At 42.1% G+C, this 233,232-nt stretch overlaps 13 protein-coding genes and 1 long non-coding RNA gene across 21 annotated transcripts; 9 read left to right on the top strand and 5 right to left on the bottom strand.

Moving 5' to 3' along the window:
- Window positions 1-15,211: 15,211 nt before the first annotated feature.
- Window positions 15,212-17,420, top strand: fam241a (family with sequence similarity 241 member A). Its single transcript, XM_068339543.1, has 2 exons — window positions 15,212-15,408; window positions 16,792-17,420. Exons 1-2 carry the CDS (start codon window positions 15,268-15,270, stop codon window positions 17,083-17,085), a joined length of 435 nt encoding a protein of 144 aa, XP_068195644.1. The 5' UTR covers window positions 15,212-15,267; the 3' UTR covers window positions 17,086-17,420.
- Window positions 17,421-17,795: 375 nt separating this feature from the next.
- On the bottom strand, window positions 17,796-23,093 carry jkamp (jnk1/mapk8 associated membrane protein). The gene is made up of 7 exons (XM_068339542.1): window positions 22,963-23,093; window positions 22,744-22,823; window positions 22,112-22,266; window positions 21,559-21,765; window positions 20,664-20,845; window positions 20,497-20,573; window positions 17,796-19,577 (listed from the first exon to the last, which is right to left on the bottom strand). Exons 1-7 carry the CDS (start codon window positions 22,964-22,966, stop codon window positions 19,359-19,361), a joined length of 924 nt encoding a protein of 307 aa, XP_068195643.1. The 5' UTR covers window positions 22,967-23,093; the 3' UTR covers window positions 17,796-19,358.
- Window positions 23,094-23,833: 740 nt separating this feature from the next.
- LOC137610884 (G-protein coupled receptor 135) lies at window positions 23,834-28,903 on the top strand. Of its 2 annotated transcripts, XM_068338783.1 has the most exons (3): window positions 23,834-24,279; window positions 25,011-25,225; window positions 25,589-28,903. In XM_068338783.1, the coding sequence occupies exons 2-3, from the start codon at window positions 25,116-25,118 to the stop codon at window positions 26,928-26,930; spliced, it is 1,452 nt and encodes a 483-aa protein (XP_068194884.1). In that variant the 5' UTR covers window positions 23,834-24,279; window positions 25,011-25,115; the 3' UTR covers window positions 26,931-28,903. The 2 variants fall into 2 exon arrangements, with proteins under 2 accessions (XP_068194884.1, XP_068194883.1); XM_068338782.1 differs by having other exon boundaries at window positions 23,834-25,225.
- A 783-nt stretch (window positions 28,904-29,686) lies between these two features.
- On the top strand, window positions 29,687-56,340 carry LOC137610687 (disheveled-associated activator of morphogenesis 1-like). Its single transcript, XM_068338423.1, has 26 exons — window positions 29,687-30,042; window positions 33,416-33,633; window positions 33,709-33,798; window positions 35,443-35,514; window positions 36,192-36,286; window positions 36,373-36,592; window positions 36,715-36,828; window positions 37,566-37,676; window positions 37,994-38,097; window positions 38,799-38,865; window positions 38,960-39,077; window positions 39,164-39,302; window positions 39,891-39,949; window positions 40,056-40,243; window positions 40,803-41,087; window positions 42,084-42,191; window positions 44,424-44,518; window positions 44,673-44,757; window positions 45,568-45,674; window positions 45,852-45,940; window positions 46,116-46,284; window positions 49,969-50,076; window positions 52,335-52,395; window positions 52,555-52,689; window positions 53,007-53,177; window positions 54,584-56,340. The coding sequence occupies exons 2-26, from the start codon at window positions 33,448-33,450 to the stop codon at window positions 54,776-54,778; spliced, it is 3,171 nt and encodes a 1,056-aa protein (XP_068194524.1). The 5' UTR covers window positions 29,687-30,042; window positions 33,416-33,447; the 3' UTR covers window positions 54,779-56,340.
- A 646-nt stretch (window positions 56,341-56,986) lies between these two features.
- On the top strand, window positions 56,987-72,316 carry LOC137610809 (mitogen-activated protein kinase kinase kinase 7-like). Its single transcript, XM_068338657.1, has 14 exons — window positions 56,987-57,660; window positions 58,642-58,752; window positions 59,068-59,133; window positions 59,795-59,840; window positions 60,058-60,196; window positions 60,894-61,018; window positions 61,318-61,446; window positions 66,807-66,937; window positions 68,324-68,384; window positions 68,471-68,586; window positions 68,664-68,802; window positions 69,709-69,770; window positions 69,894-70,009; window positions 70,661-72,316. The coding sequence occupies exons 1-14, from the start codon at window positions 57,595-57,597 to the stop codon at window positions 70,827-70,829; spliced, it is 1,476 nt and encodes a 491-aa protein (XP_068194758.1). The 5' UTR covers window positions 56,987-57,594; the 3' UTR covers window positions 70,830-72,316.
- A 3,387-nt stretch (window positions 72,317-75,703) lies between these two features.
- On the bottom strand, window positions 75,704-79,710 carry gja10a (gap junction protein alpha 10 a). Its single transcript, XM_068338658.1, has 3 exons — window positions 79,554-79,710; window positions 77,196-78,665; window positions 75,704-76,044 (listed from the first exon to the last, which is right to left on the bottom strand). The coding sequence occupies exons 2-3, from the start codon at window positions 78,624-78,626 to the stop codon at window positions 76,006-76,008; spliced, it is 1,470 nt and encodes a 489-aa protein (XP_068194759.1). The 5' UTR covers window positions 78,627-78,665; window positions 79,554-79,710; the 3' UTR covers window positions 75,704-76,005.
- A 2,096-nt stretch (window positions 79,711-81,806) lies between these two features.
- Window positions 81,807-84,079, bottom strand: LOC137611213 (uncharacterized). Its single transcript, XR_011038597.1, has 2 exons — window positions 83,602-84,079; window positions 81,807-83,388 (listed from the first exon to the last, which is right to left on the bottom strand). It is a non-coding gene; the product is annotated as an uncharacterized lncRNA (long non-coding RNA).
- Window positions 84,080-84,246: 167 nt separating this feature from the next.
- Window positions 84,247-93,304, bottom strand: LOC137611256 (ankyrin repeat domain-containing protein 6-like). 2 transcript variants are annotated; one of them, XM_068339358.1, is made up of 13 exons: window positions 93,234-93,304; window positions 91,473-91,625; window positions 91,257-91,355; window positions 89,928-90,026; window positions 89,691-89,789; window positions 89,102-89,200; window positions 88,358-88,435; window positions 88,090-88,266; window positions 87,184-87,324; window positions 86,876-87,028; window positions 85,874-86,174; window positions 84,995-85,335; window positions 84,247-84,915 (listed from the first exon to the last, which is right to left on the bottom strand). In XM_068339358.1, the coding sequence occupies exons 1-13, from the start codon at window positions 93,291-93,293 to the stop codon at window positions 84,730-84,732; spliced, it is 1,986 nt and encodes a 661-aa protein (XP_068195459.1). In that variant the 5' UTR covers window positions 93,294-93,304; the 3' UTR covers window positions 84,247-84,729. The 2 variants fall into 2 exon arrangements, with proteins under 2 accessions (XP_068195459.1, XP_068195458.1); XM_068339357.1 differs by lacking the exons at window positions 91,257-91,355; window positions 91,473-91,625; window positions 93,234-93,304 and having other exon boundaries at window positions 85,874-86,171; window positions 89,691-90,203.
- Window positions 93,305-95,144: 1,840 nt separating this feature from the next.
- On the top strand, window positions 95,145-109,682 carry rragd (ras-related GTP binding D). Of its 3 annotated transcripts, XM_068339148.1 has the most exons (8): window positions 95,145-95,324; window positions 96,580-96,875; window positions 97,338-97,537; window positions 97,771-97,885; window positions 99,157-99,299; window positions 101,937-102,085; window positions 103,135-103,215; window positions 109,431-109,682. In XM_068339148.1, the coding sequence occupies exons 1-8, from the start codon at window positions 95,222-95,224 to the stop codon at window positions 109,523-109,525; spliced, it is 1,182 nt and encodes a 393-aa protein (XP_068195249.1). In that variant the 5' UTR covers window positions 95,145-95,221; the 3' UTR covers window positions 109,526-109,682. The 3 variants fall into 3 exon arrangements, with proteins under 3 accessions (XP_068195249.1, XP_068195251.1, XP_068195250.1); XM_068339150.1 differs by lacking the exon at window positions 103,135-103,215; XM_068339149.1 differs by lacking the exon at window positions 109,431-109,682 and having other exon boundaries at window positions 103,135-105,065.
- Window positions 109,683-109,994: 312 nt separating this feature from the next.
- gabrr2a (gamma-aminobutyric acid type A receptor subunit rho2a) lies at window positions 109,995-132,697 on the top strand. 2 transcript variants are annotated; one of them, XM_068338751.1, is made up of 10 exons: window positions 109,995-110,284; window positions 111,473-111,579; window positions 125,103-125,170; window positions 125,817-126,040; window positions 127,317-127,399; window positions 128,428-128,568; window positions 128,857-129,009; window positions 129,905-130,002; window positions 130,072-130,113; window positions 131,988-132,697. In XM_068338751.1, exons 1-10 carry the CDS (start codon window positions 110,163-110,165, stop codon window positions 132,321-132,323), a joined length of 1,374 nt encoding a protein of 457 aa, XP_068194852.1. In that variant the 5' UTR covers window positions 109,995-110,162; the 3' UTR covers window positions 132,324-132,697. The 2 variants fall into 2 exon arrangements, with proteins under 2 accessions (XP_068194852.1, XP_068194851.1); XM_068338750.1 differs by having other exon boundaries at window positions 129,905-130,113; window positions 131,988-132,694.
- A 370-nt stretch (window positions 132,698-133,067) lies between these two features.
- Window positions 133,068-137,776, bottom strand: LOC137611197 (kelch-like protein 10). The gene is made up of 7 exons (XM_068339266.1): window positions 137,643-137,776; window positions 136,730-137,204; window positions 135,811-136,425; window positions 135,303-135,452; window positions 134,784-135,112; window positions 133,484-133,664; window positions 133,068-133,136 (listed from the first exon to the last, which is right to left on the bottom strand). The coding sequence occupies exons 1-7, from the start codon at window positions 137,774-137,776 to the stop codon at window positions 133,068-133,070; spliced, it is 1,953 nt and encodes a 650-aa protein (XP_068195367.1).
- Window positions 137,777-140,854: 3,078 nt separating this feature from the next.
- Window positions 140,855-161,355, top strand: syne3 (spectrin repeat containing, nuclear envelope family member 3). Of its 2 annotated transcripts, none has more exons than XM_068339113.1 (18): window positions 140,855-140,933; window positions 142,153-142,310; window positions 142,420-142,592; window positions 143,575-143,884; window positions 145,835-145,990; window positions 146,671-147,024; window positions 147,749-147,885; window positions 149,361-149,535; window positions 150,280-150,462; window positions 150,595-150,738; window positions 150,980-151,114; window positions 151,726-151,887; window positions 152,226-152,398; window positions 153,122-153,422; window positions 154,202-154,366; window positions 155,713-155,898; window positions 156,325-156,375; window positions 158,564-161,355. In XM_068339113.1, exons 2-18 carry the CDS (start codon window positions 142,167-142,169, stop codon window positions 158,744-158,746), a joined length of 3,132 nt encoding a protein of 1,043 aa, XP_068195214.1. In that variant the 5' UTR covers window positions 140,855-140,933; window positions 142,153-142,166; the 3' UTR covers window positions 158,747-161,355. The 2 variants fall into 2 exon arrangements, with proteins under 2 accessions (XP_068195214.1, XP_068195215.1); XM_068339114.1 differs by having other exon boundaries at window positions 140,918-141,027.
- Window positions 161,356-164,045: 2,690 nt separating this feature from the next.
- On the top strand, window positions 164,046-190,590 carry clmna (calmin a). The gene is made up of 13 exons (XM_068339605.1): window positions 164,046-164,321; window positions 176,799-176,860; window positions 179,466-179,561; window positions 179,765-179,848; window positions 179,929-180,021; window positions 181,159-181,343; window positions 181,482-181,675; window positions 184,174-184,256; window positions 184,511-186,664; window positions 187,429-187,574; window positions 188,149-188,239; window positions 188,332-188,384; window positions 188,845-190,590. The coding sequence occupies exons 1-13, from the start codon at window positions 164,237-164,239 to the stop codon at window positions 188,966-188,968; spliced, it is 3,450 nt and encodes a 1,149-aa protein (XP_068195706.1). The 5' UTR covers window positions 164,046-164,236; the 3' UTR covers window positions 188,969-190,590.
- Window positions 190,591-193,503: 2,913 nt separating this feature from the next.
- dicer1 (dicer 1, ribonuclease type III) lies at window positions 193,504-231,478 on the top strand. Of its 2 annotated transcripts, XR_011038519.1 has the most exons (29): window positions 193,504-193,881; window positions 196,833-197,032; window positions 197,159-197,321; window positions 198,660-198,790; window positions 199,462-199,596; window positions 201,157-201,317; window positions 203,020-203,188; window positions 204,701-205,173; window positions 207,322-207,454; window positions 208,656-208,898; window positions 209,023-209,177; window positions 209,266-209,398; window positions 209,744-209,819; window positions 209,903-210,042; window positions 211,144-211,323; window positions 212,400-212,613; window positions 213,116-213,269; window positions 213,522-213,704; window positions 213,799-213,904; window positions 214,133-214,308; window positions 215,222-215,969; window positions 216,202-216,354; window positions 217,543-218,190; window positions 218,907-219,162; window positions 219,329-219,597; window positions 219,866-220,028; window positions 220,151-220,226; window positions 220,700-230,359; window positions 230,458-231,478. XR_011038519.1 is itself a non-coding variant. In XM_068338212.1 (28 exons), the coding sequence occupies exons 2-28, from the start codon at window positions 196,919-196,921 to the stop codon at window positions 220,863-220,865; spliced, it is 5,718 nt and encodes a 1,905-aa protein (XP_068194313.1). In that variant the 5' UTR covers window positions 193,504-193,881; window positions 196,833-196,918; the 3' UTR covers window positions 220,866-231,478. The 2 variants fall into 2 exon arrangements, 1 of the variants encoding a protein (XP_068194313.1); XM_068338212.1 differs by having other exon boundaries at window positions 220,700-231,478.
- Window positions 231,479-233,232: the final 1,754 nt, after the last annotated feature.

The raw sequence follows: 233,232 nt of genomic DNA, 5'->3' as shown, positions 1-233,232 counted from the left end.
GAATTCACCCTGACCTACTTTCATAATGGTCGCAGCAATGAATTCTATATTGTACTATCAAGTATGACATTGGTGAAGGTCATCATCACATATTTGTGCCTCTGGCTTCCTGAAAATGTTGCTTTTTGTTTTTGTGATTATAGGTCATCAGGTTTCCGAGAGGTGTACATAAAAAGGTCAAAGTGAAAATTTGAACTTGATCTAGTTTTTCAAGGTCAAGGTTGTGATCTAATTTTTTATCCCCTTGCCCCCCTGAATACGCCTTTTGTTTCATCTTTCTAACTCTTTTATATTCAGACGAACACTTTACTGCTCAAAGCTTGCTCTTCTATTGCTCAGGAGACAAATTTGAGATTCTCACCTCAGTCGCATTTTAGTTTCCATGTCTACAATCTTTCTGAAATGTTTTTCCTGAAATTCACAATGAGAAATAGGTGACACCATTAGAAACTCTGAGAATTAAATTAGACCTCGCTGAGATCTCTTCTGAATCTTACACGGAGACTAAATTGAGATTTAGTTCAATCTTTTTGCTCCTGAGAAAAAACTGAGACGCAGGAGAATTAAGCTTTAGTCTCAGTTTGGCATCCTACAGATCTTATTGTTGTCTAGAAGTAAATTAAACATTCTTGAGGTCTTTTTTAAAAATTTAATTATCCTCTTCTTGTATTGGTCCAAACAGGAACCTGAATAAGTGAGAGGGAGGTGATGATGAATTGGCTATTAATGACCATGATAAATAGAATAATTGCTTTGCAATGCAACTTGAGCTGTGGCTAGGTAGTACAATTATGGATAATAATTATTGGACTCAATAAGAGCCAAAAAAGAATCAACTGGACTTGCTCTTAGTTGGTTGGAGATGTTTCACATCTTATCCAAGATGCTCTTCAATGGAGACTGCCAAAATTTAAGGGAAATCATTTTTATTTAATTTGTTCCAGCTGTTCTCTCAACCTTCGGTACTGCTTAAAAAAAACCCTAACATATCTTTCAAGCTTTTCCTATTCAACTTTATAATTTAACTCCCAATAAGTAAATTCATTTTGCCTCCACACTCCTGTTCTATGACTTCTGAATGGCCTTTTGTAAAAGCAAGCATGCATTTGGATAGAAGAAAGTGGAAACAAAGCAGATAAAAACTGCTGTGATTTGTCAGGGGAGACGATGCGAGCAGTTTGATTGATTGGGTTTCTTTAAAAGAGAAACCATATAGGTAAATAAGCACAACTTATTAAACAGACAAGTTTGCTGTAACATTTAATTAATAAGTTTAATAACTACCATGAAATGTGTTTATGAGTCATTCTGATCCCCTTACCTGTTCAGCCTGCTTGCAGAGAACCACCGTCATTCACATCCACTATAGAGACTGCTTACCTGGAATTTGTGCTGACTCTTTCTTGTGCTCACCATCCCTAACTTGTTTCTGAACAGGATTCTTTTTTAACCTGAATAATTTGAGAAGAAGCTGACAGGTCTGGATAGTCCTGTAATGGAACCTGTACCTGTGCATGGCTGGTATAACAAACAAGTTACTACCATATGTGGACGTGTGAACTTGTCTTGAAAGAGTGACCAGATGATGGGAGGTAAAGCCAAAACCCACCTCTATATTCATTACAAAAGGACGGAGCTGCAGCTGGGAGACAAATTAAACTCATTTAAGAGAAGCGGAGGAAAACAAAGCACAGTGAGAGAAGAGAGAGCAATTCAAGTCTCGAGGTGGGGTTTAAATTGTTTCTGATGCAGGTGTTCCTTATGGATGTACCTCCTGAAGTGGTAAAACAACTGCCTCAGGCAACCGTCAGAAGACAAATATGTGTACATCCCTGTTACCACCTGGCTCAAGGTCAGCAACAAAAAAGGAGGGCCTCACACAGATATAACGATACACTTAGTTTTATTTAACTAAAACAAATGAACAAAAACAACCTTCTGATGGCATGTGTAAGTATGAAGGATATCAGTAGTGTTAGCTGTGTGTGGATGCGTGAATCATGGTGTGGAGCTGTGTTGTAAGGTGCAACAAACCAAACAGGGTGATCATCAGGCTGATGAGGCTGTGGCAGGCCCAGCTGAGAGAGAGAGAGAGTGTCCAGAAAGGGCAGTCCTTAAAAAGCCCTGCAGGCCCAACCCAGAATGGTGGGCCTTAACAGGCACTCCCTCACAGCTCCGCCTACCAGCCAACCCCCAGTAGCTGCAACAAAGACAAATCAGTGAGACAGGTAAACAGACAGCACAAGGTCGTGACACCCCCTCCCTTAAAAAATGGGGGACCTAACTAGGATCCCCAAAATAAAGTCACCGCTACAACATAACTTTTCAAGAGTCAGCCCATAACCAGTTCGGAAGGCTGAGAACAAACAAAAACACCTTGGTATATGTGGTTAACCATTTACCCTATTTTACTATGACAACTGAATAATCTTACGACCTGCATGCAGTCTCTATCCTCGACTGTCAAGACCACCCTCCTCAGCAACCTCGGTACCTCAGGAAGCAGTTTAAGAGAGAGGAGAGCCAAAACGGACAGGAAGAAACACTGCATGGTGGAAACATAAGGAATTAAGCAGGCATAGCTCGAGAAATGGCATCAGCCACCACGTTGTCCGTTCCCGTATGTCTAAATGGAATGGCTGAAGGAAGAGACACCAATGCATAAGGCGTTGATTTGGGTTTTGGAGCGAGTGGAGAAAGGTTAGGGGATTGTGGTCCGTATATACAACTAAGGGTGTTATCCCACCTCCCACATAAACCTCAAAATGGTTCAGTGCCCAGAGGAGTGCCAGAGCCTCTTTCTCAATGATCGAATAATTTAACTGATGCGAGTTAAACTTCCTAGAAAAGAAACTCACTGGGCAGTCGGCACCATTGTCAGTCTTCTGCATGAGAACTGCCCCGGCTCCGACCTTACTGGCATCCACATACAGAGAGAAAGGCCGGTCCATCTGTGGAGCTGATAAAACAGGGGCAGAACATAACAGACTTGACAGATTGAAAGGCTTCTTGGCAGTGGGGAGACCACTCAAACTTAACCTTTGGGCTAAGGAGAGATGTAAGAGGAGCAACCACTGTGGAGAAATCTCTACAAAACCCCCGGTAGTAGCCCACCATACCCAAGAACCGGGACAGTTCTTGGTTGTCGGCACAGGAAATTGATCAACAGCCAACACCTTAGCTCTCACAGGCCGCACCTGCCCTTGGCCAACTACCTTGCCCAGGTAGGTGACTGTCGCTTTGGCAAACTCACATTTTGCCAAGTTGACGGTGAGAGATGCCCAGGCCGAGATTCAAACAGGGCCCTGATGCGCTGAAGATGATTTTCCCAATTATCGCTGTAAATCACAACGTCATCCAGATACACGGCACAGCCCTTCAGACCAGACACAACCTTATTCACAAGGCGCTGGAAGGTGGCAGAAGCATTTCGCAAACCGAACGGCATCACGGTGTAAGAGTACAAACCACTGGGTGTAATAAATGCTGCAATTTCTCTGGCTCGTGGAGTCAAAGGCACCTGCCAGTAACCTTTGAGCAAGTCAAACTTACTTACGAACTTTGCAGAGCCGACCTGATCTACACAATCCTCCATACGTGGAAGTGGGAAAGAGTCAGGCTTTGTTACTTTATTCACTTTCCTCAGATCAGTACAAGGTCTAAATGAACCACCCGGCTTTTTAACTAGTAAGCAAGGGGAAGACCAACTAGATGCACAAGTTTCAGCTATATTGTTTTTTAACATGTAGTTGACCTCTAGCTCCAACTGCTCACGCTTGTCTGGAGACATGCGATAAAAACGCTGTCTGACTGGTGGGTCCCCTCCCACATCAATGTCATGCTCAATGTGATGAGTACGAGATGGAGTATCGCTGAACAGACAGGGATAACCTTTAATAAGATTCACCAACTCTGTTCGTTTCGTTTCAGGTAGATGCTTCAGCATTATCTCCAGGTTGGCAAGAGATTCTGAATTTTTCAGACGTCCTCTCAAAATCCCATCATCTGGCATGCACACTACTTCTTCAACGTCTGCCACACGATCAGAAGGTGGGCGTGCATGTACAAATGATGCCCCTGCAGCAGCAGAGGAAACCAACAACCCGGGACCTGGTACAACAGAGTGAGAAAAATAGGGTTTCAACAAGTTAATATGACACAACTGCATTGACGTCTTCCGGTCAGGGGTCGAAATCAAATAGTTCAGATCTGACACTTTTCGGGCCACAGTATAGGGACCAGAGAACTTTGCCTGGAAAGGGGAACCAACCAAAGGCAAAAGGGCTAGAATTTGATCACCGGGACAATATTCACGGCGTTCTGCCCGCCGATCATAGAGACTTTTCATTTTATTTTGAGCCGTTTGTAAATTATCCCTTGCCAATTTATTCGCACAATACAGTCGGTGTCTGAAACCATTTATGTAGTCTATTAAGTTTTGTGGGGCCTGTTTAGGTTGCCAGTCACTTTGAAGGGATGCTAAAGGGCCTCGAACTTTATGTCCAAAAACCAGGTCATTGGGGCTAAAACCCAAACTCTCTTGGGACACCTCCCTGGCAACCAACAGCAGCCATGGCAAACCTTTCGCCCAATCTCTGTCCAACTCTGTACAATATGCTCTGAGAAGAGACTTCAAGGTTTGATGGAATCTCTCCAGTGCTCCCTGGCTCTGAGCGTGGTAGGCACTGGACTGTGAATGTTTGATATTTAGTTGTTTTAACACTTCTGCAAACAACTTTGACGAGAAATTGGACCCCTGGTCAGACTGGACAACCTTTGGGATACTAAAAATGGACATGAACTGTGTCAGAGCTTTTACAACTGACCTGGTGGTGATGTTCTTAAGGGGATAAGCAGCAGGATGACGTGTAGCCTGACACATGACAGTTAGCAAAAAGCTACTACCCGCTTTGGAACGTGGCAAAGGGCCAACACAGCCAACAATCAGATGTTCAAATGGGTATTCAGCAACTGGAATGGGGTACAGAGGGGCAGGTTTAATTGCCTGATTTGGTTTTCCAGTCAACTGACATGTGTGGCAGGTTTTGCTGAAGGCTGAAATATCTTTCTTCAACCGTGGCCAGTAAAAATGTCGCATGACTCGATCGTAGGTTTTCCTCACACCTAAATGACCAGCTACGCCATCATGAGCCATCTGAAGCACAGGTAAACGTAATGCAGAGGGCAAAACTACTTGCACAATTTCATTTCCCAAAAAACAGTCCCCCTGGGGAACCCATTTTCTCACCAACAGGTCGTCCTGGAGAAAGTTAGCCCCGAGCTGCACTTTCTGCCTCATCAGCTGGAAGAACTTGGTTGTACAGTGAGCGAAGCGAGGGATCCTCTTTTTGCTCTTTCACAAGGTCACTGCAAGATACAGGCAAGGGGAAAGCAGGCAAAGGAAACCCAGGCTCCCCTTTCCTATCTGAATCAGCATGACATGAACTACCATCAGCACGACTCATAGCATGCGTCACTGCACAGGTGGGTAGTGCTACAGGAGGATTTTTGGGAGAGTCAAAACCTTTTACCTGAGAAGTTGGGGTGTCCACCATTACCGGTGCAACAGGCCACACTTGATCTCCAGCCAGGTCATTCCCCAAGATGACCTGTACTCCCCCCATAGGCAAAGAAGGGCGCACTCCCATGGCGACATCACCTTTCACCAGATCTGAAAACAATGTCAGTTTATGCAGAGGAGCAGAAAAGACAGTCAAACCCATTCCCCGGACATCCACGCTGGTCCCAGTATCAGTCTCTGGGGAGAAAGGCAAAACTGAGTTCACAACAAAAGAGTCCAGTGCCCCCGAGTCTCTCAGTATCTTTACAGGTACTTTCTTATCACTTCCAACCAGTGAAACAAAACCATCCGACACAAACGCCACATAACCAGGATCAATCTCATCAGTCAAAAGTTTTGCTTGTTCTTGCTCCACAACCGGAAGCTCAAACACCGCTTCTGAGGAAGAAGGTTTTGTGCGTGCCTGCACCGCAGCAATTGCACGGCCCCTTTCTTCTGCACGCAGTGATGCTGCAGCCCCAGATGGTTTTGAAGAATGATAACCAGACTTTGACCTTTTTTTCCACGCTGGACACTCATTTCGCCAGTGACCCTTACCAAAACAATAATTACAGACGCGGTTCGGGTCCAACTTACCCCGCAAACTGCGATCCGGCTTAGCTGAAAATTTATCCGTCCCTTCTGACAACGCCCTGCTGGGGAAAGCCCCCACAACGCTTTCCCTGCAACAGAGTCGCCACGACCTCGGCTCTCACCAAAAAAAACTTTATGGGTCAAGACAAACTCGTCAGCCATTTTAGCTGCATCTGAAACCTTACTCACCTTCTGCTCATTTAGGTAAGTAACCACACGATCAGGCAGAGTATTTTTAAACTGCTCCAGCAAAATCAGTTCTTGCAAATCCTCCAAGGTTTCTACATCAGAAGAGACACACCAGCGGTTAAAGAGAGTGGCTAAATCGCGAGCAAATTCAGCATAAGACTGCTTCTCTTTCCTGAATGATCTGAAACGCTGACAATAAGCTTCAGGTACTAGCTCAAATGCCTTCAGTACAGCAGCTTTAACCAACTGATAGCTACCACTGTCTGTAGCACTCAAGGCTGAGAAAGCCTCCTGGGCCTTGCCAGTGAGCACACATTGAAGCAGCAGAGTACGCTCAGCATCAGACCAATTACGTGCTTCAGCTAAACGCTTGAATAACACAAAGAAAATATCAGGGTCCCGATCATTAAATTTCGGAACTAACCGTAAATTGACAGCAACATCAATTGACGGAGCGGGAGGAACACGTGAAATGGACTCTTCAGTGTTTAGCTCAGCCCGAAGCTTACCTTCACTTATGAGATCCAATTTGTAACGTTCCAACTGTAATTTTTGCGTGGCCTGGACATGGGCCAGTTCAGATTCCCGCATACGGGCCTCCTGTCTCAGCTTTTCAACCTCCAGAACATTCTTCTGTTCCTGTTGGAGTTGTAGCAGAAAGAGCTCCTTCTGCTGCTCAAACGTCAAGCCAGTCCCAAACCCAGCTAAAGGAGGAGCCAACACTTTACCGTGTCCACTGACCTTAGCCGAAGCTACATCAGACAGCCTAGTCACATCCACCTGAGAGCTTGTGCCCTCCCCCAAAGGAGGCAAAATATTTAGCTCTACCAATTGGGTCTTTAGCGTGGCCAATAACTCCTCTTTATTCATCCTTTTAGAAACCTCAACACTATAATACAGGTAGTCGCCGACTTACGACCTATGCGACTTACGACCGACCGACTTTACGACCGCAATGTCCGGGTAGGGCGGGGCCTTCCCCCCAGCCACCGTACTCACGCTCTGAGACTCCCGTGCCCTCTTCAGTCACCACGCCGCACACACACTGTTAGTCACACTGTGAGATCAGTAGCTCAGCCAAGTACAGTGCAGCACACTTCTTCCTCGTCTGTATAGGTATACCTCCAAGATGTCTAGCAAGAGGAAATTGTTTTCATCATCTTCTCAGGCTGCAAAGAAGGCAAGACGGGCCATCGATCTGGACACAAAAATGATGGTGATAAAACAGCACGAAGGAGGAAAAAAAAGTGAATGTGATCGCACGCGACTTAAAGTTATCACACTCTACTGTGTCAACAATTCTGAAAGACAAAGATAGGATCCGTGAAGCTGTGAAAGGTTCTGCATCTATCCACTCAACAGTATTTACAAAACAATGCACTGGGCCCATTCACGAAATGGAAAAATTACTGCACATTTGGATGGAAGATCAGATTCAAAAACGGACTCCATTAAGCCTTTTTACTGTGCAGACGGAGGCTAGAAGTCTATTCCAGACTTTGAAGGAACGTGCTGGAGAAGACTACGGTCAGAATTTTGTGGCTAGAACTGGGTGGTTCAGGAGATTCAAGAAAAGATTCCAGCTGCCTAATGTTCGAGTGACCGGAGAAGCAGCGAGTGCAGACGACAAAGGAGCACGTGAGTTTGTCGCCAGTCTTGATGAACTGATTACAGAAGAGGAGTATCTTCCAGAACAAATCTTCAATGTTGATGAAACTGGGTTGTTCTGGAAACGAATGCCAGAACGCACTTACATCCATAAGGAAGCCAAAAGCATGCCGGGATTTAAAGCCTACAAGTTAAGGCTGACTGTGCTGCTCAGAGGGAACGTGAAAGGGTTTAAGCTTAAGCCTTTCTTAATTTATCACTCAGAAAACCTGCGTGCCTTCAAGAATGTAAACAAGCACACTTTGCCAGTTTCATATCATACTAACAGGAAGGCATGGATGACCCAGGCATTGTTTGAGGATTGGTTTATCAATCGTTTCATTCCTCAAGCGCGAGAATACTGTTTGGAGAACGGAATTCCTTTCAAGATTTTGCTGCTCCTCGACAATGCACCTGGACATCCACCTCACTTATCTGACCTCCATCCAGATGTAAAAGTGATTTTTCTGCCTCCCAATACAACTCCACTTATCCAACCCATGGATCAGGGTTCAATTGCTGCATTCAAGGCAAACTACCTCCGTACCACCTTTGCACAAGCCATAACTGCTATGGATGCAGACCCAGAACTATCGCTGCGAGATTTTTGGAAACAGTACAACATTCTAATGTGTATCAAGAATATTGCTACTGCTTGGGAGGCTGTGACGGAGAAATGTATGAATGGGGTATGGAAAAACTGTCAAGCGTTATGTGAACTCTTCTGCGGGATTTGAAAGTGACGAAGAACTTGAAGAGATTCGGGAGAAAATAGTTAAACTGGCAAAAAACCTCCTTGGAGTGTGAAGTGGAAGATATCGAGGAGTTGCTAGACAAAGAATCAGGAGAACTTACGAATGAAGAACTGATCACGCTGGAAGAAGAAAGAATGGAAGAAGAAGAGAGAAGAGAAGCAGAGAGAGAAGAGGAGGAACCAGAAAAAAAGTTGACCACCAAAGGCTTATCAGAAGGCTTTTCCCTCTTAAATAAACTCCTTGCACACTTTGAAGACATGGACCCAAACATAGAAAGATTTGCAAGGATTGAACGGATGGCAAACGACGCTTTCCGTCCTTATCGTGAAATTTATGAGGAGAAAAAGAAACAAACAATACAGACAAAGCTCACAATGTTTATGAAAACATCGTCTCCCGCTCCCACCAACCCACACGCTGCCCCAGCTGACGATCCCGACGACCCACAGCCAAGCACCAGTTATGCCAGCAGCCACTAAGTTTGTACAGTACAGTACTGTAGTACGTATACGTATTTTACGGTCTTTGCATTTTGGTATTTCAACACTACATCGTTTTTCATTTTGTATGTTTTTTACATAATAAACTAATTGTATTGCAGTACGGTGTTGATTGTTTGACTTGAACGTGACAAACGTAAAAATATGGAACAGTATGATACGGTATCTAGAGAAAATGATCAGAGAGACGCCTCGTGTCTCACAATAGGCGAGAAAATTTTTTTTTGCATTTTTATGTAAGGGTCGATTTACGACCGATCTGTCGGTCCCAATCGCGGTCGTAAGTCGGCGACTACCTGTACTCAGCTACCTGAAAAAGCTGATCCCTCTTATAAGAGTTGAGCAAATCCTCACATGGAGCCTGAACAAAGTCTTCAATTGAAGCCATTTCCCTGTTTGACCACCTAGGCTAATTACCAATTTATATATTTATTTCTTTTTGTCTTCAGCACCAAACGACTCTAATACACCACAAATAAGCCAAAGTTAGAAGCAAAGACAAAATCTTCCACTACTGCACAACAGGATTAATGGCTGCTTTGAATTTGGAACCTCATCCCTCTGGCTAACTGCCTAACCAATAGCTAACTAACTCCCTCAACCCTAGTCTTCATGCAGGGTCGTGGCAGGATGAATTAAGCACAACGCCCAGCGACCCGGTTGATTGTCAGCACGCTGAAAATCACCTGGACAGTCCTGGAAGTGCCCCCGAGCAAAGCTCTAACCAGTTGCTGCACAAAAATAACAAACTAAAACAAAAAAAGGGTCAACAGAGACAGCCAATGCCCCATGTTGCTTATGCCTATTAGGAATAAAGGTTCCAAACAATTTACCAGCCCTCAAATCCTACTGGCAGTTCAGGAAAACACACACAGGCCAAAACACATGGAATATGCTACTGGAATACCCACAGTAACTCTGTGTGAAACACTTCCTTAACGAGCTATTGTCTCACCAGAGTCCCAGCGTTAAAGTGATAAATCCCAGACCAGCCCCTATTTGTTACCACCTGGCTCAAGGTCGGCAACAAAAAAGGAGGGCCTCACACAGATATAACGATACACTTAGTTTTATTTAACTAAAACAAATGAACAAAAACAACCTTCTGATGGCATGTGTAAGTATGAAGGATATCAGTAGTGTTAGCTGTGTGTGGATGCGTGAATCATGGTGTGGAGCTGTGTTGTAAGGTGCAACAAACCAAACAGGGTGATCATCAGGCTGATGAGGCTGTGGCAGGCCCAGCTGAGAGAGAGAGAGAGTGTCCAAAAAGGGCAGTCCTTAAAAAGCCCTGCAGGCCCAACCCAGAATGATGGGCCTTAACAGGCACTCCCTCACAGCTCCGCCTACCAGCCAACCCCCAGTAGCTGCAACAAAGACAAACCAGTGAGACAGGTAAACAGACAGCACAAGGTCGTGACATCCCTCAGGTTATCCCCTCTTTGTCAGTCAAATCAACTTGCCTTGAATACACTGGCCAGAAGAGACAATTAACAGTGTGTAGGTAGTGGTAGTGGTGGTTGGTAGTGGGTTGTAGGCTTTCTGTGGTTCCATAGAGGCTTGTGAGCAAATGTTAAGGGAGGCCGTATGTACATGGCAGTTATGACTATAAACAATCATTGCAGTGATCTACTCCATTGGCAACCCTTGACCTTGAGAAAACTAGGTCAAGGTCAAATTTCAACTTTGTACAATTTTTGCATATATCTCAGGGACCAGATGAGATAGAAAGACAAAACAAAAACACAATGCAGCTCCCTCTGGGCTTCTCTGTACTTCTCTATCAACATCCTCAGAGCATGAAACCATACTGCTGCTCACAAATGTTCACTTCTGCCCTTAGTCTAGCTTCAAATACTCTTTCTCATAACTTTATTGTATGTCTCATCAGCTTTATTCCTCTTTAGTTGCCACAACTCTGCACATCTCCCTTGTTTTTAAAAATGAGCACCAGCACACTTCTCCTCCATTCCTCAGGCATCTTCTCACCATCTAAGATCTTGTTGAACAACCCAGTCAGAAACTCTGCTCTCCTAGACACTTCCACACCTCCACAGGTATATCATCAGGACCGGGTGCCCTTCACAACCTTGACCTCGAAAAGCTAGGTCAAGGTAAAATTTGTACTTTTATACATTTTTAGGTAAAGGGGACATGAAGGTAGTTGGTGTGAGAGGATGCAGAAGACAGGGTTAGATGGAGGCAATTGATTCGCTGTGGCGACCCCTGCAGGGAAAAGCCGAAAGGAAAAGAAGAAGAAGAAGGTACACATCTCTGAAACCTGATGAGATATAACCACAAAACAAAAAGCAACATTTTCAGGAAGCCGATGCACAAAAATGTGAAGGTCAGGGTAAAATGTTGAATTCAGGGGTGTCGTGGGATGTTGCAGTCTCTGACTACCCTGTTATAATTGGAGGTGCGGTGATGCTGATCAAGAGGACACACTGAAAACAGACTCCTTTGAAAAACACAGATGTGGGCATCAGTTGAATTGTTGCTTTCTATCAGGGACTGTGGTCGCTATGGCTGCTGGAACAACCTGAGTTCTGTCACTGAGGGCTCGAAGCAGGAGGAACCAATGTTCACTCATGGTTTTGACCGGAACATTAATCGTGGGACCTGAAGCCGGAAGTCAACAGTTTAGTTTTCCATAATGACAGACGTACCGTTTTTGGCGTGTTATTCAATGAACAAGTTTGACTTCAGTGTGGGTTTGTTAAAAAGCGACTAACGGCTGCCGATGCAGAAACATTTGGAGATTTTAAAAATATTATTGTCGAGGATTAAGAAGAACTCGATCGTTAGCGCGGATCGCCGCTGGTTATCCGGGACCCGAATTAAAGTGACGCAAGATAGGTATTTAAATCTAAGAAATACATAGAAAATACGTATGAATGTTAACTAATCCGTATTGTTTGATTATAAATTCATCTTTGGAAACAGGACATGATCAAAAAGCAGCCAGAAAGTCCACAAGTGAAAGAGGAGCAGGAGGAAGTTGTCATCCGCCAGGAGGGAGAGCAGCCCGGCCTGAAGCAAGAGGCTGACTCCTGTATGTTGGATCCTACTTCAGGACAAAATCACAGTGAATCCCAGACTCTGTACCTGAAACCTGATGAAAGTTTGGAACAGGAAGAGTCTGTTGTCAACATGCCAGTAATAATCTCTGTGGTGGGAGCAGCAGGCGCTGACCTCCTGCTGCAGGCTGATGCCTCTCAGATGTCAGTCAGTCATGAGAAGAGCAGCGAAAGATGTGGAACACATGCGGAGTTTGAACCCACGTCTCAGTCCCATTGTAGAAGCAATGGAAGCGATAGGCCACATGTTTGCACAACATGTGGTAAAGGTTTTGCACGCAAGTGGAACCTGTCCGTTCACACGAGCGTCCACACAGGGGAGAAGCCTCACAAGTGTAAAATATGTGGGAAACATATAAGAACAAAGAGCAATTTGAAAAAGCACATGAGAATCCACACAGGTGTGAATCCTAACAGCTGTAAAATGTGTGGGAAACATTTCAGATACACGGGTGGATTGACGGTCCACATCAGATACGCACACACTGGTGAGAAGATCAACCTTTGAAAGCTCTTTGGAAAAAATTTATTCTGCACACCGACTGACAAAACTCACAAGATCACATGCAAACAAGCAGGATTGTATTAGTATAATGTTTTAATGCAGGATTCACAGATAAACTATTTGAAATGATTTAAATGAATGCGCATAGAGATCCTAAAAGTTCTTTGATTTTAATTTAATTATAATTTCTTCAATTAGATAAAGTTTTCTACTGTTTTCAGTGACAAGGAGTAATGAATTCTTATTGGAAATCTGAATACAGTGTTTCATTATCCTGAGAGGACTTGTTTTACAGTAATGAGGTTACCTCACAGCAAGAAGGTCTTGGGTTGGAGTCCACCTGGACTAACCTTCTGTGTGAACTTTATACTGTATGTTCTCCCCACATCTGCCTGGATTCTCTCCAGGTTCTCTGGATTCGTCCCACTACTAAAAACATGCACTTTAGATGAAATGTTCACTTTAAATCGTCCGTTAGTGGTAGTGTGAGTGATCTGTCTTTCACGTGGCCTTGCAATGAGCTGGCATCTCATCAGGGGTGTACCCTAATGTAGATGATCTCTAGATTATAGAACCTGACTAGAATGAGTCTGGATCTGCTAGATCAAAGCTTAATGAACGGCTTTAGCGCCAACTGATTTGTTAAACTCCAGATCTGGTGTTTGTGTTAATTATTATAATTTGAATGTTGTTTTTGCCAGTTGTTGACACATCTTGTAATCAATTTTAAGTTAAAGAAAGAATTTAAACTCTTGTTCCTATAAGCGGCTTTCCATTTTAGCAAGCGAGTAGAATTTACACCAGACAGGCATCACTGATACTGAATGTTGGAAATGCTTTGAATTGTTTGCAATTTTCTGTATGGGAACATTGCAGAGAACACAAGACGACCAACTGTAGCTGTTTGAATTTCAGAACTACCAGCAGTTTTTAGTTTTGTCAGTAGTTTATTGTGGTATTAGCTCAAATGATTGGATGATTGATAACATCTGAAGGGCAGGAAAAGAAAACTTAACACTGATCAGGAAAAACCAAGCAGATACCAGGATCGCATCTACCGCTCACTTAGACAGAGACTCCCTCTAGTGATAGAAGTGCGTAACAGCACGTTAGAAATAACTTAAACCCATTCCAACAATTAGATTCTGTCCTTTCAACTAGCAGTTCTTTAAATGAATACAATTGTGAACGTACATATGTAGGTGTCACATACATATTTTTCACACTTCTCCTGGTCCAGGTGACCAGTCTCCAGTGGTCGCTGTCAAAATGTCAAAACTATTCCTATACTGTAGTCTAAAACTCATGAAGTGCAGCATGCACGCTTTTGATTCAGTTTACAAAATTGTTTCACTGATAAAAGCAGTGTTCAAGTTAAATGTTATGTTTGAAGTGTGACATTTAGGTTTCTGGAACAGTGTTAAGTTTTGATAAAATATTCTTATGTATTTCCAAGACAGACTATGGATTGCCAACATGGACAGAGAAACAATAGCTTATATCAACAAAAACAGTTATCAGATGTGGATCCTCAACTCCCAATATTTTTGTCACAAATACTGAAAAAATTCAAGTCGAATATGAATGTGATTGTTTGTGGTCGCAGTGCAGCGAGGAAGACACACAGAGAGCAGCATTCAGGCCATCAGGCCAGAACAGCAGCATCTGAAGTACTTCTGATTTAGGGGGAAAGACTCATGACAATCCACACAGGTGAAAAACCCTACAGTTGTGACACATGTGGGAAGCATTTCAGAAATCCTGATCCATTAATCGTCTACGAGACTCCACACCAATCAAAAGCCAGGATCAGTTCCAAACTGATCGGCAAACTTGAAAACTACAAGAGATGTGTGTGATGAGATTTCTTTTATTTTTGATCATTTGAACAGGAAGGTTTGCTCTCAATTTAACCAAATCAGTTTCTTGGGAATTGTTAGGAATACCCAAGAGGGATATGGTTCCATTAAAAGTTGTGCTCTGTTCACTTTTGATACAAATTACTTTAAAATAAATCAAAATAAAAATGCAGATAAGACATATACACGATCTGTTTTTGTCTACGTATTGAGCTTTGAAGCCTGTCCTTGCCACAATGAATATTTGCGAATCATTGATTCTTAATAAATCTACATAAACTGGAGTTAAAGTGCATGGACAATGAATCCCTGATGTGAATTTTCACTGTTTTCTGAAATTATACATTTAGACCTGGAACTAGGAAGCATTGAAAATCAGTTTCTCTGCGAGAACAGCATGAATAACTTTCTGACGAAGAGGAAATAATAATGTATGCTTGTGCGTGTGTGGGCGGGCCTTACACCGTTACGTAGCAAAGCTTCAGCCAATAGGAACACGGGGACGGACAAAGAGGCGGTTCTCCACGATCCCCTCATTCGTGTGTTTTGATTCATGAAAGTTTGCGACTAGCAGTAAAATGTCAGCTGTGACGCTGCCCGATAATCTCTTACAAATTCAGATTCCTCGAATACGTGATGTGGAAGGGTCGCGGTCACGGAACCAGCGGATACCGGAGGCGTCGCTACCGCCGGCCGCACCGCACCTCCAGCCACATCCGGTAAGGCACGGGGGAGACCACTGTGTTAGCTTTATGCTAACACAGCGGACCTGATTCGGGACAATCTAGGCTTATTTCGTTCTTGGTTTTGAACGACGTGGTGAAAATTAAATGTATAGTTAACATTTAATAATAATAATAAAAAATACAACGTTCTGCTTTATACGAAACAGGAAAACGCGAAGAGAACGTCTGACCTTATTAACTAATAGTTGTAACTTGTGAACAGCAGCTCGTCTCTTACAGGCTGTGACAGGTTGTGGGCGGTAACTTGTAACAAGTGTCTGTATCGTGATTGGCTGAGACATTTTCTGGGCGGGTCCTGTTCAACAGGACTGCATTGCTTCTCCGTGACTGTCCAGTAGAACCAGTATAGCAGGCCTGTGGCTCCCCCCAGCACACCACTGGTAAACAGCAGGCCTGCAAAAACGAGCCTTATCCCTCCAGCTCTTTCCACTTACTAAATTCCCAACACACTCTTACCTGAAAAATTCTGGCATGAATGAGGTCACATTAGTTTGTCAAAGTTGAGCAAAATAAAGATAATCCTGAGTCCATGATTGCTGTACAGGTAGTCCTCAACCTACAAACACAACTGCTTCCGAGAGACTCTTCGTAAACTGATTTGTTTGTAAATTGTTATTCACTAAATTCCGATCTATAATCGCCATTTGATGTCATTTAAATGTCATTACATCAGTAAACCCAGTCATTTAAATCAATTCACTGTATTATAAGAAAGTTTCTTGAAGACGTTTCACCTCCCATCCAAGAGGCGTCTTCAGTTCTGACGGTGGCTGGTCTCGTCCCAGATTATTAACCCGTGATGGTCAGTGCCATTAAGAATTAAAATTGAATAATTTATTCAAGATCCAATTTTTCCCCCAGAATATTAATACTATATTAATAATAATAATTATTAATAACAATAATTAATTATTATTTATAGTAAAGATTATTACAGTGATCCCTCGTTACTCGCGGTTAATGCATTCCAGTAAGCACCCACAAAAACGAAATTCCGCGATATAGCGACAGACTATTATTTACGGTAATTTAAACGTTTCTGAACCCCCCCATACTGATATTAAACCACCTTCTATCTGTATTACCTTTAAAACACTCTGATAGACTGTTTGAAGCACTTTTGTGTCTCACGGAAGTCCGAGACTCACGGAACGTAGCGCACTTCCGGATGTCGTCAGCCAATAGAATGCACGTACGGAATCACGTGACTACCAACTAAAAATCCACGATAAGGTGAAGCCGCAGGTGTTGGTGCACGAATGCGTGAGGGATTACTCATTAATAATTAATAATAATAAAAGTTATTATTAAAGATGATTATTATTAAAGATACTTAATAATAATCTGTCTTCACAGGTTGGTGAGAACCAGAAAAAGCCTCAGGCTCTCAGCGATGGCAGCACAGGATGGCCCCATGTGGACGACCCCACCACACGACCTCAGTTGGACGACTGTGAGAGGATGGGAACTCTGTTCGGGATGCTTAACAAGTGTCTGCGGCGGCTGGGCTTCAGCCAGATGTACTTTGGAGACAAGATAGTGGAACCGGTAGTGATTGTGTTCTTCTGGCTGCTGCTCTGGTTCCTGGGGATCCAGGCGCTGGGACTAGTGGGAACTCTGTGCATCATCATCATCTACATCCAAAAGTAACGATCACCAGGGCGACGCCGGCTGTTTGTTTGGCTACTCATGCAGCATTTTTGGTTCAGAATCTGCAGTGGGTTTGTGCTTTTAGCTGAGGGGAGACTGTATTAAACTGGCAATGGCAACTTAGCCTGTTTGTGGACATGCTTTAAAGATATTTTTGCTGGAAATCACTTCATCAGTATCCTGACAAGAGCCCCTCCAGCCTCTGTAAAATGACTGCTGCTGCTATCGGTAGCTTGACTCAATGTTATTGATCAGGGAACAGGATTTTATTGCGAGGAATGATCATTTCTTGTTAACTCAGGCTTCAGAATTAAATTGATTTTAAAACAAGCTAACATACATTGTGTTATTGTTATGCACAATAATGTAACCTGCAAATTTAAAGCACCAGACTTTATACTGATGCACTGGTCTACCATGATCTATAATCTTGTTTCCATAAATATCTTTATATTTTACGCATTCTGTAAATTAATATGGCATACTGTGGGTCTCTACTGAGGATCAGTGATCTTAATTTTTGTTATGCTGCCCCACTTTTCCACAAAGGTTATGCAATTCTGTAGTAGAGAATGTCAGAAAACTGTAGTTTTGAAGCAAGTATCATGGCATCTTTTGGTTACATGGATACATCTCTTTAGATTAGAATAACATGAAATGGGTCGATATTTTTTATTACTCATTTAAAAAAGTGAAACCCATGTATTGATTCATTTACACAAAGTGAAATATTTCAAGCCTTTATTTCTTGAAATTTTGATGATTTTTGGCTTACAGTCGGAATTCCACATCTCAAAAATTTGAATATTCCATCAGATAACAACAAAATCACACAATAATTCATTACATGAAGAATTTTACACATACAACTATGTAAACATTATACATATTATACACCAACACACATACATACAGAGTAGTACCTTGAGATATAGGTTTAATTCGATCCGTGTCTGAGTTTGTAAGTTGAACTTCTTGTAACTCAAACGAATTTGAACTCTAATCAAAATAATTTTAATCTGCTCCAGTTTGTAAAAAGCCCCTAAATCCTTTAAATTATTTAAAAACCCACACATTTTCTATCAACCACTAGACATGCATACTTCACCTGTGCATATATACAGTATGTTACATAAACTGATGGACTTTCACCTTTAATTTAAGGATCTTTGCATCAAAATTAGCTGAACAGCATAGAAATTACAACACTCTTTATGTGCTTTACTTTTTTTCCCCAGGGAATCAAAAGTAATGACACAGTTAACTAAAAACCTACTTCATGGACAGGGGGTAGGCTATTTTCTCAAAAGAAAGGTTACACTATGAGCTCAGCAACACCCAAAGACCTGGAAAGACCCACAGAAAGTTGGTAAATACATGAGAATTGTGTCAACAGCCCAATATTTACAGACCTGACTTCATACACTGAGCAAAAAACTTTTGCTCCCACTTTTCATGAGCTAAACTCAATTTTATTAATAATATTTGAAAGAATTGGGTCTTTTGTTTATACTGATTTTATATATAATGGAATGAAACATTTCCCTGAACACCAATGCCTATACCACGGTCTCAAATTGCCCGTAGGTGAGTGTGTGTTTGTCTATATGTGGTTCTGCGGTGCACTGGCGTCACACCGGGAGTGTACCCTGCCTCACGCCCCAAGTCCGCTGGGATTGGCTCCAGCAAACCCAACGACAGCGGAAGAAACTGGTTTTAAAAATGAAAGAATTAACGCACGCAGTTTGTAGGCAGGAGAATTCGCTTATATTTGGAGTCATTGACGAGACAGTACAGATCACAGATTCAAACCAACATCGATCTGAGCAGAGCGGACGCTTCAGCGTGAGATCATTTCAGCATTCACATCAGGAGTGTGAATGAAACCTCATTTAATTCTCCTCTAACTGTTCGATCTGATCAGGGTTCAGTTATTTTCCTCACGGTTAATCAATAACCACACTGATTACAAATCAAAGATTTCCTGAACTGATGAAAAAAATGCCCAATTAAAAAGCAGATAAATACACACAATGCAGCGACTGCTGAAGCCATACGTTAGCATGACACCAACAGCTGCTCTAGTTTCCTGGTTTCTCTATATACATATAAAACATGTCTATCTATATACATACACAACATGTGGACTAGTGATGCAGACTGTTCAATAGGATGCTCGTTCTCACTGAAGATTTATCTTCACTGGAATAAATATAACCCGTTAACTTCCAGCTGTCAGATGTCCTCCACGTCGGTGCCGCCGGGCGCTGAGCTCAGTGTCCGTTGCTGCCCTCGGAGAGGATCCGGCTGGGCTCGGTGAACTTTGAAGTGATGATGTAGAAGAGGGCGGGGCCAGGCACGAGGGCCAACAGCGGCAGGTCCTGCTCCAGCTTATCCAGCCGGGAGATGGAAATGATGCCGTACGCGTGGAGGAGCCAGTGGCTGAACAGGACGACCAGACGCTTCTTCTTAGCGACCAGGTTCTTGAAGGTCTGATGGTGAACAGTGAGCAGAGGATTTCAGTTAGACTCAGCTTTTCCCAGTGACCACGCTCACCTGTGGAGGATTACCTGTGGTGTTTCTGGGCCACCAACAACCTTCCATCACATCCAGTATAAGCTGATATTTACACAGATCATTGTAATAGATTACATTTTCACAATAAATTTTAATTTAAAAAAAATTATATACTTTTTAATTTAAAAAATTTAAAAAAGTAAAAAAATGAGTTTTTTCAAAATAAACTTTTTCACAATAAATTTGTTAAATTCTTACATCAATTACATATCTAGGCTGTCCAAATTTATTTGAAACAATGGACTTTTTGTAATATAGTGATGATCCCTCCCGAAAAAAAGAACGATACAGTGACGAACTATTTTATTATTTACGGTAATTTAAACATCTATGAACCCTCCCATACTGATATTAAACCACCTTCTGTCTGTATTACCTTTTCCCACACTCTGTTAGACCGTTTAAAGCACTTTTGTGTCTCACGGAAGTGTGCTGCATTCCGAAACTCACAGAACATCGCGCACTTCCTGATGCTGTCAGCCAATCAGAATCAGAATCAGTTTTATTGGCCATCGTTTGTTGAAAGCAGACGAGGAATTTGTTTCTCTATCAATCAATAGATTGCGCATACTGCATCATGTGACTAACTGCTAAAAATCCGCGATGAGGTGAAGTTGCGCGTGTTGATATGCGAATGCGCGAGGGATTACTCTAGTATATAAAATAAAAAAAATATAAATATGCTTAATACATAACTTAAGAGAGAAATGAAGCTTTTGTCGTCACATTAAGCCCGGACGTTATCAAACACACTATACTACACACACACACACACACCCACACCCACACACACACACACACACATACCGACACACAGAAGACAGCAGACATTACCTGGATCTCAGAGGCAGACATATAAACCGCCAGCGTCACCAGAGACAAGACCAGTATGATGTAGGGAAATGCATAGTCTGAAATAAAAATAAAAAACACATCCTTCAACCTCCCCAGTAAAACACGGACATTGAAGCTGGGGGACCTGGTAACCTAGCAACACTCACAGAGAAGCCCCCCCCCCACGGCTTGCAGCACAGTGAGGATGGGGAAGAAATACAGAGCAGCGTAGATGCTCTTGAAGCGATCCGATTTTCCCAGACCGCATGCGATCTTCTTCACCAACAGGGGGCGCAACAGCATCATCAGCACCAAGCAAAACGCGTAGTAGATCAGCACAATGGTGTAGCTTCACAAGAATAAAGAAAACACATACAAAAAAAATCACTATAAAGTACTGAATCACAAAACAGGAGCATAAATAATCTCACAAATTAAAAAAAATAACAGTATTTATATTAAATTGATTTTCTGCTTATGTACGCAACTTCAGTGGTGATTTTTGAAAAGATATTCAAGGATTGCTGTACAGAGACGCATTTTCTGGAATTTTGTCCATGTCGTATTATATTATTATTATAATATTTTATAACAAATTGAGCAGAGCTCTGGATTTTTTTTTTTGCAGATTCCACCATCATCGATGCAAAATCTCGATGAAAAAATAATGCATCACTGGATGGAAATAAATCTTGTAGATATTGAAGTACCTTGTCAAACAATGTCACAGGGAATGCAGGCTGTAATCAAAGCTAAAGGCAGTCCAACAAAATATGAGTGTGACTTTTTTTGTTGATAACTTTTTTTTTGACCAGGCCATGTATAATAATGGTAAATTGCTCCAAAATAACTACATTTTAAAGAAAAAAGAAGTTGAAGCACAACGTGATGAAGAGAACTGCAATCATTGCGTTGATATCAGCTCTTTTAGTCATCAAGTTACTGAAATTAAGAAATCATATTCAAATTTCTGGGTCCATGTGGTTTTCATTGTTTCATTAACTGTTAATTCCAGACACTTTAATCACTATCAGGTGTATAATCACCAAACCCAGCACTCACAGTGGGTAGACGGCCTCCTGGGTGCAGTGTAACGTGTTAATGTAGTCGGGGCTGGGGTTGTACAGCATGGTGTACCAGTCTGACAACATCTGGACTTTACAGGAACGGATGCTGAGCATTCCTATTGGCTCAGTGACCAGCAGGGTGACGACTGCAGACGAGCTGCACTCCAACATGGATGTGACGTGTTGCAGCAGAGCACTAGAACTGAATGCACACGGACAAACAGACAACACAAAATCAACCTACAGGAACCTACAGACATCACCGAGAACCCCATCCCATTATGTTTAATTTATATGATAAACCCAGAGATAATTAATCCCATTAGTAATCTACAATTACACACAGATGATCCAAATCTACTGACCATTTATACTGAACAACCCATTTATTGTGTTCATTCCTCAGACAGACAGTCAGTGAGCGACCCGTGCGCGCACACACACACACACACACACACACACACACACACACACACACACACACACACACACACACACACACACACACACACACACACACACACACACACACACACACACACACACACCTCTTCTTTCCGGAGTACCACTCGATGAAGAACCAGTGCAGCACCAGAGGCAGCATGGCCATGAAGCCCAGATACAGCCAGTCATAAAGCTCGGGGGACTCGGTGCAGCGTTCACACACCTTCTGGAGGTTGGTCCGCTCCCCGCGGGGACACACCTGGCAGGAATTAAACATAGCAGACACAAACACAGCAAGAAAATTATTTTTGCCCCACTTTAGTCTTTCTATTGTAGGAATAGGGAAAACCCCCCCACAATGTAACTGTTGTTATTATCAGTGTTTGTGTGTTCGTCCGTCCGTCCACCAACAATCTTCACAACCGTTGCAGATAGAAAGATGAAAGAAACAGCAGATTACTCGGGCAGCAACGGGGATGAAAATGAGAGGATGACCTTGACCTTGAGGAAACTAGGTCAAGGTCAAATTTCAACTTTTGTACATTTTTTTTGCACATATATCTCAGGAACCGGATAAGATAAAAATACAAAACTAAAGGCGTCACATTCAAAACAAATAGCAAAATTTCCAGGAAGCCAGAGACACAAAAATGTGTAGGTCAGAGTAAAATGTTGAATTCAGGGGTGTCGCGGGATGTTGCAGTCTCTGACTGCCTTGTTATGAAACACGACTCACCCCACAGGCTCCCTCCACGGATCCGTTGATCAGAACCCTCCCGCAGTACAGACCGGGACACGTGGAAGTCATGGCCACAGCTGGACAACATCACAAATCAAAAAAATCAATTACACAACACAATAAAACAATGACGAACACACAAATACGAGGAGTCACTGTGAGGCCGTCGCGCTGCTCAACGAATCAACGCTCATCAAACGTCATGACGTCACTTACTCATCGTGTCAACTAGTATCTTGTGAATAAAGTCACGTTGTGTTCATCATACTGTATTTTTATATCGGAGCAAAAACCGGAACGCAGAATTAATGCTTCTTCTTCTTCTTCTGGTTCCGCTTCTTCTTCTTCGCCGAATGGCCGCTTGTACCCTCTGTGTCGCATTACCGCCACCTTGTGGAATTATCTAGTCACTACAACGTCCTGTCATTTTCTTTTTCCTTTTTTTATTTTTTAATAGATTTTTGTATTTTATATACTCTTGTAGTCCCCGAAGGGAAATTAGAAGCACACTATAGTCACTCACATGCATATATATATTTCTGTGATTTTTTTCTTTATTCATTGATATTTTGATCCTTGATTGATGGAGTTCTGTGGGTTTAATAACCTGACAAATTAGAAGGATTTATGAATGAATGAATGAATGAATGAATGAGTTATTTAACATTAAGGAATAGTTACATTTATTTTACAGTACATTGGGTTACATTTAGTTACCTTTATTGTAGTGAAAGAGGACATGAAGGTAGTTGGTGTGGAAAAAAAAGAGGATGCAGAAGACAGGGTTAGATGGAGGACACTGATTCGCTGTGGCGACCCCTGAAGGGAAAAGCCGAAAGGAGAAGAAGAAGAAGAACATTTAGTTCCATTAATTAGTTACATCGGGCCCTTTGAGGACAGCCGTGACGCTGATCTGTTAATTTCCCTGACGGAACCCCCGTAAAGGATCAATAAAGTTATACTCTACTCTCTCAGTGACAATGAGTGTGACACCCCTGGTAGTATTGGTAACTTGTGCATCCAAGAGTTAAACACACTGCACACCATAGCGCCCCCTTGTGGAGACGCTCAGCAGCTCAGCCAAAAGAAGACGAAGAAGAAAAACAAGATCAAGAAGAAGAAGCAGAACAGGAACAATTAGAGAAAAAGGGGTCTTTAAACAGATGCTGAGATGTTCTGCGTTCTTTTCGGTGACATTTAAGGGATTCCACCGGAAATAGCGGAACAAAGTCCCGCAAACTGCGCGGATCGTGTCTCCACCGGGGCGGCCGTCTGTCTCCTCCAGCAGCGGGACCGAACGCATCATAACGGCGGCTTTCAGGGTGACGACTGGACCGGAACGATACGAGATACGTTGCCGTCATGGACGAGTGTGGCTGGACGGTATTAGATGCGAAACGTCCGGACATCACGGCGGAATTCACCCCGATCGGAGCTCCGGTGTGCGGGCATCTGGCGAACACGCAGCTCCTGTGGAGCTAAAGGGATGGAGGCCACGTCTCCACGGCATTTCAACAGAGGTCCAACTTCAGGGTGACTCATTTAACTATTTGTGATAGGAAAATAAAAAGTAAACGAGACAGTAACGTGTTTTTCGAGCCCTTCTTGGCACCAACCAGATGCTAACAGCTGTGTGTGAACAGCTGCCTGCGCACCGCAGAACCTGATGCGTAAAGCAACGCGTAAAACGCGGCGCCGCATTAAAACCAGTAAAACCAGTCATTCATGTGTGCCCAACGTCTTTAGTTTTTTTTATTTCAGCTTTTTCTGCATTTTATCCATTCATTCGTTTTTGATCTGGAATTGCATGTCTGCTTAGTTGTGTATTATCTGTTCCTTTGTCTCTAGCGCGGCGTTGCCCCTTGTGTTTCTATGCAGACGACATAAGTCTGTCCGTTTGTGATATTACAATAAATACAATTTAATGCTGTTGAACAACAAGGGTGATAAACGTATAGACGCCAATTACCAGTGGAAATAATGAAACTTTTTTGTTAATGATTGAATATTATTTATTTGAGGTCAGATCTGCTCAAATATTATATATTTGGGCAGATAATGAAACCCTGTCACTGCAGATCTCTATAGAATTTATGACAATATAAAATATTGTCATAAATGCTTAAGTGTTATTTATAACACTTTTTTTTTTTACATGAGAAGGTTTTAAACCGTTACAACAGTATGGTTCATCATTCTGACAAGCCTGTAAGACATGCATGACTCTCCTTGTCCCTTTCATTCTCCCGCTAATGCAACTGGAGGTGATGAAACGACCGTCCAAGTCCATGAAACCGACATAGAACGACTGATCGCTGTATGGCTCTGACTGAGACGGAGTTTTCTCGTCCTGCTTCTGGGCCGTATCGATGGATCCACCGGTCAGCACAGCCCTGCAGGGCGTCAGCAGCAGACATCCAGCTGACAGCTCAGGTCAAGGCTTCGGTGACCAGCTGGGAACTGCCTCAGATACTGTAAGGTCAGTCGGCCTGTGACTCACCTGGTTGTGGGTTAGAACTTTGGTCTTTTTGTGTGTGAAATTTTTACTCTAAAATTCCTCATAGATTAATCAACATTCTAAGTATGTGTTATTCATGCATTTTTAAAAAAACATTTATATATGTGTATATATAAAATCCTCCTTAATCTAAACTATTCGATATACGTATATTTTTAGGATATTTCATGCTTTTATTTCTGAGGGCAGCTGGAGAGTGACTGAAAAGAGAGACTTGCAGGAGCTGACCTCCTCTTTCTGTAATGTCTCCAGCATTAGATCTTATCGTTGTTATTCGTGGTTGACCGTTATAATTCATCCCCGTCTCCCCTGTCTTGGCTCTAGGATTCTTTCCATGGTGACTGCTATGGTGACCTCCACCACAGAGGCCACACTGGGAACCACAGGAAACCTTTCATCGTCCACAGACCAACGAAGGAGCGACCTCGGTCCTATCCACGGCGTGTCGACCGCGTCGGCTCTCGGCGTGGCGGAGAGCAGCTCCGTCTACGGCGGCGTCGCGGTGGCAGCTCAAGCCCTCGTCCTCCTCGCCATATTTCTCCTGTCGAGCCTCGGCAACTCGGCCGTCATCCTCATCATCGTCAAACACAGACAGCTGCGAACGGTTACCAACGCCTTCATCATGTCGCTGTCGTTGGCCGACTTCCTGACGGCCGTGCTGTGTCTGCCGTTCTCCTTCGTCATGCTCTTCAGTAAGGACGGCGTCTGGATGTTCCACAGTCACTTCTGCGTGGCAAACGGCTTCTTCAACACTTGTTTCGGGATCATCTCCACTCTGACTATGACGCTGATATCCTTTGATAGATACTACGCCATTGTCAGACAGCCTCAGGCTAAAATAGGGCGTCAGAAAGCCGCCCAGCTGTTGATAGCCGTCTGGCTGACGGCCATCATTTTCTCTCTACCTTGGTATCTGTTGCTGCCGACGCCTACGGAAATCCATAAGAAAGGTTTCTACCATTGTATGTACGTGTTCCATTCTGGCACCTCACACATGGGGGCCACTTATAGCATCTGTCTGATTGTTGTATGTTACTTACTTCCTTTCTCCCTCATGTGTTTCTGTCATTATAACATCTGTAAGACGGTTCGGCTCTCCGAGATCCGAGTCAGACCGGTCACGACTTACGCATACTTGCTTCGATTTTACAGCGAAATGCGAACGGCCACCACGGTTCTGATCATGATCGTTTTCATTATTTTATGTTGGGGGCCGTATTGTTTGATGGGGTTGATCGCGGCCGTGTGGGACTACACTTTCAGCCCCGCGATGGACACGATAACCATCTGGCTTGCGTGGGCGAACGGAGCCATAAACCCTCTGATCTACGCTTTAAGGAATCCTAATATCTCCATTTTCCTGGGGCGGAGCAGAGAGGAGGGCTATCGGACCAGAAACATCGCGGCGTACCTCACCAGCCAATCCCACAACCGTGAGATTCGGATGAATCAAGCAGAGAGGACGAGGGACCAGTGTGCCAATCGTGTAGGAATGAATAACAAGAGCATTTCTAGTCCAGAGAAGGGAGGTGGGGGAGGGGAGGGGGCCATGTGGGCCTGCAAGAACCCCACTGTGTTCTTCTGTAGGGACGCCCATCCTGAAATTGCAAGATTTGACAACTCTGTCAAAGCTGTGAAGATGAAAACAGCCGACACCAGTCTGTGACATTCTGGAGGAAATGTTCTTTTAATACGCGCATAAAAATATTCATTTTATCTGCTCATGTCTTTCTTCAGTTGATATGTTCTTCAATGAAATTTAGATGCTATATTTTTAAGTATTTTAATTGTTTACCTGATATAGAGTAAAATAATGTTGGTTGCTGAAATATTTTGGAGCACACCTTAAGGATCCAGAGGTGACAGAAGGGTTTAACTGAACGGATTTAGTGCATTTTGAATTATATTGAACATTTATAGTAGCCTCTGCTAAAAAAGACCTCATATAATTCCATTTGTAAATGCAGCATATTAATATTAGAAATATGATGTAGGCATTTCCAGAAATGGCCAGTTTCCTATACATTCACTGTTGAACAGAATTACAAAAGCATTCTTATTCACGTCAAGATGATGCTTTCTTTAAAAGCAAAGAATATTTAAAAAAAAAAAAATATCATGAAATACCCACAATGCAACTGTCTAGAAGTCCAGATATTGTAGTCTGAGTTGAACAGATGGATTTGTCCCTGCATCTTTACTTGAATGCTTATGAAATATGTGTGCCTCGGTATTTTTTATTGTTACACTTTACATGCAAGCAAAACTTTCAACCTCAGTTTGATCACAGATCGGTTTTGGAGACTTAAATTATTTTTTATTTCAGTTTTTAAAAAAAAATGACATCGACACATAAAACAATAATTTCCACCTTCTCAATTTACTTCCTAGAATGTTTCAATGCTTGAAAGTTTCAGAAATATTTGTAGATGAAGGAACATTACCTGACTATCAATGGGGGCTTGAATCAAATCTGACTGTATTTTACTTAATGATGCCAACTTTTCTTTGAGCACCAGGAAACTTGTTAGAGAATGACTCAACTTTTTGATCAATCAGCCTCTTTCTGCCATGTGTGTGTTGACTAGAGATGTCCAGGGCTACCTCACAGCCGTACTGCTGCTATAAGTTAAAACCACAGACAGGACTCATCTTGTGCACAACTCATGTCTATTAATCACACGTTTGTTAACTGTTTTCCTTCTGTGAGGCAGATTTCTTCCACAGAGCATGTGCGCAGTTTGGCATGTGTGGTATATGTTCAAATAAGAAGTGCTTTTATGTGAAACCACTGTGAACATTGTGTGTGCGTCCACCAGTGGACAGTTTAACGTGTGAATCAAATCCTACAGAAAATAATAAAAAGGCCTCTCTAAGGTTTCAACGCTTGTGGTTTCTGAGATCAGTGGACGATGATGATGTCAGTTAGGGTTAGGGTTAGGGTCTGCACATGGAGCTACAGCCAGTGTTAGTTTACTGCACTATAAGGCGCACCTTCAATAAATGGCCTATTTTAAAATTCTTCGTATTTAAGGTGCACTATCAGTTTTTGAGAAAATTAAAGGTTTTGTGCGGAAAATCCTGTAAATAGTCCTCAGACTGAGTGATGTGCACATCAGAGACACATGAACAGGTATCACTGATGAACAATTAATGTGTGTAATTACATGTGGATATAAAAGCGCAAGCTAGTGGTGCAAAATATACCATTAAATACAATGGCTGCTTTAATTTTTAAAAATTGTAGTAACTGTATTAATCCGCGAAGGAAAATTAAGATTCCACTCTACACACAGGTTAGTAGTTGCATGCATACATACAGTATATACAGGTATATATGCATGCCTTGTCAGTGCTTGGGAGGGGAGCTGACGTCTCCCCCTGTCAGCTCATGCTCCCGGGCGGGCGGGGGTGGGAATCGATCCACCGATCTTGGAACATTGAAGCACAATTGAACTGAAACAAGACCGTGGTTTAAGGATGACCTTTGCTGATCTTCCTTTGGACAGTTTCTGGTTATCGTTCCCCATTTTCGCCAACAAAGCTATTTTGATATTGCTCCCGTTTTCAACCACATAAACTCAGAGCTGTTGAGGAAGAGATTTGTGTGTGTTTTTCTACTATTACTGCCAGAATAAAACTTGCTAAGAAGTCCAATGGTTGTCATCTTTGTTCACCATTACACGACACGGAGGTGTGACAGTGTTGTATGTACTGGGTTAGAGTCTCATTTTGTGTGATTTCGGTCGGTGGTGTCCCCCAGGATTTTGTGAATGTAAAAAATGTGCTGGGGCTCAAAAAAGGTTGAAAATCACTATTCAAGAGAAATTGAACACATTTTTAGTGAAAGAGTTTCAGGCTAAAATAGAGTTCAGTTTGATCTCAGAGGAAACGTCAGAGGGAATTTGGACTCTCTGGACTGTGGAGCCGTGCCTAGAAATAAAGAGAGGAATAATGTCACAATTATAATTTAAATCCAGTTTATTACTATCTGACTAATAAAAAGTTAATGTTGTAAAGGACCTTTCATTGTGCTATACTCTTAAACTCTATCATAATTCTAGTACCTGTTCCTATTGTTCACCCTGCTTTATTAAATCTCAAGCTAAACTGTTGCCATCTCTCTGATGCCTCCTGTTTAAGCTCAGTCTTTCCACCTTGTCATGTTTAATAAGTAAGTTGTTTGAGTAAACTCATTGAAAGAAGGAAAAGCGTATCTGGATCTACAGCAGTGAATGCGACACAGTTCCAAATACTTTGATGAACAAAAGCCGTACAGATACTACAGAAGACGGTCACACCTCTGTCTCGCTGTCACACAATGCAGTGGGTGAGGTCTGGGCATGACTGTCTGCAGCAGGAATGCTGTAATGTGTGTTTCAAACTCCTTACATACAGATCATTCTCAGCCTGACAGTGACACCAATACTCAGCTGACTCCAGAAAATACCAGAACACAGAATACGCAAACATGGAGTAAGCGACCTGGACAGGTGAAACTCACGAAACTTTGGAAATGAAAGGTTCTCGGAGAAGTTTCCTTCTCTTCTGGAATTTATATTTAATAACTTTCTGGCAGAACAAACTTGTGTTCATTTGTACTCCGTTGGAACATTTATGATGCACCTCTAGCTGTACTGAAAGTGTGGATCTTTTTTCAGCTACGATTTCACCTCCTTCTTCTTTGGATTGTACAGATTGTACAATACATAAGAAGACCTGTTATAATATTGGAATGATACTCATACTATCTCACTGCGTCACATAGGATCACAAAGGTAAGAAGCCACAGTGAGATGTACAGTTTGTTCATGCCTGTAGTAGGATTTTGTTTTTTTTGTGTGTTTTTTTTAATCCCTGTTTACAGTAACATAAAGAGTTACTTCACATTAGGTACACATTTCCAACAATACACCCCCTATTTACAATGTCATCGTATCTGAATCAGTAATCAGTGGAAGCATCATCAGATTATTGGCTCTTAAATGTAGGAAAACCGGAAGAGAACAAGAATGTTTAGAGGAAGAAACAACACTCATGGTATTTTAGTGAAACTGAAATTAGAAATATGCATAGTTGAAGTACGGGAACTGATACTTTACGGTGCAGACTTGACAATCTATAGGTAAAGACATTACCAGGGCACTGAAACAGTTGCTCTCCATAAATAAAGTGACATACCAGTAAAATTAATGACAGCACATTATCCAGAGGACTCGTGTGTTGCTGTCTCAAAGTTTTTGTGTTTCTGTGAAAAGCGGTTTTTTGCTGCTACTTCTTTTCTGCTACTGATAGATGTAGTAGTAGTGATCGTAGTACTGCGTTTCAGTATGATTACAATTACACCATGAAACCTAAATGCCACTTGGAGGCATTGGTCATAGTCTTTTAGTGGTCAGTCCAGTTGGTGCACTATTTGGTCTTTCTTGACTTACAGCCTTAGTGGACCTCTCTGTTGACTGGTGGCTGGTGCTTGACTCCTCTGGTGTTGCTGCAAATTCCCTTCTGTGCCCTGATAACGTATTGACCTATGCTTCCAGTCATCTTAGTCACTGTGTTTCCTGGCAGGAGCTTCACTGTTGTGCAGAGGCAGGTTCTTGCTCAATAGTCGGATCATTTCTGTATGCCCTTCATGGTTAGCACTGTCCTGCCCATGATTAGCCACTCTGGGTGGGACCCCCATCCCTTAGCAGCTGGCTAATCTGTGCCCCTAGGTAGTCTTAAGTGCCACTAACCTAAAGTACTAGTGCAGTATTTCTACTGTACTGTGTATCAGCATGTAGATCTCTGTGATATACCCTGTAGGGACTGTTTGCATTTCACCATTCACATCCTCTGGCACAGGGGTGGATGGAGTGTTTGTGTGAACTAAAGTAATTGACTTCACTTAAAATGTTTTAGGTTAACAGAAAAAAAGGTGCATTTTTTCTCATATCACAGTGGAGAAACATACATTAAATTTCCGTGGGAATCAGTGTTGTTTGGCTTCCCTTTTTGGCAAGTATATCCAACCACACTGTTCCCTCCAGGAATGTAATGAATTGAGGATGCTGAATTCCTCTTGCTCTTAAGTTTTCTCTTAAGTTCACGGCTTCATTTGGAAAAGTCATCTACTTTTTCTGACTGACAATCAAGACGTTCAGGTCAATAACTTCAACACAGGGAGAGAGCAATCAGCTCAGTGCAAAACACCTTAATAGATTAGCTGCCTGAAACCCCTAACACGACCCCCCCCCCAACTCTCCCTCTGTCTATACACAATAATCATAACCACATTGCCTCAAATCTGTGCATTAAAACACAACAGCCCTTCTCCATTTCCCTGTGCACTACGGACTTGTAGAGTGTTCTTTCTAACTACATAGTTGATGAACAAGACAACACTTTCAACTGATATCAACAGATTTTCTATTAACAAATGAGGACTTATTCTGTAAATTAGGTCAAGAGAAGAATATTTCTACAATTACAAGGCATACACCAATCTGTAGACATTTGTGTTGGTAATCCAGCAAAAAAATGTGATCTTTTCAGCTTTGGCTTCATTCTTGCAGAGGTTTCCAAACGCTTCAACATTAAAGTTAAACCTCTGACCTAATTTGATCCATAATATTTTCAGACCTGAATCTGGTTATATATCACAAGATGTACTGTAATTAAAACAACCCTCTGGCAGTGGGCGGGCCTTAAGTCACACACCTGTCCTGTTGCTCCTGAACCACCTGTCTGCCCAGTCCAGCATCAAAACGTGCTCTATTGTTGACATTGGAGGCAACACGTCCACACTTTGGATACTGGAAATCCTGGACGTTGTGTTCTCTGAAGATGAAAACAAAAATCTAGATTGTTAACAGTACAAAGACTGACAGCACTATCTGTGAAGGGGGTGCTGTTGAACACTCCAATACATACAAATGCAGGTCTAGTAACATTGTCCATGTAGGCTTCTGTTAGTTTCAGTAGACATTGAACCTACTTTCTGCTGAGATTTGAGTCTGTTTCAAGGCGTATCACACAGTCCAAGACTTTCCCTTAACAGGGGTGAACTTGATGGCATCGTTTTGATATGATCTGTAAAGGTTTCCACTTCTTGGGTCCTGATTTTTACCTCGGTGTCTTCCATATACCTCAACCAATGATTGGATACTGCCCATGTAAAAGAGGTCTGATCCTTTCTTGCCACCTATTTCATATAAAAATTTGCTACTACTGGACATACAGGTGAGCCCATGACACAACCACGTGTCTGACTGTAGTAGTTTACTCCCTACTGGAAGTAGGTGTTGGTCAGGCAGAGGTCCAGCAGAGAGCAAACGTGGTCTGGGGTGAGGTAGAGTTCTAGTTGGTTCTGTTTGGTCTTGTAATAGTTTTCTTCTTCCTGCCCTTGGTCCTTACTGGGTCATGTGATGTCGTTGGAGACCATGGTTTCATCTGAGTCCACTTTTATTTCCTTTGCCTTCCATGCAAAATCTTGGCAGTTCTTCACATGCTGTGGTGGGTTGACAACAAGAGGGGCTTGGATGTTGGCCGAGTGTTTGGCAATATTGTAGGTGGCCAAGCTGATTGTGTTGACAATGAGTCTGAGGGACATCCCTTCCTTGTGAATGTTGGGAATTCCATAGATGGAATTTACTTCTTCAGGGTATAGCTGTTAGTAAAAGTGTTGGCTGACAACTTTCTCTTTGTCCAGGTGTGTTAGGAAGCTGATGGTTTATTTTTGTAATTGTTGGCTGAGTCCCTCTTTAGGGTCTTGTATGTAGCTGAGACCCTGAGCAGACCAGTTGTAAAAGGGGAAAATTAACTCCCCCCTCAGATTATAATCCCCATCTCTGTCAAAGAAAAACCTTTGAATATTCCCAGGAAGAACAGTAAATTGTTTTTTGGTTTGGTTTCGATTTCATTTTTTCATCATTTAATTGGCTGTTTCCCCATGCTTTTTAGTTTGACATAACACTGCATAACATTTGCAAAAATTGCGAGAGGCTAAAAAACATAGATGTTGTGTTGATTAATGTATTTGATATCATTTTATCAGGTCTTTTTATGCAAGAATTAGAGCTTTTTTCAGTATCTGACCAACCCTTACAGGACATGCTGCAGGATGGAGTAAGTCACACCATTAACTGATTGGCTTTGTTGTCCTTTCACTAGTAAAATCTTCTGGAGAGGTCCTCATTACAAACATGACATCCCGAGGGACGCATTCGCAGAAACGTGGCCTGTCGTCTTTATTTTCTTGGTGCTTCAAAAGAAGTGACGAACCAGAGATCACCTACTGCCATGACAACGTTACTACTGTTGCCACTGCGGAGCCCACCCTACCCCTGCCCCCTCCTGGAGAATTGGACGTTATCTTCAGTGAGCTGGTGGTGAGTTGAAGAGCATTGTCAACAATCCTTATTTAACAATCTGAACTAAAGGCCAACTTCTTTCCTTTATACCAGGATGAACTGGATCTCACTGAGGAGCACAGAGCAGCCATGTTTAATTTGCCAGCAGAGAAAAAATGGCACATCTACTGTACTACAAAAAGGGTGAGAAATTATGGTTTTATTCAAAATAATAAATTAGGACATTTTATGTTTTAATTTATCTGATTCTGACAAAAAACAAATGTATTGGAGTCACAATAAGATTCTTTGGGGAAATTTTCTCCTTTGATCAGTTAAAACGGTTTTAAATTTGACTGAGCACATTTAGATGGTCATAGCAATCATGCTGTTGCTGTTCTTGTTACATCCAGTGATATTTTTCTATAGTTTGTGAGCTCCTCTTCAGCTTCTAAGACGCTTCCTTTGCACCAATACAGATGCATTTGGAAAAAATCAGACAAGCCCTTCAGAAACCTGGGGGTTTTTTTTACGCAGGTCTTCATGGTGTTGATATTTTGAGTTGTTTGTGATTACATTGAGGACTATATCCATATATAAGTACAGGTACACCTTGGATTATTTTGTCAATTGGTTCCAGGAGACGCGATGTAAGTCAAAAAATGACATAAGTCAAGCTAACTTGTCTCCAGGCTAAGCCAAAGATAACCATTCCCAGTCCTGTACAGTCCCTTATTTATGAATGCATTTCCAATAATACATTGTTTATAAAAAACTATTTTTGCAAACAACTAAATTTTATTTTTTAATGTAGTAGACATAAAGTTGAATTTTTCTGTGTTTTTTTTTTGATAACCAACATATAATTGAGAACAACATAACTCTATACGACATAAGCGGAGGTATACCTGTAGTTGCCTGACAGAACTGGAATAATAAAATGTGCCCAGGCACTTTACAGAGGAAACTCATTTCTTCCGCTTGTATCTGGGCTCTTGTCCATTGGGTCATGACCCAAAGCTCATGACCATAGGTGAAAGTAGGACGTAGATTGACCCGTAAATTTAGAGCTTAGTCTTACAACAGTTCTTTGTTCACCACGACAGACCTAAACAATAACTACATCACTGCAGACACTGCACCCATCCCTCTCCCATTGTCACGTTCAGTCCTTTCCTCACTCCTGAACAAGACCCCAAGATACTTAAACTCCTCTCCTTGGGGAAAAGACTCCCCACCAAACCGGAGAAGGCAGGCCACCTTTTTCCGGTTGAAAACCACGGCCTTGGATTTGGAGGTGCTGATCTTCATCCCACTCACGGTCACACTCAGCTAAAAACCACCCCAGTGCACGCTGAAGGAACAACAGGACAACATCATCTGCAAAAAGCAGAGATGAAATCCTTTGGTCCCCAAACCGGACTCCCTCTGGATCCTGGTTATAAACAGGACTAGTGATAGAGGGCAGTCTTACCGAAGTCCAACATACACCTGGAACAGGTCTGATTTACTGCCGGCAATGAGAACTAAGCTCCGGCTTCGGTCATACAGGGACCGGACAGCCCTCAACAAAGGGCGCTGAGCCCCATACTCTTGAACACACCCTCCGATCCCCCTTTTTTAAAAGAGGCACCACTACCCCGGTCTGCCAATCCAGAGGTACTGTCTCAGACCGCCATGCAATGTTACAGAGACGTGTCAACCAAGACGAGCCCCAACCCTGGGTTTGTGGAGATTGTGTTTTGTTTATTTTGTTGTTTGTTAAAAAGCTAATATGACATGTATTTGTTATCTACTGTACGTAGTTATGGCTATGAGTATGACCCGTGTGCTTCTTATGTGTTTCAGGAGGCTGAGGAGAACAAAAAAGCGACGAGCTGCCCAGAATTTTACATTGACCAGCTCAGGTCCATGGCAGCTGTGAGTGACCTATGGCCCCATGGTGTAGTTTGGACTTCCGTGTTATTTTTTAATGAAAAGGCATCCATCCATCCATTTTCTTGAAGATGAGATTGTAATTGTTTCATCTTCAACCGCATTTCTGCTTTGCGGGTTACTGGTGTCGCTTGAGCCTATCCCAGCTCACTGTGAGAGGCTATATATCTTCTTCAATAAGTTTTGTAACAGTTAATATTATGGACTACACCTATCTACCACTATTCTCTGGATATTTGACATACAGTGATCCCTCGCTTATTCGCACTTCAAGATGCACAACTTCACTACATCGCAGATTTTTAGTAGGTAGTAACATGATACCGTACGCGCATGCCATTGGCTGACAGCACACAGTGATCTGAGACTCACTTCGTGTATTAAAGAAACACTTTCTTTAATACAAAAGCTCTTTAAACAGTCTATAAGAGTGTGGGAAAAGGTAATACTGATATAAGGTAATTTAATATCAATATGGGGAGTGTTCATAAACATTTAATTTACCGTAAATAATAAAATAATTAGTTTGTCGGTATATCACGGAATTTCGTTTTCCGTGTGGTCCTAGAATGCGTTCACCACGAGTAACGAGGGATTACTGTATTTTGTCTGGAAATGTAAAAAATAAAAGTGATTATTTTTTAAAAACTCTGTCTTACCAGAGGAGGACTCTGCTGGCACTGCAGGATGAGGAAGAGCAAGGACGACATAAAGTCATAGACGATCTTAAGACAGCATTGAGGACACAGCCAATGAGGTAGAAGTCTGAAAATGTAAAAACTTCTCAAAGTTGAATGACCTTAAGAATAAACATAACCTGTTATTCTGACTTCTGTCCCCCAGATTTGTGACCGAATTTATTGATCAGGATGGCCTGTCTTGTCTCCTGAGTTTCCTCAAGTCAATGGACTATGAGACCACAGAGTCTCAGGTCCACACCTCATTGATCGGCTGCATCAAAGCGCTAATGAACAACTCTCAGGGCAGAGCTCATGTCCTGGGTCATTGTGAGAGCATAAATATCATTGCACAAAGTCTTGTCACTGAAAACATCAAAACCAAGGTACATCAAGAACACAAACAGCACACTACTAACTTAATCAAAGACACACTACAGAAGTGCATTACTTCACTGCACATAAAAACAAATCTATTTCCTGAAATCATTATTCATCTTTGCTTTAGACGGCAGTTCTAGAGATCCTTGGTGCAGTCTGTTTGGTCCCAGGGGGCCACAGGAAAGTACTAGAAGCAATGCAGCATTACCAGAAATTTGCCTCAGAAAGAACACGCTTTCAGGTATGCTTTGGTTTTCTCACTTTTGTACTTCATTTCATGTTGAGCCAGTGATGCATTTATGGAATATGATTGAAATGATTTGTTCTGCTCAAAAGTCATGTTTATAAAAATGAGCAAATCCCAGAAAAAGTCGTCTCTACATTTTCAAAAGAAAAGGTAGGGACGGCACCCAACAGACAACAGTTCAATATACAGTACTTCACCAATACAAGAAAAAACCTCCACGTTTCATCTTACTTCTCTGGTAACATCCCATATTTCATTAGACTTAGCTTAGTAGCTGCATGATTATTGCAGAAAAATTAAGTTTATCATGGGTTCCAGGAAAACTCTAGTAAAGACAAGTGGTTATATAAGTAGCATAAGCCAAGTTACTTTTTTATGAGGAAATTGCGTCATTGATCAAATTTAGTATACTGCAAATACAATGTTTTTGGTGTGGTGAAAAAAAGTGTTAACACACACTGCCCTCTCCTCAGCAGCTGGTTTGCTGCAAAATGTCACATTGATTGATTAATACATTCTAAAGTGACAATCTCTTTATTATCCAATCATCCAATTCATGATGTTCAATAGACTATTAATTAATTGAAGTATTGACTCCAACAGTAGTTTAGGACATCAACATGTCTGATAAGGCTGCAGAAGAGGTGTGTTTCCTCCATCCAAGGTGTTACTGATGTAAGAAAATCTTCCTCTGGAAGCCATTTTTAAATATTTTCTGGTTTGTTTTGCAGACACTCCTGACAGACATGGATCGATCAACAGGCCGCTATAGAGACGAAGTTAATCTGAAGACTGCTATTATGTCCTTCATCAATGCTGTGCTCAGTAAGGGAGCAGGAGAGGTGAAGATGATGAATTGCGTCTTCCATAATGAAAGACCAGATTAGATTTTGGCAAAGAATACACTTTTAGAAATGAAGTATAACTTAATGATATCTACTGTACTGGCAGTAGTAAGAAAGAAGAAAAATTTGAGGCACTTAAAAATACACATCTTCATATTTTAGAGGCTCAAAGGTAGCATTTTTTTCATAGTGTATATTATTTTACTGCTGTAGCTGAGTCGTCTTTTTTTTTGGACAGTAAAGTCTAGAGCCTCTTCACTGATGAATATTACATGTAGATGTAAAAACTGACAAAACATATTTTATCTTTTCAGACCAGTCTGGAGTTCCGTATACATTTGCGTTATGAGTTTCTGATGTTGGGCATTCAGCCAGTCATTGACAAACTGCACTTCTATGAGAATGCTACCTTGGACAGGTACATAAGGAGCACGGAAGTGTGCTACAATTCTATATGAACAATATTATGACATGAATGTACATGTACCATGATAATCAACTGAGTGCCTTTGGCAGCCAGTCCCAAACATCCTACACTTCCCACTCACTGAAACCATTTTTCAAGAAAGAAGATTTTATCCAAGAATGAATAATAATATTGCGTTTTGTTAATGTTGTTCCGTAATACAGTACATCAAAAACAGATAGAAGTAACCACAGAGCACTGCGAGCACATATTGAAAGTCAATAAATACATTAAAAGAATTATAACAATCTTAAGTCTTTTCGTATCTGGATTGGACTTTTTACCACACTCTGATTCACCAGGCAGGAAATATACAACAGTCCAGAATAGAGTTCAATCCCGGGGCTTCTGATGCTTTTTTATTCAGAATAGTCCTTCCATCGCTACAGCTTTACTAAAGTTATAAATGCAGTAATCAAACATTTCCATTTGGAAACAGGGAGGATAATAATTGCCCACAGCAGAAATTATTTTATTCCTGCTATGGGCAAGGTTTAACACATGCAGGTCCGTCCAAAATCTCTCATATGCCATACATTTAAAGGTTTTTGGTCTGACATCCTCCCCCTCTAACGTTTTTGTGCGAACACAATGACATCCTTTTTTAAAAATCAGTGCTTTATGAATTTATTTGTTACATGAATTGATTGCAGACATCTGGACTTCTTTGAGATGTTAAGGAACGAAGACGAACTTCTGATGTCCAAACGTTTCGATGTCGTAAGTGATGTAATAGACTTAAATATTATTTGTCTTATTCAAGCAAAGTAAAATGAGTCATTATAAAAGCTGTGTTTTTATTACATTTCCTCAGGTCCATATAGACACTAAAAGTGCAAGCCAAATGTTTGATTTGATCAGGAAAAGCCTGAGCCATACCGATGCTTACCCTTGCCTCCTGTCTGCACTGCAGCACTGTCTAATGATGCCATGTAAGACGCTCTATTTTGACATTAAGGTACCACCATGAAATGAACCATTAATGCTTCCTCCTGTTGACTTCTCTGTGTGTCTGCAGTCATGCAAAGCAGCAGCTCACTTCAGTACTGGATGTTGCTGGACAGGATCGTTCAGCAGCTTGTCCTTCAGACAGACAAAGGGGAAAACCCTGATGTTGCACCACTGGAGAATTTCAATGTTAAAAATATTGTACGCATGTAAGTTCCAAGTGTTCCTGTCTGCATCTGCACGGCATTTGACTTTTAAATTTTGACATTTATTAATGACAGATTCAAACCTCACCTCTTTCCCGTAGCAAGCTGGGATAGATTCAAGCAGACCCATAACCCACAAGGCTGCTGTAGACGATTGCGATCATCTCGTATACAAGAAAATGAATAGAATAATAATTGATAATTGATATAATAATGATGATTATAAATTATTATTATTATTATTATTAATATAAATATTATTAATGATCAAAATTATTATTATTTTAATAAAAATCAAAATAATGATAATGGGAAGCACAGTGGTGCAGTGATTAGCATTGTTACTTTGAACCCCAAACACAGACCCACACACACGGGGTAGGAGAAACCACATCGCTTAAATGATTTCAATTTAGTGTGATTTTATAAAAGTTAGAAAATATTCTATTATAAATTAGATCTTCATCTGTAAGTAGTAGTAATGGTGTAGATTTGAACCATGGAAATAATTTTGTCGGTATGTGTGTGTGTGTGTGTGTGTGTGTGTGTGCGTGTGTGTGTGCGCACGTGCACCCACATTCATGTCTCTAGGCTTGTCAAAGAAGATGAGGTCAAACAATGGAAAGAACAAGCTGATAAAATGAGAAAAGGTACATTCAGAAACAGGAAAATAATATCAAGTCATGATATACTGTACTTTGCTGTGTTTACCAAGGTTGGAAAAATGTTCATTTTGAGTTCTTCTCATTGTTCCAGAACATCAGAACTTATTGAAGCGTTTTGAAAAGAAAGAAAGGGAGTGTGAGGCCAAGAATAAAGAGAAGGAAGACATGGTGGCAATGCTGAAAAAAATCAATGACAAGCTGGAACGGGAGAGCAAAGACCACAAGCAAGCCAAGCTACAAGCAGCAGAACTGTCTGCTGAGCTGCAGCGACTCAACAACGTAGGTTCATGACAGAGCATTGAGTCGTGCTATCGTCTGTTTGAACATCTCTCACAATAACCCGTTTCAGATCCTTCAAATATATCTAATGCAATTTAACATAGATATTACTCAATTGACTAAAAACGAATACATGTTTTAAAAATTGTATTAACCAATGAAAAAGGCTGTTCCATACCTACATCACCAGTGTTTCAAGGAGTTCAGCAACTGAATCAACCCATCTAATTACTGGAGACCAGTCTCAGACGTTACAGCTGATTTGCTTCAATGCAAACACATCGGAGGCTGTGTGGATATGAATTAATCTGTTCAGATCATACCACAGCATTTCAGTGGCGTTCAGGTCCAGACGTTGATAAGGTCACCCAAGGCCTTTAACTTGAATCTATTTGAGCCATCAAAGATTAACCTACTCTTACTGTATGTTGGGATGATTGAATGATTGAATCCCATAAAATTTTTATGTTTTATGTCCCATGGATTTGATGATGTGATCCATGATTACTTCACATCCACTATTGATGTCTGTTAAAGTAACTGTCTGTTCTTCTGTTAGGCATCCAGTGTTCCAGGCGGACCTCCAGTGACATCTGATGGTTTAGTCGCTCACGGTGTTGTCCCATCAATACCTCCTCCTCCTTCTGCTTTTCCTCCTTCTGTTTTTCCTCCTCCTCCTCCTCCTCCACCTCCTCCTCCGCCAGGAGGACTGCCAGGTTTGGGCATGCCTCCATTTGCCCTACTTCCTCCTCCTCCTGGAGCTCCAATACAATCTTCCCTGAAGAAGAACATCCCTCGGCCATCCCACCCACTGAAGTCGTTCAACTGGAGCAAACTTCCTGAGGTGCATTTACCACCGCCAACTGTGTATTTCATAAAGTTACTGCTACAACTTTTACAACACAAATGTTACTGTATGTACATACTGCATTTACTACTGCATTGTTGTTGTTACAAGGTTGTTACTTTTCCAAAGTATGTTTTATGTATTTAAAAAAATGGATGTCTGTCCAAACTAATTATACCTAAAAGTATGTCTGTATGCAGGGTGTGATTTGCGTGTGCAGGGGGGCGGGGGGTGTCTGGTTTTCATATCTCTAACTCTGCTGAATCACACCCTTACTGATAAGTGCATTTGTTTTAAATATGAATGTTCAGCTGTCCAGAATTTATCCACATAGCACCTTCCATTGTAGCTGTTATTCCAAAACTTGACCGAACTTCGAGCAGTTTAATGAACAGACAAAAAGGTTAAATACATGCTAACTGTGTACTTGAGGAGGACACCGTAACTTGTCTGCAATTAAGTGCTCACAGCATCACCTTAAATCACTGTCAGTTACATCATTTCCTTCACACCTGCTCTAGGCATTGTGGGTAGCGTAGTCTTTTGACAACATAAACATTATCATGAAATAATCTGTTTTTAACTCAACACAAATATTCAATGAACCGTTAATTCATTCCTTTTAACTAAATATTTGTCACATGAACTGTTCAGCATAATTTTAAACATAATAATAATTACATAACAAATATAAGTCTCCTCAAATAATTTCCAACAACTATTAACTTAAGAAAGAATTAGGCCTGTTGATTGGCTGCGTAGCATCAGTGAACCTGATCGAATCATTGGCTGGACACCTGTCACCTAGGGAGTTATAATACAAAATAGTACAGAAAACAATATTGGTCAGTATTGGTCTAATTAATTAGCTTCCGTCTAAGCTAATTAATTAGCCTCCTGCCTCTAAGCTAATTAATTATCTTAGGGTGAACACTGATAGGATGGGCTGGATTTTTTTTAATTGAGATTCTTTCTTTTTTTTTTTCCTTTCAGAACAAGACAGAAGGAACAATATGGAAAGAGATTGATGATCTGAATGTGTTTAAAGTTCTGGATCTAGAAGAGTTCCAGAGGAATTTCTCAGCTTATCAGAAACCACAGGTAACATTAAACACTACACTATTCCCATTTCACATCATTATTAATGACCTTTTCTCTATCGGTCAGTCAGTCAGTGGGGCTCTTGCGAGGGTGGGGTTGGGTCCTGTCCCTGTGTGTTGAGCCAACCAGAGGAGCCAGTTCTCCCAGCGCTGGCGGTCTTGTGCCAGCTGCTCTGCATCCTCCACAGCGACTCTCTGCTGTCAGAGGCCATTGAGTGCGGGGCTTGCCTTGAGGTCGTTTCCAGCCTGTGGCCTTAGGGTCGAACTGGAGAATGGCTCTTGTTGGATGATCAGGAGGAAGGCTGAGGACATGACCAAAGCAGCGGGTGTGACGTTGCACAGCCAGGCAAGATGCTCTGGGTTGGCACGTGCGGGCTCGAAGCACTTTGTTGGATGTTTTCGATGGTTCTGAGAGCCCAGTTATCATACCCATCTATACTGGCAGCCAGGGTCTTGTTTAAAGGCCCTGTATTTGAGCCGTAGTGCAGAATGGAAAGTATGGCAGAGTTGTAAATTTGGAGCTTCGTCTTGCATGAGATGGTCTGGTGCTGCCAGAGTGGCTTCTGGAGACTGCAGCGCTGATGTTGGCAGAGCTCTTCTGTGGAGAATCTCTGGTTTAAGGTTCTCATTCTCTGTCACTATGGACCCCAGATACCCAAAACTCTTGATGGGCTCCACAGTGTCATCACCGAGCCGCAAGGGAGGTGGATCCGGTCCATCACCGACATGCATGAACTTGGTTTTAGTCAAGCTCACTTGAAGGCCAAGGTTCTCTTCTCTTCTTGCTGTAGAACAGCTTGAGCAAGGCAGCAATCTTGGGTGGTGCTCCAAGGGTCTGTAGGATACTCCAGAGAGAGGCATGGCAGACAGTGTCAAAGTCAGCCTTCAGATCTATGAACCCTATGTATAGACGGTGATCTTTGCAGAAGTCATAGGTCTTCTCTATGATCAGGCGAAAAGCGGAGATATGGTCTATTGTGGCGCGGTTGGGCATGAAGCCAGCCTGCTAGAGACGGCAGCGGCTGCTGATGGCTGGGAGAGCACAGGTGAGCTTTAAAAGCCTCAGGCTAATCAGCCTGATCAGGCACAGGTGTGGAGATGAGAAAAAACTGTGGAGACAAGGCTCTACCCACAAGTTTAGCCCCGCCTCCTGCCATACTCAAGCACTGCAGAGCAACATCACACAAATACCAAACCATGACAGTTACGCTCTGGAACTACAGTGTCACTCCCTCTTATTAGAGTCCCTTTGTCAATCCCTGTGACCATCTACTACAATGGAATTACATGTTTAAGGTTGACCCAAGTAAAAAAGAAATTAACCACTCCAGTGCCATTAAATTTTGTAAGTGGATGACTTGTAGTTGTGCACACTCTGGCCAGTGTGAGTGCCATATTTGTTCACAAACAAAAGACAAAGATCAATGCTACAAGCACTACACTGTACAGTTGCTAGAAAAAGACAAAGCTTTCACGAAACAGCAATGTTCCAAAAGACTCATGTTCTCCTGTTGATTAAGAATTCTTGCTTCAATTCGCCATGTGCTATTGGTCTCCCATCCCTCCTCACAACCCATTTAAAGAGGAGAACCACTTATGCCACCTTGTTTCATCAGTGGCACCATTGCCTTACCTGCTACATGTCTTTTAAAGTTTTTATTAGATATGAATGGTTTCTATATGTACCCTAATTTTGCAACATGCCAATTTTTATTAAGTTACAGTATATAGTCACATCAGACTTGCTTTAAGTTTTTGTGTTAGATTCACACTAGCTCACATTGGATTCTTATTGGATAAACAATCTGCTTTAAAATGTTATTTTAGTTTCTCCATGAGCTTATTGGGCTGAAACAGTCTTGTCAGTACAGTGCATTCTCATTCCTTGCGGGTAATGCGTTACAGAAACCACACGCGATTAACAAATTCCGCGATAGAACCCTCTCCATACTGATATTAAATCACCTTCTATCTGTATTACCTTTTCCTACACTCTTATCGACTGTTTAAAGCACTTTTGTGTCTCAACGTAATTCCGAGACTCATGGAACGTAGCGCACTACTGAATACCGTTAGCCAATAGAATGCGTGTACGGTATTACGTGACTGTCTACCAAAAATCTGTGATGAAGTTAAGTTGCGAGTGTTGATGCGCGAATGCGCGAGGGCGCACTGTACATCCAGTCCTGCATTGCCAAGTTTTATTGTAGTTTATTTGTCTACATATTTACAGAAAACTGCAGAAGAGGACCATACGGCCAAGAAGGTAAGGGAGCTGTCAGTAATCGATGGTCGCCGAGCACAGAACTGCAACATTCTTTTGTCACGGTAAGTCTACATTATTATGAAAGAGGGGGAATGCATGGTACAGTAATCTCTCACAGCTCGCAGTTAATGCGTTCAAGGTTAATGCGTTCAAGGACGCATTGTCATGTAGGCTTAGTATACTATTAACAATTCTATCCATATATTTGTGTTACAGACTGAAATTGGCCAATGATGAGATCCGGCATGCCATCCTATCCATGGATGAGCATGAAGACTTACCTAAAGACATGCTGGAACAGGTGCCAAGACACATCACAAAGAAAAACAACATATGAAAAACATGTTCCGTGTCCACTTTCAATGCAGAAAATCAATACTAGTTTGAAAGGGAGTGTAAGCCTTCCAAGGTTCCTAAAGCAGCGGTCCCCAACCACAGGGTCATGACTGCAATCAAAATCAAACTAGGGAGTAGACCAGATGTACGGAACACACTTCTGGTGTCGTTGTCTCCGGTTACCCCTGAATGGGACCGGCTTGTTGCAGAAAAACAAACTCAGGGCTCCTACAAATTGTCATTATTATTATTTGATTGACTTGTTCGCCCTTTTATATAGAAGTAATGGGAATTTCTCCTACATTGAATAGACTAATTGTAAGTCACTATATTTCAAAATAAACCTCATCAGGGCAGTAACTTGAATCGAGTTATTTCCTATAATTATTTAGTTTACGGAGATATTGATTATCAATTTATGAAAAAAAGGTTGTTTATTTCTGTTGATGTCTGCATTTGACATAAAACCACTGCGGTGATTTATTATTAGAGTACAGCTGAAATGAATGAATTATCGAAATGAAAGCCGGACTGTGAAAATATTTTCTCAGATCTCAGGGTCTGTGACGCAAAAAACGTTGGGGACCGCTGTCGTAAAGTACATCAGATACTATTAGGTGGCAATATTTGATGTACTGCACACTGTCTGTAAGCAGTCAAGTTACATTAGTGTAGAATGCTATGGTTATGGTTAGTGTTATTGTGGTTATTCTGGTCGTATACTTGACTAATAAATGAAATGCACTCATCACCTTGAGTGTTTGTGTGTTTGAAGCTCCTGAAGTTTGTTCCAGAGAAGAGTGACATAGAGCTTCTGGAAGAACACAAGCATGAACTGGATCGTATGGCTAAAGCAGATCGCTTCCTGTATGATATGAGCGGGTAAATATAACCAAAACCATACAGGCTGAACATGTTTTCCAAAATTACAAAGCTAAGGGGACTTACTTGCATGATGGAGTTACTATGAAAAGCATGGAAATTCTTCATCCTGGTTCAATTTTATTTCAAGTCATTGTGTATTTACTCATGCTCATGTGTGTTTTCTGTCATCATCAGCATCGACCACTATAACCAAAGGCTCCAGTGTCTCTTCTTCAAGAAGCTTTTTGCTGAGAGATTGGCTGATGTCAAACCTAAAATTAAAGGTGATGTCTTTAATCTCAGAGGTTCAGCAGTGCCCATGATAGGGCGACTGCACCAGAGGAATGTAGATTCACACATTTCTGTCTTTAGGTTTCTTTAGTTTTGTTTTGAAATACACACATTAAAATACTTTTGACTGCTGTCTCTGAACGTACAAGATTGTCTGTATGGTTTCAGCTCTGAATCTGGCGTCCAGAGAGGTGGTACAGAGCAGTGCACTGCGTCAACTCCTAGAAGTGGTCCTAGCTTTTGGGAACTATATGAACAAAGGACAGCGAGGAAATGCCTATGGATTTAAAGTATCCAGTCTCAACAAGATATCTGACACCAAGTCAAGCATTGACAGGTACACGTAATAACATTTTGACATGTAACAGAACCTGAAGATTAGTGGAAAAAAATGGACTGATCTCAGTTTGAGGGTCCCGTGGGCTCAGAGGTAAAACGTGTTCTATTGAGAATGAATCCGCACTTAGTTCCTTTATTTACCGTATTTTCTGCACCATAAGGTACACCAGATTATTAGGCACAGTCTTAATTATGGGCTCTATTTCTGTACTTAAACTATACATAAGGTGAGCCGTATTTTGGGCAAATGCTAAAATAAGGTAACGGAAGCAAAACTGAGGTTGGTTGAACTTTTTTTCCTACATATTTAAAAATACATATATTATTTTTTGATTAATCTTTTTTCCTGAATCCATTGAAGTCCTCATATTCTGTATCTGAATTGAACAGCTGGGCAATTTTGCCATCAAACTTGCTTGGTTCCCTCTTGTTAAGAGAGAGATTACCTCAGTCATAGTTCTATGTCTGTAGCTGTTTGCTGTAAACACACAGATTCTGTATCAAACAAGAAATCATCAGAAATATTAATATATTATAAACACCTGTGAAATTTGTTTGCTGTTTACCTCTTTTATATTAATTTTGACATTTGATGTACCAGAACTTCAAGCTGATTTGCATCTGTTGTCGCTTGTCTGGTATATTCTTTGTCAAGATATACTCGTCTTGACAAAGAATATTTCTTCTTTTCCTTTCGGCTTTTCCCTTCAGGGGTCGCCACAGCGAATCAATTGCCTCCATCTAACCCTGTCTTCTGCATCCTCTTCTCTCACACCAACTACCTTCATGTCCTCTTTCACTACATCCATAAACCTCCTCTTTGGTCTTCCTCTAGGCCTCCTGCCTGGCAGTTCAAAACTCAGCATCCTTCTACCAATATATTCACTATCTCTCCTCTGGACATGTCCAAACCATCTCAGTCTGGCCTCTCTGACTTTATCTCCAGAACCTCTAACATGTGCTGTCCCTCTGATGTACTCATTCCTGATCCTATCCATCCTGGTCACTCCCAGAGAGAACCTCAGCATCTTCATCTCTGCTACCTCCAGCTCTGTCTCCTGTCTTTTCCTCAGTGACACTGTCTCTAGACCAAACAACATCGCTGGTCTCACCACAGTTTTGTACACCTTTCCTTTCATTTTAGCTGAAACTCTTCTATCACACATCACACCTGACACTTTCCTCCACCCGTTCCATCCTGCCTGGACACGCTTCTTCACCTCTTCTCCACACTCTCTATTGCTCTGGACTGTTGACCCTAAGTACTTCAAATCCTCCACCTTCTTGATCTCTTCTCCCTGTAGCCTCACTCTTCCACTTGGGTCCCTCTCATTCACACACATGTACTCTGTCTTACTGCGGCTAACCTTCATTCCTCTCCTTTCCAGGACAAACCTCCACCTCTCTAGCTTCTCCTCCACCTGTTCCCTGCTCTCACTACAGATCACAATGTCATCTGCAAACATCATAGTCCATGGAGATTCCTGTCTAACCTCGTCTGTCAGCCTATCCATCACCATAGCAACAAGAAGGGGCTCAGAGCTGATCCCTGATGCAGTCCCACCTCCACCTTGAACTCCTCTGTCACACCTACAGCACACCTCACCACTGTCTTACAGTCCTCATACATGTCCTGCACTGCTCTAACATACTTCTCTGCCACTCCAGACTTCCTCATACAATACCACAGTTCCTCTCTGGGCACCCTGTCATCAGCTTTCTCCAGATCTACAAAAACACAATGCAGCTCCCTCTGGCCTTCTCTGTACTTCTCTATCAACATCCTCAAAGCAAATACTGCATCTGTAGTACTCCTGTTTTGGCATGAAACCATACTGCTGCTCACAAATGTTCACTTCTGCCCTTAGTCTAGCTTCCACTACTCTCTCCCATAACTTCATTGTATGGCTCATCAGCTTTATTCCTCTGTAGTTGCCACAACTCTGCACATCTCCCTTGTTGTTAAAAATGGGCACCAGCACACTTCTCCTCCATTCCTCAGGCATCTTCTCACTATCTAAGATCCTGTTGAACAACCCAGTCAGAAACTCTACTGCCACCTCTCATAGACACTTCCATACCTCTACAGGTATATCATCAGGACCGACTGCCTTTCCACTCTTCATCCTCTTCAGTGCCCTCCTCACTTCATCCTGACTAATCTTTGCTACATCCTGGTCCACAACAGTCACCTCTTCTAGTCTTTTTTCTCTCTCATTTTCCACGTTCATCAACTCTTCAAAGTACTCTTTCCATCTTCCCATCACACTACTGGCACCTGTCAATAGACTTCCATCCCTATCCTTAATCACCCTAACCTGCTGCACGTCCTTCCCATCTCTGTCTCTCTGTCTTGCCAACTTGTATAGATCAGTCTCTCCCTCCTTACTGTCTAACCTAGCATACAAGTCATCATAAGCTTCCTGTTTGGCCTTTGCTACTTCTACCTTCACCTTACGCTGCATCTCCCTGTACTCCTGTCTACTCTCCTCAGTCCTCTCAGTGTCCCACTTCTTCTTAGCTAACCTCTTTCTCTGTATACACTCCTGTACCTCCTCATTCCACCACCAAGTCTCCTTATCTACTTTCCTTCCAGGTAGTACTCTCCTACCTGTCTCCCTGATCACTTTAGCTGTAGTTGTCCAGTCATCTGGAAGCACCTCCTGGCCTCCCAGAGCATGTCTTAACTCTTTCCTAAAAGTCATGCAACACTCTTCCTTTTTCAGCTTCCACCATTTCGTCTTCTGCTCTGCCTTTGCCCTCTTGATCTTCCTCACCACCAGAGTCATCCTACACACCACCATCCTATGCTGTTTGGCTACACTCTCACCTACCACTACTTTACAGTCACTGATCTCTTTCAGGTTACACCGTCTACACCAGATGTAGTCTACCTGTGTGCTCCTACCTCCACTCTTATAGGTCACTCTATGTTCCTGTCTCTTCTGGAAGAAAGTATTCACTACAGCCATTTCCATCCTTTTTGCAAAGTCAACTGCCATCTGTCCTTCTGCGTTCCTCTCCTGGATACCAAACCTGCCCATCACATCCTCATCACCTCTGTTTCCTGCACCAACATGTCCATTGAAGTCTGCTCCAATGACAACTCTCTCACTTCTAGGTACACTCTGCATCACTTCATCAAAGTCCAGCCAGAATTTCTTCTTCTCCTCCAGCTCACATCCTACCAGTGGAGCATACCCACTAACAACATTGAACATCACACCTTCTATTTCTAGCTTCAGACTCATCACTCTATCCGACACTCTTTTTACCTCCAGGACATTCCTAACAAACTCCTCCTTCAAGATAACTCCTACTCCATTTCTCTTCCCATCTATACCATGATAGAACAACTTGAACCCTGCTCCTAAACTTCTAGCCGTGCTACCTTTCCATCTGGTCTCCTGGACACACAGTATGTCTACCTTCCTTCTCTGCATCATGTCAACCAACTCTCTACCTTTTCCTGTCATAGTTCCAACATTCAACGTCCCTACTCTCAGTCCTATACTCTTGGCGTTCCTCTTCTCTCTCTTCGTGCGAACACACTTTCCTCCTCTCCTTCTTCGACCAACAGTAGTCCAATTTCCACGGGCGCCCTTTGTATTCTTGACAAGAATATATCATGTGATAATTACTGTGGAATAATGGATTGTAAATGTATGTCATGTGATTGTAGAAACATCACTCTGCTCCACTACATGGTCACTGCACTGGAAAAGAACTACCCCAGTGTGACAGCATTCAGTGAAGAGCTGCCAAATGTTCCAGAAGCTGCGAAAGTCAAGTAAGCATGAACACAGATATGTACACAGGGAAGGGCTCACACACACACACACACACACGCACGCACACACGCACGCACGCACACACACACACACACACACACACACACACACACACACACCACAAACAATATGGATCAGAGAAGACAGGTTGGTGGCATGAGAACAGGGCCCTGAGAAGAAGAACAAGAGCTGGTGTCTCTGATGAGATCAGGAACACAATCAGACATGCATCTCTCAATACTGAATGCCATGAATGCAGGTGGTAGAGATTTTTTATTTTTTTTAAATTTTTTTAATTTTTTTATTTTATGGTGTGTGAATATAATGTACATTCTGATAATATGATATATGTTAATATGTTTCCAATATGTGAATATGTAAATTTAATATGTTGCAGATGTTAATATGTATGTATATTAACTATTTATGTTTGACCCCCCCCCCCCCCTGCTGCCACGATCGCACAAATTTCCCCACTGTGGGACAATAAAGGTCTATTATTATTATTATTATTATTATTAGACCTCCTTAAGTCTGCAAGGATCGGATCTGATATTCTGGAAATTTATGCCATGATGCGTTGACAGATGAGGTAGAAGCTGTGCAACGCAATATGAGAGAATATATTTTATATGTTGTTTTTACATGTTGGTTTTGTTTTCTTTAACTTTTTATTGCAGCCTTGAGATTTTGGAATTAATCAATCAATCAATCAACTTTATTTATAAAGCGGTTAGTCACGTCAACAGACATTCCAAAGTGCTTTGACAGGCAGAGAAACCCAACAGATCCCTCCAGAGCAAGCATAAGCGACAGTAGCGGCGAAAAATTCCCTCATTGAGGAAGAAACTCTGGGCCAGACCCAGGCTCCGGAGGGTGGCCATCCGCATTGACCAGTTGGGTGGAAAATAAATACAATGAAGAAAAGGACAGGGTAAGAGAAAGAGAGAGACAGAGAGAGAATGGCAGATAGGCCAGATAGAGTCAGTGTGTTTATGGTTATAATTAAATTTAATGCAGGCATTGAACTGGGGACGGAAAAGTCAGGCCGCGATTCACCGACTCCTGGGTTGTTGTCTGCTATACATGTTCCCCATCATGTAGTTGGTTAATTCAAAGCACAATTACAGTTGCATGGATGACTGTATGATGGCAAGGAGGAAGAAAGGAAGCAGGACCCCAGCCGATGGGCAGATGAAGGGTGAACCTGAGAAAAACCTCTGAGGACATAGAGCACAGAGACTCCAAGGAAGAAGGCGAGTTAGTAAGGTGTGAAAGAAGACTTGGAGAGAGAGGTCGGGGAGAAGAAGGAGTAACAGAGAGGGTCAGAGAGAACAAGGAGGAGAAAGGAGCTCAATGTGTCTTGATGTTGAGTCTCGAGCTGTGTAGGTCTACAAGAAAAAGAAATTAGCAGCCTAAGCCGCCTTAATTGTAAATTTTTCGGAAAAGAAACATTTTCAGTCTACCATCAAATAATGAGAGGGTGTCTCCCTCTACATCTACATTTGTTTGTCATTTATTGCAAACAAGGACTGTAAACCGCTTTTCAAATATATAGAATTAATGAAACAGAGCAGCACGGTGGCACAGTAGGCAGTGCTGTCATCTCACAGCTAGAAGGTCCCGGGTTCAAGTCCCCTCTGTGTGGAGCTTGTATGTTCTCCCTGTGTCTGTGAGGGTTCTCTCCAGATTCGGTGGCTTTCTCCCACCTCTAAAACATGCACTTCAAGTGAATTAATCATTCTAAATTCCCATAGATATGAGTGTGTTGTGTCTTTCGTGGTGCTCCATGGTGCACCGTCCTCTCACCCTTAAGTCCACTGAAATAGGCTACAGCAACCCCTGTGACCCACAGCAATGGAGAAAGTGGATAAGAAGATCAATGCATGAACGAATAATGGAAATGAAACAAAGTGCATCATTAAACCTCATTAATTCTTTTCAAAATATCCAATTCAATAAAATACACAATGAGGTGATTGTGAGACAGGTGTGATGTGTTTTATTGTGATTGAGTTTTGGAGATAAGCTGAACTGTTTGATTGAGATGCATGTTTGTGAGTGCAGACTCATTAGTGCTCATTAGTCAATGAAAAATAAACTGGCAACCATTGCTTCTTTAGAATCTTGTTCTGCATAGCAACATTACATTAGATTTATTATGTTTGAGTCAAAAAACAATTTCCCTACTTGGATCATTAAAGTATGCTTCTTCTTCTGAGTCAGCTGACACTGACTCCACTTTTATTGTGTCTAGTATGGCAGAGCTGGAGAATGACATTGCCAGTCTCAGATCTGGGCTGAAGTCTGTTGAGGCGGTGAGTGGGTCCAGTAAAAAGCTTTGACTGTTCTGTATCATCTGAGAAACTAACATCACTAATGGCCTGTGGATGTTATGAAGAGCAAAAAACACCGTTGGAAAACCCTCTGTGCCAACATGTCTAGATCAGACTGACTTCATGTGTGTCCATCTCCAGGAGTTGAAGTACCAGCAAACTCGGTCCACTCAGGATCCTGCAGACAAGTTTGTATCTGTGGTCAGTCAGTTTCTCACTGTGGCCTCCTTCAGCTTCTCTGATGTAGAGGAATCACTCACTGAAGCCAAAGAAAGGGTGAGTATGCAATAAAATAACAAGGCTATTTGTCTACTTTATCTTCTGTCATCAAATATATGCAGCATCACCCTGAAGCTAAGTGGACTACATGTAGATATAACCAAAGAGAAGTCAAAACCTCAATAAATATTAATGGGGCATTACAGTGCTTTAAGTCAAGAATGTGCTGTTGTTTCCCCTTAAATACAAACAAACAACTTTGATGTTTTGTTCTTTTGAGGAAGCTTGAATATGTTACAGTAATTTGTCATGCCAACCAAAGACCTGAGAGCAAATGAAATAATTACTGTCACCCGTCCTGTCTGTGTTTGCAGTTCGTAAAGGCGCTCAGACACTTTGGAGAAGACCTGACCAATCTACAACCAGATGTGTTCTTCGGAATCTTCAGCACTTTCCTCGCCGCTTTTGCAGAGGCTACAGAGGAAAACAAGATCATGGCCAGGCAAAAGGAAGAAGAGGAGCGACGTGCACTCCTTGAGGCACAGGTTGGAGAACCAATTTCTCTCAGACAAAACCCGTTAACAAGCAGGCGTGTGGTAGTCATTCTTTGGAGAGTGCATAATTTTTCTCTATTGGATATTTTCAGACATCACTGACTTTAGATCAATGTAGTGAAAGAGGACATGAAGGTAGTTGGTTTGAGAAGAGAGGATGCAGAAGACAGGGTTAGATAGAGGCAAATGATTTGCTGTGGTGACCCCTGAAGGGAAAAGAAGATTGACATTAAATCAATCTGGACGGCAGTGGCTCAGTTAGTAGAGTGGGTCGTCCAATGATCACAAGATTAGCAGTTAGATTCCCGCTCACACCCAGCCATCTCGGAGTGTGCGTGACAGTGGGAAATGTCAGCTCACCTCCCGAGCACTGCCAAGGTGACCTTCAGTGAGGTGACCTTGAACAAGGCGCTGTCCCCCTTTACAAGTTTCTCATTAGGGTGCACCACAACAAAACTACCTGCCACTGTACCCCTCCCCCTTTTTACATGCTTACAGGCCCCTTGTGTGTGTTACAGGGCCTGTACCCACTATATATATGCATGTGATTGCTTAACTGACTAACTGGAGCACATATGTCAAAGTCAAGGCCCATGGGCCAGATCTGGCCCGTGATGAATTATTTATGGACCCCTGGATGACTTTTAATTACTATTAAAACCGGCCCGCAGGCCACACCCACCCACATCCATGTTTTGCACGCACCACCACTACATTCCCCACAATGCACAATGGTAATAATAAGCTACGTATGTAGCCACAGCTGCTCTGGGGAAGACTAGCGGAGGCGTGGCAGCCACCGGACCACCGGAAATCCGCTGGAACAATCACACACATTTACACACCAGTGAGTCCCTTACTGGAGGCAAGAAGGGTAGAGTGTCTTGCCCAGGAACACAACGACAAGTGACTAGGGGAGCGGAAGCGGGAATTGAACCGCCAATTCGACTGTACAATCCCTGGACTTCTATCTTCCTGACTATAACCTGGACATTAATGTCCTCAAGGAAGTGACCCGTGTCTTTCAGGTGCAGGTAGAGTGCTGAGTCTTAAGACTGCTGAGAAGTTCACTCTCCTGTGTTGAGCCATATGTTTGTGGAGCAGTTGCTTATTCTTCCCAATGTACAAGTCACTCCATTCCTGTTACAAAGGACAGCAGACACTACATTGCTAGTTTTGCGATATGGTGTTTTGTCCTTCGAGTTAACCAGTTTCTGTCCCAGTGTCCTGCCAGGTTTGACCTAGTTTACTCAAAGTCAAGGTCATCATCTCATTTTCATCCCCTTTGCCGCCCGAGTAATGTGGTTTTTGTTTCATCTTTTTATCTGTAACGGTTGCGAACCATTTTATCCAACCATGCATTTTCTCTTCTCATGCTGTCTCTCTCTCTTTGGCAGATGAAGAAAGAGAGGGAGAAGAATACAAGGAAAGCACATGAAGAAAAGGAGGATGGTGAGTTTGATGACTTGGTGTCGGCTCTGCGTTCTGGAGAGGTGTTTGATAAGGATCTGTCCCAAATGAAACGTAGAAAAAAACAGAAACATTCCTTTGATGTCACACGAGAGAGACCAGTGACAACGTTGGACCAGTAAAGTGACACCAGTCTGACAGCAGTACCTCATGACTGCTTTTTAACACCAGCCAGAATATGTCTCTGTCACACAGCTTTAACATTTTCATGGTTCCAGGTTGTATACACATGACATAGAAGATATATACAGTGCAGAAATTGTGCTACCAAGTATTATGTAAGGTTGATGGTATCAAGACACTTGATTGACACTTGGTTGATAATAATATATTAAGCCATTGTTAAAACATTCACCAAACACTGGAACATTTAGACATTCTCCAACAAAAGGCAGATGTCTTACATTAGAACACGTGTCAAACTCATGGCCCCGGGGCCAAATGTTGCCTACCACATCATTTTATGTGGCCCACGAGAGCATAAAAAGGTCTAATAATAAATAAGTCAAAAGATCACATTTACCAGTAACTACATTTCCCACATGCAATAATTAAGCCCATTTAACTCTGACAAAAACGTTTTGAACACAGTTAATGTCCTAACTTGTGTTTGGGTGTTATTTTTCTTTATTCATTGGATAGTTAAGTCCTTCATTTATGGAGTTGAATAAATTCAGGGTTATTCAACATTAAGGAGTGGTTACATTAAATTTATATATCATTAATTTACATTTGGTTAAATTTACTGTATGTTACATCTGGCCCTTTGAGGACAGCCATGATGCTGATGTGGCCCTCGGTGAAAATGAGTTTGACACCCCTACATTAAAAGCACAACTTCAAGAATCACTCATTCTACAACAAGACCGCTCACCCTGTGTTTTGCTGTGCTCCCTCCTATTCACAAATGAAGATTATTTACACATCTTGTTGTTTAGTCTCCAAAGTCTCAATGATAACAAGACTCAAGGAATATTCACATTATTACAGTCCTGAGACCAGAAAAGAGTACCCGCACAAATACCTGTATTACAGATGAGGCTGATAAAGCTTGAGTAGAAACAACTTGACCAGTGCATGTCACTATGTGATGCAATGTTACTATCAATGTAAAGATATTGTTATATATGCAGATGATATAGTGATACTACAGAGGATATGTGGTGTGTTTTGGTGGCTGGGACAGACATATTATCCTTATTTTGTCCCTTGAGCGACTCATGAGAAACCAACTCCTACAAAACTATGCAGTATAGTGGAAATATGGTATTATTTAATTTTAGATGACAATATGACATGAAGTAACATAACCTTGAGTCATATTTCATCAGCACTGGTTCATTTTACAATGTGGTGTGTTTTCTTTTTTTTTTCAAATGGTAATTTTTTGTTTTTTCATCTGTATTGAAATAATGTGTGCTGCTGTTCTAGTCATAATTGCTGTAGTCTGAGATGTTGTAACGTGAAAGTAAAAGAAGGCAGGCCTACAAATGTGCTTTATGTGATAGTTCAAGGACATATCCTGTTCAAAAATGACTCCCAGAGTCTTCAAGATGGAGCTGAAGGCCAGTGTAATGCATGAAGTCAACACATTTTAGACAGTTAGAGTTACATCTATTCCAAAACCTTAGACAATCAACCTGCATCTGTCTGATAAGTAATTTTTTGCTAGAATAAACATCTATCCAAATCTGTTTGCTGTGAAGATTCATCAGGTGTGTTAATTCTTTGGACTCACTGATTGAAAGGAAAAGTTTGCATGCCCAGAGCTTCACTCTCATCATCACCCGCAGGTCCAGATCGGTATCTGGGAAGTAGTTTGAGCAGGAAAGCCCAGACATTCTTCTCCCCATCCACTTCTGCCACTTCTCCCCAGCCCAGTCCAACCCAGAGATACTATATAATCCCTCCAGTGAGTCCTGGGTCTGCTCCTGGGTCTCCTCCCAGATGGACATGCCTGGAACTTCTTCCAAGGAAAGCTTCCAAGAGGCATCCTGACCAGACGCCCAAACCACCTCCTCTGTGGAGAAGTAGATGCTCTTGGTTGAGCCTCTATTGGATGTCTGAACTCCTCACCCTGTCATTGAGGCTGAGCCTATCCACCCTGCGTAGAAAACTAATTTCAGCCACTTGTACTTGCGATCTTTTGGGTCACCGGCCAGAAATCACGACCATAGATGGGGGTTGGAATACAGACAGAGCTTGTAATTTCATCACATAAGCACATAGTAAATGGTCACATTTAATGTATTTCAGTGTGAATAAATTACATTAATGAGTATGATTACAGAAAATTAATTAAAACAGGCTCCGTAGGGCACTGGTGTCGTGTTCGGAGTGTCCCCCTAGTCATGTCCACAAGTCCAGCAATCTCCTCGACCCGACATAAGCGGAACAAGCAGTAAACAATGAATGAATAAATTACGAATTAAAATAGGTGCCCAAACTTTACATATTTAACTATCACATAAAACTGTCAAAGAGCCTTTACATGCATTCACTGATCTATAATTAGTTACTGTGTTCTGTTTAACAATCACACTAAGTTATGAAAATGGGACTCCACTTCACTAGAAACATTGAATTTGTATGTTATGGCTTTGTCCTGGTCTATTTGCATTTTCTGTTTCCTATTTTATTTTGGTAGTTATTTGATCCACGTGGTATCTAGTCTACCTGTCCATCATCTCCAGTAGGCCCACCAGCAGACTGACAGCAGTCAGTCCGACCCGCTCGTTCGTCCTCCTTCGCTGCGGGACGTCGGTGCTCTGTCCCGGGATCAGAGCGTCCCTCTGCTGGTGATGCGTTCAGGGACCAGGGTCAGAGTCGGTCTTTCTACTTCCTGGTGAAAGGGGAGAACTCCCTTCAACTCCAGAGTGGAAGTCGTTCCGTTAACCTCCACAACATCTTCGTCAAGGAGGGTGTCTGATCTTCTGTAATGGTGGAGACTCCGGCTGTCTGTCTGTTTGAGGACATCCAGTATGAAGACATCCAGGTTGAAGCGGTGAGTAGCCGGGGAACCACAGGGGCCGTGAAGTGTTAGCTCTGCCTGAAGTCCTGCTAACGCGCTAGCTGGGTCCTGCTAAGTGTTAGCTGTTACCACGTTAGCGCTGAACCAGCTGAGCTCTACCGTGTTTCTGACGGTGTAACGGGGTTACACTGTTGTTGTTCATGTGAAGAGAACGACAGAACAACAACACATGTGTTCTTTACTTGGTAGAAGAACAGTGTGTAATAAGTAGAGCTATTTTGTTCAACTTCTTTGCTCAAGTGGAAATTAATTAATTAAATTAAGTACACACCCACTGTGAAACTTAAATCTTTAAATTGTAAGTATATGTATAATATAAGTTTTGTATGAGTGCGATCTTTACTGTCTGCTTTCAGAAATAATTGTAAATATTACACAACTTACATCGGGGCGGCGGTAGTTTAGTCCAGGGGGTCTTGGGCCACTTTGGGGTGGCTGGTTCAAGGCCCATGTGGACCAAAAGTTCACCCCTGAGCACTGCCCGATGTGCCCTTGAGCAAGGCACTGCCCTCTTACAAGTTGTTCATTGGTGCGCCCCATGTGAAAACTGCCCACCCACTCCACTTCCCATCATCTGCATGCCCACAAGCCCGCTGTGTGGTTGTGTGGGTGGGCCTGTAAAAAAATATACACATGTGATATTAGTGTGTAAAAAGTAATTTTCCTTTTGGTATTATTAAAATTATTTGTTATTATTATTGTTATTATTATTATTATCATCATCATTATATTATTATATTATCATTTTATTGTTATTATTATTATTATTGTTATTATTATTATTATTATCATCATCATTATATTATTATATTTATTATCATTTTATTATTATTATTATTATTTTTATTATTATTATTATTAATATTATTGTATGTGAACGTTTTTTTACACAGTAACTTCTCATGTCCATTGTTACTTCCACCTGAGTGTTCATATCATGGTGTTGTTGTCCAGGCTGTGGGCAGAGGTACATTTGGAGTTGTCTTTAAGGCTATATGGAGAGGGAAGGATGTGGCCATCAAAACCATCGAGAGTGAGAATGAGAAGAATGCATTCCTCGTTGAGGTACCGTTGTTCTCTGTGCATAAGCTACTGGTAGAGAAAGCCACAGTACTAATGGTAGCTCTTTTCTCAAGTGTTCACAATAATGGTCACTAGAATTAACAATCTGTGGTATTATAGTGCATAAAATGTTGAAAATGGGTTTTTTTTTTGGTAGAAATCATTTCATACAGTGTAGCACTGAGAACCAGGAATAAAAAAGCAGCACTCTGTACACTGTGTTCGCATAGCCGTTACATGTAATATGCACCAGTATAATGCATATGGAGAGGGAAACTCACATGTTGGATATATTTATGTTTTGTTTTTTGTGCACAGCTCCGCCAGCTCTCTCGGGTAAACCATCCCAACATCGTGAAACTTTATGGCTCCTGTGATAATCCAGTAAGTGTACTGACGTTTCAGACTGTCCCCGTTCATTCATGCCTGTTGTCTGAAAACATCTCCTGAAATATATCATTAAAAAAAACCACTGTACACGTCCAACATTGTGTTAATCAGTATAAACAGTAGCAGCATTTATGTAGTGCATATAGAATGACAACATAAACTTGATGTCAGTCACATAAATAAAAGCCTCCTCCATTATATCATTCAAGCCATCAGTGTCTTGATAAGGTGACCTTCCTCACATGACTCCTGGACCATGAACAGTTGACCCTGGAACATGGATCACAATTCAAATTTAACAATTTTACAGTTTAAAAATGTTGAGTTTCTCTATGTTGCTCACGTTGTCTCCTGATTGTTGTGCAATGCACTGACATGGCCAAGACTTGGCATTCATGAAACCTTGCCGATTTTTTGACAAACGTCTCTTTTTTTTCAGCCTATATTTGCTTACCATACTGAAGCTGTCAATCCAACAAATTATTGTGAAGGGGAAAACTAACCCAATTAAAGAAAAATTAAACATAATGTAAAAATAATGTGTCCGCAGTAAAACTGTCATTGTTTTAGCCCATAAGCTTCTTGTTCATGCAGACGTCTTGTCGGGTAGTTACAGGTGACTATAGTAACTCTGGAACATGATTTGTCTTCAAAGGTTTGTCTGGTCATGGAGTATGCAGAATGTGGCTCTTTATATAACTGTAAGTCATTCAATGTCTTAAAGTAATTCCAGCTGTTTACATAGGCTAATAATTTAGCATTTCTTACAACTTTACTCAAACTGAAAGTGTAATTATAGGTGTAAACCATTGCAATTATGGTTATTTTGTGTTTTTCAGTGAATAGATACCACACCATGTATGTGATCATTGGGTTATCTCTGCTCTGATTGTCTTTTTGCTTGTTGCTCATTCAAAGTGTTGCACAGTGCAGACCCACAGCCCCAGTACACAGCAGCCCATGCCATGAGCTGGTGTCTGCAATGCGCACAAGGAGTAGCTTATCTGCATGCCATGAAGCCGAAGGCCTTAATCCACCGGGACCTCAAACCACCAAAGTAAGACTCTGATTTTAAGTTTCACACCACAGTTTCTGGAAGATCAGAATCAGCTTCACAAAAAAGGAATTTCACTCCAGTGTAATTTGCTCCTAAAGTACAAGGTGTTGGGAATTTTATGTAAAGAAACAATAAGTTGCTCCTCTAATCCAAGCAGTGTCACTCCTCATCTATCCATCGGCTGGTTTCCTGCTTCCTTTCTTCCTCCGAGCCATCATACAGTCATCCATGCAGCTGTAGTTGTGCTTTGAATTTACCAACTACATGATGAGGAATATGTATTAAAGACAACTACCCAGAGTCTGGGTCCTGCCCAGAGTTTCTTCCTCAATGAGGGAGTTTTTCCCCGCCGCTGTCCCTTATGTTTGCTCTGGAGGGTTTGGTTGGGTTTTTCTGTCTGTTAAAGCACTTTGAAATGTGTTGCCATGATTAAGCGCTTTATAAATAAAACTTGATTGATTGAGTGTTGTAGTAGTAATTAGTGTTTCCATATAGTAAAACCCTCCGTATCAGAGAAACACCTCTGATTTGCCAGTAACATGCCAGGAAAAATGAGATCAACTGTAATTGCAATGTAAAATAATATATTTGCTTACTGATTCATCTGGTTCAGCGAGAGCATTCAAGTTCCTTATAAGATGAATTCTATCAACATATTTCCTTAAGTCTGCAATCCCTGTCCCCTGTACTGTTTCAGTCTCCTCCTGGTGTCTCGTGGCACTGTGCTGAAGATTTGTGACTTCGGAACAGCATGTGACATCCAGACCTACATGACTAATAATAAAGGCAGTGCAGCCTGGATGGCACCAGAGGTGTTCGAAGGTGAGCCTCAAACACTAATGTGAATTCACTTTTTGGTTGTATCTGTGATTGTGTAATAAGTTGCCTTTTAATGTTCCTCATCTGTTAGAATCGGTCATAATTGACAGTTTGTGTCCAGCAGTAAGGTAGCAGTGTGTCGTAATGTCCTGACAGACCCTCTGGCAGGTTGTGTGAAATTAATTAAAAAGAGGATAATATGGGACCGTTAAGCAAGTCCAGTTGATTATTTTTCACTCTTGTGGTTTTAAATTCAGAGTCAGCAACAATACAGTAACGTCATTTTGGTGTGTGTTCCACAGGCAGCAACTACAGTGAAAAGTGTGACGTGTTCAGCTGGGGCATCATCCTCTGGGAAGTCATCACACGCAAGAAACCGTTTGATGAGATCGGTGGCTCTGCGTTCTGTATAATGTGGGCTGTTCATAGAGGTGAGCTAAACTCTGCACCCCCTGCCACCCACTACTCCACTGATTTGCTCATTGGTCCTCTTCTATTCCTGACAAAATAAGGTGAAACAGAATTAACATTTTTGTTTTAACATGTGACCACTACAATATTTATTTACAATATATATTATTCTACTTGGCCGAGTATCCATCGTGTCTGAGGGCTAGAGATTTTAAAACTTAAAATACTGTAACTTCGCAAACTAGCCAAGATACAGTCTGCATGCTAATGAGTCAAGTGTTACAGGTCCAGATATTGGATCCCGTAGACAGATAAAAGATTCTGTAAAGTGAAGAAATAATGAGGACAGGCAACCTTGAATACCGTCCGCTCAGCTTCTCTCATCAGAATCGTTTATTTATCATTAACATAAATATCTTTTCTTTTCTTCCAAAATATCCACAAATAACAAAATATAACAATATACCTACACATTTAAGTCTTTTTCACATTTTTAACTTCAACATACATTTTCCATTCATTCCATGAAGTTTATACTGAAATCACAGCAATACTGTACATCCCTTTTTTCAGTCCATAAACTGTTACCACTATCAAAAATATTATCAAAAATATTAATTTAGCATTCAGCTACAATATAAAAATACTGGGCACTTATGTTTCCCCTTGACTTACTGTGCAAAAGAAATAGTGACATTAACTGAAATTAGTAAAATTTAATCAGAATCAGAATCAGAATCAGAATCAGCTTTATTGGCCATCGTTTGTAAAAAGCAGACGAGGAATTTGTTTCCGGCAGGTGGTGTCTCAAACTGTTCATTCATAAGTTAACTATTCTAAATACTTAAATATTATAAATAACCATACTAAATACAAAATACAAAATGTAGGAAGCAAAAAGCAGTAGGTGGGGGGGGGGGGGGACACGATGTACAGGTGCTGAGTGCATGTTGCAGGGGTTTGGAGACAAATAGTTAAAATTTATTGTTCAAGTGTCTTATGGCTTCGGGGAAGAAACTGTTTTTGAGTCTGTTTGTTTTTGAGAGGAGGGCTCTGTAGCGCCTCCCAGAGGGTAGCCTTTTGAATAGACGGTGTCCAGGGTGTGTTGGGTCTAAGATGATCTTCCCTGCCCGACTCCTAATTCTTGAGGAGTACAGCTTTTGGAGGGAGGGCAGGGAGGGAGGGCAGGGAGGTTCCAGTGATCTTCTCAGCAGACCTGATTGTCCTTTGTAGTCGTGTCCTGTCCCTTTGGGTGGCAGCACCGAACCAGACTGTGATGGAGGAACACAGAACCGATTCAATGACTGCCGTGTAGAACAGGACCAACAGCTCCTGTGACAGACCTGTGGAAGCGCTCCACCGAGTCCACAGGGCTGTTTGCAATGGTGAGGGGGAGCAGAGGGGAGGGTGACTTCCTAAAGTCCACTGTCATCTCCACAGTCTTGAGCGTGTTCAGCTCCAGGTTGTTACGACTACACCAGTCCACCAGCTGTCTCACCTCCTGTCGGTATGCAGACTCATCCCCGTCCTGGATGAGTCCAATGACAGTTGTGTCGTCTGCAAACTTCAGGAGTTTGACGGCTGGGTGCGTGGATGTGCAGTCGTTGGTGTAGATGGAGAAGAGCAGCGGAGAGAGGACGCAACCCTGGGGGGCACCGGTGCTGACTGTCCGAGTGTCTGAGGTGATCGCCCCCAGCCTCACCTGCTGTGTCCTGTCTGTCAGGAAGCTGGTGATCCACTGACACATGACAGAGGGGACTGTGAGCTGGTGAAGTTTGGAGGATAGCAGCTCAGGGATGATGGTGTTGAACGCCGAGCTGAAGTCAACGAACAGGATCCGTGCATATGTCCCTGGGTGGTCGAGATGATCCAGGATGAAATGCAGTCCCATGCTGACTGCATCATCCACTGACCTGTTTGCCCGATAGGCAAACTGCAGGGGGTCCAGCAGGGGTCCTGTGATGTCCCTCAGGTGGCTCAACACGAGGCGTTCAAGGGACTTCATGACCACAGATGTCAGAGCGACAGGCCGGAAGTCATTTAGTCCTGTGGTGGAGGGTTTCTTGGGGGCCGGGATGATGGTGGAGCGCTTGAAGCAGGAGGGTACCTCACACAGTTGGAGGGATCTGTTGAAGATCTGTGTGAAGACTGGAGCCAGCTGGTCCGCACAGACCTTGAGGCAGGAGGGGGAGACACCGTCAGGGCCTGGCGCCTTCCTGATCTTTTGTCTGTGGAACTGCTGACTCACCTCCTGGACGGTCACACTGAGGGGGGTTGGGGGTGGTGTGGGCCGGGGGTGTGAAGGGGATGGGATTGTGGAGGGGAGGGGGGTTGGAGGTGGGGCAGGCAGGGGGTTTGAAGGGGGTGGGGTGCAGACAGTGTTTGTTGAGGGGAGTGGAGGTGTGAATGGCGGTGTGATATGGGCTGCAGGTAGTGGAATGGGGGTGGTGGGTGTGAAGGCCTTTTCGAACCTACAATAGAATCTGTTGAGGTCGTCAGCCAGGTTCTTGTTGGCCTCAGCAGGGGGGGACGGGCGTCTGTAGCCGGTGATGTCCTGCAGACCTCTCCACACCGACGAGGGGTTGGTGGCTGAAAGGTTTCCTCTCAGCTTATCAGAGTAACTCCTCTTAGCTACTCTGATCTCCTTAGTCAGTGTGTTCCTGGTCTGCCGGTACAGAGCCCTATCCCCAGATCTGTAGGCCTCCTCCTTAGCCAAGCGCAGTTGTCTCAGCTTGGCTGTGAACCATGGCTTGTTGTTGCTGTATGTGCGGAAGGTCTTGGTTGGCACACACAGGTCCTCACAGAAGCTAATGTAGGCTGTCACAGTGTCCGTGTAATCATCCAGGTTGTCCGTAGCAGCTTCAAAAACACTCCAGTCGGTGCAGTCAAAGCATTCCTGCAGTTCCTGCTTTGCCTCGTTGGTCCACTTCTTCACCGTTTTCACCACAGGCCGAGATGTTCTCAGTCTCTGCCTGTAGGCTGGGATGAGGTGGACGAGGCAGTGATCGGAGTTTCCCAAAGCTGCGCGGGGGACCGAGCGATAAGCGTCCCTAGTTACCGTGTAGCAGTGATCCAGCGTGTTGTTGTCCCTCGTCGGACAGGTCACATGCTGCCTGTATTTAGGGAGCTCGTTGTTTAGTTCCGCTCTGTTGAAGTCCCCCAGGATGATTAAAAATGAGTCCGGGTGTTTCCTTTCAATGTCCGTGATTTGTTCCGCTAATGTATGGAGTGCAGCATCCACATTAGCTTGCGGTGGAATGTAAACACCGACGAACACGAAAGAGGAGAACTCCCGCGGAGAATAAAAGGGCTTACAGTTGATGCAGAATGTCTCAATGTCCGGTCCACAGAACCTGCTGAGCACTGTGACATCCTTACACCAACCCTCGTTGATGTAGAAACATATTCCACCGCCCTTGGTTTTCCCCGACCGCTCCTTGACGCGGTCCGCTCTGTGAAGTTGGAAGTCCGGCAGATGCAGAGCGCCGTTGGGGATCGATTCACTGAGCCAAGTTTCAGTGAAACACAGGGCAGCGGAACGTGCAAAGTCCATATTTTTCCCGCAGAGGAGGTGCAGCTCGTCCAGTTTATTGGGTAGTGAGCGGAGGTTAGCCAGATGTATTGATGGCAGCGGGGTCCTGAATCCCTGCTGGCGGAGTCTCACCAGCGCGCCAGCTCTCTTACCCCGACGTCTGCGTGGCCGCAGCCCATAAAGGGCCGCAGCTCCGCCGATCAAGATCTCCGCAAAACTGCTCGGATCTGACGCAAACTGCGGAATAAAATTACCGGGTAAGAACTGTCTGATGGCCAGCAGTTCCTCAGAGGAGTAGGTGATGGGATAGCACTCAGAAAAAGACGCGAAGGTCGACAAAAAACACAAAATAAAGTAGAACAAGAGAGAGCTCCGTGCCGAGGCGTCCATCCGCGGCGCCATCGTGCATCGCCAAGCTGACAAAACTGACAAAACAATAAAACAAACTGAAATGTTCACATGTGCATTAAACTGCAAACACTAAGAACATACACATACACGCATCTGGAACAAGTTATTGTACAAAACACAAAGACATTTAACTAAAGCCGGAGATGCACTGGAGCCTTGAAGTAGCATGCTAATTCAACATAAAACTCGTCTCAACCTGCGACGATGTTATTAAGGACGCCATTTTAGGTGACACAACACTACAAAAACGGTAGTTTGTACACGTTCCGATAACACACGTGAATGCGGCATTTACTCTCGCAACATATCAAACAACGTGTATGTACATTCATACTTGTTTGCAAAACTTACAAACCTGTAAAGTGAAGAAATAATGAGGACAGGCAACCTTGAATACCGTCAGCTCAGCTTCTCTCATCAGAATGAGGAAGTAGCAAAAGTCCGTTAATAAGACCGTACACAACTGGACACCAACGAACATCCTGCCCCCTGCTGGCAGCACTGAGGTGCTGTAGAAGCCCATTAAACAAACAAAATTATACTTACATTGTACTTTTTTTTTCTAGACAGACAATAAATGATTAAAATATAATTACAAAAATTACAAAAATAAAAACATTCATCACATAACATCAAATGTGACCATACATTTTGTGTGTGTCACACGAGCATGCAGGGATCTCTGCAAAACTGCCTTTGTGTGTGTGGTTTTTCTTTTTTTTATGTTTTTGTGGCAAAGGGAACAACAAATTAGAGCATGAAAACTGGTCTGAGATGAAGAAAGGCTCTCGAAACATCATATAATGCAAACAAAATTTCCAATGCATCTCACTGACACTATTCAGAGTTTAATGTACAAAAAAAAATCTAAGAAACACTCCTGAAGTGGACAGAAAGCCAATGTAGAGAATTTGGAATTGTTGTAACTTATCCTTCTGTTAACATTTGCAGCTTTGTTTTAAGCCAACAGTTCATTTTATTAAAAAATGTCTTGGTTTTGAGAAATGGTGCTATTGTTCAGACTAATAAAATGAGTTCTTTGCAATGTTACAAGTGTGGGTTCCAAATATCTTGTTGCTGGTTTTTTGTGGTGAGCATCTCATTATTAACTAGGACAAATTTATTCATGTTTGTTTGTGTAGAAAAAGGTTCAGCAGGTTTCCATCTAATGCTGATGTTGAGATAAATTTGATCTTATTAAATTTGATCTCTGTTACTTGTGTTGACATTCAGAGCTGGTAGACTACACAATGTGAAATCAGTATTAATTAAATAGTAGAATAGAAGAGGATTCTAAGGTTGTTCTGGCTATTACTAAATTGAGTTGAAAGTAATTTTATTAATAGTCAGTTTGAGCTTAAAGTTGCTTCTGAGTCTGTGGTAATGCTGTGCAATTTTGTCATTTTAATGAATGTTATCTGGACTCGACTGATGCAGGAACACGGCCTCCTCTGATCAAGGACCTTCCAGAACCAATCGAGACTCTGATGACCTGCTGCTGGGACAAAGAACCCAGCCAGAGACCCTCCATGGAGGAGGTGAAGAACAGCATGAACCATCTTATGAAGGTACGCGGCAGTTTCTATTATGAATTAGTTTGTTGGGTCTATCATAGAAGCAAATGTGGTTTGAATTATCCAAAAATGAATAAGTAATTTTCGATTATTATTAAAATCATTGATATTACAGGGCATCATTTGTTTGGTCTAAAGCAGGGGTCTCCAAACTTTTTCCTGTAAGGGCCACATTTCTTTTCTCTGCTGGGGGCCGGGGTCAGTTTGTAACAGAAAAACTGTGACGATTGCAGGGGTGCCTAAATGTACACATTTAATGTCTTCCAGGACCAAATTTTAACAACCCTTTCTTGTTATTATGTCGTTTGGGAGAGTGGGATAGAAGTCAGTGAGACTGTCAGGCTTTAACGCGACTTTCAGAACGTCACAGTTCTGTAACTCCACCAACTCAAACTGATCAGTAGGCCGGGCTTCATCGATGTCATCACCTGTATTCAGGTGATACCAGATTCCTGCAGTGAGTAGTGATGGAATGAATTGGAGCACTGATTCTCACAACCAGTGACAAGCAAACCAGAAGGAATTAAAGAGGAAGGCGGTACAGAAGTTGGCAGAACTGGCTGTAAAGAAGAGAAAGTTGTCAAACAAGAAGGAGAAGAAGTGCAGGAAAAACAGAGATTGAATATATTTTCAAAATATTTTCACAACAGGTTTTTTGGTGCTGTTGTTTTTTTTTTTTAGACTGAGTTACTTTCCCTCAAGACCAAAATGTTACTGAGACCCATAACACAACCAACCATCAAGGAGGTGGAGGTCAAGGTATTTCGGTACAGATACCTTGATGGAGTCTGTGGTAGAACTGGCAGAGAGAGGAAATCTGGACAAACTGCAGTAAATTACTGATGATGTCAGTCACCATCTGCCCCCCCCCCCTCACTGGAGTTCCTTCAACATCAGACAGCTGTTACATAACAGATGGACCTGGGAGATCCCTCCTGGATCAATCACACAATCATCATTAAATTTGTGAGGATGAAGAAATGGTCCGGGGAGGATCGAGTCAGTACCCAAATATAACCTCCTTTTTAAAAAAATACTTTTGTGCTTTTTTCTAGTTATGTTACGGCTCTTTTTCTTTCTGTTATTCAATGCATTTGGGAGAGTGGCTGGTTTATTAAATTTCTATGATCAGTAAATTATTTATCTGTATCTATCTCTGTATCCAAATGTCGTGTTTGTTCAGACATTATTGACATGATCCACTTTCGCGTGAAATATTTATGTTTGTTACATTTTCTCTTGCCAACATAAATGACATCATGCTTGTATTCTGTAAAATGTACTGGACTATGAATGGTTCGTTACAGCCAACAGGTATAAGTAAGTAATCGTACTGAAGTCTTTTCTAAATGGACTGTTTGATGTATTTTCATCTTCCAGTACTTCCCAGGCTCAGATGAACCGCTCAAGTTGTCTCACCAGTCCTCCGCCACAGGCACAGGTGACATTACAGGCTCCATGTGTGTTCACTTACTGTGGTTGCAGACAGAGAAAGTGTTTTTCTTCATTGTTTTTTTAAAAAACCAGGCTTGTACGACTACACTATCAGCAGTAACAGGAGTGATGACAACACACAATGCAGAAACTCTACCGGCAGAGAAGAAACCCTAAAAAGTTTCCCACTACAGTTCAAACCCTCCAAGGTGAATACATTTACACGACTCTATTGCACTGTTTCATATCAACTCCTCATCCTTTCAAACTTTCTCCTTGACCTCAGCCTGCCACTCTACGTGCTGCTCTGTCCAGAGTGTCCAGTACAGACAGTCAACCAGAATCCTCCCACAGTCCCACCCACTGCACTAGTCCTGTGACCATGAGCAGCCAATCAGAGCTCAGGACGGCTTTGAGTCCCACAGGTAGGCAGGAATAGCTCGTGCTAAAGCTGCAGCTGCTTTTAGGTCATTGGCATACTAGCTCTGCTTGAAGGTGTTCATTACACTGAGTTATATAAAGGTTAGAGTTCACATAATTCCATTTCTCAAACGGAATTCAGGCAGTCTGAGGTAATATCTACTGGCAGCATAACGACGGAATAAAAAATCATTCTGTTCTTCGTCTAAAATAATTACACAAAGCCAAGAACTAGGGTGACAAGGTTCTCCAAAGTTAAGCATTATATTCAGAAGTTGTATCATTGGCGTAGCTTTTGAAATCAGGTTGTATCACACGTGAGGAAAAACAGGATTTTATAAAGACCATCAGAGGGATACTGTTGTTAGGCAACTAACTGCCACAAAATAATTAATTGTTTTTAAAAGCCATCCAATAATATTAATGGTATCCAATCAGGACACAAACGTATCATGCCAGGTTTATCCATCCCAGGCTAACCCTCCATCATTCTCACAACAGGGCTATTTCCAGTGTTAGAGCAGCAACTGTATATAAGTAACAGAAAGTAGCATCAGCCAAGTAAATAATTCAGCTGAATGTAAACTCTACTTGGGTGTGAAGTGGCTTTTGCTGGTTGGAAATGTCATTAGTGACATCTCTTGACTATATGGTGGATCATGAATGACATCATATCAGCTGCTGGCCCATGTTGAAGAGGAGCCTAACCATGTTTCACCTTTGAACTTGAAGTCAACTGTTGGATGAAACTTCATCAAACCCTAGACAGACATCTAGTTGCTTCAGGTTCAAGCTGTACTTCACTTCTCTTACAGTTTTGCGACTGGTCATGACTCACACGTGGACAGATCCCATTGTTATTTAGTTATCATGTTTGCTTTACACCACTAAGCTAATCTTTGTGTCTCTAGCTACCAATGGTATGGATAGCTGCATTCCAACAGCCTACCTCAAACTTGATCATCAGCTGCAGGTAAAAGACTTGTTTGAGTGAGCCTGAATGAGGATTGTGATATGAACGTTAGCGTCTCTTGACACTGACATATGATTCTGTTTTTGAACACTGGGTATGTTTGTGGACTACATGTGTTTTCAGCCTCTGGCTCCGTGTCCAAACTCCAAAGAGTCCATGGCCGTGTTTGAGCAGCACATCAGGATGGCTCAGGAGTTTCTGAAGGTCCAATCAGAGATCGCTCTTCTTGTTCAGAGGAAGTAAGAACATCACATTGTATGATTGTGTCTCATTCTAAACTCATCTGCTAACGCATCTCCAAACTGATCTTTACCATGGTATTTGTTTTAGCCAAGATAATCTGATACCCAAGGTGACAGGTATATACGTACATAGGGTCCGTTTGGTGAGGACTTTAAGCCAGTGTTTAAACTTTTCTTAAAGATATCAAAAATGATAAAAGGTATCTTTTTATCACTTTCTACACTTGTTACTTTCTACAATGTAAATACAAACTGAAGAACTATGAAGCAAAATCTGTGGAATTATGTAGAGAAAAAAAAAACAATTGTGAAAGAACTCTAGATATGTTTTATATTTTAGATTCCTCACAGTAGTCACCCGGTAGCTTTGATGACAGATTTGTAAACCCTTGGCCTTCTCTCAATGACACGGTTTCTACTTCACTGGTGTGACTTTGTAAAGGTTAATATGGAAATTTCCTTCTCTTCTTAATGGATTTGGACTTCTTGTTGGTTACACCCTTGACACATTGACCCAGCATGGCTAGGTAGAAAGTGAAAGTCCATGAAACGTGGCCAGTGAATTGAAGATGTGAACACTTCATATAGCCCGCTGCTGTCTGTGGAGAGTCTCTGACGGTAATGGAGGCGTGTGCTACCTCTGTTCAGACAGGAGCTGGTCTCGGAGCTGGAGCAGGACCAGAGGGAGCAGCACACTTCGTCCAGACTCATCCTGGAGCACAGCAAGCTGCTGGAGGACAACAGCAGCCTGATCAGCCATTATCACGGCCTGAGGAGCAAACTGAGCCTGATCAGGAGTGAGCAGCACCAGAGCTAGACCAGGAGGCAGGACTCAGCACACGGTCCAACCCGCTGTAACATCTTACACCTGAGTGGGTAGTGCAGGATCACGGGACTTAATGTCAGAATAAACTTCAGCTTTGGCTCTTGTTAAATGAAGTTAAAGTAGTGACATCACTAATACGGATTATTCAAACTGCACATTGGTGGACAGTGTATGAATATCTCAAGCCTCTGAGATGATGTGTATGAATGTTTGCTCACCCTGAATTTATTCTCATTATTTGATTTGAACATCCCATCTCTCAAAGCGTTATCAGTTCGAACACTAGCCTCTGAACACCTCTGAGACTCGTTTTAATAATGATGATAGTCGATTTTTTAATCCCTTAAAACAAACCAAAAAAAACCATCTGGGTAATCAAAGTAAGTACTTAAAGTATGAAAGCATTTTATATATTTATTGTCTTATACTGTATATTTTAATGCAGACTAATATCAGTCATTTTCATAGCAAAGAATTGTGTTTTCATTTTGGGGAACTGAAGTGATCGAACAAATAATTTTGGTCCAGGTATTTCTTGCACTGACAGAAGTAGAGACGCGTCCGGTCATGGAACAACACCGGTATAGAACGGTCCCAATAAGAAATTAGGGTGAGTTTCTTCTTTTTGGGAATCATTTGACTTAAGCAAATAGACAGCATTTCCCCCACTATAAGGCGCACCTAAAAGCCTTTAATATTCTCAAAAACCAACAGCGAACCTTAAATAAGAAAAAAAGTTTTAAAATAAGCCATTCATCGAAGATGAGTTCCCTTCCCCTAACCCAGTGCGCCTTATAGTGTAGAAAATACTGTAAATATTAGACTGACTTCAAAATAAATACAAGCACTTTTTGTTATCTTGAAATAAATTAATGTGAGTGTGACAGATATATTTGATAATGCCGTTCTCCATTTCAGTTTTTCAAAAAGGTATGATTGACCCACGAGGACCAAAGACATGTCCAGTCTCAAATAGAGGTGTAGAGACCAGTGTTATCTATTTTATTCTATTTTCTAGTTTGAACTATTGAAAAGTTCAGTTTTATTATTATTTTTTAATACGATTTAATGTCATTCCAGACGGTGCCTGTCAGTGTAGCCAGTGTTATTTGAAACCATTACTCTATGTTGACAGTGTAGGACTTCCTTCCTCAAAGCCAAGGAACTCCTTTCTGGGGCATTTTGAAAGATTTTTTAAAATATTGTAATCATTTCAATTCTTTTTGACCCACAGTTACATTTCACAGGACTATAAGAACTGTTTTGCGCTCCGTTATTTGGCTGAAAGATCTTCTGTGTTGTAGTGTCACGTCTTCATGGCATTGAGTTACTCTACGTTGTCTTTTTAGTACAGCTGTAGTTCTAGTTATAAGTCTCAGTAGTTGTTTTTGTAGACACAGTATTTTCAGTACAATATATATATATTGTAGATTCAAATATAGTAATGTCTGTACTAAATAAAAAACATTTGTATTTTGTGTGTTTTTTCTGTGACTGTTTCACGAAGCAGGTTTAGTGAAAACGAGTTTGTTAAATCTGAAGTGATGGAAAACCCAGAGTTTGCAGTTTCGCAAAGAAAGTCAACCCAGAGTCAGAGGAGTAACCTTTGCCTGTTTCACGAAGCGAGGAAACTGAACCACTGCCTTTGTTACCACGGTAACACACTCTCTGGAACTAACCTGCTTAGGTGTTGCTCCATAAACCTAGGGTTTCCTCTGACTCCGCCCTCTTTCAAAGCCGCTCATGTTTCATTTTTTTCTGTCGGACGGTGAGTCCTCCCCTTGTTCTGTTTGATCATTAAGAAACTCAGTTTATATTTTAGAAGCAAACATGGAATGTCCATTTGATGACCCGGTTTGTCAATTTCCCTATAAACAAACACGTCGACTCATCAAGGAGAAATTCCACAGGATTGCAGGTGAATGATGTAGAAATCTGTTAATTTCAAGTTATATTCTCTTAATGACATTGTGCTGCAACCTCTAATTTGGATTAGTAACTTTAATTTCTTTTAGAATTTCCCAATGTCAGCAGCTGCATAGATGGTACCCACATTCCCATTAAGACTTAGTGGACTGAACTACTGCCACCCCAGGGAAACTGAATAATTCAAATTAATAGTCAGAATGTTACTACACAATCTGTAAATAGTAGGAAAATTAAGTTGATTGTACTAAAGTAAATGAGTTGGTCTAACTAGTAGCCTTGCTGCATGTACTGAATACTATATAAGTTGAAATAACTTAAAAATATCCATGGAAATTGTTATGTTAATTGTTTTTGTTTAAGCCAGTCCATCATTTCTTAGAGTGCAGGACACTTCCTCTGATATGACATTATTTAGTCGTTATATTGAATAATAAAGCGGTGGCTGGTGTTTGACGTTAACATAGTCGGGAAATTTCAGAAAAAAACATTTATGGCTGAAGTGATATCAAGTATAAGCATCATTACTGATCTGTGTATTGTATATCATTGGGTTGGAATTAAAATTAGCATCCTGCTTTTGAAAAGAAATAGTTGCACTTTGCATGTTTTGAGGGATGGATCAAAATACTTTTCAGTTTCTTTATTTACAATCTAAAGTTCTAAATACATAGAATTTGTACTTTTGCATTTAGCCAGACCCTTATCATATAAATAAATATAGATACCAAAACTGTTTTGTACCACATACTGGCGTTAAACACATTTTAAAATTCACACGTTATCAGTACAAAATGATCAATTTCTCTTGACACACCAACATCCCTAATAGAGCACGATGCTCCGAGCGCCAAACAAGCACACTAACAATTATTGATTTAGGGACACGCCAAATTCATCTGCTGCTGAAAAGTCAATGGTGAGGCACGTGTCAGGGCTGAGTGCTGCCGGCCTGCCAGAGTCACAGTGGAATCATCCATAACTTCTCATCTAATATTGAAGGTTTCCCTCATTGGACGGTTTCTCGTTTCACACTCACGGTTTCTCATGCAGCATTGTTTTCTCATCTGAGATTAACGCTCTTATTCTGATGGCTCTAATCTCATACTGGGTGGTTTCTCATGTTGTACTAATGGTTTTTTCACACTGAATGGTTTATCAAACTGCATGGATTCTCATGCTTGTTGGATTCTCATGTCATACTGATGACTTCTCATCATGGGTGACTTGTTATCATCAGACATAATTTTTATACAGAATTCTTTCTCACACTGGATAGATTCCCATATTTCATTAATCCAGTTAATTAATCTTAAATATTACTGGACGGTTTGATAATTGAATTGTAACATTAAAATCATATGTATCTATGCTGTTAATAAAAAAAAATCTACTCATGTTACTGATGCTAGACATAGTCTCATTGGAATGTTACAGGTCTTGTGTCTCACTTAAATTCATCCTTGTGAACTTAAATTTATTTATTTGTCGTTGGAGTTTATGGCGATACATAGATGTAAAAAATATAAGTTAATACTACTTATTTGTGTTCACCTTTTAGTTGTTTTATTTCCTTAATTTCATGAACAACAAGTCAAATATGTACTGACTTCAGTTGTGCTATTTTAACTTAAAAATGTAACTATCTTTATATTTTTGTGTTATGTGTTTTGAAAATAGAATTAAGGTCTATTTATTAGCTTGAATAGAGATCCTTTTTAAATTTTCTCAATTTAGAAATGTGATGAGTTGGTAAGAAGCGCGCTGATGCAGCTTGGATGTCTTGTGTCAGGGGTTATAAAGCAACATTATGACCTGCAGCTGTGACACAGTATGTTATAAAATGGTCATCTGACCCATCTGACCATGTTCAGTACTAAAGAAATGTAAAATAATAGTAATACACATGCATGAAATGTGTAATATAGCCATGATACTAACAGACATGTTTCTGGAATTTTCCTAAAACTGAAAGGATCTGACTCTGTGGGGATTGGGTCGTCGCGGTTGAAGATGGACGGTGAAACGATCTGCACTTGACGAAACATCAAATGCAGGCATGAATAGATCATAGTTTTTCACACTTCTGACCTTTTGGTACAAAAGTTCTTCTGTACAAACAGTATACAACAACAACAGTCACCAGACTCTAGCAGAATTAGCAGATCAGTCTGCATTTACAGCTGATTTACCATGACAACAACCTTAAGGGTGTAAGAACTGATATGATGTTCAATGTGACCAATGAAATAAGGCCTCTGTATATTGATTATCTGACTAGAAAAGAAAAGCCAGCAGAAATGTGACGACTACAACAATATCCTCTGTCTTTTTTTTTCATGTTGTGGTTTCAAATGATGTAAATGATGTTTTACTCTGGGTAACTTTGGCATTTGTTGTGATTGTGGAGTTTATTTTTACCAGTCTCAAAGCAATAAACTACCTGGATAATTCATCGCTCCTCCTCTTATGATTGAGATGTACATGACAATGGCATCAGCAATTCCAGTTTTCTCAAACCTCTCTGCTTATTTTGGTAAAACATTTCTTAGACATTCTTTTTTTTGAAACTTACCTATTTTTAATTCTCTTTTTTTGTCTTTAAATGTCCATATGACATGTACTTTTTTAGTTTTTTGGGTAAATAATGTGCAACATGTCATATTAATTTGATATGAGACCGATTTAGAGACAGAAAGAGTATTTTTCTCAAGTAATTTCTGTTGAGAAACAAAAACAGAAAGCATGTGTTGGCGATTTTGTTTAACAAAATATCCATTGACAAAATGATTATTTTTCTTAGAAACATGTAATCTGTAACATGTAATCTGAATGTATTATGATGTATAATAATTCCTCAAGAAATTATTGTATAAATATTTTTATACGCACACATACTAACAAATCTGTAACTTGTATAAAGTATTTTAGGCTCCAAGTCAGAGAAGCAGATACTCTGAGGAGACTGCCTCATCACACCTTGTTTAAAATGTATTTTAAAAAGTCAGACACATTGAAGGATGTTTAAAAAAATCCCGTCTTGTTTGACCCCACTGATAGGCATTATAAGGTGCTTCAAATCCAACACATCCTGGACTTTGGCAGTCGACGATGGCTGTCATGGGTTCTATGTGACTTTCTTGGAGCATCAGTGTCGATGGCTGGGTTATTGTCACAGTTTCTCCTGTTATGAGCCAGCAGGGAAAGCCACTCCTATGGGCATGGCGTTATTCCCATGACTTTACTTCTTCATGATGGAGGATATATCCAGAAACATGCTCTGAAAAAAACACAACACAAAAAAACATTCATCATATTTTAATCCATTGCTACTTGAATAATTAAATTATAGACTATTAATAAAAATATTATGTTAACAGCATAAAAATAACAGCGAGTAAAGTATTTCTATGAATCTTCACAAATTGAGTACCTCTAGAATGTTATATGTAATATTGTATATATATACTAATCTGATCCCCGAAGGGAAATTAAGAGACACAAAAATGTTTTGAACACATAGGAAATGTACTATGTATTTATAAATTAATCAAATAAATTAATTTGAAAACTGTTAATAAGTTTCAATGTAATGACATTTTCTAGTTTATGGTCAAAGAAGCTATTTGATCACAATAAAAAATATTGGTTATGCACTCTCCGTGATGTGCCGTTGTCGCACATGGAGTGTACCCTGCCTCACTGCCCACGTCTGCTGGGCCAGTTCATGATATCATGAAGTTCCCTCACCTTTTTGCAGCGTTAACATTAGATACATTTAGGTATATAGAGTTTGACCAAGTGTTTTATTAGATGTGTACTTACACATGTAATACACACTGTAACATCCGCACTGAGTTTGAAAAGCAGCCAACTAATAGAGTTAATGGAGTACAGTCCTGTAATTCCTCATTACTTGCGGTTAATGTGTTCCAGGACCACCCGTGAAAAACAAAATTCCGCAATATAGCGACAAACTATTTATTATTGACGGTACTTTAAACATTTATGAAGCCTCCACATACTTATATTAAACTACCTTGTATGTACTACTTTTTCCCACACTCTGATAAACTGTTTAAAAGACTTTTGTATTAAGACTCATGGAACGCAGCGCACTTCTGTGTATTAAAGAAACACTCAAAAGTGCTTTAAACAATCTATAAGAATGTGGGAAAAGGTCATACAGATGGAAGGTGGTTTAATTTCAGTATTGGGAAGGTTCACAAATGTTTAAATTACTGTAAATAGTAAAATAAATAGTTTGTCGCTGTATTGCAGAATTTCGTTATTTGCAGGTGGTCCTGGAATGCATTAACCGCGAGTAACGAGGGATCACTGTATCTCTATCTCTCTTTCTCGTTGTACCTACAGTATCTACCTACTCAGTCTTGCCCTCTATCAGAGTAAATTTTTCTGTTCTTTACTTGCCATTGACATTCTTCTTCCACCGGGTGGTGGCATCATAGGCATGTCTCCCTGCAGGGAGCCCAGTTCATCAGATTCCTCTGAGGTATGTAAGGAAGAGCTTGCGGAGTGACTGATGGATGACAAGCTCTCTGATGGGGGCCGGAACATGAAGCTGGTCTTCCTGGGGTTGGGGATCAGGAGCTCACTTCCTATTGAATTTCTTTGCTCATCTTCCTCCAAGCCTCCAATGGTGCTTGGCCTTAAGGTGCAACCTGACAGCAGAGCTTCAAAATGACTGGGATGAGGGTGCCCCTCCTCATTGTGGTCATCATGTTGACTTGTTGTATTTTCCTCAACAACGGATCCAGCATAAGTCCAGTCTGGATTGTGGTCTAACGTAACTGTATGGATCTGTGGACCGTCATGAGACTGTGGGGCAGGGAATCCAAAGTTCTGGCCCAACATAGACCTAGGTTGTGGGCAGATATAGATGGGATTGTGTCCAAGATGAGTCAAGACGTTGTGTCTTGGAGTGTTTTGGTAGGCTTTGGGGGGGTCAGTGTTATAATGAGGAGGCTTTATGTCCACTTCTGGAATCACTTTGAAAGTCTGAGTCAAAGGCCCGTTGTGAGGTGATACATTACTCATTACACAGAGGTGTGGCGAGGATGCCTTCTTCTTTGACTTGTAAATCAAACTGTCATCTTCCGTGTATCTCTCTCCATACAGTGTCTGCTTGATTTTCCTAATTCCCAGGTGGGAAATTTCCAGAACATTGAGAAAAAGTGAAACACCAGCAATTGTGATCATGAAAACCATGAAGATGGTTTTCTCTGTGGGCCTGGAGATGTAACAGTCTACACTGTTGGGGCAAGGCAGCCTCTCACACTTATAGAGTGGCTTCAGTTGGACACCATAGAGTATATACTGGCCCAGGATGAAGCAGACCTCCACAAATGAACGTGTAAGGATATGGATGACGTAGGTTCTCAACAAAGAACCTCTAAGAGGAGCCTTTTTCACCTTCCTTTGCTCATCCCACCTCCTCAGCTCCTTCTCCATGCGCTTATGTTCTTCCAATGATACCTCGGCCTCGTCAAGCTCCTCCTTCAGCTGGGCTCGTTTTCGGTGCCGCTCCTTCTCAAGCATTCGAATGCAATAGAGAGCATGTCCCATGTAGATCAATGAGGGTGCAGAGACAAAGATCACCTGCAGTACCCAGAAGCGAATGAGGGAGATGGGAAAAGCACGGTCGTAACAGACTGCCTTGCAGCCTGGCTGGTCAGTGTTACAAACAAATTCAGACTGCTCGTCATCCCATACATCCTCAGCGGCCGCGCCCAGGATCAGCATGCGAAAGATAAAAAGTATGGTGAGCCAGATCTTTCCCACTATGGTGGAATGAATGTGAACCTCTTCTAAGATGCTGCCAAGTAGGTTCCAGTCACCCATGGTCAGCTTCTCACCACATCAGAGCCACATGTCTTCAAACTGCGGAGAAGCACACAACAAATCACGACTCGATGGATGGATGGATGGATGATAGACAGACATATACTGATAGTATCGGGCAACTACTGGACTAAATAGCATATCAAGGTGTAAGTTGATATAGTTGATATGGAAGTAATATACCTTTAAACCTCCTGACCTTACAAGAAGACATGTCAGTGACGCATTCAGTTATCGCTCCATGTTACACTTGGAAAGTGATTCTTGCATTCGACTGAGTGAGATAAGTGTAAATGTAATTATGAGTTGCACGGCCGACTTAATAAAAAAGTAAGGAATTGAACAAAAGCCTGATCAGGCTGAAGAAAAGAAATGAATTGTTGTCAGGCATTGTGAAACGCCCTTTTTTCAACAACAGGATTGGTTACCTCCCGCTAGAGATAACCACGAAGATCGAAAGGTTGCGAATGTAGAGAATAACCCAAACAAAAGGTTATCAGATGATTATCAATGTATGTAATGTGTGATCAGAACTCCTGATTTGTTTGACATTATGACATTATAACCTGTTACATTGTTATGAGAAGCTATATGGAGACAGTATTATACCTTTGTATATTATATATAATGTTTTATCCACAGTCAGTCTTTTTAAAGGTCTGGAACAATGTGATCAAAAATACGTTTGACGATACAAGTAAAATATTTGAGATTAAGTGTCAGTTCTCTTTTCAAATACATTATGCTGTTGAAAATTGTTTGCATTCACAAGACAGCCCATGCTGTCCCATTGACACAATCATTGAACCTGTGCTGTGTAGTAATGTGGAAACATTTCTTTTTCTGTGATTAGTGAAAAAGTTGTTTTCTGTCAGGAGATTTTGGGTTACAGAGAAGCAAATTCAGTCACATTTTATCAGAACTTACAGCACTTGTTACTGGTAAGGTCATCCTCTTTGCCTCTTGATGTACTTCATCTTGGCCAAATTTGACTTTCAGAAGCGTCTCTTTGTCTATCCCATGGAGGTGATGGTGGTCCTCTTGTACCAGTCTCATACTCCAGTCTGCATCCTGTTGCCGTCCTGTCTCCCTCTCCTATCTGTTACTGTGTGTGCTACAGCAGCCCGTGTGTTGGTTAACTCTCACCCGTGTTACATGCAGGGTTCACAGGATGTGAGCATTGATCACGTCCTGACTGGACGATACCCCCACCCCCCTGCCGTCACCAACACCAGCAGTGCCAACTCCAGCTGGTGACATCAATAGCACACATCAATATCAAATTTTAATAAAAAGTTGTTGTTTTGCGTATGGACATATTCTGACACCATCAACATGAAAATATGTAGAGTGGACTCAGATGCATCAAAATTAACTTCTGCTTAATTCATCAATCTGATGGGGACAATGTAATGGAACAGTTTACAGCTTTCTTCCCATTTTGTAATTCGAAATGTTGGGGTTATGCCTTCCAGTCTCTGTGCATGCGTTAGTAGTATCCTACTGTGTAAATTCAATCAAACCGAGGATGTTTCAAGTGATCATTCCCACATTGATTAGATACCCATAGAAGCGTACTTATGGAGCAGTAATGAAGTGTTATAGTCTGAAGGATGGTATCGAGTACAAAGTTGGAGAGCAAACACTGCCAAAGTTGTGATAAAGCTGGATATGTTAAATTAATTTGTTTAACCCAAATTATTATCATGAGCATGCTTGACCCTCACTCTTACTTACTTACTTCTATTGCAAGATATAATCAATCAACCTTTATTTATATAGCGTTTAATCACATCATTAGACATTTCAAAGTGCTTTAACAGACAAAGAAACCCAACAGAACCCTCCAGAACAAGCGTAAGTGACGGTGGTGGGGAAAAACCCCCTCATTGAGGAAGAAACTCCGGGCAGGACCCAGACTCTGGAGGGCGGTCGTCCGCCTTGGCCATTTAAGAAAATACATTTATTCATTCATTTATTTTCACAACTGCTTCATCTGCTCTTGAGGGTCGCGGGGGGCTGGAGCCTATCCCAGCAGACTGAGGTTATGAGGCGGGGGAAACTCTGGGCGCGACGCCAGTGCACCGCAGAGCCACACAGAGACACAGACAAACAAGCACGCACTCACTCTTACCTACGGGCAATTTGGGACCGGCCAATTAACCTGAAGCGCATGTTTTTGGAGTTGGGAGGAAACCGGAGAACCTGGAGAGAACCCACGCAGACACGGGGAGAACATGCAAACTCCGCACAGAGCGGGACGCAAACCCAGAACCACCTTGATGTCCGGCGACAGCGCTACCAACCGCACCACCGTGCTGCCTAAAAAAATACAGTTCTTCAATTAAATACAAATACAAAATTGCATGCTCATATTGCAACGATGAACTGAATTCCCTCTTAAGCAATGCAATATGAAGCAAGCCACAATCCACCATAGCAGTGGACATGTGCAATTTCCTCTGGGATTAATAGAGTATCTATCTATTTAGCTATCTATTAGAGCACCATCACACATAAGGTAGAAGACAAACAATCATTTTATTTTCTCAAAATGGGGAAACTTTTTTTTTTTTTGCTCAGCACACAGATTTTCTTCCCATAAAAACATTACTGAATACCAATAGAAAGTTCCTAAACACATGTACCGGAGAGAGAACAACCTGTCTTCTGTCTAATCTGTGATTCGTCTTGAACCAGCCACCCTATAAATCTATGCAGTACACACTGATGGAGTGTGTACCGTAGTAGACTGTATGCACTACACAGATACAGTATAACAATTCTGTCAGAGTCAGAGACATCTCTCTCTCTTGTGAATGTCTTCACAATACATTGTGTAGACTGTACAAATACTCAGAGTGAAACTAGATTACAGACTTCTTGTAATCCTTGAGGTCCAGTTCAAAACAGAATTGTAGTACTGGCACTGGGCAGCATTAAAAGACCAGCCATGCCTGCAGGCCTTTTGATTAGGTTTCCATCTGCTCTGACAGTCGATGAACTATTGATTTGATTTTCCCTTCAGAAGCTGCTGCAATGGTCGCTCAGGCCAAACGTCCCATGTCACACCCGGATCATTGGGTTACGCAACCAGAGGCGCCCCCCCCTGGCTTAACTGACAGCAAGGGCCAATCTGTTGACATCAGAACACTAGCCATCAAAAACTCAGTTTTGATATGTCTGCTAGGGCTTTTAGTTCATTTAGTGTCCTCAATTACCTACAACTAACCCTGGAATAGAACAAAGTGCCAGTGCTCAAGTATTGTCCTTTGAATTTTCAGGTGAAGTCTGGTTTTCTGCTTTGGATATAGCCAAGAGCTGCTTTGCTTTGGGTTTTTTCAGAAAACTAGAATTACATTCCCACAGCAGATAGTTGTTTCACATTCTGATGTTATACTGTAGATGGTTTGCCAAATGGTTCTGACAAAAATTTAAATTCAGTCCTCAGTCCAACCAGCCAGACCCTGACTATAAGTACTCATGCATGCAGAAATGGGTTCCTGTTGATTTTGACCAGCCCTGCAACGTGTTGGTAATGGATCCTGGGTAGACTCCACCTCCCACCCCTGCCCAGCTGATATAGGCTCCAGCAGACCTGTGGCCCAGAAGGTGGAAAAGTGGTTGAATATGAGATAATTGTGGTCGGCTAGTCTTCAAGGTAATCCATGGATGGATGGATGTCAAGTCCAGTTGTGCAACCGCGTTCACCATGCAGAAATATGACATCAGTCATTAAAAGCACTAATTTCTAAAGATTAAGAAGCTTTATTGTCAAATAGAACCATTCATAGTCCAAAATTGTGAAATTTGTTCTCCACATATGACTTATCCCTGAGGACCATTGGGCAGCCCTTATAGTACCTGCGGAGGAAGATGGAGTGAAGGGTGACTGCGGCTTGAACTACGTACCTTCTGATAAGTAGAAGATGCCCTTACCACCTATACCACTCACCCCATACTGATTAACACACGCCAAGATGGAAGGTGCTTAACTTTTGTAACGTTATGTATTCAGTTATTTGTAGATCAGAGATCTGACCTACAACAGCAACAGAAAGTTTCTCATTAGTTCCATAGATTAAAAACATGAACTCAATAGCCTGGAGTCTGCCAGAGTCCATCTCCTTTTGTTCTAGTGAACTTTGAAGTCTTTAGACCGGACTACATGTCGTTCCACAAATCACACACAGAACAACAAAAATCCTGTTTTTCAAGTTCTCATCAGGCTTTGGGGACATTTAAAAAGTCCTGTATGTAAAAAGTCCTGAGGGTGTAAATCGTAATGTAAACAATTTTGGGTAAAAAGGAAAGTTAAAGTTGGTATACTGCTTCTGATGATCACAGATGACAACACAGTGATGAAGATGTTGGTTGCGTAAATCAATCCAATCCATGTAAGAGTTTAAAATACAATGTTCAGTACAATGGTGAGTAAATCTGAGTTGAAAAAAGTCAACTGGGTTCGTAAGTAAACTTGAAAATGTTTCACCTCTCCTCCAGGAAGGTTCTTCAGTTGTGAACAACAGACAGACAGACAGACAGACAGACAGACAGACTTTAATGATCTAGGAAGTGGGTGGAGAGTTCTAAATATCGAACCTTGTGGCAGTGGTTGAGTTCCTTAAGTCATAAAGAGAATTGTTTAAACACAGTAATATAGGCTAAATATGTGGGCTGCATAGAATTTGGGGTCACCTGAAAGTCTTCAGATGATGTTGTGTCTTCTGAAAGAGCTCCTCACCAGCATCATCATCATCAGCTAAATGGAAAATGAAAATGTAGTTCCACAAATGAAATTGAGGGAAAAATAAGTCCTTCATCAAACAGAACATCTTTTCAGCACAATGTAGCCGCAAGAGGACACAAGCCAGTGTCTTATTGTGCCGGTCCCAAGCCCGGATAAATACAGAGGGTTGCGTCAGGAAGGGCATCCGGCGTAAAACTTTTGCCAAATCAAAGATGCGAATCTAACCTTGACATGTATGAAGACTGTAAGACAGTGGTGAGGTGTGCTGTAGGTGTGACAGAGGAGTTCAAGGTGGAGGTGGGACTGCATCAGGGATCAGCTCTGAGCCCCTTCTTGTTGCCATGGTGATGGACAGGCTGACAGACGAGGTTAGACAGGAATCTCCATGGACTATGATGTTTGCAGATGACATTGTGATCTGTAGTGAGAGCAGGGAACAGGTGGAGGAGAAGCTAGAGAGGTGGAGGTTTGTCCTGGAAAGGAGAGGAATGAAGGTTAGCCGCAGTAAGACAGAGTACATGTGTGTGAATGAGAGGGACCCAAGTGGAAGAGTGAGGTTACAGGGAGAAGAGATCAAGAAGGTGGAGGATTTTAAGTACTTAGGGTCAACAGTCCAGAGCAATGGAGAGTGTGGAAAAGAGGTGTAGAAGCGTGTCCAGGCAGGATGGAACGGGTGGAGGAAAGTGTCAGGTGTGATGTGTGATAGAAGAGTTTCAGCTAAAATGAAAGGAAAGGTGTACAAAACTGTGGTGAGACCAGCGAGGTTGTTTGGTCTAGAGACAGTGTCACTGAGGAAAAGACAGGAGACAGAGCTGGAGGTAGCAGAGATGAAGATTCTGAGGTTCTCTCTGGGAGTGACCAGGATGGATAGGATCAGGAATGAGTACATCAGAGGGACAGCACATGTTAGAGGTTCTGGAGATAAAGTCAGAGAGGCCAGACTGAGATGGTTTGGACATGTCCAGAGGAGAGATAGTGAATATATTGGTAGAAGGATGCTGAGTTCTGAACTGCCAGGGAGGAGGCCTAGAGGAAGACCAAAGAGGAGGTTTATGGATGTAATGAGGGAAGACATGAAGGTAGTTGGTGTGAGAGAAGAGGATTCAAAGGACAGGGCTAGATGGAGGAAATTGATTCGCTGTGGCGACCCCTGAAGGGAAAAGCCGAAAGGAAAAGAAGAAGAAGTGCAGTGGATGGTGCAGTTTCTTCAAGATAGTCCTGGGCTCGGATCCACTTGCGGACCAGTCTGTGGGTTCCCACCTGGTATTCTCCAGCTTCCTTCCTCCAGAGGAGGAACACTGGTGACTGTAACCTGGGTGAATATGTAGGTGTGAGTGTCATGACTTGGATGTATCAGCTCTCTTCCTTCTTATTGGTCTTCAATCCCTGAAGTTCTTCCTCCAGCATACTGATTTGAAGTAGCAGCTCCTTCCTGTCCTGCTGGGCTCTGAGTTCTGTCTGTTGCTCCACCTCCACAATCTTTCTCTCGTACCAAAGTTCCAACTGTGCTGACACCGTCTCAAAGAAAAGCTGGGTTACCTGACATAAGGACAAAAACACAAGTGATGTTTGAAACTGTGATCTTTAATGATCTTATTCCACCCATCAGCAGACTCACCTCCTGTGCGTGAAGATTGTTCCTCTCCTGATTGAATGTGCTCTTAGCTGCCTGATCACTGAAGAAGTCCAACTTCCTGTTGCTGTCAGTGTGTATCTCAGCAAGTCTGTGCGCAATCACCTGACTTCTGGCTTTCATGTCATAGCTGTGTTCGTTGTGATGAACTCGAGCTCCATGGTCGCTGATGCTGGACTGTCTGCTGAAGACACCTTCCCTACATGGGGGCAACACTGCTACTGCAGAGCTCTGCTTCATTTCATTCCCACAGGCTCCAACAGAGCCCAGATGGAGGCTGGAGTTGTTCTCAGCAACAGGAAACAAGGCCGTGTTTTCATAGTCGTCTAGTAGAAAAGGAGTTAGCACAGAATGAAAAGACTGTTTTACAAATAAGGTATTTGTGACCTTATTACTCTGACTGGACAGAATTCAGTGAAATTTCACACATTCTTTGGAAGATCCCTAAAGGTGTACGTATCTTTATTTAACTTCTAATGACAAACTAATATTCATGTAAATCTGCCATCATGCCACTATATTGAACTATACAGTATTATGGCTTTTTCACCATCTGTGTCCTTGAACACAAAGTTCTTTTGGTTTCTTACAGAATTAAAACCGAACCACAGCCGACCAAACCGAGATGTATAAAAGTATAACAGCTGAAATTGCTGGTCAATCAATTTCGGGTAACTAATCAATAAAATGTGAATAAGTTACTGCTATTGAAGCTAAAAGGCTGCTGCAGCTCCTGCTCATGAAAAGTTTAATTTGTTCCGGTCTCTGTGAGCTTTTACCACTTCAACACACACACACACACACACACACACACACACACACACACACACACACACACACACACACACACACACAAATCACTACCTGATGACCTGTTCATCTTCATTTCAAAGTACATCCTGCCCCCCAGCTGGTCCTGCTCTGGACCCCCCACGCTGTGGACGGATTTGGAGGGCAGGATGTTGATGTAGGTTGCCAATGAAGCGCTGCTGTCTCCAGATACCACCGACAGGAGGGGCTGTGACTCCAAATCCAGATTAACAGATGGCTGCACAGATGGCGAGGGCAGCAGTTTGTAATACTGGGCTTTAACTGGGATGTGGACTGGGATGTCTTTCAGCTGGGACACACGGTACCGCTTCAGTTCATGATTCATGATGGTCTGCTGGAGATGAGAAATAAAGGTAAAGTTTGTAAAAGCAAAATTGAAAATTTAGACACTGACTCTAGTCGGAGCACAAAGTCAGTTTCTGGATCAGTTGGAGAATCTTCAGAGACTTAGATTAGATTAATTTATTGAAACACTCTTATAATACGTAATTTCATTAGTTCAGCCTGGAAGCAATACATAGATTATTTTTTTCTACACATTTTTTCACATCGGGTGATTTTTGCTGTATTACACAAGCAAGAGAAGGCTGCACAAGAGATTTGGCTTAAATTTACTGACAGAAAATTAAATATTCTTCACTTTTCACGTCTAAATCTCCTGTATTGTATTATTAGTTCATTTAGTCTTATTGGCTACTTCTCTCGTGTTGACTTTCCATACTTCGGTGACACTGAACCTTTGTTTTTTGGCGTCAGTTTTGTCTTCCCTGCCGGGTGTGTGGGTTTTTTTGTTGCCAACACTTTTTGAAGATTATGTAGTTAATGGTTATTCATTTCCCTTTTTCTGACCAATCCTGAGGCGGTGGCCTTTCATTGTTGCTTCAAAGACTGTTTATAATTATTGTCTCCAATAAGAATGTGGCTTTCATCCAACAAAAGAACTCCTTGAATATATTAACAACGTGCTGAATTAAGGTTTAGTTGTTATATTGGTACTGATAACAGGAAGTGGATGATAAAAGACTCAGGGTTGACCTGGTGTCTGATGCTGCGGTCTATTTTGCCCAGCCTGCTGTTGACTTGCTCCTGGATTTTCAGGAGCTGCATCCTCATCTCCTCCTGGGTGACCTTCAGTCGGGCCTCCAGCTTCTCAAGTGCAGGTTTACAATAACACCCATTGGCTGTTGCCTAAAGACAAAGGTAACGTGACACTTAGCAGAAAAGAGTAAACCAAGCACCACGCTTTGAGAAGATGTGCTCAATGTTGCGTATCAATGAAACAAGTTCTATAATTTAAAACCAAAGCTGTACTTTGACATTCTATTGTTCTATTCTATTCTAACCTGTTGGATGTCACCATTCCTGTCACAATAAAGTGTGCGAAGCTGATAGGCTGTTCCATTCTGACTGGATTTATGATCACCACCATCACGTATCAGGTCATTTGTGACTTTTGAGAGAATATCTTCATTCAAAGCCCGCAACTGAACAAGGACAACAGCAGAAGTTAACATGAATCCCTTCTAACCGTTTTAATCATTCTGTCAGCTGTTTCACAAACTCGATTATACAGAAATATCATAACCGCTGCAAGAAAAACAAACCCATTCACATTTATTTTAGCGAACATATTTGTACTGTGTGTATATGTGTGTGTGTGTGTGTGTGTTCAATGTTACACATTACATACATGGAATACCATAAAAACAGACATCTACAAGTAGGACATTGAAGAGGTGATTCCTTCGTCTAAGGACACATGTGACAAACTCAAGGCCCGGGGGCCTAATGTGGCCCGCCACATCATTTTATGTGGCCCCCGAGACCATAAAAGGTCAGAGTGTCTAAAAAAACAAAAAACAAAAAAACCATTTAAGCCCTTTTTTAACTTTGACAAATAAACTGAGTTAATGTCCTAACTTGTGTTTGATGTTATTTTTTTCTATATTCACTTGGATACTTTGATTGATTGATTGATTGACGTTGATTGATGGAGTTACGTGGGTTTCATAACCTGACAAATTAAAAGAATTTATGTTATAACAAAGCAACAAGCAAACATGTTTATGATGTCTGTAACATGAATAAGCCATACATTCAGAGTTTTTTAAAATTAAGAATTACTTACTTATTTTGCATTACATTGAGTTATATTTAGTAACATTTATTAGTTACATCCGGCCCTTTGACGACAGCCGTTATACTGATGTGGCCCTCAGTGACGATGAGCTTGTCTGTTAAAAATCTACCTGTGCTTTGACTCTTTTCTTCCTCTTGTGGCTGTGACAGTTGGTGATGACGGCTGGCGTCTCATTGGACGACTGATTCTGATGTTTGTGCTGCCAATCAGAGACCACTTTACCGACAGAAGCTCTGCTCTCAGTTTGTTCACTGCTGGGGGGTTCCTCCTTCACAGGACTTCTGTTCTGTTGAGAAATAAAACAATATTCAGTTCAGTCCAGTCAAATTACTCTACTTAGAAAATGAGGTGATAAAGTGTGCTGAAGTTATACCAACCTGAGGAACTCTGGTCAGGAGAAGATAGACCTGTTTGTGGTTGTGATCTCTGGCCTTGTCCAGGGCTGATTTACCTGCCTGGTAGTAAAGAGTGTAGGAAAAAAAGAAATAGAAGCTCCTCACACACAGAGAGACGTAACACAAGTGATGAAATAGCACTACAACGCCAATGTGAGCTCAAATCCCATTGAACTTGGACGAGTGCAGATTTAAATTTGAACGAATGGTTCAGTGGTCGTATGTCTCTAATAACTCTGAATTACTTGAGTTAAATGAACAAAAATATCATATAAAAAGAGAGAAAACTTGAGCATAACTGGGGTCCGGCCAAACTACTGGTGCTCACGGAGAGGAACCAAACCCCACATGAGAGTTTCATCAGTCCAGACCCTAGATCATATCTGTGAGAAAAAGTGAATATGGGAATCCTGAATCCTCAATTTTTCTGTCTGTGTGTGGACTGAGCTAAAAGTGACTGATGATTCAGTTGGTCTAAAACAGTTTCTGGGGCAAGCCGTCGTTTTGCAATCTGGTGGTCTTGGTTGTTGACCGCTTCACAGGAAACATGTCCAACTTCACTCAAGTTCATTCCAGCATTTCTGCAATGAAAGCTTCAAGGACCCACATTACATTCACATGAAACCAGTCCTCTACTGCCAGTCCTCATCATTCAAAAGATGAACATCAACCTGATAGGAATAGTAGACGTGGTGATTATTATGGGTAAGTAGAGTAGGACCTCACATTGTTTCTAACAGTCCCATCAGCTCCTGCCTCCAGTAGAACCTGAACTGTCCTCTTGTGGTTTAGAGCAGCTGCCACATGGAGAGCCGTGTCTCCCACCTGCAGACAAACAGAGACTTATGTCTATTCTCTCCTGAGTCCAGTATTTATCCAGTATCTAGTCTCTCCTGAGTAAAGGCATTTCTCTGATTCATAACTCCACAACCTTCTGGGAACCTTTCATACAGAAATGTTCTTCTCAGTCCTCTGCATTTTCAAGAAATAAGAAAAATTCTTTTTACAAGTAACATAAGATCTTGTGTAATGTGTCATTGTGTCCTCTTCATAACAAATCGATGTGGATTTGATTGAATTTTTTTTTCATATTGTCAATGTTTCTCCAGATCAAGGTGACAAAACACATTCATGCATGTTTGGAACTGGTCTGGTCTTTGGTACCAGAGATTGTAGCTCTCTCGGGAACCAGTCATCATCTGCCCGACACCGAAGATATAAGGCTCTAGACTCTAGAGCAGTAGTAGAGTCTAGAGTCAATGGTGCAGAATTTTTACTGCTGTTTATAGAGGTAAGGAGCGGTTTCAAACTCCACCTGGTTTCTGTCCGTCACAGGACACAGAAAACCGAGCAGGATCTTCACCAGCGTCACGTTATCGTAGCGAGCAGCCACATGTAGACACGTATCACCCACCTGCAACCAAACAGCTGTCTTAGTGGGACATGTATTCATCCACGGGTCATGGCACTTTATCCAGAAGTTTTAGAGCGATTCAGGTAACAATCAATTGTTCTTTCTAAGTAGTGCATTGTGGGATGCTAGAGGACTCGCATGGTTTTTGGTCCATGGTTTAGATCCAGCCAGCAGCAGGAGGCGAGCGGTCTGAGCATGTGCGTTCTGACAGGCCATGTGGAGAGCTGTGTTTCCTGCCTGGATCAACAGAGTTACAGCAGATGATGGTGAATATGACAGGAGAAGACCATCTGAGTTTGTCTCCATGTTTCTTTGTTCTTCACAGATACACATGGAAGTACAGTATATACAGGTGATTTGTAACATTAAGGTAAGGTAGTAGATATGAGACTTTTCCACAGTTAGTCTGACATAATTTTGTCCTCAGAGCCTTTGGTGTTACATTATGTTGGTCCAAATAACCATGAAACAAAACAAAAAGATAAAAATTTTCTTTGTGAGAATATGAATCACTTTCATCTTCAATATGAAACGTAATATTTTTGTGAGATATTTTTAGTTTTTAAAGGAGAGGACAGCTGAAGATGTCAGACAAGAAATGGGGGACAGCCTGGTGCTTAGATGTGCTGCAAGCCTTGAATAGAACCCGAGACCACTGATCAAGGACCAAACCCCTGTGCCATCTGCACCATGCCTTACGCTACAGCATGTGTTCCATATGGGGTGGAGCCCCCAATTCAGCTCACACAGTACAGATTAGATTTATTTTTGTATCTTTTAAAGCTAAGACCTTATGTCTAGAATTACGGGTCACCAGTTAGCAGTTGTGGGCCAAATTCAGACTTCTATGAGTTTCTGGTTACACCACAAGATCTTTTGACATACAAGAAAAAAAATACAGTCTCTATCATTGTTTGGGTCATTCCAGCATTGGAGGACATTTTACGTCCCACCCATCAAATTTTAAATAATCCACATCCAAAATATTACAACATTGAGCACCCTTGAGCAAGGGCAGCGCCTTGTACACATACTGTACCTACAGTGCACAGGTGCATAAGGGCCATGTTTTGTGTGTGTGGCCCCATGAGGAGCTGGCATCTCATCGAGGGTGTACCCCCATTCTTGCAAGCGAACTGAGATAAATTCCAACAACATGACTCACAAGGCAGATAAGCATCTGTAGATGACACCATTGCCATTGTCTTGTCTATAAGAATGTGGATGTATGTATGTATGGGTGATATAGTTCTGTAGCCTTTGATGAACATTTCTTGAAGCTTTTATTTATTGAATTTTATTTAGAACAATATAGGTTAAAGTAGGGACTCTCAGTGTGGTTTTTTTTTGGTGATTTTTGTTTATTTTTTGTGATTTTCGTTATTTTTTTTGTGATTTTCGTTATGTTTTTGTGATTTTTGTTATTTTTGTGTGATTCTTGTTATTTTTGTGTGATTTTCGTTACACCTTATTCCTGATGTGGACGTCAGCTCCTGCCTGAATCAGCTGTTTGACACAGTGACAGAAACCATGCCATGATGACTCGTGCAGCGCAGTGTTGCCATCCTGGAATAAATGTTGGAAATGAATGTCACCCCTCCATCCCTCTATTGACAATACACATTAAAAATGAACATTATTATTTTCAGTATGCAAAATATGTCCAATGCATCCAGTACTCACTCTGTCCAGCAGGTCCAGAGCACAGCCCCCCTGGATCAGACTAGTGATAACATCACAGTTCCCCACCATGGCAGCCCGGTGCAGGGCCGTCTGGAGACCTGGACCCAAGCAGGATGGTGACGGGTCATGGAACAACTCATTCATCACTGCTGACTATTAAACAGAAAAACTAAACTTTAACTATGATCCTCCATTCAACTTCAGTTGTTGCTTGGCAACAAAGTGTGACACTTCATTACTCAAACTAAAAGGATGTGGTCGCTGTACTTGGACGTGCTATCAGAATCAGAATCCTTTACAAATCCCCAAGGTAAAATTACTTAAATCCTATCTTGTGCTAATTGGCAGTGATCTTTACAAAGTGATCAAGTTCACACAGTAGTCCTTATTTGCTGTTTTCATCTGGGTTTCGTTTGCCTTGGGCTTAACAGTGTCTAAGAGCTGAGTAGTAAGTGTACAGTTGGCTTGTGTTTTATTTCTAGAATAAGATGCACACCATAGAAACTCAATGTATTTTTTTTTATGTAAAGACAATTGTGGTGCTGTATATCCCCAAACAGCCTGCTGGTGTCTGTCCTACTCCTCTGATCTAATCTAATCCATCTGCTTTCATTGTCACAATATTTTAGATTTGATTCCATGTTAAAGGTCAACCTTTAATCTTTGCCAGTGATTAGTCCTGAACAATGTACATGTAGCACTAGAACACACGGGCTCCTCGTTGCTTCTTCCAGTAATCTCTTTACTACACTAATCCCACACACACCCATAACTGTACAACTGTTCTCTGTAGAAACCATAGTTGTTTTTTCCGCGTGATCTGAATGTTTTAGCATGACCAGTAGCATATGCCACAATAGAGAGAAAGAAACCATTGCTGTTTCCGTAATAAACTTTATCAGTGACCTAACAGTCAGTATCTGAAAAGCTAAATATTGTACTTCATAAAAATCCTTAGTTTATCATGTAGAATATGTGATAATGTTAGTAATTACTTCTTTTTTTCCACTGTTTACCTACAGCACAAGGTTGAAAATATCTCTCGCTGTGCATTCAGTTGATGAAAATTTAAGAAGGCTAGGCATTCTGACAAGCGTAATGATAAGGTATTAACTTTTAATATCAGCATGTCCTTATTGGAGGGGATCTTGAAATCACAATTCAAAATGAAATTAATTGTAGGCCTATTGATTGTTATATATAATGAATATGAACAAACTTCTTACTTTGTGGTGTAAAGATAATTTTTAAAAAATTATCTTAATGTTGACTTTAAAGGGAACAATATCAAATTTTTTACCAGGCGTGCAACTTTTCTTGACATTATTAACATTTGTGCAATCTTACGTAACTATTCATAGACCCTTAGCTGAGAATTTGAAAAACATAACCTGTAATATGAGAAAAAAGTGTTGTGCATAAATATTGTATTTTTAAACATGAGGACATTTAGTGAGACCAGTTGTTGTGCTGAGCTATATGTCTGTATAAAAAAGTTAACTTGATATAGACAGATGTGGGTTAATATGTCGGTTACTTGATATTAAAAATGTAAGTATACATAATGCAAAATCTTGTTAAGATATTAACTTGATCATTAAAATGATGATTTAAAGTCCATTCATTTTTAAACTATTAAAAAACAATTTCCATTTTGTTGTGTTCTTATGTCATCATTGTTATGCTCAGAACAACACAACAATATGTTGTGTGTAGATTTTTCTATCAATTTTACAATGTGAATTCTGTCTCAAGGCTTACCTGATTCTCCACAGACCTAAAACAGCAGCTGGTACTTTTTCCATCAGAAGGAACATCCATGTAAAATCCAAAAGGGCTTTCAGAGGCTTAGTAGGTCTGCAGTTTAAGAAGATGATGTTGCTGCTGCGATGACAGCAGGCTGGCAGCACAGACTGATGTGTTCAGCAAATACCAGCTGTTCTGATGCATTAAAGCTGAGAGAGAGAGAGAGAGAGAGCCAGCTAGGAGAGAGCGTCAGAAAGTGTAGTAAGTGTTTCCCTTTAAATACCTTCATTCCTGCATCTACACATCATGTGAAACTGTTTCGTTGTCTTTCTGACCTGCTTTTCCGATATTGAAATAACAAATGTGTCAGATCCTCAGTCATGCACAAAGAAATGCACACGCATTTGATGAGTCTCTTGGTGATTAATTATATGTGGATTAGAAACAGGACACTGAGATCTCCTCTGTACTGCTGAAGAAGTTCTTACTCAGATCTTCTTAGTTGAGGTAGCAGTGAGGTAGCCTCGTAACAGCGGCTGACAATGTTTGAGAAAAATGGTTATTTTGGATATGTAGAAAATGTTTTAGATGTTTGAGTTTATTTCCTAAAAAACAGGAGCAAAAACAAAAGTGTTGCATTTATATATTTCAGTGTATCTACCTATCTATGTGGATTGTTAATCCAGAAGGATTATCAATCTAAGACACACATGCTACTCCTACATAAACAGAATACTGAATTACATAGCAAGCTAGGGGTCCAGATTGATGGGCAGGCACATCGTCCCCATAACACCCTGGTACCACCCCAGTGGATCTCAAGTTCATCCCCTCCCTTAGTCATCTGTGGGTCGATGATCTTGCTGACCTTGATGCTCCAACCCCCTTCCCGAGAGAGAGTCTTATTGTACCGTCTGATGTCACCGTACAATAAGCCAATGTTGAAGGAGGTCCTCCTGTGGAGGGGTTCAGTGACAGCAGTCTGCCATCGAAGTAGCTCCTCTGCTGAAGGTGGTGTGCAGGGGGTGGCTGGCGTTCCCCTGGTTTAATCTCAGCCTTGACATGGTTCTCCTCTCCAGATTGTCTCCACTGAGTCCAGGCTCTCCTGATCACAGAACCAACCCTACGGATGAGTCTGTTCAGGCGTTCCATGTCCCTCTTCCTAGAGTCAACACGCAAGATGTCTGTAGGTTCTCAGTTATCCAGGTCATGGTTATCCAAATAGAAGCTCTCTCTGTACAGGAAATAGGTGGTGTTCAGGCAGAGGTCCAAAAATTGGCAGATCAGATCAGGGTTGAGGTTTGTTCTGTTCTAAACGTCACCTATTTCCAGTACAGAGGGAACTTCTATCGGCAGAAACATGGATGTGCCATGGGCTCGCCCATGTCTCCTATCGTGGCCAATTTGTACATGGAAGAAGTGGAACACAAGGCCCTTACCTTGTTTAGCAACACCAAGCCGCTGGTTCCGGTACGTAGACAACACATGGGTCAAGATCAGAATCCACGAGGTGTAACGTTTCACGAACAAAGCTAAGCGTCATCAGGATCCTGGAAAACAGGGCTGACAAGTTACCCAACAGTGCCCAAGAGCAGGCGCAAGAACACCAACACCTGAAATGGCCAGGTGGTGAGGCCGTGGGTGTCCACGCAAGTGCGCGAGGGATTACTATATTTTAATATGTAAACCGCAGGACCAGCCAATCCATGAAAACAAAAAAGTGACTTATCGTCTGGAAAATAAGTCACGTATACGCAGATGTTAAACACAATTAAAGTCAGATTAATTTCAGAGGAGTAACGTCCAGCTGATGGTGGATAGTGACAGGTTTGCTTGTTTGTTTCTCTGACATTAACTTTTTAACAGCAGAGAACCTGAGGGACCGTCTGAGTCAAACCACTGCCCCAGGGGGTGAGGTGGGGGGGCAGCATGGCTCTCACATATCAGCTGACGCTGGACGACACTCAGAGCTTCCAGCCGCAGACAAGGCGACAGAGGGGGGAATGTCGAGCGAGCGGCCGCCGGCGGGGAGCGGCTCGGACCGGGATTATGACGACGACGACCTGGAGGCGTTTTCAGACACCGAGGCGGACTATGAGGACGGAGGTAGGGACGGTCCCAGACCGAGCCGGAGCCGCCGCTGCCCGGGGCGTCTTCGCGTCAGCTGACCCCCCCTCCCCCCCCAATGTAGAGCACAGCAGCTCTGATCGAGGCTCCGACATTCTGACAGTAGCGCAGATGGAACGTGAGAGTATTAGTACACGGTTTACGTCACATTTTGTATGACGTGTGTCAGAAGTTAACCGATTTGACCGAAACGCGGTGCTGCTGGATCTCGCGAGAGAAGCGGGTCACCTCCATTCATGGGTCCTGACCCCCAGGGGTCGGAGACTCCTCTGGACCAGGAAATCCCATTTCAGGGGTGGCAAACTCATTAATGTAACATAAATGTAACTACTCCTTAATATTAAATGACTGAATTCATTACTTATTCAAGTTACAAACATTACAGTTACACAGAAAACAAAAGGTTTTGGTTTCTCTGTTCTAACATAAATCCTTTTAATTTGTCAGGTTATGAAACCGATAGGACTCCATCAATCAAGGATCAAACTAGGAAAAAAAATAAGAAAATGAGAAAAATAAAATCAAACACAAATTAGGACATTAACTTTGTTCAAAGCTTTTTTTGTCAATGTTAAAATAGGATTAATTAATGCATTGTGGGAAATGTAGTTTTGCTCAAAGCACACTTTTGACCTATTTATTTTTTTGACACTCTGACCTTTTATGCTCTCCCAGGCCACATGAAATGATGTGGTGGGCCACATTTGGCCCCCGGGCTCCTATTGAAGATGTGTTTCTTGGTTTTTTGGTTTTTTTACTAAGATCAGACGTAAATACATCAAGACTAATGCTGCGTGCAAGCCTATAATGAAGTGGTCAAATATGTAATTATATTGCAGCTAGTCTCAAACAGAATGGACTGTAATATCATTCTCTTGTTTTGATAATTAAAAATATTTTAAATGTCATGTTTGGTTATTTATGCTTATTTATATTGTTTTATAAGTGGCACATTCTCTTTATTGCTCAAATCGATGATGCCTGGAAATTATCATCATCTTATTTTCTTTTTTCCACTGTGGATTGTGTATCCATATATATGATATTCAAATCCTATTAAAGGCGGATATGATCCTACAACAACTCCAATAATAATAATAATAATAATAATAATAATAATCAAAGTACAATGACAGCTATCAATGAACACAGATCAGACATCTCATTCACTTTGAATATAAAACCCATTGAGTGTAAACATACCCACATTGCACTACTTCTCTACATTTTGTAGTGCTGGGCGTCAGTGACCTTCTGAAGGGAGATGTCAAACCTCGGATACTACTGATGGGCCTGCGGAGGAGCGGGAAGTCCTCCATCCAGAAAGTGGTTTTCCATAAAATGTCACCTAGTGAGACCCTGTTCCTGGAGAGCACCAATAAGATCTGTCGAGAGGATGTCTCCAGCAGCTCATTCGTCAGCTTCCAAATCTGGGACTTCCCCGGCCAGATTGACTTTTTCGACCCTACGTTTGACTACGAAATGATCTTCCGAGGCACTGGAGCACTAATTTTTGTAATTGACTCACAGGTAAGGTAGAAAGTATTTATTTATGTAAGAAACATTAGTAAATGAGCTTTTATCCTTGGTTAAGAATAATATTGGTTTGGGCTGTTCACCTCAGTAAGCAACATTGTGTTAGCTTTAAACTCAAAACTTTTTTTCCCTCAAGTTGATGGAAGTAGCTCAGAAGCAATGTCTAATTTATACCCTGAGTTAGAGAGACTATCTATTGGGAAAATTTATCTCTGAATCACATGTTTTTTATATGTAAATAGTTTAATATATACAGTATAATATAACACAGTAAAATATGTTAGAATGGATGTGAACATTAGAATCAGAATCAGGTTTATTGGTTTTGTACCGAGAAAAAAAAAGGAGTCTTCTGGTTTTACTACAATCACAGTGTAAGAGAAGTTAGAAATTTTAGTTAAAGATAAAAATCTAAAATCTAAAAAAACTGTGAGTGTTCTGTCGTCCTTACTGTAGGATGACTACGTGGATGCTCTGAATCGACTGCATCTCACCGTGACCAGAGCCTATAAAGTCAACCCGGATATCAACTTTGAGGTGTTCATTCACAAAGTGGATGGCCTATCAGACGAGCACAAGATAGAGAAGCGGAGGGACATCCACAAACGAGCCAATGATGACCTTGCAGATGCAGGCCAGGAAAGAATATTCTTGAGGTAAAATATAACTTCCACCCCAAATTATTATTACAGCATATAAAATAAATGAATAGTAGCAGAACAGTTTGCACATATAGACATCACTTAATGAGATAATTTATATGACTTTTTAAATCAATGTGTGCCCTTGTGTCCTATCTACTATACAATTTGAATTGTATTGACTGACAAATGCTGAGGTTGCGATGTTAAAAATGATCAGACTGTTGTTTTCTCCTTGATCCCTACAGTTTCTACTTAACCAGCATATATGACCACTCCATATTTGAGGCCTTCAGTAAAGTGGTGCAGAAGCTCATCCCACAGTTGCCTACACTGGAAAACCTGCTCAGCATTTTCATATCTGTGAGTAATCCTTTCTGAAATAAATTAATTTGGAATGAGAGAACTGCAGCACATGCACAGCTATTTGTAATTTATGATCAAGCCACCAGGTGGCGGTAGGACTCAACAAATACCCAAGACTCATTGCGGTCCCTGTACAGTATGGTACATAAAGGGACAAGCTATGGTTGTCATTATTGAATATAATCTGCTGTATAGAAAAACTAATACTGTAACCATAGTAACTAATGTGTACAATGTTCTTCAGATACCATTAATTTATATAGAGGTCCTGCCTTTAAGATTAGGCCTTTTTCATTTGGTCATCAGCAGGATTATGTAAGACCTAACTGACAATTGTATTCAGGATTTACTATAACTGATGGTGCATGGGGGAGGGTATTTCCAAAATTTGGTCCAGACCTTGAAGTATTTCCAACTTTCTTTCATTATGATGTTATCACAGGTTGTACAAGGACAGCCAGGCCCCAGGCGCAGAGTAGAACTGAAGAATGGTTTAATAACAATGTTCAACCGAAAATCACCTTTCGTGAAAAGTACAATATTTATGAACTGTAAAGCACCATGAGGCATAAAGTAACAAATAAACACAAAACCACCGTGAAGGGGAACACTCACAGAGAAATTTAAAAAAAAAACAACAACAACCCAAAAGCACAAGATACCAAATCATCCAGTGGTATCCTGCTTTTGGAAATGGTACAATGTGTCTTGATCGCAACTGTGGGCAATTAAGGAGACTTGCATACTTATTGTTCACATTTTTTGAAAGCGTTTCCAAGGTACTCAGTGTTTTAAGTGGTTTAAAATGTTCTTTGTCTTGACACATTTCATTGCTAAAGTTGACCTGATTGGTTATATTTTGAATATTAACCAACACTGTTAATCCTGTTGTGTTTTGTATTGGTTTTAATAAAAGCACCTCAGCAGCTGTATTATAATTATGTTTCCTGAGGGGTTAGGGTTATGCTACTAACGTTATTCCCACTTATATATTTTTTATGTACAGCAAACATAAACCAGTGTTGCTACTTTAGTTTTGTTATTTTAGTTTAGCTGCATTTGACACAAATTAGTAGAACACACAACTGAGCAGAACGGTGGTGCAGTGGGTACCACTGCTGCAGCACGAGGAGAATGTTTGGGTTTTTCTCTTTTATGTGAACTTATATATTTAAATAATATGAGTGCATTAAAAGCCATGTGTCTGAGGTGATTTAAAGATAATATACCTGACTGTTATTTGTTGACTTCTTTGTGTCTGTTTGCAGAACTCAGGTACAGACAAGGCCTTCCTGTTTGATGTGGTCAGTAAAATATGCATCGCCACAGACAGCAGTCCAGTGGACATGCTGACTTATGAACTGTGTTGTGACCTGATTGATGTGGTCATTGACATCTCCAGCATCTATGGGTAAGCCTTAAGGACGCTAAACCACCAACTAATCCAAGGTATTGGACATCATTAAACCCATAAAACACACAAAGTACTTAATCAGAAGGTACCAATAACTGATTGGTATTTGGTGCATCTCATCTCGCCTCATCATCAGCCTCTTGTCTACATCCAGGTCACGAGTCAGCAGTTTGAACAGGGAAGCCCAAACTCTACTCTCCCCAACCACTTCCACCAACTCCAAGAGGAGATGATGGAAGTGCTCAGATTTAGAGACCATCGTTCTCACAAAGCACATGTGGACTGGTTGTGTGGACTCCAATACACTGTCCAGCACCCTCGTGAGAGTATAGAGCTGGTACAATGTCCCACAACCAGAACAAAAACTGCACTGTTCCTCCTGGATCTGAGGTTTGAGTAACAGCAGGGCTCTCCTCTCCAGTACCCTGGAGTAGATTCTCCCAAGGAGGCTGAACATTGCCCACTCTACCACTCCAGACACACTGTAGCAGTTGTCCAAGCAATGTTGGAAAGACTTGTCAGACATTATAGCCCTGCAACTTCCAGAACCTACTTAGAGTGGATCTCATCCATTCAGCCTGAGTGATGAATAAACCTACTACAAAGTCCTCCAGTTCTGTTTCCTCACTAGAATGGGGAATCACTCAGTGGGATTGAGATGCTTTTATGAAGGTCAGAGTTCAGGTAAAGCCTCGTTTACACTGACCCTCATCGCCGAAGCAAGCCGAAGTGAAGTGTTTTGCACACACACACAAACTAACAGGCAATGTAGTCGACACGTCATTAGAATGGAAACACTGATGGTGATTTGTACAACCAACAACTGAACAACTTGTGCGTCTAGCTCTGAGCAACACTGAGACACACTGCTACCTTACCGCTAGACACACCTCGGGATGTAAACATTAATCATAATTGTATGGTTAAATCAATCACCAGTAACCTTTTTCATAGTAATTTCTTTTCATTCAAATGTGTTTCCAAAATGTTTTGTTAAACAGCTTCTTGTACTGTGTGGAATAACAGGTTCTGAGGATATTGGTTGGGGCACACGTAGTTACGAGGCCTCCTCTGGGCCAGGTGACACTACTCTGACCCTTGTTGACGTCAACATAATTGCGTAAGTTTTAGTCATCTGAGACCCCACACCTGGGGGTTTGGACCTAAATAGGCCACATTTGGCCCTAAAGTGACTACCTCTCACAGCTGTATTGGGGAGTGTGTGGCCAAGGACGAAAGCAGCACTGCTGATGTCACATTTGACCAAAATGGGGTGTATTTTACATTCCTCTAGTAAACACAACCGGAACTGTCCACTCATGTAACCCCTCAATAATGTTACTCCTCTTTGTCTGAGAATAGTTCAGGATTAACAATTGGGAAATCCGTTTACATACTAGTTGGTTCTTCTCCAATAATTCAGCGGATTGCTCCTATCCTACCATTATCAACTCAAAACAGCTGTGATGTTGCCCTTAACTTATGAAGAAAATGGACAACCAGAGAGATAACCGTCAATGAAACTTGAAAACCAATTTTTTGGTTTCAATTAGACTGAATTTTAAAATATCCTTAACTCTATATTTGAACAGTTTATCAACACCATAGATCTCATAATGTTCTGCAATTTTCCGCGGTTTTCCTTTTATGTAGTGATGGAAAAAGTCTGCAGAAGGAGAAGATAAGAAATTCTCCAGACTCAGCAAATTGCATCATCTTCATCTCCAACCATTACAGAAGATGACAGGACTAGGTCATCCTTAAAATTATTAATAACCACACCATCAGTAAGGACAGAACTTGACAAAATAGCTTTTTCATCATGTGCACCAAATGTCTGAAGTGAACTCCAAGCCACCTTAAATCCAGAAATACCTCCACATGTTAATACTTTTAAATACCTTATGAATGTAAGTTGACTGACAGTACAACTGTCTTTAACCTAACGTCTTTCTAGCTGTCTGTCTTTATTAGCTTTATATACCTTTGCCTGTTAATGAATGAATAATGTTGTTTAATCTGATGAACTGAGGGACAAAATAGTTTTTTATTCCAGCATTCCAGGGTAGGAGCAGTCTTCAGCGGAGCAGGCTCCTCTGGTTGCAGATGACTGAGTGTAAAGCGTGACTGGCATCAGTTTGGGTCAGTAGGTTACACAGTCATGGGGAAGAGTGAGCAAACTTGCCTGACCTGAAATCCATTGGCAATCTACATCACATTGTCAAGAGGACGTTGAGAGACACCAAAAATGCAGATGACTAGAAGGTTATCAAAGCGACCTGGTCTTCTTTAACACCTGAGCAGGACCACAGGCGGATTGCCTACTGCCATCCTGCACTGATGTAGTAATTCATGCAAAACGAGGCCCAACCAACTATTTAGTATATAGAAATGAACATAAGTTTCAGAAGTCTGACATTTCTTTATAAAATATCCTTTTTTATTGTTTTTATGTAATATTCTCATTTTTTGAGGCAATTAAATTTGAGTTTTCATTATTTGTAAGCCATAATTATGAAAATTTCAAGGAATAAATGCTTGAAATATTTCACTCCATGTTTAAATTTCCTTCCTAAATAAATAGGAAGGGAATGTGCCCATAAAGCTGAGTGTGTTTTTCCCCATCTGTTTCAGTCTGACGGGTAGTGAAGATAGTTCACCGTATGACAAGGACTCTATGGCCATCATCCACCTGAACAACACCACAGTCATGTATCTGAAGGAGGTCACCAAGTTTCTTGCCATTGTCTGCTTCCTCCCGAAGGACAGCTTTATGAGGAGAGGTCAGTCCATTTACAGTAAATATCCACGTACATGAGAGAGCAGTCAAGTGTCATCAGTTGCACATTTTACCCATAATCCACTCATAAAATGAGAGGAGCTTTCACTTAGAAGGAGCAATCAAGTTATAATTATAATCAAGTTATAATTATAATTAATTAGAATCAAGTTATAATTATAATTAATTAGAACCACAGACTATTTTTTATGAACAGTTTTCAAACATACTTTTAGCTTGATTTGAATTTTATTGATTTAATTTTTATTTATTTCACTGTGAAATATGCACAACTGAAACTCCCAACAAATAAGAGGAGTCAGAGGGACGCTAAACAGAACATGTTTTGGGGAAATAAGTAGAATAAGTATTGCATATAATAAGCTATATACAAAATATATACTGTAATAAACTTGCTGTTGGAGCACTGCACACTGTTGAGGGGCGAAAAATGAATTTTCAAAATAATTGGTTAATCAGTCTCAGTTAAACAAATTTTCTGACAAATTGATCTGCTACTTCTGAAAAAAGGGCACAGGGCACATGTAATTAATTATGAATCAAAGATGGAGTAATGAAATGAAGCAACAGGTATATTCAAACAATTTATATAAATGATAATCTTATGACCAGTGACTTTCACTGTGTTACCTGGTGGATGAGATGAGTGAGTGTTCTATAATTATCCCTTGTAACTGCAGGTGTTAAGGTTAATTACAGTATGTGACCTGACGTCAAACTCTTCACCACCAGCTTAACTGACAATTTAAATGCCTTAAAGCTGCCTATTTATATGTACAAGGAGCGTTACTAAGGAGATCTATATTTTTTTTGTACTGACCAGTTCAGGAATGTCAATTCATGGGTGGAACATAACACCGGAAATGTTATACGACTGTTTCTGTTTGGAACGAACCAATTGCCAAAAAATTCTGGTTCCAAGCCCGAGTTACTGATACTGACAATTAATTTATAAACTCACCATCATTATCTCTTATGTCACATCTTTTCTCTCTGATCAGCTCATGGGGGTGTTATCTGGTTGTCTCACAGGCCTCATTGACTACAACTTTCACTGCTTACGGAATGCCATCCAGGAGGTTTTTGATGTTCGTGTCAAAGTTCAGCTGAATCGTAAGCTTCTCAGTCGGAGGAGGTGGAGTAAAGTAACTTCAGCTAGCAGCATCCCGCAGTGAGGACTGTTGACATCCTGACAACGCCAAGAAACACTCCCCTCAGTCACAGCAAAGCCTTAGATTCTCCATCCCTCTGAACCAGCTGTCTGTTTGCAGCTCTGACTGAATAAATTTACATTATATGCTTTTTTTAGGCTACAGGAGTATTGGCCGAGTCATTGATACCTTTGTAAAGAGAGCTCATTGAGTCTTCAGTAGTCATTAGAGATACTGTTGATAAGTACTCAACATGTGTCATAGTGGGTCACACCGTCACCTCACAGTGAGGAAGTTCTGGGTTCAAGTATTTCTGTGCAGAGTTGGTATCGATGTGGGTTCTGTCCGTCCTACCTCCAAAAACATGCTGCTTAGGGAAATCGGTCGTACAAAATAATCCGTAGGTGTGAGTCTAAGTGGTTTTGTGTCTTTCTTGTGTTTATTGTGGCTATTGATGGAAGAACTAAAGCAACTTTGATTATTATCAAGGAAACCATTCAAAATGACTAGATGTCAACTCTTGATTTCCCTTCTTATAAAATATAGGTACACCCAGGGACACCCCTCGGTTTCTAAGCTCATGGTAAGTCCACCTAGAGTCACAGGTTTTATAGATAGATATACTTTATTGACCCCAAACTGGGAAATTCCCTTTTACTCTGGGTTTGTTAATCCTGCTTGGTGAAACGGACCTCTGGTGCCGTAGGTCTCGCCTGAGCTGGTCAACGGTGATAATTGGGTGAGAAAGTGCATCACAACACTTCTAGCTGCTGTTGATGACATGTCTGGTCTGAAGAAGAGTCAATCATGGGGCAGAGGAGTCTCCAGTGGGGGCAAGGAGACGACACGCATCATCTCCCCTTGCTAGTTCCGCGCACCGCGGAGCCACACACAAAGACAGAAAACCATGCACACACACACACACACTCATTCCTACGGGCAATTTCGAACAATCACCTTGAAGCGCATGCTTTTGGAGGTGGGAGGAACCCGGAGAACCCGGAGAGAACCCACGCAGACACGGGGAGAGCATGTGAACTCCGCACACGGGACTCGAACCCGGGTCCGCCGTGTTGTGAGGCGGCAGCGCTAACCACTGCGCCACCGTGCTGCCCTCCCAAGAACACAGTTGGCTAATTACAAAATATCTCATTGGTGACAAGTACATTTGAGTGTATAACTTAAGTGTGGTAAAGAATTTAAAGTGTGTCATAAATTATCTCAACCAGCCATGAAGATTAACAGTTTGATTAATATATGATGATACAAACAATAGAAAAATATCACATTAATATACAGTGGTACCTCTACTTACGAATGTCTCTACTTACGAAATTTCTCCGCAGGAAAATATTACCTCTGGTTACGAAAGAAATTTCGACTTACGTAAGGTAAAAATACAGTACCGACTGATACTCGCAGCTCCAACAGGTTCCTGAACGCACCATTCTCATAGCTGCTCTGCCATTGGCTATTACCTAATATCTTCCTGGCATCCCATTGGCTAAGAGGGACCTCTGTGTGGAGCTAGATTGGTGTTCCTCGTCATTCGGCCCTCAACTCATGAGGTGTTCTGGTAGTTTTACGTAAATATATTAACTTTTAGAGTATTCACTGTGGACCCCAAGAAAGTGACGGAGAAAAGAGGAAAAGAAAAGACGAAGAAAAGAGTTTTTTTGTCCGTACAAACAAAGCAAGAGATAATAGAAAAGCCTGAAAAAGGGATGCGTTTGGTTGATCTCTCCAAAGAATATGGCCGTAATGCATCTACAATCACCACGTTATTAAAACTAAAGGAAGTTTAAGGAGTTTAAGGCGTTGCGTGGGTGGTTGGAGAAGTTCAGAAGGAGGACTGGAATTCACTCTGTTGTTCATGGTGGGGCAAGAGGGCATGAACCAAGAAGGGCAAAAAACAATGAGGGCAGCAGTTAAAAGGTAAATAATCATCATTTTTATTCTCTATTCTTAGTTTTTTACGTTATTTATTGTGTTATAATCTAATTGTAACATGTATTTGTTACATGTTTTGTTGCATTTTTATGCTTTATAAAACATTTATGTCGCAATTTTTGGGGGCTTGGAATGGATTAAGGCATTTGCATGGAAAACACGTCTCTACTTACGTAATTTCTTCCAGAACTAATTAATTTCGTAAGTAGAGGTACCACGGTAGTATTTTGCTCACACAAGGCCCAGTCTCTTCCGTTTTGGGTCAGTGGTGGGTTGTGTAACAGCTCCTCGTGGCTCCAGTCTGCACTACAATGTGTTACATAAAACAATTTGATGTTCAAAGTTATAATCCAGCCTGTGCTGCCTGAGTGCTCTCCATCTGGGATTTTCCAGCCTGAGCTCATCCTGAGCCCTGCCCTCCAAGCATTTCAGTGACCCACACGTGTTCTGTTCCTCACAGAGACGTGTCAGAACCCCACTGTCCAAAACCTCGATCACCAACTGAAACTGATCACCAATAGTATTACCAGTATTTCTTCAGTCTGGCTCTTCTCACAAACAAATTTTATGAATTAACTAGGCATATTTACTTTTGGTTTCCTTCACATTGCTCTAGCAATATTTCTGGTAAAAACTTTGAAGTTCAGCCCCAAGGAAATTGTGTCATGCTGTTGAAGAATCAGAAATATTAAAGTTTCAGATGTAAAAGTAATAGATTTTACATCTAAAGCAAAGAAAATTGCTAAAGAAACACTTGAGACACCTACTGATACCTGTAGCTCTGAAAATTAAAATGACAACACTATGAAAGAAGTCATATTCTTTTCCTTTCGGCTTTTCCCTTCAGGGGTCTCCACAGCCAATCAGTGTCCTCCATCTAACCCTGTCTTCTGCATCCTCTTCTCTCACACCAACTACCTTCATGTCCTCTTTCACTACATCCATAAACCTCCTCTTTGGTCTTCCTCTAGGCCTCCTGCCTGGCAGTTCAGAACTCAGCATCCTTCTACCAATATATTCACTATCTCTCCTCTGGACATGTCCAAACCATCTCAGTCTGGCCTCTCTGACTTTATCTCCAGAACCTCTAACATGTGCTGTCCCTCTGATGTACTCATTACTGATCCTATCCTTCCTGGTCACTCCCAGAGAGAACCTCAGCATCTTCATCTCTGCTACCTCCAGCTCTGTCTCCTGTCTTTTCCTCAGTGACTCTGTCTCTAGACCAAACAACATCGCTGGTCTCACGGTATGAAAGAAGAAAATTAACAAAAAAATATGATTCACAAAATATAAAAAAAATCCTGAAAGATTCAATGGCCAAAGTAGAAACTTTCTTTCCTGACCTCAACATGTTTCTGCATAGTGTTAGTTTTGATTTAAGACATCCAGAAGGAAGTGACCAACCAGGTTTTACAAGAAAATAGGTTTTTATATTGAAGAAACTATTAACAAAAGTAAAAAGCATGATTGTAGAGAACAATTAGTTGGTTTTGAATTATGTCTCCTTTTTTTGAAACCTGTGTTTTTAAGTACTTTTAGTATGAATGGAGCAGGGGACTTGGAGACAAGAGCCTCTATTTTTAGTTTGATAAATGTTAAAATGTTAGATGTTCTCTTTGTTCAGGAAGACACAGTCCTGTTGAGAACCCTACCAGTGTTTAGTTTTGAGATGTGAATTCCTTTTTGTGTGATTCTCTTTTGGGTTTTGTGTCAATGTGATTATCTTGTAATGTCTCTCTCTCTCTCTCTCTCTCTCTCTCTCTCTCTCTCTCTCTCTCTCTCTCTCTCTCTCTCTGTCTCTCTCTCTCTCTCTCTCTCTCTCTCTCTCTCTCTCTCTCTCTCTCTCTCTCTCTCTCTCTCTCTCTCTCTCTCTCTCTCTCTCTCTCTCTCTCTCTCTCTCTCTCTCTCTCTCTCTCTCTCTCTCTCTCTCTCTCATGAAGTAGACTGATGGAAAAACTGACCAATGAAGGTTTTTCCAAAAAAAATAACAAATAAAAATCTCTCTTTCTCTGTAACCCCAGCTGGTCAAGGCAGACAACCATCCTACAGGAGCAGGGGTCTGCCCCAGTGTTCTGCACGTTAAAAGGAAGCAAAAGGACGTGCAAATAGGCTTGAGAGACTGGTTTAGACTAGGAGACTGGTTTAGACTAGGAGACTGGTTTAGACTAGGAGACTGGTTTAGACTAGGAGACTGGTTTAGACTAGGAGACTGGTTTAGATTAGGAGACTGGTTTAGACTAGCTCTATATGTAAAGTGCCATGAGAGGATTTCTGTTATGATTTGGTACTGTATAAATAAAATTTGATTGGATTTTGAATGTATCTGTAATCATATTTTCAAAAACTCTCAACATTAATTTACTATAAGCAACTACAAGCGAATATTACATACAAAGGCAATTGTAGGGTCAGACCGTTGGAGGGGCTCAGAATTATCTGGCACCCTCTGAGGAGAAGAGCAGGCGTTTTGAAAAGAGGCTGATGAGCAGAGTGAAAACTGGTATGCCCCGTCAACTGCCAGGAGTTAGCCAACCCCCTGACCTGCCAGGAGAAAAAGGAGACTAACACGAAATCAGACCTGCCAAGTATACAAAAAATGAACAGAACCATGACACGTCACCCAGGAAGCGGGTTTTGAGTTGTGGTGCATTGCTATTGCTCAAGGGCACATCAGAGGTGCTCAGGAGGTGAACTGACACCTCTCCTTGTATGTAGGCTTGTATGGAAGGTAAAACTAAACAGACCACAGACTCCTGAGTGGAATAAACTGCTGGCATGTTTAAATAAGTAGGTTGGAAGTAGACACAGACAAAACACAAGACCATACTGTTCTTGTTTATAGCGGTTAGGACTTGTGTTCCTCTTCCCTAGGTCAGAATAAGCATTTTCAGATCCTCTTGCTCTGGCTTTGTGGCAGATTATTTGATTTATTCAGACAGAGTTTGTGACATAAATATCACAAAGAGTAGATAATCAATATTTCATAACTGTATGCATCGACATAGGCTATCGTTCCTCTATTCAAGTTGACTTTGTCTTTGAATTACGTCTGTTGGTACTGGATGTTAATCTTCTGAGCTGTTCACCAGATGGTTGTGGTTGAAACAAGGAGTGGCTGGGGTGATTAGTGTCCCCGAAGACAATGCTAGCTTTTCTTCTTAGCCTTCTGGCATACAGTAGATGATGTCAAGCAGTGACCTGATGCTTGATTGCTTCCACCATGACACAGGTGATTGAGCTCCACAGCTGTAGCACACAGAGTTCAGCAGTAGGAGCTATAGGAGTTAGACTCGTCTCACTTCCATGAGGAGTTGGTTATTGTCTTTGTTGGGCATGTGAGTTGTTTCTGAGTTTTGTCAGTTGTTTTGACACTGGATGAAATTCTTGGACCCATTGTCAGAACCTATGCTGGTCAAGTGGGACCTGGGTTCCTCGTGGTCCATGACACCTCTAGACGTCTGACAGGCTTACCGGACCTGTCCTTGGGTGTCCCAGACACCTAAAGGCGTTTCCTTTTTTCTCTAGTGTCCCAGACACTCACAAAGACAGCACCTGAGGTAGTTGCCTCAAAGATCTTACCGTCTGACGTCGATCGGGGTCCTTTGCTCTTTTTTTTGTTCATTTCAATATTTGCCTGATTTGTTGAAAGATTGTGTGCACATAAGGACGGAATTGTATGAATCTGAGGCATCAGCATCTGACAGCTGCAAGTACATTAATGTATATTAAAGCATCTGTCAGGACACCACGGAAAACCCAGATGTTCTACTACATACTGATCATTAGTATCTGTGTTGCGTGTGGCGGCGCGGTGGCATAGTGGTTTGTGATGCATATTTAGATTAATTAATCATCATCTTCATACAATGAAGTACATTTATATCATCACCATTGTCTCAGTTGTCAAAAAATAAGGAGGTATGTGGCAGGGAGGGGGCGGGGGGGGGCTTCATCTGGTATTTCCTTTTGTTGCACATGACGGCACTGATAATACTGTGTCAGCAGAATTTTACAGTGTGTGAAAGTTAAAAAAAGACTTGTGGCAGATGATTGTGATGTTATATATATACAGTATATATATATATATACATATACACACACACACACACACACACCACTCAGACGAGGTTGACAGGTTGATTCATTTCATTACTCCCAGGTGTATGAGGTACATGCTGACGTCGCTGACACATTTCTGCAGATGATGATGTCTTCTCTAACTAGATGCTTCAACATGTTGTGGAGAGGAGCTGGAGATCAAAGCAGCCACAGCCATTAAAACACATTCATGTGGGAAGTGGCTCCAGAACCAGGTGTGAACCGGTGGACGTTGGACTGGACCTGGTACTCCACGTAGAAACGGTGGTTTCTGAGGGACGTGGGTTCCTGTGAGGGGGTTTGTGTTTACAACAGGGACCAATAATCTGTCTCTGCTGGCAAGTAATCTGTGTGTGTGTGTGTGTGTGTGTGTGTGTGTGTGTGTGTGTGTGTGTGTGTGTGTGTGTGTGCGTGCGTGCGTGCGTGTGTGTGTGTGTGTGTGTGTGTGAGTGTGTGGGTGGCTTTTTGGAGGGGTGGATACACGCTACAGATGTTCAGCCTCTCCCTCTCCCTCCCTCTCTGTCTACGCCCCCTCCCACCCAGCCTCTGTCTGCCTCCCCCATCTCTTGTCTCTCCTCGCCCTCCCTTTCTCTCTCTCTTTCTCTCTTCCCATCCCCCCCCCCCTCTCTCAGTGTCTGTCTGCCCTCCCCCCCCCATCTCTCCCCCTCCCTCCCTCCCCGGTGAGGATGAGTGCAGACAGTGTGTATCACACACACGCTCGTCTCGCCCCGTGAGGACCGTGATGATGGACTGAGGAGCGTCCTCCGCTGACAACATGCGCCGCCGCCTGAGTCCTGCTGGAATGAAACCGTTTACGGAGGCTTTCAAGGGACACACCTGTGGATTTGCGTCGTCGCGATGCCTTCTATGACCAAGCCTCTGATTTTCCTCCTATGCCTGGTTGTTACCGGTGAATGTCGTAGGCACGGTAACCGGGTGCGGAGATGGACGGGCACCGTGGACACCCAGAAACACGGCACGTAAGTTGAAGGCAGACAGAAGACACACCAGAGTGTGGAGACCTTCATGATGTCCACGCAGAACCTTCTGCTGATGCTTTAGGAGGCTCTGAACTGACTGTCAGATGAGATGTAGACGATTTCATTCATTCTTCTGTCCGCTGGGTTTGTTCTAACTAGAACCAGGGGACCAAATGTCCTCACCTTAGCTGCAAAGATGAATGAGGTGTGGTCACAGGTGGGTTTCTAGGGCTGTCTGAGGAAGAGGAGGTGTTGTAGAGAGGCGACGAGAAATTTTGAAATGTTGCCAATAATAATAGTAATTAAGCAGTTCTTAAGAATCAGACGTAAAAGAGGAATTCATCATCATCATCATCATCATCATCATGAAATGAAGTGCAGTTATAGCAGTACTAACTGCTCATTCATTCCTGACCGCAGTCTTCTCCTCAGACACAATGGGGTAATGTCAGAAAGTCATTGTCTCAGTTGTTAAAAAAAGAGGTGGATTCGGGTCCACCCTGGTTACGTTTAGACACGGAAAAAATGTCTTGTGTCAGATTTTTTGGGAAAAAGCAGTTCTGATTTCTGATCGCGCATACCGACTGATTTAATGAGTGCTCACCACCTTTTTCCAACTAATTTGCAGAGAAAAGCAGTCCCCCCCCCTTGATGCCTGCTCTGACTATGAATGAAATGACAGATACACACACACACACACACACACACACACACACACACACACACACACACACACACACACACACACACACACACACACACACACACACACACACACACACGAATAGCAACAGTTGCTTGTTCCCTGCTGGGTTTTCAAGAATATATTAGTATGTGTCTCTAAAAAGATCTGTCCTGTTCCATCATGACTCCCCCACTGATAATTATCACAGCCGGCCTCTTTGTTCTGAGGAGGGGCACGTCAGGCGCAGACATCAGCCAATGTTTGCTTGAATACATTAGCATTTCTGTGTCATAAATAGGATGATTAATTTGTCTGTGAGCTTTTAGCTGCGGACATGTTTTTGAGCAAATAAATACAGAAAGAGGAAAACCCTGGTTGATATGTAGACATTGTTCACAGCAGATTGAATCGGTATTCTTGAATCGTTTGAGCTTTTTGTCTTTTCTAAACCAAACTGGTGTTGAGTCGACTCCCCTCTGACGGTGAAATGTGTCTCCCTCCAGCTCCTTGACAAAGAAGCCTCCAGACGTGACCAAGTCTCGCAAAATGAAGACAGAGCATCTGCTCAAAGTGGACGATCATGACTTCACGATGAGACCGGCGTTTGGAGGTAAGGTGGACTTCATGAAGGGTTAGGACAGACGTGCTGACCCTTCATATGTTTAGTTTGTGACTTTAGTGTTACAGACAGACATCTACACCAACCATGAGTAAAAAATAACCATTCCCCCAACGGGATAAACAAAGCGTACCACTTCTTTTTCTTCTAAAGGCAAACAAGAAACAAAGGAAACATCCAAATGTTCTGACTTTATAGCTCCAGAAAATGTAAATTTTATTCATTTATCGTGGTTTGACTTTCTGATGTTCTGACTGTAATTCAAAATGTATGAACCGTTTTTGTTAAAATAAATTTGAGGTCTTCAAAGCACTGCTTTAATATTAAGAAAGTGATGGCGTATGGCTGACGAACTTCAAAAAGAAGCTCGTATGCTTTGCTCATGCTTTTGAATGCAGCGGTCTCATAGGGTCTACTCAAAGCAGGTCCAAAAAAACAATCAAAAGTTAATGAAGAAAAAGAGACAGATATTACTGTGGATAGTATGGATAACGATGCAGAAGAAGCCAAGGAAAAACCAGCAAAAATCCGAACATTTTCACCGCAACGATTGTTTCCATGGGTGAGGCACGGCTAAATGTCAGCACCAAAGACAAAATAATGAGGGTGCAGCTTAAAAAAAATCTGTGTGGAGCAGGTTCTTTCAGCTTGGTGCAGTGTCCACAGGAGAATGTATGAATTAAAGGCAAAGAAAACTATGGGGTGAAAAATAAAATTGGTAAAAACTGTATTACATCTTACTTTATTTCTAAATTGCTTTTTTTTTTTAAAGAATAATCTCTAGGCTGTAACATTTTGATAAAAATATGGATTTTTTTTCTTCTTATGATGTTGTTATAAATAAAATCATTGCAATTAAGTTTGTTTGGTTTTTATATTGTACTATAGGCTAACCTCAACCCTTGCATAAGGCTTCTACCGTATATCCTGTTTTTACTTTTGGGACGCATAACCATCATGTTTGAAGTGCATCCCAGGGATGCACTACTTTCTTGAGATAAAATGAAGATAGACCCAAGTATGCAGGCTATCACCCTTTCTTTGCTGGGGTTGTACCATGTTGTGAGCAGAATGTGAAACTGTTGATAAGCCAAGTTGCGTGCCTCCAGGTTATTGTCATTTCAGAGAGAGGCAGAGCGTCCAGCAGGAGGTCAGAGTGGAAAAAAAGTACCACAAATAGACCAGAATCTAGAATACAGCACCAGCAGATGATGCCGGCTTCTAGTTGCTTAAGCATAAAGACCCAATAAATTATATACTTAGACATGGCTTTTCCACCAGAATAGATTAGTAAAATACTGGCTAAGCTGCATCAGAATGGAGAAGACTGAAAATGGCCTGGACAAACCCCATCCATTTCTCTGAACAGGATGGGGTAATGTTTATGTATGAATGTACTTTAGGTACTTCTTGATGTCATCTCCATCGGTCAGTCTGCTGTGTCAATTTTGAGTGGTGGTCTCCTCTGTCTTGAAGGAAATCAAACACATTTTTGCGTATTCATTTCCTTTGTGTGTCCTTTGCCAGATTTCTGCAGGTCTGCTGATTCCTTGAATCTGCTGCTCAGATGTTTTATCAGATAATCCATTGAGTGAGAGCGTAGCGTACACCTCCAGCTGTAGCCTAGAAGCTCTCAGGATGAACTCCCTGAGAGAGTTCAATGCACATCCATGGACGACTACGAGTGTGTGTTACGGCCGCCGCTGTGCTTGCCTCAGTGTATAAGCCTGTTTCATATAGTTTGCTTTAAATAAATTTATGTAATTAAAATTATGTAATTCAGACTGCCACAGCGCCGCTGTGGAGGGGACAGATACAGGAAATAATTCCTGCAACGACCCATCGCGCTGAACAACAGCTCAAACATATCATACAGAGCTGTGCAGACATTTTGGACAATAAGACCTGTATATGTGATACTTCATATGTATTACTAACTTATGTCTGTATATTGCTCTGTAATGTACGTACTAGAGTATGTCTTCTTCCTATTTAACGTGAATCTATTATTCTTTATTCTATCCACCAAAATTCTTCTTTTACTTATTTTTTATCCTTTGGAATCAATAACCTACCTACCTACCTATGGCTCTATCTGCAGTGATCAATCTCATTGTACCATCACCTGCTACCGTTGGCTGGTGTTTATTGTCACCAGACATGCCACATGAAACATCAGCGTCCTAGCCAGCAAAACAGAATCAGATGTTGTTGAGAGAAATTCTGTCCCTCTTACCCCTGTGGGGTGGTATCTGTGTGTCATCCTCAAGCTCGGGTCCTCTACCAGACCCCTGGGAGTCTGAGGGTTCTGTCAGTATCTTAGCTGTTCCTAGGACTGCGCTCTTCTGGACTGAGGCTTCAGATGTTGTTCCAGGAATCTGCTGGAGCCACTCTTCCAGTTTGGGGGTCACTGCCCCAAGTGCTCCTACTACCACGGGGACCACATTAACCTTGACCTTCCACATCTGTTCCAGCTGTTCTTTCAACCCTTGATATTTCTCAATCTTTTCGTGTTCCTTCTTCCTGATGTTGGCATCAGCTGGAATCTCCACATCTATCACCACTGCTCTCTTCTGCTCTTTGTCCATCACCACTATGTCCGGTTTGTTAGCCAGTAGCTGTTTGTCGGTCTGGAAGCTGAAGTCCCACAGGATCTTAGCCTTGCCGTTCTCAACCACCTTCGGTGGTATGTCCCATTGGGATTTGGGTACTTCTAGTCCATACCGGGTACAGATGTTCCTGTACACTATCACAGCTACTTGGTTGTACCTCTCCATGTACAGTATGCTGACCCGGCTAGCACCTTACACCCTGCTACTACATTGGTAGGTCTTCTTGATAACAGCTCCTCATTGGGGTGCGCCAAAAAAGGAGCTGCCCCCCAATCTACCTCCCCTTAATTGCATGCTTACAGGCCCCTTGTGTGTGTCTGTGTGTGTGTGTGTGTGTGTGTGTGTGTGTGTGTGTGTGTGTGTGTGTGTGTGTGTGTGTGTGTGTGTGTGTGTGTGTGTGTGTGTGCGCGCGCTATGGGCCTGTACACACTACATATGCATACATATGAAATATTGACTAACAATGTGCGCTAGAGTGGTTTAATAATTTAATAATTTCCCAACAGGGATTACTACAGCAAAATAAAATAATTTAAAAAAAACAAAAAAACGTACGTACTACCCTTCAATGAAGGAAGTTGTGCACAGTGTTGTTTCTATGTGAAGACACTTTTATATCTTTATTGATGTACACTCAGTAATCAGTAAGACTTGTGAGTGTTGGAAACACATGATACAAATCAGCAACTGGACTGCCTGACTGAGACATCAGTTACATATTGCTTTAGATTGCTGCTCAGCACAATAAAATGGATTACTGTAAGGCACTATTTCCCACCACCGGCATTGGCCCTCGCTACCTACTTTTAAAACTCCTGCTTACAGATTGAAACTATCAGAAATGATCCTTTACCCCACAAATAGTCACTCTGATGAGGCTGTTCATGTAAATGTTTGCATACATACACATTGAAAACTAGGTGGCTCAAATCCGAAGCCAGTGGATAGGGTGAAGAATGGGGTTAACGTGGGATGTATTATTGCTCTTAATCCTCAGAAAGATAACACATTAAGCTTGATGTTAATCCACAGTGAAGGGAGATGGAGAGAATGCCTGTCAGCCAGATCATTTGATGTATGGGCTTGGTATCATGTTATGGGCTGGTAAAAGCATACCGAAGCAACAGCGTTCTTTTCATAAAATGAGGCTTAAAAAGAGGATTTACTAGAGGTCACAAAGTCAAAGGTGCAGTTTCACTCTGCTTATTACATTAATGTCCTGCACCCAGTACTTGAAGGCACACTACTGCTTTCAGTGAAAGCAAAGCAGTGTTAAGGCCACCGGAGATTTGACTTCATTTAATCCCTATTTACCTCTTCTGACATCCAAAGAAAAAAAACCTGGTCTGAGATCCATGTCCAGCCCAGATTTACAAATATCGGTGTTGCTATGATCGTTTAATAAATGTCTTCTGTTTAGAATCTGAAATCCAAATGATTAAAACAGTAATTTGGAGTTTCCAAAAAATAGCTAAACATTGTAGACTTTAGGCTAAGTTAACTAGCATACTTCAATTGACAGAAACAGATCGTCTTTGTATGTTCTCAGTTGTCCAGGTCATGGTTATCCATAGCTGCTTAAATCAATCCACTAGACTATAAGAGCGTTTCTTGAGTATTTTTGCCTCTCATCCAAGACGTTTCAACAGAACTGAAGAAGTCAGTTCTGAATAGGTTCTTCAGAACTGAAGACGCCTCTTGGATGAGATGCGAAATGTCCTCAAGAAACTTTCCTGATGTCCAGTGGATTGATTTAAACAGATTTGGACAGAAACAGATCCCATTTGGTTTAGTCTACCAAGTTTTTTAAGAAAAATAAAAACTCTGTAATATTTATTTATTTAAAAATGTTACTATTGAAAACTACTGTATAATTGCACAACAGAAAATCCTGCCCTTTTAGACTGACTTCTATGATTTAAAGATTTCAAAAAACCTATAATGTTAACTCTAGTTTACGCATTATTGTTTAATCATTTCTTTTCCAAGCATTATACATTTCTCATACTTTCTTTTTTCTATTTTTCTTCCTTTACAACATCGATAAAATAGTTGATTATCCTGCAAAGTATAATCATTTGTCCAACACCTTGTTTTCGATTTTCTCTGCCTCCAAAGACATGACATCCTCTTTTCACAGAATGTACCTTTCATGCTGCAGTCTCTCTTGCGTCTCGTCTAAGTAATTTTCACTCTAGTTAATTTATTACTTTTATCATTCAAAGCATTCCTACAACCCTATAATATTAACCCTAGCTTATTATCTCATAACCTCTATATCGCTGCAAAGGTTAATTATTTCTGTAGTATCTTGATTTCTTATTTTAGTTGTACAGAAAAGGCATCTTTATATCCTTCTTTCAACTATTCTTTCTACTCCTAAGTGTAGAGCAGAAAGTCAACAAGCAACTCGGATGTCAACAAGCATTTTTATTTTAAGATGACTCAGTATGATGGCAACTTACATACTACAGATTGATTTACTCTGTACTTGAACTTTAGGCTATCCAGAGTAGCAGGAGACCTGACTTTAGGATATTCCTGATCAGCCGCTCAAAGCATTTCTTGACTATAAGACTCAGAGCATACAGGCTGGATCTAGTATCTTGGATACTGGTATTACATGAGTGTTTGAGACAACTTGGCATTCTGGTTTGGCTGAGGTAGGTGTTAAAAATGCCAGTGAAGACATCCTTCAGCTGTTCTATGCAGTCCTTCAGAATTGAGCCAGGGATATTTCTGGGTGGATGCTGGCACCTTCACAGTCAGCCAGAGTGCTGGACTGTGTGCCTGTGTCCATGAACACTGTCTATGTGAGGTAAAGGGGCTGCTCTATATGTAGGCCTTATATTTGTGTAAACAGTGTTTTATTACCTCTTGTGCACATCTAATGGTGGAAACAAGACAGTACAGACCTTACAGTTGCCCTGTCAAAGTCCCCAGGAACAGTAACTAATGCATTGTTGTGGGCAGATTGGACCTGCATGATAGTGTTACAGAGTTTATCCATTACCAGCTTTACAACAGCACCGATATTAACATACACTGCAATCACGCTAATCTGTCCATGCTGTGATGTAAAAAAAAATGCTGGTTTGATCCCAGAATCTCTGTTTTTACTTGTGTAGCACAAAACTGTGAGTAGAAAGACACAGCAGTCCCTCACTCCTGCTGTGACAATCGCCACAAGCTGATGATACCCATTATGGTCCCCAAAGAGCAAAGATTTGCCAACAGGACAGAGTGAATGGGCAGTTTGCTGAAGTTGGGTGTTAGCCGAGCATTTACAACTGGCAACCCTCACTTCTGTGTCTTGTCACAGTGATTAAGTTCTTTGCTGTCTGTGGTGACAAAGGTGTGGGGCTTCTGGGCCAAAAGAATGGAGCAGTTGGTCAGGAACTGGTTGCAGTCCTCAGAATCTGGAGTCGTGCTCTGATGCCCCCACTGGGGGCTCTGATGTGTGGCCCAGCGCTAACGCTGGCACCAGAACAGGAAGGGCTGGCGCTGTGGCGGAGGTGGTTTGTTGTGTCAGTGTGGCTGCCAAATGTTAAATCTGGGTGGCTAATGCAGTTAGCGCCGGTTCCAGCACTGATGCAAACTGATGCAAACCTCCGCCGTGTTGGAGACTAACTGGGTCTCGTGCTGCTTGAGAATACTCTTTGCTCAAGCTAGGTGAGACTGGGGAGAGCAAGGGTCTGCTGAGTCCATGTTTCGCCAGATTGTACTGTAACAGGTGTGGTTTGGAGCCAAAAGCAGTACACCAGAGGAGTAGTCCTAATTCATAGTTCTAATACAGGTCAAAACCAGGTAGTCAAGAGATCAGGCTGACTAATTAGACAGGAAATGGGCAAAAAGGGAGAATCTAAGAAATGCATAAGAGTAGGACAAGTCAACTAACAATCTGGCAGCAAATCGAGTGTTGAGCAAAGCATATGTAGGGAGGAGAATGATTAGAGATGGGATACAGGCTGCTGCAACAAAGGTGACAGGGATGAGGGCTGAGGACAGGAGGGATAAGTGGACTTGGAGCTGTGACAGGATCCAAGTGGGCCTGCAGTCCTGTCGGGGTTACCCTGGTCTCAGTGGAACTCTTCATGCTTGCTGAGCCAGTTTACATCTCTAGATGAACCATTCTGACTAGTGTGGATTACTCGAGGACGGGAGGGTGGGAGGGAACTCAACCAATTGTCATCATCAGTAGCACAGACATGGGCAGGGTGGACAGCTTTAAATACCTGTGTGTCAAAGTCCATGAGGATTGGACAAGGGCCACCATCAGGAAGGGCCAGCAGAGAACGTGTGGACCTTTGGAAAGACGCCTCACATCCCCATAGACTTCTACCACATTACCATTGGGAGCTTTGTGACAGAACCAGAATGTTTGGCCAATTGGTTCATTCCGAACAGAAACAGTATTATAAAGTTTCCGATTTTACGTTCCATCTGAGAATTGATGTTCCTGAACCGCTACGAACAGAAAATCTATTTCCCAAACCAGTTAACAACGTTCCTTGTAAATATGAATAGGTAGCTTTAGGACTTTTAAATTGGCAGTTGAAGCAATTAGTTTACATAGTGTAGATTTGTCCCTACAGTAAACAGAACAACAGCATTGATCCAGTTACAAAACAGAGGATGGAGAACAAGAGGAAGACGTAGAAGTTTTATGATGCAGCAAAGTTTGCGTATGTCCGAGCTCACCGGGGAGCGAACACGTGAAGCTCTGAATGAAGTATTTTGTGATCGATCAAGGACAGAAAGAAAACACCGATAAATGTCCGGAGCATTGCAGAAAGTCTGCCGCAGGAAATCAATTGCTACAAAGAGCTGGGGAACCCTGCTCTGAAAATGGCTGGCAGCCAAAGAGTTAACGTCTAAATCAAAGATTTTTTTAAGATTGACAGTGTTTAAATGTTATGAAGTTAATCGAGATTCCCTTGATTGCCGGTGATTTGCCTCAACTTTTCTCCACTCTCATCGCGCATCGAGTAAACGACAGGAAGTGAAAAATGAGGTCTGATATTTTTTCAAGAACAAAAAAAAAGAAAGGATATTAACCTGTTACAATTATTTTGAATAGCCGATTCTGCTCCAGAACATTAACATTTTTTTTACATACCGCTTCAAAGCGGTGATGTATTGTAATTGTAATCAGTGTTTTTGTTCGTCCGTCCGTTTGTCTGTTAGTCCACCACATATCCTGAAAACCGTTGCAGATAGAAAGATGAGGCAAAAAGCTCATTACTCAGGCAGCAAAGGGGATGAAAATGAGATGATGACCTTGAGAAAGCTAGGTCAAGGTCAAATTTCAACTTTTGTACGCTCAGGAACCGAATAAGATAGAAAGACGAGGGAGAAGGCCAGCGTGAGTAAGACCGTAGATCAAAGCTATTGCTTTGATCAGTGACAGTAGTTCAGAGCATTAGCTTTGATCTTTGACCTATGAAAGTAGGTCAGGATAAAATTTTAAATTCAGGGGTGTCGCAGGACGTTACAGTCTGTGACTGTATTGGTTCTAGCTGGTTTTGTTTTCGTTCCTGGCAAAATAACAGAAGTTCCTGGTTTTCGTTTTTGTTCCATGAACTGGTTCAAGGCTCTGGCCTCAACCATGTCTTGGTCCTTTGAGCCACAGCTGTGTTTTTAATGACATTACCTTCAGACCGCCCTTCGAAAACGTTTGTCTTGGCGAACTGATGCAGTCAACATATCAGCACCATCTCCAAAGACATATTCTTAGAAGCTGATGGCAAATTAGAATGTAAGTAAAAGTAAAAACGACCAAATGTGTGTCAGAGCAATGCAGCAATAAGCGCCACAATTTGTTTCCTTTTTTTAGCAGCTAAGGTTTTAAGCAGTGCTCTCTGTGGATTGGTCAGCAGCATCCACATACCATCTGGAGATATGGACTTAATTTGAGGGTGACTGACACATAGCTGCACACATCTCGCCTTTATCATTACTCCAGCGTAGCTGTGGCTATCTGCATGTCAGGCCCACTCCAGTAGTGATGACCAGATTAAGCTGGTGGTGGCTTCTCCTGCTTAGAGTTTAGATTAGCACAGGCTTCAATCTGTTACGCCATCAGACAGCTGTTACTCTGCAAATGACACTTTGTCCCAAACTGAAGTACAGACACACAAAAGGAAGGAGAACCAAACCTGGCTGTAAAAAGTGCATCTAGTGTTGGTGTAGGGACTTTCAAATAATGATTGAAAGGAGGTTTCCACTTTAGGTGGCTCTGGCTTCACTCTCACATTCAAATAGTCTGTCATAATTATTCTCCATGTTTTTCTTAGGAAATTTTAATGTTCTCCTAATGTCTGTGTGGATTCTTTCCAGGTTCTCTGGCTTCCTCTCACCACCAAAAGCATGTCACTTAGAATTAGTCACTGTAAATTATCCATAGGTATAAGTGTGAGCATGTGTGTGTCCTGTCTTTCTGTGCAGCGCCCTACGATGAACTGGCAACTTGTTCAGGGTGTACCTCACCTCTCACCCATAGTTACCTCCGGCATCCTCCCACATCCAAAAACATGCAATTTAGGTGAATTGATCAGTTCTAATTTTCCTGTAGGTACGTGTGTGTGTGTGGTTTTTTGGCTTCATCATGCAATCGTGACACGTCTGGGGTTTACCCCGCCTCTCGCCCATGGTCAGCTCGTCAAGAAGAATACTGGTTCCAGACCAGACCAAAAATATAGAACAGGAGAGGTGCCAGTTTCACCTCCTGAGCACTGACAAGGTGCCCTTGAGCAAGCAAACCAACCCCAAGAGCTGCTCTTTGGGCGCTATGTGGCTGCCCCTCGCTCTACCAGCTTTCTCCTCTGATTTGCATGCTTACAGGCTCTGCGTGTGTGTTGTGTGTGTGTGTGTGTGTGTGTGTGTGTGTGTGTGTGTGTGTGTGTGTGTGTGTGTGCGCGCTCTGGCCTCGATAGCCCAGATTCACAGAAAATGCCTCAAAGGGCTTTACAATCTGCACATGGAGGACATCCCTCTGACCTTTGTGTACTGTGAGCAGTACGACCCTCACATCGGATAAAGAACAACTCCCCCCAAAACCCTTTTACCAGGGAAACAAATGGATGGGAGAAACCTGAGGAAGACTACAAAGGAGGGACCCCTCTTCCACAAGCAATAGATACTGCATGTAGACACCACCAGCCGATGAAGCGGACAGAGGTCACCAATGATCCACCACTCTGAGGACAGACCAAATCAACGCCAAAGTCATTGTTCTTAAAAAAAAAAAGTGTATGATTACCCCTGACAAAACCCAAACCAAATGAAATGGAACCGGACTCCCCTAGTAGATGGTGATGCTGATCCATCGTGTAGCTTGAGACACCACTAGCCGAGGAAGCAGACAGAGGTCACCGATACCCGATGATCCACCTGTTCTCTCACCTCAGGCCTGAGGGAGAGAACAGGAGAGGGAGAGAGAGATGGAGAGAGCAAGGGCGAGAGTGGTTGTAGAGGGACCAATGGTGGAGGCTTAATGAGATAACAAAAATAACAAGAAATCCTACGGCTCATCGGCAGGACTAGACTGAACCTTAACACTGAGACTGCCCTCCCTACAGATTCAGAGTCTAATATAATAGGGAGGTTATTCCAGGGGAAAGGAGCTCGATAAGAGAAGGCCCTCTGGACAGCTGATTTCTTTTTCACTTTGCAAACGCACAAGAGATCTTTATTCTGAGAGTGGAGAGCCCTGATCACAGTGTACGCTTTAAGTAGAGCAGACATGGAGGTGGGAGCAAGCCCTTTAATACTTTTATAGGTCATTAAAAATACTTTAAAGTCAGCTCTAACATGAGTCTGAGGCCAATGTAATGAAGCTAAAACTGGGGTGATGTGCGCAAATTTCCTGGTTTTAGTTTAAGATTCTTGCTGCTGTATTCTGAGCCATCTGAAGGCTTCTTGTGCTAGACCGAGGAAACCCCGATAGCAAAACATTACAATAGTAAATGATGATGACAGACAGGAGGTGCAGAAAGAAGCAGACAGCAGGGATAAACATCAGGAAGGAAAATGACGAGGGGGACACAAAAGAAAAAGATTCACACCCAAACTAACACTAGCTAAAAGTACAGAGGTAGACAATGACAAGACTGAAACCTAAACATCAGAAATGGGGAAAGATGGGGAGAGAACAGAAGGAAAGAAAAAGCATGTAATGTCGAGGACCTTCACACATTCCATCCCCCCATTTTCTTGAAAAGGAGACAACCAATGATCATCTCACCGTCTGCTTTGTGGGTCATGGGTTCAAACCAGCAAGGGGCAGGTTAGGACGCATCGCGAGCACATGGCCACACAAACGACAAACAACCACGATCAGTTGTAGAAAGATCAATCTTCCACCTAACTTGCATGTCTTTGGAGGTGGAAGGAAGCTGGAGAACCTGGAGAAAACTCACATAGACACAGAGAGAACACATCAACTCTGCACCGGAAGGAGTTGAACCCAGAACCTTTTTGCTGTGAGGCGACTGCACTGCCCACTGCACCACCGTGTCACCCTATATCATGTTATATTATTCATTCATTCATATTCTACATCTGCTACATCTGCTGTCACGGGGTGCTGGAGCCTACTCCAGCTGACTGGGGGTGAGAGCCAGGGGACACTTAAGTCGCAACGCCAGTACGGCACAGAGCCACACCGAGACAAAGACGCATGGCACATGCATCTACGGGCAATGTGTAGTCAATGTGTAATCTAGAAGGAATATGCGTTAGCATACATGACATCACCATGTCTCACATTGTTTTGCAGCAAAAGCTCAGTTAGCATCAGTTTGCTATTGTTTAGCTGGAGCTCTCCATGCTAGCAGTGTAGCGTTAGCTCCATAGAACAAGGTAGCTTTTTATTCATTTCTTATGTTTGGTATGAAGTCTGATATTATTGTTTTATCATGGAATTTCCACGTGTTCCCACTATAATATAATATAATATAATATAATATAATATAATATAATATAATATAATATAATATAATATAATATAATATAATATGATATAATAAAATAAAATAAAATAAAATAAAATAAAATAAAATAAAATATAATATAATATAATGTATTACAATACATTATACAATATTTTATACATTGATTTAATATTATAGAAAAAATAAATAACATAAAATGATTGCAATAGTCTTTTCTATAAGATGGATGATGGATTGGGTGGACTATGATCCTTTGCTGCTCTTAGACCTGTGATTGAATAAATTTATTCTGAAATATTTCAGGACTCCCTGAGAGTCCATTGTGGTATGAAGTGAAACCCACTTGATGGTATTGTTCCAGCGAGTGTAGAGTAATCCCAAATAAAGAGCTCCCTCCACAGCCCCTCATTTCACAAGCTTTGGTGACTTTAATCTAGCATTTAGCGTCTCTGATAATCTCTTTGGATTACAGACTTCATAGATAAATGATGCAAAGTGGTTCAAATCGCTTGTAAATCTTCCCGTTAGCTCTGTGGTCAGTGAGCAGTGCCTGTATATATGGGAGGGTCACTTGTAATGTCGCTATCCTTATGAAGCGGTGAGAGGTCATGATAAACAATAAGAGAACAATGTCACTTCCCACAGGTACACGGCTAGTCTGAAAAACAGAAACATGGACCAATAAGCATCCCAGAAATAATCACATGACATAAACAAACATCTCTTTAAAGCAGCGGAAAGCAGATGGTGTTGTAGACATTTTCTTTAAAAACAAGAGCTAAACAGCATTCGGATCAGTTTGTGAGTCACTCCTCTCCCGTTGTGTTCCCTAATTCATAATTACTCAAGTAGACAGCTGTTGGTTCTGAGAAACAACAGCTGTCTACTCGTCAGTAACTCCACACCTCCACTGCAAACAAGGACGGCTAGCAACTCTTTTCCCCCCCCTGAGGCGCTTGACAGCTTCCCAGAATTTTTTTGAGGCTGACAAACAGTCCTCCCTCATGGCCTCCACAAACTCTGGTTTTTGAACCACAGGATTCCATCTCTCCTTTTTGCAGATGATGTCCTGTTTGCTGGAGTAGTTGATGAGGGAGAGGAAAGTATAGGCATCCCTACAGGCATCAGACTGCTGCCTCCGTGACCTGGCTCCATATAAGTGGTAATGTAAAACCTGATCCAATGGTGCCAGGTAAGCTGAAAAAAGGAAAGGTCCAAACAAAAACGACATCCTCCAGTCCTAGAGCCAAGTCTTGGTCCTCATGGACTGAGCTACTGCTGTACAAGGAAGGAGCACCTGACTCGAGGTGCCAAAATATTCTCATATCCAATATGATACAACTCCCCACTGTGTCAAATGTTGCATTCAGATTTAACAAAAATACAGTTTCTGACAGTGAGTTTACAGACAACAAAGAATGATTTGAATCATGTGCAGACGAATCAGTGTTGCTGACCTCCTGGTGATGCCGTGTGAGGTCAGAAACCGTGTGAAAACAGAAGTCTGGAATTATGGCTGTTAGTTGGAGTCAAACTAGCATAACAGGAGGTTTTTACAGCTATCGTGGATTGATGGTTGGTTAGGTTGTCCGTTCCATGCTTCAGTAAACACATGAAGCTATGAGTGATGCTACTGTCATTCCAGTTTTCTTCCAAAGTGCTATATGATCTTCATTTATTCAGGGCTTTTATTGCTGGGCCACTGAATCCAGTTGTGAAGTGCTCAGTTGAAATGTTCAGTGAACCATCCCAACAAAAATACTTGACTTAACTGAGACAGACATGCCAGAACTTAACAGTAGGTCGATAGTGTGACAGTCATACCAGGGGAAATAAAAAGTTTTTAAGCTGACCATTTTTGGGAGTTACTGAAGACATTTGCCATTTCCTACTGCGTTTATATTGAAGTACTGCATACGAAATTGCTTATGAGTTTTTCTTTTTGCAGGTCCCGCCATCCCAGTTGGAGTCGATGTCCAGGTGGAGAGTCTGGACAGCATTTCTGAAGTCGACATGGTGAGGAATATAAATATTAATATTTAAACAGCATAGACTGACTCTGTGTGTCTTGTATAGCATAAGTCTGCAGAAGCCCCGGAGAGATTTTATTTAAAATGTAGTGGTGAAAGGGAGCAGGCAGAGATCATACACTCTCATTGGTTTCTTCACATGCACACTATCACACCGGGTTCAGATGAGGTATATAACAGTGCTTTTATCATTGTGACAACAGTGAATTTCAGGTTATAAATAACATCTTTTGAATCATTTTGGGATCTCAGTGGAGAACAAATTTTCCCCAAGAATTTTTACCAGCAGGAGTTCGATTAGACGATTTACTCTTCCTTTCACACAATAAATGGGATTTGTTTTTTTGCAATAACAATATAATTTGATACAGGTAGTCCTCAATATACAAACATCCGACTGAGGAAATTTGTAGATGTGAACAACTGCATGCCACCATTCCCCTTTCTGCCACAACCCCCACCCAGCAGCGCCACCGTTGTTGTTGTTTGTTGTTGTCTCCATGAGCATCTCAGAGGGCACTTGGAGAAACAAAGATCTAAATGTTGCACTGACAGAATGATTAGTCAAATATCTCTGTGGTTATCATCTCCAGTACACTATCTCTCACATTGTTTTACTTAATCACCACCAGGACTTCACTATGACCCTGTACCTGAGGCATTACTGGAAGGATGAGCGCCTATCATTCACCAGCAGCACCAACAAGAGCATGACATTTGATGGTCGCCTAGTGAAGAAGATCTGGGTCCCAGATGTGTTCTTTGTGCATTCTAAGAGATCCTTTATCCATGACACCACCACTGATAACATTATGCTGCGTGTCTTTCCCGATGGACATGTCCTCTACAGCTTGAGGTCAGTTGTATTTCCATGATTACATTTCAGTCAGAATATTTTTAGTACATGCATTGGCCATGCATCCATGCATTTCAGCATCTTCTTAATTGCTTATTTCACCAAAGCATCATAATAAAAGTATACTAAGAACTTTTACACATGTACTGTATTTGGAAAAAATGTATAGTGAGCATTATAACACCCTGTACTGCTTAAAAAGTCTACCATGTAGTGAAGCCGTGCATCTTGATGCGTGAATACGCGAGGGATTACTGTGTTTCATAAAGTCTCTAAAGGATTTATAATATAGAAATGAGAATCTTTTCAACCCTGTAGTCATCGTTACTTTTGCAGAGCAGTGTATACTGAAAAAAAACAGAGAGAGTCATGGTATTAATATTGCATTAAGAGAAATTTTGTCAAACATGACAGACATTAATATTTTAAGATACTTTTTTTAAATTTCAAGCTGTAGGCCTTAATTATCAAAGTACCAATGTTGGAAACATTTTAGGTCCGTTATAATGAGTCTAGAATGCACTCAGCTTTCCCTTCTGAAATAAAAAAACAAACTTTTTAACGATATTATTTATTTAGATACACAAACTGAAGCTTCTATTCAAATGGAAAACGTCTCCTACTCTCTTTACAGCAGAAGGATCTCATTCCATGTCTCAAATGTTCAATGTTCTGATTAGTGAACCTAGAGCCGAGTATGAACGTGGTGGACCTGTTCACTAATGACACATCTTTAATGAAATGTAACGATGACTATTTTTCTATGTCATGAATTTGGAGAGGAGTTTAGTAAAACTATAAACAGAACTTGAAATGGAAGAAGAAAGTATGTGTGTGCCTCATGTAGTACTTTGTTGAGCTTCGTACAAACTGAATAATTGATAAAGTAATGTAAATGTGTAGTTTTTGAAGCTTTTTCATCACGTAGTCTGTTTTTAATGGAAATCTGTTATTTGCATGGTATTTCACTGCCTCTATCACAGGTCACGAACACTAAAACAAATATATAATTCAATGTCTCTGGCAGCTAAATTCAACAGAACCTAATGCCTTTTCTAACTGCATGTACAGTATGTACAAACACGTAGCTGTTTAAACTTGAAACGACTCGCGTGTGACCCAGGGGGCCTCTCAGACTCCCACGGCACTGAAAAGCATGTTCAGACTGATGTATGTTCTAGACATTAGGGAGACATTAGCTCTATATATAACATCGTCAGTAACTGTCTGAATGCTTATCCTCACAATGAGTGTCTGTCATGTTGCTGCCGGACAGAGTGACGGTCACGGCAGCCTGTAACATGGACTTCAGCCGCTTCCCGCTGGATTCTCAGACCTGTTCCCTGGAGCTGGAGAGCTGTGAGTACTCCTTTGGATTATACTAATAAAACTGGTGTAGAACTCAGGGGCCAAGTCAATCCTCAGCAAAATCAGGTGTTAAAATGTCTGTGGAGGTTCTAAGTCATCCAGGTCAACGAAAATCAAAAACAGCAAGGATTCTAGAGGTTGGTTAAAAACAGCTTCAAGCAGGTCCAGCTGATTGTTCTTTTTGCGCTTCATTTGTCTAAACAGCGGTTTGTAAAGTGGGAGTGCGGATGGGAAGGGGGTTACTTCACTGGAAGTGTGAGATGAGTGGATAAGAAAAAGTCGTAGTGTGGGACTACCACCTCACACCAGCAGAAGTCTTCATAGCTCTGAGTAACTCATCGTCCATCAGGCCTTTTTTACCCAAGAAAATGCTGAAGAACTGCACAAAGTTCTGGATGAGGACTATACTTGCTGGCCACATACAGTGCATCTAAAAAAATTAGAATAGAATGAGAATGTTCAGTATTTTTTGTTCCGGGCATGTACGGTTGGACATGCCCGGAACACCTCCCCAGGGAGGCGTCCAGGGGGCATCCGGAACAGATGCCCCAGCCACCTCAGCTGGCTCCACTCAAGGCGGAGGAGCAGCGGCTCTACTCCGAGCTCCTCCCTGGTGACCGAGCTCCTCACCCTATCTCTAAGGGTGCACCCCCCCACTCTAAGGAGGAAACTCATTTCATCCGCTTTGTATCTGGGATCTTGTCCTTTCGGTCATGACCCAAAGCTCATGACCATAGGTGAGAGTAGGAACGTAGATTGACCGGTAAATCCAGAGGTTCGTCTTACGACTCAGCTCCTTCTTCACCACGACAGACCTACAGCGACTGCATCACTGCAGAAGCTGCACCGATCCGTCTGTCAGTCTCACGTTCCATCCTTCCCTCACTTGTGAACAAGACCCCAAGGTACTTAAACTCCTCCACTTGGGGTAAAGACTCTCCACCGACCTGAAGAGGGCACACCACCCTTTTTACAAATGACTGTATTCTGTTTAGAGCTGATTGTGCGTTCTTCTGCAGATGCCTACACAGACGAAGATCTGATGCTGTACTGGAAGAGCGGCGACGAGTCTCTCAGTACCGATGATCGGATCTCGTTGTCACAGTTCCTCATCCAGAAGTTCCACACCACGTCTCGCCTGGCCTTCTATAGCAGTACAGGTACACATCCAGTATATATAGGTACTCACACAGTACGTACAAGAACATAGGAACACACAAAGTACATACAGGTACACAATACACAGTACATACAGATAGACATTTTAAAACCAGTCTTCTGCAGAACTTAAAAAAATGGTTGCTGTGAGGCTCTAGATGTGCTTTGTGGGTTTTTGTCCATTAGTAACTGGGTGACTGAATTTCCAGTTCTTAAAATATAGTGAATAAATTGTTGAATGTATATCAATGCACCCCATCTAAAATGTTCCCTTGCTGTGTTGCTTGCAGGCTGGTACAATCGTCTGTATATCAACTTCACGCTACGAAGACACATCTTCTTCTTCCTACTGCAGACTTACTTTCCCGCCACATTAATGGTTATGCTGTCATGGGTTTCATTCTGGATCGACCGACGGGCTGTGCCAGCCAGAGTTTCCTTAGGTGAAAAAAAAACTGTGTCAAAAGTGGTTGTTTGTTGTGGAAAATGTGTTTGTGTGAAATGATGAAAGGCTCAGTCGTGACAGGAGCTGTTTCTAAAATCCTTTCATGGCTCTTCTCATCACTCTGATAACATTCACCTGTTGGGATCAGGTGTTTTGATGCCCCATAGGGTATCTTTATCTTTTAATTGTCATTCTGCATTCCATAATTCATATATCTCATTTCAATCATCTAAAAATTAAGTGGTGTTTGTTCACACACACACACACACACACACACACACACACACACACACACACACACACACACACACACACACACACACACACACACACACACACACACACACACACACACACACACACACACACACACACACACACACACACACACTACATACATGTAACTTGATTTGGTTATAATCACCACATATCTGATATAATAGTTTTTTGATTGTGTTGTTGATTGATGTTACCCATTTTAGTAGCCTTTATCATTATTTTAGAAGTCGGTTACCAATATTTTTATGAATACTCTTGTAATTGCTATTGTCGAATTAATTGTACCTTATAAGTAAAAGTTTATTTTAGTAGTGAGTATTTTTGGTTTTCATGTTACTTAAAGGTTAGCTCTGTCTTTTTTTTCACTGCTAACAACTTCTCAGCTCAGCTTGGAGGCCACACTGACTGGAAGCTTCAGTGTGCTAGTGTTACAGAACTGTTGGCCCATATTTCATCATGTTTGTGCTCTTAGCCCGTGTCCTTTAGCCACACTCAGTCCCTTGAAGTAGGGCGGTCAGTGTTCTCTCTGCACTGGGATTATAAGACTGTCTGTACAGATCATCAATCTGAACATTGTTGTAGTTCAACTAAAATATTGTTCTGTCTATTTTTAGGTATCACCACAGTGCTGACCATGTCCACCATTATTACTGGAGTGAATGCCTCTATGCCTCGGGTGTCATACATTAAGGCAGTGGACATTTATCTCTGGGTCAGCTTCGTTTTTGTCTTTTTGTCTGTTTTGGAGTACGCTGCCGTCAACTACCTTTCTACTGTCCAGGACCGCAGGGAGCGCAAGATTAGAGAGCGAGCACGATCTCAGGTTTGTACCATTATTATTATTATAATTATTATTATAATAATTATTATTATTATGCATCTATCTATCTATCTATCTATCTATCCATCTTAATCTGATTATTATTATTATTATTATTATTATTATTATTATTATTATTATTATTATTATTATTATTATTATTATTATTATTATTATTATTATTATTATCCATCTTTCTATCTATCCATCTTAATCTGATTATTATTATTATTATTATTATTATTATTATTATTATTATTATTATTATTATTATTATTATTATTATTATTATTATTATTTCAGTCAATCAATCAAGTTTTATTTATAAAGCACTTAATCACATCGACAGACATTTCAAAGCGCTCCAACAGACCCAGACTCTTTCGGGCGGCCATCCGCTTTGAGCGGTTGGGTGGAAAAGAAATACAATGAAGATAATGACAGGGTAAGAGAAAGAGACAGACAGAGAGAGAATGGCAGATAGACCAGATGGAGTCATAGACCAGATAGAGTCAATGTCTTTATGGTTATAGTTAGGAGATTTGATGCAGGTGCTTAAGTGGGGACGAGAAAGTCAGGATGCGTCCACCGACTCCTGGGTTGTTGTCTATGATACATGTTCCCCGTCATGTAGTTGGTTAATTCAAAGCAATTAATGCTGCATGGATGACTGTATGATGGCAAGGAGGAAGAAAGGAAGCAGGACCTCAGCCGATGGATAGGTGAGAGGTGATACTGGTGGGATTAGAGGAGCAGGTCCACAGTGGATGGACAGATTAGGGGTGAACCTGATAAACCTGAAGTAGAACACAGAGACTCCAGGGAAGAAGTCGAGTTAGTAAGATGTGATAGGAGACTAGGAGAGAGAGAAGTCGGGGAGGAGGATGAGTAAGAGAGAGCGTCAGAGAGAAGGAGAGAGGAGCTCAGTGAGTCTTGATGTTGAGTCTCCAGCAGTGTTGGCCTGTAGCAAATAACTTACGATCTGAAGCCGGCTCACTTGTAAATTTTCTGAAAAAGAAACGTTTTAAGTCTAGTCTTAAATAATGAGAGGGTGTCTGCCTCCCGACCCGAGGTAGGGAGGTGGCTCCACAACAGGGGGCTTGCTAAAGGCTCTAGCCCCTGTCCTACTTTTGTAGATTCTAGGAACCACCAGTAGGCCTGTATGTGGAGAGCCTAATGCTCTAGATGGATTATATGGAACTAGAAGTTCCTTCTGATAGGTCAGTGCCAGGCCATGAAGGGCTTTGTAAGTGAGGAGGAGTATTTTAAAATCAATTTAAAATCATGTCCAAGATCAGTGGCAATCTGTGCGTTACTACACTACCAAAAACTTCAGTGTAGTGAAGCAACCCATTAAGGCTCATTGTATCTGACCTGCCGCAGCTGATGAAGCGGTAGAAAATAAATAATGAATAAAGGATGTATTATCTGTATAGCATGCCCTTTAAATAGATGTCTGTTTTGACAAGTTAACTGGACTTGTTGGAACCAGAAACCAGCCAATAGTAATAATCAACCAAAATAAAATAAAACAACTTTACTAAAAGTGGCAGTGCCAATTATCTATCCATCCATCCATCCATCCATCCATCCATCCATCCATCCATCCATCCATCCATCCATCCATTCATCCATCCATCCATCCATGTTCTACTAGGCCAATCTGCAGAGGTAACACCCTGAGCAGGGATGCCCCAACTTCCGTCTTCCCAGGCACTTCAATGTATGTCTATCACCATTTTTGTGCAGTTAGGATTGTTCGTGGCCCTGCTGGACAATCTGTTCATGTCACCATAGGTTTCCCCTGTACTGTAGTATTATTAGTATAAAAATAAACAAATGTGCTAATTATTTTTTGTGCATGTCTTTGCTGTCAGTCCTTGCCCTGCACTTGCGGGATCTCCCAGACAAGAACCATGACCATGTTGGACGGTACCTACAGCGAGGCAGACACTAACAGCCTGGCTGGTTATACTGAGGAGCCAATGGTGCCAGAGGAAGAGCAGGAAGAGCTGCATGATGTTTCAGACAAACCTGAACACATGGTGGTGCATTTGTCTGTGAGCAGTGAGTCCACTGCCACCAAGAAGAAGAAGAGCCTTCGAGCCCTGAACATCATCCAGAACACACATGCAATTGATAAATACTCCAGGATGATTTTTCCCGGTTCTTACATCTTCTTCAACCTGATCTACTGGTCCGTCTACTGCTAAGTAGGAATGAGGCCAAAGACATTAATACATGAAAACTATGTCAAATGGGACTAATTCCTGAGAAGGCTGTTGTAGTGTATGTCTGCTGATGATAGACCGTTAGCCTGAAGGCTTTGGACAAACCCTGAAAAGATGACGTTTTCAATACCGTTGCTTATATTACATGACTCTGAGATTGATAAAAGCACATCGTTTTTGATGTTTGTCCTTATGAAGCAATTGGAATGTTCATTATCTCACCAAATTAAAACAAAGAACCATTTGAATCATGTGTTTACAGGACTGATGTGAAATCTTTTTCATCATCATTTGTCAACTTCCGTTAAAAGTCCATCTTTGTTTGTCTGACATGAACTGTGGCTCGTCTTTTTTCTATTTAAACAGTGTAGAAGCTAACAATGACACTGGTGCTGTTTTGACTGCCACTTTGCTCCATTTTGTGTCCTGGTCGATGGTAACTTGACAACATTTTGCAAGCAATATTTTCCATGTACAAACATTCGTATATATCTGAAGATTCCATCACGGTCAGTTTAAGGAGACCTGAGCCAGAACTCAGATGCAGAGTATGCAGATGTGATTGTTTGAATTGTGTGTTTTTGTTTTATATATTTAAAGTGATACAATAGTCCTTTTTACTCGTACAAAACGGACAAAAGATTTTTAAAGATTTTCCACTTGGGACAAAGACTCCCCATCGACCTGGAGAGGGCAGACCAACTTTTTCCGGTTGAAAACCACAGCCTAGGATTTGAAGCTGCTGATCCTCATCCCACTCGCGTTGCTCTCAGCTGCAAACAGCCCCAGTGCACGCTGAAGGTCCAGGTTTTATGAGGCCAATAAGGAATGATCTGCAAAAAGCAGAGATGAAATTGTGCTTAGAAATTCATAAAGGGCAGCCCCCCCGTCCAACTGGCACCTGGAACAGGTCTGACTTACTGATGGCAATGCTTCGGTTATACCAGGATTGGACAGCCCTCAGCAAAGGGCCCCAAACTCCCTACTCCCAAAGCCCTCCCCACAAGATACCACAAGGATATTTACCACAATATATGTTCATATTTACAGCGTGTTTGGACTGCTGTTGCACTGATAGATTCCAATACCTTCTTTTCACCTAGCCACGACAAGCCTACATGTGCCAGTTTAAAAAGCCTGACCTCATTCAACTCCTTGTCTCCTGCCACAATGCCTGAAGTCTTGACAAAGGGATGTCCGGGGTTGTCCACACCCATGTGGATGGCCAGGTCCAGCGTGAACCCAGCAGGGGTGGCGTAGAGGGTGGGGGTCAGGTTACTGGACATGTAGATGTTGTGTCGGCTGAGGTGAGGGTACTCCGCCCTGCACAAACACAAGGCGAAAACGTGGATGCAACGACGAGGACCTTATATGTAGAAAAACACTTCTGACAACTTGGTGTGATCAATTCTCTCAGCTGTATGATGGAGGTGGGAGGAAGCAGGGGCAACTGGAGAGAACCCACACAGACATATCACATTATTCATTCATTTATTCATCTTCTGAACCGCTTTATCCGCCGTAGCGGGTCACGGGGAGCTGGAGCCTATCCCAGCTGACTTAGGGCGTGAGGCATGGCAATCTCCAGGCACGACTCCAGTGAGCCACGATATTATATTATACTATATTATATTATGTTAATAATAATACTTTTTTGACAATTTGGTGTGATCAATTCACTCAAGCTGCGTGATTTTGGAAGTGGGAGGAAGCCGGGGCACCCGGAGAGAACCCACACAGATATACTATATTATATTATATTATATTATATTATATTATATTATATTATATTATATTATATTATATTATATTATATTATATTATATTAAAAGATATTATATTATATTATATTATAATAATAGTTTTTTGACATTTTGGTGTGATCAATTTACTCCAGCTTTATGATTTTGGAGGTGGGAGGATCCCGGGGCACCTGGAGAGAACCCACACATTCTATTCTATTCTATTCTATTCTATTCTATTCTATTCTATTCTATTCTATTCTATTCTATTCTATTCCATTCTATTCTATTCTATTCTATGCTGTTCAATTAAAAATACTACTTTTTTGACAATCTGGTGTGATCAATTCACCCAAGCTGCTTGATTTTGGAGGTGGGAGGAAGCCGGGGCACCCGGGGAGAACCCACACAGACATATTATATTATATTATATTATATTGTAATATATTCGTTTTTGGACAATTTGGTGTGACCAGTTCACTCAAGCTGTATGATTTTGGAGTTCGGAGGAAGCCGGGGCACCTGGAGAGAACCCACACAGACATCCACCTACCCACCTACCTGCCTACGTGTGTACCTACCTTCCAACCTAAAGTTTTATCATACAGTTTTTTCAAGCGTGCCTGCGGTACTGAGTACAACTGTGCTGAAAGAGGAGTTCATAAACGTTAGCTTTGATCTTGTAGACTCCAAGTTTTACACTTCCTCTAATAGTGGCAGGGTGTCACGCCTGGTGGTGTATTGTTTCAGGCTGGGGTGATTGGACACGGCAGAGCAGCTGAGAGCACTGCGAGGACATCCCAGTTGATAGGTTGTAGCCCATCTAGCAGTTTTTGAATCATAGTACTCAACATCATTGCTGATGGTCATACCGTTGAAGCCTCCTATGACAAAAAGCATGTTGTTAATCACTGAAACGCCAAAGTTGCTGCGGGTGATGCACATCGATGATAGTTCATGCCACTGATCGTTCTCTGGGTCGTAGGCCTCAACGCTCCTTAAACGTGTTCTGCCATCGAAGCCACCGAGCTATAAGAACAAAATAAATTAATCAAAATAAATCAAATTTAACATATTGTGAAGCGTGCTAAAAAAGTTTAAGATTGTGAACATGGCATGTGTAACGCCATCTAAACATAAAACAAGGGGCATTGTCAGCACTTAGCTCTACTAGATGTAATTACTGGCCTTAGTATATGTTAGTTCTTTATTTACTCACTGCAAAGATGTAGTTGTTATACAAAATGACTCCTAGTCCACTGCGTCTGGTGTTCATGTCGGAGACCATTGTCCACTGGTTGGACTCTGGATTATAAAATTCACAACTATAAAGGAAAGAATCCCCATTGAAACCACCACAAATGTAAATCTGGACAGAAATGGAGGGGGAAAAGGCAGTTAACAAAGATGGCTGTTCGTGGCATAACCCCTGCTGAATAAGGTCATTTTTATATAATTGAATAATAATCCCAATTTGTACAAATATTGAATGCTTTCCAGCATATAGTGTAGTCCATAAATCTTTTAATTAAAAAATTCATTCACAGAAAATAAGATATTCTTCATATTGTTTGCTAAAAAGCATTTAGTGGAGCTCTAAACTCTGGCACAGTATTCCAAATAAGCACAAAAGGTTAACAAAAAAACAGGTAATTGATGGCACCCATTTCCTGTCAGCATTAAAACAACTCCAGAGCAATTTCCAACTGCTGCGTTACTTCACTCACCTTGTTATTGAACGCTGCACAACCGCTATCACTCCTGATGTCATTCATTGGTTCGATTAGACTCCACTGGTTGGTCTCAGGTCTGTAGCGCTCTGCAGTCCTCAGGCGACGTGTCCCATCACGACCTCCGAATGCATAAATATATCCATTCAAAGAAGCAACACTTACATAGCAGCGGCGGTGGTGCATTGGTGCTGCCTCAAGCCAAACGCATCTTTTCACATCAAATTTGCGCATGCTGTTGGAAGACTCTTTCCCATCAAAGCCACCAATACAGTAGATAAACTCATCGAGTGAGACAGTGCCATGATAAGCACGAGGTAATTCCTGATGATCTGTTATGTCCAACCAGCAATCAGCACGGAAATCATAAACCTCGATGATGTTAGTTACATTGGTAGCGTTCCAGCCCCCAATGGCAAAAATGATGGCGTTAGGTAAACGAGGACGCGCAGCAAAGTTAGTGCAAAATCTAATGGGCATGACCATATTGGACAGCTGATGTTTGAGTCGCAAGTTGTCATTTAGAATTTGCATACACTGAGGGTTGTCGCACAAATAAGGATCGGACATCAGGATGTTAATGTCGTCGGTACTGCTCAAGGCCAGCCGAGCCTACAGAAGAAACAGAAGAGGAAATGAATTGCACAGAAGGAAATCAGGATATTCCATATTTGTGACAAAAAGCAACTACAATAAAAACAACAACACTGATTTCAGTCTGATATGACTTTTAACATTGGAAATGTGTTTGTATTAATAGGACTCATACCAAAACTAAATGACAAAAATATGTTATTGTTACTTTATTCTGATAGATTTTAATTTAGCTGCAGGTATAGAAGCACCCAAGTAAAAGACAAGCAAACTACTGAGCTTGAACATTTTAACTAAACATAAAGACAAAATGTTGTCTTACCCTTGACAAGAGTGCAGGTAAATGTAAGATTCTTTGCTCAGGTGCATGGTTGATCCACCTAACAGCGGCCTCATACACGGTTTTCTCCTCATTCACATTGAGCTCATCACTATTAAGGATCTCAGTGAGTTCCTGCAAAGAGAGCTCCAAGAACTCCTCGCTGAAAGCAACCTCCTCAAACCTATTCATTAACAGGAAGTGAGCTTTGTGCTGCACTTCAGGCCGTGAGATGGTGAATCGACGAACACCGATGCAGTTCTCCGGAGAGAGATTCTCTTCTAGGAAGTTGTTGCACGCCTCTATAATGTCAGGCATATCCAAAAAGTCAGATGCTCTAAGCAGCTGTTTTACGTTGTCCTCTGTCACAGAGACAGAACCTGAGTATACAAAGTCAATGATGACCTTCATCACCTCTGCAAGCATGTCTGGGACAGTAAAATATGTTCTACCACCTGCGTGTTGGTAGAAAAGGGCCCTGTGTATAAAGAAAGCTAATTAAGTATCTGTAATGACCAAACTGAAAACAAACAAACAATGCTAAATCATATGGCATCATGTGGGCAATGACATCATAACCTGATGTCATGTGATTGGGGTGTGATTGGGAGGAACAGCCTGCCTGACCGGAACCAAATGTTCAGTCGTTGGACTTCTGTGCTGGCCACAGTTAGTCCATAACTAACACAGTGTTTGAGCATCAGGGTGTCACTAGAACTCTTGGTACCAGTGAACCCAAGGTCACAGGTCATTGATTAACCTTGTAGTTGTGTCAGCTGATCTACAGCCATATGTTCTTGACATTCGGGTAAAGAGAGGAGCTGAGGTGTCAACTGATCACCGCCTGGTGGTGAGTGTGATCAGGGTGTGAAGGAAGATTAACTATAATATAATACATTGATATTAAATAACTTACTGGAAGTATGGACTGCAGCTACGCATGATGATGCTGTGAACATGAATGCTAACATCCCCAGAGCAGAGGACTGCATCACATAATGGCTCCAGAGCTTGTCTTGTTTCTCTTGGTGTTTTTGAGTATGTTGCCATCACAAATCAATTAAACTGTCAGCGAACGGGTTTATATATTGAGGAGATTAAGGATGAAACAGGAGATCAGAAGACAGACATTACAGCTAAAAAGATGTAACGAGAAATTTATGAAGTGAGGAAGGGTCACTCCAAAGAAGACATCAAAGTGGAATGGATAGTTACGACAGGTTTCTGGCTCAGTTTAGGAACATAATAAACCTGATAATTACTCTTGTCTCTCTGTAAATTAGTAAGAAAGGCCACAGATCAAAGGGCAGGGATTATCATCAATCTGGCTTTGATCCACCTATATGTAATTTGAACGGGGCTGCCCACGAGTAATAATACATTTGTTAATTGATTCATTTGTATTTCATATTAATGCAGTTTAATTAATTAACAAATTTATTATTACTCGTTAGCAACCCCATTCAAATTGCATGGATAAATTTGAATCTCTACTCTACTTATGGTGATGGACAGGCTGACAGACGAGGTCAGACAGGAATCTCCATGGACTATGATGTTTGCAGATGACATTGTGATCTGCAGTGAGAGCAGGGAACAGGTGTAGGAGAAGCTAGAGAGGTGGAGGTTTGTCCTGGAAAGGAGAGGAATGAAGGTTAGCCGCAGTAAGACAGAGTACATGTGTGTGAATGAGAGGGACCCAAGTGGAAGAGTGAGGCTACAGGGAGAAGAGATCAAGAAGGTGGAGGATTTGAAGTACTTAGGGTCAACAGACCAGAGCAATGGAGAGTGTGGAAAAGAGGTGAAGAAGCGTGTCCAGGCAGGATGGAACGGGTGGAGGAAAGTGTCAGGTGTGATGTGTGATAGAAGAGTTTCAGCTAAAAGGAAAGGAAAGGTGTACAAAACTGTGGTGAGACCAGCGATGTTGTTTGGTCTAGAGACAGTGTCACTGAGGAAAAGACAGGAGACAGAGCTGGAGGTAGCAGAGATGAAGATGCTGAGGTTCTCTCTGGGAGTGACCAGGATGGATAGGATCAGGAATGAGTACATCAGAGGGACAGCACATGTTAGAGGTTCTGGAGATAAAGTCAGAGAGGCCAGACTGAGATGGTTTGGACATGTCCAGAGGAGAGATAGTGAATATATTGGTAGAAGGATGCTGAGTTTTGAACTGCCAGGCAGGAGGCCTAGAGGAAGACCAAAGAGGAGGTTTATGAATGTAGAGAAAGAGGACATGAAGGTAGTTGGTGGAAGAGAAGAGGATGTAGAAGACAGGGTTAGACCACAGGGATGTCCATAAGTGCACATGGCACCAGGACACCCTAGGCCAGAGGTCGATGATTGACTTCATTGTCGTATAATCAAATCTCCGACCGTGTGTATGTTTGACACTTGGGTGAAGAGAGGGGCAGAGCTGTCAGCCGATCACCATCTGGTGGTGAGCTGGATCCCCTGACAGGGCAAGGGACCGGACAGGCTCTGCAGTCCCAAACGTATTTTGAGAGTCCGTTCTCTCAAATCCCTCAGGAGGCTGGGGACATTGAGTCAGAGTGGACCATGTTCTCCACCTCCATTGTCGAAGCGGCTGCTAGGAGCTGTGGTTGCAAAGTCTCTGGTGCCTGTCGCGGCGGTAACTCCCGAACCCCAGGTGGTGGACACTGGAAGTAAGGAATGCCGTCAAGCTGAAGAAGGAGTCCTATCAAATCTTGTATAATTGTAGGACTCCAGAGGTAGCTGACAGTTACAGGCAGGCCAGGTGTACTGCAGCTCGAGCAGTCGCAGAGGCAAAAACTGGGGTCTGGGAGGAGTTCAGGGGGGCCATGGAGGAGGATTATCGGCAAACCATTCGGTGCCTCTGAGGTCTCAAGAGGTGGACTCGTCCATCACCCAGGCTGAAGTCACCAAGATGGTTGCCAAACTCCTGTGTGGCAAAGCACCGGGGGTAGATGAGATTCGCCCTGAGTACCTCAAGTCTCTGGATGGGCAGGGGCTGTCTTGATTGACACGTCTCTGTAACATTGCACGGCAGTTGAGCACAGTACCTCTAAAACCTGACTGAAAATCCTCTAACAAATGATTCTACAGACAGGTAGTTAGCTGTTTGTCCACTACGTTCTCTAGAATCTTAGATAGGACTGAAAGGTTGGAGAGTGGCCTGTAGTTTGAGAGGAGACTTACGTCTAACTTTGGTTCTTAAGGAGGGGCTTGATCACAGCCATCTTAAAAGATTCTGGCACATAACGTGTTACTGTACTGTGGACTAGTTAATTATTGACAGTGTGGGTTTATTTATTAACGGTAATACATATTTTAGAAGTGAAGTTGGAATTTAGTCTAGCAGACTAGTACGTAATTTATTGAAAGAGGTTAGGGTATTTCGACCTGACATTTCCATTTGTGTAAAGCACTCCAGATAACTGCTGGTTACATCCCGCTTCAAAGCGGGTGTTTGTCCGTTCGTCTGTCCGTCTGTAGTTAGTTAGTCCACCAAATATCTTTGCAGCCGTTCCAGATAGAAAGATGAAACAAAGAACACATAACGGCAAAGGGGATGAAAATGAGATGATGACCTTGACCTTGAGAAAACTAGGTCATGGTCAGCTTTCAATTTTGTACTCTCAGGAATCGGATAAGATAGAAAGACGAGGGAGAGGGCCAGTGTGAGTGAGACCGTAGATCACACTGACAGTAGATCAGAGAGCTGGGTTTGATCTTTGACTTATACAAGTAGGTCAGGGTAAAATTTTTAATTCAGGGGAAAGCAGACTTCAGGATTGTATTTGCCATGTCGCGGGATGTTGCAGTCAGTTACTGGCTTGGTTGTAGTTTTAAATGATTTCATGCTGTGTGATTTTCGAACGGCAGTCTCTTCCTAAAGTGTTGTTATTTTATTATGAAAGAATTTAATAAATTCTCCATTTCGTCGTTCCAATAATGCAAACATAACGTTCTTTTGTTTCAGTTTTAAAAGAAGTGTCTAAATGCATCACATATTAAGTATAAATTTCTCCGTGCAGTTTTTTTTTTTACATTAAAAAAAAAATAGTTTTACGGTAGTTGGAGTCCCTGAACGCACCCTGACAGACTGTAAATTGACTCCAGCTCCCGTCATGCCCCGCGCTGCTTCTTGCCTGCCGTCACTTTACAGCACAGCACCGAGGACTGTCACGGGGACAGAGTGACGGGGACAGCCGATGAGCGCGGATCGGTAAGTCCTTCACTCCACTGGGTCAGACTGTGTGGAGCTCTGCTATCAAAACACTGGCAGGACCGTCACCATGACGATCCGCTGCTACAGGACGGTTAGCATAAAGTCATCCACCAAACTACAGTCATGCATATGAGCTACAGTTAGCATAAAGTTATCCATCAGGCTACATTGTATGTATATACGAGCTACAGTTAGCATAAAGTTATCCATCAGGCTACAATAATATATATTAGCTACAGTTAGCTTAAACTTATCCATAGGGATACAGTAATACTTTATATATGAGCTAGAGTTAGCATAAAGTTCTCCATAGTGATACAGTAATACATGTGGGCTGCAGTGAAAACAGACATGGGTCTTTTGCTAACAGAACGTTAGCTTGTGTGTAAACATTCTTAAACGACAGTCGCGTCCAGGAACCGGTTTAGGTCAGCAGGTCAGAAGAAGGAGAGTTGGAGCTGCAGGAGACTCTGCAGCCGAGGTGACACCGGTGTAACAGTCAGGTGTTCTATGTAGAACCACACTTATGGATTTATGGTCCAGAACATGGAGAATAAGTTGTGAAAGAAAAACCTACAGGTTTTTTTTTTTTTTGGTCTTCAAAAGAAAATGCAGTATTTTAGGCAGGTATAAATGTTATTATGGTTGTATTTAACAACCAGGAAAGAAAGTTCTGAATAATGTAATGAAGAACGGTTTTGTTTGTAAGGAATGTTGTGGCGGGGAGAAATGAGTCATTCCGTTTAACGGCCCTTTCCGCCTGTTTTTCGTTTTCCCTCTAAAAAGTGATGATGAGGAGTGCCAGGGCTCCTCGTCGTAGGTTTGTTTGACTGTAGGCTCCTGGATACCACCGTTAGTCGTGTGCTCGGATGATCATACATCCCGTCTTTGTGGTGTAGGTACACCGACTTCCAGCAGTTAATCGGATAATAACATCTACGGACTTTATATCTGTCTGTCAATCTATCGATCAATCTACTTTTGAAACTCTCAGGACATCAAATAATCCTTCAGTCTGTAGAATATGGTGTCTGCTTGTCTTGATATGTGTTATCATGAGCAGTGTGAACATAAACTGTGGTAAAAGATGTGATATAACGTCAGTTGTATGTTGTGAGAATGAACACGTTGAGCTGAGAACTGCTGAATCAGCAAAGGCGTGTCTCTCATTCAGAATCAATGTAATCAATGAATGTTTGCTGTTTAAAATTTTCAGGCCCCGTATCGGTCATGACACAACAGGAGCAGCAGGAGTTCATGGAGAGCCTGGAGGTGGCGCTCTCCTGGATGCACGCCATCCAGGAGAGGCTGAGGGCCAATGACAACACGCAGGGACCCCGCGACGCCCTGGAGGCCCGGCTCAGAGAGACAGAGGTGAGGGTGATGGCATTAATGTTCAACTTTTACACTGATGACACAGTGAGTTTCTTATTAACTTATTATTGTCATGTGTTTATACTTTTATGTTGTCCTGAATGTGTAGAAAATCCATCAGTCACAGCATGAAGGTCGTGTGAAGATGGACATGGCGCTGGTGGCGGCGCAAAACCTTCTGCAAGGCGATGATGAAGAGCTGAAGAACCACACTCACACCAAGCTCAAAGACCTGAAAAGCCTGTGGGAGGAGACGGTCACCTACATCATCCACTGCCACAGGTCTGCTCACAGTTAGCTCACTCCTCTGAGGCTCCCCGAGTGTTTGCTGTTAATACTTTTCTGTCTGCTTCTAGTCAGAATGTTTGAAGAGATCAATTTTTATGAATGTTATGTAGTTTAAGGTTTTAGTTAGTTTTCTATTGTATGGTGTACAATGTTCCCATGTGTTTTACTTTTTACAAGGGAAAACAGGTGAACTGATCAATATCATAAAATCAAATCATATTTTTGACTTTTTTGTTTTACCTATCTGAAATAAACGGTGTAACAATTACTGTAGTTGTCAGACAAAGCTGTTGTATTTATACCCCAAAAATAAAATAAAGTGCAGATTTAGATGTCAAATGGAAACTAAAATCAAAAAGAATGAAAGCTGCTGCTCAGCAGTGGGCCGTCTGATGCTTCAGTTTGAAATTTTTCAGAGAACATTGTGGCACCTTGGACGAGGAACATCAACGTCAAGTAGAACGACTACGCCAGAAGGAAAACTTCTGCTGAAACGTTGGACTTGTCAGCTAGACAGTGATTCCAAGCACTGTTCAAACTCAAGAAAAGCTTGGTTAAGAAAAAAATCCTGAAATATCATGAAGTGGCCTTCTCACTTTCCAGATCTAAGTCAGATTAAAAATCTTTGGGATTTAAAAAAGGCACCTGGAAGACAAGACAATCAAACATTACTGAGCTAGGGGCTTTTGCACATGAAAAATCGGCAAAGATTCCAATCAGGAGGCACGAAAAGCTTGACAAAACTGTTTATTTGGCATTATAAAAGTCATCTGTCACACAATATTGAAGGCTGGGGTTGAATAACACTCCCATGTATTAAGAAATTAATGTTTAATTTAAAAAGTTAAACTTGTTTTCAATATTTCTCACGGCAACAGTTCAAAAAGAAGAAAATACAAATTATTAAGAATAAAAAATCCTTTTCAAACACATCATCAAACTGCCAGTCTTGTCATGTGTTTGACCTCTTCCACAGCCGGATCGAGTGGGTGTGGCTCCACTGGGGCGAGTACCTGAAGGCTTACGAAGAGTTCGAGCTGTGGTTGACCAGACAGCATCGCAGTTTGGATGTAAGGGTGGAGCACCAGCTGGGGGTGAAGGAGAAGCTCTGGCAGGTGGACCAGCAGCGGGTGGTGGTGAGCGACATCCACAGCCAGGCCACGCTGCTGGAGAGGCTGCTGGACGAGGCTGCAGCTCTGCACAACAGAACACACGACCCCAGTGTGGCGCCCCAGGCCCAAGAGAGGCTGCAGGAGGCCTACAACAACGTCAGAGATGGAGCTGAGGTGAGCCGCGATCCATCACATACAGAGTGTGGGAGATGATGTGTGAGGTTGACACACATCGACCTCACACAGCCCTGTGTTGGAGGCCCAATAGTGGAATCTGAGGTGAAATAACCTAACCTTTATGGCCTTTTTTTAAAAATCATTCCGTGACAAACGGGGAGTCTTCTTATCCCACAGAAAGTCTGAAATGAGATAATCTATTTATTTAAAGAAGGAAGTAGTAAGAAAGATTGGAGGCACTGGAAAAGATAAAGAAAACGGGGAAGAACATTGATTTTTGTATAATTAATGCGGCCACTAACATCAGTTTGAGCAGCGACCATCGCTCACAAGCTGCTTTAACGTTTGATAAAAGTGGAAAAGTTGGCTTTAAATTAATGGTTTAATTAAAACTGGTGTCAGTAACTTTAAAGGGAAATGATTGTAAAGGGAAGTGTCTAGCAGATTAATAGGAAAGAACTCACTTTTGTATCCTGAGAGCCCTCTAACGTCTGAAAGTAGACGCAAAGCAGCAGCAATAGAAGTGCGGGGATTTGAATCACATAGAAGTAAATAGAGTGAAACTTTTACAACTAGATAATGATGCTGCATCCCTACAATAGATGCACTGGAACAAATGGCGATCGTGGGAGGCTCCATAGCCTAAGCAAATAAAAAGGGGGCTTAGCTTAGCGGGTATCCTTGTCTTGTTGAGTGATAAAGAGGGACGTAATTCGACCGTGTTCTGCTAGTCCTAACTTAAACTTGTGGATTAGAGTAAAGCAACTTTATCCAGGATAGGAAAGCATCTCTAAGGCCAAATTTTTGATCATGAACAACACGCATGATCGTTCTCAGCCATCTAAAGTCTTTTCTGCATCCAATGAAATGACTGCTGGATGGGTTATTATGGATAATGTTAAAAAGTCACCTGACGTTAGAAAAAGAGTGTTCTGAATAAACCCGGTCTGATCTGGGTTCACTACAACAGTCTCAAGGCGCAAAGCCAGAACTTAAGATAATAATTTAAAATCCACATTCAGGAGACTTATGGGGTGGTGGGAGGAGCAGAAAAGACAGTAAAGTAAATCCAGCCATGTAATAAGTGAATGTGAAAGAAAAGAAAACCTTTGTTTGTTACAGGAAGAACAGGCTTGAAAAATGCTTGAATATACAAAGACAAGTTAAAAAGGACAGTTTCTGTCATTCTGTTATTCTTTGCTTTCTAACCACCACATGCATAGCAGACCTATTCTTCAGGTTGGTAGGACCATTAATGCTCATACATGCAGCTCCCCTCCTCTGTGGCCCCCACAATGATGCTACACAAGAGACAAGTCCTCACATGAGACTACACATTTATCCAAATCCATTGTGGAATGGATGCTCCAAGCACAACTTGGAAGGTGGAAGCAGAAAAGGAAGCAGCTATCAGACACGTCTGTGCCCTTCAATCTGAATCCATCTCAGCTGTCAGTGAAGTAGTGAGAGGAGCAGCCAGTGATCCTGGCAGCGTATGTTACCTACGCCGTGTGTTCAGACACGACACGTCTTGAGGGCTTTAGTTAATAGGGTTTTCTTTGCTGTAGTTCTCAGTAAAGCAGGGTGATGTTTTCTTGCAGACTGTGGTTAAAGTCTCTTAATATCCATCACATATTCACTCAAACATCCGAATCTGTCAGTGAGGCTGTTATTTTGACTCCAATTTGGAAAGTAGCGATAAAAATAAGACATTATTGTTTTTTATGGGGTGGTGTTTACCAGACACATCGCCTGCCTGTCAACTGTTCTGTGTTTCAACTTCAACATGCTCTCAGGAATCACGCAGTGGAAGCAGCAGACATCAAAGTGCCCACAGATCCACATTTTCTCCTGGGACACACAAACACGTTGTCTCTGATGTGTGCTTTTCATTTCCAACAGTGTGCTGCTAAAAATTACCACAAGGTGTGTCTCCTGCTGTGCTAGGAGCGTCTGCTGCTGCTTCAGGAGATTGCTAGGGAGCACCAGGCGTACCAGGGGTGTGTTCAGAGGTTCCAGTCGTGGCTGCTGTCAAAAACCAAGGAGCTGACTGATCTGATGGAGAGGGAGGATACGGCTGAGAACAAGCTCAAGGCCTTACAAGTGAGGCTGAGTCAAATTAGTAAAGGAGCTTACTTCCTGTTTTTTAGTTATGGTGAGTGTTCGTGTGTGTGTGTGTGTGTGTGTGTGCGTACAGTATGTATGCATGAACGTCTACGTACTTCGGTATATATGTGTGTGTTTGTATACATATGTTTATATATCCATACACACACATATGTAAAATATATACAGAGATTCCTCTACTTACAAACGTCTCTTCTGAAACGCCTCAACAGGAAAATATCGCCTCTAGTTACGAAAGAAATTTCAGGATACGAAAGGTAAAAATACAGTATGGGCTGATACTCGCAGCTCCCACAGGTTCCTGAATGCAACATTCTCATAGCTGCTCTGCCATTGGCTATTACCTAGCATCCTGGCATCCCATTGGCTAAGAGGGACCTCTGTGTGGAGCTAGATCGGTGTCTATGTGTAATAATCTAATCGTAACATGTATTTGTTACATGTTTTGATGCATTTTTATGCTTTATATAAACATTTATGTCTGAATTTTGGGGGGCTTGGAACGGATTAGGGCATTTGCATGGAAAACGCGTCTCTACGAAATTTTCTAGTTACGAAATTTCTTCCAGAACCAATTTAGTTTTTCACGGGGGGTTACTGGAACGCATTAACCGTGAGTAACGAGGGATTAACATATGTGTGTTGCTCTGTTTCAGGCCCTGGACGACATCGTGGCTGGGGAGGAGAACACCCTACAACACATTGAGGGTGTGGCAGAGGCAGTGAGGGAGAACACGTCTCCCGCGGGGGCAGAGGTGGTGGTGGACGAGGCGGAGGAGCTGAGGCTGGGCTGGCAGAGACTGAGACAGGGTCTGTGTGAGGCCGAGGACGGCCTGCGCTCCAGCCTCGACTCCTACAGTCAGTACACGGCGCGCTGCCAGCGACTGGGCGAGGACATCAGACGCCTTCGAGCGTTGATGCAGAACCTGGACCGGGAACTGGAGGCGAGCTGCCAGACCGATGCTAACTGCACTGAAAACCAGATGGTGGACCAGTGGAGGAGATATATGGTAGGTTTGCTATGCTTCTCAGTGGATGTACAGTGATCCCTCTTGTGCTTCATGTCTCAGTACATATATAAAATATACTTCATTTTCCACACTATAAGGTGCACCTAAAGCCTTTAATTTTTTCATGCGCCTTATAATCCAATGGGCCTTAAATGTGGATCAATATCGGTTAAAAACAAGATCACTGAAAGGAAATCCGGCCAGACTACTGTAGTCGGGGGGCGTCGCCGAAATACCGTGATAGCGGTAAAAACTGTCAAACAGAATTCCATTCCCACACCACTTTTGTGTGTATAAGGACCCCAATACGGCGCCCGTCAAGAAACACGCTTACAAGTTCAAACTCAAGGCTATCCGTCACGCAGTAGAACATGGATATAGAGCAGCAGAGAAGTCAGGATTAATGAGTCAAAGGTACGGAAGAGGAGGAAGCAACAAGCTGAGAGTTTGTGAGGGAACGAAGCGAGACGGTCACCGCTGGACGACAAACTCAAACGTTGGGTCGTTGAACAGAAAGCAGGAAGTAAAAACGTCTCTATAGTCACTATTCGAATGAAGGCAACAGCGCTAGCTAGCAACATGGACATTGGTGTTTATCTGAGGTGTATCTGCCATAAAGTTAGTGTTGGCTCCTGTCTGTTTAGCTACATGACTTTTATCTGACCTCGGTTTTGGGGCCGAGACTCTGAACGAACTGATCTTACTTTGTGTTTGTGATCTGCAGGTTATGAAAAACACGCTGGCTGGGGAGGAGTCCCAGGTGGAACTTCTTAAAGCTCAACTCAAGGAGCTGTTCAGATTCTCAGAAGACTCGCGTCATCTTTCAGATGATGTCCTAGCTGTCGTTAAAGAACATCAGAGGTACGTGAGGGGCAGCACGCTGCTGTAAAGTCAGAACTCTAAGGGGCACACGCTCACGGGAAAAAACAAATCTGAAAAATAACAATCAAAATGACTTCCTGATGGTGAATTCAGGCTTGTTCACCAGTTGATGAATGCAGGTTTGATGCTCGGAGACAGTACAGTGGTACCTCTACTGGCGAAAGTCTCTACTTATGAAATGTTCTACTGACCAAACGCCTCAACAGGAAAATATTACCTCTAGTTACGAAAGAAATGTTGAGTTATGAAAGGTTAAAATACAGTTTGGCCTGATACTCTCAGCTCCCACAGGTTCCTGAACGCAACATTCTTGTAGCTGCTCTGCCATTGGCTATTACCTAGCATTCTGTTATCCCATTGGCTCAGAGGGACCTCTGTGTGTAACTAGATAGGTGTCTATGCAGCGTCCTCGTCATTCAACCCTCGACCCATGAGGTGTTCTGATAGTTTTACATAAATATATTAACTTTTAGAGTATTCACTATGGACCCCAAGAAAGTGACGGAGAAAAGAGGAAAAGAAAAGACGAAGAAAAGAGTTTTTTTGTCCGTACAAACAAACAAGAGATGATAGAAAAGCCTGAAAAAGGGATGCGTTTGGTTGATCTCTCCAAAGAATATGGCCGTAATGCATCTACAATCACCACGTTATTAAAACTAAAGGAAGTTTAAGGAGTTTAAGGCGTCGCGTGGGTGGTTGGAGAAGTTCAGAAGGAGGACTGGAATTCACTCTGTTGTTCATGGTGGGGCAAGAGGGCATGAACCAAAGAGGGCAAAAAACAATGAGGACAGCAGTTAAAAGGTAAATGACCATCATTTTTATTCTTTACTCTATTCTTTGTTTTTAAAATTACACACAACTCTCATTTATTGTGTAATAATCTAATTGTAACATGTATTTGTTACATGTTTTGATGCATTTTTATGCTTTATAAAACATTTATGTCTGAATTTTGGGGGGCTTGGAACGGATTAGGGCATTTGCATGGAAAATGCGTCTCTACTTATGAAATTTTCTACTTATGAAATTTCTTCCAGAACCAATTAATTTCCTAAGTAGAGGTACCGCTGTATGTGTTGTGTACTGAGTAATGACAGCGTAGGAGGAGCTGTGTTAGTACTCTCATCAACATCAAATGAACACAGTAGTGGGTTTAAAGTGAGGATATTGGAATTACTGAACAACAGGACAGAGACATAAGTTCACGGTTTCACATGGAGGTTCATGATTGGGATGGAGACCCAAAGATTGTTCAGACATTCTTCAGATAAATTATTCATGACACTTTGTTTGGCAAAACAATTTCTGTAGGCATGTGGCTTCCACTCAGAATAATCAGATGTACATTTACCACATTCCTGTGAGGGCAGAATCAAAACAGATCTAAGCTGTGTCCGTTCTGTGTCCTGTCATTATGTTTTAAAGTTATCTTGTCTGATGTGCTTATGTTTCAGTGTGAAATACAGAGTGGCAAAGCTGTGTTCAGAGTCAGAAACGGGGCTGAAACTCCTTCTCCAGGACCCCCTTCTGCTCTACGCCCAGTGGAGCCACGCGGTCTCTCAGGTTTTGGAGGCTTCTGCTGAGGTCAATGACTTCTCCAACTGTGCTATGCTGCTCCAAAACATCGAGGTAAAGCCCAAACGCCGTCTTCACGTCGTTCATCAGCGACGGTGTGTCAGTGTGAAGCTCCCCTGAGGGTAATGGATCTTCACAGAGAATGTGAAAGGATGATGAAATGATTGTTTTAGACCAATGACAATGCCTGTACCTTTACACTTCACAAATTCACAACGAGCGCACCAGTAGGACTTAAAGAGAAAAGCAGTACAGAAGCTGCTGCGGAGAAGAGGAAGTTGTCAAACTAGAAGAACCAACTGTGGATTATAAAGAGTGTAAATATGAATAGAACGGATGGCTAGAGACGCCTGATGAGAACAAGGAAAACAGTGAACTGAATATTTTTATTTAAAATGGTAAATTGACTTTTCATTAAACATGTTGGGTTATTTAAAGTCTTTTTAAAATTTTTTTCTTATCATTGATTTTGCTCTAAATCAGTCGTAGATCACTGGGAAACTGTCAGCTTCATGGAGCCATAGTTTACTTAATGTTAGAATTGTAAAGAATATATTCTGTTCATACAAATGTTAGGCCTACATCTAATTTAGTTTAATTGATTTGTTACTGCTTTTTAAGAATTGTGTGAGGGAGACTGAGACAAGAATTTACATGATTACTGTGCACCAGATAATAAAACCTAATGTTTATTTTGTTCCACACAAAGCTGACCATCAATTCTAGCTGGACACCTGACCATGCTTTGAATTGTGAAATCAGACTTCACATGTTCTTCATGTCTCTTCTTTATACCAGCATCTGCTGAAGGACAGTGTCCACCTGCAGGAGCGTTTCAGACAGCTGCAGGTTAAAGGAGACCTGCTGAGCTCTGTGTTCGGTCCTGAGAGGTGTGACAGCCTCCAGGATGAGCTGAGCGCTGCTGTGGGGAACAGAGAACTGCTACACACTCTGCTGCTGCAGAGGAAGAACAGACTGCAGGTATCAAAAAACCTTTTTGGTTTAAAGGTCCTATATTATGCTTTTTTAAAATTCATGTCAAACTACACTGTATTTGAATTGTCTTTCCTCAAACTGATCCATTAATAATCTAATCTTTCTGTGAACTCGTAGGGATTCATATCAAGAACCAAGGACTTTGAGGACGCCCATGAGTTGATTCTGTCTAAGATGATCGTCTTACAGGACCGTCTGAGCGCAGCTGACCACCTCCAGCCTGACATCCTGGCAAAGAAAAGCCAGTTGGACCAGCTCAGAGTAAGGTCACCCCCAGATGATGTCAACTGCAGCCACATTCATCATTCATTCTGTCATTGACTGACTGACTCAGATTCTACCATTCTATTCATTCATTCATTCTCTCATAAGCAAACAGCGTGTTATTGGTCACACGCATTACTGCAGTATCCTCTTTAGAATTTGTACATGTCGAAGTGAAAGTCATTTTTTGTGAATATTCCGGTGAGACTGTCACTCCGTGTGGTTTGTGTGTGTTCAGGTGATCCAGAGAGACCTGGAGGTCTGTGAAGCACAAATCCTGGCACTGGAGACTCTGGTTTGTTCCAGTCAGAGCAACAGAAATCAGTTTGAGAGACTCTATATAGACTGGAAACAACTGCACAAAACAGTGACGGTAAGACGGTCTCGTTAAAATCACCTTCATATATATTCAAAATACCTGCTGTAGCCTCCATCGACACTGAAAACCGCACCAGTCACGTCTGCGGTAACAAAGTAGTGTCAGTGGGGGGCGTGGGCTTTGTTAAACTTTAGCTGAAAGGTCTTTGTCTATATATAAGGTCATTATATATAATATATATATATAAAGATGTTCCACACGTGTATAAAATCACAGACCTGTACATGCAGACTACTGTTACAGACATTTATGAAAGAATGGGTCGCTCTCATCAAAACATCCCTACAACAACGAGCTACTGCTTCCTGAACATGTTCTGTTAATTATGGTTAATGACACACGACATGTAGATGTGAAAGCAGCACTGCCACCTACTGTTGTGGATGTGCTATTACACTTTATTGTAGTACGTTACTCAGATTTGACAGAAAATTATTGTAATATTTTGAGGCACTTTTTTGCTATTGGTCACAATTACCAGAATAAACATGAATCAATTTTCCCACACTCTTATAGATTGTTTAAAGCACCTTTAAGTGTTTCTTTAATACAGGACTTTTGTCTTTAAATGTTGGCTTCACACACCACTTTCCTTCTGTTTGCAGCTGAAGGTGAAGGCGAGTGACGAGAGCATCGCGGAGCACGAGAGCTTCCACGAAACCTTGTTGAACTTAGAGAAGTGGATGATGATCATGAAACAGAAGCTGGAGTCCTTCCACATCCCATCGGGAGAGTGGAGCATCGAGGGTCGCCAGCATGAAGCTGAGGCGTGTTTGGGAGACGGGGTCAAAATGTGTTGAGTCGTAAACATGATCTGGTTGACAATGAGCTCCTCCCTCTTGCTTGCACCATGGTGTTTGAGTATTTTCTACCCAAACTAAATCACATCAGATTCCCAGACTAAAGCCTGACATCGTGGATGTTTCCTTTTTGCATTTTATTTTCATTTTAAAGCCATGATTGGAGAGCAATGCTTCTGCCAAAATATCACTTACATAAAACAGATAAAAAATCTATTAATAAATACGTTTTGTAGAAGTAGAAACAAGTCATGACTAAAACAGATCTTATTCCTTACCTTCTGTTCTCCTGTGTTCACCTACAGAGAGCTCTGGGAGAGTTCCCAGAGAATGAGCTGCAGCTCCAGCAGCTGGAGGTTCACGGTCAGGAGGTGTTGGAGAAAACTTCAGCAGAGGGGAAGGTCTACATCCTGCGAGACCTGAAATCCATACAAGAGTCCTGGTTTTTGTTATGCAACATGAGCCTCAATCTGCAGAGGTACTTGATCAACGGGTTTTATATTCGTTTGTTCACACGGCAACAAAACGCTAAAATGATGCATTTTGTTTTACCTCCATGGTTGCAGGTAGCTCATTCTGCTAGTGGGATTTGTCTCACGTGGTTTCTGAGGCAAAACTCAAGAACTGGAGAGTTTAAGCATCTTATTTTTGTTGAAAATAGTTAACTTTCTGTTATTTAATGTAAAAAGAATCACTTTGATAACTTCTTTCTAGCAATCTGTCATCAGTATGATTGTCCTATGGTGATGATTTCTTGAACACAGAAGCAACTGGTGGTTTTGTCTGAGGCTAACCGACCCCCCAGGAGACACAGTTAGCTGCTCTATAAATCTATCTGAGTGAAACTCGTAAATGAAAGTAAAAAACAAAACAATGAGCCCAAATGTCAAAGTAACTCGGTGCTATTGGGATTAGGGGCCACATATACGAATGTGAAATTATAATCCCGTAATTCCCATACTCAGTGAGTTCTGGAGGAGAACAGATCTAATTAATGAACCATGCTGTTAATGAGGCGTTGCTGTCAGAAACCTTTGGTAAAAAGGCTGCAGAGCCGTGAATGCAATCCACTTTATTTAATGTGGAGAGGTAGGAAATAGGATGAAGAGAAGAGAAACAACAAACGTTAATGTAGTTTGATCTCAGTGATAATCTGATGAGGAGCGGAAACACTTGTCCTCTCTCCGTTGCTCCGTTTCAGGCTGCTGAAGTCCACAGAGCAGACAGACACTCCGTTATGGAGGGTTGGAGGCCCGCACGGCGACGACACAGCCGAGACAGAAGAAGGCAGTCCAACCGGGGCAGAACATCAACAGAACAGCGCGGCGGTGAGATCTGGCGCCTCGTTCAGCTCTGGGCGTGGGAGAGGTGGAGGAGGAGGAGGCCTGGAGGCACAGGAAGAAGAGGAAGTGACAGACCAGGGCGGAAGGCTGCAGAGCCGTGGAGCAGAACATCCATCAAGGGCCGGCGAGGGAAGCAGGCTGTCCCTCCAAGGAGACGGAGTGAGTTCCAGAGCAGACGCTCTCCCTGGGGGATTACTTTGTTGGCGGTGATACATCAACACAGACAGATGACAGCATCCTCACCGGTGGTAAAAAGTCAGCATTAGTTCCTCCAGCTGTCAGTTACAGAGGAGAGAGCCTGAGTTCAGGAGGAGGTGCCTTCAGCCCAGAAACCATCAGCAGCACTAATGCAGCAGCCAGTGCTGTGGTAGTTTATGTATTATCCAGTCAGCTAGGTGGGTAGTTAGTGAGTTAGTTAGTTAGTCGTCATTCACGACGAATCACTTTTGATTGTGATAGCTATTATTAGGTTTAGTGAAGTCAGACTGTAACAGTAGCTGTTGGTCTTATAGCAGCAGACGTACAAAGATCACCTCTTTAAAAAGAACAGTTTACCACAATATTTAGGTTCATCTATACGGAGTTGACATTTGTGTGAATCTTTTCTCCACTGAACAGTTGTGGAGCTCTGCAGTTACGTATTATTCTCTTAAACAAGCAGATTTTGGGTTACTACGTAAGATTTGCATCCTGTCTGTTTCTATTTGGACCCCCTTCTTACCCTCATCCATCTATTTGCCGCTGGATAGACTTTTCTGTTAAGTTTCTCTCGTTACTTTTGGTCAAAAACTGATGTGATTTTTACACCGATTGGATGTCAGTTCCATCAAATCAAAAGCGAAGTTGAGAAGATTTTGTTTGTTTCGTTTCAAATCCGTTGTGGTGGTGTTCAGAGGCAGAGAAATAACATTTGTGGACCTGACTGCGTGTGTTCACAGTCCACACATCGTGGCCTTCAGCAGGGAAGCTCAGGACGCTACACGTCCAGGAGGAAGGAGTTTGAAGCCTGGCTGTCCAAACAGAACGACGTCCTGTCAGGGATCCTCACCGCAGGAGTGACGCCTGACGCCAAAGAACTGAAGGTGCAGCTGAACAGACTCAAGGTGAGCTTCTGGTTAAAGCATGCGTGGTCTGATGGACTTGGTGTGTGGTTTTTGGGTGGTGGCCCTCTGCTCCCACAGCTCCATCCAGCTGCTGATGATCAAAGTCAGTCATGTTTCACTGAGGAGGAGCAGGAGGAGGAGGAGGGCTGCTCCTCATCCGTGTGTGTAATAGTGATGCAACCGATCACAGATCCGTCAGAAAAATGATCATTCTGAGGAACAGCTGATGGGAGGCAGGTGATGAAATACTCCATCAGGCCCAGTTTACACAGTGGAAACATTGGGAGTAAAGCAGCCAACAGTCTGAAACACCCAGAGGTGTTCAGCCCACGACTGAAGGCGTGTTTTACTCTAATAATGCTCAACAGGTTAAACTGGATCGACAGTACTTCACCGGGTCAGATGCTCTTGTTAAGTTTACACAGTTATGTCTCACTTCAGTATTTTATTCTTTGTATTGCATGTGTTTTTTGGTTTCCACTGCTGTGAAGAAAGTCAGTCAGTCAACCAATAACAAACTAAAGCAGTTTAAAGAAAATGGAAAAATGTTTTCGGGTTTAAAGTGAACTTTTCCACAATTTCTGCTTCTTTCTCTACAATGTTCACATGTTTGACCTCATCTGGTTCGTTTCAAAGCTTCAGTCTTCAATCAATTAATCAACTTTTATTTATATAGAGCTTAAGAAAATTATGATCAACAATATCTGCATTCTGAGTCTTTAAAAGGTGAAGAAATTTCTAATTTTAACAATGTTTCATAAGTGAAAGAAGGATCTGTCATTTAACTCTCATATTAAGTCTGCGTCTTGGATGGATCTGCCAATTCTGTTTCATTTATATACAGTATGTTACCGTTGGGAAATATAAGAAAACATAACATTACTTTTCACTATTATGCAGACGATACCCAATTATATTTGTCATTTAAAACAAACGAAATCTGATCAACTAATTAAATTAGAGACCTGCCTCAAGAATATTAAATGGTGGATGCTTGAAAACTTCTTAATGCTGAACAGTAATGAATCCAAAGTCATTATTGGTCCTATTATTGGGATGATTTTTCAAATATTGTAATCCACGTAGATAACATTGCTTTATCCTCTACTAGTGATGTCAGGAACTTGGGAGTAATTTTTTCTCTGTGTCCCCTGTTAATGGGAAACAGACAAACATGGAGCTTCTGTTAATTCTCTTTCTTTGCATTTCCTACTAATCTTGACTTCTTTTTAGTTGTAGTTGGTTTTATTTATTTATTTGGCTTTGGATTTGACGTTAAGCAGTGTTTTGTTCTGTCTGAATGCAGACCAGATGCTTCAATGCTCTGTGTTCTGTCCTGGTTTCAGGCTCTGAGAGCGGGGGTCTCCTGGGGTCAGGAACAGTTCCAGCTGCTGCTCCAAGACAGTGGTGACAGCGAGGCCAGCTCTGGACCGGCTGAAGACGTGTGTCTGGAGGAACTTCGCTACCGCTGGATGCTGTACAAATCCAAACTAAAGGATGTGGGAGACGTCAGGGCCAGGTCCAGCGTCAAGGTGAGAGGTCGCTCTCACAGGGGTGTAACACCAAACTGTGTGCAGCGCAGTGCTGGAAGATTCCGTCTACATGCATGAACTGTTTCTTCCACATGGTGGCAGTGTAACCCAAGCACTGAAACACAACCTGCCAATCATCTGGGAGACATCCTACTCAGGAAACTAGTTCCCTTCTGCAGAAATGGTGGAGCAGTATTGGTTCATACTTTTCAAAGGGAACCTACCAAGCCTACATAAGCCTATATAACCCAACAGAGTTCACTCAGTGGTGTAATCCTGCTTAAGACAGCACTTAGTAGGAAAGCAGTATAGTCCCAGAGTAGTATGATAAAATTACAGCTGCATACATTTAGTGTGTAATTACTCAGGACGCTTCTTTTGCAACCGACAATTTGATGTTGAATCTTCTATTTTCTGTCTGTGCAGAGAGTTCAAGCCAAAGAAGAGGAGCCAGGCGTAGCAGTTACTGTGCAGAAGGTGATCACTATGTTATTCTATTAATATTAAAAAGTAACAGACTTCATCTGCTCACATAAACAGCACAAAGATTGGAATGATTTCGATTCTGAAAGCAGCAAGAGTTCTGCTGCGTACAAACGTCGACACCAGATCTTCATTGACTGACTAACTGACTAACTAGACTGTGCTACTAATTGTCCTTCTGGGATGACTATAGTATGAAATTAAAGAAAACATACTTTACTGATCTATAAAATGATGACATGACTCCGGAGACTTATACAATATGTTGGTAAGAGTTTTAGCTCATGATGGTGTGATCTGCTGATGGATAGCTTTGTGCTGAATTCCCTCCAGCGGGTGTAGCTGAGTGTTCACAGAGTGACAGATGAGTGTGGGCAGTGAGTGTGATTCACAGGGCTGCAGCTCATCCCAACGACTGTGGTGATGCTTCCACTGTGTGGGTGAACTCACTTCCGTCATCTGATTAAAGCTCAGTTTTAAGGATTTCACATCACACATTCACGGCTTTTCACATCCAGGTTTTCATTGTTACATCTCAGACGTTTTCCTTCATATTCAGTTTGCACCACTGCTATCAGACTATCATGCAGCTGGTTGCCATTAGCTACACACTGCTGACTGAAGGAATGAGGTTTTTATAGACCTTGGTCTGGTTAACCTGCAGCTTTGTCATCTACACAGACTTTGAATGATAAATTTCAGGTAGTCCTCAACATATGAACACAGTTGTTTGTAAGTTGAATTTTTTGTAAGTGGTTGTTTGTAAGTTGAATTATTATTCGTTATTATTATGAAGCTTAATCGACAGTGCCTTGCGAAAGTATTGCCCCCCCCCCCAAGACATATTTTGACATTTTTCCACATTTCAGGCTTCAAACTTAAAGACAACAAACTGGAAATATTTGTCAAGAATCAACAACATGTGCGACACGATCGTGAAGTGGAACCAAATTTATTCAACATTTTATATTGTGTTTAGAAATAAAAAACTGAAAAGTAGGACATATGGAAGTATTGGCCCCCTGTTCTCTCAGCTCAGCTGACCGACTCCAGAAGTTCCCTGATGACGTCTGAATGATCCAATACTGACCTACATGACAACAATGACAAACAGAATGCACCTGTGTGTCATTTGGTCCTACATTTGCACGTCCTACTTTTCAGTTTTTTATTTTTAAACACAATATAAAATGTTGAATAAATTTGGTTCCACTTCACGATTGTGTCGCACATGTTGTTGATTCATGAAAAGTATTTTCAGTTTATCTTTAAGTTTGAAGCCTTAAATGTGGCAAAATTTCAAAAAGGCTTGGAGGGAGGGGGGGCAATACTTTTGCAAGGCACTGTACAATCTCCATTTCACGTAAATTAAATGTCATTGCTCTTCCAACTAGGAAAGTACTATTCCCTTAGGCTTTCCAATAACAGGACATAAAAACAACACATAACAAATTAAAATGCATGTATCGGTCATTTCAAGTTCAGTCATTCATTGTATGTTGGTTTTCAAAAAAAGGCACAGAAAAATAATAATCAAGTTTATGTCATTTCACTCGACTCAAGGTAGTTCTGACACAAATATTACACTCTAAAATGACCAGAAAACCATTAAAAGCATATAATATGTTACTGTAAAATAAATAAGGATAAAAACATATAATCATATTAAAATATGCACTTATCGTTCCAGTATCTAACATCACTTGTAATTCATGTGTTTGTTTTAAATTCAGATTAATTTACGCTAAACTTTTGCTTATAATTTAATCCTTGGAAGAGAAGAAGAAAAAAAAAAACACTTCAAGAACCCTCCACCAGATTTTTTAAGCAGCTGTTGACAGTATTGTAGCATGTAGCATGTAGCATGTAGCCGACCTTTAGAGCAAAGGACTTGAAGGGGAATTATTGTCGGTCAGAGGCAGAGTTGTCATCAGAGAAATTAAAGTATCCAGGGTAGGAGGCCTGACACTCTGAGATGCTCACAAAGACAATAACAACAAGAGGGGGAGACGAGAATTGGAGCTTGTGAACGCAGCAGTGCTGCCCCCACGGGGATTGTGGCAGAACGCGGAACAGCAATAGTCGGATATGGCAGCACACTTTTGTTTGTATCTCGGAAGTTGAATGTTCGTAAGCTGAGGACGACCTGTACATATTTGTGTATGTGCTGCTGTTTTTGCAGAAGCCCGGGTTGCTGCAGCGGGTGTGTCGCCTGGCGCTTCCCCTGTGGCTCCTCCTCCTGGCTCTGCTGCTTTTAGCCTTCCTGCTGCCCCTCATGGACGGAGGCAGCAGCTGCTCCCTCTCCAACAACTTTGCCCGGTCCTTCAGCGTCATGCTCCGTTACGATGGACCCCCACCTACATAAGACACTCACTCTGTTGGACGCAAGTAACGTCTGATCTCACTCTCCACCACTTAAATAGACCAATGAGATGGGAGCACAAGACTGTGTCTTACTGAAAGCACCTGACGTAGTTTCATCTATCACCGGTCTGCCCCATGCTGCTGAATAGTTGCTTTAAGTTTCTTACTACATCAAAAAGGTACAATTTTATTCCCCTATATGACAGGAAAATATATAGTTTTAACATGTAAAATATAAACTGCAGCCAATATGATTCCAGGTAGGCTTTTTTATTCCAACATGATGAAGAAGAAAGTTAGCTAACATCTAAAAACTCTGTTGGTGCACAGGGTTGAATGTGTGAACATGTGGTGTTGGATGAGATCAAGAAGAACGTCTGATCCGTTGATTTGTCTGTCCCCAAATAGTCTCAGTAGGACTACAACTCCCATGCTCACGCTAAGAATGTAATTTTTATATTTCTGCACTACTGCTACATTTGCTGCTGCATTAAACTTAGAAATTACCACCCAGAAGTGAACAACCTTCATGAGGACAAACACAACAAACATTTGCAATGGAATATTTAAATCTGATGGTGAAGATTGAAGGTTGGGACCTTTTGTCCGAGTGACAGATTGTGATTGGATACAACTACTGCACTGAACGACTGGGAAGGACGTCTAAACGGTTTTAGTTATCACAATCTTTGTAGTTGTATTTTCTCGTTAATTTAAAAAAAATATTTTTTACAGTTTTGGTCATATTGAATGTAATTTGAAGAATTTCTGGTTTTTGTATTGATGAGAGCTAATCTGGTTGCTTTGATTTTTTTGAAATCATATCAGATGTTGTTGAAGCCAATAACGTAATAATTTTTGGCTTGGGGTAAGAGGTTTTTTTTTTCTACCAGGCCAACAAGATAATCAGTTATTATGTAATAAATTATTACGTTATAGGTTCAAGATTTTTATTATGTTATTGGCCAATTATTACATTATTGGCCTATTACATTTCAGAAGGACAAATTTATTACATTATCAGCTAACTCCTGTTTCAATAGTTAAATGTCACACCATCTAACAAGGATCCATTCAGTCATTCATTCCTTTCAATAGCCAGGAGCATTCTCCCAGTCCTCTGTCCCATCAACAACTTTATCCATCTTGAATGAGGAAGATATTGTTGACATCACCTGTAGAAGAAAGCCATCAGTGTGTGTGCCATTTACCCACAATGCAGAGCAGGTAAAATTTATTATTGATTTAAATTACAGTTCCCTTGTGCTTTGAGCGACTTAGCGGCAACAAGACGATGGAGGTTATCTCATCACTTCTTTTTGTGTTTCAGGGTTGAAGCAGTGTTAGTCTGGTCATTATTAACCAACCTTAGTTTAATCATGACAGTACATTAACTTTTTAAACCAACAGTGAAAACTTGAGGCTTCTTATATCTGAGCTGTAAATCAAACCCAAAATAACTGAGCAGCTGCCCACCTGTATAAATATCCGAACACCTCCACAGTCTTGTACACACAGTTCTCTCTGTTTTGGCTGTCTGTGTATTAGTGAATCATCGTGTTGACATGGCAACAATGACCAAATTAAACGATTGTGTCTTTGTCTGCAGGAATTCACTGTTTGCACACATTTACATTTCAGAATTATTACAGTTTGACAAGAGGTTATGAAAAGAAAAACCTGACTACCAACACAACAGTCTGCAAACTGATCTGATGTTTATCTGAGTGAAGCTTTTATCCAGAGTTCATTGTACTCCAGACAAATAACTGACAGCCTACAGTTGATCTGTTTTACCAGAGTAGAAGTGGCTCAAATTCCTCCACCACATTCCTCCAAATCCAAACAGCAATGTAAAAATCACCACCCCTTGGTCCAGATCCTCTCCTGGACCTCATGGCCTCTTCCCTCTAGTTTTATCAGGAAAAGTCGGTCAGGTGGTCTTTGTGTGCTTAACAGGCGGTCAATATATGACGTCCTTAGGTAACTAAAGAAGATGGTTGTGTTGCTGTGAATCTGACCTACACAGAACCTGTGTAGACTAGAGGTAATAGGTGTAGAGAGTGACGTCAGGTGTGGAAATGTATTTAAATAACCTCACATGTTAGAGAAAGGCCTTAACGCTCATCAGATAATCACAAACATTCAGAGCCATAGTCAGCATAAGGCTTTGTGATGCGTCAGTATCAGCTAACAGTCCTATAACCAAGTTAACTATTAGCTTTAGCCCTGTCCTGTGTGTTCACACTGCTATGCATAATCAGCCTGTATGTAGGCTCCACGGTGCTCCTGTTCTTCAAGCTGACCCTATAAAGCATGCGTTCCTTTAGATATGCCTGACAATGTGTGGCTCAAGCTTGCATTATTGTACATCCATTAACACATTTATGCAACAAATTAAATGAGTTGAATCTTCCGAAAACAAATCCACAAAAGTGCTTGTCGGAACACTTTATTATGCAAATTTCGACAATGAGTGTGTTCTCAGAGACATTATCATTATTGGATATCTTTTCATAAGAATAGCTTCATGTTGTTTTTAAGAGCCTGTATTTAACCAACATTTTTTATATAATAAAAAATGTAAATATCCTTGAAATCTGTAGTTTCTTGTCTTGTTTATTATTGTACCTAAACAGCTAAACAGCTTAATTTTTCTCAATATAAAATACAGCTAGACCTCACCCATTAATGCGTTAACAGGTTATGGGTGACAAGCCTTAAGGCCATCTACCCTTCCATCCATCTATCTTCAACTGCTCATCAGCTGCCGGCACGTGGGTCAATACTGGAGCGGGGCACAGAAAGGAGTTGGTAGTAACACCAGGTGAGCCGAGCACCAGCTACTGGTGGACAGAGCAGTCCACAGAGACTGTAGGAACAGGCAGACCAAGCTGTGCACCGCCTAGATAGACTATCAGAAAGCCTACGATTCAATGCCACACACGTGGATACTGGAATGTCTAGAACTGTAGAAGATCAACTGACACTAAGAGCCTTCATCAAGAACTCAATGGGGAAGTGGAAGACAACCCTGGAGACTAACTCCAAGCCAATTACCAAGGGGATGCACTATCACCACTGCTGTTCTGCATAGGCCTGAACCCCCTCAGTCACATCATCACAAAGAGTGGCTACGGATACCGATTCCAACAATCAGCCATCTCCTCTACATGGATGACATCAAGCTGTATGCCAGGAATGAGCGAGAAATCGACTCACTGATCCACACCACCAGGATCTACAGCGACGACATAGGGATGTCATTTGGATTAGACAAATGTGGCCGGATGGTATCAAGAAGAGGTAAGATGATCAGAACTGAAGGGGTTGACCTACCAGGGGGCAGGATAGAAGACATCAAGGACAGCTACAAATACCTTGGAATCCCATGTAGAGGCCTCAAACTCCTGAGAGCAGAAACCTAAGAAGAGGAGGAGGAGGAGACAACATGGAGGGACAAGCCCCTACACGGCATGTACCACCGTCAGATAGAGGAAGTGGCTGATATCAAGAAGACCTACCAATGGCTGAATAAAGCTGGACTGACAGACAGCACAGAGGCACTGATCATGGCAGCACAAGAACAGGCCCTAAGTACAAGGGCAATAGAGGCCAATATCTACCACAGTAGATCTGACCCAAGGTGCAGGCTATGTAAAGAAGCCCCAGAGTCAGTCCAGCATGTGGTAGCAGGATGTAAGATGGAAGGAGAGTCAGCATACATGGAGAGGCACAACCAAGTAGCTGTGATAGTGTACAGGAACATCTGTACCCGGTATGGACTAGAAGTACCCAAATCCCAGTGGGACATACCACCGAAGGTGGTTGAGAACAACGAGGCTAAGATCCTGTGGGACTTCAGTTTCCAGACCGACAAACAGCTACTGGCTAACAAACCGGACATAGTGGTGATGGACAAAGAGCAGAAGAGAGCAGTGGTGATAGATGTGGAGATTCCAGCTGACGCCAACATCAGGAAGAAGGAACACGAAAAGATTGAGAAATATCAAGGGTTGAAAGAACAGCTGGAACAGATGTGGAAGGTTAAGGTTAATGTCCCCGTGGTAGTAGGAGCACTTGGGGCAGTGACCCCCAAACTGGAAGAGTGGCTCCAGCAGATTCCTGGAACAACTTCTTTAGCCTCATCCTAGAAGAGCGCAGTCCTAGGAACAGCCAAGATACTGACAGAACCCCCAGACTCCCAGGGGTCTGGTAGAGGACCCGAGCTGGAGGATGACACACAGACACCACCCCACAGGGGTAAGAGGGACATTTATTTATACATGTCTCCACACCGCCCACACTCGTCTGGCCAGGCTGACCAAGCTGTGGCTTCCGAAATGTTCTTTCCAAAGGAAGAAAAAGAAAGATGAATAAATATTCATGCATGCATGAATAAAACGTATGGGATTTTCTAATTTCTTTCTAATTCCGGCTACTCCGTTTGTGGTAAAGTTATTACATTTGTGGGGTTATTACATTTACAGCTGCAAATTTTTATACTGTTGATGGGTTATTCGTTTGTGTGACTAATGGTGGGTAAGGCCATTCCTCCGTTTCTGAGTGAAGAACAAGAGGCATGGCATCTTCCTCAGTCCCTGCAAAAATAAAACTGAGCATATTGTTGTGAATACAAGCTCTTTAGTTAGAAATACTTCTCAACACTGCGCCAAGGAAAGATGTGAAGATTATTCTGGTGTCATTCCTGTTTCTGCACATCTTCTTCTTTTCCTTTCGGCTTTTCCCTTCAGGGGTCGCCACAGCGAATCAATTTCCTCCATCTAGCCCTGTCCTTTGAATCCTCTTCTCTCACACCAACTACCTTCATGTCTTCCCTCATTACATCCATAAACCTCCTCTTTGGTCTTCCTCTAGGCCTCCTGCCTGGCAGTTCAACACTCAGCATCCTTCTACCAATATATTCACTATCTCTCCTCTGGACATAAATGTCAAATTAATAGCAAAATAATGTTACTAATCAAAATTAAAAACAGAACAAAACTCTAAACATATCCTTATATTAAAAGGTTCCCCAAAGATGAACAGATGAATATCTTGTTCCTTTAAGAACAAGAACTGACCTTGCAGGTGGTGTGTGTGTCTGTGTGTGTGTATGTGTGTGTGTGTGCGTGTGTGTGTGCGTGTGTGTGTGTGTGCGTGCGTGTGTGTGAGTGTGTGTGTGTGTGTGTGTGTGTGTGTGTGTGGGCGGGTCTTGAATTAGCTCCATCCCTCTCCAGGAGAGCCAACCAGGTTCTCCATCACCCTCCTCCAGTGTTTCCACTCCCACTCCACTCGGTGCGTCTCGGGAAGCTTCACGGTGTCGCTGAGACGGTGAGACCCCCGGGAGACGCAGCGATGGCGGCCACGGAGTTCACGGCTCCCGCTCGACCGGCCGGACAATAGACGCCCCCGCCCGCTGCTGCAGCTTCTCCTCCCGCGGGACGGGCTCCGATCCTCCGGGGTCCGCGCTGCACCTCCGCGGCTCCAGATGGCCGGACTCCAGCGGGAAGACTGGTTCGAGCGGGAGGAATTCATCGGGCAGATCAGCGACATCCGGGTGCAGAACCTGCAGGGTAAGAGCATCCGATCCGCCACGCTGCACACACCGAGTGGGGGACCCCCGGGGGTCCGTGTAGGGCCCGGAGATCGTCCGGTCTGCCGAGAAACTCCAGAGGATCAGAGCTGATGATCCGTTGGGTCTGACATCCTGTTCAGATCCGGAGTCAGGTGTGTGTGTGTGTGTGTGTGTGTGTGTGTGTGTGTGTGTGTGTGTGTGTGTGTGTGTTGTGTATTTAAATCCTGGAAAAAATAAACAATCAACAGGCCTTCTTCAGGTTAACGGTAGACCACGTGAGCCTAAATTCTGACAGCTGAACATTCATATTTCACATAAACTTCGATAACCATGAAACATTTGCTTTTCTGTGCCGGCCATGATGTGGAGGATGAAGATGATGAAGATGTCCTAATTAGGCTTCTGGGGCAACTTGTCAAGAGGACTTTTCCTAAATAACTCATCAGATCTCAGTGAACAGTTTGCTCTGATGTCACTTCCTGTGGTCTTTTGGTCTTCCATGTTGGGGTCATCTGCAGTGTTTCCTCCTTCTTTTCTCCACATCTCTGTGAACTTCTGAGCAGGAAACGTACCCACAATGCATTTCTGTTCACACAGACGTTCACCAACATGGAGACTGAAGACAATCCAGGTCTACGATATTCAATGTAGACGATAGACTACCTGTCAGAAAACCTTCGTCCTCTGCTGGCACGGGTAGCAGGGAGCTGAAGCCTCTCCCAGCCGACTTGGGGTGTGAGGCAGGGGACACTCCGGGTGCAACGCCAGTGCACCGTGGCTCTACAGCGACAGCGCCACCCAATGCGCCACCACTCTGCCCTCTGTTAGTTAATATATTTTTAATTATTGATGGGGTTGTCCCCCTGTAGGAACTAAATGATGTAGGAACCAATGTTGGCTGGATCAGGTTTCTGTCTGGAAGCATTAACTAATGCTGGATCTGAACTCTGAATGTTTTGATAGTTGATGTTAACTATTGGTGGATTATCTTCGAAACTTAATGAAATTAAAAGTCACCAAACATAATGGGGCGTGTCTGACTTTTGATGACCAGGAAGTGAGATCAGCGCGTCATTCACGTCAGCGCTGTGGAAAACCTCAGTGGATTGAAGCTGGGCTTAGCCTCTACAAACCCCATGTTTGTGACTTTACTGTTTAGTTCTAATTACAGGATAACTAGTCATTATTGGTAAGTTTTGAAATAACCAGAAGGAAACACGTATTGATGAACAGAACATTATGAAGCTTCATTAAAACGTTCACAAATGTGGGGCTTTGGTGACGCACATCAATCAATTGGGCTGATTAATCAGTGTGTTTTACTTGTTATTGATTTAAGTCAGCTGACCAGTGAGCTTGACATTGGGCAGACTTGCTTCCTTTAATCAGTCATACAATTCTACATTATTAGTGAGTTATTATTAACATTACTTTGAGCTGGAATCATTTGTTTAGGTCTTTATTACTGTTCAGTGGCTAAAATTTACTGATATAATCAGCGAACAACAGTTTGTGTGTCCGACCTGTAAACCGCGGTGAGTCCTACATTGTTCTGGTTCTGATCAGTGAACCGTAAATTTTGTGCTATCCAAACAAACACGTAAATCCAAGAGTTAATCGAGGTGAAGAGCAAGAACACGTATGACGTACTGCTCTGGAAATAGCCAGAACATTGTGTGTAAACTGTATGCTGCGTGTGTCGTTGTAAAGTTAGAACACACACTAGATATAATCCACCAATGTTTTTACATGTGAGGGTTTTGGTTGGTTTTTCAGTCTGTTTTCCTTTGTTTGTTTACTCTGTAGCAACTTTTATATGTAAACAAACAAAATGCATTGATGGATGGATGATGGATGGATGATGGATGGATGATGGATGGATAGATGTCTCTTGTATTTGCAGTGATGGTGAATTGTCTGTTATTTTTGGCAAACATATTCTAAATTTTCCAATTTCTGTTTTTTACACTTGTACAGTTAGCCTACAATGTAGCTAATATGTTGTTAAACTAAACTGGATCAACACTTTGACCTACCAGTTAGCCTGTCAGACTGCCCAGAATACACCTGACTGATTTGATATGAAGAAGAAGAAGAAGTTCTGCTGCTGAATGACCCCAGACAGACATGTGATGGATGCTTGTATCCTATAACAGTGTTGTTGTAGACATGGTTAAAGACAGAGAAATAACGGCGAGTATGTCAAAGAGTTTGGGCTTGAATGCTGAAGAGGAGAATGCGATGGAAAAGTTTCTTACTGCGTTGAAGCGGACTTCAGTGCTCTTAACAGGTCAGAGGAGCAGACTGGTAACAAGGACTCTTTGAACTGGAAGTAATTACATTTAATGAGGTTTTTGAGAATGAAAGCTGTGACCCAGACCAGCCCAAAGCCTGTCTGATTGGGCAGACACCAGCAGAAGAAGGATGGAGGACCAGCATCTCCATCCACATCCACTGGTGATGAGCCTCATCTTCACATTCCCCAGTGGATGAAGATCAGGACCCTGGCTTAGGTGCTAACAGAGAAACGATACACACTGGATGAAGATGAGTCATGCGTATAAACCCACACACACCAAGAGCCTAACCTACAAGTGAATTGCGTATCTTGTTTCCCCTGGTGGGCAACTGTCACCTTGGAAACACACAACAGTGAGCTTTGGTACAGAAGTTAGAGGCGTTAGAGAAAGAAAAAGTTCTCTACATTTAACTGACATACTTCATAAAATGTTTTTCAATTCTGAGGAGTTTGGATTTGTCTTGGCTATACCAGGATCGCTGCTCATACCTCAATGTTCTTGTTCTTGCTTTGCTTCACACAGTTCCCACAGTACTGTTAGAGCCAGTAGATAAACACTCGTGTGGGGTTCCCACGGAAACCAGTAAAACAGACCAGCCGGATCTGATCTGAGTGCACAGCAGGGGTCTGCAGTTTAGAATTGCGTTCAAAGTTTTGTTCAGTAGGTATATTCAAGACTTAGAACAAAGTGATCACAAGATTGTATTTATAGGACAGAAAGAACTGTGACCTGTCAATATCTGCACTATATTAAAACATTGCCTTTCTTGGTTGTGAGAAAAAGTTCTCAGACGCATCCGGGTGGGGAAACGTTGCCTTGTTCTTCAGGGTCATCATGCGGTGCCTCCAGTGGTCTCCTGTAGCCTGATCCTGAGGTGCACATTTGGGTTTTCAGTCAATTTTTTAGTCAATATTTTCCTAAAAGCCTTTAATTTTCTCAAAAACCGTGTGCCTTATAATCCAGTGTGCCTTATATATGAACATTTTTTTAAATAGACCATTCATTGAAGGTGTGCCTTATAGTCCAGTTGGCCTTATAATGCAGAAATTACTGTAATTGAGCACAACTCCACAAATGTCACCTGTGAATGAAATGTCAGCCGTACTTTGAATGACAACAGGTGATATCGCTACAGGTTCAACTCTTTCTTCCACACACACTGTTCCAAACCGTGTCCAGAGGTTGTCTTTTGATTGACACAGAGATGTTTCACTAGATGGACGACAACATTCCATTGGTCAATGGTCTTTTGTAGTTCTAGGGAAAACACCGGCAGAGATACGTCCTGTTGACTCGTGCCGTAGTACAGAAGACTTGTTCATATGAGAGGCAGCAGCCATGATTCTGACACTGTTGTTGTGACTGCAGTGGAGTCACCAGTATCACCGTGTTGGACACGATACCCCTGACAGGAGTGTGAAACATGAGCTGCTCTGTCAGGCCCAGAAGAATTTGATGGAGTCTTATCAACAGACTTGAGGCCTCCTCCACCTCCTCTTCCTCCTCCTCCTCCTCCTCCTCCTCCTCCTCCTCCTCCTCCTCCTCCTCCTCCTCCTCCTCCTCCTCCTCCTCCTCCTCGCAGCAGATTAGACTGTATAATATTACAACATCTCACACAACAGTGAATCATTCTGATTAAATCAGTAGATTTATGTCGATCCATGGAACAAGAAGGGGACTTCATTCAAACTGGATGGTGATGCCACACAACAGTAAACATCAACCTGGAACAACAGATTGAGATTTGGACAATGTTCAAAGAAAAGCAGTTTATCAGATTGAACGTGAAATATATTCCTGCCTTTTTCCTGTTTTGGGTTGGGTTGTTAGTTGAAGGTGCAGCATTCAGAGCGTTGGCACACAGCTCAGGAACACATGGAGAACTAGTAATTGATTAAAAAGAGTATCAGATGGGACCTTTAATCGTTCTTAGTTAATGATGGACATCATAGGAACGTCTGTGAATTCGGTATGAAAATCCTCTGCTTTAAATTCTTTGCATAAGGAACAGTTCTACACTTCTCTGGCGTTGTGCCGGCCATGAATGTTTTGTTTGTTTGGTCATGTGACTATCTCTCTGTTGACACTGTCTGCCAACACCGGCGACAGCACAGCCTCTGCTGTTCACAATCAACGTTTTTGAGTGTTTGCTAGGGTGCCCTTCATCTGAGTGCAGGCTGATGATGAGGAGCCTCGGCCTTCACATTGGCTTTTGTGGAGGTGAGAGGGGCTTCTGTTTGGTTCATCCTCTCAGCCTTCTGTACACAAACCTCTTCTAAACTCTCAGATTGAAGGAGATTGGTTCAATTACTCGGCCTCATAATGAACAACAACAGAATGAACGTTTTGAAGTCACGATGAAGCCCTCAGTGTGCTGCACATTAAAGAACATTAATGCTCTCAAACACATGCTGGTATCTGTGCCGTAGCTCCAGATGCATTTACAGGCTTTCATTTAACAAGGCCATTCCAATTTACACTACGTATGTTACAACTGCAGCCAACCAATGAAAGAGACCAAAACTAACATCAGTTAAACAACTCAAAGCTGAAATGAGCCCTGTCTGTGTTTCTATGGCAACCACTGTTTGAGTGTCATAAACATTTAAGATCTCATTTTGGATTGTGCTACCCTCCTCCCACCCAACTCCAACCCTCACACCACCTATTCACAAATTTTCAGGCACAGATAGCCCACCTTTAGCTGCGATTTTGACTTCTGGGTAATGAGCAAAGTGACTCATTGGATCAGCTATTTAACTACATCATGAGGATGATGCTAAAACAAGCCCAACCTAACATAACTATCACTTTACTCAGTTGCATCAGTGGTAGGTGGAGCCCGACTGTGGACAGGTGGTTGTATTCACCCTCGACTAGCCACCTTTTCATATCCAAAGCTGTTTAAGTCAATCCAATGGACTTCAAGAAAGTTCTTGAAGATGTTTCATCTCTCATCCAAGAGACTTCTTCAGTTCTGAAGGTGGCTGGACTGCATGGACAGATGCATGGACTGGATTGACTTTAAGAAACATCTTCAAGAACTTTCTAAAGTCCAGTGGATTGACTTAAACAGCTTTAGATAACCATGACCTGGATAACTGAGAACCTACACAGACACCATTTCATACAGGGCCACAACAAAGACAACCTTTCACACTCACATTAAGACCTTCTGTCAGTGTGAAGCCACCAGTTCACCACTGGTGTGTTGATGGTTGGGAGGAAGCTGTAGAACCTGGGGGGAACCCCCACAGACACGGGTGGGATGCCAGGTCCTCAGGTCAGTGCTAACCTCCACGCCACCGATGTCGTGTTCATTTGAGAGACAAATTAGCTGCTGCTCCTCTGGTGACGGTGGACATCTGTCACATGTTGGTCAGAGATGTTTTTGCATAGCAACCCAGCAGTGATGGAATCAGGGCCGTGTGCATTTGCATAGTGTTTTCTCTACTTTGCTTGATTTGAACTGTGATGGAAAAAACATTTCCATCACAGCCTCACAGGAGGCGATGCCGACTGACATATGGAGGCGGTATCTGTGTGCTCAGTGTAGGCGTGTTGAAGTGTGGGCTTAAATCACGAGATCAACATGATGAGTCAGCATCTGGCTGTGGGAGGAGGTGCTCGAACACCCACCTGTGAGACTTCACACACTTCTTCAGAGCTTTATTGTCTGGAGTAAGCCTGGTTTTTCAAAGCACATCATGTAAATCAAGTTCTTTCTACAACAGATTATACATGTATACCAGGGAAAACGCAGATCGTATTGTTTGCCAGTTACAAAATATAATTTAGGTTTTTGTGCATCTCCATAGCAACTGTTTGGTACTGGACTTGACCTCAGAGAGGGTAGGATTTGTTTCTAGCTTATGTCAGCGCTTATCTGGTAGTCTTCCTGTGTGCAGTACAGATAACTGGGATATACAGGTATCATTGAGTTCTTTGCAGCAGTCGTACTGTCGACTGTTCTAACATGCTCACCGACACATTCCTGAGCAGAATCTCACATAATTAGAAAAAGTGTCCTGCCAAACAGTTCAGAACAGAGCCAGAAGCTAAATCAGTTTTATAAGAAGGTATGCTGCCTCTAATATCGTAGAGCGTTCATGTTTTGTAATTATGACCAGCTACACGCTCTAATGTGCTTTCATCTGAGTTACACAACGTCTGTATTGGATTAATGCCATGCTGGGTAATGGACTGCTGAGGATATGCAGCAGGACACCAAGCCTCACATCTACACATTACCAGCATAGCTGGATGGTCACGGCTCATTGTTCACTAGTATGAGCTAACAGACTGTCAGAAACTTTAATACCAGTAGGCAGCCAAACGTTAAAGCTGGAAATCACTAGATTGGGTTAAAGACTCTAATTATACAATGTCTATACAATGCACGTTGGATGATAAGGGTTAATAGTTCTAACTGGCTATCCCCAAAGATTTATCATTATGTTATGTATCATGATGAGCTGGTCATTTGTTCAGCAGCAGCGTCAATGTGGTCTTTAGACCCGGGAGGAAAATTGCTGCGTCAGTAGCTGGCAGCTGATGGGGAAGATGGGAGTTTGATACTGATGCTGACATCCCCTGAGTCACCGACTGCCTCAGCAACATCAGCATTCAGACAGAGACCTGCATTAGTTGACAAAGGTACTCCCTAGTTGTGAATTTTTGGGCTGATTTCTGAGCAACTTACTAAAAAAAAACCCCCAACATCCAACAGTTATGGGTGAAAAATGTGTCTAAAAAATGTTCTCAGTGGATATTGTGGGGAAAAAAAAAGGTGGGCTGATAAGATGTTTGACTCATATGTGTATAGATGTGAACCCAAAGAATCATCCGGTCATTTATCAGAGATGTCTTCCTTTGAAAGTTACAGAAGGTTTGTCCTGATAAATGATCTGTTCATCAGGTGAACTCTGACATCAAGTCTTGTGTTTTAGTGCATGTTTGGTCTCTCCCACTGCTTTATGAGGCTGTTCCTCATAAAGCTGTCGGCCCCAAAGTGGTCCCATTATAAAAATACCTTGTCTGTTAAAGAGGTCAGTTGGTACACTGTGGGATGAAGCATTAGTGGTGAGTTATATAATCCAGGCTCAGCTGACTCTTTGTCTCCAGTCTGGGATTGGTTTTATGAAATGCAGGTGATCCCAGAGGAGTTGTTTAGCTTTGGCTCCACACTGAGGTAGAGATGTAGCAGCAAGGATGACTGACCCCAGTGTTTGTAAGAGACGACTCTAAAGTCGACCCTCTGGGCAGGTGCATCCACCAGGCACTGCTTGGAAACACTAACTCAACCTGAGCCACCGGCTCGTCTGATGAAAGTGATCCCTCCTTACTCGCGGTTAATGCCACCTTCTATCTGTATTACCTTTTCCCACACCCTGATAGACTGTTTAAAGCACTTTTGCATCTCACGGAAGTGCGGTATGTTCTGTGAGTCACGGAACGTAGCGCACTTCCGGATGCTGTCAGCCAATAGAATGCGCGTACGGTATCACATGACTACCTACTAAAAATCTGCGCATATTGATGCACGGTTGGCGAGGTATTACTGTATTATGTTAACTGAATATCAAAAGCTTCCAGATGGGAACTTATTTATTGCTTCTCAGGTGATGTTGAACTGTCTTCTGAGAAATGTTTCAGTCGGCTCTCATGAGTTTTTCAGCTGTTTTTGCAAAATGTCTAAGAACTGTGGAAGTGAGTGAAAACAGAAATTACTGTGACAGTGGTTGAACTGTATTGTACTAAGTTCAATTCAAAAATACACCCGACATTATTTTTAAATATAAAGCATTTTAATTTTTTTATTTCTTTATCAGTCTGTGGTAAATCCTTCTAAGTTCTCATCTTTGGTCCCTGAACTGAACAGCTCGGAAATTTCAGTATCGCTGTCGGGGTCCGTCTGGTTTCCGGGTGGCTGCCCAGTAATGATGCCGGCTTTTGCGAAAGATCGGACAACAGTCAAAGCAGATACTTAGTCCAGGCATCCACAATCCACTCACATATTGTGACGTAACTCCATCAAGATGACAGACATTTAGTAATCAGAAATCAAGAAGAGAATTATGAGAGCAAGAGAAGTAATTAAAACTTTTTTAAAAATTTGAGACAGGATAAAAGAGTTATAAAGAAGAGTAAATGTAAAAATGTGAAATATTTGCGTCAACATGAGTATGTAGTGTTTTTTTGAGATCAATGATTTCATGTGAAATAATTTTGGAGAACAGCACTTTGATTCTGATGCACCTCAAAATCTAGTCACAGCTCCCCCAGTCCCAGGACCACCTCAGTATAAAATGTAATAAATCTGTCAGGAGACATACATCTGACTGAGTAACAGACACACAACAGATGTTTAAATAAGTGTAAATGAAAAACAATTGGATTTGCATTTGGATAGCGAAGATTCAGTGCAAATATCCTGTAAAATCTCCACACTGGATTGCTCATGATTTGGCGGCGGAGGCAAGAGGAGATAGTCTCTCTTTAAATTCTGAAGTTACTTCATGTGGCTGGATGAATATTTAAATACCACTCTCTGTATATTTTACATTCTAGGCACTTTTGGCTTGATGGATCCACGTTTGACCATTTCATATTCTCTCCATTTGTGATGCAGCATAGCGTGTTTCTAAAGATACTTCATGTAATATACATAGACATATAAATACTTTAATGATCCCAAACTGGCAAATTCACATATGGCTGAAGACTACATAAATATCTGAGCTGGATGTACACTGAATGTGCTGGATGGGACATTTCATACAGCAGGTGCTTAAACAACTACAGTACGTGAGTTTTCAATGTAAAACAGATGTTCACTAATTTATATCAATATTCTCAAAGTACAAAGTACAGAACTTAAAGATAATCAGATAACCAACAGGAAAAAACACTCATTGGTGAGAAATGACACTGAGCTAGAAGGTTAGAACTTAATCTAGCAACTGCTTACTGCCAGATGTTGAAATAATTTGTATTTATCTGGAAACAATTTGTATTCGTAAGTTGATCTGATACTGGATCAAAGGTCAGTCCTATGCCAGCTAACCCAAACCACAGCTGATCTATTCTCGTACAAGGAGTGGTGAACGGACTGTACCTATTTGACAGCTTTCTAGTCTTTCACTCAAAGTTCATAGCAGAACATTACATTCAGTTTATATGTTCTAAATATTAACAGCAGATGCACATAAATATCACATTGCATTATATAATGAAATACAGACACAATTTTACCATTTACTCACACTATATTTTAGTCCACATTAAAAACATTACAAATATGTATTGTAATGGACCCAATGCAATTAAATCATGAAATTAAATGAATAAATATAAGGTAGAAATTACAAAAAAAAATGGGGACATGCAATACTTATGTGAATGAGACATTACGTAATGGCTGGTAATGACAACACTGAGATTTTCAACTATGGTGAAGCTACTTTGGATATTCAAAGAGCCCAAGTTGAAGAATGAATCACTGTAGCTATAACAGAAACTCCAGTCCTAAACTGAAAGTAGCATTCCATTGATATTGAAGTTGCAAGTCTTTTTTCTCTCAAATCAAATCAAAAGTAGTCGTCTAATCACCATGAATAACATTTACAAGCTGGTTTCACCTCCTGTAAGTAATGGAACAATCCACAAACTCTCCATTTGTCCAGTGACATTTCACAATTCACACTAAGGAACAATGGAGATGTTATAGAGACTACTTTGGAACAACACCTCTGTCATATGTTCCAGTCATTTTTACGTTCTTTGTTTCCCATCCATTTACATAGGTAAAGACGACTGCACAATCATGCTATTGGCTTTCACACTTAAGTATTTGTACTATAAAAGTGGTAATGGTTTGAATTCCGTGTGGCACGGAGGTGTAGTGGGTAGCACTGTCGTTCACAGCACCAAGATTCCCAGTTTACGGTCTTTCTGTGCAAAGTTTGCATGTCCTCCCCGTGTCTGCGTGGGTTCCCTCCGGGTTCTTCGGCTTCCTCCAAAAACATGAATCTAAATTGACTATAAATATGTGTGTGAGTGGTTGTTTGGCTTTCGTATTGCTACGCGATGCGCTGGCAATGTTTCCAGGGTGTACAATGCCTCTCGCTCATCGCTAGCTGGGATAGGATCCATCAGCACAAGGAAAGCCAAATTCTGACACACACAAGCAGCCTGACAAAAAGCGCAGCTTTGTGAGTGGGGTAGAGTGGGGTGCTGAAGATATGAATGAGATTATGTACAAGTGCATCAATACCAAATCAGTACAATCAATAATAACAGGTGAGATGGGTGGTGTGGGAGCAGGTACAGAGAGGGTAACGGCTGTAGGGGTAGGGGAAGAGAAAAGATGGGTTTGTAATGCTTGGTGATCAATAGGTGCTCCGTTACAATCTTTTGTAAATCTTGATCAAACACAATGAGTAATGTGAGGATGATGAGGTTGAGTGTTCCAGTCATATGCTACAGTAAAACGGAAAGTGTTGTGGCAAAAGATGATGCAAGCTTTGGGGATGGTGAGTCTGATGAAACAGCTGGACCTTTGGTTGCTGTCTGAGACGGGCAAACGCAGGAGGGAGGAAAGGTAGAAGGGTGCTTTTGGATGGATTTTTGGACGAGCTGAAGGCTTTGAAGCGGGATGTAACAAGAACCAATGCAGTCAGAAACTGCAACATCCCGCGACACCCCTGATTTCAAAATTTTACCCTGACCTACTTGCATGGTCAAAGATCAAAGCTAGTGCTCTGACCTACTGTCATTGATCAAAGCACTAGCTTTGATCTATGGTCTTACACTGTCCTCCCTCGTCTTTCTATCTTATCTGGTTCCTGAGTGTATAAAAATTAAAATTTGACCTTGACACAGTTTTCTCAAGGTCAAGGTCATCATCTCATTTTCATCCCCTTTGCTGCCTGAGTAATGTGATTTTTGTTTCGTCTTTCTATCTGCAACGGTTGCGAGGATATTTGGTAGACTGACGATTGAACGGACGAATACACAAACACTGACAATTACAATACATCATCGCTTTGAAGCGGGAGGTAATAATGCTGTCTTCTCACCTGGTGCACCACCCACAGTAGAACACGGGTTTGTGTCTGACCGTAAATCAAACACTGACTTCAGAGCAAGAGACATGTTTATGATAGATCTGGACACGTCATCTGGAGATATCACCAGAGCTCTTTTCAAGCCAGTCACAGATGAACGGCAGAAATAAGATGAATAACATGAATGTGAAATAACATGAATCTTGTTTTTTTTGTTTTTTAATTCTAATAATTTGAGAAGAAGCCAGTTTTTCTGCACTGGGCAGAGCACAGCTACCTCAACATAATGAAAGTTTTTCTGTTTTTCCAATATCTCGGTGAGGATGCGGATGATGATCCCACATTGCCAAATGTTTCTGTCAAGCTCTTTATCATTACCTTTTGCATTTTGAATTTGAAGTCTAGTTTTTAGGTTTGGTGATATTGTAACACATGTAAAGTCAGTATAAAAACCTTTAAATCTTTGGGCTGAGGTGAAATCCAGCTGTCTGTGTTGTGCTGTGGTGTAGGGTGGGGTTCATTATTGACATCAGTGATGCAGTAAGAACTAACAATCAATACGATTCCAGCAGCCTGATATTTCATCAGCCTTAGTGTCTGTAGTGTAGAGCCAGACCCAGTGCCTCCAGTCACCCATACTGGACATGTAGAGGACTGACAGCCCACTATGCTACCATAGCAACTCCTTCGCACTTCGTCTCATCCACTGTGGTTGCTCAACGTAGAAGATGCAATCTGGCAACACATCCCTCACAATACCAATCAAAGTGGAGACATTTTGTAAAGACAAGTTGAGGAGACTCATCCAGAGGCTCAATACTGACTGACTGTCAGTGTTTGCTGATTGGTTGCACACATGAACCAATGCAGTCCTGCCAGTCCTCAATTTTTGAAGAGCAGGTTTGCTCAGTCTGCTGCCAACCTGTTGGTGGTTGTCAGATTGGTGATTGATTGGTGCCGTTTGTTGCTGGTTGACCTGCCCCTCCTTTATGCTGGCTTTATCTGATGAGTCTGTGGTGATGCTGTTAGCTCTACTCTGCAGAATGATGACACTGTGGTTCGGTTAGCTGCCAACTGAAAATGTTTTTGGTCTTTTCTGTGTTGCAGTTGAAAGAGAAGTCGTCCAGAAGAGGACCTTCACACGATGGATGAACCTACATTTAGAGAAGGTTGGTTGATAGAGTTATAAACATTGGAAAAGGAGAAACTAATTATGGTCTGTCCTCTCAGTGATTACAGCTGAGTCTTCATTTATCACACACTCTCATCTTTTATTGACGCCCCACCCGAGATCTGGGTGTGTCCCATCTTCACCACGATCTGAGACACATGCTGCTCAGTAGTTACCATCTCAGAATCACGCTTGTGGTTTTGTGGTGCCGTAGTAAGGGTTCATTAGGATGTCTGGTGAAGGCACAAGTCTGTTTAAGCTGGTACGTATGTGTGTGTAACACACCCCTCCTGTCAACGCCAGCCATCATTAGAGGGTTGAAATGTGTGGAGGCCCAAGTGTGTCCGATAAATCGCACACCATAAATTCTGACATATGAGCTGCTACTGTTGTCACACTATTTGAACCGTGCGGCTTACTGTAACCGTAGTTTCATTGCGTTTTTAACAGACATTTGCACATTATCCACACCCCTGATGACAAAAATAATGGAAATTACAAAAAAAAAAGCCAAATGATGCAGTTTTCAAGTGAAATACAATCGATCTGGCTGTAGAGCTGACATCAATGAATCGATGGTGAGACGTTGAAGATGACAGTGTTGCTATACCGCCGTGTTACAGGCACAATTTGAAAAAAAAAAGCAGTGGTTAAAATTTTAAAAATCTTTTGTTGTAAATACAGTAACTCCTGGTTACTCGAGGTTAATACGTTCCAGGAACCACCCGTAAAAGCGAAATTCCGCAATATAGCGATGAACTATTTTATTATTTACTGTAATTTAAATGTTCATGAAACAAACAACTACAATAAAATAATGACCAATCAACACAAAACAAAAGTGTGACTAATTAAAGAATTAAAAGAAAAAAGAAAAGAAACAAAAAGGAACAAATACATCATGTGTAAAACACTGAACAGATCTTTTTTGAAAGTTTTTTTTCTTTTTCTATTTAAAAAAAAATCAGGAAAGCATACCTGTAACAAAAAAAGAAGGATGGGGCACATTACATGAGGGCTGGGGTAACACTGGCAACCCTGCAACAGGCAGTGAGTTATTTAGCACCTCTTCAATACTTATCGTCCATCAATTGACATTCAAATCACGACACCAATCTATATAAATAACATCTAAACACAGCGAGTGAGACGGTGGGCATCGATCCACCAAAAAGTCACACCCATTATAGAAAACAATGAAAAATTAAGACTTAGTTGTGACTTATATTCAGAGGAAAGAACACAAACACAAACACACACACACACACCACACACACACACACCCCGATGTACCCTGCTACCCTGCTTCAGCCTCTTGTCCTGTCAGGGTGAGTCAGGCTGAGTTGACAATCTGATCACATCTATTGTGTTCTTCTTCACAATGAGACTCTCTTCTCTTCCTCACTGTTTGACCCCCCACCACAACTCAGTCCCACTAATTAACAATCACACTTTTGTTTTATGTCATGTTGGAAAGTTCCCGCCACCCTCCCACTCCAAACACTCACAATCTTCTATCGCCGCGTTCAGACTTGTTCATGAATGTCTGGTTTGGTCGAGACAATAGAAAAGGTTGCCTCAGGCGAGTCGGGCTGCTGAGTTTCCTCCAAAATAAAAGACTGTGGGGCATTAGATGTTAGTGTTTAGAGCACATGTGTCAAACTCAAGGCCCGCTTTATCATTTTTTGTGGCCCTGTGGGACCATAAAAGGCCAGAGTGTCTAAAAATAAATAGATTAAGAGTGTGCTTTGACAAAAAACTACATTTCCCACAATGCAGTAATTCAGCCCATTTTAACTTTGACCAAACATTTTGAACAAAGTTAACGTCCTAACTTGTCTTTGATGTTATTTTTCTTTATTGATTGATAGTTTGATCCTTGATTGACGGAGTTCTGTGGGTTTAATAACCTGACAAATTAGAAGGATTTATGTTAGAACAGAGAAACAAACATGTTTTTTCTGTCTAACTGTAATGTTTGGAACTAGAATAACTAATAGATTAAAAGTTGCTTAACATTAAGAAGTAGTGACATTTATGTTACATTGAGTTACAATTAGTTACATTTATTAGTTACATCTGGCCCTTTGAGGACAGTCACGATGCTGATGTGGCCCTTGGTGAAAATGAGTTTGACCCCCCTGGAGTTATTGTTGTGCTTTTCTCTTTTTTATGCTTTTTGCATTTTTGAGAAAACCTGGTTTTACTGATGCAAGATTATTGATTTCTGAATAATGTATATGATAATTGTAAATGACTGCACTGAAACAAAATTTTCCTGTAATTATTACGTCTTTAAATTCTAAAACAAATTCTTCTTTGAATAATTTGACATTAAACTGTGAAGTTAGATCTTAATGTGTTGCTTGTTGAACCAGTAATTATGTGTCATTATTTTGACATACAGTATAAATGAATATCGTTTACCAGGGATCTCAGACTCAGTTGCCCCGGGGGGGCCAACACTCAGAGCACACTTTAGATTGACATTTATTCAACACACTAAAAGTAAATGGTTTAAAAAAAAAACATGAAGAGAATTAAAAACCTTCAACTTTATACTTTATACACTCCTCTCTTTCTTTCTTTTGTTCCGTATTCAGTGCAACCCACCAATTCAGGTTCAGGACCTTTTCTGTGACATCCAGGACGGACACGTCCTCATGGCGCTGCTGGAGGAGCTCTCTGGCTGCAAGCTGGTGAGACGTGTGTGGCTCAGCTCTGTCACACACACACACACACACACACACACACACACACACACACACACACACACACACACACACACGAGCTCCTGTACCAGGAGTAAAGCAGTAGTTTTGGTTTTGATGTCTGTTTTGTCGTTTCTTACTTTTATAACATTTCTTACATTTGCTTTTTTTCATTCCTAATGATTTTCCAGCTTCATGGATTTAAGAAGTCGTCTCATCGAATTTTTAGACTCAACAACATCGCCAAAGTCCTGTCTTTCTTGGAGGAGAGGAATGTGAGTCCTACCAGCAGCAGCCTGGAAGCGTTCTTCTACTTCCTGTTGACTGTGTTAATGTAACAGAAACGTGTCCTCAGGTGAAACTGGTCAGCATTGATGCAGCTGATGTCACTGATGGAAACCCCTCCATCATCCTGGGACTCATCTGGAACATCATCCTCTTCTTTCAGGTAATGTCCACGTCCAGCAATTTTTTGATCCTTGTCTATTTTGAGAACCGTTAATCAAACAAAAAGTTTTTCAGTTGATGACAAATGCAGACAGATTTGATCGTTTTTCCAGTTATTCCAGTTATATAATGCAGGCCCACATATTTGAACTTCCACTCCTGTATCCCATCATTGCTCATACCAGCCTATCCCCAACATGTTGTCACTTATATCCACCTTTCACCATTTTGACCTCCTCTTATGGGCCAACTGGTTGTAACTGTCTGGGAGACTGTCAAACTGGTCTTGTTGCCCCTGTCCTGGTCTGGTATGACTGGCCAGCAACGGCGTCTTTGCTGCTTTTCTTTTGAACTCTGAACACAAGAAATGTTAAAACTGTGTTCCTCAATGGCCACATAGTCCAGTGGAGGCCATTTCCTGTCTGAGACAGGTTCCATATTCATGTCTGAATGTTTTGGTTTTTGCAAATTTTGGTGAGAAAGTGTGGTTAGGGCAGAGGAGACCATTACCTTCATGGTCATCAGGTAGGGTTAGATATGACCATGTTGAGTGTAAATGCTATGTGAGAATATATAGGAGTAGCTACAGAATTTGTCTGGCTGGGTTCTACAGTCTGACTACATGCAGATTTTTCTCAGCTTTTGCTGAAGCTCCTCTTCAGAGATGTTGTCTCTGCTCCGATATGATTGGCTGACTCAGACACCATTACTAATGGATGAGTCTTTGACTTATGTAACTTTTTAACCCTTTTATTCTGGTGTAAGATCTAAAAGCATTCAAAGCTGGAGATATCCTCTGATCTGAATTCTGCTGTTGGTCTGTTCAAATGATCACAACATAGTTGTCATGGTGGCTATTATGTAATAATTTAATGATTTGACTTGGGCTTTCTAGCTGTGTATGTTGTAGTCTACAACAGACCTCATAATATTTTATATTTGAAATCATTTCAATCATCTCACACTCATGACAACAACCCAACTAAGAAACATTTGGTCTGTATTGGCAATATTCAGGCTATGCTCAAACATGGTTGCTGAGGTAGCAACCTGCTGAAGATATGAGGATGACTTTGATGCTCAACAGGTAACACGTACAAATAAAGGTGAATGCAATACAGTACATGTTTCTGTCCAGATTAAAGAGCTGACTGGGAACATCAGGAGCCAGTTCCCCTCCTCCTCCAGCCTGTCCTCCATCCCCACCAGCTCCGACTCATCCTTTTGTCTGTCAAATGAGCAACAATCCATTTCCTCAGCCATGCGAGAGCACAGCAAGGCCATCAAGAAACTGCTGCAGTGGGTACAGAAACGAACACGCAAGTAAGTCCAGTCTGCAAAGTCACAGATGTATTGAACAAAATCATTTCTGTTTTTTTCCCATTTGATATAAAGAAAGTTGTGTTGGTCTATCTGGATCAATCCAGACCACTGAATACAGTATGTCATGTCATTCTCTAGGTTTGGTGTTGCTGTGCAGGACTTTGGGAAGAGCTGGGTCAGTGGTCTGGCCCTCCTGGCTGTCATTAAATCCATTGATTCCAGCCTGGTGGATATGAGGAAAGCCCTGCTGAGGACTGCAAGAGAAAACCTGGAGGAAGCCTTCAGGATAGCCCACTACAGCCTGGGTATCCCGCAGCTCCTGGAGCCTGAGGGTAATAAAAAATCAATATGTGGACTAGTTAGCAGCTATTAGCTGTTAGTGTCTTACTCAGAAATGAACTTGAAGTGACTTTAAATAGGGCATGAGATCCAGCAGCTCTCACCCTCTATAAAGACCAGAGGACAGTAGAGGAGTATTAAGATCTTGGCCCTTGACCTGGTTCTCTATGAACTGATGGAGAAGTGCTTTCTACCCAGAGGATACTGGAAAGCAGGGTGTACCTGCACCAACTACAGTCTGTTCAGTGTTTAGTGATCTGTTTTGTGGTATTCACCAAGATTGTTCCTTCCTGCTTCAAAGCAGTGATGTATTGTAATTGTCAGCTTTCGTGTTGTCGTCCGTCTGTTCGTATGTCCACCAAATATTTTCACAACCGTTGCAGATATAAAGATGAAACAAAAAGCACATTACTCAGGCAGCAAAGGGGATGAAAATGAGATGATAACCTTGACCTTGAGAAAACTAGGTCAAGGTCAAATTTCACCTTTTGTACATTCAGCAACCGGGTAGGATAGAAAGACGAGGGACAAGGCCAGTGTGAGTAAAGACTATAGATCTATGGTCAAAGCTAGTGCATAACTTTGGTAAGCTTTGACCTACCCCAAAGGTATGTCAGGGTACGTCACAGGATGTTTCAGTCTGTGACTGCATTGGTTCTTGTTTCTTGCTGTTTCAATGGACATAAGAGTTTTTTTGAAAAGCTGTTCTCCTTTACTTTTCCTCTGAAGAGACTGAAACTCTCAGCAGTTAGTTTGCACCTAAAAATTACTGGTAGTACAGGGCAGAATGTGGGCACTCCTGTAATAATAGGCCTTCTTCTCCACATGACTGTAGTGTCTTGGTGCTTACTTGTGGGTATAAACAGGTCTGCTTACACAGCAGCTGGTGTAATGGAGCTGTTTCTCCTAGAGTAGGGTCTGGAGCAAACTATCCTCTTCCAGTAATTACACTGCACTTGTATGTTTCTGCTTGTTCTGCGTGAGCTTACTATGCCACCTACTGGGGAGTGGAGTTACAAATAAGTAAAGCTGTAGTTAACTATGTTATCATTAGTTTTAACAGTAGCGCAATACTGCCATAGGCAGAACCTCTTTTGTTATAACTTTTATTTCAGTGCCCTCATAGTAGATTTATAATAATACAAGAATAGCATGCATCAGGCTGAGAGTCTTCGCGTCCCAGCAGGTAGAACCCTTTCCGTGGTGACATGAATGAAGTCATCCGAGGTCATGAGGAGGGCTCCAGGGCACTGGGTCTGGAGTATGGCTCTGGGAGTATGGACAGTGGATGGACACCATGGTTACTAAGGTGTGGGAGATCTCCCTGGGGTAATAATGTGGAAGGAATCCGACAGCAAGCAGGTCTAGTTGGGATTGTGACCCAGCTCTATTCCAGTGTTGTTTTGTGGCTCCCCTGGGTCCCCGGTGTTTTTCTGCCCTTGTCTAGCTACCAAGCTTCAGTGTGAGCAGATGATCTCCAGAGTAAACAATGTGAGTGTCATGTGCATCGACAACAACACAAAAGTTCCAAAGGCAAACAGAAATATTTTAACTATCTCTACCCACAGGTTAAGAGAGGGAAAGACATACCAGGAAAAAAACAGGACAGATGAGGAATAACATCATAAATTATAAATAACTACTGTATAATTGGGTATTATAGAAATATTTTTGTTACAGGTGTCACATGTGTGGAACTAAAAAGGCTGGAACTAGGAGCCCAAATAGGAAAACATCCTAGGAAATCCAATCAAAAGCTGTCATAGGTTGAGAGCGACTAATTGTATGTACAGTAGGTGCTGTGTCATTGGTTGATGTAGAAAAAAACATCAGTGCTGAGTTCAGACGCGTTTGTGTTCTGTGGATGAAGGTAGCAGCATTTGTTTGTGATGCAAAATAAAACGCAAAAGAATTGATGTCCTTTAAAAATGAAATTTGGTTAGTCAACATTTAGACCAACTAGGCACTAACATCTTGCAAAGACAGCCAATAGGGCAATAGTCTCCAATACAATGAATCATTAATAACATGTAATAACATTTCTAGAACATTTTACTGTACTTTGTAGGTGTTTGTCGCTGTAGTTTGATGTTGTTACTCCTAAATATTGTGCATTCCCCTCTGTTTCCACTCCTGTTTTATAGCTCTCATGTCTGCAGAGGAAAGATGTATAATTATATTGTTGGAATTGATCTCAGTTGTATTTGTGGACCGCGGTGCACTGGCGTCGTGCCCGGAGTGTCCCCCGCCTCACGCACTATGGCAGCTGGGATAGGCTCCAGCTCCCTGTGACCCGCTACAGCGCATACAGCGGCGGTATATGACAATGAATGGATGAATGTCTTTGTGGATATACTCTGTGTGTGTGTCTATGCATGTTGTGTGTTTGTGTTTATGCGTGTTGTGTGTTTGTGTGTGTGTGTGTGTGTGTATTTGTGTGTGATCCCTGCTCTTTGAACATTGCAGGAATAATTGTCGTTTCTCTGCCCAGATATCACCACCAATGCACCAGATGAACAATCGATCATGACGTACGTGTCCCAGTTCCTGGAGCACTTCCCTGACATTGATGAGGTAAAAATTCTGTTGGAAATTCATTCTTTCCAACAGTCGTGATTTCCCATGTTTGTTTGTATTTTACTATAATAGAGACGAGTGGAAATAAATACATAATTCTAAAAGATAAAATTGGGTTTTGGAGGAGAGGAATTGGGCACATATTTTGGCACACTCTCAAGGTGGTGACAGAGGAGAACGTCACCAGCTCATGGTAAGAAACCAATGAGCACTGATAGATTTCTAACAACTCGTATGTTATCTTTTATAAGGAGGTTCCCTGCCAGCCAATTGAGAGAAGCGCCTCAACATGCCGACTCAACCTCCGTGACAGTTACATCGATCACATCAGAAATGATGGTCACAGTTCCATAGTGAAGGAACGGTCCTATATGTTCCAGAGAGACCGTGCCAAACCACCTCCGAAGATCTTAATTTCTTCTGTGTCAGAGGACAGGGGCAAGAAATCCTTCCTCTTTAGAGCAGGTGCAGCTCGTCCGTGGTCCAGTGAGGACATTTTAGGAGATTCCTCTCATTTGGACAGTGTCTCTAGGAATGGTGCAGAAGAGCTCAAAGAAGCTACTAGTGATATTTCAATCAACTCACCTGTTTCCTCCCCACAACTTTGTTGCACTCCCTCTCCTACCAGTACCTCAGTGTCTGAGTCTGTAAACTCTGAGTCAGTAATTGGTGACTCAGCTATCAGCTCACCGGAGTCTTGGGTTGAGACGCACTTTGCTGTCATGCCAGAGAAGTTTTGTGAGACCCAAAGTGACAGCTTTTTGTGTGATAGTGGAACAGCCTGGGATGTATACCGTGCCATCCCTGTGGAGGTCACCACTCCTGATGAAGGGTTTGTCCCTTCCATGGAGGATAGAGCACCTGATGGGCAGCCAATTACTGACCCTTATATCGATGAAGGGATTTACTCACTAAGCTCATTGGAGAGCACCCAGGAGATGATTGAACATAATCCTGCAAAGGAGAAGGCACCAGTGGTGACAGTGTATAATGTTGTGAAACACGACCTTGGTGGGGCATTAGATCAGAGTGGAGCTGAGATTACAGGAGAAGAGGTAGACTGCAAACAAATAGAGCCAATTTTAATTCAGGAAGGAGACCTTGCTTCAGGACCATGTGATGCAGAAGCTGTGGTAAACACTGGTGTCCCTGAAAGTCAAAAACCTGAACAGTTCCAGTACATGTCCAACACTGAACTGACACATCTTGACCATTCTGAAGACGTCATTGAACAAACCAGAGTTGCAGAGGGCACATGTGAAGAATATTTAAAGGACTCTTTGGGTTGCAGTAGGAATGTACAGGATATTGAAGGACAAATTAATGGTTTAACTGAAAGTCAGATTGAGAGAAAAAACTCTGAGGATGTGGTGGAAACTAAATGTCAGGAAACACATTCTCCATTCGAGACGACCAACGAAATAGGAGAGGAAATAGAGGTTTTAAAGGAAAGGGTTGGAGATGTTGGAGAAACGCAAATCAAAGAATACATAGATCCTCAAGAGAGCTTTGGCTCAGAGATTTACAATGTTTTAACAACCACGCATCCAGAGGGTAGAGCTGAAACATCCAAAATAAGTCTTACTTCTGTTTCGAGTAAGTCAGAAATGATAGAAGTAGAAGGAATATGTGATCCACAAAGGCAAGGTCATCATGCAGGTTTGGTGCATCAAGTGGGAAGTGATAAAGACGTTAGTAGCCCCCAAAACTTGAACAAACTCTGCGATGACTCCCACGATAATAATGGAAAAGAGGTTTCTTCATGCTTGACAAGAGAAGACCTGAAAATAACAACTTGGCAACAAAGAGAAGACAGAGGATGTGATGAAACCATCAGCAGATCATCAATGGATAATATGGAAGTAAATGAAGCTAAACCGGAGCATGAGTCAATTCAGCATGACTCTCTGGCAGGAAATACTGAGAAAGCCCTAATGGATCTGGTCTCTTTTAAAAATCAAGATTGTCAACTTGCTAATCCTGAGCAAGAAGTGAAATTAACTGAGCAACCATGTGGGTTGTCAGACAAACCAGATGACTCTGTTTCTGTACAGCATATCATATTGGATCCAGCCAATTCCAAACATAGCAGTATGGCAGACGTGCCATGTTGTGATGAAGGCAGTGTGTCAAGAGATGAAGACTTGTTTTACTCACACGTTGATCAGTTTTGTCCCAAAGATGACCTGGCTGGCAATTGCATTGAACCCATGGATCTGTTCTACCCTGACAAAGAGGAACCCATATTTCTTGAGCCCCCTGATGCTGACACACAGAGCTGGCCATCTGTTCTGAGTGTCTCTGCTCTCCAGCCAGCGCCAGCTTCAGACAGTCTGCCTGATGACCCACCTCTCTTCATGCTGGATGAGGACATCGGGATTCGACTGGGGCAACAGAATGACCAGGTAAATGTCAGTTCATCAGACCATATCATGATACAGCCGGTCTTAAGATGAAGTTGCACCTTTAATTGTCTAAGGTTCAGGTCAGTTTGACCAAACTCAGGTGAGTTTTTCACTGACCTTGGCAGTGGCTTGGCTCAGTGTTCAAACAGGTATGTCTACTATTAAGAATTATTGATCAGAACTACTGGATATTTATGGTTGATTATACAGTGGTTACTGCACCAACATTGCAGCAACAGAAACATGAACTATTCTCAACTTTTGTTTGAGCCATATGAGTCCAATGTTAATGTTACACTGAAAATGCCATTGTTCCATCCACCCATTCATTTTCTCGAAGATGAGTTGACCATAATCGTCTCATCTTCAGCTACTTTTCCTAAAAGCAGGTTATATCATAGCTAGTTTTTATTATGCTTATGGTTTTACTTTGTACTCTACTAGGGCTAGGCATTGATTTTTGAATATTTGTATAGTAATTAGGTTATAAAAAAGTCAATCAGGAAATATAAGTACAAGTAAGACTTGTGGTAATGTATTTTTACCACCAGATGGAGGTGGTAATATGTGTACAGGCTATTAACAAACTCTACTAACAAATGAATATGTATAATGTATTTTGAGCAAAAGGCACAGTTGAAAGAATAAATAGGGTGCTCAAAGTGGAGTCTGTTTAAACAGAACTGGAGTTTTACCACCATCTTTGGAAATGAATATTTCTCTTTGTGTTTTTCTGTCACTCGATGATCACTACAACCAACTAGGAGGATAAATCCCAAGAACATGATTTCTTTTCTGGGGAGATGACAGGAGGACTCTGGGATGGCGGTGATGTTCCAGCTGATGGCAGTGATCTGACTGATGAGCGCAATAGCTCGGGTGCTGCCACAAACAGCACAGAGTCTTTAAGGTATGCTTTCTATTTGCAGATGGGTTCCTGGTACTGGGACTGCACAGAACCTCGTTTAAGCTTGTTCTGTTAGGAGATGCCACAGAATGTCACACTTTTTACATTTTAGATGAATGCTCACAATTGTTTGGCAAAGTTTTTTAGGTAGAATGAAGTCGGGAGATTTTCCTTTCAACTCACGAGTCGAACAGTTTTAATATGAGTTGGTGGAAAGCAAACCAAAGCTAAACAGAGAAGGAATCTGTGGTGACATTCAGTGCCGAGCTAGTGCTAACACCAGCCGAATTTTGGAAGCTCACAGCAGGTCTGAATGAGAACTTTTCATTGATCCCCTGGAGAAAAATGTAGCTAATGTGTAACTTCAGTGTCTCCTGTGGCTGAAACAACGGATAAATAATTTTAAAGCAGTCATGTGGCATGAGGAAGAGGGCAGAAATCACTAAAACGCTTCAGTTTGGAGACCTTCTCTGGTCATCATGTCATTGTTTAGAGAAATCTCTCGATCTTCTCAATGGATTTATTGAATATTGTGGGCCTGATGTCTCCTGCTGGTAACTAGACTTTATCTTTTCAGGACTGACACTGAACTTTCCTGCAGACATTTTGAGCAGCAGATCCCTCCAGTTCTTCATCACAGAAAGGGCCGTCGTTCTACTGAATCCATGGTTGGTTCCATCAAATCCTTCTCTGCAGGCATGTTGCTATTAGAGGCTAAACTTCCCTCTGATATCTTGAGCCTCTATTTCTTCTGTCACAGGACAACCGGTCTGAATCAACCGTACCCACTGACACAAGTGACTCTGGTTCATGGTAAGAACCGTTCCTTATAACAGTAAGGGTTTCCAACATTGTGGACTAGGACTCTTGAGATTGAAACTGTTTGAACAAATGCCACTAAAGGTGCTGATATAGAAACCTGAAGTTCCTGTTGACTTTTTTTGAAGTATTGAGGAGTACAGTATACGTTTGGACTGAAGTTAATGTGATACCGACCACATCAAAGTGAAGAGTTGAAGAGTACCAGCATATGCCTGGGATATGTGGGTACTGGAGCCTGATGATCTAACTGGTTCCAGTCCATTCCTGAAGACTTAACAAAATAAAAGTGTCTCTCTAATGTTTTTTAGCAAAGAGCTGGGTTCCTGCTGGACTTGGAACTTGACAATACTAGTGTTGGTACTGGTGCTGATACTAGTACTGGTACTGCTGTACCCATACTGGAGCTGGGCTCACGTGTTGTGATAGTGAGCTGTGGTGTCCTTGTGTGCAGGCGGTCTGACGACTGGGAGCTGTGTGTGCTGCTGGTGCTGTGGCTGCTGCTCTACTGCTGGTGGCTGCTGCCTCAAATGGACCTGAAGACGATGCCCAGTCTGCTGCTGAACCTCCACCGCTGAAGCCTCCCACACACAGAACACACACAAAAGGGCACACACACCAACAGCTCAACTGCTACTGTTCTTTCCTGTTCTTGTCATTATACTGACTGCAGATCAGCTGATACATCTTTTAAATGACTAGAACTCTTAGAAGCTTTTTCTTCTTAGCTTTAGATGTGGCTTCAAGTAATATCTGTGGACACGTATCAGCACCACTGTTGGGGAAAATGAGTCACAGACATTTTTATGCTTTTTTTTATCCTTCCAGTGGGAACTCTGATAGCATCCGGGTCAAAATCAGCAAGGAGCACACTGGGGTCGAGTGCTCGAGGATACATAGGCATGTAGACTGTTTGTTTGGGTGCTCTCCCCACCTAAACAAACATGGCCACCCAATGTTGTAAAGCTTTGCATGGTCAGACTAAACAGGTGATGTCTAAGTCCAGTCTGTTTATCATTATATATTGATGAAAAGTGCTGAATACATATTAATCAATAAGGATATTTCATTGTAAAAAATGTAATGCAATGGGAACATAAAAGTTTACAAGTTTTAAAGTCTTATATTTTAAAAAGGTTGTAGTATAATTTCAAGTCTAAATCTCTTGAGAAATGTGTCATGCTTTTAGTCATAATTTAAACTGAACCAACACAAAGGTCTTGTTGCTGTTGTTTTACAGGGAAAAGTCATAATATTTAAGAATAAATTATTTTTGGAAGCTATTCATATTTAGACAAAGTTTGAAACTGAACGTGGATGAATGTGATATTTTTGAGCATTTAAATGTCTAAAGGAAATGTTTAAAGGAAAAACTAATTTGCATGAAGCAAAGACATTCAATAATATTTCTAAATTTAATTATTATACAGTATGTTATAACTACCATTCATGACTTTATGATAATAATTCTTATAATATTTAGGCTATTTCTTTATATAACATTTAACTGATTCTTAGGATTCTAGTCAACTTTATTATTGTCAAAATGATCCGTTTACTCGTCCTTCTTTAAGACATGAGATCAGTTTGTGGTACTTTTGCTCTGCAGGGCTGACAAAGGTGAATGTATAAGATAACATGACTGTAAAGCACACACACACACACACAGACACACACAGACACACACAGACACACACAGACACACACACACAGACACACACACACACACACACACATAGCCATTAACTCTGATGGGAGCGTGTGACTGGAACTGTCGTGACACCACACGCAGAAGCTGCCAAAGACAAACACCATCCATGGGTTCACACAGTGGGAATGTTCTGACCAGAGAAGGTCCAGCAGTAATCTGGTGTGACAGGATCAGTCCAGTTGTATATTGTTGAACACATCTGTATTTGTGATATTTTACAGCTCAAAAATATAAGAATAGCTTTTTAAACTGTTCTATGATCAGTAAAGTCTATTTCTGAAGCATGCCTGTCTGTGATTGGTGAATCTTTCCATTCCAGCAGCTTCCTTGAAGACAAATCAGCTTCTTCAGTCATCCACCTAATATTCATCATACTGATGAAACACTGATGAAACAAATCACATCTTATCAGAATAGCAGTTACCTACTGTTACCCCCCCCCCCCTTCTCCCACCAGCCTAACATAACTGTGGATCTTTGGTGAACCCTGGTTGAGTTTCATTTATTATCTCTACTTTTCTACATTCAGCCTTTTTTGCAATAATATGAATGAAGACTTCACATTTTGTAATTATTGTTTTCAAGTGATCAATAAGTTACTATTTTGAAATAACAATTCTTTGAATCATTGTTGTACTATAATTGATTATCATTAATAACAGTTCTGTAGTATCCTGCCTAAAAATAGCTTGGTGCTACGCTCTCCACTGGGAGCTTCATCTGCTCAGATTCAAATACGCACACACACACACACACACACACACACACACACACACAGGGTGCTAATTGTTATTGGGAGGGATGGGGGGGATCAACCCCCCTATGGTTTTTACTGCTTTACCTCTGCTGAATGAATTTTCTCCTGGGGGGTGTAGAGTCTAAACCCAGTTTTAATCCGCTGAGGTATTCCAACACACTGACGTGAACGATGCACTGATGTCACTTCCTGCTCATCAAAAGTCAGACACGCCCCTTTAAGTTAGATTTCCAGTAACGCTTCGAAATGTCTGTTGATGTGATTGAGTGCTTTACAAATACAAGCTGATTAATTGAGTTAACCCAACCATTAGATAACTTCAAATAGCGAAACTTTCAGAGTTCAAGCGTCAAATATTTTTTAATGCTTCCAGGCAGAAACCTAACCCGGACAATATTGATTCCTACCCGCGCACCAATTATCCCCACAAGACCCACAACCTCATCAATAACAAACAAAAAATAAAACAACTAACAGCAGTTTGTAAACGGACACGAGACAGCGTCATAGATATATATATATATATCAGGACAGTCCTGATCATGAAAGACCCACAGAAGGAATCTACCCCATCCAACTACCGGCCAATAACCTGTCTCAGTACAACATGGAAGCTCCAGTCAGGCATCATGGCAGCTAAGATGAGTAGGCACATGGATCAATATATGAGTGGGACACAGAAAGGAGTTGGTAATAACACCAGGGGAGCCAAGCACCAGCTACTGGTGGACAGAGCAGTACACAGAGACTGTAAGAATAGGCAGACCAACTTGTGCACCGCCTGGATTGACTGGCAGAAAGCCTACGACTCAATGCCACACACGTGGATACTGGAATGTCTGGAACTGTACAAGATCAACAGGACACTAAGAGCCTTCATCAAGAACTCAATGGGGAAGTGGAAGACAACCCTGGGGACTAACTCCAAGCCAATTGCCCAAGTTAACATCAAGTGCGGCATATACCAAGGGGATGCACTATCACCACTGCTGTTCTGCATAGGCCTGAACCCCCTCAGTCACATCATCACAAAGAGCGGCTACGGATACCGATTCTGAAGTGGGACAACAATCAGCCATCTCCTCTACATGGATGACATCAAGCTGTATGCCAGGAATGAGCGAGAAATTGACTCACTGATCCACACCACCAGGATCTACAGCGACGACATAGGGATGTCATTCGGATTAGACAAATGTGGCCGGATGGTATCAAGAAGAGGCAAGATGATCAGAACTGAAGGGGTCGACCTACCAGGGGGCAGGATAGAAGACATCAAGGACAGCTACAAATACCTTGGAATACCACAGGCTAATGGCAACCATGAGGAGGCCGCAAGGAAGTCATCCACAGCCAAATACCTCCAGAGAGTAAGGCAAGTCCTGAGAAGTCAGCTGAATGGTAAGAACAAGGTCCGAGCCATCAACATGTATGCACTGCCAGTCATCAGATACCCCGCTGGGATCATAAGCTGGCCAAAGGAGGAGATAGAAGCCACAGATATCAAGACTAGAAAGCTCCTCACCATGCATGGAGGGTTTCACCCCAAGTCCAGCATCCTGAGGCTGTACACTAAGCGGAAAGAGGGAGGCCGAGGACTAGTGAGCATCAGGGCCACTGTCCAGGATGAGACATCAAAAATCCAAGAGTACATCAGGAAGATGGCCCCAACAGATGAACTGCTCAGTGAATGCCTTAGACAGCAGAAACCTGAGGAGGAAGAGGAGGAGGAGGAGACAGCATGGAGGGACAAGCCCCTACACGGCATGTACCACCGTCAGATAGAGGAAGTGGCTGATATCAAGAAGACCTACCAATGGCTGAATAAAGCTGGACTGACAGACAGCACAGAGGCACTGATCATGGCAGCACAAGAACAGGCCCTAAGTACAAGGGCAATAGAGGCCAATATCTACCACAGTAGATCTGACCCAAGGTGCAGGCTATGTAAAGAAGCCCCAGAGTCAGTCCAGCATGTGTTAGCAGGGTGTAAGATGCTCGCCAGCTCAGCATACATGGAAAGGCACAACCAAGTAGCTGTGATAGTGTACAGGAACATCTGTACCCGGTACGGACTAGAAGTACCCAAATCCCAATGGGACATACCACCGAAGGTGGTTGAGAACGGCAAGGCTAAGATCCTGTGGGACTTCAGCTTCCAGACCGACAAACAGCTACTGGCTAACAAACCGGACATAGTGGTGATGGACAAAGAGCAGAAGAGAGCAGTGGTGATAGATGTGGAGATTCCAGCTGATGCCAACATCAGGAAGAAGGAACATGAAAAGATTGAGAAATATCAAGGGTTGAAAGAACAGCTGGAACAGATGTGGAAGGTCAAGGTTAATGTGGTCCCCGTGGTAGTAGGAGCACTTGGGGCAGTGACCCCCAAACTGGAAGAGTGGCTCCAGCAGATTCCTGGAACAACATCTGAAGCCTCAGTCCAGAAGAGCGCAGTCCTAGGAACAGATAAGATACTGACAGAACCCTCAGACTCCCAGGGGTCTGGTAGAGGACCCGAGCTTGAGGATGACACAGATACCACCCCACAAGGGTGAGAGGGACTTTTTTTTTTTTTTTAATTTTCTTTTGCTGTATTAAATAATTTCCTGTAACAACATCGTGTCATTTTGCCTGTGTTGACGTCTAATTAATAAACTTACCGGACGGACTTCTGACCGGACATGTACATTTCTTTAGTCCGCCATCTTGTCCCGCTTCTCGGCGTTAAAAGATTCGGAAGTTCCCCTTGAACCCCCCCTCTGGAATGCCCCCTGCGCTCCTTCCGCACATCCATGGAGACGGGCCGTACGAACTTTACGTTGGTGTCGTAGACTGTGATGGACATTTACGTAGTTTACGTAGACGTTGTGGCGAACCAACGGCTCGTTGACAGGAAGTGGTCCGTCCGTGGAAGAGCCGCCCCGACGCGAGACTCACGAAGCGAATGGCAGTCACGTTATCCAGCGAACGAATCCACATCTGTTTAACCCAGACCAGCAGCTAAAAAAAAACGGCATCAGGTGAGATTGAGTCCCGACTATTTTTGATTGTGTGTTTCTTGAAAAGCGCCACTCTTCTTGTTGTTTTCGCCCCGCTAGCTTTAGCCAGCTAGCTCCCGAGCTGGCAGGTGATGGTGCGTGGTGGCTGAGTGACCACGGAGGCTGTGTGCGTTAAACTGGGAACTAACGGAGAAGCCCAGCCCAGCTTTAGCTCCACGAATCATGCCGTCGTGTCCGGGCTGACACATCCAGACATGTAGGCCTTCGGCCGGTAACAGAGGCGGTCAGTAACAGGTTCCAGTCGGGCACTAGCTCCAGGGCTTTACCGTCGCTAGCCGTGCTAAGCTAGGTTGTTACCTCGGTGAATGCTGCGTTTAGGTTCCCATCACAGTGTAGTTTTTCACAGTTTTGTGTCCCCTGTTGACATTAATGGTGTAACGTTCACTTACCAGGAATTGTTCCTCATGTTTTCGGAGAGGGCGTTTATGTTGCATGGGATTGACCATTGGCTCCAGTTTACCTGTGTGGAGCTCATGAAGCTGAGCCGGGCCTTAGAGCCCTAACAACCATTTGACATGATGCAGTGAAAATGGATGATGCCGGTCAGGATGTGGGACATTATGTTTTATGTTCTCAGTTTTCTCTCTTCTCCCACCCATTGAAGGAAAAGACGCTGGTACTCTGTTTAAAAACAGGGTCCAGGGGTTGACAGCATGTGGATCTGAAGCCGTTTCCACCACTTATTTTGTATCTTTTCTTTATGGTTATAAAAAGATCAGAGTGTACTGTTTTTAGCTACATGTTGTGAAGGAACAGATTTTGAGTTCCAAAACAAGTTTTCATGTCAGGTGGGGACAGATAGATGCTTTATTATATATTAGATACTTTTTGAATAATAGAAATCAGAAACTGGTTGGTTGATTTCCTCTCTTGCCTAAGGGGGTAAACATTTCACATTTTCAGACAGACTTTGTGCAACAGCATCAGAACAAGGTCAGACTGGACCAGCCATGGTGTCACAGGTCCGCCTCAGTGAGGCCATTCAGAGGTGTGACACAACCCAACAGTGAAGGCAGAAGCCAATGTAGTTTCCAATATACCTGGTTCCTGGTGGTGTTACTTGGTTCTGTTTTTTTCTCTAATAATGGACTTCTTGTTGCAACCACAGAACCCTGTTTCACACCTTTACTACCAGCACACACAAGTGGAACAAACTGATACCCTTTTACACCTTCATTACACCTTTACAGTGAAGGTGTAATAGTGGTTGTTTGTCTTACATGTGGCAAAGACATGAAAGAAAAGTATTTTGTTCCATGTTGAGGTGGAGTAAAAGCCAAACAGGATTGTGGGTACTGATATGAACGTCACTACCATCCTATTGACATGTACAGTTTTGTGTTTGATTGACATGGTTGATTCTAGTTTACACATGCTGCTAGGGTTAGGGACAACACTGCATTTTGTGTTACTATAAAACAGAAGCAATACAATAAAAAATCTTATTGCTCTCCATGGGAAAAAATGTGTGTCCTCCTGAGATGTTACTCGAAATAATTCTTTCACATGGTTTACGCAGATAAACAAAGTTAACGTAAAAGTAAATGACAGACAACTCGTCAATTAGTTGTTCAACACCTGTAGTAACATCAGTCCTTATCTCAAGGTAATAATGTGGTATTTTATTAATATTACTTTGAGAGTAATTTTTTCCTTAGTTTTATGAACAAACTTTATTCAAACAAAGCTGGAAATTATGAATTAGAACAGTATGAAATGATTTACAAGTTACTGAAAGTTGAAAATGGCATGAAAATGATATTTTAGCAGTTGGACTCTCCTCACAGTTCATGTTCTTAACCATTCATAAAATGTTACCATTATTAAATTCTTTACGAGTCTGATTCCCATCTGGCAAACATCTGTTAAATTCTACGTCTTATATGTCATTACTCTACCTTGTGGGTGTATGGACTGTATGTTTTTGGTTGAGATGCTGCTGCGTTGCGGTTCTATGGTGCTAAGCTAAGAAACGATGGTGTCTGTTTTCTTTTCGTTTCAAATTCCAGTAATCCACACCTTGTATATTCTCTGTTGTTTCATATGTGGTGTCTGTTCTTTTTTTGCACCTCTTTGTTTCTGTTTTCTCTTCCTGGTCATGATCACTGGGCATGATAAGGGCTCCCCAGTGCTCCTCAGGAATGGGTCAAATGCAGAGAACAATTTCCCCTCATTAGTATCAATAAAGTACAGTGCGCCCTCGGTCTTTGCGGTCAATGCGTTCCAGGAACCACACGTGATTGAGGAATCCGTGATTGAGATTGCAATCTATCTTATTATTTACTGTAATTTAAACATATATGAACCCTCCCCATACTGATATTAAACCACTTTCTATCTGTATTACCTTTTCCCACTCTCTGATAGACTGTTTAAAGCACTTTTGTGTCTCACAAAAGTCCGAGTCTGATGGAACGAGTGCACTTCAGGATGCCATCAGCCAATAGAATGCGCTTACGATATCACGTGACTGCCGACCAAAAATTCGCAATGAGGTGTAGTGACAATCGTTGATGCGTGATCGCACTGTATTAAAAAAAAAAAATTACCCACCGAGGTAACCATTGGATTGTGTAGTTTAAGATGGAAGTCATGCTGGAACTTTTCATTAGATTGTCTTTAGATGCTGTAGAGGTGTGACCTTTTTTTTCCATTGCCTTTTAGTTATTGTAGTTGTGTCAGTGCATGTTGACACGCTCCAGATGCGTTGCTGGGGCATCGCAGAGCCACATGAAAGACAAACAACCACTGATGCACACGCTCACACTTACAGGCAATTTAGAATCATCTGCTGTGATCAGTCCGCTGCAGGATGTTAAAATGACCTGCCATACTGCCTCAGCGCACCAATCCCTACCCATCTCAGTTATATCAGCCTTACATTAACACGACATTTTCATCTCATTTGTCAGGGAACTTGTGTAAAGAAGAGGGCAATGAAATGAGATAAAGTGGACAGCTGGAGGAGCCCAGTCCCTCACCTCCACCATTTTGAAACATGGCAGGCCTACAACTGGTCACCCCTGCCACTTCGCCCATGGGGCCTTTCTTTGGTCTGCCATGGCAGCAGGAAGCTATCCATGATAACATCTATACACCGAGGAAATATCAGGTAAGAGCCATATGTGTGTGTATTTACTAGCTGTTGTATTGTTGAATGTACGTACAGGCTGACACATCTCATTGGGATGTAACCATTGCTATTTTTGTTGAAAATATTTGTTGATTTCCTCCACAGGTAGAACTTCTTGAAGCAGCTCTTGAACACAATACTATCGTCTGCTTGAATACTGGCTCAGGGAAGACCTTTATCGCAGTACTTTTAACAAAAGAGCTCTCCCACCAAATCCGTGGACACTATCATGAAAATGCGAAAAGGACTATTTTTCTTGGGAACACAGGTACCTGTCCTTCTTCTTTTCCTTTCGGTTTTTCCGTTCAGGGGTAGCCACAGTGAATCAGTTGCCTCCATGTAACCCTGTCCTCTGCAACCTCTATGCCTGCTAATACTTTTGATGTTCCACTGAATCCACTGTGTTTATTTTTAAACAATATTACGTAGTAAGTCTTTTACCTAGTGCTTGGTGCCTTGTAGCTGTGCTGGCAGTTGTATTGCAGTTCTGTTACAGAAAGGTGACAAATACAAACTGCTTATAAATTTTTTAACAAGGTACAGTAATCCCTCGCTTATTTGCGCTTCTAGCTGCGCAGCTTCACTACATCATGGATTTCTAGTAGGTAGGGCTGAAACCTCAGTTGCAAAAATTATCAAAGAATATCCTCTGTTGCAGGGAATAGTTTATTTAAGGGTAAAGTCACAGTGCTCTGGATTACAGTATTTTCGTGTGACAACACACTTATGTCCCTCACAAACAGGAAGTGGGCGTGCTTTGTTTTGGGAAAGTAGAAAGGGAAGACATGAAGATATAAGTGATGATAAAAGTTGATAAAAGAAATGTCTGGGAAAAAACAACAGAAAATGTCCAAGGTTCTGGAGCATTTCAAATCAAAAGTGAAGGAGAATATCTTGATGTGTGTTCATTGAAAGACTGAACTAGTGAACCACAAAAATAGCAGTTTTTAACTATGTACAGTTGATCTTAAATAAAATTTTTCTCTAAAAATGTTCATTAAGTAAAATGTCTTATTTTCTCTTGTATATTCATAATAGGTCTGTAGGTAAAATATTTTATCTGATTAATTAGTGGACTTTGGTCAATACCCCATAATTAAAATGTTCACGTCCTGTAGCCTTAGTGAAAATGGATGTAGCACTGAACCTTCAGCACACACTCTGCAGCTAGCAAAATGTCTTATGTGCAACCCTTAAACAGACAAATAAATGAGGTGCAATAGCGACACTGTCAAGCTAAACTATTTTATCAAAAGGCTACCATCTTTTAAAACTGTACTCAATGGAGCAAACATTGAGGATTTGCTTGAAATACCATCCTTACTATTTATGCCCCACCAATGTTCAAATTGGATTTGATAATAGGTTCCAGAATGCTGTCCATCCCATTACGTTTCTAGAGTTTAATTCAGTTTGTACATACTGTACACAGTATGTACATACTGAGTTATATTACAAGTATATTACAAGCTTTATGTATACCTACTATGGATTTATACACACTACATCAGAGGTTATTGATTTTTGAATACCTTGTGGAAGTTTTGGAGTGATTGGTCTTGAATCTTTTCCTAGTAGCTAACTGTATCTGCTCTACGTTGTCCAGCTGTGTCTGTCGTTCAGCAAGCAGCTACAGTCAGGACTCACTCGGACCTGCTAGTGGGAGAGTACACTGAATTGGAGGAGACCAAATTATGGACTGATGAACGATGGAGTCAAGAGATAATGGAGAACCAGGTGGGCTCAATAACAATGAATTTTTACAAAATGAGTTTTTTTAACGCTACCTTCATTAAGGGCTGCCCTGTGGGATGAATGAAGCAACTTTGTGTCTGTTATGGAATTTGTACTAGCACCATGATCACATGTTGCGTGTTGTCCAGAATTATGTCAGGTTGTGGAGAAACTTCCTTGGCCTCAGTAATCTAAATAGCTTATATCCAGCGTGCCTGGAGTCTGTCTGGATAATGAGAGCCCTGATTCTTCTGCTAGTGTAAATGTCCTGCATGTCCAGAAGTGAAGTACTGAACCAAGCAATTCTGTTGGTCCTCAAAACATGTTTGTAATCCCATCTAATCCAACTGTCTTCCTAAAACCTACTGTCCTTAGAGCCCATCTCACATAACGTTGTAGGTGCCAAAGGCCTGCAGGTCTATATCTGGGATTCAGAAACTGTTCTGGGTCAAGATAAATTTATTAGCATCTTGTTGTTTGAGTATATTTGACAAGGCTACTGTAGCAATAACACTTTGGTAGAGTCGTGGTGTAAGACGCTTCAGCAAAGCACACAGTTAGGTCACCTTGTTCCAAGAAGTCACTGCTATTTGTAGTAGTCACAATGAAATACAAGTCTCTGCTGACAATTGTGTTCATGTTTCTCCTGCCATTCTCAACTGTCTCTCATACAGGTGCTGGTCATGACTTGTCATATTTTTCTGCACAGTCTGAAGGATAAAATCTTGCAGTTGTCTAAAGTCAACTTGGTGGTTTTTGATGATTGTCACCTGGCCATCACAGACCACGCATATTGTGAGATAATGAAGGTGAGTTTGTGTTTTCGTCAATAGTACAGCTCTGCAAATCAGCTGCATTAGGGGTTAGAACCTAATGGACAGGACAAAATCTGAGATTGTACTGATATGTGGAATTATTCTTTTTTATAACTTTTGACATAATATTACATAATAACTTTTCTTCTTCATGGCAATGCAGCAAGAGGGATGGTCTCGTGCTCCACGGCAGGCGTAATGTTTTCCGTGAGGCTTGAGCCCTGCCCATGTGTTAGTCTCTAACAATCTGTCCAACTTGAGATATCTCCACTTGGTTTGTTGAAAAACCTTCGAATTCTGTGCAACCTGAATGATCTCACACTGTCTCTCACCCTATATATTAGCGTCAGCTTGTTTTTATATCTGTTAGCGCCCACAAAAGGCAGGTTTGAGTTCATAGACAAGTCGCGTTGGTGGGTGAGACGACTACAGCCAGTGACATATCTCAGTGCTGAATGAAAAACGGTGTCTGTGAACTGGTGACATTTGTATGATACACTGGTCATACATGTTACACAAAAATAGTACGTCCACGTAGTCAAGAATGGGCAAGAAGATCACTTCATTAATTTATCTCTTACCCTGAGAGAAAAGCAGGTTCTTTTTGCAAAAAAAATCCAAGGTTCACCCTCAGTTTAGTGACCATTTAATTGAATGAGCAGTAATAGAAGATCTGATCTAGTATAAAACCCAGTACTTGTAATTTAAAACCTGCTCTATTGTTTTTTCTTTGGATGATATATTTTATAACATTCCATGGCAGCGCGTTTGTTTGAGAGAAAACCGTGTGCTTAAGATCATATAAATGAGACTGGATAACTTTAAACGTAGCTTGTCAAAACTCAATCCCCTGAGTGAGTGAGGTTAAACAACAATAAGTCATGGCGTCGTCTGCATATAAATAGTATATTGAATTTGACAAGTTGTTGCAAAGATTGTTTTTGAAGATTGAAAATAAAACGGGTCCTAGAACCGAAACTTGGAGCAACCGTTTGATATTACCCAGCAGAGAAGACGTAGTTCAGAGGTCTGTTGGATAGACAGTTGACAAACGAAGCAGGTTCATATCAAGCAATAATTTTTTGCTGTCCAGAGGACAGTAATAAAATCATTCAGGACCTTCAACAGCTGTAACAGTACTTGTTATTTTCTAAGACCAGATTGGCACGGGGATAAAAATCTTATTTGAGTCTAAACATTCCTTTAGCTGTCAAACAATTTAGCTAAAACACAATTTAGAAATTAGTCTGCAGTTGTTTACATTTGTGGGTTTACCCCGTTATAACTTGGGAGATGTAAAGTCACCTGCGGGAGCATGCTAGAAAATTCTAGAATAGTGCCCTCATCCAGCTAGTTAGCAGGGGTTCATGCTGCTGGAGAAGCCCAAGCTGAAGCAGGTGGAAGGCCGGGCGGGCTGAGGCTAGCAGAGGTCAAACGTGTATCAGCCGGACTGAGGCTAACGAGTCCAGGCTGTAGCCAGTGGAGGGTCAGGGTGTCTAACTAGAGCAAGGGTCGCTGTGACTCATCTATCTGTTCTTCTCTCTCATTCTACAGCTGTTTGAGGGCTGCTCCTGTAGCCCTCGAATCCTGGGTCTCACAGCCTCGATCCTTAATGGAAAGTGTGACCCATCAGAACTAGAGCAGAAGATCCAGAATCTGGAGAGAATCCTGAGGAGCAATGCCGAAACTGCCACTGACCTTGTGGTGCTAGACAGGTACTAGATGTACAGATATACACATCTGTATGTATGGGTATAAATGAAAAATGCTTAGAAACACCTGATTGATTTATTCTATAGGTAAGCGTTTCATTTGGTAGCAGTATAATGGCCGAGAATAAAGGGCCCCCCTCCGATTCTTCAGCCATACACATGTAAAGATGGGGAGAGGTTCACCGCTGCTTGAAAAGCTCTAGTCTGAAAGTTGATTATCAGCTTTTCTCAATCTCCATCTATAGGCTGTATTATCACCACCTACAGACCATAATATCACTGTCAACAAACCAAGAGCATCATAGAAGTTCATCTAACAAAATTTCATATTGATTTCATATGGCCTACAGCTAAAAAAAAATCAATAAAACATCAAAATATCAATACATCTCTACTTATGCTATATGAATACCACAAATCTCTCTGTGAATTTCATTGCACACTACCGCAATTATGAAGGAGACCGTTGACTTAACAGTTGTCCAGAAGACTCTTGCTGGAATGGTAAGGTAGGAAAAGGTGCACAAGCAACAGCAAAGCAAATCTGATTACAGACCTTTGGTGAACTTCCCAAGGAGAAGGCTAAGGCTGGTGCCAGGCTCATGTCTGGGATATGGACTACAGTGCTGGTGTGTTGTACAGTGTTGCATTCTTAGTTTCAAGCCCCTCCTGAACCGGGGATAACATCAGAAGTATCTTACTTGGACTAAGTGTTGCCATCGTCATTCATCTTCTTACCGCTCCATCCACTGTAGTGGGTCGCGGGGAGCTAGAGCCTATCCCAGTTGGCTTTGGGCGTGAGGCAGGGGAAACTCTGCACCACGGCGCCACACAACGATGCAGACAACCATATACCCACAACCTCTGATTAATTTGGGACCGGCCAGTTCCCTGAAGAGCATGTTCTTGGAGGTGGGAGGAAGCCCAAGAACCCAGAGAAAACCCACGCAGACACGGGGGTAACTTTCAAACTCCACACAGAGCGGGATGCAAATCAGGAACCACCCTGCTGTACAGCGACAGCGCTACCCACTGCACCACCATGCCCGCCCTGTTGCCATCTTGCCATATTCAATTTTCACTCAGAAGTGCAGCTACCAAACTACTTCTGAAAGAAACCCAACCTGGAACCAAAGATCCTGTCTAATCAATGTCCATTACCCTACCAACAAAAAGTTGTTTCCACAGAGCTTTTAGACAATCTGGGGTTTCACTCCCTGTATGAGAAGTTCCTGTCTGGTTTCTGCACTGCCCAACAAACAGATTGCCCTGGTCACTAGTGAACTTTTTATTTCTGCTGTTGCCGGTTTCCCCTCCCTGCTCATCCTGTTCAACCTGACTGCAGCTGTTTGACACTCATCAACCGACATGTACTCTTCAACCACCTCCGTACTGACACCAGACTTGGTCACACCAGACTTTGTCACACCGGTCTGAGCTGGGTCACATCTTATCTAATGGACAAGACTGTGCTAAAAAGCCCGGGCACCTCTGGTGTCCCACAAGGGTCCATCCTTGGCCCAGTAGCAATCCCCAAAATAATTATGTGTAAAGAAAATTATTGAAAATAAGTTCTTTGAAATAAGAAAATTTTGCCTTGCATGTCACACTCTTTCTGAACTGTGAACTGACTGATGTGTTTTCTAGACGGTCAACTGGATTGTTGCTGAACTCTAATATGTTAATTGTACTGTATACATTTCAGATATGCGTCTCAGCCAAGAGAAGTAGTGCTGGACTGTGGTCCTTACTTGGATAAGAGTGGTCTCTGTTCTCGTCTGCAGGCAGAGCTGGAAGAAGCTCTTCACTTCCTGAATGACTGCAACATTTCATTTGCCAGAGAGGACCGTGATCCCACGTTCATCTCAAAACAGGTCAGTGCAAGAAATTTTAACTTCTTTTATTCCTTTGAGATATAAACCTGTGTCTTAGTGCAAGGTAAAAAAAAGCAATCACGAATTTAAAGTAAGTGTGGCTTAACTTTGTACAGGGATGGTAAATTTCCATTGATTAAAATTTATCATTTTTCTGTCCATTTGGCTGCTTTTGTGAAATTAGCTTTGTAATTCCCACATCTGATGTGAAACATGACATAACATGAAGCCACTATGAAAACCTATGGCACCAGAAGCTTAAGTTCTTATATGCATCAGAATACACATTTTGATGCAACCTGAACACATCATCGGTAATGTATCCTGGATTCATAGGGTGTTTCGGGTCTTGCAACATTATACATCCTTGCCCAGGCGACCCAGCCGCGGTTGATCAAGCCGTGGCTTGTGTTGAGGTGGCATTCACCAGTCCCCATGGGTCTCCTCTCCGGATCCTGAGCCATCTCGAGGCTTTCTCAGCTGCCTCAGAGGTGTCTGAGGCAGCTGAGAAAGCTGAATGGCTCTGCTCCTTGCAGTTCCTGACATTCGATGACCAGATGTTCATACTTGGTCCTCTTCCTTTCATTGGCCTCTCCCAAGTGGTCCTTGGGAGATGCCACGGTGTTCTCGGTGCTCTCTGAGACCAAAGGGATGTCTGAACTCAGAGCGTTGCTGACGACATTCCTGGGGGAACAGTAGCCGCATCTCTATGTCTACCGAGAGCTGCCACTCTTGGGCAGTTGCCTGGATCCCTGCTGGTGCCTTCTTGCCACCTGCCTTTGGTTGAACTCCTGCTTTGACAAAAGTGATTGTGTTGATGGTTATGCGCACCTGGCTGTAGCTGCTGATACCTCTCCTAATGGCTTCAGAAAGCGTCTTCAGCACCTGGTTGTGGCGCCAGGTGTACCGGCCCTAGCCGAGTGCTGTTGGGCAGGAGCTCAGGACATGTTCCAGCATTCCTCTCCCTGAGCACAGCTGGCTTTTAGGACGAAATATTCACAAACAAAAACATATTCCCCTAGAGAAGTAGTTTTATCTGTCTGCTGTGGTCCAAAAGATATGTTCACAGTAGTGGAGAGCAAACTGTTTACTGAACTGTCAGACATGTGAAAAGATGTCACTTTCCAAAAAGATCCTCGACAGGCACAGAACAGATTGAGCTTATTTTACAATATATAGTTTGTTCTCTCAAAGATAATTACTGAGGATTTGAAGCCGATAATGTCACATCAAGGAGTGTGGTTCCTAACTTTTTTTAAAATACACGATTGCATGCAGAATCATTCTGCTATATTGCTGCCTGGTTTGGTAAACACTGCTGGCAGAATAACTGCATTCTATTTTCTTGTTATGCAGCAGCACCCTTTTTTTGATCTGGACTGTAGACGTTGAATCTGAATTCCTTTTTGTGTATACAGTAATTGCACCATGCTGGCTGTCCCATCTTCTCACTGGTTTTAGATTTTTAGCAACAAGCTGTGATAAACCTCATTGACACACTTTCCCATCCAGGTCCTGAGTGATTGCCGGGCCGTGCTGCAGGTCCTAGGGGCCTGGTGTGCAGATAAAGCAGCAGGCATTATGGTGCGAGAGCTCCAGAAGTACATTAAACATGAACAAGATGAGGTAAACCGCAAGTTCCTACTGTTTACCGACACCATCCTCCGCAAAGTACACGCCCTCTGCGAGGAGCACTTCTCCCCCGCTTCACTGGACCTCAGGTTCGTCACCCCGAAGGTCCTGCGGCTGCTGGAGATCCTGCATGAATACAAACCCTTTGAGCGGCAGCAGTTTGAAAGTGTGGAGTGGTACAACAACCGCAACCAGGACAATTACGTGTCCTGGAGTGATTCTGAGGATGAAGATGAGGATGAGGAGGTGGAAACCAAAGAGAGGCCTGAAGCCAACTTTCCCTCACCGTTCACCAACATCCTGTGTGGGATCATCTTCGTGGAGAGGCGTTACACAGCAGTCGTCCTCAACCGGTAGGCGTCTTCATGAATATTTCCTCTGATGTGCTTCAGAAATGTTAATTTTCTCTCTTCTGTTCTGCATGGTTGTCAGTGGCTTTTAATCTGTCGTGACTGGCCCATGTCAGTTCTTTAAAAAGAACAGAGTGTTGAATGGTTCATTTCTAACAAAGTATTCAGACTTTCTCCAAGTACAAGTGGTACATTCTTTGTTTGAGGAAGAGGGAGATCAGTCATCTTTCATCCTTTATGTGTTCAGTTTGACTCTTGAGTCATTATATAAGTGGTTTGGAGTGCTAATTCTATTTTGAATAATTCAAAATTGTAAGTCAGCTTTTAGAAAACTGACTAGCCTTTACGCATTCATCCACGACTCTGTTCACCCAAGGAGCCGAGTGTGCTCGGACCACTCCCCCCCAGAAGAAGAATATAAAATATTTATGGAGTTTTTATCATATGCATTTGCACTCACTTCAGCAGAAAAGGTGTGCTATAAAATTGTTCAATATCTTGATCAAAATGAACACTTGCCACGGTTCTTGATGACACAAGTGATTGTTTCACAACCATTCACACTAATGCTAATGGTTCATATGGCAGCTCATGAGGCTAGCTAACCCCCACAGTAGTGTTATACAGCAAACTTATAACAACTCAACCTTGATCTGTTACGTTAAGACGCTCAGGGGTTCTTTTATCGGACGAAAGCAAGTCTCTCAAATAAGGATGTATTGGAGACAATAATGAAAACCGAACACCCCCCTTGTTACACACACTCAGCGCCGTGTATTTTTAGACATTCAAACAAAATAATTCACAAAAACAATTCCCCTTTTCCCAAACAATATTGCAGTCCTCAAACATTTCCCCGTAAGTCCATTTTACGCAGCAAGCGCAACTTTTAACCAGATCTCCCACTGAACAGAAGGGTTTTCTGTGGTTCATTTAATTTATTTCTTCCTGGCACCATGTCATTCCTGATTTCCACCTCTCTTCCTCTCTCACCTGGACTCCTCCTTAATAAAGTTTCTGATCCACACCCCTTCATTGGTGCATCTAAACAAATGGCAGGAAGTCATCCATCATTTCTGATTTCATTGGAAACATTACCGCGGCCGAAAATACCTACCCTGAAAATACTTACATGTTATGTAAATTTTTACATTCATTTGGTATGCATTCATACAACCTGCGATCATTATAACATATACTTTATTAACATGGTGGTGTCACAAACTGTTTACATGGGATCTTAATCACTGTCATGTTAGCAGCTTAGAACATTTTAAAAGGGTCCTAGTTTGAAAAAGTCACTGCACATAAAATGTGGTCCTCCTAACCCTACCAACTCATAGAATCTGGAAAGCGAACACTTCCTGTATTGACAGTAAAACAAAAAATGCGCAGGACTCCCAAAAAAATTATTCTTTTCAGATCAGTGCCCATCGTGACATAACCATGGGAACAATTCACACACACACACACACACACACACACACACACACACACACACACACACACACACACACACACACACACACACACACACATGGCATGTTTTTATATATTTATAGTTGCTATTAGTATGAGTAAAGTGCTATATTGATACATACTTTATAGATACCCAGGGGGGAATTGCTTTTTGTTATAGTTGTACACCTCCAGAAAAAATGACATGTCTTCAGACTCAACAGAATCTAGTTGTTTCAGATTCAACCGTCATGTATGTTGTGAGTGCATGAGTGGACTATGGGAAACCAGAACACGCTGGGTAAGCCTGGAAATCACAGGCTTACTTAGCATGGGATTTACACACTTTCACACACACTCAGACATCAGTGAGTACCTCACTGGAGTTAGTCGCTGGTGTGTGAATGTGTGTGATTGTTCTGGTGGTGGTCCGAAGGGCCGTTTGTGCGAATTGGCTGCCGTCAGTCTGCCCCGGGGCAGCTGTGGCTACTGATCTAACGTACCATCAAGTATGAATGAGGAGTGAATGAATAATGGACCCACTGTAAAGCATCTTTGAGTGTTCAGAAAAGCGCTGTATAAATCCAATCCATGACTATTACTATTGTTATTGTTATTATTATTACCCCTCAGCAATGGAATGACTTCATTTAGCTGAGGCAGAAAACAACCGTCCCTTTCTTTGTCCCTCAGTCTGATCAAAGAGGCAGGGAAGCAGGACCCGGAGCTGGCCTACATCAGCAGCAACTTCATCACAGGCCACAGCATCGGCAAGAACCAGCCGCGGAACAAGCAGATGGAGGTGGAATTCAGGAAGCAGGAGGAGGTAAAGGGGCACCTCAGCACAGTTACCCCTCATGTAAAATATGTTGGAACGTCTGATATCCATGGGCGATGCTTGTGTGTTAATCCGTTTACCAAATGTTTTCACGTCAATCAGATATTGTTCTCTCGTACTAGGTACCTGTCAAAGTAAGATGGAACAAATTCATTTCACTGCGGTGCACTGGCATCGTGCCTGGAGTGTACCCTGCATTGCACCCCTCAGTCAGCTGAAATACGTTTTTTCAAGTATGATGTTAATTCACAGCCACTCCAAAATTCTTGTATTTTTGCAAATAATTCTGGGACAGGTACCTGCACACAGGTCCTAGCTTCCATTTGTCCCCCTCCACTTCACGTAGGGTTAGCAGATGGACGTAAAGTAGGGACGGTGTCCAACAGCCAACAGTGCAACATACCGCATGAATATAATAAAAAACCTCCACGTTTCATCTAACGTCTCCGATAACATCCCATGTTTCAATAGACTGCTTTAGCTTAGCTCCCTGGCGTTGTTAACCAGCAATCTCTTATTGTCCATGACGATCGTTGGGAACCTCAGCTTTAATTACATCCTGTCTGTGATCATCTGTTGTTTTCTCCACTGATTTCTGTCCCAAACACTTTGTGTTTCACTCAACAAATCCTCTGACGTTTACCGGCTGGTCTCAGTTCGATCAACCGTCTCGTGTTTACCCCACAGAACCACGAGTCATCAGCTTACTGAGAAAGTAGCCGTATGATTCCTAGAGTAGTTATATCATGAAAAACATGAGAATAATATGAAGGAAATACGTAGTAACGAAGTTTCTGAAAGTTTAAAGACAGGTATAGGAGTGGTGGTAGTACGTGTGTTCACGTTCGCATGTAAGCACGGGGGCGGTGTAGATAGAGGGGGCTCAGAGGCACGCCCATTTAAACAGGCGTCTGGACCGGAAGTGATTTCATCGTTATGGTTCAGCTGATTCTGTTTTGGTCTTTTTGATGAAGTATATTTTCAGTCCTGCCGTCCATGTTCATGTGTGACATGGGTAGTAAACTTAATATATATTTGTGTTGTGACTAGATGGGCGTCCGGCTCCAGTCTGGTCAATCCAGACTGTTATTTGTTGTTACTGAGGAGATATGAGGAGGACATGAAGAAAAGAGACGAATAATGTATGTCAACATGTAATTAAAGAAGAACCCCCCCCCTGCCTTCACAGGTCCTCCGCAAGTTTCGGGCTCATGAAACCAACCTGCTCATCGCCACCAGCATCGTGGAGGAGGGTGTGGATATTCCAAAGTGTAACCTAGTGGTGCGTTTCGACCTGCCCACAGAGTACAGATCCTATGTCCAGTCTAAAGGCAGAGCCAGAGCCCCGGTCTCCAATTACATCATGCTGGCTGATAGTGAGAGGACCAAGTCCTTTGAGGAGGATCTCACCACCTACAAGGCCATAGAGAAGGTGACATCTTGGAATTCATTATAGTGTATCCATCAATGCTTTTGGAAAAATTCAGAAAGTGTAAATACCTACAAATAAATATTGATGTTGTAGGAAGTGAAACAGTCGTTTTGTTTTCGATCAGATTTTAAGGAACAAATGCTCCAAGTCGATGGAGGTGAGTGAGTTTGAAGTGGAGCAGGTGCTGGACGACGACAACATCCTCCCGCCGTACGTGCTTCGGTCGGAGGATGGCGGTCCCCGGGTCACGATCAACACGGCCATAGGACACATCAACAGGTTGTGCGACTTGTTAGACGAATCACAACATTAAAAGCTAAGGCTTTAAATGAGCTCTTGTTAGAGTTGTTTTTGTGTTGCTGCTTAGGTATTGTGCCCGACTACCCAGTGATCCGTTTACCCACTTAGCACCAAAGTGTAAAACCGTGGAGACGGAGGCCGGACACTTCCAGTCCACGCTCTACTTGCCCATCAACTCCCCTCTGCGAATTCCTGTCAAGGTGAGGAAGAAATATCTTTGTTTTGAAAATTTTGGTGTGAAGTGAAGGTGTCTCCTGAGTAGGGATGGTACCGTCAACGTTTGTACCGCACTGTTCAACACCAAAATCATCAATGAGACAAAATCGTAATCTCAGTTATAGAAACTTAAGGGAAAACCAACTGTATTTCGAATTTTATTACACACACTGTGTCAGAGGAGTAATCAGGAGTCAGCTGGAAAAATTGGAGTACTATGAATGAAGTGAGGATCAGATCAGTGAAGGATCACAACCACTAGAGGGCGCCAACATGCCGTTGTAGCAGTCTGCCTGAAACTTCACCTCTTCTTGTGGAATGTCTTTCAGGGTCCTGTAATGAACTGTCACAGACTGGCAGAAAAAGCAGTTGCACTACTTTGCTGTGAGAAGCTCCACAAAATAGGTAAAACCAGGACTGAGGGATCGCAGATGCATGATGAGGTTTCCAGAATGTTCTGTTTTATTGTGTTTGTTTTTTCCCCCCAGGTGAGCTGGATGATCACCTGATGCCAGTGGGGAAGGAGACGGTAAAATATGAGGAAGAGTTGGACCTTCACGACGAGGAGGAGACCAGCGTACCAGGCAGACCTGGCTCCACCAAGAGGAGGCAGTGCTACCCTAAAGCCGTAAATCCTGTCTCATACATTTGGTGCTTGAATGCATTGTGGGAAAGCTTTGGCCTGTTATTGATATGTTGATATATGAGACACAAACATTACAGACAATATTCTTCTGTGGAGACAGTAATTGAAATCTTTCCATCACAGTAGCAGCAGATCCAAGAGAACAGATTAACAGGGATTAAACACATTTAGTGCATCTATTTATTCACTTAATTATAACAAAAATTTTTTTAAAAAGTGTTTCCTCTTTCTGGCCTGCCTGGCTCGAGGTGGTGACCCTTCTATCAGACGTCAATCTGGTATACGTCACTAAAAAACAGGCAGGAGTAACAATACTAGGCAAATAATAGCCACAAGTGGTTTGAAATCACAAAAAATCTAAACAACTCCAGCAGGACATTTGAAAGGGTTGGAAAAATAACAAGATGCTGTCAGCATTGTAATGTCAGGTAATGGTAGAAGTTGACTTTCCCCCCAGAAATGTGGCCAGACCCAGAGGCAGGGGTCTTGTGACGGCAGCAGCATCCTTTCCAGACAGTCGTTTTGATTCTCTTTTCTGTTTCTTAAAAGTTCTTCTGCTTGTGCTGTGTTGATTCTCTCTGAAGTGAATAGATTAGAAAGGAACTATTTAAAGTTATTTACTCTCATTGGCTGATTAAAGGGTGCCGCTGTAGTGTGTAGTGTAAAATCCTGCAAGACGAGGCTTCACAGAATACTCTTTTTTTTTCTCCTTTAATTAAATTGACTGCTTCTATTTTTAGTACATCAGATCTAATATTTAATTTTCTTTTAAAATTCAGAATATGTTAAGTAGTATTATATTGCATATAATAGTATTTATTTAGAATTCTGACTGACCTGCCATCCTGTCATAATCAGCTTTTTTGGAAAGTGTAAACTATTCAGAATGTGTAACTACATACATAATATTTAATGTTTAATCCACACCACAGAGACAATGTGGATATTTCCTAGACAGGTTGACCATGTTGGTTTGATCTTGAGATGTATGTTTTCTTGTACTGTTTTAAAATGATCCAAGAGAGGTGTGTGTACTGTTCAGGTCCGTTGAAGTGTGTTCCTTCATCTTTGTGTCCCCTTCAGATACCGGAGTGTCTGCGAGACAGTTACGCCCTACCGGAGCAGACGTACTACCTTTACGTGATCGGGATGGTCCTCACCACCCCGCTCCCCGACGAACTCAACTTCCGAAGGAGAAAGCTCTACCCCCCCGAGGACACCACCAGGTGCTTTGGCATCCTGACTGCCAAACCCATACCTCGAGTATGTGATCCGATTTTAACCCTGGAAGTCCTCTCAGACGAGACAAACATGTTTTCACTTCAGTTTGATGCCATTCTGATACGAAGTCATCAAAAAGACCGACAGCCCCAGTGCAATCCTCTACTCAGCGGTTATTTCCTTTTGCTGGGGAAGTCATCTTCTTCACAGCGGGGTAGGGCTAGGTCGGCTCGGCTCAGCGGCCTTCCTCATAGGAAAACTGAAATTTTGTGTATCATGGAAATTAACATATGCAGGATAATGAAAATAACATCTGCAAGAGGTTTTAAAAAGCTTCTTCCAAAGGCTTTACGCGTTATCACTGATCGCAATTCAAAATTAGCTCATTTATACCATGCACATAGAGTATTGCACATTTTCCCATTTAAGTACTATTAAAATCTCGTAATTCAGCGCATACAGTATTAGACTAAAATAATCTGCAGTTTAAATACACAAAGCCATTTACGTCCATTAGATTTTGTGGGTGATTTTTATTTGTTGTAGTATTTTAGTAGTTTGCTATTTAATTTGATTATATTTTGCTCTATTGCCACTGGATGCTGCTCTCCTTTACAAATGTACATAGACAAATTTATGAAATTTACATGTGTAGATCGTGATTGGATTAGGCTGCTATCCAAATTACTTTCAAGAGTAGAAAACTGTTTACAAATACAGTATTTTCCACACTATAAGGGACACCTAAAAGCATTTAATTTAATAAAAGCCTTAATCTAATTTTTTTATAATCCAATGTGCCTTATGTATGAAAAAAGTTTTAAAATAGAGCATTCTGTGAAGATGAGTTGTCAGATGCGTTTTATAATCCAGTGCGCTTCATAATCCAGTGTACTTTATGTATGAATTATGCATGAATTTTTTTTTAAAATAGGCCATTCATTGAATGTGTGTGTTATGATCCAGTGGGCCTTATAGTGCGGAAAATACTGTAATAACAGGTTTATTATTAAGGTTTTTCAGTAGATGGTGACATTTTTTGATGGTGCTGGTCGTCTCAAATTTGTATCAGGATATTATTAGAATGGTAAATGTCACTCCCCCCTCCCCCTGTCCAGATCCCCCATTTCCCAGTATATACGCGTTCAGGTGAGGTGACTATCTCAATTGAGCTGCAAAAATCTGGCTTCACCCTAACGGCCGCGCAGCTCAACCTCATCACCCGCCTCCACCAGTACATCTTCTCCCACATCCTCCGCCTGGAGAAACCGGCCCTGGAGTTCAAGCCGACACTGGCTGACTCTGCTTACTGCGTTCTACCTCTAAATGTTGGTGAGTAGACTTCAGATCAGTTCCAGTTCCCCTCCTTAGCCTTATGACCCTAACGCTCCATTGTGTTTGTTCTTTACAAGCAGGTAGATAAATTACGATCAATACGGCAACTCAAAAAATAGAACAAAACAATATGAATATCATTAACAAATTAAGCAATGAAATAATGATGAAATATAATAATTACATTAATAATAATAAAACAATAATAATAATTATTATTAATAGTTAATTAATAATAATATTTACAATAAAATATGATAATGAATAATGAAATAAATGATAGTGGTAGCAGCAACAGGTTTATGTAGAACTATAACTATAATAATCCCAAATTAGGCATCTAATCTGAAGAATATCATCCTGCAAAACTACTGTAGGATTTGACTGTTGTATGATAACTGTCTGTACAGTAATTTATCTACTGATGATGTGACGACTGACGTCCCTTTTCTCGATAAATATTTCAAACATTAGTTCTCATTACTCTTGTTTCGTTCAGTCGGGGACTCAAACACGTTGGATATGGACTTTAAGTTCATGGAGGACATCGAGAAATCTGAAGCCCGCACTGGCATCCCCGCCAGTCAGTGCACGAAGCACAACCCCTTCACCTTCAAACTGGAGGACTACCAGGACGCTGTGATCATTCCGAGGTACCAATACACCAGAAGAACATAGTGATGCGTTCTCCAAGAACCCTACTGGTTCTTAAAGCTGGGCACTAATAATATTCTTACATTTAATTCATGGGTGTCAGGTTTTGTTTCAAAAATAGAGAGCTTCATCCTTCTGTGGTTTTGAAATTCCTGTCCTGACATTTACAACAAGAGAAAAGAGTCGTTGCTTTCCATCCGTTGGCCTCGGTAGATGTTGGGTCTCATTAACGGTCGGCGCTCCCCTCTCAGGTATCGTAACTTCGACCAGCCTCATCGCTTCTACGTTGCTGATGTGTACACAGACCTGACGCCCCTCAGCAAGTTTCCTTCACCTGAATACGAAACGTTTGCGGAGTACTACAAAACCAAGTACAACCTGGACCTGTCCAACCTGAACCAGCCGCTCCTGGATGTGGATCACACCTCTTCCAGGTGAGCAGATGAGGGATGATGACTCTTTTCATTGAGTCTTGCATTGTTTTTGTGCAGTTAGGAAAATGAAGACATGTCTTTCTCGTGCTGTCAGGCTGAACCTGTTGACCCCTCGCCACCTGAATCAGAAGGGCAAAGCGCTGCCGCTCAGCAGCGCCGAGAAGAGGAAGGCCAAATGGGAAAGTCTCCAGAACAAACAAGTAATGATCCGAGTTCTGGTGGAAAGCTAAATAGAATTTATTACTCATCTGCATTATATGGATCAGTTGTAATCATTGTCAGATTGAGTAAACACAAATATTTTCATATCTTTCTGAAGCAAAATTTACCTGAAAATCTTCCTGAAACCTGCTGTTTGCTGTGGTGATTTATAGACGTTATGTCAGAACCACAACAATTCTAGAGTGAAGCGTTCTTGTGTTGGTCAGATCTTGGTTCCAGAGCTTTGTGCCATCCATCCCATCCCGGCCTCCCTGTGGAGGAAAGCAGTGTGTCTGCCCAGCATCCTGTACCGTCTCCACTGCCTCCTGACTGCAGAGGAGCTCCGAGCCCAGACGGCCAGTGAAGCTGGAGTGGGGGCTCAGACCCTCCCTCCTGATTTCAGGTCTATTACGTGCACCGCACATCAGCACCACGCATCAGCACCACGCATCAGCACCACACATCAGCACCACGCATCAGCACCACGCATCAGCACCACCCATCAGCACCACGCATCAGCACCACGCATCAGCACCACACATCAGCACCGCACATCAGCACCGCTGAGGCTCAGCAGTTAGAAACAGACACCTGCAATTAATCTACAAAAATCAGTTCTCCTGAAGTGACTGCATGCTGTTCCCTCTACTGTAATTCTCTTAAATCATGTATTTTCCACTCTAAAAGGCGCACTAGATTATAAGGCGCACCTTCAGTGAATGTTCTCTTTTAAAACTGTTTTCACCAAATTAGGGCGCACAGCATTATAACACGCATAGAATAGAAACTACTGTAGTGGTAAGAGAATTTATCTTGAATGAATGGCCCTATTCTAAAACTTCTTTCATATGTAAGGCGCACTGGATTATAAGGCGCACTGTCAGTTTTTGAGAATATGAAAGGATTTTAGGTGCGCCTTCTAGTGCGGAAAATACTGTCATTCATAATTGCGTTTGTTTGTTGACTCGTGTGACCAGGGTGTGAGAAGTAATGACCAGATTAATCCTGGGGAAAGCTGTTCCTTTACAAGTTTATATTAAATTGTACATATTAGGTAAATCATCAGCGTAATCTAATGTGAACACCCATTAAGTCAGTCAGCAAGGACTTTTACTTTTTTGTCTCGTTGTGACAGTTTACCATCCTTATTGGTCAAGTTTGGAATCTTTATCAGCAGATCCTATCGTCCTCTCTTTGCTAAAATTGGAAGTTGAATTTTTTTTTTGAAAATCCATGATTTTTAGGCGCCCCTCAGGTTTTGATCATTGTGTGTAACAACGTTTTCATATGCAGCTGGTCTTTTTTCTCTGCGGCAGGTATTCAAACTTGGACTTTGGCTGGAAGAGATCCATCGACAGTAAAACGTTCATCTCTTGTCCCGAGTCCTGCAGCGAGGATGGCGAGGTTCTCTGTCAGCACGCAGAGACTCTATCCCCTAACCCCAGTTCCCTAGCGTACCCCAGTAGTCCACACTCTTCCCTACCTGGGCAGGACCCCCTCATGGCCCTCGAGTCCAGAGACACCCCATGCATGAGGAACCTAATCAACGGCACTGCCCTAGTCAGCGATTGTGATGATGAGGGCCACAAAGACGAGCACCTTCAACAACATGACACTTGCCAAAGGCCTCAGCTCAGCCCTTCTGGGCTGCAGAGCCCTGAATCCATACAAACCACTACCTCAGCCCCCGTGCAGCCCCCCCACAGCTTGAAGACGACCATTTCCAATCCTAGCGATGAATGTACATCAGGGAGGACCACAGACTACAAAAATGAAGCTACCTCAGTCTGCAGTCGGGCAGCCGCGGGCCGCAGCGTTCCCACGGCAACTTCTGACCTCGTCCCCGAGGACAGAGCCCAGACAGGAGACTCCCCCAAAAGCCTGGGGCCGAACCCGGGCCTCATTCTGCAGGCCTTGACTCTCTCTAACGCCAGCGACGGCTTCAACCTGGAGCGGCTGGAAATGCTTGGAGACTCGTTCCTCAAGCACGCGATCACCACGTACCTGTTCTGCACCTACCCCGACGCTCACGAGGGACGACTCAGCTACATGCGGAGCAAGAAGGTGAGAAAGGCCGAGATTTTTAGCAGGACAATGAGGAATTCTAAATATAAAAAAAAAAATTTGTAGACATTTCATTAAAGCAGTCCCAAAGTAAACAATGCGTTATTCAAAAATAGTCGTCTTGAACCAAACAAGTCATTTTCATGACTCCTGATCTTTTTTAATGAACATTCTTCTGATAATGGGGGGTACAGTCCACCTCACTCACCGTCTTTGGTCTGTCCAATCACAGGTGAGCAACTGCAACTTGTACCGCTTGGGGAAGAAGAAGGGGCTTCCCAGTAGAATGGTGGTGTCCATCTTTGACCCCCCTGTGAACTGGCTGCCCCCCGGCTACGTGGTCAACCAGGAGAAGAGCAGCACAGAGCAGCTGGATTCAGAGGAGGTCTGTGGGCTTCAAAGATGATTTTTGTCCAATGTGCAGACGGAAACACATTTCTCTGTTTAACAAAGTTCTTTCTTTGCTGCCCCCAATTAACGGCAAAATAATCTAACAGAATGAAAACATTTTGAAAGGCGTCTGGATTCTGCTGCATTTTTATTTGTTAGTGTTATGATACAGTCTGACCAGTAGAGGGCAGGCATTGACTGCGTCTGGAAATGCAGTGTGTTGGTGTTTTGGTTTAAGTCCCCGAGCTTTTGAGTTCAGACTCCTACATTTACTATAATAGTATAGTATATAGTTTTACTACAATATAACTTACTAAAGTAAAAATATAAATATATGTCATAAATATGTTGATGATAATAAATGTATGTAGAACGTAAAAGAAAACACGTCCTGTAGCAGTTTTTACTGTTTAGTCCCTCTACATCTCCAGGTGTGATGAAGATCAGTTGATCTTCATCATTTCATGTTAAAAAGGTTATTGTTTAGTCTAACTGTAATGTGCAACAGAAAACACAGCAGGGCACCCAAAGCTATTTACTTGACTCATCCCAGACTGACACATTAGGATATTACAGCATCACATGAAATCAGGACGCCAGAATATTTACTGATCCATTCACTGATCAACTGTGATCGCTGATAGAGCTGTCAGCAGCTCATTCAGTCAACCGTCAGTGTATGCTGGCGTCATTATGGTAAGTGTTCTCTTGATAGTTATGACCTTTGCATTTTTGGGATTTTTTGGACCAGAAATTCCAAACAAAGACGTTAAAAAGCTGAATCTATCTTGAGGAGTTTAGTGTCTAAATGGAATCCATAAAGAGTTAACTCAATGTTGAACCTAAACTGTTGATTTAAAGGACTTAACCGCTTTTAATGGAGAGAGTGAAGACCCGTCTCTGTGTTTCCTATTTTTACTTCCACTGAACTCGACAACGACAGCGTATCACAACCTCAGAGGGAGTTTTTAGCTGGCATGCAGCTCCCCAAGCAGAGGAAGGAAGTGATTGTTGGTTGGAGGGTCTCCACAAATAATAAATTGCAATTTTTAGGTGTTAATCATAATTTTCACTAGTGGTCGTCTCGTGTTGGAGCTTCTATAGAGGAAAAGGTGCTTTAAATGGATTTGACCTGAAGCTAAGGTTATTTTTTCCTGTTGGGTGTCCCCCCGTTTGGTTCCAGGCTAAGGAGGAACTTCTTGCTAATGGACAATCTGGAAACGACTACGATGATGACGATGATGACGACGATGAAGAGGCAGAGCCGGCGGACGAGGATGGAGATCTGCTGCTGAAAGACGAGCCAAAGGATGAAGTCAACATGGAGGACGACCTGGAGTATTACAAAGAGCACATTAAGTTCATCGACAACATGCTGCTGGGCTCGGGTGCGTTTGGCAAGAAGATCTCTCTGGGTGGCTTCCCCCCCTCTCTGACCCCCGGCTCCGGATCAGCCCCTGCCATGGAATGCACGTACGACTGGAAGGCCCCCAAGAAGACCCTCCACGCCAGCCCGGCCCACTACCCTTCAGAGCCGGCGTCCAGCGGGCCGTCGGCGGAGGAGTTCGACTACAGCTCCTGGGACGCGATGTGCTACCTGGATCCCAGCAAGGCCGGAGAAGAAGACGACTTCGTGGTGGGGTTCTGGAACCCGTCTGAGGAGAACTGTGGAGCCGAGCTCGGCAAGCAGTCCATCTCCTACGACCTGCACACGGAGCAGTGCATCGCCGACAAGAGCATCGCCGACTGTGTGGAGGCTCTGCTGGGCTGCTACCTGACCAGCTGTGGGGAGAGAGCCGCCCAGATGTTCCTCTGCTCGCTGGGCCTCAAGGTGAGGACAGTGTTCGTGTCTGAGTCACGCCTGCTTCCACAGAGGCGTGAAAGTATCAACAAGATCAGAACTCAGCCTTTGGTCCATGAGTCATACTGCAGGAAACACATTTGCCTCCACACTGATTTGACACGAAGAAGTTCAAGGTGAAATCTTGGATGTTTTGCGTTCGATCTTCGTGATGGTAACGCTGACTGAGTGGCCAGTCCAACTCTAGTCCATTTAAGGGTGTTGTCTCGTTATTTTACAGATATTTAAGTAAGATTCTTGTTTTCCTCCAAACTTTCTCTGCTAAACTACAATTACCAATGAAATATACAGATGACATGAACGATCTAACAGTACCAGCACCTCTCCAAATAGAAAGAGTAATAAATAACCCACCAATATACAAATAGAAAGGCATAAATAAGCCATAGGAATAAAAAGAAAAGATGAAAAAGACGACAAAAAGAAAGACAACATTTCTTTTCCTCTTGTATCACATTCATATAGATTGTAAAAATGTCGAAGCAGTGAAATAATGTGAAAGCTGAAAAAAACTCGAATGGATTGTACTCAGATTGTGAAACAGAGATGGTCTGAAGGCAAAACCAAGTCTTGAGGTTCATAGGTGACAAATCTTCTAGATTTACAATGTATAAAAAATGTGTGAACACAGAAACGGTGCGTGTCGATCCGACAGACGGACTCAGAGGTTCTTTTGGTGCTGATAGGTGTTACCTTTGGAGAGAAGGTCCGTGACGGGAGCGGCGCCGCGGAGCAGTCAGTCTGCGGTGATGGATCTGAGCTACGGTTGGCTGAAGATCCCCCCCCGCTGCATGCTGGACCACCCGGACGCAGAACGAACGCTCAACCACCTCATCTCCGGTTTTGACAACTTCGAAGGAAAGATCAACTACACCTTTCAAAACAAGGCCTACCTCCTGCAGGCCTTCACGCATGCCTCCTACCATTACAACACCATCACAGGTGAGACTGGACATCACAGCGTCAGGATGCTTGTGCTTGTGTTTCAGTGTCAGACATGCCCTAACGCCACTGGGGGTAACATTCGGTTCTTTTCTGGGGACACAAATTCCCCTGAGATGGCTAGAATGCAGTTTTCTCTCTGACTGCTCCGTTCTCTTTTCTCCAGATTGTTACCAGCGGCTTGAGTTTCTTGGCGATGCAATTTTAGACTACCTCATAACAAAGCACCTTTATGAAGACCCCCGGCAGCACTCCCCCGGCGTGCTGACCGACCTGCGATCGGCGCTGGTCAACAACACCATCTTTGCCTCTCTGGCTGTAAAGTACGACTACCACAAGTACTTCAAGGCCATCTCACCGGAGCTTTTCCACGTCATCGACGACTTTGTGCAGTTCCAGCTGGAGAAAAATGAGATGCAGGGCATGGACTCTGAGGTACGTCTGCAGCTGACGCCAGCAAGAGAGATGCCCCCATCCCGCGGGACTGATACTTATAAAGACAGATTTCAATTTCTCTAAACTATTTTCAGTTGAATACAATACAATAACGGAAAAACCCAGCATTTTTTATCAAGGGAAATTTGGGTTTAAAGGCAGCCTTACAGCTCCTGGTAACAGTCACCCTCACTTTTGACTCCAGGGGGGACGAGACGGGGAGGGGGGGGGTTTGTTGTCAGGCTCACAGCTTTGCTTTGTTAACCAGCTGCGGCGCTCTGAAGAAGATGAAGAGAAGGAGGAGGACATCGAGGTTCCTAAGGCCATGGGGGACATATTTGAGTCACTGGCTGGAGCAATCTACATGGACAGCAGGATGTCACTGGAGACCGTGTGGCAGGTGTATTATCCAATGATGAGACCACTTATAGGTGAGGAGAAGCGTTTTCTCCTTTATATTCTTATATTTCAGCTTTTCCTTGTTGGTGAAGCGATGGCTATGGGAGGTCTGAGGGCGTTTTTATAATTACGTTTATTGTCTCGCTACTTCCAGAGAAATTTTCTGCCAACGTGCCGAGGTCTCCTGTGAGGGAGCTGCTGGAGATGGAGCCAGAAACTGCCAAGTTCAGGTTAGAGATTAATATTTCTAGTTTGGTAAATCATCAGAATAATCAATAGATTCATCAATTCCTGAAATAATACTTGTATAATATTCTAGAATATATTTTTTGCATATTTTTTGTATAATAATAATATAATAATAATAGTTATGAAATATAATAATCTAAAATATATTTTATGTTTTTAATAAAAATATAATAATAATAATAATAATAATGATAATTGTAGTTATGAGATATAATAATAATGATAATAACAATAACAATAATTGTATAATAATGTAAAATATTTATTTTTAATAATACAAATTTTTTTTTTTTAAATTCCTGAAATAATAATTTACTGCAGCCCCAAACTAGAGGCTGTTCCTTCAACTCAAACCTCTGGCACTCAGAAGTTTTTCCTATCATTTCTGTTGAAACCACATCTTTGTTGGAGACCACATAGAACACAAGTGACACGTGTTTCCTGTCCTTTGCAGCCCTGCTGAAAGAACCTACGATGGGAAGGTGCGGGTCACGGTGGAGGTCGTGGGTAAGGGCAAGTTTAAAGGAGTCGGCCGCAGCTATCGGATCGCCAAGTCGGCAGCGGCGCGTCGAGCTCTGCGCAGCCTCAAAGCCAATCAACCTCAGGTCCAAAGCAACTGAGATCAGCGTTAGCGCCGAAGCTAATGACGCTAACAAGAAAAAGCAGCATCGACTGCACCTTCAGCCTGCGGCGGCTGGACGGAGGCGGCCAGACGGGGGCGGAAGACGCAGACTGATCTCACCACAGATTTCACATCGTATCTTTTAACCTCCTTTTTTTTTTTTTTTTGCGCCAACACAATCTTTAATTTCTCTCTCTGCTTTAGTGCTTTATTAATTTTTAGGAAAGCGTCTGCAGAAACATCAGGTGTCAGTGTCTGTTCCTCACTGGTTGTGATTTTGTTTTTTGTTTTTTTGGGCTAACCTCCACATCAGTGAGACGAGACTTATGGTTCTGGTGTAGTATTAGACTGTACATATTTCAGTCCGAGGTGTAAATCAAAGTATGTAGTAGGAAAAAAAAAACGCTAAACTCCTCAGCCTGTGCACTAGTGCCAGTCAGTTTGAAAAGCGCTTTATTGTGAAGCGCTTTAAATGACGGACGTGGCTAAACTGAAACCACTGGAGCAAAAACCTGGTGGCACGTCTGTCTCCAACCTGTCTGAAATGGTATTCGGAATCATTTTTTGCACTTATTCCATTAGGGTCTGTTACTTTGAGATCTGTGTTGTCACATTGACACGAAACTCCTACACCTCTCCTCTTTCTCTCTCTGCCCTCTCTCTCTCTCTGGTGTCAAATTTATGAATGATTTTCTCGGCCTTGGATGCTAAGGCTCACTCTCGCGTCCGGTAAGACGGACAGGAGTTTCAACATTCCCTATTACTGTAATTTAAACATTTTTAAGCGTGCTTGAGGTTGCATGTTCTTGAATTTTATGTATAAAACCCATGACAACTGGATGGCTTCTATCAATGGTTTAAATCTTATTGAAATATCTGGACTGTGTGAAAGCAATTATGTTTATGGCATTACATTTGCATGATTCGGTTTAAAGTTTTTGATACCAGGAATGGATGGGATGTAATCAGCCATTCGTCGGCACAAATTGTTTTTTTGTTTTTTTCATAAATCGATCATCCATTTTTGATACAAGAAGAGAGACATATCACTGATTAAGTATGCTGCAGATTTTCTTTTACAAATTGGATACTTGTGTAAGACAAACACAATGTTTTTGTGAGAAAAGGTCGATTTGTTTCAGCATACCCCCCCCCCATCCACACCTACCAAAGCTATGACAGGTGGAGGCCGCTTCCTAGGCATGAGGATACAAGCCTTTAGATGGTTTTCTCGCTTCAAAGCTAAATGTCTTTTTTCTCATGTTCTCTTTCATTTGAATACCTCAGTTAATTGCATGAATTTTCTTTCTTTTTCTTTTTTTTTTGGTGCTATGTTTTTGTATTAAGCTTGAATTTCTCATCTTTTTTTGCACTGTAACTATAATACCTCCTTATTTGACCTTTTTGTTTTTAATTTTTGGAAGTCTGTATACTTTGGTTGTCCCATAGGTCAGCTATGGAAGTATGAGGGGAGCAGCATGTGTATCTTTGCCCCCCTTATATGCCATTGGTTGACACGTTCCTGCAAATAAGCCTGTTTTGTTTTTCTCTCTTCACAGCCTGAATGATATGAAATATGATTTGAACTCTTGGTAAAAAACAGACTGATCAAATCGATGGATGCTTGTGGAGGTAATGAGATTGCACTCGTAAACTTTGGGTTTTTTCAGACAGTTTCTTCAAAACACAGGTTAAGGGGAAGAACTTTCTTCATGGGTCGAGGTTGTAAGAGACTAACTAACCCGTGTGGATTCTCAGCAATGTCTGAAGTCACAATCACGTCTCCGCCCACTGCTGCTCTGGGACGCTTTCTTTCATTGGTCGTTTCTGGAGGAAGCTGCAGATCAGGCGGGTAAACTCTGCTGTGTGTAGCTCTACAAGCTTGGCTGCTGGTTCCATCAGGTCTGCATTTAAATGACAGTATTTTCCGCACAGTTAGTCGCACCTAAAAGCCTTTAATGTTCTAAAATACCGACGGCACGCCTTATAATCCAGTGCGCCTTAAACAGTTCAGTGGTTCCTCTACTTATGAATGTCTCTACTTACAAAATGTTTCTACTTATGAAACGCCTCAACAGGAAAATATCGCCTCTAGTTATGAAAAAATTTCGACTTACGAAAGGTTAAAATACAGTTTGGGCTGATACTCTCAGCTCCCACAGGTTCCTGTACGCAACATTCTTACAGCTGCTCTGCCATTGGCTATTACCTAGCATACTGGCATCCCATTGGCTAAGAGGGACCTCTGTGTGGAGCTAGATAGGTGTTCCTCGTCATTCGGCCCTTGACTCATTAGGTGTTCTGATAGTTTTACATAAATATATTAACTTTTAGAGTATTCACTATGGACCCCAAGAAACTGACGGAGAAAAGAGGAAAAGACGAAGAAAAGAGTTTTTTTGTCCGCACAAAGCAAGAGATCATAGAAAAGTGTGAAAAAGGGATGCGTTTGGTTGATCTCACCAAAGAATATGGCCGTAATGCATCTACAATCACCACGTTATTAAAACTAAAGGAAGTTTAAGGAGTTTAAGGCATTGCGTGGGTGGTTGGAGAAGTTCAGAAGGAGGACTGGAATTCACTCTGTTGTTCATGGGGGGGCAAGAGGGCATGAACCAAAGAGGGCAAAAAACAATGAGGACAGCAGTTAAAAGGTAAATGACCATCATTATTATTCTTTACTCTGTTCTTTGTTTTTAACATTATACACAACTCTCATTTATTGTGTAATAATCTAATCGTAACATGTATTTGTTACATGTTTTGATGCATTTTTATGCTTCATAAAATGTCTGAATTTTGGGGGGCTTGGAACAGATTAGGGCATTGGCATGGAAAACGCGTCTCTACTCATGAAATTTTCTACTTTAGAAATTTCTTCCAGAACCAATTAATTTCCTAAGTAGAGGTACCACTGTGTATGGAAAGGTTTCAGAGCATTCATTGAAGGTGCGCCTTATAATGCGGAAAATACTGTACACAGAGGAGATAACTAACAGATGGTGTTCATGATGATCACACCCATATTGAGTGTTAAGATAACTCAGAATTTGTGAAATGTATTTTCACCTGGGGGATGAACACCAGAGGAACCAGCGTGAACCTTGGAGATGATGCTAACAGCTTTGGCACAAATGAACCTCAGTGACAAAACGATGATGTGTCTTCCGGCTCCTCCAAACCCGTTTATCCTTCAGCTTCCTGTCAGTATATCAGACACCTCCTCTCAACATCTGCCCCCCCCCCCCTCCATCAGATCACAGGAGAAATCCATCACTCCTTCTGAAATCCTGTTGTGTGTGCATGTTGGGAATGTGAAGCTGCATTATGAAAAGGTTTCCAGGTTGATGCAGGTGTACGGCTTCATGTATTTTGTCCCTGAGGCATTTAAACAGCAGGAGTGACTTCAGCTGAAATCTGGCTAGATTGGTGTTCCATTGTGCTCAGAGGAAACACTTTCAATGCATGTTTGTTCAGAAACATAAATGCTAAACAACACTAGAAACACAGGGCCGTTACGGACAGGGGGATTCCTCTTTTCATCTCATTTGCACCGTGTAGCTTCGTAGGTTTTCTTCATAGATTCTTCAGCAGTTTGAAACAAAGTTGGACATTTTGTCCCAGGCTTGAACACCTTGTGTTTGCTTGATCAAGATGTTTCAGAGGCATTAATCTATTGTGGCGTCATTTGTCAACTTCTCAGGTCAGCAGAGTGTAGCACAGGTCGGGTACTGAAGCTAGGAAAGAGTTCCTAGCTTCTGATTCGTTGCTACAGACAGCTAGATGAGACGAGTCTGCAGGCCTGAGATCCTGGACCGGTGGAGCACGCTATGCCCCACCTGGCCAGGAGACCTCCCCAGGAGGCATTTCGGTCATGACCCAAAACTTGTGACCACAGGTGAGAGTAGGAACGTAGACTGACCGGTAAATTGAGAGCTTTGTCTTTGGACTCGGCTCGTTTTGGAATATTTTATTTTTAAGATAACTTGGAACGAGTTTCCATCAAAAATTAGAAGTAAAAGTCTGCTTTTGAGAATGACTCCCGTTCTTGTCATTTGAAAAAACAGAACGAATTGGAGGAAATAACTACAAATGTCCACAATGGAGGACATTTTTAAATGCTAAAATACAGTCAAAATAATTCAGATAATGTTTGAAAAAGGTTGTTAAAAGACTAAATTCAGGAGTTAATTCAGTAGTGTGCAGTACACGGGAGATATTCAAGGTCACAAATCTGAGCCCCTGGTAGTCAGGAGGTTTTAGTGCCGAGTTCTCCAGTCAGTTTGGGATCTGCTGTTTGGAGTCCTTCAGGGTTTATTTCCCTGTCAGAGGCTGTCAGAGTTTATCTGACCTTCCAGCCACACAACATTCACGACCACAGCATGTAGTACACACACACACACACACACACACACACACACACACACACACACACACACACAGCTTTAGATTTGTCTCCTACCTGGGTGGTGGTGGTGGGGGTGTCACTGCAAAGGAAAGGGAGGAAAGAGAACGTGAACCTCTCATATGATGCCATACCCACTCTATTTGTTTGACTGATTAAGAAAATAATTACCCCACATAAGTGGCATTAATTTCCAGCAGTTGAGTTTTTCTGCCTTTGGTTTTTTTTCCTGAGGAAGGTGTGTGTGTGTGTGTTTGTGTGTGTTTTCTCATACCCCCTCCCCTTTTATCTTTTTACTCATGTAGCACAATGAGCATTGCACTTGGGCGCCATACTTTACCTCATGTTGGAGCGTAAGGGAGTTACAGATGGAGAGGAAGGAGACGTGTGTTTTATATGATGCCATAATGTAAAGAGGACTAACTCACGGTTCAGGCTGTGCTGCTGTTTCAGTTGCTGGTATTTTACACACCAACGTATTTAAAAGTAGAATAAATGGTTCCAGGAGAAGAGACGATACGTCTCCAATACACTGTAAAACCTTCGCTGCAGTTTGTATGGGGGTGGGGGGTCACACAGACCGACATCCTGCCTCACACACACAAACTGACTCGTCTCAACCGTGATTCGCTGTCTGGTGTACTTCTCTCCTGATTGGATATGGACTTAAATCCAAGTGATGCTCCAGCCTCTTCTCTTGTGCTGTTACTTTGGACACCCCCCCCAAAACCCCCTACTTTAAATTTAAAGGAAAAATCCACTCAAGCATGTTCCTGTGCTGTGGATTGAAATATGCATCTGGTGTTGTAGCCATATTGTCTTGAATATGTGTACTTGTAAACCAGTTGGGGAGTTCCTGTAATCTTTGGAAATTCTAACTGTGAAGAAAAACACCTCTACAATTAAAAAAAAAGTTTTCAGTTTAATTGCCCCTTTCTAACTGCTAAGTGCAGTTAGCCCTAATCAGCTAGAGAATAAACACATATGGACAGGGGTCCACAGGATTCCAGAAAGTCAAATCATCAAAGAGAAATTTATTCCCGATTAAATAATCCACGAGGATGAGGCTGATATGGATTTTTCCTTTTCACAGAATGTACAAACTCCTCTTAGCAGAGGACTGAAATGTCTCGGACAGTGAACGGGGCAGGTGATCATGGGGGGGGGGGGCATCAGACACCATCACAGGAGCTGAATGATCTACAGATTTGTTACTAGCATGGGGGATTATGTGCCATCACAGCTGTAGCAGATGTTGAAGGGACATTGGAATAGAATTGATTTTACTCATACTGTAACACCATGCTGCAGTGGTTTGCGGTCTGCACCTTAATGGATCACAAATATCTTTGTTTATTCTTTTTTTTTTTTTTTTTTTTATAAGTGTAGCCCAGTATATCTACAATAAAGTAATGGAATGTGAATATCCTCCAGTCCTGTGGTGTTAATCCAGCATTCCACAGTTAGGAGTATGTGATTTTTTTTTTGTCATTCCCGGGAGAAATCTGGAAACCCTCAGCAAGAGCCACAACAGTCTACCTCAGGAACATGAGCGAGGGCAATAAGCACATGAGCAGCGCACTTCCGGATGCTGTCAGCCAATAGAAGGCACGTACGGTATCATGTGACTACCTACTGAAAATCTGTGAAGAGGTGAAGCCGGGCATCTTGAAGTGCAAACATGCAAGGGATTACTGTAATCCTCAAGAGGATGGATTATAAGATCAACACAGGGCAGAACAAACAATACCCTCCATGGAAGACACAGTTAGAGCCCAAGATAAAGGCGACACGGAGAGACGTCAGCCAGCTAGCAGAGCTGAAGAAAGGGGACATGGTGAATAAAGGGGTACCCAGGAAATACAAAAAGCTCTCCATACCTGAATCACTCAAAACTGCCAGACTAACAGCTCTGGGTACCCGACTGAAGAGATACACCTAGGAGATAAAGACCAGGAGAATAAACAGACCTTCTCAACTCAACCAGCAGGGGTGTACCGTCAGTGGCCGGTCAGACCCACCAAGAGCTGAGGTGGAGAAACACTGGAAGGACATATGGGAAAGAGAAACATCACACAACACCGATGCCCAGTGGCTAGTGGACCTGAGGACTGACCACAGCAGCTTCACAGAACAAGAACCAGTACCCGTGTCAGATGTCCAAGAGAATCCCTCAAAGATGGAGAACTGGACAGCACCAGGCCCTGATCTGATCCATAGATACTGGTTAAAGAAGCTGATGGCACGCCAACCGCTGGCCAACAACCTGTCTCTGTACAACATGGAAGCTTCGTGGCGGCTAAGATGAGTGGTCACATGGCTATGGTTATATGGGCAGAAAGGAATTGGCAGAAAACAACAAAGGAGCCAAGAACAAGCTACTGGTGGACCTAGGGGGTGGCAGTAGTGACAGGGGGCTCAGTCCACTAAGTCCTGGATTGGGGCCTGGATGTTGCTGGTTCAAGACCAGGGTGGGCCAAAAATGTTTTGATTGTGGACTGGCAGTGGGAGGAACCGGTTCACCTCCTGAGCACTGCTGAGGTACACCTGAGCCAGGCATTGTCCCCTTACAAGCTGCTCATGGTGCATCCATGTGGAAGCTGCCTCAAGCCAAGAAACTGCAGCGACCTTTGCTGGTTGTCCTGTCCTGCACTAGTCCGTGTCCCTGCTGTGTGTTGTGAAGTGAATTTAGTTAGTAAATCACAATTTATTACATGGCTTATGTTGACTGTGACAGGCAAGTCACCAGATTTACATGTGTATGACATGAGTGACATGTATGTGGCATGTGTTACTCACATGTGATATAAGAATGAAACATGTGACACATGTTAAATTCACATGTGGCCTGTGATGAATAAGACATATATGTGTGATTTATGTGATATCTGTGTATCATGTGGCATGTATGTGAAGTACACATGCCGTGTGTGTGACACATAAGTATGTTATTTTACTTTGAGTAGTCGGAGCTACAGGAGGAAAATAAATTCTCCCTTTAGTCAGATACTGTTTTGGTTTCCTGTTACTAGAGCACCTGATCTCAGAGCAGTATCAGTCAGGCGTAAATAAGAATCAAGCTGTTGATTGAAGCCTTAGAGAGTGTTAGCGAATAGGAAAATGAGCTGACGACACCTGCTTAGGCAGATAATCAAAGCAATATCAACTTTCTGCAACTGCTGCTGTCTTCCTTGTGCCAGGATCACCATGTCCCTGTTCACCACCCTCTGCTCTTCAAATTGTGCTCTCCTTTCCTTCTGTCGATGAGACACAGATAATGAAATAAGGTTTGAGGCATTGGAGGCTCGGGGAGAAGCATGGAAGCGGTGGGAGGAGTGCGACATAATTAAAATATCATTTCAGCCCCTGCTTGGACTATTTCCATTCAGCATTACCACATCCCCACAGGTAAATTGCTCCCTGTATTCCTGCATTGATGGTAATGAGCAGTGGTTAGGTCTGACACCATGTCTCCTCCATTTATTCTAAATGAGAAATATGCCATCAACAGGGGGGAATAAATCATAGCGACTTTAAATATGATATGAGCCCAGCTGAACTAAAGGAGTGAAACACAGTAAAAGTATATTAGGTTGACTGATTGAAAGTGTGTGTGTGTGTGTGTGTGTGTAGAAGGAGGCGTTGTCAGTTGAGTTATCAGTCCTAGAAAAAATATACTCGTGCCAATTATATTACATCCTTAACTTATCAGCCTAGTCCCATTTGCCGTCTTAGATAGCAAACTGACACGTCATTTTTCTCTCGTTGGGTTTCAGCTAATTGTGGATTTTATTCAAACAGACAAAAGAGTTTTGATTACCGCTCACAAGAAAACTGACTCTGATGTCAAATATCCATTAACCATCAGTCCATCACTAATATTAAAATTTATATATCAAAATATATATCAAAAGCTCTTTCCTTTATTGTTTTTTTCCGTCTGTCTGTCTGTCTTTCAGTCAGTCGATTCCAAAATGACGAGTAGCTCTTTTTCCACATGAAGTGAAATTTCTGTTTAAAAGAAGAAGATTCATACTTTATTTGTCCCGAAACGAGAAATTCTCTTTTCACTCACCAAAAACAGCGTTAGACATGCACATACATGTTGTTTCCAGGCTCCTGAACAAACACAGAACACGCTAGGGGCCTGTAGGCATGCAGTTAGTATATATAGGGGGAGGCGGAATGAAGGGTCGCGTGAGGGATCGTGCCCCAAATGAGCAGCTTGACAGCGCCTTGCTCAAGGGCGCCTCGGCAGTGGCTGGGAGTGAGCTGACACCCCCCAGCCACTAGAATGTCTTGGCGGGAGCGGGAATCCAACCACCGATGTCTGGTCTCTAAGACGTCTGCTCTACCACTGAGCCACTACCGCCCCGAAACGACTTCACCGTGGTCTAGTAGCATTTATGTTTTAATTAGTATGACTGAAAACACTTCTAACACACACACACACACACACACACACACACACACACACACACACACACAGACACATATCCTTGGGGTGGTGGGGGGGCTGAGTCCTCTGGGAGTTGGACAGTTGTGTTCAGTGTGTTAGTTGTTGGTAGGACTGCACTGAGACCTCAGATCTTGTATCTGGAATCTGCTGGAGCTGTTCCTACCTTTAGTAGGTCACAGTCCCATCCATCCATCCATCCATCCATCCATCCATCCATCTATCCATCCATCCATCCATCCTCCTCCGCTCATCCGGAGTCAGGTCACGGGGGCAGCAGCTTCAACAGGGAGCCCCAAACTACTCTCCCCGGCCACCTCAACCAGCTCTGATTGGGGGATCCCAGGACGTTCCCAAGCCAGTGTTGAGATGTAATCCCTCCTCCTGGTCCTGGGTCTGCCTCGAGGTCTCCTCCCAGCTGGACGTGCCAGGAACATCTTCCTAGGGAGGCGCCCTGGAGACAACTGCAATATTGCTCTTGCTGCCCCAATTCGGAACCATCTGAACCATTCTTTGTCTGGACCTTCACCTGAGACCTGTTTGCCTTGGGTGACCCTACCAGGAGTACAAGACTCCCGCCAACATCGCTCCCAGGATCCTTAGGGCACACAAACCTCTCCACTACAATAAGGTGATGGTTCCTTGGAGAGGGGTCACGGTCCCCGATGCTCCAATTACCTGCACCACTATTATTTTTGATCTGCACATCCTTTCTGTCTTCTCTTTCAGCCGTGGCTTCTTCTCAAGCTCGGATGTTCCCCCTACCTGATGTTGCTGTCACTGGATTACTGGATTACTAAATTTTTCACCTCTGCCGCCTTCTGTTGTTTCTTCACTTGGTCATTCTCAACTATAAGTGTTTACATTGTGACTGGAATTTACCACCTATAGTGTATGCAGATGTTCTTCAATGATAATGGGACTATTGGCCTTTTGGACATTATGGGATCCACAAGTAACCCTATGTAGTATTCTATATGGGTAATAGGATTCTTTAAGCTCTTGAAGATATGTTTATGCCTCAATGTCTTTGGTTGATCAATGTTCAATCGAAGATATTGAGGACCACGGTACAGTTTGGGGCAAGACATTTCACATACAGTGTAGTTGGACATCTGGCAGCTGAATGACATAATTAAAAAAAGCGTAACGTTGGAGCTTTAACACAATAAAAAATAAGAGAAAAATAAGCAAGAAATAAGTAGCAAAGCTAAAAAAGTGAACTTCATTGGAGCTGGTGGTTACACGTGCATACGGTGGTGCATGCGCATGGTTAAAATGTGTTACAAGAATACTCTGCAAACCCAATTCTAGCCTGTTGTCCACTTTGTCTTACCAGCAGAAATACATCATCAGTTCTCAAAATATCAGCGGGATGGATAAACGGTCTCAGATTGTTGATTTCTAGGTAAATCTGTGTTGTTATGTGGAAGGATGATCTATTGCTTTCGACCACCACATTAAAAACAAAATTTCATAAATTAATCTGTGTACAAGTTTTCCTTTTGGAATGTAATGAACTTGCCGGAGCCAGAGACAATTTTTGATTCTGTCTGGGCTGAACTGTGATTTCTAAAACTAAATCAAAAAGTGAAGTGAGGAACACTGACGGGCTGGTTTCAACTGTAGACACCTTTTCCAAACCATCTAAATACTGGTGGTTGTCCCATACATGCTGGACTCTTCATGATATCAACCACGTTGTTAATGATGCATGATATGTTCATGTGAGGGTTCATGTGCTGTGAAGTGAGAGAAATTGAGCAAGGTGATGAAGGACACATTTTGCCTTAAATATGAAAAGCTTAAGTTAAAGCCCTCCCGAGTTTTGGTCTGGGCTGTGGCGGCTGCAGAGACTGATGGGGATGAGATAAAGCCATCAGTCCAGATGGTTCTGTTGAGCATCTCAATGACATCAATACCACCATGGATGAGCTGCAGCATCTCCTGGTGCAGAAAAACCACAGCTGTCTACGTCAAACTGTTGTGATTGGTAATAAAGTACAGCTGTGACCATGAAATCAGGACTTAGCATAATTAGCCACTTTGAAGCATAGAGTTAATACCAAAATCTTTGCCATAATACTAGGGGATCTGGTGCTACTTAATGACAATCTGATCTCCAAACCTCTCATCTCAGATGTTTTCCTTCTTAGCAACTGTGCTGTTTTGGGGCAGAGACATGAGACTCGAGTTCCATTTGGATCATTTGTTCAAGCGCCAGACACAAATGCCACAGTGCAATACCCTCAATTCCCATTTAGAGGGGAAGGCCAGTATGATACATGTGCATTTTGAAAGAAAAATACGGAGTAAGTATGAGTATAATATTACAGTGGTATTAGGGCGGTTGTGTTCACCTCTGAATTGACTTGCAGTGGCATTTTTGCACAAGAGCTCTTACATATGGCATGCAGGTTTGGACAGAATGCAAAGTGATAATGTATTTATTTTAATCCCTCTATGCAGTATATCTCTACTATTGCACATTTCATTTTTATCTCAAGAAAGTAGTGCATCCCTGGGATGCGCTTCAAGGAAAATTTGTGCGTCCCAACATGACGTTTATGCATCCCAAGAGTAATAACAGAACACATATTTTCTCCTGTGGACACTGCACCAAGCTGACAGAAGCTTCACACACACATTTCAGTAATATCTGTAGTAATATCTGTAGTAATATCTGTAGTAATATCTGTCTCTTTTTCTTCACTAACTTGATTATTTATTCAAGAAAATGCTCATTGTCACTTTCTTTTTCTCCATCTCTTGAATCTTTTTCAGAGGCATAGTGATAATCAATCAACCTTTATTTGTATAGCACCTAATCACATCAGCAGACATTTCAAAGCGCTTTAACAGACAGACAAACCCAACAGGACTCTTCTTGTTGCTCTGGGGGGTCGAACTAACTCCTCTCTCACTGCAGCGTTAAAACCAGCAGACGTCGTGTTGCCGTTTGGTCGATTTTAATCAGGTAGAATCACACAGGTGAGTACAAACAAACAGATTCTACCTGTCAACCTTTTTTTTTGTCTTTTTGGATGTTGATGTTGCAAAACTGATGAAAGTGAAGTCTGCTGTCATAACATGTCTGGAAAGAAAAGTAGATAAATACATTTTTAAAAAAGGTAAAAAATAAATCTCATGACGAGAATCTACAAAAAATATCAAAACATGATGGCGATGGTTAAAAATTTAAGTGGAGAAATGCAAAAATTGTGAATATTTTTGATAAAACAATAACTGTCCAATTTTATTTTTTTAAAATTTATCAGTGGGACTACTTCAATGCTCAAAAATCAATATTCATCTGCAATTTATGATCACCATAAAGCATGAAGAACTTTATGGTGATCATACATCAAAATACATGTTGGATTTATGTATTTGCATGTTACTACACATGTTTATTGCGAGCATACGTATTCACGTGTTTCAGAAGAAGTGTTACGGATTAAATGTACGATTTATCTCATTCCTCATAAGAATACATCTTCGTTC

Source organism: Antennarius striatus, chromosome 17, assembly GCF_040054535.1.
Source record: "Antennarius striatus isolate MH-2024 chromosome 17, ASM4005453v1, whole genome shotgun sequence".
Classification (NCBI taxonomy): Eukaryota; Metazoa; Chordata; class Actinopteri; order Lophiiformes; family Antennariidae; genus Antennarius; species Antennarius striatus.
The sequence above is the reverse complement of the archived record's forward strand: the minus strand, read 5'-3'. Positions and strand labels throughout refer to the sequence as shown.

Coding starts and splice junctions, on each gene's coding strand:
- fam241a (XM_068339543.1), top strand. CDS start 15,268: ATGTCAGCTGTGACGCTGCCCGATAATCTCTTACAAATTCAGATTCCT. Junction 15,409..16,791: donor CGCACCTCCAGCCACATCCG/GTAAGGCACGGG, acceptor CTGTCTTCACAG/GTTGGTGAGAACCAGAAAAA.
- jkamp (XM_068339542.1), bottom strand. Junction 22,267..22,743: donor CCGTGGAGGGAGCCTGTGGG/GTGAGTCGTGTT, acceptor AATTCCTGCCAG/GTGTGTCCCCGCGGGGAGCG. Junction 21,766..22,111: donor TGGTACTCCGGAAAGAAGAG/GTGTGTGTGTGT, acceptor GTGTGCATTCAG/TTCTAGTGCTCTGCTGCAAC.
- LOC137610884 (XM_068338783.1), top strand. CDS start 25,116: ATGGATCCACCGGTCAGCACAGCCCTGCAGGGCGTCAGCAGCAGACAT. Junction 25,226..25,588: donor ACTGCCTCAGATACTGTAAG/GTCAGTCGGCCT, acceptor TCTTGGCTCTAG/GATTCTTTCCATGGTGACTG.
- LOC137610687 (XM_068338423.1), top strand. CDS start 33,448: ATGACATCCCGAGGGACGCATTCGCAGAAACGTGGCCTGTCGTCTTTA. Junction 38,866..38,959: donor TGTCCAAACGTTTCGATGTC/GTAAGTGATGTA, acceptor ACATTTCCTCAG/GTCCATATAGACACTAAAAG. Junction 40,244..40,802: donor AGCTGCAGCGACTCAACAAC/GTAGGTTCATGA, acceptor TTCTTCTGTTAG/GCATCCAGTGTTCCAGGCGG.
- LOC137610809 (XM_068338657.1), top strand. CDS start 57,595: ATGGTGGAGACTCCGGCTGTCTGTCTGTTTGAGGACATCCAGTATGAA. Junction 68,803..69,708: donor GACGGCTTTGAGTCCCACAG/GTAGGCAGGAAT, acceptor TTGTGTCTCTAG/CTACCAATGGTATGGATAGC. Junction 70,010..70,660: donor GCTCTTCTTGTTCAGAGGAA/GTAAGAACATCA, acceptor ACCTCTGTTCAG/ACAGGAGCTGGTCTCGGAGC.
- gja10a (XM_068338658.1), bottom strand. CDS start 78,626: ATGGGTGACTGGAACCTACTTGGCAGCATCTTAGAAGAGGTTCACATT. Junction 76,045..77,195: donor GTGGAAGAAGAATGTCAATG/GCAAGTAAAGAA, acceptor TGTTTTTTTCAG/AGCATGTTTCTGGATATATC.
- LOC137611256 (XM_068339358.1), bottom strand. CDS start 93,293: ATGGATGTTCCTTCTGATGGAAAAAGTACCAGCTGCTGTTTTAGGTCT. Junction 91,356..91,472: donor CTCTGGACCTGCTGGACAGA/GTGAGTACTGGA, acceptor CATTTATTCCAG/GATGGCAACACTGCGCTGCA. Junction 88,436..89,101: donor ATGGGACTGTTAGAAACAAT/GTGAGGTCCTAC, acceptor CTTTACTACCAG/GCAGGTAAATCAGCCCTGGA.
- rragd (XM_068339148.1), top strand. CDS start 95,222: ATGTCGAGCGAGCGGCCGCCGGCGGGGAGCGGCTCGGACCGGGATTAT. Junction 96,876..97,337: donor TTTTTGTAATTGACTCACAG/GTAAGGTAGAAA, acceptor TCCTTACTGTAG/GATGACTACGTGGATGCTCT. Junction 102,086..103,134: donor GGACAGCTTTATGAGGAGAG/GTCAGTCCATTT, acceptor GTTGTCTCACAG/GCCTCATTGACTACAACTTT.
- gabrr2a (XM_068338750.1), top strand. CDS start 110,163: ATGCCTTCTATGACCAAGCCTCTGATTTTCCTCCTATGCCTGGTTGTT. Junction 126,041..127,316: donor CATGTCCTCTACAGCTTGAG/GTCAGTTGTATT, acceptor GCTGCCGGACAG/AGTGACGGTCACGGCAGCCT. Junction 128,569..128,856: donor GGCCTTCTATAGCAGTACAG/GTACACATCCAG, acceptor TGTTGCTTGCAG/GCTGGTACAATCGTCTGTAT.
- LOC137611197 (XM_068339266.1), bottom strand. CDS start 137,776: ATGGCAACATACTCAAAAACACCAAGAGAAACAAGACAAGCTCTGGAG. Junction 136,426..136,729: donor TACCTGCACTCTTGTCAAGG/GTAAGACAACAT, acceptor TTTCTTCTGTAG/GCTCGGCTGGCCTTGAGCAG. Junction 133,665..134,783: donor CTGCCACTATTAGAGGAAGT/GTAAAACTTGGA, acceptor GTGTTTGTGCAG/GGCGGAGTACCCTCACCTCA.
- syne3 (XM_068339113.1), top strand. CDS start 142,167: ATGACACAACAGGAGCAGCAGGAGTTCATGGAGAGCCTGGAGGTGGCG. Junction 142,311..142,419: donor CCCGGCTCAGAGAGACAGAG/GTGAGGGTGATG, acceptor CTGAATGTGTAG/AAAATCCATCAGTCACAGCA. Junction 154,367..155,712: donor TGCAGCTGAACAGACTCAAG/GTGAGCTTCTGG, acceptor TCCTGGTTTCAG/GCTCTGAGAGCGGGGGTCTC.
- clmna (XM_068339605.1), top strand. CDS start 164,237: ATGGCCGGACTCCAGCGGGAAGACTGGTTCGAGCGGGAGGAATTCATC. Junction 181,344..181,481: donor GTACAGAAACGAACACGCAA/GTAAGTCCAGTC, acceptor GTCATTCTCTAG/GTTTGGTGTTGCTGTGCAGG. Junction 181,676..184,173: donor GCAGCTCCTGGAGCCTGAGG/GTAATAAAAAAT, acceptor TTCTCTGCCCAG/ATATCACCACCAATGCACCA.
- dicer1 (XM_068338212.1), top strand. CDS start 196,919: ATGGCAGGCCTACAACTGGTCACCCCTGCCACTTCGCCCATGGGGCCT. Junction 209,178..209,265: donor GCCATAGGACACATCAACAG/GTTGTGCGACTT, acceptor GTTGCTGCTTAG/GTATTGTGCCCGACTACCCA. Junction 219,163..219,328: donor CCATTACAACACCATCACAG/GTGAGACTGGAC, acceptor TCTTTTCTCCAG/ATTGTTACCAGCGGCTTGAG.